Source organism: Acanthopagrus latus, chromosome 2 (genome assembly GCF_904848185.1).
Source record: "Acanthopagrus latus isolate v.2019 chromosome 2, fAcaLat1.1, whole genome shotgun sequence".
In the NCBI taxonomy this organism is placed as follows: domain Eukaryota; kingdom Metazoa; phylum Chordata; class Actinopteri; order Spariformes; family Sparidae; genus Acanthopagrus; species Acanthopagrus latus.
In genome coordinates, this window is record NC_051040.1 from 18,314,901 (window position 1) to 18,552,959 (window position 238,059).

General features: G+C 40.9%; 3 protein-coding genes and 2 long non-coding RNA genes across 10 annotated transcripts in view; 4 read left to right on the forward strand and 1 right to left on the reverse strand.

Moving 5' to 3' along the window:
* stard10 (StAR-related lipid transfer (START) domain containing 10) overlaps window positions 1-4,390 on the forward strand; it is a 15,604-nt gene extending 11,214 nt beyond the window's left edge. Inside the window, exons 4-6 of the mRNA XM_037077046.1 lie at window positions 1,542-1,659; window positions 2,094-2,146; window positions 3,357-4,390. Of these exons, the coding sequence (XP_036932941.1) occupies window positions 1,542-1,659; window positions 2,094-2,146; window positions 3,357-3,566 (381 nt within the window). The 3' untranslated portion in view covers window positions 3,567-4,390. The remainder of the gene's footprint in view (window positions 1-1,541; window positions 1,660-2,093; window positions 2,147-3,356) is intronic.
* A 3,209-nt stretch (window positions 4,391-7,599) lies between these two features.
* Window positions 7,600-59,736, forward strand: LOC119007361 (arf-GAP with Rho-GAP domain, ANK repeat and PH domain-containing protein 1-like). Of its 5 annotated transcripts, none has more exons than XM_037077010.1 (34): window positions 7,600-7,889; window positions 18,545-19,690; window positions 24,285-24,448; window positions 26,558-26,646; window positions 26,725-26,807; window positions 29,021-29,173; window positions 29,566-29,635; window positions 29,982-30,102; window positions 30,228-30,412; window positions 30,785-30,891; window positions 31,677-31,876; window positions 32,039-32,124; window positions 32,385-32,567; window positions 39,929-40,103; window positions 40,509-40,643; window positions 40,720-40,855; window positions 40,943-41,045; window positions 41,804-41,996; window positions 42,194-42,239; window positions 42,465-42,628; window positions 44,080-44,292; window positions 45,485-45,590; window positions 45,684-45,831; window positions 46,485-46,568; window positions 47,141-47,218; window positions 47,350-47,467; window positions 48,323-48,436; window positions 48,548-48,693; window positions 48,785-48,867; window positions 49,732-49,791; window positions 52,814-52,877; window positions 53,691-53,735; window positions 55,408-55,445; window positions 56,689-59,736. In XM_037077010.1, exons 2-33 carry the CDS (start codon window positions 18,630-18,632, stop codon window positions 55,426-55,428), a joined length of 4,734 nt encoding a protein of 1,577 aa, XP_036932905.1. In that variant the 5' UTR covers window positions 7,600-7,889; window positions 18,545-18,629; the 3' UTR covers window positions 55,429-55,445; window positions 56,689-59,736. The 5 variants fall into 5 exon arrangements, with proteins under 5 accessions (XP_036932905.1, XP_036932879.1, XP_036932895.1 ...); XM_037076984.1 differs by having other exon boundaries at window positions 7,601-7,889; window positions 53,691-53,849; XM_037077000.1 differs by having other exon boundaries at window positions 7,601-7,889; window positions 53,691-53,766.
* A 1,925-nt stretch (window positions 59,737-61,661) lies between these two features.
* On the forward strand, window positions 61,662-64,188 carry LOC119005450. Its single transcript, XR_005070513.1, has 3 exons — window positions 61,662-61,767; window positions 61,893-62,512; window positions 62,975-64,188. It is a non-coding gene; the product is annotated as an uncharacterized LOC119005450 (long non-coding RNA).
* A 14,142-nt stretch (window positions 64,189-78,330) lies between these two features.
* On the reverse strand, window positions 78,331-81,941 carry LOC119005446. Its single transcript, XR_005070511.1, has 4 exons — window positions 81,808-81,941; window positions 80,569-80,696; window positions 80,449-80,492; window positions 78,331-79,523 (listed from the first exon to the last, which is right to left on the reverse strand). It is a non-coding gene; the product is annotated as an uncharacterized LOC119005446 (long non-coding RNA).
* Window positions 81,942-82,915: 974 nt separating this feature from the next.
* Window positions 82,916-235,490, forward strand: LOC119005436 (cGMP-dependent 3',5'-cyclic phosphodiesterase). 2 transcript variants are annotated; one of them, XM_037073040.1, is made up of 31 exons: window positions 82,916-83,047; window positions 132,907-132,997; window positions 205,464-205,553; window positions 205,862-205,950; window positions 209,075-209,184; window positions 209,967-210,022; window positions 210,253-210,312; window positions 211,531-211,687; window positions 212,341-212,393; window positions 216,432-216,506; window positions 216,633-216,674; window positions 217,284-217,352; window positions 217,456-217,586; window positions 220,754-220,865; window positions 220,980-221,019; window positions 221,539-221,602; window positions 221,821-221,902; window positions 222,589-222,763; window positions 223,984-224,096; window positions 226,351-226,428; window positions 226,538-226,660; window positions 226,767-226,837; window positions 227,597-227,719; window positions 227,824-227,911; window positions 228,502-228,549; window positions 229,097-229,171; window positions 229,259-229,358; window positions 230,296-230,408; window positions 232,466-232,504; window positions 232,677-232,783; window positions 233,702-235,490. In XM_037073040.1, the coding sequence occupies exons 1-31, from the start codon at window positions 82,989-82,991 to the stop codon at window positions 233,934-233,936; spliced, it is 2,868 nt and encodes a 955-aa protein (XP_036928935.1). In that variant the 5' UTR covers window positions 82,916-82,988; the 3' UTR covers window positions 233,937-235,490. The 2 variants fall into 2 exon arrangements, with proteins under 2 accessions (XP_036928935.1, XP_036928941.1); XM_037073046.1 differs by lacking the exon at window positions 82,916-83,047 and adding an exon at window positions 132,386-132,549 and having other exon boundaries at window positions 233,702-233,936.
* Window positions 235,491-238,059: the final 2,569 nt, after the last annotated feature.

The window sequence follows — 238,059 nt, forward strand, 5'->3', positions numbered from 1 at the left end:
TGTGTAATGCAGCTCAAGAGGATACTTAATAGATTGCTGAGTTCATGCGTCCACCACCAGGAGTCAGTCAACCCGTGCTGTATTTGACACCACATTCATTTGTTCACATGATTAATAACGGTAGTTTGTCCAGTCATACCGGTTGCTTCATCACTTTGGTCTCGACTAAAATCATTTATTGGATTAACAACATTTTGTATGGACATTCACGCTCCCCAGAAGATGAAGATTTCTGAATTGTCTTCAAACAGACTACAACAAGTTTTCAACTGGTTGTCTCAATATGATATAAATCAATCTAAATGACCTACATAAGCAAGCTATTTCTACAAAATAATTCTTATTGCCTGAACCAAAGCTGCTCTATTATCTGGTGGTATGGCAGCAGATCTGCCAGCGCTTCTTTTTGATCAAAACCCCTGCAAAACAAATGACGTTTCCCTCAACCTCTGCTTTACGTAGTGTTTAGTGCTACCTGATTATACTGAAATTGTGAATATGGTAAACAATATGCCTGATAAATACCAGCTTGTACACATTGTCATTCTGAGCTTGTTAGCATGCTGACATAAACATTTAGCTCAAGCATGGCTGTAGTCTCCAGCTCTTGTTCATAATAGCTGCATTCATAATATGTCAAAAAAGTGGATCTTTGATCATTGCAAGTCACCAAATTTCAGAGTGATACCTTTTGATGACTTCTTTTGGCAGATCAGCAGATGAACTAACTGACTGATCATCAATCCCCCAAGTCATAAGATACAAAGTTTCGTGGCAAGGCCAGTGTGTCAAGACTGTAGAGGGACACCTCATCGTTGACTAATGCTTCACATTTCCTGCAGTCTTTCCAACAAACCCCTCTCCATTAGCTCAGAGCAATATAATGTTGTCTCTGATTACCCAGAAACCTGCACGTTGAATGATTCCCAAAAGCCGTCTTTGTTCTTCAAAATTCCTACTACTAGAGAGGTGCAGGCACCAAAACTGTAAGTCAAATAGTGTAGAGAAGATAAAGCAGTTATCTGAACTTCTCCCCTGATAAAGGTTCTTTTGCTGACTGCTGTGTGCCTCTCCTGTTCTCCTCACAGTGCCTGTCCCAGTTAGCTCAGGCTAACCGCTACTGAACTTGGTCATGAATAATAATCTTTAGATATATTATGAAGAGGCAGCAGTGGAATAGTGGGCTTGAGCTGGCCTTTACTGCTGTGTTATTCACGGACTGGATTTGCATCAAAAAGATGACTGTGAACTAGAAAATCTAATAGACTGGCAGCAGAAAAAACACAGCACAGAAAAACACAGTGGTGCACACTCTGCACAACTTGTATCAACCATTCGATAGATATTCATGAAAAGCTGGAGACAACATGTTTTAACTTTGAGCAGTGATTTCTGAATATCTCTCTGCTAGTAGTTGTACTGTTTAGTTTCCATGTGCTGAAAATGGATAATGTCTATTCTAATAATAATCTATTAAACTGTGTGTGTGTGTGCGTGTGCATGTGCATGTGCATGTGCGTGTGTGTGTGTGGTCTCTACAGAAATACCCTCCTAAAAAGGAAATGGTGCGAGCTGTGTCTCTTCAGACTGGATACATGGTCCAGTGGCAGGGACCTAACCGCTGTATCCTCACTTACTTGGCCCAGGTGGACCCACGAGGTAACCACACATGCACACACTCACTCAGGTGCTCATGCTCCTCTAATGAATGATTCATTTCCCTGCCTTTATGTCAGAACAAGTCGCCATAGTTACCATATGAAGGACAGAGTCTATTTTGCTCTCCTGCTGCCTTCTCTTTCCTTTGCACTCTTCTTCCATTCATTAGTCTTATTCACCCTTTAATTCACTTCTCTACCATCATTCTCTTGCTTGCAAAGTGCCGATTGTGTAAAGCACTTTAGTCTGGCTGTAGTGAGTAGCAAGTTGCAAAGCTTCACTTTGATCCAGGATGACATGACATGTAATAAAGCAGATGTTAAATCCCTATTTATACCTTCCCACTTCCTCCTCTTCCTCTGTTCTCTCTCACTTACAATCTCATCCTCGCACTTTTCTGAATCTTCCTCTGTTCACTCTGTCTTTCTTTGCAGGTTCATTACCAAAGTGGGTCGTCAACAGGTCTTCCCACTACCTTGCTCCTCGCGTAAGTCATTTGCAGATTAACACCGATTCTGTGATGGTGTTTGGTGTTTGTCGATGTGTTAATCCACAGGACTTGTGTTCATTCAGGTTATTCTCAATTCTCCTTCACATTTCAGAAACATACTGTCACTGCATTTGTTTGTCTGTCTGAGTTTGTGTGCATGTTTGTTTAAATGGGGCAAAGATTCTCTGGAGAGCACCCAGGGATGGAGAAATCCCTTGATGAGTCAGAAAATAGCAGCTCAGCGAGACGCACAAATCCTCCTGACAATAACCATGCTGATGACTTCAACACAATAAATACACAAGAAGGCATTTTCTGTCTGGGCTTCACAGATTTTTTTTTTTGACTCATTTATTATTCAAAATATTATACAGAGAAAGAAAGATTACCATTTGATTTGACATTTTAAACTGATATTTATATTGAATGAGAAGCTTTTGAATTGTAACCACATCTACAATGTCTCTTGCAGTTTTGATACTATGGCAACTTTGTAAAGACATTTGATGATTTGGCTCTGACAATGATAACCTTGTATATAATTCAGGTTATTGATTATCAGAGCACATTCATAAAAACATTTTTAAAAAAATAGAATGCCACTCAGTAGAGTGCAAACCTTCGCCAAGGCCCATATATGTCCCCTTTAATTCAATCAAGCCTAATCCAATGTCAAATAAACTTAGCATTTACCAACCAATGGCTGTGTACTTGTGTGGGAAGGTTCCAGTTTGTCTACTAATAAATCATTCGTGGATGGCAACAATATTAAATGCAAAAAAGGTCACCAAATATACTTGGCCAGCCATTAATATACCTTGGCGGACTGCCTGAGCAAAATATATGTTTGGGAAACACTGCTTTTAAATTTGCTTTTTTTTCATCAAGAAATAAGAGCATTACTTTGCAAATTAATGCAAAGGTAAAAAAAAAAACAACAAAAAACACAAAAACAACTCCCAAAATCCCAGTGTTTAAGTGAGAAAAAAATCCTGGCTCCATCCCTTTATCTGGGTCTGCACCAAATGTTACCAGTGTTTATTCTGGGCTGAGACCCATTTTTGTCGAAATACATTCAGTAGTTTTTGTGTTATCTCGCTGACAAACCAACCAACCAACCCACATACAAACAAACACAAAACACAACCTCTTTGGCCATCAGATATGTTATTTTTGTTGTGTTGTTAATCTATTTTGCTCTTTTTAGGCAATGAAGAAGATCAACAAAGCCTGTTTGAAGTATCCAGAGTGGAAGCAGAGACACAACCCTGGCTACAAGCCCTGGCTCTACCCTGAACAGACTACATTACCCAGCATCCCGCTCTCTGAGCTCAGCATCCAGCGTGCTGAGAGCCTGGAGAAAATTGATGAGAGCTCCCTGGCTGAGACCCAGGATAGAGAGGCAGACAGCGACTAACAAACACATAGTCATGAATTCCTACACACAAACAGAATGCAGGGTTACATGCATGCCTGATCCATAGTAACACATACTTGCATACATACTGTACATGCAGTTGCGTATGCAGGCATGCTAACAGGCACATGTATGGAAGCATTCATGCACACAGACAAACTCATACATGGCCAACTCATACGTGCATACATAATGTATGAACACATACTATACAAACATGAAACATAGATGCACTCACAGATACACACCCACCCACTCAGTCACAGGGGGGAGCAAACCTACATACTTTTGCAAATCAGTAAACTTATCATTGTAAACAGAAAAGGGGCTGTACATGTGATTTTTCATGCGTATTCATAGGGTATCAGTTTTCTAATCAGGACCTATGCAGATCATCATAGCAAAAATATATTTTCAGTAAGAGGTACTGTTTGAAAAAAATGTTTACCGACTAACCTAACAGTGTAGAAAACACCTCAGTACGACCCCTAATGGGCACACACATATACACATTCACACATGCATATACACACAGTTTGTGTCTTTCTACCCATGTTGTCTGTCTTTTACTCATAATGTGTCTCCATCACATTCTGTAAGCACATGATAAAATATGCAGGTGTGCAGAAGGCAGCTGGAACCCCCAACCCAACCTGCAACCCTCTCACACACACACACACACACACACACACACTTAAGCTCACACACAAATACAGATTTTACACTCACATGTACTGTCCTGCTCCTCTATTTGAGAGATGTATGAATGTATGTAGAGTTTGAAAAAATTAAATACAGATTCCTACAAAGGTTTTCAAATTTCACTGGTGAGCCGAGTCATTTTCTTTTTTCTGTGAGTGTCAGTGTCTCTGTTCGAGTTGATGTCTTAAGCTGCCTGAAGGTTTGCATGGTTGTGCTGATGCTAAAAAAAAAATATATATATATATATATATAACGAATCATTAACCTGATTAACTGGTTGGTCCGGTGTCATACACACAGTGATACAGTGTGACACACACACACACATAAACATTGATTTTTAAACCTCAAACAGAACATGGAAAAACAAATGACACACAACCTATTGATACATTTCTGTGAGTGTGTGTGTGCGTGTGTGCGTGTGTGCGCACGCAGTGGCTTAGATCAGAATTAGGAATCCCCCAATCTGTTGGCATGGCAACTCTGAGATCAGCTCAGCACCGGAGAGAGACATGGAGAGACGAGATCGTGCATTTCACAGAGGAAGTGACTTATTACAAGGTCTACGCCCCTTCTTCCCTATGTAGAATTGGACTGACAAGCACGTTTACTGTAAATGCACCATGTGCACTACGGCTGCACTTTCTGTCTGCCTGCCATGGGTTAATTGGACGACCTGACACTTTCACTTTTATAGCACAAACCAACACACACACTAACATGGTTTAAAGTATGGCTAAAGAATGCCTTAAGCATATTGGATGCATGTAGAATTATGTGAAAGTCCATAAAGAGGGAACATCACATTGAACTATACATCATGCTGGGTTTTTTTTTGCATGTCATCCACTCTGACTGTTCCCTTTTTACAACATCCGCCTCTGCATATGTGCCTAATGAATTATGAATGATGAAGGAAATGGTATGCGAGAGGTGCAAAAAGGCATGAGGTGCATACTCTGTCCTTTTTTCTTTCCTACAGCTGTATATCCTCCATCCATCCTCAGCCATCATCATTATCTGCATGTGTGTGTGTGTCTGAAGAAAGGGCTGCTTCTTGTGCACGAGTGTGTGTGAACTGTGCTTCTCAGTGGCATCCCTGCATTGTCTTCCACCCGCCTCCACAGCAGGAGGAGACATATAAGCAGCATGACGGCCGGCATCCCTCTGTGTGTGTGTTACTGCATATGTGTCACACTGGCTGCCACCCCCACAGCAACCCGGCCCACCAGAGCTGAGATCCTGCTGATGACTCATCGTAACCCCACCTCCTCCTCCTCTTCTCTCCCACACCCTCTCGCTCCATCTCTTGTATTTTCCCCCTACTGTCATTCTGCCCCTCGTCCTTTCCTTAGTTTTTCTTCTCCTTTGCCCCCGTTTCTTTATTCTTCACATCCCCTCATCCATCCTTTCATCTGCTCCTCATTCAGGCTTCTCATCTCCTTTGATCCTCTTCTTCCCCTCTTCCTCTTTGCCCTTCTCTTCTCATTTCGCTTTTTCTTACTCAAAACCATTTGTTCCCCTCCATTTATCCCCACTCTGTCTCCACCACAGTCGTCAGCCTTATTTGTATTTCCTTTTCTGCGTTTCTCACCTCTGCCTCTCATTTGTTTTCAACTTTTACTTCTCCTTCTCTCTCTGCCACAACCCACCTTTTACCTCCGTCCATCCCCTTCTGTTTCATTTCCCAAGCTAATCTTTATGACAGCCTGCTGATCTTTATCCCAGGGCGGGAGTGAATAATGAGAAACATTATGACAAGTCACTGACTCGCCACAAGGTGTGTTGTTCATCCAAGCTCCTGAAGGCAATATATTCCCCTTTAACTCATTAGGTCTTGTGGGCCTCTGAATGTGACATAAGAGAGCAGATCACATATGTGACAAAGACAAAAACACAAAGTCCAAAATGATCTTTGAATGTTTTCTCTCTGAAACACGTGATGTTCAGTGAAAGTTTGACAAAGCATAGTGACAACGTGGGATATATTTAGCTCATGAATGTTTTGTGTTTGGATGTAGGGTGTGACCGTGAATTTATGGCTTCCAATTTAGTCCAACGTTTGCCTTTTATTACATGCCAGCTTCCCTTTCTCTCAGTTGCTTTGATCTCGCTGACTCCCATCACTGTGGCTGAAATGCAATCGAAGAGCCCTTATTTAATAATGTCAGGTCCATTTAGATGCAACATCGTCTTTCTGCTTTCCCTTTATTACTTGCTTTTTAAACTTGATACCACTTGAAATTTTCCCCCGGTCCACGAGGCTCAATAATATCTTCATGGTGAGTGGTTGCCCTCTTCTGGTTCCTATGGGAGCTTACAAGTAACAAATCACCCCCCTTGAATGCCACATCTCTGCCACCTCCAAAAGAAATATCTGTTCAGAGTCATTTCTGCTGTCACGGCACTGACAAGATATTTCCAAGATTATACCAGTTTGTACATCCAGGTGGGCTCACAGACTGCACTGGAACCTATGCAAATAGATAGCTAATTCTCATGTATTACAGTAACTGATATTTAAATGTTGTAGTTAAATGTATGTTAGTCAATGAGTGATGAATCCACCCAATTTCCACCTATCCTTTTTATTCAATTGTATAGCCTTATATTAGTTAAAAGGGGTATGATGTACCTTTGATTAAAGGTCAGAATTTTAATAATTACAATATTTATTAAGTAATAATACAACTCAGACATATTTATCTTTTTCATAAGTGAATAACAAGCTGTTCTCAGAGGAGAATAAGGTCCCCGGTACACTGTTTGAAGCTTGAAATGTGGCAGGGTCCACCACATATAAACAAAGTAAAATAAAAGTATGAAGCTATGCTGTCCTTTAAGGTCAGTTTGTTTATACTGGTCAGTCAGGATAGGGAAGAGAGTTTGTTTATTTAGTTTGTTAAGGCATTAAATAAAGTCAATACATTTCTTCCCCAAAACTACATAGTTAACCTTTAATACTGTTGCTCTCTATCGCAAATTAGGAAGCCTGTAGCCTATAAAGTTTGACATTTAACAGTCAGTCGTGAGTTATCAAGACATTCTCACTTTCAGTAGCCTGTAATTTTCTTAAATGATAGCTCTTTTTAATATTTTATAATAAGTCAAAATTGCCTTTTAACATATATATCATAATAGAGGGATTTAAAAGATATATGGAGGGCCTATATATTCTTCACAGATAATGCCCTGTCTGCGCTGTAACTGTTAGTCAAAGTAAGTGGGATAAAAGGTAGTTTAAGTGGATTTGCATGAAAACACACGGGGCTGTCCAGTCTCTCAGTGGTCACATGACGGCCGAACGGAAGTTTTTTGCAATGTTCTTGCATGAAGCGAAAAGAAAAACGCCGGAAACACTTACTTCCCTTCCTTCAAAACAAATGCCACATAAGCTGAAGTCGGTGCTTATTTTTTTTATTTTGAAACGCATATGCGGAAGTTGAATGTTTATTTTACTATCGCTCGACACTGGCTGTGTGAGTCGCTGCTGCTTTTTCACCCGTGAGAAAAATGTTCTCCGCTATTTGGCGTCGTAGTTGTGACCACCAATTCACCTCGAAAACACACAAGGCCGGTTTGTTTCAGTCAGCTGGACGCTTGGACAGACTTGACAAGGTAAGACAAGCACACTAATGACAAAACTTTCATGTCAAGGCAAACTTTCCCACAGCAGCTGATGAGAATAGACACATAAACCCCACAAATCCGCACCAACTGCCCGTTAGCTTGAACGTTGCGGTGAAAATAACGTTGGTAAGTCGGAGGGAGAGGGTTCGTGCCAAGACCCCGCGGGGTGAGTCCGGTTCAGCTTTTAACGGCTTGCTGTTAAATGGAGAGGAGGAAATAATTGAAGACTTTTAATTGGTTGATGTGAAGTTGTTGGACCAGTTTGGTTGTTTCTTCTCAGCTGCCTCAGGCTGCTCCAGGCTCTCTCCGGTAAAACTGGAGAGGAGGAAACGGACCGCCTGCCACACAGGGTTGTTTATCCCCACTGGAATTCATTGGGTCTTTAAGCTGGCTGCATGGATGGACTGACTATTAAATAGCGGGTTTAACTGAAATCATAGGTAAAGTAATTGATCCATGTCTTGTCCTAAGAGAGCTCATCATGTGCCTGATTTTCCCACATCAGTCCGTTAGCAGGTGGGCATGCGACAGGTGGACATCCATCCTTCTACCCATTTACACTCTTTCCACCGCTCCAGTCTGCATTTTCAGATTACATAAGTCCGCCTAACTGCTCAAGCTTGTTTCTTCAGCTGCTTATTTCTGCTTTTTTTTTTTCCTTCTTCTTTTTTTTAAAAAAGGTCTAGGGCAGGGCTTACAGCTTCTGGTTGATAATATGTGACCAATGATGTAAGTCTTTGCAAATGCTAGGAGGTAATTTATTAAGCAAAATGTGAAAGTGTTTCCTTTTCACTGCTCTTGCACTCTGTAGACGTTTTGCTTGTGGGCTTGAAGCCCCAAAATAGAGTACTTTCTGCATGTCTGTTTCCCCAATTGAGCCTTAAAATAAGTCAATGTGTGAGTTGAGTGTTCAGAACTGCTGAACCATGAACAGTAATCTCAGTTGTGATTAAACAGATGACATTTTATTTATGCAGTATTTGCAGAACTTGGCAGTATATTTTGATGACCTAGGCAGGGTTCTTGTCAGAGTCATGTGAGTGAGTTTAAAAGAAGGATCAAACAACCAATGTGCATTTAAATGATATGCACCAATTCATCACCTCAAAGGGCGACGCAAAACATGACCCAGCTATTTTTGCCAGTTCGGGGATATGCAAAATAAGCTTTTAAGCCGCATCACGGCCCTACCGACCTTGTTTTGTCTAGTTTTGGACACTGGTAAAGAGTATGCTGATGACTGTCTGTTTTTGGCTTTCACCTGCACGCTGAGTGCCACATATTGCAGTGTCACAGGATGTTGTTCATCTTGGCAGCGATATTGGTATCTCTCTACCCCCTCAACCAATGATTTTTGTGTCAACCAGTGCGAAATGCACGCTAGGTCGAGCCAAATCAAATTCACAGTCTTGATTTAGATTGATTGCACTCCTACAGAGGGAGAGAACTCTGAATTATTTATCGGTCATTGACATCAAGTTGCAGCTGAATGCCTCGTCTGTCTTTCCCTTCACTCCGTCTTTCTTTATCCCTCTTGTGTCTACCACTTTTATTCCTTTTGTTTCCCTCTTCGTCTGTCTCATACGCTCACATGATTACTCACCACTGAATCACTCCTTAATGATGTGAGAGGAGGATCTCGCTGGTTCAGAGGGCTCATCGAGACTAAATGAAGCGGCCTGTTGTGAGAGAGGTGATAAGTGCAGTCCTTTACTATATGGGCGTTTAAACTGAAGTTGTTATTTCTGCTTCAAGACTGTAGATTTTCACAAGGGAAGAGAACACGTAATTCAATGATGATTTTGTACACCCTGTGAAAATTAGATTAGTCTGACATAGAGGAACTCATTTTTATCTTTTGTCCCGAAAGGGGCAAAATTGTTGAAAGAGGAACATTAGACATGATTAATTTGGTTTCTTCAACTTTTTTTCACCTAATTGTAAGTTCAGTCTAATACAACAGCTCTGCAATAAAGCTAGCTTCCCAAGCAACTGTTTTAGAGAGGTGTCCGTTCAGCTATTTTGTTGTTTTGGAAGATGTAGGTTGCGGTGCAGTTGGGGTGGGAGATCTGAAGGCACAATCTAATTTTGAGGCAAATCCTAGATGTGGTGTTAAATGTCATCTAACTTCTGTTTCCAAACTTAATAATAATATAATAATGTCACTGACCAGCAGATCCATGCTCCGTGAACATACTATTGGAGTGATGTCACTAACTAAACGACTATGGAGACTGGACAAATCACTTCATGTGTCTCTCTTGGGTGACATATTTTAAACAATGCAACGTGAGTCATAGCTAGAGGCATGACAGATGAGGATCTTGTGCTGAAAAAGAGCTTTCTTTGATGCAATGCTGTGTTAAATGGTGCTAATAAAGAAATCACATCCTATTTTCAAAGTGGCTATAGTCTACAGAGACAAAGACACAAATTTTAATTATGGACTGTGATTTTGATTACATAGATTGTGACTTTTGGAAGCCAGATTGCCTAGTGTTTCTGATATTTTATCCAACTAGTTTATTTAATTAAAGATAGAGTAAATATTTGAACAACCTCTCAGTATATCTCAGTGTAATTCACCAACATTTTGTAGAATTTTCTTGGTGCAGTTATTTATTTACAGTGATGTTTTCATGAGAGCAGTTTGGCACAGTTTTTTCTTTAAAGCTTTTAGCTCAAGCAATATGCAACAGTGGACGTATGTGAATTTTAAATCAGTGGACTTAAACATTCAAAACATCCATTACTGTCCTTGACATTCTGTTGAAAGATTGTGGTATGCACAGTTTGTACTTGAGGTAATATCAACTGACACCACGCGTACACCACGCAAGGCCACATCATGACCCCCAGAACGTAATACCTAAAGTCAACAAACTGATGACTTTGTTCCCATTAATGGGCTTCTTAAATGTGGTCGGTAGTTTGTGGTGGGTTACCATGGGCAATGTCCTCCTGGGAAATGCACCCTGAAGATTTTGAGGCGAGTGTGCGCACACTGACATGGGCTTGTTCACTCGAGGACATTGTTCAGATGCATTTCTTTACTGGCAGGACTGAGTCACTATTCAGTTTTAGTTGTAAGTGGGCTGACGGTTGCAGCGTGTCTGGTGGTGGGTTTATGAGTCATGTCCCATGTGTGTCTGTGTGTTTTTGTAATCCTTATCAGGATCACCTCGATAGAAATCTGAGGAGGAAAGATCTTCTATGGTGCCTACCCAGCGACTTGTAGTTTGCAAAGTTACCTGGCCTATTAAGCAGCAGCAGAGCGGCAAGACAGGGTGTTCTTTGCACAGCAAAGTTATGTTTTGCTGGTGAACAGTATGAAAATGATGGACTTGCATTCATCCAGTCACTTGTAACATGACTTCAAATGATTGCTTACTGGCTAACAGTAGAGCCTGATTGATACTGAACTTGTGGGGCCATAACAGCTGTGTTTAGGAGTTTGTAGAATCAGAGTTCCATCCATCAGCCAATATGACTTGTTTTCATTAACTTAGAACATGAACAAACAATGTTTCATTTGCATCTTGGCTTTTATTGAGACAGTAGAGCTCAACAGGAAATATAGGAAGAGGAAAGGGTGATAAGCATCAAAGGACCCTAAATGTTGTTGTAGTTGAATACGGTATCTGTCTTAACCACCGAGCTGCTATAAATTGGTTATTGTGACCAAGATACTGTGCTGTATACAGCAGATACAGCAAAGGTGTAACTGATATGTGAGCAGATTCAGCAGCCCAGCCAATTTCATGGTCTAGCTCTACTAAATAGAGCTGCAATGATTACGGTAGTCAATTAATCGACTGGTCGATTTAACAGGGAATTAGTTGCCAGATTCTTCAAGCAAAAATGTCAAACAGTTGCTGTTTCCACCATATTCGGGGTTTGGAGTATTGGTTGGACAACAGAAGCAATTTAATTTAATTATAATGAGCTTTTTTGAGCATTTTTCTCAATTTATCTTGATAGTTCTGATGGATTAATCAATTAATTGTGAAAATAATTGCAATAAAAGTAGTCATTAGTTACAGTATAACATGAGTAGCTGTTTGCTAACACAGTAGCTATAACAACAGATATTATGACCCAAAAAAATTAGCTATCTGTGTATTTTGAATTACAGAAATTAATGATGATCTATATTTTTCTCTCTATAATTTAAGTGGAATTTGAATTAACTACAGTCCAATGCTCTTAAGTGAAATCGCCCTGTACTGCTTTAATGTTTTATCAGTTAACCATCAATATAGTGTGTGTATGTTTACAATGTGGGAATGGAGGCAGTTTTAAACCCAAGTATATTGCACGGCAAAGCTGACGTGGTCTTTTTTGTCATAGGAAATGAAGCCGTTTCCTCCACATTTTCAAAATAGCTGCAGTACAGCTTTAGTTTTGATGCTGATATGTGATGATTTACAACTTTTTACTGTGTTTGTCGATGAACAGCTCGGCTAAATTAATATCATTATCTGTGAGTGAGCTGTTTTTAACACACACACAGCAACGTAAAGGTTTGCAAACGTTCAGATAGGGCTGCAATCAACCAAAGAAATCCTTGGTCGATCAAAGGTGTGAAATCAACTAATGGGGGGGGTGCATCACGTGCATCTGCGGGTGCGCCTGCAATTAAAAAACGATAATTAGACATTGAACTATGCCAATTCTGATATGTTCATATGCTTAAAATGGAAGGAGCAACCAGACAAGTTAGCTTACCGTTCGTAGGTGATATGCCATGTTTGTAGTCAAGCTGTGATACACAAACTGTTGTTTGCAAGCTTTGCATTTGACTTTTTTTTTTTTTTTTTTTTACATTTTCTATTTTTATAAAATGCTCCCACATTGCTGATGTCTTTGGCATGGTAGAATAGGAATGACTGTAAATGAAACGCTTAAAGATAAATGAATATTTAACAAACCATCAGACCGAGGCCTTCTAGCAGTTCTTCAATCTGTTTGTCTGTAGTGGGTTGGGCTAATCCAAAATAGTGAAAACAAGGGTATTCTAATGGCACACTGTTACCTGTGAAACATGGGCGCTCTGAGAACACCCCCATTAGCACTTGGTACTTTCCTCCTGATGAAATCACTGACACTTAGGTCTGCAAAGAAAACCTTGAAACATCAGCCATTGAAGGGCACAAATCACCTTATCTTTATCATCGTCATCATCACACTTCAACACCCGTTGCAAATTTAAACACTGTTTAGCACTAATTGACTAAATTATCCAGAATCAGCATGAAGTGTGAACTGAATTCCACCTCATAAGCCAGACGAGCACATCTGACATCTGCAATGATATGAGATATTAAAATTCATGATTCTGTGTGTCTCAGTACACAGAAATAGTTAAGAATATAAAGCATTTCTAAGGATCTAATACGTAAGTATTTGCTCAGTATATGTGTCTGTGTAGCACATTGTCTTTTATCCATATCTGACATCAAACCTCCACAGCTGATACTTCTGAAGTAAGCTCAGAAATTAGACCAGTCAACCACAACATGAAAATCACCTGCCTAATATTTTACAAGGTCTCCTTCTGCTGTCAAAACAGCTCTGATGGTCGAGACGGGGAGGGTGTCCATCACTTCGATGCTGGCAGTGGATCCTCTAGGTTTTGTGGGTTCTGGGTGGGGTCTCCATGGATTGAGCTTGTTCCAGCCAGTCCAACAGATGTTTGATTGGATTGGGCTCTGGGGAATTTGGGGGACAGTAAGTGCCATTGCTATAGTAGTGTGCAGAGCATTGATTTTCACGAGATGATCTAAGTCATCCACTTCATCTGTCAGTGGTTTCAATATTGTGGCTGGTTTGTGTACGTTATATTCAGCATTTGCAAGTTAACTGGAGGTGATCAGAGCAAGCGTTACTGAGATCTTGTTTCTCTGTGGCTAACAAACAAAAACACATCCTCAAAATTGATTTTTAATGTATATATATTTTGAATAATACCGATAATCATAGTGCAGGAGCTGCATTTAAGTTTATTATTATTATTTACATAATTTACTTATAGTTGTTCTAAATTTGTGACATTTTTTCATTTTTGAGTGTGCACCCTTTACAGGTGGTGATGGTGCCATCTTTTAAAAGGCTGCTGGTAGATCATGACTGGGGGAATGCAGGCCAGCAGATACCATTATTTACCTCAGTCTGTGAGCTTGCTTTGCATGGTGTCTGGTCCTGTGAAACCTACTTCAAGCCTCTTGGATTTTATTTTGTATTTTATTTGATTTACAATAAAATACCGGCAACAGTGTACAGTCAACCTCTCTCTCATTGGATGTTTCTGGACACAAACTGTGAATCTGACATCACCATCACCTTCATCACCTGCATTCTCCAGGTGGTACAAACACAAAGGAAACTCTCTAAACTGGTTTTTGCCACTACACATATAGTTTTACCTTTTGAATGTTGAAATGGAAACTGTTGCTGTGGCTGGTTCAATTGCACAGAAACTACATTGATGTTTGCAGCCAGAGACTACAGCTTACATACTTATTTTTTTAGGCTTCTGGCCAACCTAATGCCGTTGGTTAATATGTTGTCACTGTGAATATTTTAGCCTGTGCATGCAATGAGAGCAGGAGGGAAGGGTAGTTTTGGTATCAGTAATGTGTTAAGTTGATGCTGAGCTCTCATTGCAGTTATTATAGTACAACATGGAGAAAGTGCAGCATTCTCGATATCTGTGTGTAAAGTAAATTGAAAGGGGATATGAGGCCTGAAACACAGTTTCTGAGTTCCCCCCTCCACTAACTACACACACACTCACACTCACACTCACACACACACACACACACACACACACACACACACACACACACACACACACACACACACACACACACACAATATTATTAGGTGAGCGCTTGTTTTGGAGACTGTGACCAGACTTGAACACCATGCGTTTTCCTTCTTCTTGTTACTTGCCTGGGCAACAGAATGCCCCATTGTGAAGGCAGCACAGAGACCCTGTTATTGGCAGCTCTCTGAGTGGGAGGTAGGGAGAGAGGAAGGGAGGGCAGAGAAAGGGGGAGGGAGGGATAAATGAATTGAAATGTCCAGAGAGCAAAATGCTTGTTGTAATCTGCAGAAAGTGAAATAAAAGCCCAGGAAAGAAGGAAGTCAACAGCAATGAACGTTACCTGACTGTGCAGAATTTATAAAGCACCTATAGTTTTATATAATATCGTGTTCGAGTTAAGGTGAAAGCTCTTGATTTCAGCAGTTTCAGACATTTTTTAAAATAGGCTTACTTGCCATTTTGCCGTCAGTCAGATGAGAAGATCTGTATCAATTTATCCATCTGCATTTCTACAGAAAAGGGTCCATGTTATGTTTAGCCCAGCGAAGCACAAGCACAGAAAGTAGGAAGCCCCTTGTTAAAGTGAAGTGAAAAAATATTCCTTGCAACAACTGTAAAAACATTGTATCTACATGATCTGAGGTAGCAAAGCAATCATCAATACATTTAAGAGTGAGCTGGAGGTTTGTTCAAGGTCAGGAGAGCTGCCAATGTAAAGATCCTACTGAGATTCAAAATTATTAACCCAGTTGCTGGCGTGTCTATTGTTTTTTTTTGGGTCATAAAAACTAGTAAAACTATTTGACTGTTGAGTGTTGATAATTTTCTAGTTGTATTTCATGATACTCATGTGTACAGTAACTGTTATGATGCCTTACATTTTTATTCACATGATGAAGGCATTCTTTCCATCCAGGTTTTAAGAGAAGAAAACAAAAAATGTACCTCCAGAAACATTTAAGAGGTGCTTTTATCACAAAATGATTTGGCACAAATGCGCTTAAAATACACAAGATTTATTGTGTAGACAAGCCAGAACTTTATTATGTATCATGCTGTTAGAAAAAAAAGACAACCAATGAGTAGCCAATAAACTAATCTTAGTTTCCTCCTGATTCCAGTGTTAACACTAAGTAAGGCAAAGCTTAGTTAGGCAAAATGTGTCTTGGATATGTTGAGGTCCTTCGTATCTTTGTACTGAATGCTCAGCGATGGAATAGGCATCTTCTGACTTTAGGTATGATGGCAGTTTTCCCAAGTGAGCATTCCTGCCACTTTAACGTAAACTCCAGAGATTAACAAGAAACTATTTACAACACTGTTAAAAGATTGTATTTCTGCCCACCAATTTAATCCCTGATTTTTAAGACCAATGGTCAGGTCGTAGCTCTTATTTTCAGAGTATGTAGAGTCAATGGTCTATTACCCGCAGTGCCACATTCTATTTTGTTCATCACCCACACTGGGCTACTGTTAGAGAAAAAATGTTCCATTAACCTGCCTGAACTCATGTGCTTTAAATTGGTTTTACTTATATCTGCCACATAAGAAGCCATGTGTCTGTATTCCTGCTGTGTCACCCAGGTCATCCATCACATCATCCAGCATAGTTTCTAACTGTAAAGCAGTTAAACCCACCAAGCTTTTAGTTTGCTGGGTTTTCCTCAGGATTGTTTTGTATGTATGTATCAGTGAGACATCAGTGAGATGTGAGATCTACTTTGAATTTTAAAAACAGATCTTGTGATGTGCTTTTATCTCGTTACAACTTGTTTATTGTGAAAACCTCCTGACTTTTTTCATAAACTGTTTAGCTACTACCAACTATAACTGTGACTGAGCTGTTCCTAATAGTTTTTCTCACCTACTTTAACATTTACACCTCTTGAAGTTGTTCCTCAAAGACACCCACACATCACACAAACAGAACACACAAGGCTGATTAAGTGCTACGATAAAAAAACAAAAAAAGAAAAAGTTTTTTGTGTGCATCAAAAGTACTTTTTGGAGGCAGTATTTGTGTGTTTGGTCGATGATTAATGTTCCAATGATGGCTGAAGACCGATGTAACCGTAATTCATTAAGTGTTTTGAGTTCCTCAGTTTAAAAATAGGAACTGACTTTGATCAGAAGGCGAGACTCACGCTGTCCCTGTGCCTTGTGGTGTCTGCCCTGTTTGACAGGAAATGAAATGCATTCATTTCAACACATGCACACCCTGGCGAATAGTATTTCTCGGACTGGATAGTGCGGGTGACTGTGTGCTCGGTCAGCCTCCTCAACCCTTACTTCCAGTCTCCAATCAGATCCAGGTCATATTTTTTTTATATTTTTTATCAAATGTACATATGCTTAATATAATCATAATTGTTCACATAGACACATTTCAGGTGCCTTGGTATATTACATTTGAATTGTTATCATATTAAGCTGTGTGTGTGTTGAGGAAAGAGTGTTTGTGGCTCTGCCTGAGAAACCAGCAGCTTCCCTTGTGGTCTAAAGAGATAAACAGTAGTGAACACTGTAGGCGTTTAATGATTTTGACAAGAACAAAATAGCCCTTCTTAGGAATGGTCCAAAGTTGCAACACTGTCAAAATTCACTTGTTTTGTGTGATAGTGCTGGTTTATGCGTTTACAACAGCCCTTACTGTCCTTACTGTTGCATACAATCCAGCAGGTTTGCATCATGTGAATGCAATGAGCTAGCACTGCCTGCCGTTTGCTAATCAAGGCCTGACATTGTGAAAGATCTGTGTGTTAAAACTTCAAAAAGAAATCCTCATGCTTGTACAGTTTGAACGACGTCGTAAATGCAGTAAGTACTGCTTTAGAAAACCAGAACCTGGGGAGGATGGAGATGTTTTGTGGAAAGCTGATCTTGAATCTACTTCTGCAGTGTTCAAGTGTGTTAGAGAGAATTGAGTGAGTCAGTGTGTACGTGCTGTGAGTGTCAATACTTGCTGTGTCAATTGCACTTCCTCTCATAGTGGTCTCCTGTGTGATAGTGCTACAGTACTGCCTGTGTGTTGGCTGCTCAGAAGAAATAATCTTTAAGTTAAGCAATTTTAAAAGTTTTTTTTTTCTGTTCTTATGTTTATGGAGCACAGATCCGGTATGTTTGTCTTGTATGTGTAACATATCAGGGATACTATTCTAATAGGTGTTCCCTTCTAAGTCATACCTAAATTATGTGGGCTGAGCAGTGACCTGAGCAGTGACCTGAGCAGCTTCTGGATGCACAGTCATTGTTTGTTTAAGTGAATTTAAGCTGTATATTGACACAGCAGTGAACAGAAGCGCTGTTGAAAATGATAGTGCTTATCAGAATGACTAAACTGCTGGGGGATCTCAGTGTAGAGGCGCTCAAACAACTTCCTCTTTTACCGAGGTGATGATAGTCATCCCTCATGACAAAAATATGTCATACACAACTCTGAGGCTGCTGTTAACAGTATATAAAATGTGGATTTGTACAGTTCATCGGGATTATTAATCATATTTATTTATGTCTTTCAGGAAGCCAAGTTATTATTACACTTATTGCACGTCTCAAAGACGTCTGCAAGTCTCAGTATGGTGTGTATGTAACACGTGTTTTTCATCATCTAGTCTATAATCAGAGTAATGTGACGCACAGTGATCTGTTTTTAGGAACTAAAACAAAGTTTTTTGTCTAAAACAGGGAAAAAATACTCATTTTGAGCTGATGCATGCTTTTTTAATCATTCCTTTAGAAACCCCTGTATTGTGTAATTTATTTCCTACAGTAGATTGTGGTATTATACATGTTCATGTGTTTCTGTCTTCCACAGATCGTGTAAGCCATGATCTGAGAAAGTCTGCGTTGTCCCTGTGGATGCAGACTTGCCATCACCGCTGCGCTCACACTCATCAGTCATGTCTGAATCCCGTGTGACTGTGTTGGACTGGTTATGCGTGCTTCGTCTGGAGCAGTATTTTGAGGCATTTCAGAGCGCCAGGCTGGTAACGTTACGACAATGTCGCAACCTCACGCCAGATCAGCTTGAGCAAATGGGCATCACTCTGCCAGGTCACCAGAGACGCATCTTGGCTAGCCTGAACAAAACGCATGGTAAGGGTGACACATATTCTCAGCTTGGACAGTTTGAGAGAGATCAGAGATTGGAGGAAACGGGAAATGCCCAAGTGTTGCAGAGTAAAAGACCTGTGCCCATCCCAGGGGAAGAAAAACCTGTCCTTAAGGAAAGGGAGAGAAGAGATGGAGAGACATTGAGACCTACACCCAGGGAAAGAGAGAAACCAGTCCCCAGAGAGAGACAAGTGCCTAGTGTGAAAGAGGACATTGAAGATGGAGGAGAGAAGAAGCCAGTTCCTGTACAAAGACAAATAACACCTAGAGGAGGAATAGATGGAGAGACAGATGGAGGAATAGATGTAGAGAGGGAGAAGCCTGTACCTAAAGAAAGGACCAAATTTCGTTCTAATGCCCAAGCAGACTTTCACCCAAGCTCTAGCCTGTCTCCAACTTCTGACCCCTCTTTGCCCCCTGTCCCCCCTCGAAGCACCCCCAATTGCCCTCCACAGCGCTTCACCACTCCCCTGAGCCCCTCACCTCCCGCTCGAAACGCAGTCTCCCCCAAACTGGACACACATGTGGTTAAAGCCCCGGCTTTATCGAGCAGACAAGCGTCCCAGAATTCAACCCCCACCGGCACGCCTACCCACACCCCCACACATGCACCTCTTCACCCTCCCAACTTCGCTTCCGCCCAGGCTAGGCCACAGACGTTAGCCATACAGCCACCGGCCCAACATTTGGGTGGTGATGGAAGAGGAAAAAGTTTACCCGGCTCCCCTGTTGCCCCCCCTCCCAACGATAGAAATGTTCCACCTCTCCCTCCAAAAGCAGGGGCAACACCTAAAGGCCCTCCACCTGTCCCACAACGTTGTCCTGCACTGTCTCCCAGAACTCACAGGTAAGGCTGAATTTTTTTTGAATGTTAGTTTTTGCATTTGCTGTAATGGCTGACCTGATGATTTGAAATGTATTTTACTTATATTCCAATACTGCCATTGTGAACTGTATGCATGTTAACTTTGAGTGGAGGAATAATTAGGGTTATAGTAATATGCTGTTCCTCTAACTTTGCAAACAAATGATGGTCTTCTGTGTTGGTGTTTTCTGAAATGATTTGTGTAATAGCCAGGTAACTTATCCTCAAAAAAGAAAAAGAATAATGGGGATGATGATATTCAACAAGATTCAAAAGAGAGTATGAAACTGATGTTCTGCAAGAAGAGTTTATAGCTATTGTTAATTTTGCTCTTGTCCCTAGCTGGGCTTTTACAACACCTCTGTTCTTTAGTTCTCTTAGGATTGTGCTGCCATCTGTTGGACAAGGTGGAAGCTGCATCTCTTGTCAACTTCAGTAGCAGTTTGACACCAAGAATGTAGTGGGGACACTTCCTTAAATGTAAAATTAGGCACTTCCTGAAACTGAGTGGCTGAAGCACATTGGCTGTGACTGACTGTATGACTGAGTTGACCTAAGGCTTAGTGGCCTGTTGAATACGGAAATATGCAAACAAGACCTGTTTAGTGTGGTCTATGTACAAAAAAAGCTTGATCTATGAGACTGCTGTTTTGTGGGTGTCCATACGAGACGACTGAAGTGCATACATGTGTGGGTTTTTCAAAGGCTTCGCAGTGACCTTTTATTCACTAACATATCCCTATACAATTTTCTGTTCTTTTGCAGAGTTAAATTGTTTCTCACTTTTTTTTTGTCCGATTGCAAAACTCATTGTGACTCTTCCCTTTTTTCCTCACTCAGCAGACTTTTATCCCTGCAGTAGTTTCACTGAGAAAACTGTAGCAGCCCTTTATCATATGTTTATGTAGTTTCTGGTGATGGCATACAAGATAAGGAGCTCTTTCTTTCTTCTGTGCTTTTCGTCACCGGTAAGGGAAAGGAAACTTCAGCCTTGCCTCAGGCTTTGGACTGGTTCTTTTTTGAGAAACATGTTCTCTGTCTGTGTTTTAAAGGGAAGCTAGATGCAAGGAGAGGGAGGAAGTTACAATGGAGAACAACACAGAGCGGTTAAAAACTCTCCTTCTCATTAGCTTCTGTGGAGAGAAGGAGAGAGTGAGGAAATAAGGCTATAGGGGAAAACAAAAGTGATTTGTTACCATGAATTACCGTCAGACTTTATGTAGCCTTGACCAGCACACATTCACACGCTCTCTTGTTTCCTTGTCAGAATGCTTTTTTGCCTCCTCCCATTTTTAGGTTAGTTGGTCATTTCCTCCTCCCTTTTTTTTTTCATCTCCTCCAATGTGTGGGTGTGTGTGTCTTTAAGCTTTTTGTATCATCATGGCAGAGGACTCCCTTTGAACATGTCGAGACAGGTAATATTGATCCTGAACATATCTTTACATGTCTTTTCTCAGCCTGGACTCGTCTTCAGCATGTGCTTTCTTCTCATCCCCCTCCTCATTCTGTTCTGTGGTAGGGTTTCAAACGAGGAAGACTTTCTTTCTTTCTGCTCTTGTTTTCTGCTGTGCTACATGCGTAGCTGTGTTACGCTTATTACCAGTTAATAGAGAACAGGTTTGACCGTGTTAAATTAGTTTGTTTTACCTTGACTGAAGGAATGTTCTTGGCTGAGACCAGATAGCCTGCTCTGTCCTTTGACTTTAGGTGTTTAGGAAACTGATATTGGTATTTGTGTTTGGTCTGAATGTCTGCGACAAAACCACTCAGATGGGATTTTCCAAAGGTGTCCCTGGTGTGTTTAGTTGTCATGGATATCAGGTGTGCTCTCTTATCTTTAATGTTAGCACTCCCCATCATCAATGACATGTGGAGCATTGTTCAAACAGAAATGTAAAATTCTGTACATTGGCTTTGTGTAACAGCATAAATTAGCTTTCTGCTATGTTTTGTTTAGCCTGCTTAAGACCAAAACAGACTGGAAACACCATAACAAAGGGGACAATTAGCTATTGGCAGATGTTCTCAGTAACAAACAAGTGTAACAATTTCCCAGAAAAGGTCATATGCACCTAATAAGGGAGGACAAAATAGCGTTAATATTTTTTCAGCCTACTGTCATCCGTTAGCTTGTGGAGAGCAGGTTAAATATAGCATCTAGCTAGCCCCCCTCTCAGCAATCCTCCTCTGAGAAAAAAAGGAGGAACTGTGTCAACAGGTCAGTTTCCCGTCATTGTGAGACTGTGTATCATTTTCTGGATGATATATGAACAGAGCTAATGAATAGGTTGTGTGTGTGTGTGTGTGTGTGTATGTATATATATTCATTATAATTTCTGTTTCAGTTAAGTATGGTTAGCTAGACCATTTTGTTTGTGCAGGAGCAAGTGCAGGAACAAAGCAATATGATTTGTCCACAGGGGTCCATTAATGTGGTATATATTGATTTAATGTAGGTATTTTTCATCTTGACAATACAGACAGAACCTTTAAGTGCCACCTAAAGTGAAACTAGCAGAGCACTTTATGTGTCCAACAGCTAACAAAGCTTACTTCAACAACTTTAAATTGAGTATGTTGTCTCTGAAGTACTAAAAATTTGTTTTGGATGTAGAAATCTGTTCTCAAGTGGTTTCCTGTACTGTGTGACTCAAATCTCACGATTTGTGTGACTGTAATGAAGGAAATTCACTAAATATGGAAATTAAAGAGGAACTTTCACAATACTGGATGGACTGAAACAAGGCCTATGTGCTCACTCTTGACTTTCCTGTCAGCATAACAATAGTGAATGACTGTTTTTAACATCGTGTGAATGACTTTATTCCCCTATGTTTGAGTTTATGTCTAGACTGAATGATTCATAAAGTGGCAACAATATGAAAAGTAAGCAAGAAAATCAGTTTTAAAAATGTAATGCATTTTGTGGTTCTTTATACGATAAACTGTAGCCTGTATTTGTAAACGTACATTGATAGTAAAACATTACACTGTGCTTTATATGATGGAATAAATTGAATATGCCTTTATGCATAGCCAACATTTGCCAAATATGTGTACATATGTGCATGTATGTGACGAGCAAATACTCATCAGTCCATGAAATGAATCATCCTTAAGCTGTTGTAATATTTGATGAGTCAATGTGTTACAGTTAGTCTATACATATAATGTGAACAAGCAGTGGAGGAGTTGTTTTCTGGCAAGATACTGTGCGAGATCCACACGGAATTCCCTGCATGGATATAGATCCTCTCTGGCTCAGGAAACGCTAGACAAAGTAGCTAAGGAGAGTTACATGTGTAATACTTGGCCTGCTACCAATGCATGGGATTGTGTATTGTAAGTTTCACAATGTGCAAGAAATAGAAGTGCAGTGAATGTGTGCTGGCCAAGAAAGACGAAAAATATCATGATAAATGGTATTATCACAATATTCATCAGACCTTCCTGAAATACTTCTCAGTGCTAAAACAAAGTAAAATTGCAGTGGATTTAATCAAACCTTGCAGCTTTGGCAACACCATAAGCAGGATGGTTGTTTATGGCGTTTCGATCCTCCGACCTTCACAAGATAAAATTCCTGAACTCAGTGGTTTTTGATCCGACCTACCTGTGTATAAGACCTTCTAGGAGAACTTTCTTCTATGTGTGTGGTGCTGGGTGTCAATAGTTAAAGGGCAGATCATCAGGACTTGCATTATGGTGAGAGAGAGTTGAAGCTGACCCGGGAGGAAGAATGTACACACAGTGTGTGAGATCCTGTGTGTCAGCCATGTGAAATTCACGCTTTCTCATTGAACATTACCACTCAGCATCCCCAAAGTAGCTTCAGTTAATCCACAAGGTAAGGTGCCTAGTAAAAAGGTGCTGCCTTCCGGTGAATCAAAATAAACCAGCACATAAAGTGTTCATGGTGCCCTCTGAATCCAGCCATAATTATGTTAATGTACAATACAATACAACATGTTGGCGGTATTGTTATGATTGTAATCCTCCACAACCGGTTCATCTCTGGAGCAAACACACTGTATATGTGTGTGTTTGCAGGTAATCTAGGTATGCTGTGTTTACATGGAGATCTTGCAGGGTGAGGCGGGTTTAGACTTGCTGCTTCAAGGAGAAGCAGAGAGGGAAAACAGAGGGGAGGAGAGCAGAGGGTCACCCTCTTTGCCACAGCTCTGGGAACAATTCTCATATGACCGAAGAAGACTCTGCCGAGACTACAACTCTAGAGTCAATAATGTGGACTGAATCAGGTTACCATGGTTGTCTCCATACCAATCTTAGAGGCCTCTGTGTAACTTTTTCGCTCGCAACCAGACTTTTTTTCCCTTTTGGATTAGGAGCCTGGAGTAGATGCTGTTGTCTTTGACATTTTTATGAAGGAATGAGAAAAGACAAGACTGGAAGGGACACAGGAGGAGGGATAAGGCCTTTCCTCCCAACAAAGGATGTATAGAATCAGTCGTCTGTTTGGGATTTTCACAAGATCTGAGATTACTGGAGTGTCTGAGGACTCATCTCCTGCCCTTCAAACCTCTACTGACCTCTCCTGTACCCCTTTATCCCACAGCCCCACCAAGACAATTGCTGATGAGATGCAAAAAGACCAAACTCCACAGGTCCCACCTCGCATCAGGACGCCCCAAACTCTAGAAAACACACAGCTGTCAACTCAACCTGACACTTATCCCTCTGTGCCTACGAGGATTGTGTCCCAACCTCTACATGAATCCCGTACGTACTAAAATCAGCATATGATACTACACACATAATTCAGCATATAATATATTTTGTTTTTTGCTGTGGGAATGTTATCACACCTGCATTTGTTTACAGTAGGAATAGGCTACAACTTCACATCCTGCCAATTTCTGCTAAAAAATTTGAATAATGAAAATGTATGTGACTGCTGCTGAATAGCACTTGTGCATGTACTCCCTTGTGGTAGAAGAGCATGAATGAGGATTAAACGGGTTGTAGTTTTTACTGTACAGATTTGATCATATTCAGTCTTAGGAAACAAATGTGTCCATGATGCCTGTCAAAGCTTACTAAATGTTCTCTTTAGTTTTTACAAATTACAATAAGTTCTAAACCTTCTCTTACCAGTTATTGCAGGTTTGATTAGCCTACTTCCATTCTGGGTTTATTTAAGTTAGCTCTACTTAAGGCATAACCAATGACACGGTCGGTCAACCGTCTCACAACTTCCTCCTCTGCAGTCGTTCTTTACTGCTGTGAACCAACAGTACTGTCAGTTCTATGTCAGTTGGACATGACATTGGGGTCTAAAAATCTGAGACCACTAATGGGGATACTTCTATTTTGCCATTGTTTTGAATGTTATAATAAGATTTCCTGAGTCAAAAGTTAAGTCAATGGAAAATGTGCTTGTGCATTCTTTCCAGATTTATATGACAATATTTCAGATTGTCAAAGTGGTGCCAGGCTTTTGGACCCTACTGCATATTGGTGATCCAAGTTTTAACACAACAGTTGGTGAGAAAAAACCCAATTCCACAGAGCCTTGCCTTGCGAAATATTTATTCCAATTCCCAGAATCAGCCATATGCACACGGTCTCATCTTGAGTTAAAGGAGCCTGGAACACAGTTTGGAAGGGAGCACATTGTATGCATTACATCAGAGGCTGCAAATGTCAAAATATAATAAAAATAATAAATCATGAGTAAATTAATAATTTCTCATGTAAAATCATACCCACAATATCTTTTTGCTTCAGGTTACTTATACCGAGCCGAGCTTTGTAATTAAAACGGTGAATAGATCATTTGACACAACTCATTGTGAAAGTAGTATTTTTGCTCATGTCATGAATGTCATGTTTGAAAATTAAAGAAATGAAACAGACCCTTCATGTAAGAACAAAGTAGTTTAATACAACTAAAAGAGAACCATGAAAATGTTGACCATCTTGTACAAATCAACACTGCAGCTTTATTTTATATCCCTCCCTTCTACATGTCTCTGATCTTTGTCTGAAGGTGCATTCAGTAAACTAGGTGAAAGATAGTTTGATCAAGTTGGCTCTGAGTTGGCATTATGGAACAGGTGTTACAGGTTTTAAGCTTAGTTGGGCCTCAAGTATAGTCTCTGTACAGTTCAGCCAAAGTAGTATCACCAGGACTGTTTGTTAAAAGTTAATTTTCATTGGAAGACATTTCACTTGTGCTACTGATGGACTGTTGTCCATGCTGTCACAGACCAATACATTTGTCAGCTGTTTGCAAGCATGCAAAGACTTTGGGCTGCAGTGCTTTGTAGTAACAGACTCTGTAAACTTGCTGTCTGTTCTCAGCTAAAAAAAAAAAAAAACAGTTTCAGATTGATATTATTGACATTACCTGACAGGAGGGAGAGTCGAATATTTATTTTCTTGTGTCACTCAAGCTGAAAAACTGGTTTAGGGAGCTAGAGAGTCCTATCACACTGACAAATGGATATCTTGTGCTTGCACAGTGACACTTTCAGCTGTCTTTGCCAGGCCATTTCATTTCTGTTGGCACATAGATCAGCACAATTGACGCTAATAACTTGAGTAACCGGAGTAATCAGTTATGTTATTTACTTTTGATTGTGTACAGTTTCCCCATTCTTGCTCTTGTCCAACAGGTATCATACCACATTTCCAAGTGTGGCTTTAGTAACCCTCAAAGAAAGACTGAAATGTATTGAGCTTGAGTCTGGTTGTATGTGTCTTGAGTATATGGATGTTCAACATTAATGGGACATTAAAGACAACTATGTCAGTGTTTTAAAGTTCCTCTGCAAACCAGGCTTACAGATGCGCAAATCGATTTCTGCTAATCCTCTCCTCCCTCAGGGTTGGGTTCAGTCAATGATGATTCTGATGACTACGAGGATCCAGACTTGTTATACCCAGGTGTTCATCGTTTGAACACACCAGACGGGGTAAGTGTTTCCTCTTTTTACACCCTTCTTTCTCTTCTTCCCCTGCAGTGTGTGACTGACATCTCTCTCCTTCTCTAGGATATGACCCTGCAAGTGCCCGGACAGCGAAAGGGACGCTATAGTTCTTTGTGCAGTGATGATGAGATGCTGGATGATGATGAGTAAGTCATGCATCAACACACAAACTATGAACACACGCCCAGACACTCATGCTGTACAATAGAAAGATGCAAACAAGCAACCACAGAGACAGGTTTGGCTTTTGAAGTCTGTACATTGCTGACTTTGGTAATCCACATATAGCTTCAGTGTGAGACTGAGTGTTTCCCCACCAGGGCTTTGTTTGCTCATTGAATATACAAGTATGTATTTACAGATAGATACATTATTTTTTCTATATGCATTCCAGAAACAGAAAAGTAGAACTGAAATTATGTTGAGTTGGACACAAGTTGAGGGACGCTCATACTGGTTTGTGCAAAGGGGCTGCCAAAATCAATCAAAAATTAAAGTAGTCCAAGTAGCCTTGAAGCTGCTTTAAGTACGTTTGAAATAAACTACACACTTACAATTGTTCGTCTCTAAAAGTTATCTGTAAATGCAATTGTCTTATTGTCACTAATTGTCTTATTAGTGTAGAGGCCTGACTCACAGGATTGTTGTCACTGTTCAACGTAAAATGTAATTATGAAAGAATTGGAGAGCTTGAAATAGTGACAAAGGGTGAATCTAAACAAATGTGTTTGTTGTGATTTAGAACCATCTTTCTGTCTCTGAAATTCACTTTTTTGAACATATTTTACATCCTCAAATGATCACATCTTTATGCACAAAGCAGGTTAGTTGCCTTTCAGCATTTACATCTACATGAATACAGTAAGTTCAGAGCATTTAAGTGCTCACAGATTTTGCCTGGGCCAAATAATCAGAATCAGAAATCCTTTAATGTCCCGCTGACGGGGAAATTTGTTTGTCACAGCAGTGACAGAATATTACAAAAACAGAAACATATTACAAGAACAGAAACAATAGCAAAAATAAGCAATAAAATTAAAAAGGGAAGAAATAGACATATATACATATTTACATGATATAGTGCAAAATTAATAGCAGTTTTTTGTTTGTTTTGTTTTGTTTTGTCTTTTTTTGATGTAGATTTTAAATACAGATAATAAATATGGGTGTTAAGGAAATTGACCAGAAAGTGCAAAAACAGAAGTGATCTTGTGCAGACATACTGCACAGTGCAGGGTACGGGGTGAGGTCTATAGGCTATTGGGAGCAGTGCTGAGGAAGGAAGGACCTGCGATACCTCTCCTTCACACATTTAGGGTGTATCCGTCTGTTGCAGAAGGAGCTGCCCAGTGCTGAGTGTGAATGCACTCAGTGAGTTCTGCCTCCAGCCTTGCTTGCTCATCAGAAATGGTGCAGACCTCAACAAAAATTATTAACCAGTGTATCTTTTTTTTTTTTTTTTTTTTTTTAAAAATTTACCTTGCTTGGGTAAAACCTGCTTTTGTGTAACTATAAATACTGTGAATATGCAGTGCACGGGCAAGTATACCTGTATATTTACCTTTTTTTCTAGCACAATTTATTACAGGAAACAGTGAGGTTGTGCAGCTCTCTCAGCTTTGTTGTAGTTGTAAGTACACAAAACCAGAAATTTAAATTCACATATGATCTCAGGAATGCCCCATTAATCAGTGCATATACATCTGTTCCATACATCTGCTCAGTGTTGAATAGGAATGTCTTTGATAACAAAAAGGTTGATGCATTGTTCATCTTGCTTCTTGCCAATCATTAATTAAACAAAACCACTGTTATTATTATATAGAGGCGTGTGTGCAAGATGTTCAGAAATTTTAAAGGTAATGAATGTATATGAGGTGAAAATGGACTAAATGGTTGAAATCATGCATGCTAAAGGCTCAAGGGGATTTCCATTTGTTTTTCTGTTTTGTGAGCTGCTGCTTATTGGGCCTGGTATGTAGGGGTCTTTAGGAAAGTTTGGGTAATTTTAAGTAATCAGTTTTAACTCATGTAGATTATAAATAATTTGTGCAAGCTCAGCTGTTGAGCTAAAAAGAATCTTGCAGTTTCTGTATAATTTTAAGCTAGTCAACAGCTTCCTTCTTGTTTCATATGAACTGTCATCACAGTCACCAGTCAGATGAAAACTATGTCAACCAGAAGCAATGGTTTGTGTGGTGACACAGAACTGATGCTTGTTGGTTTTCTGTCTGGTTAAGTTTAATAAAGGTAATTGGACCATAGTGAATGACTGAGAAAAAGTCATTCATTCAGAAAAAGAAGACAAGCTCAGTATACAGACGTTAATTTCTTTCTGTTCATATTGTTTACTCTAAAGGTCTACACAATGGCAAGATGGGGGCATCAGCAACCAGCAAGGCAGTGTTTATCTGCCCATCTCTGGCAAACTGCCTACACCCACTAAAGAAGACAGCTCTCCCCTCACTGCCGTCATCAAGATGGGTTGGCTGGACAAGAATCCACCTCAGGGGTAATAATGACAACACACACACACACACACGGAAGATGAGGTAAAAAAACAAACAAACAAAAAAAAAAACTGGTGCTCCACACAGACATCTGCTGTATATAATATCACACACAGAATATTATAGTACAAAGGTATCAAGGTATGGCTTCATTGTCGTCTTCCACAACAGAGCTTTTTTATGCCTTTGATCCTATTATATGGTATCTGATTTAAACAGTTGAATATTAGGGCTATTATTAATAATTCAAATGTAACATTTCTAAAACATTTCATGCTGAAACATCACTACCCAGTTTAATAATGCAAAACCTTGATCCCTCTTGTATTACTGTAAATGAAGAACATGCCTCATACTTTGCCCTCTATACGTTTGTTTTTTTTGTCCTTCACAGCGCCCTTTATTATCAGAGACGATGGGTGAAGCTGGATGTTGACTACCTGAGATACTTTGACAATGACAAGGTAACAACAACATGTACAGTAACTCTAACACGTCATCACTTTGATCTCTCTTACTGGTATTCTGCATCTTAAGTGAACCGTGAGCAGCATGCCAGCAGAACTGAGGCATCCAATCTGTCAACAGTGACTCCAGCCAAACTGTCAACACGCTGACTGACATCAGAAATCTATGCAGAGTTTTAGAAGTGTTATTTTTATTACCTGTGTGTGGGTAGCCAATTAGATACAGTGATTAAGACTGACTCAAAAACAAACACAAACACACAAATGCACTACCTGTATGTTGTATGTAAGATATAACGCTGTGACAGCATAACGGTTGCTCTGTGTGTGTGGTGTGTTATAGGATGTGTATTCTAAGGGGATCATTTCAACTGCCTTCATCACTAATGTGACCAGTGTCGGAGAGCTGAAGTTTGAGGTTGTCACAAACAACAGAACATTTATCTTCAGAGCTGAAAGTGAAGGTGTGTCTAATAAGTCTAGTCATCTTTGTCTCTAGAAAATAAAGCATCTTACTGTTTACTGTATGTCATGTGCATATGTGTAACAAAAACATGTGCGTTGGTCCATGTATTTTTACATCATCTAGTTGAGAGAAACGACTGGGTGACTGTACTGCAGGACTGCACCAGGGGGCGCCATCCACGCAGCACCATTAGCCCTTCCTCACCTTTGACCCCAGAGTATCAGGGTTATCTGGAGCTCAGAGGGTTACGTTCAAAACTCTATACTGTTGTCGCCTCAGATAAAGTCTACCTCTACAAAAACATAGAGGTAAGGACCCTGTCTGTGTGACTGTAGAGATGAGATGTAACAAGCACATATTAGAATTGAACCTATATTAGATTGCTGTGTATTTTGTGGTCTTTATTTTGCTACATATAATGCAGAAGAAGCCTGAGTAACACATACTGAAAATGAAAATGCATCAAAAACCTTTTCTATTTAGCTTTTTCTTTACAGAGAACATCTCAATTTTATAGTGCAAAACACATTTTCAAACTAAAAATGTATTCTCAATGTAAAGTTAAATTTATAGATGAACACACAAAAAGAAACTGTAAAGTTAAACATTTCAAATGATATTTAAACACAAATGTATCATATATCATAACATCTCACCCACAACAAAATCTTCTTCTTCAGGACTATCGTATAGGAGTGGGCATCACATCCATTGAGATGAATGTTGGAAATGTTAAGGAGATAGACCGTCGTTGCTTTGATCTCACCACACCTTACAGGATATTCAGGTAGTTTGACTGATTATGAATATTTTCATCTCAGCAATGGGTTAATGTTTTCCCACAAGGATTTAAGTGAAAATGTTATCATTCCTCATTGTAAGTCAAAGTCAGGCTGAGTTGGTTGTGGTGCTGGGATACTTACTGGAAATCAGATCATGTTGTTTTACTGAGAACTCCCCCTGGCCAACTATCTTCACAGACCTCAGCTGGACATCTTGGAGATTGTGAAAAGCCCTTTGTATGAGTGTCATTTGTATGTGTGAAGAAGAGTGAGGGAAATGTGCATGCACAAGTGTATGTGTTGGCGTGGTGTGTGTGGTCTTTTGGCTGACAGTGCAGAGCCTGCAGTGCAAGAGCTCAGCTTGACAGGATGGAGAAATCTAAAAGGGCTTGTGTATTTGTGTAAGAGTTGGGACTGTGTGTCAGTGTGTGTCTCAGTTTAAGTGTGCATTTTCAGAAACGTGTGTGTTCATGTGTGTGTGTTTGTGTATTTTAAGGTCAGCGTGACCAACATGTTGTTGCACAGACGAGAAGAGGAAGCATTCAGACACGCGAGTCTGTGTCAAGCCACAAACCTGTCTGTGTGTGTGTTTGTGTGTATAGTTTCCAGTCTTGGCTCAAATATATTTAGTAAAATGAGAGCAAAGTAAGAGTCAGTGCTCAGTGGGCTCGTGAGCATACGGAAACAGACAGAGCAAACACAGGCTATCTCATATTTGTCATTTGGTAGCTGTTATTGACACCGTCATGTCGGCTTTAACACTTGGCCGTGCGTTTGTCTCCATCCGCAGTTTTATCGCAGAGTCGGAGCAGCTACGAGAGCAGTGGGTGGACGCCATGCGGGATGCGATAGGTGAGGCCTTGTCAAATCGTGAGGTGGCAGAGCGCATCTGGGTGGAGCCTAGCAACAGCCTCTGTGCCGACTGTGGGGCTCTCAAACCGGAATGGGCTGCCATCAACTTGTGCGTGGTGGTCTGCAAACGATGTGCAGGTTTGTGTCTGTTTGTGTGTGGTCTGCACTGTTATCTATGGGAATATTTCTGTTATCTAAGTATAGTATGTGTTAAATAGAGTCGTTGCAGCCAACCTGTCACTGAATTTAACTGTACTGTTATGTGGTCAGGATGTAATTTGTCCTTTGTGTGTGTTTCAGGAGTGCACAGAGGACTGGGTCCTAGCATCTCAAAGGTTCGTAGTCTGAAGATGGACAGGAAAGTCTGGACAGAGGAGCTTATACAGGTATTTCTAATACAGAAGTGAATGATAGTGTTGTAATGGGCTGCTCAATTTAGAAAATAAAAAGTGTAGACTGTATTTGCAACTTTGTTTTCATTTTATCATATTAGACAATGTACACATAATGTAAATTATAAACAAAATAAATGAAAATAATAACACTAAATATATACACACATACCTAATAAACAGCACACTGTATACGCTTTGTTGGACCCTCCTTAATGTGGAAATATTTCTCCTGTATCCTACCTGTGGTGCAGGTGTTCCTGTTGCTAGGCAACGAGCGAGTAAACAGTTTCTGGGCAGCTAACGTCCCACCAAGTGAAGCCTTAACACCGTCTAGCTGCAGTGAAGAGAGACGGCGCTTCATCACCAACAAATACCGCCAGGGCAAATACAGGAAGTACCACCCTCTGTACGGAAACCAGAAAGAGCTCAACAATGTAAGCTGAAATCACTGATTTTATTGTGTTCTTTTATCAGTGTTACCCTCATGTTCAGATTTGAGTCTACACTTTTGATCAGAGTTAAAGTTGGTCAACACAGCTTTGGTAAGAAAGGCTTTGAACATAGGGAGGGTGTAGCGGCAGTTGAGATGGTTGGTTTAGCAACCTACTATGACTTAACCGCACTTCAGCTTTTTAGCGCATCACAGGCTTAGTTGTGACTGGATTTTGCATGTGCCAAGTCATATACTGTACACACACCATACATTGCACATCTGCATTTTTACTACTTAGACCATGACAAAGAATGGACTATATTCTGAATGTTTTAGATCTCTCGGGGTTTGTTCTTAGACTGACTTGACAGAGAAGGAGAGAGGAACAAAATAGACTTTTCAAATGAAACCATTTAAAGAGAACAGAAAAAAATAGCCCACTGATATTAATGCACTTTCAAGAGCACAATATCTCACTAACAAAAGCATGTAATCATATTTTAAGCAAATGTGAAAGCATTCAGCACACTCTATTAAAATATGTTACTTGTTGCATCTCTCAGATCAGCAACTTTTGAAATAGTCCATCCCATTTTATTGGCAGTAGGTATTTTTCCCCCTTTCCACTGAGCTGATTCAAACAAGCTATATCTGTCACTAGAAACTAAATTGGGGAATTCAAGGAACTGATCTGAACTCTCTGCAGTTGGAGTGGAACGCAGGTTCCTATATTACAAAAGCCGGCCGAATCCCTGATTAATTCCAGTGTGTAAAGAACAGACTGCAATAATCTCTGACGTTCAGAGTTTAACTAAATGAAACACAGACAGAATGACATTAATGCAGGTTTCAAATTAGTTCATTCCTGGCTCGCCCCTGAGTCACTAGTGTTTGCAAAACATTTAAGTGCATACAAGAGTGTAAGAACATAAGCAGTAGTCTCTGTAGGATTGATATTATACAGAGTTCCGAAGGGTTACTTTAAACCCTTCAAAGTTTCTGAATTTGAGGATGGAAAAAAACTGTTAATTTCTTAAATGTGCTTGAATTTAGATATTTCATGCAAGAAAAAAAAATTAGCCATGTTCCACTGTCTGCATGTATCTCCTGCAGGTTTCTGCCATCACTGAACCACAGCACAGTTGAGAGGTGTTTGCAAAACTCATTACATCTGATGTTTAAGAAGGGGTGTGAGCTGTGATTACATTGAGGTCCAGAAATTACTGCACAACCCTCTCAGGATGGACAAACTGGCTGTCTGTCTTTTCTGTAGGAGCTCGGATATAATGTATAACTGGCTATGCCCTCTCATGATAAAGCTGGTCAGGAAAAAAACAGAAGTAGGACATTTGGGAACTGTTTGGGAATGTCTGGAGTGTGGGCTTTTATATAGTCCCATCGCTGTGCTCCACTGTGTGCGGTAAATGCCTTGGTGTTTCCTACCCAGCCTGGTCACTCATTAGCTGCTTAACCCACTTAACCGCAAACAATGTGGACTGCTCACAGACGCACTGAGTGTGTGAGTGAGTCACATTTAGCACCTGACTGCCACTTCTGTTTTTCCTCCCTCAAGCGTTCAACCTTGTCTGTGTGTGACTGTTTATGTATGTAACTGTTGTGAATCACAGCGTTTGGGATGTGCAGAAGGAGATAAAGGACATTTTCATAGTGTTACACACACACACACACACACACTGCTTGTTTGATGTAAAGCTGTTTTTGTCCAGCTGCTGATCCTCCCCTTTTCATTTAGTCCTCCTCCATGATGACTATCTCTTTTTCCCGTAACTATTTTCTGTCTCAGACTGTCTCTTGAGAAAACATTATCTCTCTCCATCTTACTGAATGCAGAAGTTACCCTCATTTCAAACAGATATTTACTCTGAAGACTACTGATCTACCTGCTCTTCGCTGCTGGATCAAATACTTGAAATTCTTCAGCTCTGTGTTGCTCTTTCCACTTGGGTGTGTCTTAAGAAGTAAAAGCTTTTGCAATGTGTTTGTTTTAACCATGTGGTTAAGTGTGTGTGTGTGTGTGTATGTGTGTGCCTGTGTATGTTCATGTGTGTGTATGTGAGCGCACGTGTGAGACAGATAGAAGTTAGTGAGCCATCACATTCAGATTTCTTTATCTCGTCCTGGAGTTTACCGACTCTTCTGTTTCCTTTCTTCTTTGTTTTTCTTTTTTTTTTCCTGACTGTGACATCATTACTCACTGCTTAAGCTGGAATGTGCTTTAACTCCACCTCCCCCCTCTTGACTCCACCTCCCCTCCTCATTGTTTGGTTGGGACTGCTGAGGAAAGTTGATCTCCCCTCTCCTCTCTCCTGGGTCTTTTCTTTATTTGTAAGTAGCAAGTATTCATTTAACTTTCTCCCACACTTAAACACCACAAAGTACGTGTTATTTGTTGCATCTGCAACTTTGTGTGTGTACTGCTACTGTATGTCACCTCACATTCTGACAGTGGTGATTGAAAGGAACTGAAAACTTACAGGTAAGGTTGTATGTGCTGGTGAGCTGTAGGAGAGGGTAGTGAAAGTGTGTTGATTTTTTTGTATGTGTGTGATCTTGTACTTTTAATACTGGAAAGAAATGTTAGTGTTCACATGTTTTACATTGAAGATAGGGTAGTGTAGGAAAAAAATGGACTTTGGATCTGTGACAGTATGTGATCTCAGTGCAGTTGAATGTGTTTGTGGGGCACAGTTTTATCTGGAGACTGTAAGAGACTGCTGTACTGTAGCTCTATGTTAGCGAGCACATTAGAGTTATTGTGTGTATGTATTTCACTGGAGTGGGCTGAAATACATTAACATGCATATTAATGTGTGTGTAGGCATGTTTGTGTGCCTTTTTGCATTTTGGTGTGTGTTGCTCCCTCTGTCTGTGTGTGTGTCCATGTGTTCACTGTGTAGTCAAAGTGAGATGATCGAGGCGCACCTCGATCAATGGACATCATTGTCCCTCTCACTTTGCTTCCCCTCTCTCTTTGCCTCTTGCTCTCTTTCTTTGCTCTTTTACACTAGGTTCTCAACTTTAGATGTTATCAACAGTCTTACATTCATTAATTTTATTGAAAGAACATAGTGTTCATGTTTTTTTTTATTACAACACAAATATTAAAATGTGCTTGAGCATGCAAATTACCCAGAGAAACTCGCTCTTGTTTGGTTTTCAGTGTGAATACTTCCTCCATGGTTTCTTATAATGTTATGCTGATATTTGAACCTTCTTTTTAGATTTATTAGAAATTCTTTGTTATTTGGTTGTTTCCTTGATGCATTTGTAAGAAGAAGCGTAAGAGCATGACAAGACAGAGAAATGTAGACAGAGAGAGAAGTGTTGACAGTTTCATAGTATGTGTGCCAAGGTTTGAAAAGGATTTGTATTTGTCCAGGCTCATATTATCATGCACCTTTGCTGAATTTGTTTAAATAAATCTGTTGTTTACCATCTTGTTTATGATCCCTAATTAGATTACACACCCCGTTTTTGTTCAAGTCACAAGCAGATGGGTTCACATCTTCCCACCTGGACCACTGCGACTTGTTGAGCTTGTGTTTGCAGTGCCAATGTTGACATTTATACTGGTACTTATTATAGCAAACTGACGTAGCTGAAAGGGAATAGTAAAAACTTCTTTATAGGCTTGTTTTTGTGCTTTTATAGTTTTGGAAAGTGGCTTCCACCAAAGAAAAGCTTCATCTCCCTCACACTTTATTTCTGCTGGAGCTCATTCTTTTTATCCCTTCTCCAGCTCTCATCTTCTCCTTCACACTGGAGAATTTAAAGTCATAAATCCTTGTCGACTGTACAGGAAGATGTGATCTGGTTTCTTGTTTATTTCCTAAGTGCTTTTTGTTCCCTCCCTCATTGTCCGCCTTTTTCTATGTGTGTCTGCCTTTCTGTTTTTCCTCCATGTCATATATATTCTTCTCTTCTCCTCCCCTTCTACATTTGTCTGGATTTTCACCTCCATCTTCCTGGTGAGGTAATGATGGAACATATGTGGATAACTGCTCTACCTCATCTGGATTCAATATATGGACTTGCGTACACACGCATATATAAAAATGTGGGTGTATCTTTGCTTGGATGTCCAGTTTACACTGAAATCGACAAAGCAGAGTCGGCTGCGTATGTTGGTATCCGTACTTTAGGGGCTCTGAGTGTATTGTGTTGAGTTGTAGCCAAGTACAATCAGCCTCTGATTAATGTGCCCTTCGCTTTCATCTTCCTTTCACAATATTTTTCTTTCTTCTCTGCCTCTCATCTCTCCCTTTTCTTCCATTTCTGTCCCATATAACTGCAGAAGCCAGATGGAGGCCTGTGATTTCAGACACACCCAGATACAATCTCTTTTTCTCTCTCTCCCTCTCTCTCTCTCTCTCTGGGGAAATTGGGAAAGATTCTTGAATTCCCTTCTCCCTCCTTTTCTCTCTTTCGCTCTCTTTGTGTATGTGTGTCTGTATGCGTTATTACATTACTCCCTGTTTCATAGGCAGCAGATGTTGGAGGGTGTGAGGTCCTCAAATGCTCAAACCCATTTCCTCACTGTACTTTGTGCTGATTGGTTCACTTCTCTCTATTGATATTTCATAGGACGCTGACCTATGTACGCAACGTGGTTTTCAGATGCTTGTCCACGTGGGACAGAGGGCTACTGTAGTTCATTTTTACTTTGACACACACAGTCATTGGGTGAGGAGTATGTCAACAAAAAAAGAAAATGTCACATCGCATTGATCTGTACCTGCAGCAATGTACTGCATCTGACCTGCATTGTGCCTGTGGTCAAAGGACAGTTCAGTTCAGTCTTGTGGGGAACAAGGTGTTTACAGAATTAAAAGACAAGAAGACAGTGAACGCTTGGTAGAGACAAAGAGAAAGGAGAAAGTAGAAAGTGTCCACATCCAAGTAGAAAAAGGTGAAAATGCAAAATGTCCATCAAACCCACAGCAGGGATCAACACTCTATCTACGATGTTGTTCTCCATTGATCCACTTTTCCAAGATGGTGCTGCATTTTTCCTTCTCTTCTTTCGTGTTGTCGTCATTCAGACTCTGAAGTAAATCTTTTGAACTCCCTCACCTCTGTTTCCTTATCCTCTACTGTAGTTCAACCCCAATCAGATATAAACTATTCCAAACTTTAAAAAAATAAAATACTGCAAGTTTTTCCTCTTCATTACTGCCATGATATGATCTGATTAACTTTATTGAAAGAAAAAACAAGCATTTACAGTCAGTCAAAGCAAACAGGCAGCATACTTTAGTACTAAGATAAGGCAGATTTTATCAGCTGTTTGTAAGTAAGGTATATCAGTTTCAATCAGTGTTTATTTTTAAGGGATTTATTTTATGATTTAGTCAAAATTAAGAAGAAAGGCACAGATAATAAACATTTTAATGACAACACTAATCACTACTCTACTTTTTCTCCATCTTAACAGGTTTTGGTTTTATACCTCTTCTTGTGCATTTTTAGCCTTAAAATGTACAGTCAAGTCTACAGGTGAATATAACTCTTTCAGCTGCAACAGATATGAATTGAAAGAATCTGCTGCAACCAATGGCAGACTGTTGCAGCCCCTAAAGTACCTAGAAGGTAGATAACATTACCAAGCCCTATATACCAGCTCTATTATGGCACTCATGTGATCCATATGATGAGATTATTGGAGTGGATGTGTTCCACCCCAGATGGCTGACTGCAGCCTTTTAGTTCAGATGTCTTCACTGGTGCGTGAGACAGAAATGCAGTTGGTCTTGATGTCTTTTTTGTGTGTGTGTGTGTGTGTGTGTGTGTGTGTGTGTGTGTGTGTGTGTGTGTGTGTGTGTGTGTGTGTGTGTGTGTGTGTGTGTGCGTGAGAGAGAGAGAGAGTGTGAAGGGGGGCTCTTGTGTAATTTTAATCTGTGTTAATTGGTTTGTTTGTCTGTATGTGTTTGTGTAGAGGCTCAACAGTGCTTAAACAGAGGAGGGGTTCTGTCTGTATATGTGACAGAGTTCTGTGGAATTTCTCAATCAGATCCAACAGAGCTTATTGGTTTTAACAGAAGACAGACTTTGTGCGTGTGTGTGTATGTGTGTGAGATTGCACTAGTCTGAGTTCCTCAGCTGTAAAAACACTGCATCTTCCTTTTCTCTGTCCTTTCCTATTCTGCCTTCCCCTCCTTCCGCTTTCTTTATATCTGGGTTCAGTATTTAGACAAAATGTGTTACTTTAATCGCTTTAAGATAAAACAAAGCCGTAGTTTTATTCTTACAATTGATGACATACAGAAATCTGTATTTGTTTGTTATCATTATGTTTATAACAAATTTATCTCCAAACGAGGATAATGATCCACAACACAGGTAAAAAATTGGTTTTATCTTCTGCATTAGACATTAGTATGAGGTAGTATTTGTTTTCCACTTTCAACAAATGGTTGTTTTTCTGTTTTGCCAGCCAAACATAGATGCATTTACACCTTAACTCTTTGTTTTCTCGGTTATATGGCTTCATGCTGCACATTCAGAAGTTTTGATTGGTCCATTTGTATGGGAAGCAGATATTGGAAATGCCACAATAGTTCCTAAAATAATAAACAGCAAATGTTTTACTTCAGTACCACTGAAATAAATGAGAGTTAACAAATCTATCTTTATATAACTATAACCCCACACAAAGAAGAGGTAAAGTTTCTCAGACTAGTTAGCTTGACATTTCCTATTAGATTGATTTGAGCAATGCTCCTATGCAATGAAGAAAGAGCTTCACCTGGACTTGCAGACTAATCTCTATAAAATGGCTCCAGGTTGCTTTGTTATTAAATGTGCATAGAGTGGATTTAGAGAGTGCTCAGCAACTGGCACAGGCTTAAAACATTTCAGATATGATGGTGGTTAAATTATAATATTAACCTCCACAGGTCGTAAATCCCAAAATAATGACTTCGGTTTTTATTGACATATCAGTGTTTTTATATTTTTAACCACAACAAGAAGTTGGACGCTGTAGATGAGTAGAGGGCCTGCTGCAGGTTTTAAATCCTGCCTACACTGACATACTGAGTTTGACCTCAGCTGTTTCCTTCGAAACAAAGCTGACAAGGGACCACATGACTACAGTAAAAGCCAGGTCAGCAGCTGCAGGGCTGTAGTACAAGTCATCAGTTTATTATCAGTTCAGTATCATCCCTTTTTTTTTTGTATCTCTTTCTGTCTCCGTCTCACTGACCCTGCATTCTTCACTTGCACACACTCTATTTCTTCTGTGATGTTTCAATATTGGAGTTTACTAGTATTACAAATACTATAAGAAAATGAATCATGTGTCTTTTGGCTGTGTTTCTCCTCCTGTCTCCTTCTCTCTAGGCTCTATGTATTAATGTGCAGTGCAGTGATGTGTTGGAAACGTTAAGCCTGATATTCTGCGGTGCAGATGTAAATTGTTCCACTGGTATGGCAAGTTGGCCCTCCCCTCTCTCCCTGGCCAACGCTCACTCACAACCCTTACAGGCGGAATTAATAAGCCATAATCTCAACACAGGTACAGTATTGCTGTTTATGCACGCATTCATATTGCAGCGCCTTTATTTTTAATGATGCGTATAATGGTTTAGCAGGTTCTTCACACGTTTCACACAATATTTGCTAAACATGTGCTTTTTTGTGTGAGTATGTTGCCTGGCTGCTGTGACAATACTACTGTCAAAATGACTGTGTGTAGAATACTCCTTATAATTTCCGATTTGTTATCCAGCAATAATGACATTTTTCAAATGTAACTTAACCAATCACGCATTCCTGTCATACCCAGGAGGGTTTTGGGTGTTTACCATTTCCCACATAACTTTACCAGATGCACTTTTCTGTTTGTTGTTTTTTTCCCAGTATATGACAGCCTGTATAATAGGTTTTGCATAATTTAACTTTCGTGTTTGTTCTCCTGCAGAGCTACCACGGCTAGAGGTGGTCGGGGACATGGACATGATACATTACTCAGCACCAACTTGTGTGTCTCACAATGGCTTCCTGTTCAAGACAGCGTCCATGGCTCGGGCTATCACTGAGCGCAAGGCCAGAGAAGGTAACTTACTAACACTTACATACAATAAAGTTGGCATATTATGTTTGGTTAATCTTCATTTGTGCCCTCCATGTAGAGTTCAGTCGTCGTTGGTGTACTCTGAATGACGGCACCTTCAGCTACTATGAGAGTGACAAGAACTCAAACCCCAACGGAGCTCTGAAAGCTTCAGAGATTGTCTGCTTGGCTGTCGAACCGCCTGAGAAACATGGGTACATGCTTACAAACCAAAAAATGACAAATGATGTTCTCTGTCCTCCTCTGACTATCTTCCTCATAACATTCTTTCTAACCCTCAGGTATGACCATACCTTTGAACTCTACTCAGAGTCTGAGCGTCTTTATCTGTTTGGCACTGATGACCCAGACAGCCACAAGGAATGGGTCAAGTCTATTGCCAAGGTAACCACTAAATACACATTACGGTCTGGAATAACAAGCACAAATTCTTCTCCGTTCTCCTCAGATCTTACAGAAGGAAGATTTGACATGTAGTGAGAGTGGAGAGCTTTGCAGTTGCTTCTGTAGTGAGGCAGGAAATGCTGCCTAGTGGTCAGGACAGGACTAGCTAATGCTGACATGTTTCCTGTGACAGTAATTTTCCTTCGGAACAGCTGAGATAATTCCAGCTGATGGTGGTGCTGTGAAATGACCTGACAGTTACATTGATCTGCTTCTCTTAACGGCTGAAAGAGAAGAAAGTGTCTGTGTAAAAAATTCAGTAATAAAAACAAGTGCATGTGTCAGAGTTCTGCAGCAGTATTTTAAATGATATGGACGATGCTGGATTGGCTGAATGAAAATAAATTGCAGCTATTGTCCACTTCCGCCTAACAGAGCTTTGCAAGACATAAATGCCAAGATGGTAGATTTACAGTACAGCCATGGCTCCTGCATGTCTAGCCACAAAGACAGTATGACCCGACCCTAAGGTGAATTTGTTGCACAGTTACTGACCACATGCCTCGCTCCATGTGTCTAGCAATCCCCCTACTATTAAAGTGCAGGACTTCTTCAAGCAATTTAATTAGTATTGGTTTTCTCAGAGGGTTTCAGCAATGCGTAGACTGAAGTGGTCAAATCATCATCAGAAGAAAAGGGAAACGATGATTAATATGTATTGTGTCACAAAAGCAACAGTGTTCTCCTTTTATTTGCAGAGCTTTATTCCGGCCACTGCAGAGCCTTTACTGAGGTTGGGCTTTGAGCGGATTGGGCGTCTGAAGTGTAAGGATGGCCTGAATCTACAAACATCCAAGGTTGGTTGGTTTGCTCTGGTGGGCTCCACGCTTCATGCCTACCTGGCTGACAGCCAGGGGGAGGAAATCCACCTCCGGAAGCTGAATGAACTCTGTGAGTGAGACACATGATCATAAATGCACATAGATATAAACACACACCGTGGCAGGTGAAAGTTGTCAGTGTGATGATTTAAAGTGCAGAAATAAATCTGTATGAAATCCAGTAGTGTGAAGCACAAAAATAATGTAAAGTGTTCAAAAGCCTGACTATCTGCAATAATAAAATTTATGTGTGTTTGTGTTTTACAGCGATTCAACAAGACAATGAGGTGCTGGTTCTGGTGGAGAAGGGAAGGTGAGAGGAGGGATTTAAATACAGGTTGTTTGTAACAGTGGTGATGCTAGTTAAGCCACTTTAGAAGTGTACAGTCAATAGTATGACAATTTGTTTCTTTTAGAAAATGTAATTGTCATTAAATCATTTTTGGTCTTTTCTCCATTTTTCCTCCTCGCTCTCATGCTGTTTTCCATCTCTTATTCCACTCTTTGGATGTTGACGTCTCCCTCTCTCTTTATTTAGAACTCTGTACATAGAGGGAGAGAGGAAGTTGGACTTTGCCGACTGGTGCACGGCCATCCAGGCGGCAGCAGGGAGTGGAGGTGACACGCTGAGCCAGCAGCAGCTGACGGAGACAGACATACCTGTCATAGTACACAGCTGCATCGGCTACATCACACAGTGCGGTGAGAGACCTGCAGACATTCACACAGATGGTTAAAGAGTCACAGCGCTCACCCCCTCACACACTGTGTTGACATGTGTGCAGTTGTGGTCTTTGCAGTTTCTGTGTACACACACTTGGCACTTTGTGTCCTCATGTGACTATAATTGCAGGAATTCTGGCTCTGCCAGAGACCAACGGACTGCAAGACAACAAAACAACACTGTTCCACCTCCATTTCTCCTCTTGCTCCCTCCTTACTGCTTTCCCTCTCTTTTGTTTTCTCTTCTTTATCTGGCATTTCATTCTTTGTCTTCCTCCCACCTGAACCAGCTGACCTGCTTTTTTGTCACTTTCTGTCAATGCCTGTTATCCCCCTTTGATCATTCTGTCAGTTTTCCTTCTCTCACTCTGACATTTCCCTCCATTGAATGTACACACTTGTGTTTCCTCTTAAACCACAAGTGTGTACAGGCTTCATCATGCTGATATTCCCTATTTTGTCAATGTTAATCCCTCTGGTCCGTATTCTGGGAAACCAGGGGAAAATAGTCCTGTTGTTTTCACCTGCATGTACTAGCTGTTGTCATTTGTCATGAAATACTGTAACATCTGATGTAATCATCTTTTGTGTTGTGTTCAAGTGTAGGGTTTGATTGTCTCTGTTTTTCATTTTTTTTGACATTATACATGACTAGTTCTGAACTTCAGATGTTTGCAGCCATATGAGAAACTGCAGTCCAAGTGGACAGACATACTTGTTTGAAGCAGAATGTTATCATGAATCATTGGCACTGTGAGCAGTTAACAGAAGAACAGGACAAAGGAAAATCAAGCGATGATGAGCAGAAGCCCTCTGCTGGACGTAGTCATTTGTGCAGTGTTTCACACCCAGGATAGTTTATTTAATTGAACATTTAACACACAGTTTAGTGTAAGCATGTTGCTGTTCTGTCACCATCCTCCATCATAAACAATGTCACGGAAGATATCCTGCTGAGTTGTTATTATTTGCCTTCAGAAGTCAGTTCGACTGACCGATGATGGATTATACACTGTTTGGCATCATTAACTAATATTTTGTATGCTTTAGGTTTAGTGCAGCAGAGTCTAGAACTGAATAGCCTCATTTTGTGTCCTAACTAATCTCAAGTGTTGCATTAATGTGGATTATGGATCCTCTCAAAACCTCATCTTCATAATTTTGCCTCAAGGGACTTTTTTTCTACAAAATAAGTCCAGTTTTTAGTTGGAGAACCCTGTGTACTTAGTGTTTTTAAGGTCTTTAAAGTTCAGTTGACAAGATCTTTGCTGGACCACATGATGCTTCTGTTTAAATTGAGAGTATCATGTCAGAAAAACAGTGCTTTTTTTACTTAAGCAAACAGTGGTTTAGCATTAAGTCCTGTCTTTATGTGTATTGCTTGTGTTTGTAACATCATGTTTTCTGTGTATGCTTGTTTTTGTTTCTAGGCTTGACATCTGAGGGCATCTATCGCAAAAGTGGTGTGAACTCCCGTGTGGCGGCGCTGTGTGAGAGATTCCGTCGTGACGCTCGCAGTCTTCGACTGAGAGAGGGAGAGCACCAGGTGGACGACGTCTCCAACACGCTCAAACGCTTCTTCAGGGAGTTAGAAGAGGGATTGTTCACATCAGAGGATTCCAGCAACTGGCTCGGTGCTGCTGGTGAGTTTTATAGGGCTGTTTTTGTGCTCAAGCTGTAATGTGCGGACGGTTCAGTTCACCCAAATCACACAAAACACATTTCTCCACTTACACCTCGTAGTATCCAGCTATGTGAATAGTTCTATATTTATTTTATGAGGTTTGGAGACACTGCATTTGTCTCAGAGGCTTCTGTTGTCACACCAATACAGTGGAGGTAAAGAGTTTTGACAGTTTAGGGACGATTAAAGTAGCAGTTCCAACAGACTTGCATTGTATTGATGTGGCAAGTGACGTCTCAGTGCCTGTCATCCCAAAACTTTGAAGGCAGTTATATCTTACAGGGGCAAACAACTGTGGAAATGGTGTTTTCACATCCAGAAAGTCTGAAGACGTTTGGAGTTGTTCAGTAATGAAACAGAATGTGCATCAGGTGTTGTATTGTTTGGATACAGTACTTCTTACATTATCCATCCATAGACCTAAACTTGTTTGCATGTCACTTCACAAGAAAATATGGCCTTTGATTCAGAACACAGTGCAACTCTTTATCAGGAGCTTGTCACTTTTAGTTTGAATTTGAATTAGGGGTGTACATGATTAGTTTGATTGATCATTGCACCTGAACTATTAGTCGGCTAAACATAATACTTTAATAATGTACACGTTTAAATTCCATATTTACAAAGGTTGCACTGAAATGTTATTGCTCTCTAAAAAAATATTCTTTTTCAAAAAGCGTCATTTTCTTTTGTTAACAACACTGGTTAAATGTTAACTGTACTTCTCAAATGTTATGCAGCCACTTGCCGCAATAGTGCCTTTAAAAATTAAAATAAAATTGAAAAATAAATTTCACGAATGAAATTATCAGTTTCAAATTATTCTTATAATAAACAGAATATTTTTAAGAGAATTGTGTTGCTTTGTTGCTTGTCCAAGTATAAACTTTAACATCGGCAAAATTACTTGTTGGGAACATCCTGACTTTGAACCTCACCTATGTTGATATCTATCTATTCTTTTTTACTGTCTCTCCTCTGTATTTGTCAACTTGTTTTTATTCTCCTTTCTCTGACTGACTTACACTTTCATCCTGAGTTTCTTTCTTTCCCTCTCACACTTCCTGACACTCTCCTGTGTCTGATCCTGATTATTCCATCTGTTTTCACAATTTCTATTTTCCCTCTCCTCTCTCTGTCTTGTACTCTAGCCATTCAGGATGAAAGTATGAAAATCTCCCAGTACCAGCTGCTGTTGAACAGACTGCCTCATGTCAACAAGGCTACACTACAGGCCCTTATCAACCACCTCTACTGGTGAGTAACACACAATCACACATGCAGAAATCCTCTTGTATCTGTGTGTCTGTTTGTGCACATATGAGCTCATTCTCCCTCCATGTCTTTCAGCGTGCAGCGTTTTTCGGAGATGAACCAGATGAACCTCCATAACCTGGCCATAGTGTTTGGCCCCACACTGTTTCAGACCGACGGGAAGGACTACACTGCTGGCCGTGCCATTGAGGACCTCATTCAGCACTACACGTCCATCTTTGAGGTCAGACTCACAGCTCAGTGGCAGACAGGGTGATGACAAGAGGGCTTAACATTTGTTCTCTAAGCTGATTCCATTATCTGAAGTGGTGAGAAGAGGAAATGGCACACAACACAGCAGAGAGTGCACAGCTCTAAAATGTTGAAATGCCAAAGAACATGTGAGCCTAAAAATGTATAATCTTTGAAAAGAAATCGATCTTAACATGCGTAATTGTTAATTGTATGGTGATAAGATTATGTTCTTAGATAATTTTGTATTTATTTCCAGAGATTCTTTGAAGAAGGATGTTAGGAAAGAGTAAGAGTAGGAACCTAATGAATCCCTGCGGTCACTGTCAAAATGTACATCTCTTGAAAGACAAACTGCAAACTACAGAAGGCACTATTATATAATTATATCATTATTAGCCGCATTATTTTGTTTTGATGAGATTGAAATAATGTGTCATGCAGCGACATTAGCTCCAACATCAGCAACAATTAATCTGTAGTTACCCGCTGATGTAGCAGCAACTTTGAGTAAATAAAGAGGCTTGAAATGCCAGTGGGGATTTCTGCTAGCGATCTAAAGATCGGCATGAGGCTGTAATTAAAGTGTTATGTCAGTTGATGATTGTTTGTGTGAGTGAGTGATATGTGCATGTTTGTTCGCAGGTGGATGAGCAGCAGCTAAAGAGACAGCTAGAAGAGATCGCCGCTATCATCCAAATGCGAGAGAAACTCAACACAAAGTTTCCTGTGAGTCACACACACTCACGCAAAACAAGTTGGTTCTCTGTAGATACTTACGCGTATTTGTTTAATTCAGTTTGTATGTATTATTTTTGTTTGATTTGATCTGTTTCATTTTTCATAAGTATTCCAGTTTACATAAAAGTGTGTGAATTGTAAGCTTTTTCAGTCCTGATTGAGCTGGAGACACCTGTAGTTACTGGTGTAACAGCACATGTGGTTTAATACAACAGGTTACAGGATTGTAGGCAACAGCAAAACAAACTATCAGTGTTTTAATAAAATAGTCAGGCAGTAACTGGCCTTTTTTCATAATGCTGATCTGATTTTATGACATGAGTGTGCAAGCAGCAGGGCACAGGGAGGGAAGTTGAAGGTGTGTAGCCTGTCGCCCGCAGCCCTTCATCTAACAGCTCACTGTACTTTTTGTTGCGTTACTCCTTGTAATGTTTCAAATTGAGCCTGTATTAACAAATGCCAAAAATGATCAATGTCTTATTTTGAAATATTTTGTTATCCTAATGAGGTCATGTTGTCTGACCTTTTGTCTGTTTGTTTGTGTGTACCGGACACTTCAGAGTACTGAACCAGGTGGGCACTTTATCTGCACAGTTTACCTGGAGGAGAAGAAGGACACAGCAGAGCAGCATGTGAAGGTGAGCTAGACTTCACCAAATGACAAAACATAACTTATAACTGAAACGTTTTTGGCGCCCAGTTCCCCTTCTGTGTGGTGCACAGTAAGAGCCATCCTTTGAAAAACTCCTCTCTTCTCTTCCTTTCTCAGATTCCTGGTTCTATGACGGCAGCAGAGCTGATCTGTGAAGTTCTGGACCGGCGTAACATCATGGTTAGAGACAAAGAGTACTGGAGCTGCTGGGAGATCAGTGACAAGGAGGAAATGGGTGCGATTAATTGAAAGACAGTCCTTCTACTATCTTTCACATCTACATATGTTTTTTTCTCAGAACACAGAACTATATTTATAACCCTTTTTGTTTGGAAAGCAACAAGGGTTCACATGTTAAATTCACATGAAGCATGACAAGGCCCACAGCTAAACAAAACAATGACTCAAAGCTTGTGAAACACTGCACCCAACCTGCTGTCTGATCTACTCTATGTGACACAAACTCAAGAAGAAAAAGGATGGTTTTCAGCAATGTGACTGAGTGTCGTGGTTTGATTTGAGCCTGGTATGCAGGCCATCTGGTTCCCTCCAGGGAAACATTCAACTTATGTGGCAGATTGCCCATCACTGCCCAGAAAACCAACCTGCTGATTACAGGAAGATGATAGCAAGAAAAGGAAATAAATTAGAAAGAGCATGAGTGACAGGAGGAGCTGGGAGGGATTCTGTGAGTCACATGTTTACTGTAGACGTCACTTTTAGTTTATGATAACAAAAGCTATTTGCAAATTAGTTAGTTGGCTGAAAGTTCCAACTGTTTGCGGGAAGTTAAGTGATATCAATCTAAAAACAGATCTGCATTTTCACTAAAATAGAAACACAAAAACAACAAAAACAAAACACTGTCATTGCATCAGGGGCTGTCAGACTGTCTGACTGAATGACTGACATAAAAGAAGGTCAAAATTCTTGATATTAGCATCTTTAATTGATTTTGAATAACTGACAATGAAAATAATTATTCACTGCAGAACACCTTCCCTCAATAACTATATAAGTCTTCATGATCATGTAAACAAATGATTCAAGGCTAATTCACTTGTGGTGTATTTCACTGTGCCTCCCTCAGAACGTCCGCTGCACTATCAGGAGCGAGTCCTTCCCATCCTTCACTCCTTCGGCACTGACTCTCATCTGCTCATCAAGAAACACGTGGCGATGGATGCCATGATCATCTACCTGGGTGAGCACACAAACCAAATCACCAACAAAACAATTATCTCATTCTCTCCGTAAATAAATGTAATGTTTGTCCTTCATTTGATGCTTGTTCATGTCTCATTCTGTCCTCCAGCCAGTAAAGTGGATGCATCCAAACACGGGATGATGAAATTCAGAGAGGAGCGAAGCATTTTAGGATTGGGACTCTCCACTGGAAGTTTCCATGACCGATATTTCATCCTCAATTCCAACTCTCTCAGAATGTACAAGGAAGTCAGAGTAAGATGATTTACTATGTAAATTTGTTTTACTTTTTCTATCATCACACTCTCTCACAGGCTCATTCACTACGTCTCTCTCTTTCTGTCAGAGTAACCGTCCAGAACGTGATTGGCCAGTGAAAAACCTAAAGGTCTACCTTGGTATTAAGAAGAAGCTCCGTCCACCCACATGGTGAATCACCAAACCAATCCTCCTCACAACTACTGAGTGCCAGAGCAACAAGTAGCTGTTCTCAATGACGAGAACTGTGATTCTGCTCCAGGAGGATTCAAGACATTTTTTTAGATCTTTTCAACTGCATTGTTTAAAATGCCCTCATCTTTATGTCTGTAAATAATATGAATATTCACTTCTACTGTGAAAAGTCTAATGGCCTTATGATGCACACCACTTCTATAACTTTACTATGCAGAGTGTAACACCTTTGCACGATTACACCCTGTAGGTGTGAGTATTAAAACTACCAAGCAAAATGCAACCTTTTTTATTCTAAATTCAGATCAAAAGTACCTCTTAAGCTTGCAGCTGTGTGAGCACATTTTTATGACTGTACCTTATGAAACCACCCGTGATGGTGACAGTGATGGTGATGAGCAAATGGGCTTTAATCAAACACAGTTTGATTAATGCAAATAAATGCCAGAAAGACTCCAAAGTACATTTATCAAGACGTTAGGACATTTTGATGTAATTTTTAATGGACATTTTCATTAGAGTTCATTAAAATGCCCCTGAGCTTAGATCAGAATTAATCTTTTTAAAACTGTACACACGTTAAGAACCAATTCTGTAACCCCACATGCTCTTCAGCATAATAATTTAAAGGAATAATATGAACTTCTAAACTTAAAATAACTCATTTTCCAATTTTGAGATACAGTTAATCATCTGCCTTATCTTCAAGAGCTCATGGGGGCTTATATACAGAGTGACCACTAGGGGGCAGACTGAGCCCAAGAATCATAAACTGCTGCTGGTACATTTATAATCATTCTGCTGATGAACTAATTTCATGTTGTTTCTGTCTGTATGCAGTTGGGGGCTGACGGTGGTGTATGAGAGTAAGAAACAAGAGAAGCCAGAGAGACAGCAATGGTGAGTAGCTGTGGTAGTGCTCTGTGTATAACATGTAGACATTTTATATACTGCCCAGAGCACTCACACCTCAGGCCCGGCCTGTTCTCGTTTTCAGCTTCAACAAGCACACATGCTTTATTCTGTCCTTATTAGAACCCAACCCAAGATCGATTTGGTGCGGGGGTCTGGACTCTCTCTCTAGAAAAACTGTCCCCTGAGAGACATCTTGTGGTACAGCACAGAACATATAGACACATTAAAAACACGCAGACAGAAACAGCAATACCCTGAGATCATCTGTAGCAGCCACCAGTAGTGTCATCACAGTCTAGCAGCTCCCCATGATGTGTTTCAGTTATGTTTTCTCATTGAGTGCTGCAGGGATGTTTACAAAACAGTTTCTTAATTCCTCTGTTGAATATACATGACGTTTAACAGCAAATGAGACCATCAGTGAAAAAGACTTTTATATATTTAGTATTTTTATATAGTTATTATTAATGCCTGTGCTCTGGTCCGATCACATATAAATCGCATATGAATACTCTGACCCAATAGTAATTCATCCTGCAATCTCTCTGTCACTTGCTTCCAAAACATTTGCATGTGCCGCCGGCATGCACCAGCAAAGATCTTTACAACAGCAGGCACTGGTGTCGTGCAGCTTTTGGCCAAATGGGTCACTAGAATCAACAAAAACTGAAAGTTCCTTGTTCCCGAAAAGTTTGGAGTTAGGATAGTTTGCCAGAAAAATCCACCCGTAAAGATGTAGTAGTGAACTTGTTTTGCGTGAGTGCATTTTGCATGATTGGGTTAAATATCAACAATTACCTTTGTGGTCTCATTAAGTCACCTGTAAGCGACTTTTTTAAGACATGTAAAAGCTTTAAAATTCCCCTGTGGGTTATTTACTGATGTATTTTATGTTGTAGAACAAAACTCATTAAGCTTGTGTTAACCCACAGACCTTAGTACAGACATCTAAGCTCATTTACTTCTGGGTTTAAGGACTCATTTCTATAGCAGTCTATTTCAGCATGAAGAACTAGACAATATTATTGTTTCCTTTTTTAATTCCCATCCTACTCTTACAGTTAAAACATCATACTAGCATACAACCAGAACTACTGTTTTTCATCTGTCTGCAGTAGTACGCAGCCTTCAGTGCAAACTTATTCAGACATTCTGGCACACCTGCTGTTGATGCTGAGTTATTATACCCTTTGTGACACTATGTATTTTTGACAAGCATGTAAACATGACTGTTATTGGAAAAAGCTAGTGGTTTCTGTGTAGGTGGAGAAAACGGGTCAGTTCCCTGCATGACAGTTTGGTGAAGGAGGCATACAAAAGGTCGGCTCCACCCAGGAGGGAAACACACATGAGTACACCTGTAGCCATGCCTCTATTCTAATCCGGGTTTGTTCACATGTCCATCTCTGTGTGTGTGCATGCATCAGTGGAATACGTTGTGTACATCCACGTGCATGCTCCGTGTGTGTCCGTGTGTTCATGTTGCAGTGGGCTCCACACTGTCAACAGCAGTAGACATCATCAGTAGCGCTGTTGTAACGGGAGTGCTGCTCTCGACACGCTGTAGGCAGTATCATCTCTTGGCTATGCTTCATCGCCATGTCGCTTACAGCAACAAAAACACACCTGAGAGGAAGAAATGGAGTGAGAGAGGGAATGTGTAAGAAAGATAAAGAAGAGATGTGGGGGCCAAAGTGTTGCACTAAAGAGGAGAAACTTGCACGTTTTTGCAGGTAAACGAAAACTTAATGAGTAGAAGAGTATATAGAGATAAGTGAGAAGTGAAAATATTATTGAATGGGGAGATTCCTATTTAGCCGCAGTCTCACAATCCTTGCCTTAAAGTCACTTAGTTTTACCCTGTTTTTGCTTTAATCCACCTTAAACTCTCCAACACTTAATTTAAGTGTTAATTCAGTAATAATCCAATTATCTCCCTTTTTTGTTGTGTTCTTTTGTCAGCATATTCTTCCAGTCACCTACTTGAGGTCAAAGGGATGTTGATAAATTCTCAGAATATTATGTAAATTGTATTCCACGTCTTAACAGAAAGCCATGATGATTAACAAGCGGCATTTATTCCTCTGCAGCTGATAATGTTCTAGATTAGCAGCGCAGCTAATTGCAAAGAGTAGATGTACTGTAAAACTTCACTGCACTGTATGTGTGCATGCTACAACAGAGTGACTGTCCTTCTTTGAATCCCAACAAGCTCTAATGAGGACTGCTGGCCATAATGATGCAAACTAGGGAGGGAGGGGGGGGCTATGTGTGTATGTGTGTGTGAGGTATTTTAGCATGTGAGTCAAGTCTCTTGACTGCTGCTAAATTTATGGCAGTACATAAATTTAGTATACGGCATACTGTTTAGTTCTTAAGTCTGCATCGATGTTTGTTGTGTCTCAGTGGAGGGCACTTGAATAATTGTTGTAGTCTAAATCTGTTCTCATAACAATAATAATTGTATAAATAAAGCATATTTATTCTGCACCACAGCATGGCTGATGACTCAGAGGGCTATGTGACGGCAACCTGAGTGGCATAAAATATGCACGTATACACACACACACACACACACACACACACACACACACACACACACACACACACACACACACACACACACACACACACACACCACATAAACACAAACATTACAGAGACGCAATTACACTTTTCACGGACACAGACGCACACAAGCGCCGAAAGCTGAAGGTCCCAATCAGTGTTTCTCTTTGTCGGGAGTTTAAATTAGGAATCACACTCAGTGTTTACGCCTGTGGCGCTACCACCGGGTGCCATAAGAGAGGATGTGTCAATTTCAGTTAATATCTTTGAATAACTCTCTTTCTTTCTTGTGGTTCTCATTCCAATTTCCCCTTAGTCTCCAAAAGCCTCCCTGCCTCTCAGACTTCTTCTCCTCCAAGACCACAAAGACACACAAACACCACTTCATGATTTTTATCACACTGTTTGCCTCACTTCATCATCCTCTGTTTATTTACAGGTATCTCTGCTGTGACACCCAGTCAGAAATGAGGGAGTGGTATGCTACTTTCCTCAGTATCCAGGTGAGATCTCACACACATGAACAGACAAACAATAACATGAAGGCCAGTTCTATCAACTACCCACAAGTGACCCTAACGGCTCTGTAAGGACACTCCCACGCAGAGTTTAAAACCCTGCAACTCCCTCCAGAAACATCTTCAAGAAACTGAAATGCATCCAGTTGCCTATGATACAGCACAATTAGCACACTAAATGCCCCCTTATTTAGCTTTGCTAACTAGCCTCTTGTCCATCTGTGTCCTTCTGTGTGGTGATACAGATAAAGTTCAGTTTAGAGAAAAATACCTCTAACTAGGACTGCCACAATATTATATTTTCGCTGTATGATTACTGTGGCCAAACAAAAATCATAATAATGATATTATCACAATACCTAAAGAAATTTAGCTCAACATGCTGCAATCAAATTCAGCTTTAATTTTGTTTTCTGTCTGTTTTATCTCTTTTTTGGCAAATAAATTACCCTCAAAATATTAGTGTAGGGAGCTGGAGAGAAAGTGTAAAAAAAAAAAAAAAAAGAACAAAGTAAAAGTGTACAGAAATAGATGATACACTCAGCAAGAGACATTGCTGTTGAGTGTTTTTTTTTCCTTCTCTGAACACCAAAAGCTGAGCGCCATGTAGTTCCTTTATGTTGGAGAGAAAGCTGTCATCTCTACAGATATCTCTTATGGATAACTGACACCAAAGGAGGGAAAATACTGGCAAAAACTAGCACCGTAACATGCTTTTAACATTGTTTTCCTTAACTTGTTGATTGTATTTTGATATTGTAAAATCTCCTCTGGCTCCCTCCCCTCTCCTCACTAAAGTACGACGGCGACTTGTGGCCTCAGGACGGACTCCAGCAGACGCGGGTGAGCCGTGTGCTGCCAGATGCACGTCACGGTAACGTGTCACTGATTCCGCTGCGTGGCAGTGAGAATGAGATGCGGAACAGCGTTGCGGCTTTCAGCCAAGACCCGCTTGCTGTGAGTTAACCCAGCTAATCACTGGGACTAATCTTGAACAGACCAGGAAGCTCAATCTAAGAGCTGCTGGCTAGTCAGAGACATTCATGCTGCACAGGTGGAGAGGAGAATGTATTTACAGTGAATGTGTAATATGCATATTGCATTTTAAAGGAAAGGGCTCCTTTGAGAATTCTACTTATTTAAACATTTTCTTAGCTATATGACAACTCCATATTATTTGTCATTTATCTTTATTATATACTCCCGCCAAAAGAATTGGGAGTTGGGAATAGCACCTGTGCAGAATCAATATTCTCTGCTCCATGATTCTTTTTGATTTGTTTCATCATGTAAGATCTGGGTTCTTAAACTGTCTTTCGACCAAATACAGACAACAAGCCTCTTTCTTGTGAAACACAAGTGTGTGCTTTCATGACACTGGACTCTAAGAGAAGAGACTAAATTACTAATTGGTGTCTGGGTCTCAAAGATATTTAAGAATCCAGATGATGTGAAGCAGAATAGACAGCAGCATTTTCATTTTGTAGGAGGTTTGGACCGAGAAACTGAATTTCAACAAGAGTTATTCTGGCCAGGCTCTGCCTAAGCTTCAAAACACCAAAGGAACAGCAGAAACAAAACACTAACACATTTGAAGTAAACCCGTACCTGCAGGGAAACTGTGGTTAACACTGTGTTTCACAGCACTGCTGCCATGTCAGCTCACAGAGTTGTGTACTTGGCAGGAGTTTGACAAACATCACCGTTGGTTTGTTCAAGCACTTTAAGCCAGACCTGTTCAACAACATCAAAATCTCCATCTGTTCTCTTGTTTTCATAGACGATTTGATTGCAGCCATCCAGGATAACTCACTCTATACTCGGTCTTGGGGCTAAATATCCACAATCTGATGATGCGGTTGTCTCCTCCTGCTGTTTCTAGCCATCACATGCCTCTCATGAGTCTGCTGCCGGCTGCAGCAACAAATAAAGAATTCAATTCAGTCTTTGGCAATAACACGATTCCAGGGTTGCTGTGTTGTTGCCTTCCAGATATTTTCTATTGATCTCCACCAGTTCAGTGTATTGACTGGATGCAATTTTTGTTGGGTGTGTGAGAGGAGGTGTGATTGCTTTGGTGATGGGGCAGCAGCAGAAGCTAGCGTTTTTTGCAGGATGTTTGTGGGTGTAGGCGAGAGATTCACTGCATGTTGATGTGCCCAATTTTCAACGTGAAGTGAAAGACTAAGTGTGGCAAACTGTGTGTGTGTGTGTGTGTGTGTGCTGTTGATGAGACTCAAGGTGAATCCAATGATGTTTGGTGTGATTTTTGAATCTGAATATCACCACATCCCTCTTTCTCTTTTCTCTCACAGGTCTTCACTCCTCTCTTGTTGTTTACATATAGCCTACTATTAGCACCTGCCTGTCTCTTCATCCTTCCTTCACCCTACATTTCCCTCCTGTCTGCAGTCCATCACTGTCGTCACCTCCCTGTTTTTCTCCACCTCCCGGTATCTCCCATCTGTCTGTCTCCCTCCCTGTCATAATAACCCTTGTGTTGTTTATCTTTCAGCTTTTTAGAGATGTTCGATAATGGTTGCTGTAAGACAGGTAAGGCCATTTCACACACAAAATAAATACATAATGATTCCTACCACTCAAAGCTTTTCACTTCAAAAAGTTTTTTTTTAATACTACTCCCCTCTGAGAAGAGTGCAAACTGGTTCTAACCAGAATAAAAAGAGAAGTGAGGGGTCGACTAGAATGCCATAGGGCTGCAAGGCTGTAATTGCTGGAAATGTCTTTGACAAAAGTAAAGACTGAAAGTTTAAGTAAAATTCATTATTTCATGATGTGTCGGTGTCTTTTTGGAAACTCATTTGAAGGTGTGTAATATCTAGTGGCATCTAGCAGAGCATACTTGGCAGAAATGTGGTATGTTTTAATTAGTGTATAATCACCCAAAAGTAAGAGTTGTTGTGTTTTCATTACCTTAGAATGAGCTGTATATATGTAAAAAGGGATCAGGTCCATGTCCACAGAGGTCACCATGTTGCACTGCCATGTTTCTACAGTAGCCCAAAACATAAAAAAACCTGGCACTGGTGAGGGCCAAAGACAGTCAACATTATGACTTAATGTGACAATGTGACAAGCTGAGGAAAAATCCACAAATCACAGAGTTAATAAATTCAGAGAATATTTTTCACTTTGCCCTGTAACTTCTTATTACCATCCTTATCATTTTTTTTTTGTTAAAATATATAGTTTTATAAACTAAATAACTTAATACCTCTTCACCTCATCACTTGAATTAGTTGAAATACCTAAGGCTGTTGTGGACAGAAAGGGAGGGTTAAAGGAAACATAAAAAGTGTTTAATATCTTTGGGATCTGACCAAACAAGTTGTTTCAACTTGGACTTTTAATTTGCATTTTAGTTTCTGACATTTTACATTACATGTAGTGCCGATAGCATGTAAGAGCTTTGTGTTAAAGTTTTTATAACAGAAGTTTTAGTAGAAGACAGCGCATTTTCTTTGAGTCTAAGCTGATGTGTTTATCTGTCAGGATGTGTAGTCTGGGTTTATCTGCTCTCTTGACCGCTGCTTATTGAGTCCACATCTTGTCAGCAGCCTCCTATCTGGTTGCCATGGCTCCAAGACGTTGGTAGTCTGGATGACAATTTTAAGCCTGACCTCTCAGGGGACCTGAAAATGCAGTGAAACTGATTTTAGGTTGAGGGATAAAAGATTACACCAAATATGATAATATAATTCCATGAATAATGGTAACCAATATACATGAAAAGTTAAGGGTCTGACAACCCTGTCTGGTTTTCTGTTTTTTAAAGGGTGGACGGTTGACCTCAGGTGACCTCAGAACATTCCAGTGACATCATCATTCTGTAACTGTGAGGACCAGAGAGATGGATGCTCATACTCTACGTGGATTTTGGTCTACTACTGCCGTCTGCTCCTTCTGAAATGGCTGTCACGGAAACTAACGGGGATCAGAATAATCAATAAACTGGAATAAGCGATATAATGGACGACAGGATCACATGTAGAATCAAACCGCCGCTGTTTCCTCAGCACAAATGAAATACACTTGACTTGATATACATTAGAAGCAGCTGGGAGCTGCTGTGGCATTAGAAATTGAAGAGACACTTCGATGAACCACAATCACCCTGAAGAGCTCCTGACTGGCTTCCAGCTTGATGAGTGACAAGTCTGAACCCAGCTGCATTGCATTGTGGGACAGAGGCATGAAAGACAGAAAAACTGTAATTTTTTTTTTTTTGTTTCGAGGAGGAAGGAGTTGGGTTATTCTAGGCACTAGAAGTGCTTAGCAATTTTTTAAATAGAAGATTAATGACTTTGTTTTTAGCTCTCTTTCTGTACAAATGCTTAAAGAATTGTTGGGATCATCCTGCAGTTCAAAATTCTCTTGCAAGCAAAGATGATGTCGTAGGAGACAGTGACCTGATTTTGTCCAGAGTGTGCTACAAGGGGACCAAGAGCCCGAGTGAAAGAGAGGCTGAAAAAGTACAGGTGATGGATCTGTGTCTGTTACTCTGCAGGACATCTGCCAGCACTGTGCAAAACCTCGGTTAGAGTTGCATAACTGTGCTTGTGTAGACAGTATGTTTGAATACATGTAGGTGCTTTCCTGAGTGGAAATGTTTTACATACCCATATGTTGATATTGTCACTTTTGGGCTGTGATGGAAGGAGAGGCATGTGCTGAAAATACTTCTCTTCATGTTGAGAGAAATATGAGTACTTGATTTACTATTGCCCCTGATTTTGCATGAAGTAGGTCAAACCATACTGAAATATTTAAAACAATGTATTACCCCGGCCTTATTAGTAGTCTTGTCCATCTTCTTCCTGTCCTCACACAGTCCTCAGCACTGCCTCTTCTCTGTAGGTCCATATCCAGCCTGTGATGCTCAGAGGTAATATACTGTACAGTTTATTGACAGTTCTATGATTAACCAGCAGTATTTATAAAAATTTTAGTTCATGAATTAGTCATATTGGAATAATTCTTCTATTTTTTGTTCAGTAAATATCATATTGTTGTAGTTTGTTCTTTGAAGCAAGGCTCAGAAGCTCTTACCTGTAAGCACAAGAAACAAATTAAAGTGCATCATAATCTTCTATCATTCTTTCTACTTGGGTCCAAGCTTGTGTGTATATATATATATTCAGTGAAAAGGAGAGCCTTGAAACAATCAGTGTTGACCGTCAACACCGTCTTCACTGCCTTGTAGGTTTTCCCTGCTGTAAAGAGTTTTTTTTATTTATTTGGACAGCAGAGGACGCTGGCTGCTGTGCCTCTGCAGGTGAGACATCATGACGCTCAGCCAGATGTTACTTTGTGTTAAAAAATGTGTTCATGCAGTATGTGTGTATGAGCGTGTGTTATTAGCTGCCCTCCAGCTCAGACCTCAGTAGCAGTTGAGAGAAGACTGTGATTACACTGCCTGTAGAAAGTGTTTATTCCCTTCATGTACTTGTTTCCCCTTTTTTGTTTTCATTGAATCACCTTTGATGTACTGTAAGTATTGTTAGACGCTGGTCCTGAGAAAAAGTGAAAGCAGATATTTACAAATTGATTAGAATTAGGCAAAGACAATGTATTTGAGCTTTGTCAGGTCACAGCAAACTGTGATCAAATTGTCGGCTTCACAAACTTTGAATGAATGAAGGTTTCCTTCTGTCCTTCCATCACTTTCACTTTCACAGTCTCCTCCTGGCGAACATGTAGAAGTCATGAGTTCTATCAAAAGTCATAAAGCAGCAGTTGAAGCAGCAGATTTATTCGTTGTTCCTCCCATCATGCTGAGTCCACAGGCGTCCAGGAGGCCTTCTTAGAAGTGCCCTTTTTACACAGTCAGATGTTCTGGGCAGATTTCCAAATGTAGCATTTTTGCCTTTCCCATTTTCATGTCACGACTCTTGCTGCTCTTTTAGGAGACTTTAATTCTCTGGAACTAGTTTTCTTGCATCTTTTCCTCACAGATTTGTTAAGAATGATCCTTTGTCTTTATAGTTTTATAGATGACCGCAGAGCTCGCCACGATGAATGGATTAGATGTCAGCCATTAAATTTATTCTTCAACTGTTTTAATAATCAATTAATTTATTTTTGCGTAAATGAAAGTCAAAATGAGAAAATGTTCTGGTTTCTTTATGCTTTTATGACAGTAACTGAATGTCTTTGTTGTGGTCAAAACCAGACTTTTGAGAACGTCATGTTGGGCTTTGGGAAACTGATCAACATTTTTCACCCTTTTCAGACATTTTACAGACCCAACAACAAATCGATTGATCGAGAAAAACAATAATCGACATTGAATTTAATTGGTAGTTGCAGACCTAAAAAACCAAAGCTTATTTAAAGCTACTACAAGGAACATTTATATTTAAGTTGATTTTGGAGGCCCCTGTGGACATAAGTGGTGGTCATGACCACAACATTCCAAAAAGTTATCATCTTGCTGATTGTCATCATAATCAGGATTCAACTGACAGTTTCATTATCAGTTTAAACTCCTTGTAGTCGCTTTAACCAAGTTGCTTTTTTACACCTGCCATACTCACAAATGAAAACTCTGGCGGCAGCTGTGATGAGGAAAAGCAAATATTTTCCTTTATATGTGTAATGGATTTGGATCCGTTTGACTTAATCCATAGAGACCTTTTTTTAACGCAAGTCTCTGTTAAAACGTTCTAAGTACATGACAGTGATTCAGTGTTGTAAAACAAAGTCTTCAGTCCGATGGTGAATACTTCTTATAAGTAGCGTGTCCTCTCTCTTTCTGGCTCTCCTTGTTCGGTTACTCTGCATTTTACTGCATCTCTGAAACTTTAATAAACACCTTCAGCTAGTTGTGTGTGCATGCTGCGTCTTTATGAACATGCATACTGTATAATTACTGTGCAAAGTCACATAGTTACTTTTTTTTTTTTTTTTTTTAAAGGTTGATACCCTCCGGCTCTGCTTTGCCCTCATGGTAATGCACTTTCCCTTCAGCGCTTTTATGAATTTAATGTTTAAACACACGCACACACACACACACACTGAGTCAAACTCTAGTCCCCCCCCTGCAGTAAAATAGTGAAAAATATAAGCTGGGCAACAATCATATACAAACAACATATTGCGTGTACATATACTGTAAACACAAATATATAGGGAAGGACACTTTTGTGAGGCCTGTGGGTTTCATGACAATGTCGTGCTACAGCCATGAATTGGGAGCCTATAGATGTGCTTCGAGGAAAAATGTCAGGAGTGTGTGGCTAGGGTGCAGTGATCATAGGGAGAGCCCCGAGGAGGTTTCCTCTGTGTGTGTGTCTGTGTGTGTGTGTGTGTGAGTCACGGTGGTCCACCAGCTCTCGTTCATTCTTCCAAGCAGAGCTGACACATCAGGGTCACCCTGTACCTCGAGACACACACCGGAGAGCCCCGCGGGGGACCCACACACAGGAGGCCTCCACTATACTGTTCACACACACGCGCACACACAGGAGGCCCACCGGGGGAAGCACAAACACACATACAGGAAGATGCTTAAACACACACACACACATACCAAAATGGCCGTTGCTACATTGTAGCAGCTGCATAAAGCTGAACAAATGTATGACGGTGATAAAATCACAACTGAGGAGTTGAGCTTCAGGAGCAGACCTACGGGGTGGCAGGACATGCCAACTGCCAAAAATAAAATATAGATTTTCACTGAGCACAGTCTGTAACATCCCCTGAAACAGACAAACAATGGGAGGGACAATAGCAGCGGACAATCTGGACATCCACCTGTGTGAGCCAGTTCCCTTCATTTCCACTCAGAGCACACATCCACACGAGCAGCGTGAGGGAGAAAATTGACTTTCGCTTCATGCCGCGACATGGATGCTTCTTTAATGATAAGTTCAGCCTGAACCAGGACCGCAGTGAGAAGCAGGTGTGGGTCTGGGGGCAAAATTACGGCTTGCTGTCACTATGTGTTCCAAGATTAGTGGTGGCATGTACGGAGTATATCTATTTGAGTGCTGTACTTAAGAACAGATTTGTGGTAGTGTTGCACTTGCACTTACTAGTCACATCTGATATGACGATTCCTGACAGCTTTGCCCAGTGGACACCATTTTATCCAAATTTGATGATTTGGAATTTGAGGTGCTCTGATAAACTGTGTCGAGCAAATCGTCCTAAGTTTTAAGCTGAATAAACTTCTGGTCACACTTTATAAGAACCATCATAAATAGTAAATGTGAAGTCATTCACTTTTGATAATAAATGAAATGCTTAAAAAGAAAATTACTAAGCAGATTTAAAGTTTATAAGCGTCAGTTAAGACCATACAATACAATTATAGATGAATGCAGCGTTCATCAACCATTGACGAGGTATTATAAACAGACGGCTGTCATCACCAGGATGCATTTGGTTTTAAGTCAATCCAACTGCACAAATGTTGGTATACAGTAAGTACAGGTTACAGCTGAGGGGCTGAATACAAATGTTTATTTTTTTCAGTGGACTGGATATTCTATCAAAATGTTTTCAGCACCTCCCAGCACCGGTGACATGTACCACACAAACACAGAAATTGTCCTGAATTTGGTTCGCACCCTTGAAATATTCAATTAGTTTAATTTCCTTTATTTCACGCTCACCTCACTGTAAACTGTCATCTGATTTGGCAGCTGCCTTTTTGTGGTCATCTGTCAGTGATCTGTCTGATGACACTGGATTGTGAACTTCTCACTAAACTTCCTGCTTTGAATTTGGGTTCGTTAATCTCAACACGTTTGTGAAAAGCCTGTGAGGTTCAACAAGCGCTGATTTGAAATGCGACACTGAAGAGTTTTGGAAGGCGACTGCAAACACCCTGAAAAGGGGACGAGCTGTGAGAGATGATTCTGCTAGTTATTATGTCACATGCATCAATTTGAGCACATGTTCGTTATTTTTTCTGTAATTCCTTGTGTATTTTCTTGTGTCCTTCATTGCACCCGCGCCATTCACCTGCAGCGTTCAGCTGCATGAGGCATCAGTCCAGATTTGGATAATTACTTTGCACCCTGCCAGAACCTTCTGCCACCCCCCTGCGAAACCTTCAGATCCACCACTGATGAGCGTTGCACCAGTTTTGCAGAAAAAACATCGATCGGACCCGTTTGTTCAGCTCATATTCATCACACGTTTTTTTCTCCTGTTTGGTCTCAGATGAAAACAATCATTTCGGCCTCAGAAAATCTTCTGCTTCGCTGTCAAGGAAACCAGCCAAGCAAGCATGGATCACATCAAAGGTGTTGATCCTTTCAGCTTTTGGACTATAAAAAGCATTACTGTCAGAGGCCACGCTGTATTTTTTCTTTAATGCTATGCTTCAGATCCATGGGGTGTGCTCGCGGTATCGAGCTGCATCATCAGGAGTTTCACGCGATCACAAAGCAGCAGCAGGGTGTCTTTTCTTTGCGTCGTCTGAGCGCTGAGGTTCAGAAACACACAGTGATCCAAAGCAGCAGTCAGGAAGATTGAAGAAGTGTGATGAGATGTGTTCATCATTCATCAACCTTCTGCACGGCTTTTTGCTCTTTGCCACTAACTGGATCCTCGAGCAACTTGACAGTTAGTGAGGATAATGAGATGTGAGTGATCAAAAAGTCAGAGCGACTCCGTCATCGATTCCCAGGATCTCCTCTAAAAGCCTTTATATAGCAAAAATAGGATAACACAGCAGGCGGGCTGGCTGCACAAAACATGTTCAAGCCTTATCCATGCTTATTATTCTTTGCCTATTATTGCCTGAACTGTGGCTTACATTAACGGGATTGAGGCAAACATATTCACATAATTTAAAGGGTTTTTGAGATTTTAAATCACAAAAAAACTCCACATTTTATTGAGTGTATTTGTTTAATCTCAGGTCATAATATCTCATTTTACTTAATAACTGCACAAGCACATCACAAGAAACACTGAAGTGGTTTGATTTAAGACATTGCATCTTATTTCGAGAAATTCTGACGAGCAAAATAAAATTGAAAAAAAACCCTCACTGTATTCATTCTCTTTTCACTTGTTTTTGAAGTGCTTTTCTTTTTTCACAGTGTAAACAAACATCGGGCGCCACTCTCTCATCACCATCAGCAGAATGTCTTAACAAGATGGCGAGGAGAGGAAAACAGCAGCTGGAGAGATGAGAGGAGGAGGGAGTTCGTCCCAAGAGAGCAAGAAAACATCGATGCAGAATTATGTTTACATAAGACCCCTTAATTAATGAACGCAGCAGATCATTCACCAGCTCTCTCAGGTCAGGAGCCAGACGCAGAATATTGATTTGAAGTTAACATGTTTACCTAGCAAAACCTACAGCAGGCCCGCAGTAAATCTAGACCGCGCAGACTCATATTTAATGTCAACAAAAAGAAATTGAAATGGCAGAGGACATGTTGGTTTTAATGACACTGTGGCAAATCAGGTAACGTAAGCGCTCACACCAAACCCACACATGAAAACACGGACAGCTTAGTCACATTCTCCTCCTACTGGCTGAAACAACAACAGGTGAGCCGTAAGAACAGTGAAAATGTGGGCAAAATGTCAAGCATGAAAATGAAGCATGAAAAATACCACAAAAACACTGTAAAAGCGGAGACTTCGCAGCCTCGGAGGCTTCCAACTACCCTCCCGGGATGCTACGACAGCGTCACAGCTTGAGTCGACTTAAAAAGAAATTGGCATTTTGGATAGTTCACAGTGGAGATACAGACGGGAGACCAGGCAACAAAATGTCATCTTAAAACACTGCCTTAATAAACAATTTTAGATTTACAGTGTTTTGCTTGATTACAGACATGAGTGCATGAGTCCAGACAAACGTAACCTGTTGCATTATTTTTTATAAAACCAAACAAACTTTTATTCACTTTAACACTAACACAACATGACAAGAAGTCCTTGAGTTGCTCAGAGGAACGGAGATGTAATAAGAACAAAGGCTCTGCAACGCATCAGAAAAAACATCAAATTATGATGACATGACAAGAAATCTCTGTCTGTCAGTCACATATGTCAATCTACTTCACATGGCAGTTTTGTTGCGGCGGCTGGAGGACTTTGTGCATTTGGACTGGAGATAAACAGTGAGCACCACTCATGCAGAGCGCGGCTGCACACCTGCTCCCTCTTGCAGGATTTCATGGGGAAGCAGATGTAAACAAAATGGAGATTAGCTCAGTGCAACAACCTGCGGTAGTAACCTGTTGCATTGAGCAAAAAAAAAGAACAAAAGCAGAAGGTTAAGAGAGTCTTGACAAGTGAAAAGAAGCAGTCATCACAGGTTTTCTATTTTTTCTGTCAACAATGGTAATGCTAGCTAATGTTAGCCTCAGTGGCTAGAATGTTTACGTCAGCTGCTCCGAGACATTTCTCTCATTGGTTGTTGTGGTCCAGCATGGAAAATTACCTATGTAACACTGATATCATCAGGCGACAGATTTGACAGTCTGTATCACAGCATCTGGTGTGGGTGTCTTGCAGGAAAAAAAAAGAAAAAAAGCCCAGCAGCCCTGAGGTTCAAAACACTGCAACATTTCAAAAACACAAGAACATTTCTCATGGCATGTGAAATGTCCTGTTTCCTGAAATGTTATTTTCTGTGAAACATGATTCATGTAATGTGTATTTCTATTTGTTACTTTTAACACAGAACCCCTGCGTACAGTGAACACGCACACTGGCTGGTTTATCCTGTTCTCTGAAAGGTGAAGTGTGGAGTACAAACAGCTTCTCTGAGAGCTACGAAATCTGAAAGAAACACGAAAAAGCACGCAGCCACGAGGCCTGTAGTCATATCTATTATGTATAGCTGTGTTATTTCCTACTTCTGACAACAAAATAAATATATGCTGTTTTTCTCATCCCACTCTATCCTCCGAGCTGTTGCTACCAGCTCCTGTGTGCAGTCGTTCGTACCCCTGGAACCCGTCCTGCAGGCTGCGGCCACAGATGAAAAAGGAGCTGGAGTGAACTTGATCCTGAGGATCCTGAGGCGGTTCGATGGTCCGCACGTGCCGCGTGGAGCATCTCGCAGCTGGATGCAGCTCATCTGAACAGTTTCCTTTCATACATTTCATTAACACCTCTTCTTCAGTCACCTCCAGCTGACTGGAAAACACACACACACACACACACACACGCACGCACGCACGCACGCACGCACACACACATGCAATCTCCTCTCCCACTATGCCTTCATCACAAAGACACACACGCACACTTCCTGAGTCCTGCAGCACTTCTTCGGTTCTGCGAAAGCCGTCGTGCTTCGCTGCGTCTGATTGCCACCCTCCAGCCCCTCCCTTCAAGTTTATCACCAATTACTCGTCCTCGAGAAAAAAAAAAAAAAAATGGAGAAAAGGCCCCTCTCGCCTCGTCCCCATGGCAACCGCTCTCCTCTTTTCCTGCTCTGCACAATCAATCAGACAACGACTGTCTAGATGTCCTGCCCTGGCTAAAGAGGAGAGGTGCAGGAGCCAAATATCACTTTCACAGGTTTTGGTGTTCAGGCTATTTTTGGGTCATTTTCACCCACAGCGTGCTCCTCCATCTTTTCCTGTGCTTCTATTTTCGTGTTCCTTTGTCACTTCTATAGAACAAAAACATATTTTGGACAGCTAAAAAAAACAATGATATTTAAAAAAATCCTCACCATTTTTACTACTAACACATAGCATTAATATTGTATACAGTGATACTTCTACACTTGCTGTGTGTTGTTTTGGCTGTTGCTTCTTGCAACAGGCTATTCAAAATTAAAAAAGAGAGTCTGAGTTGTCGAAAAATACTCTTAACTCTAACTCTTTACTCTCCGTCATCAGCAGTGTCTGCACTTCCTGAGAGTGCTCAGGAAAAATAACATCTGCGAGAAGCTGCTGATAACTTTCTACCGCTCCACCATCGAGAGCATCTTAACCTACTGCATCATGGTGTGGTTTTCCCACAGCACCGAGGCAGATAGGAAGAGGCTACACAGAGTGGTCAAGACCCCCTTCCTTCCCTCAAAGACATCTACACATCCCGCTGCCTCAGCAGAGCTGAGGCAATCACAAGAGTGAGCACCCATCCTGCACATCACCTGTTCGACCTGTTACCCTCTGGCAGGCGCTACAGGTCCATCAGAACCAGAACAAACTGACCCAGAAACAGCTTCTTTCCACAAGCCATCACTGCACTGAACACAAACAGGCACTGACACACACACACACACACACACACACACACACACACACACACACACACACACACACACACACACACACACACACACATATTTCCATTTCATTTATTATATATATATATATCAATTTGAAATTGATTAGAACTGTTCAAAGCTAAACTTGTCCAGTCGGATTTGATTAATTTCCTCCGGATTATTCAAATAGATAAAACAAGGGAGGTGGTGCCACATTTGTGTTATTTATCGCCAGTGATTAATTACATTTATTATTTAGTAGTGTATCTCATACAAAAGTAATATACCGAGACGGGCTAGAGGCAATCTAGCAAGCATGCTAACTTAAGAAAACATCTCTGCAGCACAGTCCGAAGATGTATTTGACATAACATCAACATACACACTCACAAACGCAAATTCATGGTTGGATAAGGAGTTATGTGTAGTTATGTGCAAAGCTGTCACACTGCTGTCTGTAGCTTTTTACGTACAAATATGAGTGTTGTATCAATACTCTTATCTAACGTATTTCCCAAAATGTCAAGCTCCTTCAGGCGGTACTCAATTACAAGCTAATCCGGATGAGTGATGACACGGGAGCATACAATATAAATGCCTCTCCGTCTTTTCCCCCCATGTGCTCATCTCATATCTTTCTTCCCCTCTACAGTGCACTCTTGTCCTGCTCCCTTCCACCTGTCGTTTTTCTCTGACTTTGTCTTTCAGTCTGCACGTTTTCTCACCACCAGCAGCAGTGACAGAGAAATACAGTAGGAGAACATTTCGGGTGTGACTCGCTGCTTATCGCACAGATACAATCACCATGAAGTGACTCAGGAGGTCGTGGGGGTGGTGAAGAAGTAAGAGAAGGAAGAGAGAGAGAGAGTGGTGAGGCGTAGAGGTGTAAAAAGGGATAAGAGATGGCACAGGAGGGAGAGGAGGAGGAGGAGGAGGAGAAGGAAGATTAAAAAATAAAACATGTGGATGTGGAGGGATGAGGTGAGGAGAAGTTCAAAGGCTAAAAGGTTGATGAGGTGATGAATGTGAAGAGATGGGACGAGGAGGAGGATTCTGAAGGAAAACCTCTACAGTTAATCGAGCATTTCATGTGATCTCTGCCCTTTATTTTTCAAAAAGATGCTGAACCCTAACAATCAGGGAACCCCTTCGAGGTGAAATCGATGGAGGAGGAGACGGAGCGAAGAAGAAGAGGAAGGGAGTGGTGAGAGGGAGGAAGGGAGAACATGGATGAGGAAGGAGGGGGAAGCAAGGGTCTGTGAGACAAGTGCTAATAGTAGATTAGTCACTCTGAAGATGCTGTGGGCTAGTGCACCACTAGTCACTGTGTGTGTGTGTGTGTGTGTGTGTGTGTGTGTGTGTGTGTGTGTGTGTGTGTGTGTGTGTGTGTGTGTGTGTGTGTGTGTGACAGACTGACAGACTGAGGAATTTGCCCCAGTTTAATTAAACCTGATTGATTTGATGAAAGCACACACACACACACACGCACGCACGCACGCACACACACACACACACACACACACACACACACACACACACACACACACACACACACACACACACACACACACACACACACACACAGAGCTCCACTGGGCAGATGATGTCACTCTATTATATTCTAAAGGCAGCTGTAGCAGCAGGCAAGTCATCTGCCGGCGTGCACATTTCTCCCCTGACATAGTAGCATAAATAAAAAGCTCTGTGTTTAAACATTTTGACAGTCACTCCACCTTTTGCTCGTGTGTTGTCTCCCTCTTATTTTTCCTCTCTCTCTCCACTCCCTCAGCCACACAGATGATGACATATTACAGTGTGTGCATTTGCGTATTTCACTGACGTGCGAGGGCCCACTTGGTCCTTCCAACTTCAGGACAGCTACTGTCACTACAAGATCATGTTGTACGGACAAACTGTTCTTAGGAAATTACAGCAACCATGTCAGGCTGTATTTTTTAAGCAGTGTGTATGGGGCGGGAGTCTGACCTGAGTGACGGGAAAGGTGGTAGTGGGCAGACATGAGGAACTGTGTCCAGGTGTAAGAAAAGGTGTAGTGTGTACAAAAGCATGACACCATGCAACATGTTAACGCTGTCAAAAGTATCACTAGATCTGCAGCACTGTATTCCCCCTCTGTCTGAAAAGCTCTGTTTCTGCTCCTGTCTCTCCTCCTGAACACCCAGTCTGCTCTGATTGGTCAGCTCACACATGCCTGAGCAAGCAGCCGCTAACAACAACAGAGCAGCTTTGCTAAAATCATTTCTGATGTGTCAAACTAGCGGCTAGGCATACATTATGCAAATGTGGTTCACGGTGTGACACAAAGTCACAGAATTAAAGGTGGGGCTACTGATGAGTGATTCAGGATCTGTGTTTTCTGTGGGAAAGAGGATCATCTTGGAGCCAAAAATATGTACAAAACAAAAACAAAAACCCAAATAATAATAAACAGTTAACATTGTGTAACTTAACAAAAACAAAAACTGTTGCAACTAATCTCAAACCACATGCCCACAGCTACAAACTGACATCCGAGCCTGTGGGCTTCAACAAAACCCTCCAGGAGTCAATCTAGGCTGCAGCATCCCTGCAGGTAAATCCAATACCTCTCCTGACACAGGTTATTGATAATCATTCATTTTCCCTTAAAGTAGAAACACTTTCAAGTTGCATATAATATAACACATTACCAATAAAAAAACAACAACACTTAACTTTACTGCTCTGTGTTTTACTTTTACCAGAAATGTTGAGGGTAAGTGTTAAAAACTCAATATGAATCATAGAATCTGCAAGTTAAGATCAATGGAATGGAACAATGTCCATCAAAACATGGGGAAATTTTAACCCTGGTCAAAACTTATAAATCTCATAAAATTCAAATACAGATGAAAGAGGTTTTGCGAAATTGTGTGTTCAGTAGCATCAATTACACATACCATTGCTAGTCTGTAAAATCTCTCAAGTTAAGAGAAAAAACATCCGATCTTTAAAATAATCTGACGGGGTTAAAACGGCTTCCTTCAGTTTAAGTTGAAGTTGATAGATTTTCCCAGCTCATAGAGGACCACCCAGTTCTGCCATTCGTCTAAAACTATAGAATATAAAGTGTAAAAATATGAATGGACAGTGTTTATCACACACTGAAAGGCATTTTATGAGCTGCACATTGTCACATTTCAGTCAGACTTTTTGGTGCGGGAGGCGTTCATATGGCTAAAACAGTCAAGAGATGACAATAATAAAATAAGAAATAAAGATGGACAGAGCCCAGTCAAGTGAGGCCTTCATGCATCATATGTCTGCAGTTGAGATCAGCCCTCTGAGCACAAAGCAGCATGGGTGCTGCTCAGGGAACGAGAGGGAAAATAGAGGGACTCTGCAGATGATGTAGCCACAGGGCCTTCTCCTGTGTGCGTGTGTGTGTTTGTGTAGTCTGGGTTATGCTCTCTGAGTTACGTAAGCTGTTTGGGAAAAGGGCTAAATTCTACACACAGTAACAGGGAGGGAGAACAGTATAAGAAATACAATTTACAGGGGCTGAAAATAACCCAGATTTTATCCCGAATTACAAACACAAGCACAGGCACAGGCACGCACGCACGCACACACACACACACACACACACACACACACACACAGACAAGCTACAGTAATTCCACAGTCTTATTCCATTATGATTCTCGAAACTTCTCAGCCAGTTTTCTTAATTCGTGCACAACTTTTGACACTGTTGCCTAATCCTCTTTTCTCTCCTCATTTCTCTCTTTTCTGCAAAGTCACCACCCTCATCCCTCTCTCTTCCAACTTCATTATTCGTTTCGCTGTGCGTCTATCAGCTTTTAGCGTGCGCATACACTACACTACTGCCGCATGAGGCACCAGGCTGCCGCTAAGCCGGAGAAACCTATCCGCTTCTTGCCACAAATGTCACCATCTGTGTGAAATTTCCAATGCCAGAGTATCTGTGTTGCTCTGCACTTAAGGGATAATCCCCTTACTTTTATTATTTGATACAGATGATACATGGGATTAAGTGAAAAGTATAAAATGCAGAAGACACTAAATTGGTGTGGTTGGTTTATGAGTATTTATGGAAATGTAAGCAAAGCAAGATTTAGTGGTCGACTTAGACCTTGGTAGCAGGAACTGGTTCTTACAGTGTGGTCCTTGTTTTCTTTAGAAAGCCTGGGCTGTGTGAGGTTGCTTAGATCAAGTACTGTGCACTATCCGATCCCACACGCTCACAGACTCAGTGCTAAGCTAAGCTGCACAACAAGGTTCTACATGATATCTACGCAGTATGGAAAGGTACGGAATTAGAGTTTTGTTATTTCTAGGTCAGGATGAAGATGGACAAAATCGTTTTTGCCACAGAGTTTGGAGCAGAGTGGCCAAAATGTGTGATAGCGCAGGCCAGTGTGAGATGAATGTTATCAAGAGATAGGACAAAAAGTATGGCATGAAACTCTGGTGGACTCATGCAGGGTGCAGGGGGGCACTGCAAATGTGCTGTCCTGGATGCTCCTATAGTTGATAAAACTGCGTTCTAGGGGGCCCTTCAAGTGGACATAACACGGTCAAGTTCTCCCTCTTCACTACAAATATATCACTTTCTGCATGCTGGCGCCCCCAAGAATACACATGGTGGCCTGTTTTTCCGCCCCTGCCCCACAGACAACCTAAGTCTGCCACTGGCGTGCACCTGAACACACACTCCTGCAAACAAATGATACACTTTTTGTTTTGACTTATGTGCCAATGTAGTTATCATAAAAGTACATTGTCTATATAAGGAAAGTGAGTTCATTATCGTTTCCAGTCCACACAGTGATTAGACAAGGCTGCACATATGTTATGAAAATGAAGTTAACTTTTTTCAGCTCAGTTTGTTTTAATTTATAAAATAGTCAGGAAACAATAGAATAATATTATTCATGTCAAACTTTCAGTGTGGACTGATCAGCCATAATGGCTAATACAAGGGCCAACCTGACGAACCCAAATATAAAGCCTGACTGGTGAAGGATTCAAAATGAAAAAGTAAAGCTAGATATCAACTTTGTGTACTTATGTTGAGCTGGGAAAATACAGAATTTTGAAATGTAATATTTGTAGGAGCCCCAGTCTCAGCTTCATCCGTTATGCTCAAGCATCAGATGGGTATTGATCTCTTCATCTGATGCTTGAAAGAAAGCAAAAAAACATATTTCTCAAAATGTCAAACTTCCCTTAAAATTGCTTTTCCTGTCAGGATAAGGTTTTCTGTGATTGCATGCTGCCAAGAAGAAAACACAGAAAGCACTAAGGTCTTCCAGTATGCAGTGCTGCTATTGTTGGATTTCTGTTTTAGTCATTGATTAAGTATGACAAGCTGGGAAACCAAGATCTCTATTACATGTATATTTTACCAGAGCAGACTGAGCCAAAACTCAATGAATGACTTGTTTCATCATTCTGGACATGCAGGTGAAACAGGCTGACTGTGGATCATGTTTTTGGGGAGCTGCCTGACAGACTCAGCAAGCTGAAAAGCATTTTGAGTTTGCCGTGAACACCTAGAGAACTCTGTCCAGAATGATTTCATCTTTCATCTCCCTGCAAACTTAATGACATGGAGTCTGGATGGAGCCCATTCAAAACCGCTACCATGCAGGCAGCTGCATCGCTCTGTGGCCACAGGGTAGTCTGAGCCTGTCATGGTGGTGGCCAAAGACCTAAAGGAGGTGCTGAGTGAAGACAGAGACCTTCCAAGCCTGGTTGGCGTGGACTCTGCGGGGAGGGACTGGTAAGCCAGAAAGGCTGCAGATGGAGTAGCTGCAGAAAAGAAACCAGGGAAGCATGAAGCAAGAGATCACAGAGGTGACAGATGATGGCATCTGGAAAGTGACATACCAGTGAGTGTGAGAGATATACACTAAGACTGCAGGACGAATTAGCTATTTGGTCAGTTAATAACATTAACTGAAAAGTGTATTTTCACACTGTGGGACGCAATCAAATTTGATGCAGTCTGAGATTTTATTATGGGTGACTACTGGAATATGTTTACATGCTTTAATGCTCAAAAACACTCTGTATGAAACGCTCTGTATTAAATGCTCCATTTTAGCTTCTGTCTCTTTAAGGCCCGTCCTCCTGAATACTCAGTCTGCTCTGATTGGTCAGCCCACACACGCCTGAGCCAGCAACGCTAACAACAACAGTGCGGCTGTGCTAAATCAATTCCTTCGTGCCAAACTCGCCACTAGGCATAAATTATGCTAATGTGTGATATGTGTTCCCTCCTGTTAGACCTGGTTATGAGTCTGGCAGCAGCATTTTGAATCAGATGAATTTTATTACAGTCAAGTGTTGATGCATTAATGTTAATAAGGAACATTAGTGTTTAAATGCTGATTGATGCAGAGATACATCAAACAATCTGTGCTTATTAAGCCTCATTTAAACAGTGGAAGGAACACAGGTGTTTTTCTGGGACTAAAAGGGTTGAACTGGTAACATACACAATCAATCTGATGGGCGTTATGGCAACAGGGCTAAGTATAATTTGTTATGTTACTTGTTCACATAATCTTGAGAACCAAATTAAATTAATTTGCCTCTGCCACAGTCGTCGGCATTATGAGTCAAGGTCGTCACGTACTGTAGTCAAAGAACCATCAGACACATTTAGAGGATCAAACTGGCAAAGCCCTGAAACACTGATGTACACACAGGCAACGCACGCGCGTGTACATGTGTTTGTGTGCATATGAGTAGAAGAGGCTGGTGTGCAGATCCGGCACTCTTTTTGAAGTGTATTAATGGAAAGATAAGCACAAGTGTCTCATATGATTTCCTTTAATTCATGCCGCGAAGTCAGCCGCCAACCATCTGGCTCCCCATGACAGTCACACACAAGCAGACATGCGCACGCACACACAAACTCAGGGGGAATGACAATCCGAGGGCATGCAGTCAGAGAGGGTATTATGACAGGCGAGAGCCACCAAAACTCCCGGCTGATGGCGCATTCAGACACTTCATACTCTTCTCTCTCTCTCTCTCTCTCTCTCTCTCATGCTGTCTGACACACAAACACACTTACACACCGCTGACAAAGTGATGAGAAAAACCTGCTCTCTTTTGTCTGCCTGGAGAACAAAGTAATTCATCAAGTTCTATTTCTCTGTCTGTCTTCGAGGCATTTTTCAAAACTATCCGAGGCTCTTGATTGACCCTTTTTGGCCTGTAAATCCACAAAACCCGCTCAGTCCATCAGGGACGACGTAGAGGCCCAACTGAATAAAGACAAAATCAAGACCTAGTGCTCCTGGTGATAGCTGTTGTGTTAAAGGGGCACTATGTGGTTTTGGAAAAGAAATTTAACATCATAAGTACACTAATAATGAGGTAATAATACAGACTCAAATATTTATTTTTAAATGTTTGTCAGAGGACAGTAAGGTCCCCAGAACACTGTTTGAAGCTAGAAAGGAGGCAGAATCTGCCACATATAAAAAAGTAAAAAAGTTTGAAATTGTGATTTTTGAGTCTCCTTCTCAATGCCACTTTGGGACGGCAGGCGACCTGCCTAACAATCCCAAAATGTCAATATTTGACGAGTTAGGAATGAGACTCAAAAATCAACTTTATTACAGTTCGTTTAGGCATGAAAGCTCTCTCTTCTGAATAAAATTTCTTCCCCAAAACTACATAATGCACTTTTAAAGCTCTGCACAGTGTGTGGTGCTGTACTTGAAAATGGATGTTAACAGTGGCCGTGACAAATTCAGCACATGACTAACTGCATCAGCTGGCTTTGCACTGACATTAAACTCAAACAATGTGGGTTTTGTTGAAATATGTTCGGGAACTTTTCCACAACATCTCCTCAGAAAAGTTTCCATTTCCAGTGAAGTTCTGCATGACATTCATCCTTTTATGTTACCTGGGGTCTCCTGCTCCAGCACAAACCAGTCACTCAGAGATTTCATGACAATGATGTTAATCATGTAGATGATTAGAGAAAATGCGTGTACTGTCCCAGTGACCTGCTTCGTGCTTTCAGGTCGACCACAGTTTAGTGCTGAAGCTTGATTTGGAATGAAACGTTTGAAGCCCTTGATAAGTTATGCATCTAAAGCGGACTGGCTGTTGAAATTATTAAAATATGCGCAAAGAAAACAGCTCAAGTGGAGGAGCTGTATAATGTCACATCATTTTTCTCAGTGTGTTTGTGCTGCTATCGCCTGATAGGATGAACTGGAAGTTCTCCAGCGTAGTTACAGGGGCCGGAGTAATGTCAGCACAGTTAAAGATCACAGAGAAATATGCAGTCTACTATCATGTGTAAGCACATGTAGCACACACAGTAAACATGTGCCCATACTGAATAGGAAGTTGCATCTCTATTCATTATGGAGGCTGATGAAATCCACTTAAAGCAAAATGCAATGTAGAACCAGTGTTGCCCAGCCATCTGAACTATTTCAGAAAGGCATGTGGGCTAACTTTGAGCCCTGAGCTAGCTGGTCCTGCACACTATCAAGGTAATACAAATGCGGAGGATGAACACTTTGAGATGGGGTTTAATTAGTTTTGGGAAAACTCAGCCCTGGGCCGGGGATAACACTGGTCTGCAACTGGCTGTGATAAAAACCCGCAGAAGATCAAGTGAAGATGGCAGAGCCCATAGGGCTTCCAGTTAATGCTGTGTTTGGATGGCTGTGAGAAGAGGCTTACATGTGCTGGGGATGGCAGGATGGAAGAATGAAGGAAGGAAGTAAAGGAGGAAAGTGGGGAGGAAAGAGGAGGCAGGGATTGTAGGCTACAGGAAGGTATTAAGGCAAGCACAGCAGGGATGGAGAGAAGGGGGAGAGGATGGATGGGGGGGTGGGGGGTGGGGGGGGGGGTCTGGGGAAGATTAAGATAAGGGGAGATAGATAGGAGGGGTGAGAAATGTCTGAAAAGCATGGGAGCTCAACAGGAACTAATTTTCTTTGCTGGCAGTCGATTTATTTCCAACGATCCGTTACGTCAGGTGGTTTGTTGGTACCTTCTGTCACAAACCAGACAAAAGGGACCCATGTACTGTATATAAAGGCACAGTACGTCCAGAAGTTTAGTTATCCATATGGTCAAAGCGGCTGTTATCAATACGTTCATATTAACAGTGGATGACATAACAAATTGTCCATGGAAGAGGCAGGGCAGTATATGGAAGCCCATTTGTGCCAGTTAAAGAAAACATTTGATAAAAACTTCCTGTTTTCAAAAAGTTAGGAGAAAAAAGTCAAAATTCTGAGATAAATTGTGACTTTTTATTTAAATGAATTTGGTTTGATCTCACAATTTCAATTCATTTCATTTTAATTCATAATTGCTCCTTGTGATGGGAGTATTATTTTCTTTTTTTGTCTCACCTAACCCTCTTAACTGGCAGAAAATGACAGCTGAAAATAATCATCAGCATTTTAGATTTACGGCCTGTAAATTCACTGTATTGGTTCATTCTCACTGCTCTCATTAGCATTGCTTCTAGCATGGGTTGGTGGATTGATCCCCAAAGTATTAATGCAACTGGTACATGGTCTGGTTTTGAGTATTGATCCCAGCGTTGTTAAGGTCAATGCAAAAATAAAATTGATCCATTGCATGTTACATAACATCCTGGACACTCTCCTCTGCTGCGGTTGCGAATGACCACCCACCTTTTCGATTCATGCAATTCATATGATGAATATTTGTCATTTACCATCAGAGTTCACCACTGGACATAAACGGTAGCAAGATGGAGGATTATTTTGATTATGGTTATGATTATGATCTTTTGTGATTTTTTTTTTTTTTTTTGGTTTATCCAGAAAACAAGCATGGGCCATCTCTTTATGATGATAAATGAGACAATGAAGTGCAAAATAAATGACCTTTTCCAACCTGCAGAATACAGTATGCCACATCAAACCAGCTATGTTTTGGTTCCAGCTGGGGGCCTAATTGTATCGTTTTGAAGCAATTTACTTTCAGTCAGAATGCTCGGAAAAAAAGTTGATATTCCTCAACTTCTAGTCCTTACTCCACATGCCCTTAAAATCCGTGTCTTCCCCTCCACAAAGCGAACCTCATAAGATGCTGCTGCTGCTTGTAATTTGCTGCTCGTTGCCGACCCGACCCCGTGTGAGCAGAACGGGCTGGAGTGAAAATGAAAGAGAAGGAGTTGGCCGTTGTGTTGTTTGGACAAGGTGATGCCTCTCGCCCTGCTGGATAGTTTTCCTGCCAAAATCAAGCACTTACACTGTCAAGGAGATCAGGAGGGAGATGTCTGTGTGTGTTTGGTAAAAAAGGGAAGTGGACTGAGTCGAGCGAGGCAGAGTGATACGAGCCATAAACACACAGGAAAGAAAAAAAAAACAAAACATCCACAGCTTTGCCAGCCTTGCCCAGTCCGACCCGCAGTGTGTGATCCGAGTTCAGTCCAGCCGAGAGAGCAGATAAATCTTTCCATGTGAAGGGCAGGTAAGGACAGCAGCTACATTTCACCGGCAGCTTTCGAGACTCTTTACCTCTATCCTTTTGATATTTTTACAACGATATTGTCACTCCATCTGTCTGCTGCAGGCACTGTGGCTCATCACAGTCCGTTGGAAGATAACGTTATCGCTGATGTTGTGGCTCGACAGAGAGCTATTTACCAATCAGGCCACGGGCGCAGAAAGGATCATAAATAATTAAGCGTCCGTTCAGTCGGCACTTTCAAATTCCAGGAAGTATTAACGATTGCCTCGCTCATAAATGTCAGTAAACACTCCAGGTTGAGGACAGAAGGTCTAATCAGGTTCTGATGTAATCAATTCAAGGAGCTGATACAGGAGGAACACTCCGGGGAGCTCAATCAACTGAAGCTTGACACAGTTTCTTCTTCTCGCTGCGCGGCTTTGTTGGATCATGACGAGAGGATTTTATCTTCACGGTCACTAAACTTTTCTATCGATGTCAGGGGAGTTGTCTTGTCTCGCTGTTCTTCTTATCTGATTCACAGACTTTCATTAGACCTTGCAAAGGGACACTCATGACAGGCACTGAGTCTGGTCGCGATATTGATCCCACTGAGCCATAAACTGCAGCACATCTCACATTCTACAGGGCTTTTTATTGCCGGATTATAACATAATATATATATATATCACCACTGCTTTGCACTTTCAACACACTTGATTTGGGCTCAGGGGGGATGAAATGTCTCCAATTTTAGTCTTACATAACAAACAAATCAGTTTTTAATGAGGGGGAGACGGTTCGGGGTCAAATTAATGGGTCGCTTCAGTTCTAATCACGTATTAAAAAGAGTTTAGAATGAACAGAGCCGTGGCTGGCTGCTCTGCTCATCAGTCTCATCTTATTTACAGCAGCAGCCGCTCTGCTCAGTGTGTTTGAGTACATTCTGGAACAACGGGAACTTCCCCGCTCATAAAAATAAGCTTCACTGCACTTTATTGCAGAGCACTGGTCAGACACTGCTGTCACCCTACAGCTGCTGCCTCTCTGTGCTGGAAAGCCTTTAATCCTTCTGATTTCTCTGTAAGTACTGACAGTATGTTGGTCTCTCGGCATCATGTCCACAGGGGGATGTGTGAAGAGTAATGCGTGAAATTGTGATCTCGCAATTTTGATCTGTTGTGGCAACCAGAAATGCTTGCTGGCCTCGGATTGTTGGTCAGCATACTGATAGGTTAAACTGAGGAATATTTAAATTGATGAGATTTAACAGCATATTAAAAAGCCCTCAAATGAAGTTACAATGAAAAATACAATTATTTTTGCTCCATGGATGTCACTGCTGGTTTTGAGTTTATTCCAGACAGACCTGTCTTAGCAATTTTTAGAAAGATTGCCACAGAAGACAGTCGTGGCCAGTGGATGAATCTTAATATGACCTGGTCTGACTCACCGGATGTAGACTGTGGGTTTAAGCCTACCATTGTTTGACTATTTCAGACAGCATCAGCATTGCCAGATGGGAAATGTTTAACTATTGTACCAGCGGCTTAAAATGATATTATTGGAGGGAAAAATATCGCACAAACAGGCCTACATACACGTGTAATCTTACAGAACTAGTATTTAAAAAGAATAACTGGTCCATTCAAAACAACTCAACTTGAACACAGCAAACCTTTGTGAGAAAGTTAAAGCACCACCTCAGAACCAAGCAGCCGGGGAGAGAAGGGTAAGTTCATTTTTAAAGCCCACATAAAGCATTATTGGCTGAAAAGAGGCAATGTGAGACCTCAGATCTATGTTTTGCTGTCATTATCGTGTCAGGAAATAAATTAAAACAGGCAGCATAGACTAAAACCAGATTCACACGTAGAAATCACAGTGGTCGATTGATTTTTAGCATCATTGGTCGAGCATCATACAGAGGGTAAAGTCATCATACAAATCATGCAATAACGGCTGTATATCTGGCAACGCTAGGTGGCATTCTCCTCCCTAATCACTTGTGTTCCACCAAGACAAGTTCCTGCCAACATTATTTTGCAGGGGCACCATCGCTGCATTCTTGGCTTTGAGCCGCTCAAGACGATAGTGATTGGTTTATAGAAACCCAAACAAGCCAGATAATTGTAATGGGTGCGGCCAGACCATTCTCCAGCACTGGCTCAGCGCTGCTGAAATAGGTTTGTGTGACTAATAATCCCCTGACTCCTCCTCTGCAACCACTTTCAGGTCAAAATTCATGTGTCACCCAATTCTGCATGACCAGATATTAGCAAAACTAAAAAACATTATGATCTGCCTCAGCTGCAATTGCATTGCATGCTAACAAGCTAAACTAAGAAGGTAAGCATGATAAATATCATACTTTAAACACATCACCATGTTAGGATCATGTTAGCATGCTTACAGAATGTTAGCTTTGGTCTAATGCTAATTCATGTGTGTTTAATGTGGAATAAACCCGCTAGGAGCACACTTTATGATAGAAATATAAGTTTTTTGGGACAGAAAGTCAAAAGGAAATAGGCTCTCGGTTTCTTATAATAAAGTTAATGTCACATGCCTTTCCCATTTAACTGCAGGACGTCCTGATCGCTTACCTAGTGGAGTGTGGGCCCCATATGCTCGGGTTTGACTCCAACCTGCGACCCTTTGCTGCATGTCATCGCTCTCTCCCTGGTTTCCCATCACACTCTGATTTACCGTATCTGAAAATAGACTAAAATCATTTCCCCCATTTTTTTTTCAAACTGCTGCTGTTATTTATATGATAGAATAATTAAAAATAATTTATTGATGCACAAGGAGTTTCTAAAAAACACTGGTATAAATACGTCCTCCAGCTGGTGTTGACTGGAGGATCTGTTAGTGTCCACACTGACTGATCTGAAACCAGGGTCCTCAGGCCTCAGGGAGATCTGCCGGACAAACACACACACACACAGATACATGTTGAGACACAGCTGAGCACCACGGATCTGTACGCCAACACACCAGATGTGCGCGCGCACACACACACGCACGGACACGCTGGCAAACTTGATATGTCAATCATAAGGTTCCCGGTCTCTCCTCTCCTGACCCTTTTCATCACTTCTGCATTATTCCTCCTCTCATCCTCCCGTGTTACCCTGTCACGCTCTCTTGTTCTCTTGTCTTCTCTCCCTCCATGTTGCTTTTTCCCTCTCTGTCTTGTCCTCCTTTGTAATTGACAGCTCCTGCTAGGAGACCTGAGATGACTCTTATTAAAACTGCAGGGCTTCACAGACACTTCGCATTGTCCCTTTTTATTTTTCCAAAAGATTTACACTCTCCACAAAATTAGGCGCCGCATGCCTCCGGCTGGTGGTTCCCTACATGACAGCAGAAGAAGAGAAACATCCTGGCTTCTGAATTAAACTCTTTTTTTATAATGCTGTTTGATGCTGATATTTAAGTTTGATGTTTGAGCACAATCCATGTTTAGTCCTCTGCATTGATACAAGAGACAGATGGATTTGGACAGAGACACTGGCATATATTTACACAGGCACAACTGATCTGATTTTTGGACTCCTCCTGGTCTTCCTCTATTACAGTGAGATAGTCTGGCTTAAATCAGATTTCATCTGTTTAGACAGTGAAGTGGAGATGATCCACATGCCACAGATTATAAATAAACACACTTTCTGTTAGGATCTGAAGACAGCCAAAGCAGGCCTGTAACTCCCATAGCCATCACACAAATTACACAATTCAGATCAAATAACTTTTAATAGAATCAATTATAACTCCTGTATAGAGGTACACAATTTAATGGCCACAATACAGGAAATAAAGCATATCCTAGACTAAATACTGTACCAGTTGTCTTCTATGTTTTGATCCCGTGGTTTCCACCATAGTGTCTGAAATCACATTACACAAATGTGTGTAAATATTTTTTTCTAACTTCTTTGTTTGTGAAATATTGGCAAGCTTTACCTCCAACAATTAACCCACAGCATTAAGAGGCACACCGGGCCATCCTCTACTCAAAGGGTTGTCTATTCGATCCCCGGCTCCGGTTGTATGTCAGACGGCAAGAGAGCTGGGGACCTTTCCAGCTGCATCTGTGGTGACCAAAACCAGATAGTTTTCACAGGAAGTCGGGCCATCTCCAGCAGTGTTTTGAAGGAGACCTTGGGATATTTCCAGCCATGTTTGTGGTGACATAACAGATATTTTAAGCCAAACCAAGATGTTTTCCTAATCATAACCAGGTGTTTTCTGTGCATAAATCTAACCAGAGCATGAGCACAGTGTTGTAACAAGAGACAGATAGAAGATTGACTAAGGTACATTGTAATGTATTAGTCATGACACAACACAGGGCCAGATCATATATAGTTATTAATGTAGAAATACACATAAACACCCAGTGCATCGTTTGAATCTGAGTCCAAGTGAATGTAAGTGAATGTTGGTTTCTGCGGTGTTTGCAGAAGCAAACATTTATTCTGGCGATGGGTTGGAAGCGCTGTGTCACACCTGATGAGCAGGTCAGCACGGTTCATGGCAACCTCTGGATCTCGGGTGAATGTGGCAAGTGTTGTAAAATGTTCTGAGTGGCCGGTAATTCAGAAAAGCTCTAGCCTTTATATATGCAAGTCCATTTGCCAGTTACATCCATTACTGTCAAACCTTCCACTCATAACACAACTATCACTATAACAGCATAGTCTTGACACTTAAGACTTATAATAATGTGGATGATAATACTATAGTGATCAATCTGTATTAGCCCCTCACAGTTGTCACAGCTAAGTAAACCATCGTCATACACTATAATCTGCTGTGCTCTGTTGTAGATAAAAAAAAATTGCGTGGCAGGCATTTTGTAATAATGGTTTGTTTAGGTGTGCCGGTTCAAGGATCCTGCCGCTGCAGCTGCATGTTGGTGCACCAGTACATTGAGACACTCAGTGGAACAGACACGTCGGTAATGTTAGCAGCTACACCTGTGTTTTTATTGCTACAGTATTCAATGAGTCGTAATGTTGGTCTTGAAATGTGGCTTTTTTTCCCCAATCAGGAGCAGACCAATCAGTCTGTTCTAGTCCATTTCAAAGCCATGTTTCCATCTTGGTCTCTTAAAAGAAAACAGCAGCAGTGTAGAGACAGACTTATTGCTTATGACAGAAAATCTGGAGGTGAAAATCCCATGTGCTGCTCCATACTCACACAGGTGTTTGCAGTTATGTCTGATTGGTCACCTGCTTGGGCTGGAGTTGGAAGATGGCAGACATTTCCTGATCGGTCACCGAACTCATTAGCTAATAATAATGATAGAGTCCATGATGATGAACAGATGCAACAAGTGTTGGGAGACTGTCAGAGATGTCAATCAATCCCAGTCTGTGCATGCTCTCACAGTGCAGCCAGATAATTGAAAACACCTGTGTAGGTGGAGTTCAGGTGGTGATTTATTTACCTAAAAAACTGATTTCATTTTAGTCTTATGTGAATAAATTGCGAAAAAAAAAGAACAAAAAAATCCTTAGAATGTAAAACAGCTGACACTTGAAGGATATTTTGAGGGCTTGGATGTCAACAAACACGCCACAGGCTCTTGTTTCACGAGGCAGTAGTGTGTGGTGAATCCTTGCTGCTTCCTCGTGTGCACACTGGGCAGGCCTTATAAGGCAGAAGATCTGCGTTGGACCTTGAGACCTTTGTCCCGTGATAGACACACTGGAGCAGGGTGCAACATGTGGCTTATAATGACAGCTGATAAGACCTCCGAGACATTCATAGCGCACTACATGAAAGCAGGAGAAGGGGAGCGTGCACGCGTGGTGGGAGCTGCGTGAAGGAGCGCGGCGTGAGGCGTGAGATTTGAAATCTCTTCGCATGGAGAGACGACTTTCATTCCCAACGCATGAAGTAGTGGTGGCGTTCGCGGAGGAGCCGGCATGAACCGAGGAGAGGAAGGAGGAGCGACGTGCGCGGCTCTGCTCCGCCTGACGCGTCCCTGACTGTTTTGGTGTCCATGTGGCGGTGAGAGCACCGGCTGAGCGCCCTCTCTCTCTCTCTCTCTCTCTCTCTCACTCTTTCTCTCTCTCTCCCAGCTCAGCCGTTATATCCTCGCGCACCCACAGCTCGAGTATCACTTACCGGGTCCTGACCAATCCCCGCGCGCTGTTAGAGCTCGAGAGGAGAGCAGACCGGAGAGAGGCGGACAGAAGAGGACAGGAGAGAGGAGCACACACACACTCACACACAGCCAGCCGTCTATCACCTATCTCTCCATCCATCCGTCTATCCTCCGTCACCTCCTCCCAGCACGCGGGCACCCCTCCCATCCAGGTCCTCCTGACTGCAGCTGTTTGGGTTAACCGGGGAGGCGCGAGGCAGGATGCGCGATGGGACAAGCGTGCGGACACGCGCTCCTCTGCCGAAGCCAGCCACCGTCCTCCGAGATGTAAGTGTGTGTCTCGTCATAACTACGCGTGATGTGTGTGTGTGTGTGTGTGTGTGTGTGTGTGTGTGTGTGTGTGTGTGTGTGTGTGTGTGTGTGTGTGTGTGTGTCGAGCGGCCGTGCGGACACATGGCGCCGAGCGCTGAGCCAAAAACAGACTGTTGTAGTTCTAAGTGTGACCCCGCTGCTGGGTGTCCTCATCCTGACAGGGGCAGCGAGGACCCCATGTGAGCCGCACAGGCAGCTGTCAGTATGAACTGGTGGGTTCAAACCCTGCAGCTCACCTCCATCACTCTGGAATCATCACTGAGATGTTCTCACGCTGCTACTACAGAGAGTTTAGTGACCTTATCGTGTCTTTGGCATCATCCTGGGTGTCATAACAGCACTGTGATGGGCTGCTATTCCTCGAATATCCCCATTGGGACACATACAGCTGCTGTGATGGCCTTTCTAGTTCGGTTCTTTCCATGGCATTCGTTTATAAATCTGTGGTAAGCTCGCTGTCCAGCATAACCCTAAAATGGCAATACTTTCTAACACGGCTTCTTATAACATTTATAAGTTGCAGCTAAGAGCTTCATTAATGATTGATACATCAATTTATAGTGCTGTGTAGATCAACTCTAAACTAACTGAACCAGTTAGAACAACTTTTGGGTTGCCAGGTTGTGGCTAATTCACTTTGATGGTTTAGACTGACTTCATACAGTAGAAGAAGGCTACACAGAAACTGGACCAGGATCTTTTTATCAGTAGCATTCTGGCTCTACTTAGTAAGGGTTTACAACTGACATATAAGACATTTGTGTGTGATTTACTGACCATTAATAAGAGTGTCTTATTTTTTTAGTGTTCCCCATTGGCCATTTTAAATTTTTTCATAGATAAACCTGAGGGTAAATGCTCCTTCAGTGTAGTTTTTTACTTTGAAACTTACAAAATGCACCTTCATGGAGTTAAGACAAGGCTGTTTCTCAGCAACAAAGGTCATTCTGGACCCTGCGGCTGTCTTTTATGTCCATGAAACTTCAAATATGTGCCATGGATCAAGGGCATCTGATGTCATTGCTATAACAGTTTAATGCAATAAAGTATTGCATGCTGTCTTTATTAATTGATTATCACATGTGATGTTGTCTCAGGGAGGTGTTCATTAAACTCTGTGGTAATTTTTTGGACCATTACTTGTAGTGGTGTTCACTCCATGTAAGTTTATCTTGACTTCTCTCAGCGACACCTGTCTGCATAGATATTGACTTTGAAATGTCAGGGCCACACTCTGCGCTCAGCTAAATGTTAGTTAATAAAACAGAGCCCTCGTGATATTAACCCAGCTTTCTTCTGTTTGAAATTAAAGTTTGCCATGTAAACACACACGCGTGCGTCCACGCCCACTCTCAAATTAAGTGACGCATCTGCTGCTGATGGAGGCAGGTGATCGTGATCAAACTGCAGGGCTGATTCAACAGCCTGCACATACCGTACAGTATGGTGCAAACTTCCCTCAGGACATGTCATGTCATGTCTCGTGTTGTATTTTTCATCCTTTTGGCTGTTCCCCCCTTTGTGGATGATAATATTGTGATGCCATTACACACTGGCTGAACATATTATTAATCTTATTTTGATCTTCTTCATATGAAGATTTAGCCCCTTTTTCTCTCAAAATTGCCAAAAATCCTCATCTAATGTGTCTGATTCTCTTTATTTCGTTCTTCATTATTGGTTTGAATTCAATAAGTGAAATCACTAGAGGATTATGTCTATTATTCACCTCACTAGTGCTTTTCAGAAAAAAAAGATTTAAGCCTCTTACAGTTGGCATTTGTTGGCCAATTCAGAAGAAAATACCCTGAGTTGTGGAGGAGTAATGAATCTGCCAGGTGGACGTCAGTGATCTCTGACACACAATTAGTTTCAGTCGCTGGTCTCACCTGCTTCCTTCTAGCTGGAGCTGGTTTGACTCAGAGATTCAGAATCGGTTAAGATGATTGGTTGTGATGCTGTCACAAAATAGACCAGCACAGATGTCATGTCTGGACCCAGTGGGATATGTCCTGCTTTTGTGTTTGAGCAGCGTGATCAAGGCTGGACATCCGCAGCCTTATCATGCTGGTTTTCTGGAGTCTTGGATCCCTGGTTTGAAGCTTTGAGGGCCTTTTTATTCATCAGGAATATCGACCAACATCAACATTTTCAGCAATCAAATCACATATGTATTCTGTCAGAGACTGGACCTCCCTTCAGTCTTAGTTTGCTGTGTGGGTTTTTACAGCCTTTTCAAAAGGGGACGCTAATATTCAACGTGAACAGTCTTCAGCCTGAAAAATAGTGCAATTTACTGGATAGACGCCAGGAAGTCAGATCCCCCAGCCTCCCGCTGCTCTCTTTCTCACACACACACACACACACACACACACACACACACACACACACACACACACACACACACACACACACACACTCACACACAATCACACAGTCACACATAGAAATGCCCAGAAGTACACAGCAGCAGCAGAGTTGTAACCCGACTCCAGAGAGAGAGAGAGAGAGAGAGAGAGCTGACATTGCACCGTGTTATCATCAGTAATGGGCTCATCAATACTAAAATATTCAGAGGGAGTAAAGAGACAGTGAGCAAAGAGAAAGCAGAGAGTCTATTGTGAGTTGTGTTTGCCTGCTTTTGCATGTGTTTATGTGAGTTTGTGTATCTACAGAACGTGCGTGCTTCACCAAATCAAGCGTTCAATTGGCCAATTTATCTGCATTTGAGCCCAAATGTCTAAAATGAACATGTACAGCCACGAAAAAGTACAACATGCATGCATTTAGTTTGGAAGCGAGCAGTAGATGATAAACAATATAAATTGTTTAATACAAATAAGACATCTAAATATAAATATATACAAAAAAAATCTAAATACATAAAATAATCTAAATAGAGCCTTGACAGATGATTCTGCCGAACAAAAAGTCTTGTCTTCCAGTTGCAGTGTAAATTAAGTGTGCAGTCACCTTTGAAATACAGAACTAAATGAATATCAGATTGCTGTCTTCCATTAATATGATGCATACATATTATGAGGTGACTGGCAAAGCTGAATCATCAGAAGAGCAACTGTGTAAAAGAAACTAAACCTGTCCCCATTATAAATAAGCCGCTAACGTCTGGCATTTGTCTTAAAGTGAATAGGTACAACTGCTATCCACTCCAGCATCAAACGACTGTGCGGTAGTCAAGGCTACTTAATGGCTCCAGCAACAATCAGCGGTGATTGTGGTAACACAACACCCACGCTAATTTTTACCCCTTGTCAGGCGCAGTGCTGAGGGGCATTGAAGTTTAGACTGCTGCCTCATTAATGCTTTTAAATCCATTGTGAACAAGAGACTGAAGTTAGATATTAATATAATTACCACTCTCAACTTGGATGAGAAAAAAGGGAGATTACCTGATCAGTGTGTCTAATGCTAAATATTATCGATTAATACATGTTTTAACATCTTCTGGATGTAGTATGATAAGGAATATTATCTGTTGCTGTCCAATTTTCCCTGTTTTTTGCACATCATGGCAAGAAAAAGAGACAAGCAAACTCATCTCCTGACAATGGGAAAGGAGTCAGTTGCCTACTTCTAGCAGTGTGACATGTGTTTAAAATGTCTGCGTATACGTGCTAATTTCTTATGTAAAAGTGGTGTAAAAGAAAAGAGAAATCAAGTATGGCTCCCAGTGAGTTTTTACGCAACTATTATTCAGTCACCAAGTTTATGGTCATAGCACCGCTAGTGATCCAATGGCAATATTTGTGTGAGAGAAGATGCTTTGCAGAACTTTGATGATACATGAAGCAGTTTTATTTAATTGACTTTGGGATTCAGGGTTAGGTGAGATCAATAACTGGTGAAGTGTTTTGTGCCTGATTGCAAAGACGAAGCATTCCTCATTTGATACAACCCTGATCTGGCCAAGTCACACTGAAGAAGAAACTCTATTTCTCTGAAACCAAGATAAAACAAATTACAACTGCACAGTATAATATAATCCTACAGTAGTATCATCAAATTATCCAGGAGACTCTCCTGGATTTAAGAGGTTGTCACTGAAAGATAACCCCAAATGTTAATACATGGCGAGAGCACTGCTTCCCAGCCCTGCTCTGCTCTTTTCGCTACTGCTATTCAGTTTACCATCCACTTGAGAATGAAAGAGAACCAGATGAAAGAGAACCACTGAGATGGGTGAGAAAAAGGTCACCCGAGTGACACACACACGCATGCATCTTATTTTCATGCATACCTCAGCCAACAAATAAACACACTTCAGATTTCAGAGCATGTCGAGGCGTGCAAACAGTATCCATCAGCGAGAGAGAGACGAAGCCCATGTTGCTGCTGCCCAATGTAAAATTTCATGCACATAATTTAGAGCTGTCACAGATATGACTTTCCTCAACATGTTATTTTAACTTTTAACACCAACATTTATAGACTTGCAAATAAGGGACAGGTTACATAGAGATGCTAGAGTAACTGTTAAAGTAACTCAGTTTCTAAGATGAATTAAAAGGAAACTTGACTTTTTCTCCCATTCTAGCAGATGCACGTCAGTGATGTTTCATGAGTAGTAGTTAAAATCATATTTCCTTTGGTGGGGTTCTTAAGGAAGGTCACACAGCAGGATAATGAAAAAGTCTCTTTTGTATTCAATGGAAATCAAGGCAAAGCAAATGAGTGGTACTGTATGGAAACTGTAGCTACACTACTGCACCAAATTGATTTAACTCGACAGACTCAATACATGCCATAGCAAGGCAAAGCAAATGTACTTTACTACTGTGTGTGTGTGTGTGTGTGTGTGTGTGTGTGTGTGTATATATCTAGGCCTGAGGGAAGGAGATGGATGCACTAATTAAGTGATGCCAACATGCTGTTTAACATTAATGTTAAACAGAGTGTAATCTATGTAATAAGATGTAATATAACTGTCAAAGTGAAAATCCATTTTTTCATTAGTTTGGTTCTCCTTGACTTGGCCTCTAATCTCCCAGTGATTTCCTATTTCATCCAAATTGATGCACCACACTAATAGCTATTTACTGTAAAATAGAGCAGTAAAGCAAATACTGTGCCCCCTAATTGAGATATGAATGGAACCAGTGTGGCGTGAAGGGGAGGATGTATATACCGATGTGTTATATTTAAAATGGTATCTAATCTGTAACAATTTCAGTTAATCCAGCTGGTCAAAGCAAGGGAAAACTTTTTTTTTTGACATGCACTCATGTTGACTGATTTTATAGTCCTGTTTCATATAAACAAGAGCTTCTGAATCAACATCATGTACAATCTGTCCAGCTGTGAATGAGGATCAAGTAGAAATGAGACCAAAACTTGAGATCTGCAGCCTTTTGCATCAGCTGTATGTTAAAATTGAGCCTACTTAGAACATAAATTATTACAAAATTGTTATTTGCACATTACTAAAAATAAAAGCAGCTGCATCAACCCTGGGGTTGGTGTAAAATGTCAGAATTATACTCTCTAATGGCAAAACAGACACACAAAACATGCTATTCTGCAGCACAGTAATCCAGTAGAGGCCTAATTTATTGATCTTTCAATATCAGTCTAGCTTGCTATGATGTGATCTGGTGCCAAGTGGCTCATACCAGCCAGAAAGCTAATGAGGATTGGAACTCTGTCTTTATACATGATTAACCACTTGCCTTGATTATGACCTTCTGTCCAAACTAGTTTGGTTAAGCCCCAGGTACTCATGGTGTAATCAAGTAGCTGATTTAGTTGCAAATGAACTGTGAACTATTAGTCACTTAGCCTTTAGTAGACTTTACGTCATAGTTTAAGAGGGCAAATACACATAGTTGTACAACCTAGTGCTGACAGTTGGCATGAAGCGTAGGTGCCACTGAAAGTCTTTTACTGTGAAGCAGCTGCAGGGATACTGTATGTTGTATGTATAGATAGATTCAAGTTTAACTTTTCCCCAGCAAGGTAGGTTGCTCTGGTTGGAGACATTCATACATATGGTTTCCAACAGACAAGTTGCCAGGGCCAGCCACCCAAGAGTGGGGAGTCAGGATTTGGCATTAAAATGAGAATAGCTGGTCCACCTTAAAGGTCAGTCCACCTTAAGTAAGGCTGGGTCAAAGTTGTCACCATCTCCCTTCACTTTAACCAGCAGTACACAAGCAAGACACATGAACCTGGCCTGGGTCTTTAGGAGCTGTAGCTAACACACTTAACTGCTAAGTTCACTGCTGTAACATCAGTGCCATCTTCATACTCATCATCACCTGCGCTCTCTCTCGCTGTCTTGACCCCACTACATGCTACATTTTTAAAAAAACTCCCAAATGCTCAGGCCCGGCATGGAGTCAGTGTCAGTCTGACAGTTTGTCAGTCTTAATACTTTCTACTGGTAAAAACCCAGAGAGGGGTTTTAGCTGGTGGACTAGTTTGCACCATTGGAGGAGAATAATGGTGCTCATTACAAACTGTGGCAGTGCGTAGTGGATTTGAAAACAATATTAATCTACGACCCTAAGGTACTGTTTATGAGTCACACCCTTTTTTCCCCTACAGACCTATCCTGCAGTTGTCGGACAGTTTATTACATTTAATTCGCACATGAACCACTGCAGAATATAAATATAATCAAGAGTATGTTTGCCTCTACATGAAATGTAATAATGTCCCATCCATTATTGTTCCAGCCAATAGCTGATGCAGCATTGCTCTTCCTTTCCTTCTTACTTCACCTTATTTCTCTGTGTTTCTTCTATAATGTCAGGGTAAATGTGAGGCGGGCGGGTGTGCGTTTAATTTTTCAAGAAACTGTGTAAGATCTTTTTTGGTATCTCTGCTGTTTCTATTGTGGGTTCTGCACAAGAATAGAAAACCTGGCCAGCTGGTCAGTTGTTACGTCTGTTCTGCGCACCTTATTAGGATGCGTTATTTTAAAGACGGAGGCTAGAGTTACAGTTAGGATGAGCTGAAGTGTTCATATGTTTCAGCTTGAAGATTAAAACCACAGCAGGTTAAGTGTTGGAAGAAGGATTGGATTAACTGTTTTTTTATGGTTATGATAAGAATTCAGCTTCAGGGAACAAACAGTAGTCAATATAATGTCGTCACAAGTGTGTGTGTGTGTGTGTGTGTGTGTGTGTGTGTGCGTGTGCGTGTGTGTGCGTGTGTGTGCATGTGAGAGCCTGGAGGTGTCATGGGGAAATGGGCATGACAGCTCCCATGGTTCCCAGCTTTAGCTCCAGCAGCTCCTGTCAGCCTTTTTATCTCTATGGACTGTTGCCACAGACAGGTGTTTCTGTGTGTGTGCAGACGTGTGGGTCTCAGAATGTGTCAGTGTATAGAAGTAAAAAGCCTGTGTGTGTGTGTGTGTGTGTGTGTGTGTGTAAGTACACTTGTGTTGTTGTCACTAATCCAATGGGCAGCCAGGAACTAGTGTGTGGGGAATTCTGAAGTTTTTTTTGTCAACAGCTACAACTGCCATACTGTGTGTGTGTGTGTGTGTGTGTGTGTTTGTGTGTGTGCTCCCAGAAGACACTAAGGTGGGAGGTGAGGCAGCTGTGTTTGGGACACAGAGCTTGGTTTAATTAGAAAACAGTATCAAGTAGCTCCGAGTGTGTGGTGACACACTAATTGATAGGCGGTAGAGGTGCACTGTATGTGTGTGTGTGTGTGTTTGTGTGTGTGTGTACCCTGCCCTATAGCCTGAGGGGTAAATAACTTTAAATAAATGTGGCGTAATCTGCCAGAGAGATAACATACAGCAAATTAGTTTTGACATTTTAGCACTTGCAGTCCTTGTGAAGAATGTGTTTAAGGTTTGTTGTTCTGCCGTGACACTAATGCATCAGCTTCTTTAGTTTGAAGGTCGTTTCAATTTCTCTGTGAACAGCTTCTTCTATTTTACGTTGTGTATGTGTGGGTTTACTCAAGTGTTTGTTTGTGTTTAGATTGGGTCGTGTGTCTTCTTTAGACTGATGGAAGTTGCAAGGGTCACAGACACAACATCATGTATGTCTGCTCTGAATGTCCATTTTGGTTGATTTTGCTTTCAATAAACTGACACCCCTTAACTCACCATTGATTTATTAGAGAATAAAATACGACATGATGTAAAATACAAGAAATGCTTTCCATTCAATTCGTCCCTCAATGAGCTCAATGAGCTCCAGCGCCCAGCGTGGTTGTCTGACATGTGCTGGATTGCAGGCTCTGATTGAGGATCACGCTAGTTTTGCATTGTTTCAGAGGCTGTGAAGTTAAAATCGTTTGTGAGAGCTGTCCAGATTTCTTTACCACATGTTAAATCACAGTAGTGTTTGATGTCACAATGTATGCAGACTCGAGGTAACGGGTTTGAATCCCTCATCTACCACAGTGATTGTCATCATATATCCTCGCCAACTGGTGAGCAAACTTTCTTACCCCGGCGGGCTGCGACTTGATCTTTGGCTGTGAGCCATCCAAAGAAAGAAAGAAAGAAAGAAAGAAAGAAAAAGAGGTCCTCACACTGTTTTGGTGCTCAGGCAAGATGGGACTTGCTGACTCGAGTCACAATGCTTATCAGAATGCACGGATGCAATAAGCTGCGGAGCGTCATGTGAAGGTATTTACAGCGTGTGTCATAAAGGCAAGAAATGCTTCACCCAGGCCTGCCATCAAAGAGAAGAAAAATTGGGAAATTCTTGCTCTTAGTCTTGCGTGCTGATCAGAGTTGTGATTAAAAGTTTGGGGTGGCCCCAGAGGATTTACCAGTTTCAAATTGGGCTGAGTCATACCTAACTTTAGGAATAGCTGGCCTACTGGATGTGAAATTATCCATGCATCTAATCTCTTATAAATTTTTTGCATTTACAAAAATGGTAGTAGTGAGAGTAAATCCTTGAGCAGAACGCTGTATGTGAAATAAAAGTGACTGTTTGAAGTAACTGCTGACAAGAAGAGGGGGAGAAGAATGACACAAGATGACTGAAGTGAATTATTTATGAATCTGAAAATTCACAGACACAGAAAAACCCTTTCACACAGCGCCAAAATTTGCAAGCTCACACCGTAGAGGAGAGAGATTACTTACACTCACATCCTGTTTTTCAGTTTTTGTGTTCATTTTGTGCAGGTTAGGACAGTGAAAATGTCCTGTGGTCAGTGAGTCCCATGAATCCGTATAGCTCATCTGATCTTATTTTGTTGTCCTGCTTTCACTGCTGTGGGGGATGTTATTACCTGTTTTAATGGGTCTTATACCAGATGGATATTACTGATATTCATCATGTGGTGTTGTTGTAAATCCACAGCTGTTCCTGCTGATTTTGCAGATGTTTTAGTGGCTGCAGATGTGTTTGTGTGTGTCATTGTTTTGCTGCTATGGATTTATCCTCTTGTTGACCAAAGATATATAGATGTTGCTACAATAGTTATTATTATTATTATTATTATTATTATTGTTATTGTTATTGTTGTGACTGTTACACTCTGCATTGTTGTGCACTCGGTCTCTACAGCAGAGTAGGAGAATGTGTTCCTATGCTCCGCTTCCTCGCCCTGACTGCAGGGCTTTTTCTTATTGATCGGCTCTATTGATTGACTCACACAGAGATAAAGCCACTGACAGGCTGTAAGTGTCGCATTTGGGACATTCAGGGGTTTTGTGATGCTTGTAGTAAATGAAATGTCTTGTTCAACAGCATATGAACACAGACTGTAGAAACACACACGCACTCCGCATACATAAGTAGACACACACACACACACACACACACACACACACACACACACACACACACACACACACACACACACACACACACACTACAGCTCATATGCTGTTATAATTTTCACAAAAGGCCAATTGTATTTCTGTCTGCACACTGCATCCAGTGTTTTGACGTGAACCCCATTAGCAGCACCCAGAAGCCATTTTTATGGTGACTGCCAGCTGGAAACGTGGTTATGATTACTCTGATCATGTGGGTGATAAACTATTGACTGTGTATCTATCTGTTCTCACTGTCTTTATGTGGCCCTGTTTGTTATTATTTCCGACAGACTCTGTGTTCCCTATTATCACCACATCTGTGTGTTATTGTCTCCATCACTTTTTTTCATGTCCTCACCTCTCTGTCCCGACACTCCGCTTCTCCACACTTGAAATCCCACCCGCCAGACAGACACAGAGAGGGGGACAGGTGTGACAGGGAGAGGAAGAAGCTGCTGAGATGGCTTGATAGATGAAGGGCAGGTGTTTCATCCAAGGAGTAGTCCAGGTTGCCTGGCAACTAATGGTGTCAAAGGTTACCCTACAATAGGGGTATTATATGCTATTAGTCCTAGATGTAGTGTGCCCCTCTTTTGATCTGCAGGTATAGTTGTATTTTCTCGGTCGTACACGCACTCATTAAGACATCTGTACATGTGAGTGTGTTTGTGACTGAGGCTGGATACATTTGGGAAAGGCACTATGTATGATCAAATCTCAAGAATTAAGATTAGACTAACCTCTTGTATACTGAAGTTTTAATGATTTTTGAGTTCCTAAACCCTTCATATTGTTACCAGCCCTCCAGTCTCATGGTTGCATGTGCTGCTCCTCACCTGCTGATTTTCATTCGCACCATTTAATACAGACTAATTTTCACTGGGCACACCAGGCGACTGCAGCCAACTATAGCTCGAATAGAAACCCAGCAGGACAACTGTGCTCCCCACTGCTTTTATGCTGGGACTGGATGTGACAGGTACATTGGAGAGGAGAACCATTACTGGCAAGCATCAGTATGCAGCCATTTTTGTAACACTTGTAACTTAATGACATGAAACATTTGATGTTCAACAAAAGGACACAGTTACAGTATTCAGAATACTTATTTAAGTGAGTGCATTAAACAGACTATTCTCTTAATTAAACAATCACCTGTTTGCTCTACAGAATGTCAGAAAACAGAAAAGAAATGGCTACTGTGATGTCCTAGAGCCCACTGTGACTTCCTCAAATTGCTCCAAAACCCAAAGATACTCAAGTTAAACAGTGATGATATGAAACCAAAAAGGAACAAGTTGATTTGAGATGCTGGAACCCAACCATGTGTTTGCTTAAAAATGACTTTCTTCAAATGTTTGCTGAAAATGTTGCTTCAATTGTTTGCAGTGTAAAAATGATAAAAGAGAGGGACCGAATGGATGTGTAAATACATTTACTACTTCTATTACAGTTACTACTACTACTACTATATTTTGATTCATTGTTTATCTTTCCAGTTATGGTGCACAATTAGAAGTAATTGCAACTAACAAGCGGCTAATTTGCATCTGGTGTCCCTGGGCAGGTAGACAAAAAACAACCACAGGACAGCAAAAACACTACACACAACAGCACAGTATTCAAGACCAGCAGTGTAATATATATAGAATCGGTATGTTCGATGCAATAACAAGGCAGTCCCGTATGATATTGTAATATTACTTTTGTTTTGCATTTTTTGTTAGTACTTTTCAAAACAAATGTTTTACAACTGGATTCAGACTCCAAATACAGCTGGTGGAACCATGGGCCAAGAGATAAAAGAAGTCAACCAAAACAATGACAGTCATCAAGTTCTCAAAATGAGAAAGATTAAAAATAGATCATTAAAAATCCTGTTGCATTAAAATAACTTTAAGGAGAGACTTCAGAAAGGAAACAACAGACACAGCACACCTAAGCTCCTAGAAGCAGGGACACCCACTGCCTGACAAAAACATCCTGGCCACTAAAAGATCCCTGGTGAAGGATCACAGAGACCTGTGGCACAATAGAGTTATAGAGTTAACATATAAACAACCAAAAGAGAACCGCCATGATGTAAGCCCTGAAATGTAAGCGTCTTTAACTATGTCACAAACCTTACCGTCAACCAGTGCAGCTTCTGTTAGGGGGCAGCCTGGCAGCTGTTTCTTGAACAAGATGAGTAAATACGGAATTGCCGTAGTCAAGACAGAAAGAAAAGTGTGTTGTGTGGTGGTCAGTGCAGGGCAGGTTAAGTGTGCTGTGCTGATTTTAACAAGTTTACGTATAGAAGCATATGTCGTCTGCGTAGCAAAGTACCTCTTGACCGATTCAACTTTATGATCAAAAGGGAGCATGGAGGATAAAAAGGGTATTGGGCCCAGTATTGATCCCTGAGGAACACCACATATGAAGTCACTGCCAGAAGAAGACTCTTGCAGTCACTAACAAAATGCTAACAAAAGAACCCTACCAGAAGTGTATAATGCAACCCTTTAAACATAAAACATATAATCAGGTAACATGATGGAAATTAACAGATAGAAACGTGTTGTGTTTCTAACAAACATACATGGAGTAAGAACATTTGGAGAATATTTTTAGGAGGGAAACAGCATGTACTGTAGGTATGTTGAGCTGAGTTGATGAGCTGCAGACAGATCCACTGAGCAGGGATCATGCAGTCTGCACAGGAGTGAGAGACCAAAGACGTCCAGGAGTCCTCTCAGAGAAAACTGTCAGTATTAAAAACACTGGATGGACATTATGTAAACTCTAAACCAGCTCTGTATACCACACTGTCACAAAGTGCTCTTGAGGTCAGTCATTTCCTCAACAAGGTCCAAGTACAGATGGGCAGAAATGTTGAGTGCTTGTGCCAGAAGCTTTTAAAATGCACAGCAGAGGAGTATAAATCAGTCACATTAAATTGAACCGTGGCAGAGGCAGAGTGCTTTTACTTAAAGCCCAGGATTTGTAAAAGTATAAACTTCTATACATGCAGTACATGTACAGTCATCTTCAGCAGCAGGGACTCAACACAAAATTCTTCCTCTTAAGGAACGGCTGCATACAGATGCCAAAGATACTGTATATGAATGACAACAATAGGCCTGTGTTATTTTTGTTAATCATATTCTTCTTTATTATAATTATTTGGAATAATTTAGAACTTTTTATGAGGAAATCCTGTCCAACCATCTACACATGTGACAGCATTTAACACCTGGGTATGTTGTGATAATAGTGTGGCTGTTTGAGTCTGTTTGTTTGAATTTGAGTTTCTGTAAGGTGAGATATTGGTGTTTGCAACTTGCAGGAGTGGAAAGGAAAAGAAGTTTGTTGCTGCCCAGTGCACTAACACCACATGTCTGTGTCCAGTGTATTGTTTTCTTATGAAACCTACCCATTTAGGAGAACCCGAGATGCTCGGTTTCACTGGTGGCAGCTGTGTTTCTTTTCTCCAAGTCCTTGTTTGTTTACTTAGCTTAGCTTCCTCTGTATTGCCAACCAACTAACTTTGTTTCAAGCATCTGAGGCTGAACACAGCAAACTTACACATAATGTGGAACGGAGCCAAACACCCTTTTAAACCCAGGCGCAGGGATAATTGTCGGAAGCTTGAGAAATAGAGATGTGAGTTGATCTGACTCCCTTCGCTGGTGACCGTTTCCAGTTTTCTCTGCTGGGTGAGACAGTCTGTCTCAGGTTGCTGTCAGTGGCTACAGAAGTGAGCCATGATTTGCATATCATCATATGCTAATTCGTTAGACATCACCCAACCCTGGGTGATACACAATTTTAATGGTTCACTTAAAGATCTGTTTGAATTCAGTAATGACAGTCTCCGACAAAAATTGCTCCCAGAGCTGCATTTACTTGCTCCCGGATCCCAGGACAGAAATGAGCTGCTGGGCTACTAATGACCTAACTTCATCCCACCATCTGTCAGTTTTATTAACTGCAGTCAGTCACTTTCAGGAATCAATTCTGAAAATGATAAGTCAATTATTTTCAGAATTGATTTCTTTTGACTCAGACATTTTTAGTGAAGGGCCATTAAAAGAGTTTACAATGTTTTATTTGCATTAGTTATTAAGTTGTCAGTGTTTCATTATAAACATACTATTGAATGTTCTGTTAAAAAAGGTACCAGGTTATAGTTCTTCTTTAACGAATGAAAACTGGGAAGGGCAGGTCAGAATCTTTAGGGTATAAATGTGAGTCTTCCGCTCAGAGAGCGCCTTGGTTTCTTTGACCTATTGTGTCACATTTTAGCACACATGCATGTAACGCAGCGGTGGATAGACCATAAACTGCTTCCAGACAAACTCACAAAGGTTGTCCTTGACCCATGCGTGTTTTCCAGCAGGAACACACACTGCCCTGGGCCGGCTGTGTGGTAAAGAATAAAAAAACACACACACACATGCACACACAAGCACACACAGTCACATAACTTGAGTGTTTGAAAGTCTTGTAGAAGTGGTGTGAGGCAGTCTGGTAGGACGAGTGGAGCTCATTAGCATTCAGACAGTGTTCTCTCAAGTCTGATTGGCTGTTAAAGCAGCAGCGCCACAATATGCTAATTACATGCAAAGGAGTCACCTCACCGACAATTTCTGTCTCCGAAACTCTTATAAGCTCTAAACGATAACACACGGAGACAGACACCGGTAAACACACACACACACATTCACACTCACACAGATGGATGCAAACACGCAGTTCTGCAGTGCAGTTTTTAATTAGAGTTTATGCTCATTTTGCTGCCCTGCTGTCAACAGAAAAAAGAGCCTTGTGTGTGTGTGTGTTTGTGTGTGTGTTAATATGTCTGTCTGGCAGGTTCTTTTCCATTATACATACATCTATCGGTGTGACTCTCCCCAATGTCTGTGGCATCAATGACCTCAACTGGTCGCACCTGTCCCTTCATGCCTTCAGACCACACACACACACACACACACACACACACACACACACACACACACACACACACACACACACACACACACACACACACACACACACACAAACACACACACAGATCTGTAATTGCCCGGAGGCGCTTTTTCTTCTCTGGCTCTCTCTTTTTATCTCCTGTTCAGCCTTGTTTCCTTACTTAAAGAAAAAAAATCCCCTTCAAGTCAAGTCAAGCAAAAAATTAACAATTGTACAGCCAGCGGGGCGTCTTGCAGGGATATATTCGCTGTTTTTGTACATATGTGTATTTATGCATGTCTGCACTGTACGGTAAACGTACATCCATGTGCACAGAGCTGCACCTGAGCATATTGCAAAACATATGAAAGGACTGTGTGTTTTTGTCGTTGTGTTATGTTACTAAGGGGGATGCTCCATGCCTCCAGACGTGTGCTTCCACTTCTAGTTTGTTGTTCCTCCACGGAGCACACAGGTGCACATGTGTGTCACAGTTTTGCTGATGTCTCCAGGTGCAGCCCCCTTCTCAACATCAAAGTCCATATGGAGAGAGTTTTTATGTATGTTTGAAAGCCATAACCTGTGTGTTTCTCGGGAGAGCAGTGAGAGTTTAAGTCTTTGATGGGCCCATTGCACCTTTTTTAAATCTTCTGAGAAGCTTCCTCATGGTGGAGTAGATTGATATCTAAGAGTGAGGCACACTTGCTTTCATCTCCTTTGTCTTTTTCCATTTCTCTTAAAGCAATGTCTGCCTTAAACCTTTTTTTTTCACCACTCTGTTTATCCCTTCTGCCTCTTGACTGTCTGCCTCTTTCATCCTTGCCTTTTTCGATAAGGACGAGAGGTCGCGTGTGGCAGCCTTCGCCTGCGTTTCTGGCGAGATTGCATCGGGACAGAGCTCGCCTGGTTCCTAACTAGGCAGTCTTGGAAGCGACTTTGATGTCACCAACAATTTGAAGTCAGTAATGAGGAGGTGGATTTATTTCTGATTGGTGCCGGCCTTGCTTGAATCACAGCTCTGCCTCATGTTTGCTTATGGTGTTTGTGTTGTTTTGACTTCTCATTTTCATGATCCGACTGATATGATGGGTTGATTTTCTGGGCTGGAGTGGGAGTATGAAACAAGAAAGTTGCTTCAATAAAATATCCTACTCTGTTTGGAAACAACAACAGCTGCACCAGATGTTGATAAATCATTTTGTACTGAGGAGATGCTCGACTTTGTACATTTACCACTTCAGTCTCCTCTGTGTGCAGGTTATATCAAGGGGAACACAATCAGGCTGCATCTCTCATTGTGACAAGACATCAACATAATGTCTTGGCCGAACACAGCGTCTGGTCTGTGAAACATTGCAAAAATCAGGGTTGACACATTTATCAAATGAAATTTACCACAACAACAAAACCATTAGGCAGCAAATAAGACAACAAATCACTGTAATTGCCATTGCAATGAAAACATTCAAGGCTTTGCAAACATATTGTGGGTGTCCACTGTCTTACTAATTCTGCTGCAGAATGACACTTATGTGGCTGATACAGTTTCGCACATAATTTGGTCTCAGATTTTAGAGCCTTCAGTGATTCCCTGTAGTGGTTTGTGTTGGTGCTCTTTACAGAAATTTGTGTTTAATCAAGAGTCAAGGAACACCGCAGTTGCGAGAATCGATTTTATCCAGGTATGTTTCTGCAAAACCACAAATAAGTTAAAGCTTGACATTTCTTTGTGTTGCCACTTTATGTTTGTTAAGGCTCAAATTTCTATTTCTTTCCTGTCACAGCACTGTGCTTGTGGCTTGGTTAGGTTAAGGCGCAGAAGCCACTTGGTAAGGGTTAGAAAAACATCACTGTTTGGCTTAGAATACCAAGTTTTTGTCGCAATAAACGTGACTGAAAATGCCCCGAGCTCTCCTTAAAAACTGTGCTGCAAGAAAACTCTGTTTTCATGTTTTATTTTTTTCTCGCCTCCTCCTTTTTCTGTTTCATCTTGTCCTGCAGTAAACACTCCTCCCCTCTGTGTCTATGTCTCATTCTGCATCTTTCTTTTTCCAGATGGTTGTTTTGCTGTTGTCTTGTGTGGTAGAAAGAGCGTTGGAGGTGGGAGCAGGTGACATTTTAAGGACCTTTTTAATGACATTTCTGTTATTTTTCTGTTTGGTTGTTAAAAACATCAGTACAGAAGATGAAAATTCAACCTTTTTCTTGTTTTTTCTCCCTCTCTCCTTTCACCTTTTCTTGTTTCTTTGTTGTAAATCTCAGTGCTTGTTAACAGCATGTTACGCCTCTTCTCTTAGTCACAACTTCCATACTTTTTTTTTTCTTTACTTCTGTGAATGTGGGGGATGAAAGCTATTGCTTGACTGATTTTGCTTACTGTTTTTTAACCATGAACTGGGTTGTTTTTTCTTTAAAAAGCTAATCAATTTACTTTGATCCTCACCCAGATTTTCTTTGAGATTTTTCCCTGTGTCCAAATATTGTTGTGTTTTCTGCCGCAGAACACACGTTTTACTGCAGTTTACAGTTCATTCAGGCAGCAAGCTTAGAAACAGGGCTGTCCAATCTTTTCATGCCAGGAGCCCCATGGAGGAAAAAGTATCTAGTTCTGGGCTATGAGCCTTTTGATCTAAGAGACTATCTTAATGAGCCAGTTTTAAGCACTTTGAGTGCTGTAAGATGAATTTAAAGCTATTGAATTTTACCCACCAACAAATATCACTCCTAATGGGAATAGTGTCTCTGGGCCTTAGACTGAGGAACTGTAGTGATAATACTGATGATTGTTATTACATAGCACAGATGACTCTAAGTTATCTTGTCCTGTGTCATCAGGGAAAAGCTGTTGGCATGATGCCTCATTTGGTAAATCCGGACTGCTCGTGGTGGCTCCCGATCGTATCATTACTAAGCTCTGACTGCCTGTCCTCCTGTAATTCCACATTAGGGTTTAAGATCTGGTTATGTCCTTCTCGATGGCAGCAAAATCTTGAAAGCGCAGGTTCTATAATTTGATCAGTGACATTTGCACACATTTTCACAGAAATGTTAGCGTTTAGGATATTAGAGATAATTGTGGAGTCAGGAAGTTTACAGTGTTGCTTCAAAGTTAGTGCTTTGCAAAAAGTGATTTTATGTGTGCAAATATAGTATAGAAGCCCATCTCTTCTTTGCAAGCTTCAGTTATTCAGATGGCCAGAGAGATCAGCTCAAAAAGCGACACCTTTCAACCACTCAGGGTTGCCCAAGGTTGCACTAAGGCTGTGATATTTTTTTTTTGGTCAGATCAGATTTCAGCAAATAAACTGCTCCAGAACTGAAGAATCTGTGTGGGATTACAAGCTGGTACCAAACATGTAGAGAAAAAATGTAAATGAGATGCTAGTTGTGTGAGACATTATAAGAAAGTGACAAACCACTTAAGTCATTTTGAATAGCAAAACTCATAATCATCTCATAACATAATGACACATAATCTACTCTGTGCGTGTGTGTGTGTGTGTTTTTTACCAGGAGTCTTGTGTTTTTTTCTAACCTGTTTTGATATTTGTAATAAACATTGATACGCTCCCTGATGAATAAAAAAAGACTATGACTTGACTATGAAACAAATATGATAATACATAATAAAACTATTTAATAGAACTCGGCATTTATTATTATTATTATTATTATTATTATTATTATTATTATTATTATTATTATTAAATGCCAAGTTCTGTTAAACAGTTTTATTATGTGTAAAGGCCTGTCTTGCACACACACACACTGGCACATGTGAGAATACACTTCGTCATATGCTTTTTCCTGCTGGTCTGCCCATTCTGATACATAATACATTACATCTGAGACCAAGTGGGCTTCCTCCCTCTCTCCCTCTCTCCCTCACCTACTTCCACTCCCAGTGCTGATGTTGTTTTCTCATCCTCCCCCCTCAACTCCTGTCTTTCACCAGCATTCTCTCTCCATCTTGTTATGTCTTACTGTATTATTTGGTCCCAGCAGTAATTTATTCATAGAGGTACACGGGCTGGCTGGTCACTCCCAAAATGGAAGGAAGGATGGACGGTGGACAACAGCGAGCTGCCAAGGGATGTGGGGAAGGTGGAGAGAGTGAGGACAGTAGGCAGGATGTGCTGACAAGCACTTCAGATTTGAAAAAGAAATCACATCCATTCATTAACGTTGTTTGTGCAGTGTCGCAAAGCACAGAGGAAGTGTTTACAAAATAACATTTCTGTTCAATTCTCAGTGGGCAGAAAGTAACAAAAGCGAAATGTCAACCAAACTTCTGAAAATGTGGGTTTAGGGATGATAGATTCTGGCTCTGCTCCACGGTGAAATGTATACCGCGTCCTGTGTTTGGGCAGATATATTTTGTCCGAAATCTGACACTGATAGATTTCTTATCTTCTTTTTTTATGTGATATGTTTGCGTCCTTTGTTCCTTATTTGTTGAGTTGCCATTCACTAAAAATGTGTTTGGATGTTTGACCTTCAATGTGCAGAGCTGGACACTGTTTTCACATTTATCTGCCTAAGGGGGAAGTTTCCTCTGCGCTCAACTAACATCTCAGTAAAGACGTGTGTCCAATTACCATTTATACCAAGCTTATCATTTTTCCCTTCTTAAAACATATCCAGTTGGGATCTTACAAGAGAATGAGATTTTTCTTCACCTTCTGTCACATATTGTCAATACTACTTGCGATAAACCTATTAAATAGTCAATTTAGTCTGCCTTAAGGGTGTCAGCCTGGGGAAAAAGGAGACAGGAGGATAATGAATATTTGTGCTCAGTATTCAAAGGTCAAAACCTGACCTAATATATAACTCTGGGTGCGTTTATAGGGAATTGTAAGTTGGCCTTTTAAAAAAACCTTGTTTGGGCAGACTTTTTTTTAACTGCTCAGGGCATCAATATGTGAAACTCCTCCAAGACCAGACATGTAGTCCTGAATCTTTTCATTAAGTTTTTATGGTATTTTTCTTGTACTGCTGTTTGTGCCTTGCGCTGTTTCGTCTGAGTATTCCTGACAATGGAGAGACAGCATCACAAACTAGCTTAGGCTTTAAATGCTGTGCTATGTAGCTTTGACGCATTTATAGTCCATAAAAACAGTCAATAGATAAGGAAATTAATTAATGGAGCTAAATAGATTTTTTTTGGACCTCCCGAGGTGTCCTGAATTGAAGAATGCAGCACCATTAGATCCACTGTGCCATTTTGCGGATGTAGCATGAAGCAGAGACATTGTTGCTCACCTGAAGATCAAACATCTGACAGCCAATCAGAAACCGGTGTTTTCAGAGGTCATTGTGAATTGTTTCTTAATGGTTGCAGTTACACAGTAGATGTGATGTGTGAAATGGTGGTGTTATAATGACTAGATGACCATTACAATATATTGTCCAATAACCAACAGTTTGCCCAGTGAACTGCCAAATGGTTTCCTGTCATTGTGTGTGTGTGTGTGTGTGTGTGTGTGTGTGTGTGTGTGTGTGTGTGTGTGTGTTTCAATGGCAGCAGTGTTGATTTTGTGAAGCCAGCTGCGAAGTGTGTCTTCCATCAGCTTCCCAAGAGGAAGGATACACAGACCCATTAGAGAAAGGAGGAGAGAAACCTAATTGACCGACAACAGGACATCACAGTCCGCACACACACACACACACACACACACACACACACACACACACACACACACACACACACACACACACACACACACACACACACACACACACACACACACACACACACACCTGTTTCCACCCTGAACCAGTCACACATCCTTCCTGTTACAGAGATGATCTTTGCGAACACAAATCTCAGTTTTATTGTCACATGTTCCAGATGTTCCAGATACTGTTCAGTTACATATACAACACATCGTACAGTCGTTTATTCTGTCCACACTGCTCTTGCACTATGAGCTGCTTTTCCTCCTCCAGCATCTAAATCTAGGAGTGGTTTTAAGGTGATTTCTCCATGTTGTAATGTTTTAATAGAAATGTTGTCCATCTCAGGCTCTGCTGACATATGGGAGTTGTGAACTTAGGGGCAGTCTGTGTCAAGCTTGTTCAGATTTAGGATTCAAAGTTGACTAATAAGAATGGATGATAATTTAAGAGGCCATTTCTCCCCAATTGTTATGACCAGGGCCTAGGGGAAGCCCTGGTACAACATGAAAGTGAGACTCCCCTCTTCCCATCCTCCAAGCACCACCAGCAGCGACGGGGAAGGTTTTATTCACAAACATAGTTTTTACACAAACACACATGCTGGCAGTCTGGGGCAGCAGAGGAGAGCCTCCAGGAACTGGGACGAGCTGGCCCTTAAACTTCTGGCAGCAGCCAATCAGCTCCACAGGGCAACATGCAATCACTCAGACACACCTGCAACCAGTCACACACACATACTCTCACTCACTCACTCACTCAGGTAAAAGAGGGTTATTGAAACCGACAGATAGAAACATTTATGATATCTAGGGTCATAACAGTGAATGAATAAGTTAATTCAGGGAAAGTTAACCAACAACTGTTCTAATGAATGAATTAACGTATAATTCACTCATTTTTTGCAATGACCCTGAAATGTGGTCATCAAACAAACAAGGATTAGTAGTAGTAAAGTATTACAAAACTACAGACTTGATAATATTGATAAAACAAGCAAATTTAGCAAACTGTTGTACATTTACACATCCCGAAATGTGGAGCAACATTATTATTCATTTGGACTCGTGTTTCTAGTGACCTGATGAATGGAAGGTCAATATTCACTCTTTTTAAGCTCTTTTGGTCTCTACCAACTCCTAAAGGAAATATTTGGCTCTTTAGCTGCTAAATTCTCTGCTGTCTTCACCAGCTGGTCATTAATTGTGTCCGTCTGCTGCTTGCTGCTGAGCAGGTAGTGTACAGAGGATTTTTTTAGAGTCTCAGCTGCCTGCTGAGACCAAAAACGATGATGTTAGAGCAGTGAGAGAGAGGTAATACAGTAGAGTTATCAGCCTGACAGCTTAACAATGAGCTGGGACTCACTATAAAGCTCCATGATAAATTATTTTAATTTATTTCACCACAATAATCCTCTCACTATCAGTGTTGCTTGCCTGGATACATACATTAAAAATGAACAATGAAGCCGGATGTGAGTGCTCAAAACATGTCTGAATATGCCGTGAAATTCCATCAGCAGGTCGCTGCTTTTCTCATAGCACCTCCTGAAAGTATTTTTAAAAAGCTACAAAGACAGCATTATAAATATTACATGAAACAGTAGTGATCTGTGAATTTTAATTTCATGACCTGTGTTAGGATTTTGGAGTTCCTGATGCCATGACTGATTTATGATGCTCCCTTGCGTCCCTCTCTCTTTGCTCCCTCTCTCCGTCCATGACAGCTATTAATTATGAATGGCTCTGACTGTGTAAAATGCCAGTCCCTTGCATATCAGCAAACTGTCCCTCTTACAAAGCTAATGTTGACAAATGACTGGGAGCATAAGGAATTTGAACACACTATTAACCTCTAAAATGTCATTGTGGCTTGTGTGTGTCTCAAAGAGAGAGGGGGATTGTGTGTTTCTGTGTGTGCATGCCTGTCTATAAAATGTTATTAGGGCCTCTGTGGGTCGTTACGAACCTCTACTGACCTTCATTATATTCCTGTCTTGTCATTCTTGTTGCTTCTTCTTCAAATGCCGTCACATATCACAGCGATAATGTCAGCTGCTGGAGCTCCTGCGCGTACGCTAATGCAAAACGTCATGTGCTGACGGTCCCTCTATTTATCTCTCACACACACAGATCTTTGCACACACAATGATGCATCCAGATGCATCCTCGTACAGTACAGCGTGAAGATAAGAGGAGTGAGCTAAGCTTCTGTCTAAGGACGAAGGGTCTAATTGACTGCTTAACTAGAGATTTTATTTTCACACACGCACACACACACACACACACACACACACACACACACACGTTGCCCTCAGGCAGGTTTTGTAATTTGTGATTGTTAATGAATAGTACAGTGTTAAGAGATGCAGCTAAACTAGACTCATTAAATCATGCCTGTATGTTCAAGATCGAGTTTTCTGTGAGAGCGAGAGAGAGAGAATGGTTGAGGAAAAGGGGGAGCGAGAGCCTACAGGTTGCTGAGCTGCTTAATTACCTTGCCATGGAAAATCACGTTAGCACTGTAAGAGGTGCCGGATTAAATGTCAGCATATCCGCACGTATAACCAGCCTGTGTGTGTGTGTGTATAAAGGTGTGTGTGCGCGTGTGTTTGTGCTTGCAAAATGTGTGGGTTTATGGATGCACTTTGTCAATTCCAGTAGCTCTCATCTCACACTTCTCTCTCCTCCCGTCTCGTTGGGAGCTCTCCTCCCCGCTCCATTTACTTTACTACGCTGTCTGAGTCTGAGCGAGTGTTAGTGTGTGTGTGTGTGTGTGTGTGTGTCGGGTCATTGTGTGGGTGTTATCAGCCTTGTTTTATCATTCTGCAGATGCTTATTAAACTTGCTCTTGGCCTCCCTCTCTCCTCTGATTGTCTCCTCTTCTCCACCTCTCTTTGCTTCTCATTTCTTTATATAAAGTATTGTCTGTTCTTTTATATTCCTGTCTTATTCATCAACTTTCTCGCTCACCGTCCCAATTTCCTGTCTGACTCTTACTGTCTGCCTCTCGCTGTCTCATAAGCAACGATTACATAATTTATCTCCATTAAATTTGAGGTTTTAAACAATGAGTCACAACTGAAAATCAAAAGTTGTTTTGTACAGCACAGCTTATCCTCACGTACTGATTCAAAGTGGCTGTATTTTTACTCAGTATAAACAAAATGTCACACAAAAGAAATGTGCCTCACATCAACCTGTAGGAAAAAAAACAAGCAAAATTATTTGTCTGAAGACGAGTGATGTTTTAAAGTTATGTGTAAATTAAGCTCAGCGAATGTCTGCTGTTGCAATGATGTCACAAGTTAAATAGTAAATGACACCAACAGGTGTCATTGATGTTTTATAACCATCTTGTGTATTGTTTTTGTATCATTTATCGAATAATCTGACAAAAGATGCATGTACATGGCTTCTGAATAAACATTTCTGCAGCTGCTGTCGGTTGATTAGCAATTCAGCTGTTCCCTTTTTCTGTTAAGTGAGCAGAGATCACAACAAGTAACACTCTGCCGAACCTTGTTCGGGAATAATAAATCATATTTTCCTTCATTAGTTTGCACTTCACAGCATCATTAGTGTGCAGCGTGCAGTATTTCTACTGTCTCAGTTTCCAATTTAGCTGCTGCACTGATGATTGAAGCATCATGAAGTGAGCTGACTACGTTTACGTAAAAAAAAATAAATAAAAAAAATCTGATTTTTGACCTTATATTCCTACCTACTATTACTATTACAACTATTAACTATTTTGTGACGTTATTTGTGCATTTCCCAGAACATGTTGACATCCAAATGTTTCAGAAAGTTTTATAGTAGGTGCGTATCTCCTTTTGACCAGAAATGTTGGCTTTTCGTTTTTGCATGCATCTCAATGACAACCTTGCAGACTGTTTGCCAGGCAATGCAAAGAACTGACCATTAACAGGCAAGAGTCTAAAACCCCCCACTGGAGATGCTTTTTCTATAGAAGAATGCTCCTATAACCAGAACAATATGGGTACATCCCACGCCTTAATGGGAGAATGTGACTTTCGGAGTAAGATTTGATTCAGAATATCCAAACTTTAACACAAGCCATCAAAATTAGGAATAGGGTCATATTCTGAATTCTAGTCTTTGATATAGATAACTTTCTTTTTTGCAGATAAGCTGAATTCACCACGAGGCTGACTCTGTTTTTCTTTTAAATCCAACATCCATTGATCTCTCATATCGTGTCCTTGTCTTTAAGTATTTTACATGCATGTTATAAATTTCTTCGTCACCTGTGGTACAGGTACATTTTCAGCCAGTTTGGGCCTCTTCACTTCTCAGTCAGTTGTTCATTACTGGTATCAATATGACACCCATGTTTTAGCACCAACACAACACCACATCATTACTTTGCAAAATTATTTTAGGAACCATGTTAAATTTAAACCCTTTTATCAACAAGAGCACTTGCTGAAATAATTTCAGTTAGTATAGACTAGAGAATGAAGTAATAAAAAATGTTTAATACAGCCAATGTAGCTCTGGCGCTTAGACTCTACAGGGAGATTTTGTGATGGAGGAGTGTTTATTCTGAGCAGCAGCAAGAAGATTATCCCCCCGTGGAGACACTGGTGGTGGTGATGACTCTGCAGAGACCGATATGATGAAGGTGATGAAGCTGTTGAAACTGAAGACTCGGCATTGATGGGGAGGCGGAGGGGACACACAAAACCAGCAGCATGACTGAATGAAAGGCAGGAGACAGTCATATTTAAAAAGACAGCAGTAAGATGATAGGCTAACAGTGCAGGTGTGTCAATGTGCTACTGGAGAGATGTGACCGGCTGAAGTGAACATCAGTCAGTTGCAGCCCCAGATAATGATGGCAAACTTCATAGTCTTATAAACTCATCCAGTGAGGTTTACTGTGAATTCCGTTAAACAATAGATACCTGCTAAGCACTACGTTATTGTTACTGTGTTACTGTCCACTGCCGACATCAGTGTAGAACTTGATCCAAACTTTGCTGTTGCATGTATCATTAAATATCACATGGAGACGTTTGATCATTCTCTGTTCTTCCTGCGTACTGGCTTTGTGTCTTGAGCAGGTTTTACTCTGAGGTCACCTCCAGTCAGGACGCAGCCCACACGCCCACTCGTGTGTAAATGTTAGTGTGTGAACATTGGAGGATATGGTGTTATCCTTTGTTTGTGTTTCTGTATGTGTCAGAGAGATGTATTGTGGCTGACACACTTGTGGGTTTATGCCTGTGAGTGTGGTATATCATACGTGTGTAAATTTATGCACGTGTGTCCGCACACGGGCCTTGCTCGCTTATCTCCAGTGTCACACAGGAACTGAACACACAGACAACCGGAAGCCTTATCGCTCCCAACACGGCCACTCTGTTTACTCTGACACACGGACACACAGACACACGCACCTTTACTTTCCTCTGGTATATTCATTCAGCCTAATGAGAGGAAGTGTGCTGTTTACTGTATGGTGTGTGCGTGTGTGTTTCTGAGTGTGTGTGTATGCACCTGCCTTTTATGTGCCTGTATGTGGGCAGGTCATGCGTGTAATTGGTTTAAGGTCAGCTTAAATGTGTGAAGACGTAATAGCAGCTTTGAGCAAGATTACATGGGCGGTGTGTGTATTTACATATGCATAAATATCTGGTGGGCATAAATTTTTGTTTATATAATCTGTGTTAAGCCGATGATAGAGCTGAGCACATGAGCTGAGAAGATGGTCAGTGTATGATTGACATTTTCTTCAATAGAAGCAGAATGGAAGGGGCTTTGATCACATTTTTTCCAGTGCCTGGACAGTGCCTGATGAGGCATTTCAGGAGCAGGGATTTCTGTGGGAGAAATGAGCATCTGTTGGTGTGGACTTTGACCTTCTTTACTCAAAAGATCTTTTATATGCACAAGATACTATGTAATACACTGAAGAAAAATGGTGTAGGTCACCTTTAAACATTGATTTGTCCAATTGACAGTCAACTTTAATATGCAAACAAAAAAACGTCCATAAATACAAACAAAATATCAGTGTGCAATAGTTTTGATGTGCACACCATCCACCATCTTTGCAGCCACATATTGACCCATGAATGAGATGGCTATAGCCTGTGGGTGGAACATGCTGTGCTGTATGACAGGGAGACTATTTCCACCGCTGTCCATGTGGCCTGTTTAACACAGAGTCTGATATAATCTGACCTGTGATGCACCATTCACTATTACTCTCTGAGAGGCCAGAAAACTAGCTTCTAGTTAATAGCTCAAAAACAGTTTGCTATTTGTTACAAAATTGATGGCAAAGTTGCAGCTGTTTTCTCAAATTTAGGAAGACAATAGTGTTCTCTGGGTCATATATTTTTCTAATTAAGCTTTCAAAGTGTATTTCTCCTATTGTGATTGCTCTGTTATCTTGGAGACAGATTGCTCAGTCATTAATAAGTGTTACTGTGTATAATTATTGTCATTCACTGGATGATCTGCAGAATGAAATTGATGGGGGGGCATTATGTTTCCACGGGTGGGGGGACTTAAAAAGTGTTATAGATATGTTTACAAACTGCCTGCAGCAAAAAGAAGAACAGCCCGACTGCTGTTCAGCATAGTGGGCTACCAGTGTGTGATTAAGTGCCTAAAACTGAACCAGATGTGCCATTAGCAAAAATTACATTGCAAGTGAGCCCAGAGTACCACTGCGAGTTAAAACTAAGACTCAACATAAAGCGCTAATGAACGTTAGATTTGCGCAGAGTACAAATTACTGTAGAGTAAATGTGCCACAGATGAAACACTTGCAGTGATGAAAGGATTGTTTAAATGCAGTTTCCCGTTTCCCGAACTAACTGACATAGATGAGCAGGCAGTAATTGGTTGTGTGACTGACCCACAACAGGTATTATTGTTGCTGCTCAGCTGCAGGAGAGATGGTCAGAGCCAGGCCTTCTGGAGGAATGAACACCCAACCTCACATTTGATTCTGCTCTGATCCAGAGCTGTTTACTGGTGGGATGAGAGCTCAGAGATTACATATAACCTTTTGTGATATGAAACTGTATACCTTCTTAGATTTTGGATATATTGCGATATGACATAAATGTTGACCTTTGCTGTTTCACTTGTTCTAATACTTGCCTTTACCCGCTTAATCATTATATCCCATTACTAATAATGGATCAGAAATATTATTAGAATTACCAGGAATCATCTCTACAATATTGTTTCAACATTGATATCGAAGTGGGGCCTATTCAGTCCAAAATATTGTGATATTTAATTTTATCACCCAGTCCTGAGTTCATGATGTACTTTTGAGAAGATTTCAAAATATCGAGGTATTTATCATATCGCAATAAAGCCTGAAAATATTGCGATACTATTTTAAGCCCTTTACACTGCCCTATGTCTCGTAAGTTTAGAAGTTTGAATGCAGAACTCTTTTGAATCAACACATATATTAGTGATACATGCGCCGACCTTGTTTTATCTCAACAATGTTGAAAGAGACATTTAGCATATATATGACTCTGCTTGGACCTCTGGTTAACAAAAAATCCACAGGTGAATCCACAGAAGTTAATTAGGTTAATTACACAGGTGTGAAATTGGATGCTAGTGACAGTCGGGGCAGACCCCTCCCTCACTCAGTCACTTCTCTCTGTGAAATACTGGGACACTGTATATTTTACTCTTTAGTGAGCATAAATGTGATGCATTGCATTGTGCGATTGTTATTAGAATCTCTTGTACATGCCATGGATGTTGCTTTCGGTGAACTCGTGTGCCAAAATTTTCAAGGTGTTGTGCCCTCTTAAGGCATTCATGTGAATTTGAAATTATTATTCTAGGTCCCTGGGTAGTATTAGTTCCTTGTGAATAGGCCTTTAGAGAAGAGGTCAGGGTGGACCTTTGGGTGTAGAAAGTGTAAGAATTTGACACTGCAGACAATCCAACAATGATGGTGATCTTTCCTTAATGACCATGACCTTTTCCTAACTATAACAAATCGTTTTAGTGGCCCCGATGTGGCAGAAATATTCGCGAGTCATTGTACAAGGCACTGAGGGCAGCCTTTTCTATTAAATTGAGCTTTGAGTGGTTCGCTATTGACATCATATCATCTGCAGCTTTCACTGTTTGATGAGAGAGTGCTCTCACTTACATGCTCTACATAGAGCTGGGTTTTGGGCCTATTTAGCTCCACCTCTCTATGAGCCACTCCCTGGCCCCTCAGGAAGTCGTTATTAATGTGCTTCTCTTTTGATGAAGATGGCAATTTATTCATATTAGGAAGTCTGTGTAGAGTGAAGGTTAGACACCGAATGCAAAGACTCATCCAGCCATGATTTTTGTTTGGACGTCCACCTTCATTTATCTGCGGTGAAGTCAGGGTGCGTACAGGAGCGTGTCAGAGCTGCCGCTGTATGTTTGCAGATCAGCTTTCCCCTTATTCCACTGTTTGCATTAATTGAAGTCACTCTGGATGAGAATGTCAGTGAAATAATTAAATGGTAAATGTACATGTGAGGAAGAGGTGGGTGAGGGGGATTAGGGGAGGGAAGTGAGAGGAAAAGGGGGAGAGAAGAGAGAGAAATGATAAGCTGAGAGCGGGGGAGAGAAGGAGAGAGGAGAAGTTTACAGAGAACATGCACAGACTCTCATTTGAAAACTAATTTCACCTTATTTGCATCCTCAACTGAGTTACAAGCATGGTGACGGTTCAATCAATTCTTCCTGTCACCCTCTCTCTGTAGCTTCCATTTCGTGTCACTCTTCTCTGGGGATGTTAATTGAAAACGCCCTCTCTGCTCTCCGTCAAAAGCGAGCTCCGTCATCCACTTTGTCATATTTCATATATTTCAAACAAATAATAAGTGAGTTACCTAAAGAAACAGGTGCTTCTGTGTGGCATACTTCACATGCGAATATGGAAGAAATTACTCGTTAAATCACTTTCCACTTGTCAAGTTTAGAGTTTTTAGAGTGAGCCACACATTTCATTGAGGTTTTCGCCGTCCCTGTGGATAGGTTGTTCATCGTGGGGTCAGGATTCCTTTTAGTGCCATCACCTCTACCATTTGCTCCTCATGCTCTTGGTCATACTTAAACACAGAGTTTCTGAAATGTTTAGAATGTTGTTTCCTAAATGAAGCTTGTGATTTTGCGTCCTCCACAGTTGCTGAGTGCAACACCACTGTCGTAAATTCAGATTCCAGATCTATAACAATTTGTCACAGGTGACGTAGGTGATAACTACAAATGAAACTCATTACATCAAATCAGTGTCGTGTGTTGAAAACGTATATGTTGAAGTGTGCAACCTACCCTCTCACTGAAGTTACACAGTGCAGAAACAAAAGAGAGACACCATTCAGCCTTTTCCAAGACGCTGTACCATCAACACGATTTAGAAGCTGTTATTCTAATATAAAAAAAGTTACATGATGTTGCTTGCAGTACAGTGCTTGAGTAAATTGGACGTCACTTATGCTACATTTTTTGGTAATGGTATTTGCCCTGTAAGAAACACATTGGTCAATCCCTTACGGGTTGCATTCAAATATATCAATTTCAGTGAAAATCTTTGCGGAATATAACATTCAATCTGTTGCTCTTGAATTTTAGTATCTTTTCACAGTGCAGAAAAGTCTTCTTTTGGCATGTTTATGGATAACAGGAGTTGAACAAAGCTGTTGAGTGCAACACTATCAAGAATAGGCTCCACTCACTCAGGGTGTTTGCACTGAGTTTAAGTGAAAAACAGTCAGATGCAATAAGTAACATTATTTAGCTGAGTTAACTAAAATAGTATCTTTTCTTATTACATTTTTAAAGGGTAACATGTATCCTTTGTTTATGTTTCAAAGGTAACCTTCCCAACACTGTATACAAGCATTTTCAAGGTGCTTTCAAATTGTATACATAAAATGCACATTGTTATAGGAAAAAAAAGTTGGTAACAAGAAAACTCTTCAGTGAAAACAAAAATAAATATGAGAGGATGTCAAGTCAGGACTAGAGAGCACACAGGGACAAAATGTATAATGTATAATGGAAAAACTAGTTTTCTGGGCAACCTAAACCAGAACTCTGGTTCTTTTGAACCTGCAAGATGTGAGTGAGAAGCAGGGCTTCCTCTCACGCTATCTGCAAAGTTGCATGGTCACAAACTTGACAGCCGAATCAGTTATATGCAACTCAGACTGGGAGCGGAGATAAATCCATTGGATTTGACATGCCTCGAAATGTCATCCTGTTGACTCTGCCTTCTGTCAGGCTACTTCCTGGTGTCACCCAGCAGCTGCGGCTGTTGCACTGATCCCACCCTACGTGTTAGACGACTGTTGTTCAAGGAATGACTTTACTGACTTCTATCAGAAAAATATTTGTGGCAAATCACTAAATGTGCAGACCTCAGTGTCTTGGTAAACAGCGTGGCATATGTGTAACTTTGATTTATTTATCATCTGAGCTTTGCCTTTGAGCCTCTTTTTGCCCTGTTGATCTGTTATGCTTCCTCCAACCTCCATTTTTCCCTCTGTAGACTCTTCTGTCTCTCTACCTGTCAGTCATCTTGTGGGGGTAGCAAAGGCTCACATGCCTCACGTGTCTCTTGCTCCAAATCAAAGAAAAGACAGACTCTACCTCTGAGTAGCAAACTGAAAGCAGCCGGAACAGTTTCAACACAGTGGTAGTTTTACTGTATGTTCAGCGGTGGGGTTCATTTTGAACATGTTGGTCATTTAAATGTTCCTCATGAGAAACCTCTCTCTAGAGCTGAAGAGTCAGCTTGTTGAGCTGTAGTCAGGGTGACACGATTCATTCATGCCACGACAACAGTCGTGACAATTGTAATGGTTGCTTCTTAACTCTTTTTGCCAATGGATTAGTTAAAATATTATTTCAGACTGCAGGAAAATATTTTCAGTATTTTTTTTACTACCAAGCTGAATTTAAACCCTGTCCTTCTCTCAAACACTCTCTTTCTCTTTCTTCTTGCAAACAATTACAAAGATATCGTATAGGCAGTGTTACAGTGAAAATGTGCACAACATTGCATCATAGTGTATTGCGTCATATTGTCTCATACTCCATTGTATTGCATCCTGGCAGGGCTGGCTTTAAATGCATCATTGTGACAGCACATATTAAACTGGGTGCACTGTAAATCTGGATTTTGCTCTCTAAACTTCCCTTGCATTTATGATTCTGTCTTTCCGGGAGTCTCTCTTTGCACCTCCTTCAATTTCTGTCCTCCCATCTGTCTTTTGGTCTTCTTTGGTGTCATGTTTGTCTCCACCTCGGGATGTGAAAACCCTAGAAGAAGATGGAAAAAGGGAAAGGGGCAAAGAGAGTGTAACAAGAGAAAGGCAGGCTGGAAGGCGATAAGTGGGAATGTTTAGAAAGCATATAGCTGTGACAATAATGCGGGGAAGCACTGGAGAACAAGAAGAAAGCAACATCAAGGGGAGGAAGAGGAAGAAAAATGGGAAATTTCAGGGGAGAATGTCTGTTTCTACCGGGAGGAACAGAGGAAGTTGTTATCACCAGGTTACCATGACGACAGCAGCTTTCTAGCATTGCCTTTTTCATCCCCCTTGATCACCAACTGTGATAAAGATGATAAAGATGACGCATGCGTGTGTGTGCGTGTGTGCTTGTGTGTGCGTGCGTGTGTGTGTAATTGAGCTTGGGACACAAACAGGTGTTAGGACTGAGACATGGGAGGTATTAAAGGGGGTCACAAAAGGCAGAAACAAATCGTTTAAGAAAAAGCATTTAAGCGTAAACTGTGTTAACAACAGAAAATAGAATCAGCTCCAGTTACAGAACCAGATGGGGAGAGAGAGGTGAGATGGGGAGGGGGAGAGGGGGGAGATGACAGGTGAGGAAAATTGGAGAGAAAATGATTTCTGATTTCCTCAGCAGTGGTGAGGAGATTGGACAGGCAGCACAGCCGCCTAGATGGAGTGCTACACATACAATCACACACGCACGCACACACACACACAGGGATTCACACACACACTTATCTACTCTCACTACTCTCACTTTACTACACTTTGTCAGTACTTTAATGTTGAGAGCTACGAGCAGAGCCTGGCTGCAGTAATCGTGAGATAAATTGTTTTAATCGTGGAGCGGAATCACTTCCTTCATCCTTTAATCTCCATGATGTGCAGGATTGGGAATGTTTCTCTAAAAGATGTAATCTGGCACAGACGAGTACCAGCTGTAACTGTAATTTTTAGTGGATTACTTAAACTAAGGGTGGAAGATACGATGATAAACTGTATGCCTGGACCATGAGACAATACAGACAAAAACCTAAATATTGATAAAAAAGATTTTGTCACTCAATTGCAGTGCCTGTCTCTTTAAGGCACTCTTTTCTAACAGGCCTGAGCAGGCTCCTTCGACTGTGTCTCCACATCAGCACTACCGGTCTTTTTGCAAACATGACTATGTTATGGTGTGGCAGAGAGTAGTGACTGTATAGTGATGACATCACAACATGATGTTGTCCTAATGACTCTTTTAGAGGCACCGTTCACTGAATACGGATTGTGTGCATTTCTCTGCATTTCTCTTGAACAGTATTTTTTATGTATGTTTAATATAGCGCATATGCACGTTTTCTAAAAACTTCTACAGTGTGGGCCCTTTAAAGGTTCGTGATAAGTAACAAAAGCTGTCATCATTGTTATCATTTAGTTGTGCTTAACAAAACACATTGTATGTATACTTGTGGCCCAGCAAATGCATTTTCATCAATTCCTCTCAGTGAAGGCATGTTTCTAAGACCTTTGCAATACAGTGCATGTCATTATCATTATCATTGTGTCAAACCGCCGGCATATTGTAACGGAATCATCACACATTAATAAAAAGAGTCAATAGGAGTCAAACACGGAAAACAGAGATAAAAAAGAGATCCAGTTTACTTAATTACCCTGAACCAGAATTTATGTGAGATCTATTACTAATAGTTTGGATTTTATATCATGATATCTATCTCATTTGTGATATGAAATAACATATAGCAGAAGATTCATACCATCCACCCCTAGCTCAAACTCAGCAGCAAACACTGTGACAGAGACACACATGGACACATGCATTACGTGCCGCATGCCCTTTTTCTCGGCATCAGCTAAGGATTACCTGCTGAGAGACTGTGTTTTACACAGACACACACACACACACACACACACACACACACACACACACACACACACACGCACACACACAAAGACATATCCGATATAAACATACATGCATATCGGCTGTTCACCAACTCCCACACACACACACACACACACACACACACACACACACACACACACACACACACACACACACACACACACACACACACACACACACACACACACACACACAAGTTTTTACGCTAGAGTTATGTCACAGTCAATCAGATTCACCAGGGAGAAAATGTGACTAAGATAAAGAAGACTGAAAAATGAAGAGAGATAAGAAGAGAAGAGACTAGAAAGAAAGAAAGAAAGAAAGAAAGAAAGAAAGAAAGAAAGAAAGAAAGAAAGAAAAGATAAGATAAGACAGTCTGCACTTGCACACACATTGTGAGTGCCAACATATTGTACTGTAAATGTGGCCTACTTGGCACCGGAGCCTCTCAGTGGATTAGACTTCCTTCTCTCTCGTCTTTGTCTTATTTATCCTGTTTTTTGGGGACAGACGTGATGTTTAATTCTTACCCTCTTTAGGCCTGCTGCTTCCCTTTGAAATGGAAACAATAAGCTCATTGGTATTCCTTATAGAGATGTGTAGGAGAGAGAGAGAGAGAGCAGGAGGGAGAGGGAGAGCACTTGTATGACTTTGAAGTTTGTGTTCGGGAGGTGGGCTGATGCTGTAATTGATGCGGGGCACTCGGATGAAGTCAGCGCAGAAGTTGCTCTTTATTTCCGCCCTGCCATACGATTACAGCACCTGCTGGAGAAATTGGGAAGAAAATGCAAAAATCTGTTTCAATTTTGGTCAGTCTGTCTGCTCAAAGCAAGGCGAGCAGTGCAGTCATACATGAGAGTAATCCAAATGAGAATGAGAGCCGTAGTGCGCGGTGTGTGCAGGTGCAGTTGGGATTTTCTTTGATGACAAGCACCAAGGTTATAGATTCACCCATTTGTATTATCTTGTGTAAATGCATGGCACAGTAGTAGGAGAGAGACCGTCAGAAAGTCAGAAAGGATAAAAATAGATTACGATGTACGATGAATTTAAATGCTGCTCCGACACCTCCAGAATGTATAAAATCTGATGTTAAACTCATCTTTTTTTTGACAGCAGAAGGTCCAGATACTCCATATGCTGAGTGCAGTTCAGGTATGTGTACACTTGAGGGCACTCTGACAGCAGCATCAATTTGTTTAGTGTGTGAAACCTGCAGCGAGAGCAAAGAAAAATCTGGAATTGAAGGTCGGAAGAGTGGATATCAGAAGAAGGAAAAACAGATGATGCTGAGGGGGAAAAAATGTGTGAAGGAAGGAAGGAAGGAAGGAAGAGGGGAAATATGAGGGAAGAGGAGAAAGGTCAAACATGTGTGCGGCTGAGGTGTGTTTATTTAGGTGTGGATGTTGCAGGAGTGTGTAGAGGGCGCGTGTGTCATGCATGTTCATGACCTGTTCATGCAGAGTGTGTGCATGTGCGTGTGTTGGCACGCCCTTAGCTTCCGTTGTGTATTCAGACACAGTGTGCCTTTGTTTTGACCTGTTGACTGTCACAACTGCGTCACAGCTTCAAAGGACTCGGTCCCTTTCTGTCGCGCTCAAACTAATGAACTGGTTCTCTGTCCTCTCGCACAGTCTGCTGACATTGTATTACTCTCCTCCTTCTGTGTCCACTCGGTCTCAATCAACAGTGGAGTCTTCAGCTGTACAGCCTGGCCACCCGTCTGGACTGGAACAAATAGTGTTACTTTATGTTCATTATCAATTATTCAATTTGACACTTATTTACCTGATCAGGCATTTAATCAGTTGGTATATATATTGCCAGAAAATAATGAAAACGGTCTACAAGCAGTTCCTTCAACATTTCTTCACAGTACTTGTTTTGTCTGTCCAACTGTCAAAACCCAAAAAACTGTCAATAAAGGGGCGTCACGGTTTTGATTTTGAATCAAAAACTGATCAAAATGAGTGTTCAGTTTAAAAGATCCAATTCAAATGAATTATTGACGGGGAAAAAACAGAACTGAACTAAACTAATAACATTGGCAAAGATCCTTGATTAACCTGGAGATGGTTTACTCTGGACAGTTTTGAGACACCAAACTTTGCAACAAACTACAGGATTCAGTTTCTTCTTTTGTTGTTCACTGAAGGACGGTATTGAGAGTTGTCGGAGCATAAAAGTCTGAGTCTTATAATAGTATAGCTGTCAGTGCCAAAAAAAAGTAATAAAAAAAGAAATAGAAACTCATAAAATCTGGGATTTGAAGAGTCAGGACATCCCTTGTCAATACTTGCTACGTTTTTCTGGCCATAACTGTGAATTGCTAAGTTTACATGTAGCTTGTGTTTTCTTATCACATATCACTACAAAAGGAACAGGCAAGTTTTGTTTGTCTATTTATTGTGTTTGGAAATCAATCTAATATTGTAAACTTTGGCTCTGGTAAATTGTGATTGTACTGACCTTGTATATGACATTTTATAGACACACAAAAAACTGTAAGTTTGATGTCATGCAAATAGTTGTAAATACATATATTTTTAGATTTACTGCCCTTATGAACTGAAGAGCTCTGTGAGCAACATGGACAAGATGAACCCAAACACGTTTTGATTGAGCCAAAAACCTTCAGCGATATGATCAAAAGCTCCAGAACACTAATGCTACCAGCACTGCTACTGTACATGCCAGAGATCTTCTGTTTTCATCTCTAGGTGCCATAAACTTTTTCACAGTCGGATCACACACTCTAACAACATCCTGGTGTCTGTCTCAACTCCCCTCTGCCTCTATCTGCTCTGTAAAACATCTTGCATCATTATTCGACATGTAATGAGAAGTCGGAGACAGAATTCCCATCAGATATTTCTACAGTATTGCACATAACTCTGTCAGTTTTGTGGATGTGAGTGATTTTCTCCTTAAGCTACAAAACAGATCTGACTGAAGCTCTCTCGCAAAATCATAGAGGGTTTGGAAAGTTTAAACTTGACTATGTTGCTACTGAAGTCAGTTAGTGATTTGTTCTTTTTCAGACCCAGCTTATTACTAATCCTAACCTATTCGTAAAAATTGAACTGAACTCACGGATATGGCTGGGCTGGGGTTGTATTTTCAGCAACACAGATGTTACTGAATGATCAGAACTACCACAGGTAGCATTGTGTCGCTACGATCCTCTCAGTTTTCTGCAGCTAAACGTTGCTTCTTGTCACTTCATCATCAGAAGAGGATTTAAAGTATAGCTTAGATAATTTTCTGAAATCGAAAGAAGGGCTGGGCTAGGACAAAGAGGCGCTCTGCTCCATCAGCACCACAGACAGCGCTTTGGATGTATCAATACACAGCACAGTTAGGCCTCTTAGTCCTGATTTGGGCACCGACTATATATAAAGATGAGGGACATGACATCTCTCCAAAAGTGAAGCCAAAATATCTCGATAGCCACCTGGTGACTGCATATAGACTCAGTCACAATGCCAAATTGTGAGTAAACACCAAATACGTTTTTGAGGTTTTCATGGAGTCTGTCATTTTAGGTCATTATAAACTGTTTTTTTTTTTTTTAATTACTTATTTGATGCTATAAAAAGAGAGGGTGTGATGTCATGACTTACAGCTGAGCCCTGCTCCCTAATGAGTTGTGTATGGGCAGGACCTTGATACCATGGCTCCAACAGGAGCTTACTGCTGCGCATACTCCAAACCGTATTGTATCCAGTAAATTAGCTTCTACTTTGTACAGTGGAAGGAAGTGGAGATGCTTCATCCATATTTATACGCAATCTGTGGGTGCCATAGATTTTAACCTGCATAAACCTCAGTCAAAAAATAATTGGTGAGTCAGGCAGAGTAGACTAACACATTCAACTAAGCACTCTCTCTGCTTCTAGGGGATGGAAAGGGGGAATGGGGGATAATGACTGCACTACTGACTGGACTGTTTTTGTTTGGGAGTTTATTTCTGATTAGCTGTACAGTAACTTATCCGTGAATGAGCAATATTTCCCCTATGAAAATATAGTTATTCTATTTTACAACTCCTTTCAGTCCCTGGGGTTAGTTTGGATCCAACATTTACACCAGTGGGTCGCGGCTGCTTTGAGAGAGGATAAAGCTGCTGCAAGTGTGTGTGTGTGTGTGTGTGTGTGTGTGTGTGTGTGTGTGTGTGTGTGTGTGTGTGTGTGTGTGTGTGTGTGTGTGTGTGTGTGTGTGTGTGCGCGCGTGCGCCAGGGTCATTTCATTCACTGCTTCATTATGGAGAGGAAATTGTGGGTTTAAATTGTTCTGTGATATTTGCACCTCAGGAAGATGGGGTGCCATAGCAACAAATCGGAGTCAGCGTGGTTATTTCATGCACGCACGCACACACACATACACACGGACACACGCATGCACAAACGGGCTGTCATCGTCATTACCACTTGTAGCCTTCATTCAGCCTGCTCAACACTAACGCGTAGCAGATAGTCTCTGTGCGGCATTCAGATTGGTTGAACTGAGGAACCAATTAGATTAGAGAAATGAAAAGATAAAGAGAGCACAGAGGTGATAATACAGCCAGACACCATCTCACACGCAAGCAATCACATGCAAAGTATCATGCAGATATCAGGTTCACATTCCCAAACACACATTGCAAACACAAAGGCAGTGCAGGGTGTTGCTGTCGGGGTCTGTCGCCCACACCTCATTAGTTGTTTCGTAGTTCTGTGCAAAGAAAATAAGAGAAGAAAACGGAGCGAGAGGGTTGGAACTGTTTTACTGCAGTGTTCCTGCGTCTGTCTCCTTTTTGTCTCGCTGGCCCTGCATGACTTCTCTCCAGCTATTATCCTTTAGTTTCTTTCTACAGCTGCTGCTGTTGTTGCTGCAGTGTTTCATTTTCCTCCCGCTCTCGCCCTCTCTCAGGTAGTCTCCACCTCCATCCTTTAACTTTGCTCTAACTTCTGCTCCATTTCCACCTTTTTCACCGCCGGAGATTTTCTGCAGCACTCTCCATTTGACCTGTGTGTGTTTGTGTGTGTTTTGTTTCACCCCTGCGGTGCATGTAAGCGTGCATGTGTCCATCTCACAAAAACTGCGTGTCGGCTTTGAAACCTTTTAGCTGACGCAGACATTACCAGAGGCTACACTGACGGTGATCGACAGGTCCAGGTGCCTCCCACCTCAACCTTTAACTTCCCATTAGCAGGTTTGCCGCCTTCCTTCCATCTCTCTGTCTCCTTGGTCATCTCACTATCTCCCCTTCACTTCCCTGTCCTCTGGATTTTATCACTAACTCCCCACCGTTTCCCACTCACCTCTGACCTGAGCAGCACTAACCAAATACTAAAGGAAGGAAATGTGTGTGTGTGTGTGTGTGTGTGTGCCTGAACATTGTTTAGCAGCACATCAGGAAGGAAGCAGCAAACTATGACAGGAGAGGAGCTCTCCTTTACGCACATAAACACAAACAACATTTTAATACCTTTATTTGTGTTCACTTTGCAAAGTTGAGGGGGTCATCTCGTCACGAGGGGTGGTGCCATCAGCTTTATTAACGAGTGCTTCTCCAAATAGCTGCAGACACAGATCAGTACCTGGAAGTACTAGTAACCTCTGTGGTATCACTTTCTAGTGTTGTCTTTCTTAGTTGTCATTGGTTGTTTGGGTTGCCAGATTGTAGAAATAATAATATACAAAAAAATCATATTCCAATTATTTTGATGGATGTTATGATTGTAATATGATGACTGGGAATGATTATTTTTGCATCACAGCTTTCTTTTTCATTCAAAAACAACTAAAGGAGACGTATTATGTATTCTTCATTTTATTTTGGGTCACTATTGGAGTAGGTTTACATGCTTTAATGCTCAGAAAAGGCATTAGTTATCTCTTAGTTATCTCCCAGTGCAGTTGATCATTTAGCCACTTATCTGTACCTCCATGAAAAAAAGCTTAAGAGCCAAATTCCATTCATTGACAGCCTACTAACAATTACGACTGCGGACTAGATAGATAGGCTGGATGGAAATCTATAACACTGACTTACTTGCAGGCAAGATTGCTCAGTAGAAAGTAAGAGACCCTTTTAAGTAATGTAATTGGCAAAGGGTCCAACTTGCATCCATCAAGTCTGCAGTTGTATGTGTTAATCAGTTCTTAACAAATGGAGTCTAGTCCAGCTTCTCTGCAGCCCAGCCCAATGATCCATTCGAGGGTTGTTCCTGATGAATTAGAGCGCTTCCCTAAGAAGAGTAATACTGCAGCCGAACCAACCAAAGGGATGTTAATTTATTAGTAAAGGCTTTAGACATTAGGCAACATGTAAACCCTGAATATGGAAGTCATAACACGTTTGGAAACCACACAAATGCTGCTGCTGTTCTCATTAACTGTGTTGACATCAGGGGCCCAGACACCAAACCGGCATCAAAGAATGAGCTGCGATGAAGACAGACTGTTGAAAGACTCCGACGGCCAACTAACTGTTCTGTATTCGTCATTCAAAAAGGGAAACTGAAAATGTGAAACATATTCACAGATTCTGCACGCAGTCAGCCAAAAAGTACAACGGTACAGCACAAACAGGGCTACAGATGCTGAACATCAGTGCCAGGGCCCTAACAGACTGGCCACACTTACAGCTTCCTTGTTAACAGGTTAGAGCCGCCACACTGGCACTGTGAGCTGCACTTCTTACGCGGGTTTCAAGCGAGGCTTCGACGGTGTGTCATCTAGAGGTTTGCCTATTTTTACCACGACACGTGTTAAAATAGACCTGAAAGCGACCTGTGAACAGTCATATCGACACCATACCAGAGTTTCACAAGAGTATCAATGTCTGTATATGAAGAATATGTCACAGACATGACACAGCATGTGAAGGGCAGTGTTTTATTTACTGTGTACTCTATTTCTTTCTCTGCACTGTGCTGCAGCAGCAACTCTGCCTGTGTGGACACACAAGTGAGTGAGCAGCTGTTCAGCATGGTAGTCGCCACACACTTTACAAGCAGCCACCCAGTAAGGCTGCTGCTGCAGAGTCTGAATGCAGAGGACACAACCCAAGAATGTTTCTAGATTCCTATAAAGTATAACCAGTGTGTCATCAACCAACATGTGAGTTATACACAAAGCATCCAGTCACAACATTCAACAAGTTTGTCAAATGCCCAGGTCTTTAATATCTCAGGACAGACTGATCATCAGCAGGAAGACAGGACAGGGTTTAAACCATTGCAGAGTTGTTGTTGTTGTAAATCCACTCAGAGCCTCTCTGTCTTAGTGGTGAGTGACTGAGACCCCCACATGGATCAAAGGATCAGTTATGATGTCCTTACAAACAATTACAGTTTCAGCGTCAGACCTCAACCAGTCCAGTTCATACATAGAGGTTACGAAGATCGATCGAAGAACAAAGCGAGCAGAGAATATGTCTGTTTTGCTGCTCCTCCGGTATTGCCAGGTCCAAAAACAGATAAACTCTTCTGTGCTCTCCGACAGTTTTGCCATCATTGCTCCACAAATGCTCAGTGAGCTGACAGCCTGGTGCCATCTCATCTACTCCACATTTTGAGCCTTGAACCTTCCCTTTGAGTGTTAGCTTTTCACTCCGCTCACTCAGAGCGTTCCTCCAAAGTCAAGGTAATTTGACTTTGGAGGAAAAAAAGCTGGATTTCCCACTACCTGCTGAACTGCCTCCAATTTCAACATCAGTAAACCGTCAATCAGCAAACTAAACAATTATACAATAAACCTGCTTTTGAGGTTGCTAGGTGAAATTCTGTCTCAGATAAACATACAGTGTTTTCATTCACATTATCTTTGCGGTGTTGCTCAGCAGGTGGGATGCTTTCTATAAAGCAATAGGGTCTCTCCTCTCTTTGCTTCTCCTCTCCTCTTTTTCATTTTCCTCATCCTCTCATCTGCTTCTGCTCACTCAACTCTGCCGAGATGGACTCTAGTTAGGAGACAGTGTGTGTTGGTATGGAAACTGGCTTATAAACTGTTCAGGTTGCCAACGTTCTAACTCACATAGCAACCAGCAACCCGCCTCTTGAAATGTTGACGTGAAGCAGCTTTGTCATTTCTGATGAATAGAAGCCAGAAAGGTTCGTTAGTTGTGTGGATGGACGTGTGGATGCTCTACTAGTAATGAGAAGACTTTTGTGACATGTGTAGCAAGCTTTAGGTTTTTCTTTTTTTTTTTTTTCCAGAAAATGAGGAGATTTCTACCATTTGAATGAAAGGTGCCCACGCACCTACCTTGAATTTTACTGGTGTGGAAATGAAGCAAATTCTGCACTGCTTGAAAGGTTATGAGTCATCTTAAGACCTTTGCTTACAACACTCTCACACGCCTTTTCATCATCTGATTAATTTTAAAACACAAAATGGATACCTGCCACTGAAAAGCCTTCAAATGAGTCTTGCAGTCAGAACAAATTTGCAGCAGTGGGGAGGAGACTGCAGCGTCCTTCAGTGTCAGTGAAGGACTTTTAAAGCATTTTTCTTTTTTCCACTTGAGGGCAAATGTTGTGTAAAAAACATGTAAGCAGCAGTGTCATGTTTGAGTTAGCAACACATGCTAAAGGTAAAATACGTATGTGTTGGTTTTTTAAGTACATAGAAATAGATTTTATCTCGCCTGGTCCAGCACACTGGCTGTTATTCCTGCATCCCGTTGGCAGTGTTATTGATGCCTGTTGCATTCAGGGGCATTGTTTCAGACAAGTGCTGTGCCTTACAGGGCACAGCCACTGTTGAAATAGGTTATCAATACAAACAGTGCAGCTCGCTGTTAAGTGTGTGTGTGATTGCGTATGTCTGCGTGACTTTCCAAAGTAGGGCGTCATTGTCGCTTTCCTGCTGTTGTTTTACTGCTGGTGTTGTTCAAGGAAATTAGTTATGAGTAACAATAAGCTTAAGTAATATAAGCGCACACACACACACACACACACACACACACACACACACACACACACAGATTCAGACACACACTTTTCTCTGAGCCGTTAGTCATGCACAACGTGGCGGACGCTTTTTTAGCCAAGGCACTTAACAGTTCTGAGAGAGCATAGATTTTCAGAATTGACGACTCCAGCATGAATCACTCCAGGCAGTAGCCTTGGCTTTTCTTAGCTCTACACATGTTGCACCTATAGACTGATTAGATAATAGATTAAATCACACATACAGTACTAGACTGTTTGGGATGAATACACTGTATATTCTCTTTGAAATGTCAACACTAGCCTCTAAGACTGGACCGAGAGGACTAGAAGTTATTCACAAAGCATCTTAAGAGAGCTCCTAAATTGAGAAACTGTAAGGAGTAAGGAGGAGGACTCTGAACAGTTTCTTAAGGATAGGAGAAAAGGGTGGTGATGTAAAGAGGAAGCAGAAATATTGTCCAAACGCTGAATGGCAGTAAGTTAATGAAACGCTACAGTTTAGGTCGTGCAGGGATAATGTTGGTCAATCTCGTTACGCAAAAATGCTAAAATGTCAGAAATGAAAGTGGTGTCAACATGAAGATATTTTGCAACTGTGAAAATGCATCAGTGCAGCAGTTATGACTTGAGTCTGTCACAGTCTTCCATGAACAGAATGATGACACAAACAATTACAGCGCCTTCACAGTTCCTCTCGCTTTGGACTGCAGCTCATCACACGCCCCACTGGTGCGCACAGCCAGAGGGACTGAGACGTATATATTCTCCCTCACCTGCATCGTGCTTTCAATTTTCCTGTTTTATGCTCATTGATATGAAAAAGATGAAGACGACCTACTAAGATCATCAGCATGGTTAATAAATGCAATGTTGATAAATAGATATAATAACTATCAGCATGTGGATGGGTTACTGTGTAAGTCAACCTCTGTTTTCAAACAATTTCTGGGCTTCTGTTAAAGTATGGCTTCCAGATTCCACTTCAGACAAGACACAGAGTGTAAAAAATGCTTTTTTTTAAAATCAGTTTGAGACCTCAGGGCTGTATTGAACAATTCATTTGTTTGTTTTTCTTTGATTGCCTTTTTGTTTTAAAATGTATAAAACAAGTCCCTAGCTGCTTGCTAATAATGCTGTTACACTGTTTTGCAGTGATGTCCAGAACTTCACTTGACTTCCATCTGCATGAGGGTCAGTGGATAATGATAATGAGTCTTTATCTTTTTGTGAACTTTTCCTTGGATCACTCCTAGGTGGGACTCTTGGCTTCAGGCTGAGCTAGGAGCTCTCTGAGGGAATTCTCAGAATGCTGGTGAATACAGCTCCAGGTGAGCAAGGCTTTTGCCAGGGGCAGGTGTCAGAGTTAAAGAAAAAGAACAGTTCTGCTGGGTTTTATTCTGGAAGCAGAATAATAAATAAAGACAATAAATTAAATCTGCTGGACTGTGAATATTTAAACGATATAACAAGACACGGCAGTGTTTAAAAAAATGAGAGTATTAAAGTGAGACTGTCACCAAAATGCAACCTAGGTTTTTTTGTGAATGTATATGAGTCATGGAACCTTTGTGTAAAAGCATAATTATGACGAAAGAGGCACTTTTAAGATTGATTGTATTTTCGTTTTTGGCTCAAACTCATTTACAGTGGAGTGCATGGGGCATTTTTACGCTAGCATCAAAAAGCCCAGGTTGCATTTTGGTTAGAGTTTAAGGAAGATACATGATCAATAAATGGAGGAAATTAGGGTATAATGTTTAGTTGTTTAGCCTTTATACCAAAATTTTATTTTATATATCAAAACATGGACAAATTGTTCACCACATCTTACCAGAAGCCAAAATGACATCCTCAAAGGTTTTGCTTAATTGACCAGACCAAACCCCATAAGTATTGACTTTTATTTACTATCAGTCTGCTATCTACAAAGTTGAACATAAGCTCTCAGAAATTGGGGCTGCAACGTACGTTTATTTTCATTGCCGATTATCCTGTCAATATTTTTTCTTGAATAATCAATAAGTTGTTTGGTCCATAAAATGTCAGAAAAGGATGAAAAATGTCAAGTTGATTATCAAAATATCTGTAGGTGAAAGGAATAGACAGTAACTAATTGACTGATTAATTGATTAGTCATGGCAGGTCTGCTATGAAAAACACTTTTACCGGTATGACATACAGGTGTAAGATAATGCTTTTTTGCTGCTGGGTTCAGAAACTGTATGCAGTTTTGTGCCTTCACGAGTCTTCCAGCCAAGCGCCTTGTGCTCATCCCCAATCCGACCTAACAATCTGCACCTAATCTCCCCTGCAAACGTGACCATTTACTGCCTCTCTGCCATCTTTTCCGGCTCCTCGCACAGCCAAAGCGTTTCCATGAGTGCACATTGCTCATCAAGCTGCGTACATTTCTGAAGCGGCCACCTCAAGATGGAAACCACCATTGTTCCACAGGAGAACATGTCAATGTATTTGCAGATCCCTTTCAAGCCGGGATGGATGCACAGTGAATGAGAAGCTGATGTGAAAGGCTCTCAGAATTCTTAGGTCCTAGAGAATGTTGCTTTGATTTTATTAGAGAGGAATTGATAATGAAATGTTAATATATCTGTCGAGAGGCAGTAATCTGTCACCTGAGAGGCTGTCCTGAGATAATCAGTCATTAATCAGCGATCACATGAGTAGAATGAACAAATATGCACTTAAACCTGCATGAAAAAAATCCCCTGCAATTATTGTTGTTAACAATACAGTTAAATGAGGAGTTTGTATAAAAATACTGATTGTTTATTTCCTCAGAACTCAGATGTTTTTTATAATCTCTGTCCTTTTTCATCAGCTTGGTCAGATCAGCGCGAGGGAAACTGGTTGTGTGTGGTGTGGGGGATGAGAAGCAGAGGCTAAACTGACACCTAGGGGTGTGTGTGTGTGTGTGTGTGTGTGTGTGTGTGTGTGTGCATGCTTGTCTATGTGTCAGGGGGGTGGATCAGGATGCTGTTAATATAGCTCCACCATTATGTATATTAGCCCTATTCCCCTGAGTGCTGCTTCACCATTTAGAGCCTTCAATCACTCTGCTCCCAGGACACACACACACACACACACTCATGCACATTTCTGTGCACATTTGCACTTTTAATCACTTTTTATGGAAGTCATATACTCACATTAACCCAAACCCTCACCTCATCAAAGCCAACAACACAAATATGTTCAAACACATTTTGTTCATAAACACACACACACACACACACACACACACACACACACACACACACACACACACACACCAAGGTTACTGGCTGTATCAGATCCCAGGTCCGCGCTTGCATCTGCACTAAATATGTTCCTCTGTGTGGTAGTTATTAATGCTGCTGTGCTTTGCTTGTGTGTGTGTGTCAAAGAGCAACTGAGTGAGTAAGTGATCACACGTTTGGTTTGTGTGTTGATTGCATCTGAGCGGTGAAAACAGCCCCTGTTTTAATCAAAAACTTGGGATCAATACTCCTTTCAGCTGAACGTGTGTGTGTGCGTGCGTGCGTGCGTGCATGCATGCGTGTATGCGTGTATGTGTGTGTGTGTTTAAAAGGTAATCTAGATCACAGAGTCCACAGCAGATGAGGAGGGACAGTCTTTGAGGAGAATTTGCTTTGAACTTACCTGTTTTCAGCTGTGTGTTCTGGCTGCTTGTGTGTTTTCCTGAGCGCATGTTATGGCCTACCTGAGTGTGTGTTCGTGTGCGCTCTATCAATGAGAGACACAGTAGCAGAAGTGATAACATGAACAGTCTGCAGCACTGATTTCCTCTCTGTGTATTTTGCTGCTATTAGCCAACACGGGTCAATGTGTTTGAGGCTCTGCTGTACAGGAGTGACCTTTCACCGTGTTTAGAAACAGGCAGCCTCAGGGTTTTCTGGGATATTACAGCATTTTATTGCTGAGCACACTCAGGTCAAAATGACTCTATGACCCCTGGATCAACCTCTGACTCTATGAGCTCCACCTCTCTCCAACGCTGACCAATTAAACAGAAGGCTTTTACGTACACATCCTTAGCAAAAACCTCACATTTGCATTTTTATATGTGAAAGTCGCATTTCACATGTTAATTGAATATTTTCACAAGAGATTGGCTAATAAATTTGAATTTTCGCATGTCAGTTACATACATTCGTGTGTGATTGGCTTTTTTCACATGTAGAACAGGCTTGTCAACTGATAAAAGTAAAGGTGCTGAAAGTGCTTTCAAGCTCTCACATTTTCAAAGATGCCTTGTTATTTCAGGCAATTTCAGCCTCCAGTAAACATGTCACCACACTAACACTTCGTATTTTTTTTTCCAAACAATTAACAATATCTTTTCTCAGTCAGCCCAGTTTTCAGCATTTGAACCGAAGCAGCTTACTTCATTTGAATTAGAGGAGCTGCTTCTCTCAGCCTGTTGTGATCCAGCATTTTGGCTGTTTGCTTGTGATAGCATCGAATTGATTCAGTCAATACCTTTTTAAGCGATCTGCGTTTAACAAAAATCTCATGCAACAGTAGTCTCACTGTGAGATGCACACAAACCAAGAAATTAATGACAGTGTTGACTTGATACAGCGGCTGTAAGAGCAACATTATCCATCTGATGTGACGTGACATTGTTTGAGTGTGTGCATAGCTGCCGGCCAGCTTGTTTTTAGTAAATGACTCTGAGGGCTGTTGTCAGATTGATGGACGACATTACACAGTCCTATTCAACCTGCTGTACAGCTTCGTGCTAAATGTCCCATCACTGTCAATGTCACCTCAGAGAGTCAGCTGTCAGGGGCTCACGGGATGCTTCCTGCAGCAGACTGGGGCTGATGTGATGAATCTGTCTGCTGAATACATGCGTTGAGGAGTGGTGAGAGTGGAGATAAATCTTTGAAAAATTTGATGCATTCAAATTATGTGTTTGTGTTAGGCTGGTTGTAGGGCTAAATTTGGGTTTATTTATTTTCCGGGATCTCATAATGTTTTATTTTATATTAAGACTGGGTGAAAATCAGATTATAGAAACAGCATTGGCAGGGCAGAGACGGCAGTTTAATCAGTTTTCTGTGTCTACTTTATGTTACTTTGCAGAACTCTGGCGCATTATTCACTTTTTCTGCCCTTTTTCATATCACTTGCTCTTACATGAAATACTTTCTCTTACCTAAATCTTGTGAAAGATCTAAATTTGATCAGGAAAATATTGAAATTTGAACTGTCTTAAGTGTAGTAACTGTCTTGTGTTTTGAAATTGTGTGCAGCACATACCATTAAGTGAAATTTTGTCATTAAATGTCGTATAAGGGGTGAAAGTCCATCGGGATGGAGGTTGATGGATGGGTCAAGTATTGCCACTTGGCAGCCACTCCTTAGAATTGGCAAGTTATTCTGGGCTAAAAAGACTCGCGCTGGTGCAATACGCCGGATATAAGCAGACAGAACTACTGCCATGCTTGAGCCCTTGAAACGGGAGCATCCTGGGGCGGTGTGGCGAAATGCTTCAGGTTTGCGCAGATGTGGGTGTCACTCCATGATCTGTGTGTTTGACGTGTTGTGAACCCCCGCTGATCAGTTTGAAGAAAGACAAAGCTGCTATGTTGTTCTGCCACTGATATGCTGGTCCTACCAGTGATTGTTTTTTGTATTGTCTTTTGTGTTCCCTCTGTAGTATTCATCCGTGCTGAATAACAAGCCTGACCCATTCTCCTCTGCTTACGATCTCTTATGAGGTTAAGCATGCTGGTTACATGTTAATGCTAATACTAGTTACTTTTTGTCCACATGCAAACATAATAAATATTAGAATTACACAGATTACCAGTTAAACCTGGTTGGTGAATAATGCCCTGCAGTGCACACTGCAGTCATATTTGTTTGTTGATGATTGAAAATGATTAAATAAAATATTGAATCATAAATGACAAGTTTTAAACTGTTATTTTTGGTCAATTTGTTGTGATATTAGTAATAAAAAATGATTGATAGATTCATTGATAAAACAATAGTTGTTGCAGCCCTGAACAAGAGCAGACCTATATCTAAATGGTTTGAGAGAGAGCCATTACTTCACCTTCAATGGTCCACCTGAGACCAAAGATGCTTGTGAGTAATCCCTAGTCAAATCTATATAAATAAACAAATGCGGTGACATTGGCTCATATAAGGTTTAAATGTTTTTCCCTTGTGTTAGTTAGAGTTAGAGCTTATGTTTTTAGTGTCTAATGTTAGTTAACGGGAAAGACTTTTACACCAGTCAGTCAGTCACCAGTCATAACTGCTTGTCAAGAAAATGTTGTGGTCATTTCAAATGTTTGAAACAAAAAGCTAGCGCAACTTTTTTGTGGTAACGACAGTATCGAGATCTGCCTTGAACTCAGTCTTGAACTCAGTCTTGAACTCAGTCTTGAACAGCTTTTGAGAAGTCTCTTTTTTTAACTGAAATCACTAAAATCCAAAAGGAATTAGTCTCATTCTCAGTACTCTTTATATTATGGTGATTGGGTTCATGATTCCACATCTACTGTACCTGCTTTTTCGTGGTTTCTTTTGTGTGTGTGTATGTGTGTGTGCGTATCCTGCCAGCGTACACACTAACAGCAGGAAACTGAAACATGTTGAGGGTTGAGAGAGGCAGTAAGACCCAGAGGAGGAGCAGAGAGAAAGAGAGAGAGAGGGAGAGGTGGGAGGAGAGAGGAGGAGGGAGTGTTCACTCTCGGCTCTATGCGTTGCGGCTCACGGTGTTGGCTCGCCAGTGTGTGTCCCAGCCTGCCGGCGCGAGTGTGTGCATCGGTGCGTCGCTGAGTGTGCGAATGTGTGTGTGACTCCAGCGCTCTCTCTGCGTACGACAGGTGGAGATGACATGACTGCGCTCGAGAGGAAGAAAGGGAAGGACCTGTAAGGACTTTACACACAGACAGACAGACACACACACACACACACACACACACACACACGTGAACACACTCACATTTTCTCCTACATTCCCTCACACACCTTTAAATTCCTGCACTGCTCAGTTCAGGCAAAAGATAAGTTGTTGAGTGTGTGTGTGTGTGTGTGTGTGTGTGTGTGTGTGTGTGTGTGTGTGTGTGTGTGTGTATCTGTGTCTGTGTGCGAAAATGCTCTTTTTCATGCAGCTTATCACTCAGCTGACTCCATGTGTGCACAGTGGACAACTCAAATACACACATACACACACACACACACACACACACACACAGAAGTCCTGACTGTTATTTTTGATGCCTGCAGACGCGGTCAGCAAGTGTTTCTGCGTCCTGATGAGAGTTCAGCTCCAGCCCTGACTACCAGACAGTGCACCACGTTGTCCGAACAACTCCAGGTAGGATTCACTTTTCTTCTTCTTCTTCTTCTTCTTCTTCTTCTTCTTCTTCTTCTTCCTCTTCCTCACTCTCTTGTCCATGCTGTGTGAAAAACAGGATGCTATATGCTTCACATCCTCTGCCCTCTTCTCTCTTCCGTCTTCCTGTTAGTGTTATTTCTTTGACCAGTCTGTGACAACTACAGGTAGTCTGTATACATTCACCTCAATTCACTCAACACTCCTTAATGAAATCAGTTATAAATCCCTGTTTTGCTCTTTTGGTCCCTTTTTGGTCCTCCTTTTAAATTTTACCTTCACACACACACACACACACACACACACACACACACACACACACACACACACACACACACACACACACACACACACACACACACACACACACGCGCACACACACACACACACCCTTGTCCTCTTGTTATTCCATCACCGTTCTCGTTTTGGTGAAGTCTGGAGGAGGTAAGTTTTCAGCTCCTGTTGCTGCAGTTTTCTGTCTTTCCCCGCTGATTGAGTCCCTGAGATACTTATTACTAGCCTGTGGCTTCTGTTTGTGTGTGTGTGTGTGTGTGTGTGTTTGTGTGTGAGGGTTCAGATAAAACATAAAACAGCAATAAACATGAAAGGTAGGAAATTAAAGGCAGTGTCATTTTTTGTTTGAATGGTGGATGATTGTATGTGCACCGTCTCTATTTGCGCGTGCTACATGCAGGTTTGTGTGTGTTTTAGTTTTGCAGTTGAGTTGACGCAATTTGTTCTCGCAGTCCCCAGAGCAGTAAGCCCCATTCTGATGTTTTTTCTGCCCCTTCGTTTCTTTTTAGCTCCGTCTCGCTCCCTCTTTTGTACGATTCATGGCACACAAGCAGGCAACTTGAACTCAAAATTGCTGCTCTCTCGTATCCTCACACGTGCCGTCAAGCAGCATTAGTTTGAGACCGCATGTGTGTTTGTACACAATATGAGAGTGGTGTTTGTGTGTGTGTGTGTTTCATCTGTATCTTACATTGCAGAGGGATTTAATGTTACTGGCAGCAAAACAGAAAAAAAAAACATTTGATTGTCTGCCAGTGTCGACATGTTCTGCACAGACCTAATTACCTTGACAGATACACACTCACTGTGACGCAGGCACGTGTGTGTGCGCACATTGATGACACACACACAGCCCCACCTGCACAAATGTTGTCATTCATACATGAAAGAGATAAACAATACTCACTGTGAAGAAATACTTACTAATTTATATCAGTGTGTCATTAATATACATACACATTTAATTATATATTACAGCATATACTATGTATGGTACAGTGTGTGCATGTCCGTGTGTGTGTGTGTGTGTGTGTGTGTGTGTGTGTGTGTGTGTGTGTGCTTGTGTGTGTGTTTGTATTTGTGTATTATTGTGCAGCTCAACAAGTCTGTAAACATAACTTGAAATTTCACAAGCACTGATAGTACCAGTCTCTTGTGTGTTTAATTGCGATGACCATTTGTTTAATTTAATCAACCTTTATTTATACAAACTACAGTGTGTGTGTGTGTGTGTGTGTGTGTGTGTGTTTGTGTCTGTTGTTACACTGCGAATGCACCTCTGAGTCAGCCCTCCACATACGCATTTCCACTGACAGGTTACGTTGCTGAAAGTCTTGCCCAACTGCATTCCTCTCTTACAGTCTTTCTGTGTTTGTAAACGGTTTGTTTCTGACGGTCCATTGCTGAAGCGTTACCAGTAATGTAATCCTGTCCGGGGTTGGGCTGCTGTCCATTGTGTGCAGCGCCACCTGCAGGAGCTGCCTGAACAGAACTTGTTTGTGTCTCGAAGATGCGTCTAGAGGAATGAATTCTGTTTTTGTATTACAGTCCTTGTTTCTCGATTTCCACGCAAAGGTTTTGGTAATGTCACGACTCTCATCCTCTGATCCGACGGATTAAGATTTCTGTGAATGCGAGCGTCTGATTGTCTACAAAATGCTCTGCACGTGTCCTGAATATGTGCGATTATGTGACCCTTGCTCTTGTATGTTTGCACAGCATGTAGGTGTGAATGCGATATACTGTATGTATGCAGTTATGTCTGTGTGTGTTGATTTGTGCCTGCGTGTGAGCCAATGAGGCAGTAAAAGCAGCAGGTTAATCTCTTCTCAGTCTCCAGCAGAACAGATGTGAGGATTAATTCGTCAGGGAATCGGGGGTGGTGCTTACGCGCTTGTGTGTCTGTGAGGGAGAGATGGCTCGGCTTCACTAAAATTCGACAAAATAAGTGTTTGCGCGGATATCATTTATATATTTTATAAGCTCTGTCCTTCTGGGTGTTTGTTTGTGGATGCAAATGTATTCTCAGTTTCATAACTGTTCGTATTCACACATGCTGAGCCTTCGCTGTTGTGCTGTCTGCGCAGTTTGTGAGAGGTTCAACAAGTGTGTGCACCTCTGAGAAAAATATCTGAAGCAACACTTAGGGACAGGTGTGTTTACCTTCAGCTCCTCCACAATTATCTGTATCTCTCCTCCTCATCTCCCTGCACAGATGTCTCTACATTTTCTTCTCATTGAGTAATGATGGTGTGCTAAAAAGCTATGGAAAATTCCTGCGCTGAATATTGAGGTGGAAAAATTTGAACATAACAAATGCAACTGCAGAGCACGCAACTATGTTTGTGTGTGTGTGTGTGGGTGTGAGTGAGTGTGTCCAGGAACACTATAGTGTACAGTAGCGGCCCAGATAGATTGACCCTAATGACATGAAAGTGTTTCTGGCTGATGGAGTGGGTTTAGCCGCCTAAACTGTGCACTCTATAGGGTTTTAATATTCAGTTTGGGGACAGGCCCGACTGTGTGCTCTGATCTCACTGCTGGAGGAAAATGAAATGAGAGTTTTCTCACTGGAAGAAAAAAAAAACAAGTGGCACATTGTGAGGACCATGGCATTAGTTGCACTTTGTGTGAGTCTGCCTGCTTTCCTGCACATGTCTGTCGTTTTGATTATATTGTTATTCTGTTATTCTGATCACAAACATTTGATATTATGATGCCAGATGTTTGACACTCAAGGAAATTAATTGTATATCTCCATCATATCATATTGTCTTACCACTTTAAAAATAGACAAAAATACCTTACTGTATGTGAGCAGGTAGGCATTCGTAGTCTTGCTCAAGGACAAAAGGAAAAAGTTTAAAAAATCCATTTTGATCATCTGTTTTAAAACTGTCTGTTCAGTATGCATACACATATGCAGCAGTGCTCCCCTCCCAGTCCTATAAAAACACTTTGTGTAAAATTAGTGGAGTTATCACTTTAAAGTTACCGAAAAGCATCAAATCAAGACATCACTTTGTTAAAAACTATACCTTTAACAGCTAAGTCTAATTCCATAAGCTAGTGGGGCTCCCAACAATGTCCATATTAAAAAAAACATAAAAGGTATGTAGAATAAATAATTTGATAAAATAGAATAAAATAGAAATAAAGACTTGTAGATAAAACAAACATTCAAACCCAAATACAAATAAGGAGGAACTAAAGACAAGAAGAAATGATTTCTCCCTAAAGATCCGACTCTGTAGTTCAGCCTTGTGTTGAACCGTCACTGTGAACTTCTTCTTGTTTACTCTGCTTTTATCCTCAGTGTGAGGACCAGCAGTCTGATCTGCAGCAGTAAGCAGTTGACCCAGAGCTTGATATTCAGCACATTTAGTTGAACACACACGCACACACACGCACACACACACACACACACATACACACGCACACATACACACAGCCACAGAGCCCAACATCGTTGAGCACTCGATGCTTGAGATTGAAACACATTATCTCCAATGGCATCATGTAACAAGTGACCTATGTAGGTAGTATAGCACTGCGCTGTATGTGAAGTGGTGGGGGAGCCACTACAGGGAAAAAAGGTTGCAGAGCCAATGTTCCCTGTGAAAACTCAAGTGGACCTAGACAGCCGGGCATGTTTCCAATTATTAGTCACACCTAATAGTAGAAATATTTTTATTTAGAACAAATGTTGCACATAAATAAGTTTTTTTTTTTTTAATGACGTGAATGTGCTCTGATTCATTTTTATGCAACAAAGTGATGAGTGAACCATATCTGTATATTATTAAATAGAAATAAAAATGTAGGTCTTCTAGATTAACTGGTTTGATCCATTGTGTAGTGAACATGTCAAGCTCCAGTGTCACCAATCATTGTCACACGTGCAGTTTTTATCTTACAAGCGCGAGCTCCTTCCCTCAGTTTTTATTGCGTCGATCGCTGTTGACTTGAATTAAAATATCGGGAGCAGGATCTGTAACGTTCTACTGTCCTCAACATCGTTCTTCGGTCATTCATCGATTGTGAACATCGAGGGACTCAGTGATAACAGGTAAGGCGTTATATGCATGAATAGCAGCTGCAGTGGAGAAAGTGCAGTGACTTGACAGCTTCACATCGATCGCCTGGCAGCTGATGGAGGTAGGCGAGCATGGTTGGTGCATCAGCTGGTGCAGTTGTTCACGGCGTGTGTGAAGACACTTGCAGGCTTTTTTTATCCCTTGTGTCTTCAATCTGGAATCTGGTCCAGGTTTATGTGCAAAGTGTGTACATGCACAAAAACTGTATTTGTATGCATCTTTTGTTTACGTGTCATTTATTTTTTTTCCCTCCATATGGACATAGAAATATGGTCCCAACCACTTGTGCTATGCAAGTTTATATCAAGCCCTCTTCAGTGCAGCAAAAAGACTGGATAGAATAGAGGCAGACAGGAATCTAACAAGATTGACTTCCAGCAGTAAACATAATAAATCAATAATAATCTGATAAATAAAACGAGAAATATCAGCCCTGTGTATGTGTAGCTCAAGTTTCCTGGATCTGTTTAGTTTGATCTACTCTCTTGATTTGAAGCTTAATACATCAGTTAGGTGTATGTGACTTTTTGTTATATTTGACATTATTAGGTGTTAATGATTATCACACTATTAGCATTTTGCTGTTGTAGCTGGTCAAGCTGGAAATACTTCATTGCATATTGGGCTGAAGTCTAAATCATTTGTTTATTGCATCCTTTTTCCTGCTTTGGTGGTATTTGTCCTGTCACAGAGCTCACAGTGGATGAATGATGCAAATCCAAACACAGGTGAGGGGGTGTAATATGTTACGGGGAGGGGGGCACACACCCATAGGGTTCAAAGCGATGAGGAGAAATTTACACAAGTAGAGACCAGTGGGCTTTGCCTGCCATGGCACTTTGAATCACATATCCTGATAAATGACCACCGACACAAGGGCACCTTCATATCCCGGCAACCCTCTGAGAGTGCTGTATATATACGTGCGTGTGCGTTTGTCAGGGTTAGTGTTTTCTCCTTGATAAATGGAGGGTATTATTCAGTGCTGCTGAATTTTATCTCAAGTGGATCCCTGCAGGGTATTGAGCAAGCACCTTCTCTTTCCCCTTGTGTGTGTGTGTGTGTGTTTGTGTTCACATGCCTACACAGTCCACCACTGTACATGCACCTATCTGCAGGTAAATATACAACATGGCTGTATATTTGCTGCTGTGCAAAGTCCCTGCTGATTTTCTAAACTTCAAAGAGTACAAGAAGGTATTTGAGTGCTGTACATTGATTCAGTTTGCAGGCTAATAATCATGACACGTTCACCGTCTGTTGCCTGTGTTAATATAATTAAAAGGAAAGCATGAGCGCACAGCGACTAACAATCAGTGCAGATACACTCTGAAAGGCAGCACGCAGTGTTTCAGTGGTTTATTTTGTAATAATCAGGTTCAGTACAGTTTGTTTGTTTTAGTTTTGAGCTTTTTTGTCTTTGCTCCTCTTGTCCATATGTACAGTGTGTCCTTTAGTAAAACAATGAACTCCAAATGGGCCACCGTTTTCACTCCTAACTCGGCAAATATGACAGCTTGGCCTTTGTGACCTTTCGGTCTCAAGCTATGACACCGTACTGACTTACTAGCGTCTGTGTCACAGATGCATGGCTCTGCCGTCAGGTTTGGCACAAAATGTACTCTCAGGTCGGGTTAGACTTTCAAAATAGATCTTGCTGGCAAAAATTCACTTAGAATGACTTTTGGAATGTTACTAACTTTGCCAAACAGTGAGCATTTGGTTAGGTTAAGGTACCAAAACTACTTTGTTAGGTTTAGGCACAGAAGTTGCTCAGGTTTAGGAAAACACGCTGATGCAAAACACTTGCCTCTGAGTGGATGAATCAGAGGCAAGTGATAAAACACACTGGATGGAAATGCTAAATAAATGCAGTCCATTTACTATACGCTGAAGAATTTGTCATTTTGGCTTGACTGAACATTTTATATTTCATGGTAATAGAACTATTTTTTCCCACCTTTTCTCCACTTTGGTTCCCCATTTCACTGCATTTCACTGTCCTCGTCTCTTTTAACTTTACCTTTGGCCATATGAGTGTTTCAAACCCGTGACCCATGTGACCCATGTTCAATTTAGTTTTTTTGGATCACATGACAAATGAATTAACCTTTATACAGATAAAGTAAGATCTGTCCTTGGCAGAACATTCTGTGGAAAGATGAAATGACTATTAAAAAACCCCCACAGCAGTAAAACCACAGGGCACAATATTTTATTGTGTGTCAAAGACAGTTTGACAAGTGCAGACAGATCATGTAAACAGCTGATCACCTACCCCTCTAGACTTATTTTGTAATGTCGATGTGTAACTCTTGCTTCCCTGGGTGTAACTGCAGATATACAATAAAGAGACATGATTATGTGTGTCGTATTTCTTAAGGCTGAGGTAGACTGGGAGAAATATTCACAACAGTTGTGAAATTGGCAAGTTAAGATCAATGGAAGTCCAAGAAGTTTTCATCCAGTAAGTTGTATTGGTAATTACAGTGGAAGTAAAGTGCAAATGATTTGTTTTTGTATTGTATAGTCTAGTTTATAGTAAACTGTATCTGTTAATTTAAGAAATTAAGTTGCGAGGTGGCAGGCTGGAAGGCAAATTTCACCGCTTCAAGCGAAGTAAAAGGAAGAAACAACTGATGAGTCACTGTTCACCTCATGTGGGCAGGGAGATTTCTGCTGCAGCTATTTCTTAAAGTGGCGCTCCACCCAAAATCTTTTTTATTGAGAATCAAACATGCTTCTGTATTCTTGAAAGGTGTAGCAGCTTTAAAAAAGTTTTGAGTTACGGAGAGCAGCTGAAGTGAACTTGAATTCTACATGTCCATATTGTACATCTACAGATAAACCTTGTGTTTATGTGTAGATAAACACATGTTTTGTCAGTCCCTTCTTTGATCATTCATTGTTCCCGGCCAGGCTCATCTTTTTTTGGTTAAAACTCACATCTTTCTGTCCTTACACATGTTGTTGTTGTTACCTGCTTTGAAAGAAACTGGTCACCATGGTTACAGAAAAAGTGGTCCATCCTTTAGTAATAAAAAATGAAAAATGACAGAGAAAAAATGCAGATGAGTTACTGATGATAAGCCCTATAATGAAGTTCAGGGATAGTCAATTGAGATTTTGGAGAAATATGAATCACTGTCATTGTGACTCACTAACTGAAAGATGCAGTGTTGCATAACTGCAAGATACACGTCTGCAAAACGAGGCATTATGGGATTTTCTAGCATGAAATATTATGCACACCTTAGAGGCTGCTGTACACAGTTAATAAAGAGCATATTTTGAAATCAGTTCAAATTCAAATAAAATGTTAAAGTGAATGTAGTTCATAGCCACAGGGCTATAATACATAAACAAACAGAAATATTTCCTTTTCCATACCTCTCCTTTCATTCCCACTGCTTGTGCGACAGAAAACAATCATTTTTTACTCCTCTTTCTAAAAAAAAGTTGCAACAGTTTGGCGGTTTTCTAAGCCAATGTATGAAATCTATCTAAAACTTAAGGTGGGTGGCCTGCCCACACTCCTTTTACAAAAAAGGGTAGATGGTTTTCTCTTCGACTGGCATCGCTGCAGTAGCTCACCACCAACGAGGCCAAGTTAGATAAGGACGTGAGTGCAGAGGCAGGAGAGAGAGGCAGCATGAGTAATAGACAGTTTGTCAACCACAACAACAGCTACATTAGTAGATAGATAGACAGATAGACAGACAGACAGAGAGACAGACAGACAAATTCAGGGAAGTAGTATAAAGGAGGTAGTAACCCTGGTGATAAAGGTGCACTTCCTTTTCAGTCTTCATTCCTCTTTTAATATCTCAGTGTGTTTTGGGGGCGTTGTTTGTGTGTTTTAGTGCTATTCTCTCTCTGTCCATTCAATTTGCGGTCCTTCCTTTGTGGTAATAGAGCATTAGTGAATGGAGACTTGAATAGAGCGAAGAATAAAAGGCAGAGAAGAAAGAAAAGAGCCGAGGAAGTGGGTGAAAGAACAGCGAGGGAAGAGGTGTCAGTGTGTGATTTCCCTGAGGGATTGAACTAAAAGAGAGGGGTGTGTCCCTTTCGATCTGACTTGCTCACACTCCGTTTGTGCACGTGTGTGTGTGTGTGTGTGGGTGGGTAGGTCCACCTACATGGTGTGCTCTTGCACCATGCCACTCTGCAGTACTGACCTTCGTGTAACTCTGACATGCTCCAGTTTTCCCCTTGGACAGCAATTTCAATAACCAGCCACTCCAGTGTGTGTGTGTGTGTGTGCGTGTGCGTGTGTGTGTGTGATTGAGGGTATTTATGTGGGTGCATGCGTGCTCTTGCATGTAGGTGTGTTTTTATCACTTCATATTCGGCTTTTAGATATTTTTGTTGACTGACTTCCTTAGTGATCCAATTCACACCAATAATGGATATTGATCTCTGTCCATTTCCCCATGCACACACACTTCCCATTCCATACACACATACGGTGCCATGCACACACACCTACACATTCAGGCACTCAAACTTACACTGAAAATTTTCCATAGGCACAGAGGTCATCATCCCTCAGGCTCATGTACCTTTTACTCTAAAAGCTCAGCTGCATCAAGAGGGATACATCGAGACATGTGAGTGGCTTTTAGATATCCCTGTGGGGAGACTGACAGTTAACTGAAAGGGCAAAATGAGCTTCTGTATCTCTGCGGACATTCAATGCAAAAATGATCCGAACACTGTCGAGACATTTCATCTACGATTGCATTTAAGATTTATGTGCAACTCACAGAATTAACTATAAACGCTTAATGAAAAGCATTTCATAAATATTTATGAGTGTAAATGTTGGTTCATCCGTCTGTTATTTCATTAAAGAAAACTTTATTAGTAATAAAACAATAAAATGTTCATTTTGGGGGAATACCACATAACTTTGATGTCACCACTGTAACTCTGGTCATGAAACTTAATCATTTGTCAGTCTTCTTTCTCTCCACTGTGCAAAATAATTTAAAAATTAGGTTCTTGCATGGAGCCTGCACTAATTATTCACTTTAGTCGCCACATCCTACTTTCAGATGAGACCCACTTGGAAAGTTTCCCAGAGATACTAACAGAATCTCCCTCATCCTGAAAGAGAAATATGAATTTTTTTCCATTAAAGGGCCATCCTCAGCACAAAAACTTCTATATAGGTTAACAGTGCAAGCACCTAATTACTCCCCACATTTACATTTATCATTAGGCAGTGACCTTTTCTGGTCCTACTAATTATTACAGCCACAGAGGAGGAAGACTTTCGCTCAGAAGGCTGCTGTCCGTTGTTAGTGTGTTTTCACTCCCAATGCTTCAAACACAGCAGCCTGGTCAGTGGTCCTGTGCTTCTAAGTTTGATACTGTTACTTATGTTACTTACATTATGTTGCTTGTGCAACATAATGTTGCTGGACTAAATTTAGTTTTTCTCAAACCTAACCAAACCAAACCTAAACAAACCCATATTATGAGTTATGAATTAATGAAGTCTTAAGTCGTGATTTTAAGCAATGGTGATGTGATGATTAGGGCAATTTAATCATTTGTGTAGCTTGATTATCAGTCACATACACTTTCTCATGTCAGTCTTTGAAGTGGTCAAAGCTATTTTCTGTCTGTTTGCTCATCACAAAAGTCAGCGACAGTGATCATTCCCTGTTCCTTTGCAATTGATTTGTCTCTAGTCTGTGGATAAAAGTGTGTTAACTTGATACTTTAAGTGTTGACTGATTCTAAAATACATAAAACTATTAAGAATATCATCATTCAGTATATTGGGGCAGTCTGGTAACTCAAGCTGTTGCTCCCCTTGTCTTTTAAGAAGCATATATGGAAACTTTTAACTTAAAAATTTGACTGATCTCTAACACTTCACAGATGACGCATCCCTGTCCAGTGCACTGGTGTTGCTGGAGGATGAGGATTTTTTTTATATGGCGGGTGGGGTTGTTGGTCACAGTCATCAGGCCAAATGTCATGGAGGAAAGGGAGCCCCCTCTTTGTGTCACAGCTCAGCACACGCTCTGACACTTTGACAGTCAGAGTTTGAACGGGAGTTAAAGCAGCCAGCCGCCGTGTGCATTGAGGCATCACCATCGGCATTTCAGCTGTGTGAAGGTATTTCTACAGAATAGCTCATGCAGCACCGGCATCATTATAAAGTGTTTTGATAAGCAGCCAATGCCTGAGGGTGTAGCTGCACGTTGATGCAAAGGATATGACAGTTATGATGGTTGTATCAGCGATAACACAAAGATTTGTATGGTTGAAAGAGTTGTGAAATTCAAGCACTATGTTCCTGTGATAGGTCGATCATGAAGTGAACACAGTTGAACTCAGCCTGGAGCTGATCATGAAGCTCCAGGCTGAGATTGACTCCCATTTGCTGCTGTGACTCAGAGTAAATGAACCAGTCAGACACCTCAAGATGCACAACATTTGAAGTTTTAACAGCATCAATGGAGAAAAGTTTGATAATTACTTTTGGGAAGAGTTTTGTGAAGTGTGCTTGCAGTAAAAGGAATGTGACATGCCATTTAAACCACATCACTCCTTATGGAGCTAACTGTTGGCTGTGAAAACATTCTTCATACATGTGAGTTAAATTAGCTCTGTGTATTATGTGAGATATAGCCTACTGTACATTTCAGTACGTCTGCTGAAGCACTTTGACACTGTGCTGGGACTGAAGTTGCAGCGTTATTGCAAGGTTTTGATTTTTCATATCTTTTCTTTGGGTCCATTTTTTGAAAATCAATCTTGAGTTAATTAGTAAATTAACTTGCAGAAACCCCTGACTACATTAGTCCGCATTTCCTTGAAAAGATATTGTTGAGTGTGTAGAGCAATTCTGTTAAAAGCCCAGTTAAGGTGACTTATTTTCAAGGAGTAGACATTTCATTGTTCAGTACTTTCACTTTGGAGTGTATAAATTACAGATACAGACACTGCTACCAGGGTGGGCCATATTATGCTGAATGCTGATTAGCAGCCTTTTGTCGGCTATAAATGCGGCCTGGCAATCGGCACTTTGATATGTGCATTTTCAAAGCAACAAGAGGCAGCTAACAAAGATGCAAAGAGCCGGCGTATCAGTCATAACAGCTGAAAAATCATTTGTAAAGTCAAGACCGGCAGTTTGAACAATCATAACAGGAAACAGATAAGTGCACTAACAAAACTGGGCTAATCAGAGCCATGATATGATTGATTAACTTCAAAAGGATCTTTTTCCAGTGTTTATTTTGTCCATATTCTGCAATTGGACCTGATTTAGGCATAAACACATCTGATCTGATCCTGACTGACACTGAAGTTTTTCAGTCTGTGTATGATGCAACTTAGCAGCTTGTCAACCAAAAATATTTTAATGTCATCTCTATATTAGACTGTCATATTTGAGCTCCTCTTCTCTTCCTCTCACTGTCCTTTTCTGTCACCAAGTCTTTTCTTTATCTGTTATTTCTGCTTTTTAGCATGCAGCTAAATTACATCCATTTCCTTGACAACTGAACACACTTGAACTTCTCATAATTGCAATGTTTTCTCTGAAAAGTCCTGACATGTTGTGTTTCAGGGGCTAGGCTGCTATCCCCGTCTGAGTATGTAACTGCTGAACTAGATGACAGGCATGTAGAAGAGTGTGTGTGTCTAATGTGTCGCTCAGCGCTGCTTGATCGCAGGCAAAACGTCAGATTGATGTTGACGCTCTGTCCATCTCGTGAGTCTGTTCCTTATGTTACTTGTGGGCCACTGGCTTGTTCCCTCCAGTGCTTCAGTCTTGATTTTGAATATTACACGCACTCATTTAATCAATGTTACAGGTAGTTTCAGCCTGAGTGTGTCATGAAAATTAAATAAAACTGAAGGCAAACTGACAGACCCAGACTGAGCAGCATAAAATCAAGCTAATGTGTTCCAGCCTTAGCTAATCCTGTTCGACCCTGCCGAGGAAAACAGAAAATGATTCTTTTTTCTTTCCACTCATGCAATTTTACATCCGCAATTTAATTGAAGTAAATGCTTCCTAAGGGCTGCGATATCGAATGAAAAATAAATTACAGAATTTAATTCAGTAAGAGGACCGTTGGGCTGCCTGCAAAGGAACATACTCGATGCAACATGTTACTTCCAACCCTGAAACCCATTAAAGAAAGAAAAAAATTAAGATAAGAGGAAAACAAAAAAACTGAGCAACCATCAGGTAAAAAACATGATAATCTCTATCAAAATAAACAAACTCCTACAGCTGCTTGACCACAACTTAGTGAAGCAAACACATCTGTATATTCATTCATTGATAGTTTTTATTGTGAATATGTCAGAAAAATGTTGCATGAAAAAAGGTTGAGAAAGGGGAAACAAACAATAAACCTAGCTAGCAATGCATATCTTTATGTTTTTACTCAGGTGAAAAATATCTGAGCTATTATTGCCTTGTAAGCGACTGTTCTGTAAGTATTTGCATGCTCCTTTTTTCACAGCAGCACCACAGGTGGAGACGAGCATACAGTACCAGTACTATTTGTGAGATTCTAGTACAAACATGCTGCTCTAAATGTATGTAATTTCAAGATTAATCTCTGCTCTCCATTAAGTCTTCAATGAAAAATAACAATTAAGACACTTGACCTATTTCTGTCCTCTTTACATCTAATTAGCATCTCATCTCTATTTTTGGCAGCACTTCTGATGTTGGCATCATATAGAAAGAGTACGCTCAACCACTTCTGAGAACCGACTCCGCAGGGAGAAAATTAAAGCCATGATGACAAGATCACACAACCTGTTACAGTCGTTTTACTGCCTGGACAAGTCAGCCATAAACAAGTTAAACATGGGCAGAGATAATGTTCCACCTCTCGTTGCTCCGTTGAAATGAGGGAGATAATAAAACAACATCAAAATTACATCAGATCTGTAAGAAATGTAAATTCTGGTAAGACCTTGAAAGTTTCCCTCCTGCTTTAAAGATGTAAAATATAAAATGTGTAACGTGTATACAAAATCTGTTCTAGTAATACTTAAAGTCACAGCGTGTTTTATTTGTTCGCCCGTCAGTAGAAGTTCCAGGTAAATGCCAGATGATAGTAAACGAACATGACAAACATAATCTGAATAAAAATCTTTATACATAAAGATAGATTTTTACTGGCAGTAGTGGCTGTTTAAAAATGAAGAAAACAACTCCCATGATCTCCCTGGAACATATGATTTCAAGTCAAAACATTTTAATTCTGATAGCATCTAAAATACACAGCCCCCGTGGAATAGATGTAAATGATTCATGTCAGAGCAAACATGCTTGATTTGAAGCTGTGGAAAATAGAAAATTGATCAGCATTTGTCACGTGTTGGGTCTCGGGCTTGCGGTTATCATTATTAATTTCACCCACTTTGTCTTTAATGTGGGAGATAACAGCACCGCAATTACAGGGGGTGTCGGGTATAATGGACTCAAAAGCCAGTAAATCAAGTGGTTAGACATGGAATATGTTTTTGACGGGTGTATTTATTTTGTATCTCAGCTGTAATGTGAATAGTTCTGCATGTTTAACAGTCATTTAGCTGTTTTACCGCATCATAACCATGCTTTTACAGTAAACCTTCCATGGTTAGATAAGTTGTAACAAAGCTTCTGCCATCAATATTTAATGGTGACGTGGTTTTACCAATTTTCATAATTCTGAATATATTTTACAGTTGATTAAATCTATTATTTTACATCTTCCTGGCAGGAGAATCGGCCCTCACAGAGCTGTCAGTTCTTTAATTGAAGCAAAGTAGAAGACAGAATCCAAGTGTGCCCAAGACTGTTGAATTCAAATGTCAATATGTGGATCAATTACGAATCAATATCACAGTATTTGCAGAGCCCGTTGAAAATTGAGTTTAAAGTTCATGTCATGTCTTCTGACTGTGAGTGTAAAAACCCAATTACAGACAAAACAAAGACTCAATTTGTCGGCAGGTAAAAAAAAAAGAAAAGAAAAGCGCACACACTCGACTCACTGATAGATGAAACAATGAAGCCATTGAAACTGAACAGTTGTTTGTTTTCCTCCTCCAATGACTTTATGACGCAGCAAACTCAATACTGTGTTGCTGCTGCTGGTGACGAGTCATCGTTTACAGCATGACACTACATGTGGTTAGTCATCAATCTGTATTTAAATTACCTTGGATCAAACAGGATTTTAAAACCTCATTTGGTCATTTAACGGGAGAATGGCCTCTGCAACACCTACGTGAAGATGTTTTGTAACTGTTACATGAATAAATTCAACTCCAGTATTCTCTCGATGCCACATTAATCCAGTATTTCTTCATTTAGATCTCACATGTATAGTCCCGTCTTTTGTTACATGGCAAATTTAACATTTAAGCAAATTTGAAACACCATTATGCTTTCAAAAATGTATGAATACCGTAAAAATGGCTACTCCTACTCTCGTTATCTGCAGTGTTTTTTAAAGGTGCAGTGCTGTATGTCAGAATTTTTGGCTGAATATATTCAAATATTTTAAACAGAGTGTAAAGAAAATAACAGTTTTGATGATGTATTGTGTTGCATAGACATCAACTGGCTAGCACCTTTTCCCATCCTGGTCCAAAGTTCCTTTTCCATTGGTGTAAACACCAGTGCTACCAGTGTCTAATTCTTATATTTTGCACCTTGAAAGTAAAGTTTCTTTATGTATTTGATTTTCATTTGATATCGCAAATTTACAAAATGCAGTTAAAAGACGTAGGCCCGGTTTGAGGCCCAATCAGGACTCTGTTGACTCCCAAGATGACATTCACCATCTGATCACTGGGTCATCCACCTTTCCTCCTCCATATGAAGACTTCTCCTTCCTTTGCTCCAGTCATAATTACTACAGCCCCTGCAGGTCGTCAGCTGACAATAAAGGCAAATATTAGTTGTTCTAAGCGCCCTTCACAGACCACCAAACAGCCATTTTTCTGGTAAGGGCTGACTGTGATGTTTGTAGCTTGCATAGTGTGATGAGCCGACAGGAGGACCATTTACATCACTGATATATTTTCTATAAAGATAAAGTAGATAATCATTTTGTGAACTGACCCCATCTTATAAAAGCTTCTGCGGTATTTACTGTTCTCTATTGTGGGAGAGGGCTTTTATTTCTGTGTTGTGCCACAAACTCTTTTCCTGAAGCGTTTCTGCTGCTGCTGTATCTTCACTCGGATCCCACGCTAGAAAATAACATTTCACTTTCTGTGGATCATTTTTGCTATTGTTAGTCTTGCAAACACTGAAGCCTTGAATGGGGTGCAGCAAATGCAAATAATTTATTCAAATAAATTCATCCAGAACCGATCCGTAGAGAAATACGATTGATAATTTATTTAACGATAGCCATCAAATAATTATAAAGAGCGTACACATCTGACTCAATCAGATGATCATTGTGATTTCTGATGAATACAAGAGATTTGTCTGATGATGTTCTGTAATTAACTTTTCCTGGAATAACTACTTTATCGCTATCATTTCCTTGAATCCCTTTCAGCTTAATTTACAGTCTTAGCATCAGGGTGTTTCTCCCCTCAACAGGCAGCCAAAGAGCACAGTGACAACACTCATAAAACTGTGATAATAACAGCAATACAGGATGCCAGTTGAATAAGTGAGTGACGCACCCCTTACTCAGCAAGCTGAAACGTGTCTTGCAGCTGTATTGCATTGTGGAGAAATCGTTATCTTCCTTAGCTAAAGGATTCTCCCTGAAAAAAGTGTCTGAATTTTGTCTTCTGTCTTCACATCTGAGAGACAGAAAAACATGATGTCACATCACCAATGTGTTAAATCAAGGGTCGAAACATTTTTCTGCTGTCGTGTTGACATTGCTTCATGTCTCGTCACATTTTGTGTCATTTTGTTAGCAGAGGTTGCACCACGAGAAAGAGAAATATACTGTTAAAATGGCAAAATGTGCCCTGAAAAGGTGTCACAAACCAGCCTGTCGAGAAAAGATAATGTTTTCTGAGTCACATTTTATCATAAAACTAAATATCTGGCAACATATTTTCTGTCCCTGCTTCACTTATGTGTATTATTTCAAAACGTGGTGGTTGGTTGGATGATGGGAGAACAAAGCACAGGACTTTGATGGTTTTGATTAAATATTAATGAGAAGATGCCCTGTCTTCATCAAGTCGCCTTTAACTGCTAATTTAACCAAGATCATGAACTCTGCCTCACCTCAGCAGGCAATCACACTGAGACGTGTCAGCATAACTATTGTTTTCTTACGGCACAGTGTGTGCTTCACTCCTCACTCACACATTGCATTTTCCCAACTTGTTTTTGAAAGTAAAACATTTTTAACTTCTCACTCTAAGGCGTTTATTACATATAATGACCAGTTTAAGCAAAGCACGCCGGTTTGCCCAAACCATGTTTTCCAAGGTGTTTTTGAAGCACCCTCGCCTGTATAACCGAGTCTCTGCCTGTGATCAGGTGCTGCAACATTTCTTCAGTGTCAGAAGTAGAAGAGCTGAGTTGTTAGTCTGAAGTACAGCCGCTGCCATGTGTGCTCAGATCCAACAGTCGATTTTCTCCCAAGTGGTAATCAGGGTATTACTCTAAACTGTGTTTAATTAATTAAAGAGCCAGTTAACCAAAGGTCAGTGACCCTTTCCGTGATCACTCCACAGTCTTTGGGTGTTGATTTCTTTCACCATTGTTTCCTGCCTCCCTGCCTCCTCTCTCACTTCCTCCACTCAGTTTCATCTGTTTCTTCATCTGCGTCCATCTGTGTCTCCGTGTCCTCCTCCCAGCATGCACATACAGTATGCATCACTGGGCCTGTCAAGCCTTTACGGTTAATTATCTGACTCTTCCAAAGAGCTAATCTTAATGTTTACCCTGGCATTGATTAGCCAATAGCAGACAGGTGGCCATTGATTAAAGCACCAATTGTATTGCTCCCTGGAGAAACGGGCTCGAGGACAGTTGCAGGTCACATAAAATGCACACGTATACAGGAAGAGGACGGACAGACAGGCAGGCAGAGAGACAGACGGGCTGGCAGCTGTGACGATAGATCACAATAAAAGATGAAGGCTCAGACGAAGCAAACAGAAACGTCCTGTAATATAATAATCATGATCACATTACGTCGTTTTATTATGATATTTTGTTACAGCACCTTATTACTATGCTGACAAAATCACATTTATGCCGCAGATCAAATACATTTAAAGCTGCTGGCACCTGTGCTGAGCATGGTAAGCATACGCACATGCACGCACGCACGCACACACACACACACACACACGCACCCACACACACAAATAGGGACTCTTGCAGGCACAAAACAAGACGCACATACACACTCAGATGGCCGTATGCTAAACAGCAGGCCTGTTTCATTAAATCAGATGAGAATGAGATGACATCTATTCTAATCACACATCATGGCTCTGAAATCTTAGACAATACCCCTAACGTGCAGTACACTTCCGGTGTGTGTGTGTGTGTGTTTGTGTGTGTGTGTGTGTGTGAGACGGTTATTAAATGGGCTTTGTCTTGTTCTGCTCCTCAGGAAATGAACCTGACATTACTCATCTATCAGGACCACTAACGCTCCTCTCATCTCTCCCCTCTTCTTGTCCCTACCTCATCTTACTGTCTCTCCTTCATCATCCCCTTTTTCTACAATTTTTCCTCTGTCACTTGCTTTCTGTCCTCTCCTTCTGTCTGATATGGCTCATACTCCCGCTTGCTCTTAGCCGATTCATCTTTATATCCCGCCCAACTCTCTCTGCATATGCTGTGTCTTTTCTCGTTTCCCCTATTTTTTTTGTTTCCCCCACTCCCTGCTGTGCATCACTTTCTCCTCTCTCCTCCCTCCATCTGCTTTATTTCCCATTTTCTCTATTTTTCTTTGTCTCCTCTTTTATCCAGCGAGAGATCTGTGCCTCTCCATCATTCTCTCCTGTCCCATTCTTCTTCTCTTACTTATCTTTTTAAGCAACCACGTTCCCAAGCACAGCCATTCTTCTTGGGTGCATTCAAGTGCACTGAACCCTCTGATAAAATGTGTGCAGTGTCAGTTTCTTAATCCCTCGTTTTTCTCACTGTCTGCTCATAGCAGCTTGAATGTGTTCCACATTGCTTGATTTCAGTTTGTCTGACAAGTTAACACCAAAGTCTGAAAGTTGCTGCAGTGACAGCTTCAGACCCAAATTACGTCACACGCACACATAATTGCCTCCCACAGTGACTATTGTGTTCTGCTTCCTTCCACCTTCAGTTTCTGTTTTCAATGAGAACTGACATCAAGCAGCTAATAACCAAAGCTATAGCAGCTTATGAGACAGGTGCAAAGTGTTCTTCTGGCCACCCAAAATTGAGACAACCAAGGCTATTTTCACCTGTCGGTGTCAATGTGAGAATCACCTGGAGCCAGCAGCTTTGTTTGCTTCGCAGAGTTTAATGGTCGATTTTAATCATAATGGCTTAACAGCTGGTTTATCAACTGTTGTCAGAGGTGGAAATGGGCTGGAAAGCTCCACAGTGCCGTTGGGGGAATAGAAGTTATAGAATAGAATAGAATGAAACAATGTTCCAGCAGTGATTGTGAATATCTAGGGAGTGGTTTTATTAGAGAAAAACTGCCTGTGTCGATATTTTCAGCATCCATAAAGTTTGTGCATGAAGCAAAGCGTCACTCGTGCTCGCATAGTCCGAGACAGGAAGAAGCACTCGTCAAAAAAATGATATTGTAGAGGTGGATTGCTTGGAATTAGAATCAGATTTTATTCACCATCTCTTTTGTGTTTAAGGAATTTGTTTAGGTGCCAAAACAGCAAAATGAAGAGATAAGATAGAAAAGAAGAAAGACAAAACAACATAATAGAACATTTACAATTGTAAATACTATGAATATAACCTTCTTTAAATGGAAATTAATTGATATTTATCATTTTACTCACTCACTCGTGTTCACAATGTTTTATAATCCTAAGTTGGTTTTATTTAGTGTTGCCAGTTTTTATCTGCTGTTTTTTTCTTTCTTTTCCTTTTCTGCCAAACACTTTGTAACCTTGTTTAAAAAGGGGCTAAAGTGTGCCAGAGATAAATCGAGTTTAATAAGACATATATCGATTATAATATATTATACAATAATGCACAAATACACAAAAACAATAGAGCACCGAACGGTACAACTATGTTTTTACAGGGAAGTTATGCTCTGTGTGTCTGGCCATATGCATATAGGTTTCAAAGATACTGATTAATGTTGCCAGATTGGTTTGTATAGGGTATATATTACATTATATACATTAAATTTGAGTAGAATATACATTATTAACAAATAGTAGGGAATGGAGGAAATGAAGGGACTGTGATGGGTGGAACATAGACTGTGTTCACACGGCGGTATCAGTATATCAGGTATATCAGTATCAGTATTGGCCTTCAATAGTAGCTGATCAAGTATGCTAATGTTGCTTATCCAGTGGGTCCTTTGTCCTTATGCCTGCTTCATTTATATTCATGAGAGCAAACTACTACTAAGAATAACAGAGAGCATATGTGTAAAAGTCACACCTGGTGTCTCTTCTAATCAGTCAGAAAACAGGACCACTCAGGCTGAAGGAGAGACAGAGAGAGGAAGGTGTTCTTCTGAGTGTGAATGCACAATGTTGTGTCATCGAGCTACTGATAACAATCAAGGGGAGAAAGCAGCAGCTCTTGACATCCTTTTTTTAGGAGTAGCTCTGGAGATTAAAAAGGTTTAAGACCTCTGTTGGAAGCTCACGTGAAACAAAACAGTCCATCATCCAGCTTAATTTGAATTCAACTCTAAAAATGTTTAACGGTAATGCAGTGACATCACCATACTAAAATATGCGTTTGCTGATTGCCCAAAAGAATAAAAAATAATTTTCTAATGACGATATATGTAGAACAGAAAATCCAGAAACATGCATTTAGCAGTGAGCAGTTTCTTAAAACAAAATTTTCTTCAGGTGTATTTTTCTAACATTCCTGCCAAGTATTCAGAGGTGCAGGCTGAACCTGAAAAAATTCCAAATCCAAGGTTCACTTACGAGTCCCAAGGTCAAGAATGAAGCTCCACACTCATCAAATCGGTATAATATCAGCATATTATTCTGCTCTAAGTAAAAAATTCATTATCATGCTCTGCTCATAGCAGCATGGTTTGAGGTTAAGTCATGGTACAATTATGTAAAACGTCATAGCCAAACGTCCCTCAGCTCAGACATCCAGCTTCATAAAACTGTTAACATGCACAGAAGTACAGACTCCAGATTCACTCTAAAATGTGTAATTACTCTCTAATTTTAGTATTTGAGTCCACAACCAGTCCTTTTCCTATGTGCCTGCTTCACTTTCTTCCTCTTTACCTTGTTCTCTGTCAGCGTCCTCAATTTACAGCCTTGTGCATGGTGTCAAGAACCACTGCCGTACACTTAATAATCAGTTTTCTTCTCATTTAGTCTAATTTACCAAATGTAGACTGTGTATAAGTCTGCACTTTAACAACTGTTTTAGTCAGACAACAACAACCTCCGAGTTAGCAACCTACACACTAAAAATAGCAAGTACCCCAAACCCTCATGTGGGATTTAGACATAGAAATGCCAGGGCTCACCGCCCAATGTGCAAATGTTCCACCAAAACAAGTGTCCTGCCGCCAGCAGTGTTACTGCATTATGGGCTTTGCAGCGCCCAAGATGATTGTGATTGATTTCAGAGAATATTTCCCCCTGTAGGAGAATAATAATCTGTGCAGTTAGACTTTTTAACAATGGTGTGCCAGTGCTGGAGGAGATAGGTCTGGCTATGCAACACTACTACTCCGACTGTAGTACTGTAGTGATACCAAATACCAAGAAAGTTCCCCATATCAAGTTTAAATGTGATGATAGGTCAATGTTGTGTTCACAACAGGTTTCCGTCGGCCTCAAGTGACCAACAAAACAATTATAGCAAGTTATAGATTCTGCAGTACTGTCAAGCAGAGAATATTGCATCTCCTCTCCTCATCTCTTCTTTCTGCATTTCTTCAGAACAGCACACCCATCACACTGCATCTGTTTTCCGAGCAGCCTGATTCAGATTGAATCCTCCGCTCCATCGATCCCGGCACCCTTTAACCCATTGATTTTTTTTTCCTAACCTTGTATTTTTTCCATCTCCCCTATTATTTTTAAATCTGCTCTCTAGGTTAGTTAGTGTGTCTGTGTGGGCTTAGTGTGGTACATTTTAGTTAGTGTCATCATCGGACCCCCGTGGACCAATACCAATTTACAGCACTGACACACAGAGGTGGTCCCCCTTTAACGACCACTACCAGCACGCAGTCTCTTCATTAGCCTTTACACCCCTTCAGCCATATCAGACATACCATTAAAATAGCTCTGCCATTTAACAGATACATGCACATGGACAAAAACACACCATTCCTTTGTGATTACCATTCAAATCCTGGACTGTAGCATACATGTTGGCAAGACAGAGAGAGAGAGAGAGAGAGAGACAGATCCAGGCAAGAAATAGAAAGAGTGGGTGGCAGAGGAGAAACTGAAATAAGTTTTAAGATCACTGCAGATAAAACAGACATATGTAGATAACGAGTGCGATGGACTGGTGCATTGTGCAGTTCTCATCTCTTGTCTTTCCATCAGGTTGTTGTTCCTCTTCAATACTGTTTATCACCGTGGCAACTGTCACTTAGACGTGTCGATGTGGGGGCGATGGGAAGTGAAGATGTGTTATTCAAGAGAGGAAGCAAAAAATTGTAGGGCTGTCGCCACCGCCAATTTGAGACCAGAATAATGCAACTTCAATGTTTAATAATTGTCCTGAGTGGACCAGATATGTGTGTGAGATTATTTGTGTCAAAGACTGAAAGTGTTTTGTTTTTCCCCCTAGAAATTAACTGTCAAGTGAGTATAGGTATTTTTTTTAATCATCAAGGATGAAGACAGAGAGGGAAAGAGGAAGGTAATAGGGAAGGTGTGGAGTGTTTGTCAAGTCGAGTGTGTTGTTTTGCCGCTACAGAAACAGTGACATATAATTCAGCTGGGATGAAAAATGTTGTTTCAATAATTAAAGTGTTCGTAGCGCTCTAATGTGCCGCTGTACATAATACAACATCACACATAACACAGAGCCTGTTTGCTTGATCTGCAGCCTGAGGCAATTTCTCTAAACACAAGTCTTCATCTCTATCTTGCTCATTCTTACCGCCTATCCGTCTATCAGTGCTGCTTTTTGTGCTCATGCTTGTGTGTGTGTGTATTCTGCGTGTGATGAGTGTGCGCTCTGCGTGGGTGTGCATGTGGATGTTTCTGCCATTCTGCTTTTTCTCTGCTTTCCATGAGTTAGCGAGCACTTTTTTCATCATGAGATTCTTTCAGTGCCTTGTGTCAAAGATCACGCATTCGCCTACTGACTCGCACACGCACATGCAGTATGTGCAGCCTCAGATACGGCTCATATATGCTGAGAAGAACAGTTTTGAGGCGAATGCACTAATTGAGTCTTCTTGTGTGTAGGTGTGTGGGTCTATTTTCAGGGTGAATTCAACTCCAACTTTTTCTACATCTAAGTTTCTTTATGCTCCGTAAGTCGGCGAGGCCATCGTTTCTCCATATGTGTGCGCGGTAGAGCTAGAGAGAGAGGGCAGAGCGAGAGAGATAGAGAGAGAGACAGAGAGAGAGAGAGAGAGAGAGAGAGGGAGAAGGGGGTGCAAATGCAAGTACAAGCTGCACTAAGTACGTTCACTTGTTGGTATTTCCTTGACCTTGAAATGCACTTCCAAGCCTTTTTGTTTCTCTTGTGCTGCAGCGGTTGACCCAGGTTCACAGCACGACGGTCTTCAGAGTGAAATTTTGGCATTTCACTTTTCCGCAAAACACTAATCTGTACAGATTTGTTCGTGTCATGCGTATTATATCAAGTTTTCCAATCACATTCACATTACATGGTTATGAACTGATTTTTATGTCGGGTGGTGGAGGGGATGGTAGTGACGCGTTACAGAGCTGGCTGTACTTGTGGCAACATACCAGATATTTTAAATGAGATGTCATTCATTTCTAGCTGTGTTTTTCTTGACAAAAAACAAGCAAGCCAACATGTGATAATTTCCTGATCCTAACTAGATGTTTTTATGTGCCTGAACCTAATCAGTCCTGACCCAATCACCACAAATAATTGTTAATAATTGTTAAGTACATTTCTGCAAATGCACAGCTAAGTCAAAATGGAATATTATGTTCCTTTATGTTGCAACATTACATATATTTAGGTTGAACAACACTGTGCTTATGCTCTGGTTAGGTTAAGCACTTAGTTAGGGTTAGGAAAACATCATTTTGGTTTGGTTTAAAATACCTGTTTTGATCATTTGTTTATGGATGGAGACAGTCTGACTTTACGTGAAAAATATAGACCCACATTGCCAACATTTATTCTGGCGACTGGGTGGATGTCCAGACAGAAGCAGTAGGTCAATGTGAGGTGCAACAGCCACTCATTCTGTGATTTGATGATTTGACAAGTAAACAGAGAGTTCAGTTGCAAAAATGAAATACACAAACAAAATGACCTGAAACATAGTAAATAGATACTTAATATACATTATCTAATCAGCAGGCATATTTAGAAAGACAACAAAAAGGCAATGAATGACAGTCCTGGGCTGATATTAACAGATGATTCTGCAACGGCCCTCAGCTAACAAACCAATGTAACATGTAATTTATTTCTACTGTTGTTGTACTATTTTTATTTAGAATCACTATTTATACCATTTCTCCCAATTGCAGCACAAATATGAACAAATAACAAGTTTAATTTTTGATTGGCCATCATCCCTGCGCACATGACCTTGTGATTTGCACTTGTGATTTGAAGTTGTGATTGGGCTGTGAAGAGGCCACACTGTCTGTAGGAAAGAGAAAAATGCAGCAGGATGTAAGAAAAAAAATGTGTGAATAAACAATAAGTGTGTCTCCGCAGCTGTGTCTTTGTGTGTGTTGATAATTTTGACTATTTTTACAGTGTCTACCCCGGTGTTCTCCATCCTGGGTTTTCTATTACCTACATGGCTGTGAATGTGTTTTTTGTTTTTTTTTTTTTTTTTTTTTTAAATGTCCACCGGTAACAGCTGACATCCTCTCTGGGATGGCAGGACAGGAGTAAAAGCCGTCTCCTTCGCTGACTCTCTCACCCTTTCCTTTCATCAGCAAATTCACATCAACACGGGTGAGATGAAGTAAGCAAGAAAGAAAGTGTCAAAAGTGAGGGTAAAAAGGACTCAGTAGGAAGTGACAGTCATAGCAATACTAGAGAGAGAGAGAGAAGTTGGTCAGCTTTATTGTTTGGAGCAGAGAAGAAGAAGGGTAAAAAAAAATGGAAAGATATCCTCAAAGTATGGGCTACATTCTGCCCTCTGTAACCCGCAGTGCTCAGCAACGGCTTGCAGCACAACAGTTTTTTTCTCCTGGTTTTAGTCTGATTATAGTTACAGTTTGCCCTTGCACCAAAAATTGGTGAGAGCAGACACTCAGTATCTTACTCTTTGAAGCTTATTTTTCAGCAATTTTATAAGCCTGAGTGTAACATACTGAGCACAGGTGTACAGCAAAGAAGTCAGTTAGGTTTTTTGGGACTTTCAGCATTGGAATCTGTTATAACCAACATTCAATTCAGCACTTTATATCAGGCACATGCAAAGACTTCAATGATAACTGACATTGGTTGCTCTACAGGTTTCTATCAAGTTCTGTCTGTGACAATGAAGTGTGTGTGTATGTATAATATATATCTATATATATATATATATATATATCTATATATATATATATATATATATATATATATATATATATATATATATATATATATATATATATATATATATATATATATATATATATATATATATATATATACACTTCATATCGACAGACATAAAACTTGATAAAAACCTTATCTTGACACCTTCACCTGACATTTGTATAATATATATGTAATAATTTTTGCTAGTGTAAGCCGTCACCTAAATCTGTCTGGAATAATTTTATGTTTCAGATAAACCACTGCAATCAACTTGAACTAATGTCACTTTCAAACTCCTAGCTCTTCTTTCTGCATAGTTAAGTGTTTTTCACTGGCAAGCTGACTTTGAGTTTTTGTTTTTGTGTGCATTAGTAAATCTGTCTCTGATCTGTGTCTGAGCTCCAGTAGCTGAGGAGATATCAGGGGACTGTTCCTGAAAATAAGATTCAGACAATTTCCTCAAGCTGTCACCACAGCAGCCCCTCTGTCATATTGGTGGAAGTGAAGAAGCGTGTGATGGCTCTGGGCATAATGTGTACTCTCCTCTATAAAAACGTTGACCCTGTGAGAAAAAGCTTCATTTCATTTAATCTCCAAAGAGGCCTTCACTGGTGATTCTTTCTTGACATGAATTTATAGATTACTTCTTACTTGTTCAATTTTATTTTGCCGGTTTGAATGCCTGCCAGAAGAGATACTGAATGGATGCAGCTGACAGCTGAGTTAAGCTATAGAAGCATTTTTTCAAAAGGGCAGTTCAGAGATCCAAGACTTCTAACAATGAGTAATAGTTATTTTTAAAGAATTATTATTTTTTTTTTTTTGAGATAGTGTTTTTCACTTTATTTACTTTGCACCTATTCATGTTTTCAGTGAACAAGTGTGTGTGAAATTGCTTTTTGTTCTTTTAAATCCTGTGGCTGGAATCCAAATCTTTGCAGAAACAGAGACATGCCTAGCAGCAGCCACATAGACAAATTTCAATTAAATAACATTAATATAGTTTTTAATGTTGTTTCAAAAATGAAAACATGCTGTTCAGTACAGATGATCTGGTGATGTGAGGGGTTTACAGATTCAGTTTTAAGCCTTCTGAACTGTTCACAGACTCATGGACGGTGCTGTCAAGCAGTTATTAACATTTTAGCCCTTGAGGCTAACGTCAGCTAACATGTTGACTTAAAATCTGTCCCTCATGTCACACTGAAGAATAGAAGACCCATGTTGACTGCACCTTCGCGACTCATTTTAACCTTTCTGCCTTTGTCTTCTCCCACTGCGCTACTGCAGAGAGTTGTTGCACCATGCTCATCTCTATTTTGTTTACGTCTGCTTACCCATTTAATCATGTGAGAAGGATCACAGAGCGGTGTTCGCTGCAAATTCAAAATGTATTCATATTAAATGTGTGTCCAAATTGCACCGAATTTGACACTGCACTCCAGCAGCAAGCCTGTCCAATGTGAAGCATATTGAAAGAATGGGTATCAAGATTTGCAGAGAACAGACAGACAGACGCATAGACAGAGATTGCATTGCTTTATAGTTGACAGGATAAACTTAAGATGTCCTTGTCCAAAAGAACAATCCAAGTGTGTACTAAACAGTCAGAGAACTCCAATCAGTGTCATCTGTGCTCAGAGAGGTTTTTTCACTTCTCCTGCAGGCTGTTGGACTGAGTGGAGTTGAAATAAGGTGATGGAGATGTCTGTTTGCTGCTTTGTCACTCCGATCCCAGTCTACTTTGTGCGTCATACACTCCTCAGGAGACCACCTTCTGTCTTTTGTCTCTTCTTCCCGCACTTCACACCCTTCAAGTCAAATCAATTTTAAGGCACTCTGCTTGTTGATGATGGTATTTATCCATGGCATGTAAGCTCAATGAGCAGCCTCTCACCTAATAAATTTCCTCTGCTTTTATCAATTCCCGTCTTTCCCTCCAAGCCATCATTTTTATTTTTTCTCCCGTCTGTCCTCCTGCCTGTCCCTCAGCACCACCACTCTCTCATTTTCTCTTTTAACCTCTCTTGCCTCTCCAGCGTCTGTCCGTTGATCCCTCAAAGATGCTCAACAGAAAAAGGCACTTTTTACTTTCAACCAATTGCTTCCTAGAAGAGAATATACAGTGGATAGGGGAAGATCCTGGAAGGGAGAAGACAACATGCAAAGAAACTCTTGAATGACACAAATACGAAAATATCCATCTAGCCCCGTTTGCTCAGGATTAAGTTCTCTGGGGGAGTTTGGATGATTTTAGTACTGTAAGCACTAGTTATTGAGTTTAATCCTGTACAAATAGTATACTGTACATTTATGATTTTTGTCCCCGTACTACCAGTATTATCTGCACCAAATTCCAAAGTATTTGCTGTTTTTTTAACACATTTGTTGGTCCTAGCTCCGTTTGGACTGACATCTTTATTGTAAAGTGCACCTTTGACCTTCCTTAGACCAGTTACTGGCGATTGGTGGACATAGTTTCCCCCCCCCAAAAAATATTTTGCGCGGTTCAAATCCAGCTTAACTTCAGAAGTTGTTTTCCCAATGGTACGCAGAAAGATAGGAATATTACAAAGGGAATTATGAAATTACATTAAACCCCATGGTATAATTGCTTGGCATTTGCTCAGAATACAGAGTTTGAACCTGCGGGGTTTTCTGCTCTCTGCTCTTACAGAACAGAACGGTGGTTTCAGACTCTGGGGTATTACCTCTGTCCTGGCCTCACCTTCTGTCACCATATGTTTCTTATATCACCAGAAAAATCCCCTCAAATTAAAATATATATTACAAAAGTACCAGTGCAAAAGTTAGAGTGACACTTAAAAGAGACTGTGATGATCAACAGCTATTTGTAGGTGACACGAGACAACACATTTTCTGCAGTGTGAGTTTGTAAATAAAGATAACTCATTGAGGCTGACTCTGCAGGCTAAATGAAGGCCATGACACCAGGACCTGTACCTATCAAGTCTTCTACTGCAGGAAATTCGAAGAACTTATCACAATAATCATGGGCCTGTTTTGAAATTGATCCAGCTTTAACTTGGCAAAATATATGTCTATTCCAGGATTTAGAGGATCTGGAGATCTATGATAAACTTTCACTTTCACATACATCAGATAAGGTGTTGAAATGAATGAATAACTGTAGGTATCTTTCCTGACAGAGCTAACATCCAGCATGTCACAACTGTGCCCATTCAACAGATAAATATTCACAGATGATATGTGCAACCTAGTTATATAATTAAAAGAACGACAAAGTGCAGAGATCACAGCATACACTTATTATCCAATACACTCAACTACCTGTATGGTGACACTATTTTACTACATCCCTTCCAAAGCTGTAAATATGAAGGTCACACAAGTACCTACTTGTTCTTATAAATCATTAGATCATACATTTAGGCCTGTAGCTGTTGAAAGACAGTCTATGGGACACTACAATCATGACTAAGGGAAAGGACATCTGGGTAGAGTGCTGCATCATCTGCATAAAACTGCACGTCAAGTCATGTTTTCCTGATTAGGTTTCCGAAAAACTGAAAAAAAAAAAAAAAAGGCTGAATTTTAGAGTCAGGTGTTTTAAGCCAAAACATGATATTTTTCTAACCCTAACCAAGTGTTTTTATGCTCAAAGCTAACCAGATCATAAAGACAGCGTTTTCTCAAGAATTGACATTAATCATCATATAAATAAAATCAATATGTATAATGTTTAAATGATAGAGCTGAACAGTTTAATGCAGGAATGTGCAATAGTAAGTAATGCACAGTTCAATTCAGTGTTTATTAAACTGTCCAAGAATCACACTAGTGTTGTCAATGAAGAGTCATTCATGATTTCTGAGACAACACATTTTTAAATGTGCAAGCTCCTAAACCTCTCTTACATAGCAACAATCAGCTATACAAATAGTATACACAAATTAATGAATATTTTCTGCATAAAGTATTGATACTATCATTTGTTACTAAATCAATGTTGCTAGACCTGACCTGACATGACCAACTGTCCAGGACTGGGAGTGATGTAGTAGGTCCACTATTTAATAAAAGGAGCATATAGGCAGCTTTACTCTGTTTGGAAAAGAAATTGGTCCCTGCCTAAAAATATGAGCAATGGCTCAGCAATATAATCATCTGAAACCTTTAAAAGATTGGTGTCCAAGCTGTCAGACCTAGGTGGCTTTTTTGGATCAATAGCTTTTAAAGCAATACAGATCTCCACATTAGAAATAGAGCTGAAAAGAAAAGGGTCCCTAGGTGAGCAACCACAGAATAGAGATTTCACTGTAGTGGCATTTCAGCAATGAGACCCTGTAGCAGACGTAATAAAACAGACATGGTTAATATTAAATTCCCATTAACGTGTCTAACACTGTGTTTGTTGTTTCATTATCAATTGAAGTGGCCAAAGTGAAGTCTGAAGGAGCACTGAGGCATGACTGAAATTTTAGCTGTCTCTGAAATTTGCCATTTTAGATTCCTGTCAGCACACAAAACTACATCATGTGAAGTAGCTGTTCTGTGATTGGCATTGGCATTGGCTGGATTTTGATAAACCTAATCAGCAGCCGTTAACCACAGTTACCGTGTTGATTTGGCATCGAAGGCGGGAGAAAACCTGTTACTGTGGTTTCCGGATATTTTGCACACATCATTTTTGTCCTCTAGAAACAAAATGCCACAAGTTCTAATGGCATGTCGAGACTGTGTGAGATTCACAAGGGCATAAAAATGGTGCGCTAATTTGTTTTGTTCATCTGCCTACAACGTTCTCTGGATTACAAATATTGGCCAGTTTCTTCTCACCCAGGCGCAGAATGTTGAAGCCTGTTCAGACCCAGTCAGATTTCGTGCAGCCTCCTCTGGAGACACAGATTGCTTCACACTACTACTTTCAAAACCTTAAAATGTTTATGTTTTACCCCCAAAAAATATGGTTATTCGTATAGTAATATTCAGCTAACAGTGTGGCTCATCCACATTGTCAGGAAAGAACTCAGAAAAGTATGAAATGTCATAAAAACGCCAAAATGCATTGGAGAAGGGCTTTAATGGATCAGGAGTCTTTATCTACAAACAGACAGATCAGCCCTCGTAGAAATAATACGCGTCTGAATGAGCAGTGGCAGCAAATACATTCCCATGCTCGACATCAGGTCAACTCGGCATCAGAGATCAAACTGGCTATCAGTGTCACTGGAGTATACGCTGACTGTACGCTGCTCCCCATCTGCTTCCCTTCAATCAGTCTGTTCCCAGTACCAACTGAAAACATGTATACATATATATTGTTAAATCATGCAGGCTTTTATAGATACACAGATTAATTGGTGAAAAGGCTCGTCTTTGTTAGCTGTTATCCATTTTATGTTCCTCTACGTGCAATGTGTTTGTGGATTTGTGTGTGTGTGTGTGTGTGTGTGTGTGTGTGTGTGTGCGTGTGTGTGCACGTGTGTTCTTCACCAGCCCTTGCTGTGGGGGTGTCTGTTATTATTAGCACCTCTGTCGCCATGGAAACTATTTCAGTTACACTAATTGGCTTCATAACAAGAAGAGTGGGAACGTGTTGAACTGGCAGAGAGACGGAGGAAAAATCGAGGGAAAGAGCGAGAAGGACAGAGTGAAAGTTAGAGGGCACGAAGAGAGTTTCTTCAGGGTGAAAAAGTGGAGATGCAAAAGATATGTAGACATGATGGAAGACGCAGTTGAGGATGCAGGCGGAGACAATGAAAATGCTCCTTTTCTTCCCAGATTTTGAGAAAATAGCACACAGATTCCCATGAGGTCCTGCAGTCAGGCGTCTGTTCTGCAACTGTTTGTAGGATGATATGTGTGTGTGCGCATATTGATTGTCTGATGCTATGGAAAAGAAGTGGAGACTGGCTATTGTCGTGGTTCACTAGTATGGAGGACTTAACGCCGGCTGTTGCGGTCGTAAGATCAGTCATTAGATGTTTTTATGCACAATCCGAAATGCTAGGCTTGTTTTCCTTCATTCAGACAGAGCCATTTGTCTCCATTACTTCTTGTACAGAATCAGCAACAGCTTCCATGGGCTTCAAAATCACTCTAGCTGTATTATCCAGGCTAACAAACAGCCTGCATTTTTGTCTCTTTCTCTGCACTGTTCTTGTTTGTTGTTTCTGATCAGTGCAAACATTCCTCTCACTGGACCAAAGAATATTTCTTTGACTACATGGAAAAAGATGCTCCGGGGTGATGTCAGTACATATAGGGCATGGACAAAACTTTACGCCAATTGCTGCAGTCCTCTGTGACACAACGCAACCACCTGTCACATGTGTCTGCTAACAAATCACACGTCACTTGTGCAGATTTTGTCATTTGTTGTTTCAGGGCGTCTCCGCGGCAAAATGAGAGTAATTAAACGCGACATGCATTGCAAAATGCATAGACAGAAGTAAATGGGCTGTACTTTAACTCAAAATGACAGTAGCATTCTCTTCTAACACTGGCTGGCTGCAAGCTTGGCAGTGAGACCGCGGCAGGCTGGTCCATGCATATTGGAGGCACACAGATGGCCTCAGCACTGAATATGGATGAGGGATCTGACACCACAAGTCAGATAGACAGCATGGAAAAGCGAGAGGAAGAAGAGGGGAAGAGAAGAGGAGGGAGGGAGACAGGAGGGCAGATCAATAAAGTGGAACCTCAGGTGGCAGTTATATATCAGTAAATACATCTGCTTTTAATAACCTCACTCCATTTTCCCGTTCCCCTTATCCCTTTTTCTCCCTCCCCCGCCTCCTCAATCCCCAGTCTATCCCTCCGGCCATGGCTGTATGAATTATGAGGCACAAATTAGATGTGTGTGCACTTGTGTGTCAGTGGGATTGTGCGGTATATTGTGCTGTGTGTGTTTGTCTGCGAGTGGGCTGGAGGCCAGAAGAGAGCGAGCGAGTGAGCGAGAGGCTCAGCGCAACAGTAGCTGCCACAGCATCTGTCGGTCCGAGGGTGTGAAGGTATTCCCTCAGCGGTACACAGAGGTTATAAAAAGGCACACACTAACACATTTCTCACACAAATGCACACAGACAAACAGGCAGAAACACACACAAAACATGCAAAAACATATATTCACTCCCCACAGATGACTGTACACTCGGGTGAGAGATAAATAAAACATCAGGGATCTTGCCTGGAGCACTACAGAGGGTATTCATGTATGTCTGGACCTGTTTTACATTTTTGCGTCGGTGTATCTGTATTTGTGTAGCCCGGGTTAACGAGCTCTTTAGTAGAGGTGGTCTTTGACAGCCTGATGAGGGTGGTCTAGCATTTTCGGCCATGTTGCCACATTAAGTCAGTCTCTCTCCCAGTGAGAGAGAGAGACTGACTTAATGTGGCAACATGGTTGAAAATGCTCAGTGAGAAAGAACTGGGAGGAGGAGCAAGAGAGGTAGGGACAGGTGGCAGGTGTGTGGAGGGATGGATGAAGAAAAGAGGAAAGATTGGGGAGATGACAGGATAGAACTGAAGGTACCTTGGAAAGACAAATCCGGGCAATTCTCTTACAAAGAAGATCTTTCAAAGATATCGCCATAAATGTAATGAGCTGTAGCCAAATGGATGCCATTATAACGTATGTCAAAATTACATCCTCTTAATGATCAAACAAATGACTTGAATCCAGGTTAAATTCCTCACTGTATGTCAACACTTGCCGTTAATACAAATAAAAGTGAAACAAGTGAGTTGGAAAATGATTTTATGCTTTCAGATGATTGCGATGTGGGATGAGAAGTCCCTGAAGTGATATATTATATTCATTGTGAGGTGTTTATGAATAGAAATGTCATTAGTCTGTTAAGAAATATCAGGTGGCTTTGCACAGCTTGTTCCATTAAGTGCAGAGCAGATATACTTTGTATTTTCCAAAACATATAAGATTGATACAGTACCTTTAGGCAGGAGCTGCTTTCAGTTCTTGACTTGCAAAGAAACTTGCCTCAGAGACGTAATCCATCACAGCGAACATTTAATCAGCTTTATTTTTTATTTTTTTTGTCAGAGCCACTTTAGCGTCATTATGTACTTTGAGCATGCAGTCACGGAGAGTCTTTCAATACTCTTCCTCCTGGCTCTCCTGCCATGTCTTTTACTGACACTTTAACAGCAAATTTTGAAGACAAGAACTGTTTAAATTCAATGAATGAGCAGATTTAGAGTTTGTGTTTTTGTTTGTTAATCCTGTCTCTTTCTGGTTTGATTTACCAACAACGACTACATGGACTGCACAGACGCTTCAGCCAGTAGCATCTGTGTAATAGGAGTCCAATAAATACTTGAAGGTGTTTTCATCATCTACTGGATCCCTTTCAGTTTAATTGATTGCACTGTGGAAATACAGAGTGAACACATACGAAAAGGCATGGGACAATATGAAAATTGTATGTTAACATTACAGACTGGTGCCCTTGTACTGCTGTACTGGAATCACATAATTTAAGATTAGATTAGATTTGATTCAATCAGATTTGATGGGATTAGATTAATTTCTGTTTTTACTCCCATCTGCACGGATGCAGGTACAGTGGAATTCTTGTGTGTTACTTGTCAGTTTGTGGTATTTTAAAGTGTATGCACCTCAGATTTTTCCAGAAGAAGAAGGCATTGGTATTTTCTCTCTGTCATTGTAACTAAGAACTATGAAGCCTTATGCAATAAATGATCACAAACCACACATGATCTCAAATACTGTACGTTTAAACATCCTGTAACCCCCCCGCGACCCCCACAGTCCAACCGTACAGACGTTGCCACGGGTGACAATATCTTGAAAAGACCTCCGCTTGAGACCATGTAGGAACTGTGCTTGATTGACGTCTCCCTCACTCTCCTTCTTAAGAACACTTTGCTCTTTTATGAGAGGCCCGCACAGAGGACATTCTGACCTCTCAGGTATGAAAAGCAGGTGTTGCTTATAACATTAACGACAGCTCTTTTCTATTCAATTGTCCCAGTAACCCTGACCGCGTGATAGTGAGTCAGCATGAGCAACTGCAGGACCCTGAAACTGCAGCAGATAAACAGAATTCAGCCACCACAGATTTAAATATATATTCCCATGTATTCCCACTGTGACATGTCAAAATGTGTCCTGTGAAAAAGGGCCAGTTGCTATCAGTTCATTAAGTTTGATGAATTCCCAGTGTGACTCCCACTAACATTCGCCCGACTAGAGGTCTAATTTACCAGAGTTATTGATAACACTTGTGTGGGTGTGCAGGTCCAATGACAGCATCATATTACATTTGAAAAAATTGTCATTTCAAACTGTGCAAAAATTAAAATGAATAAAAAACAATGAATACACAGTTCTTGCTTGTAATGAGTAAAAAATAAATCTCCCATTGGAATGACTGAAAGTTGTTAGAGATATATTAAAGATATTTCTACTAAAAGATTTGAGTTTTAATGAACAATTCTGGAGGTTTTCCATATGTTGTCACGTCGAGTTATGTTTTAGCCAAAACATTGCATCCCAGGTATTTCCTGTGGTAGCTATAGATAAAGTCTTTCCAAATTTGATTTTCACAGTAGAAGATGCTGAAGTGAAAAGAAACCAAAGGCTGCATTGAAGGTAGAAGATCCATCAAATCAAACTTACGTTATTCTTGGCAGTGATGTGCAGTACTGGTAACTTGTAGATAATGGACCAAAGAATGCAAAAACCATCGTTATGATTCTTTAAAGCTCTGGTTTTCCCCAGGACTTCAATATCAGCACTGCCCTTCTGTATTCCTTTTTTCTTTCTCATTTTCTCTTTTTCTGACTCAAACAAACTGAGGGAACCATAAAATGGCCCTCCCCGGGGAGCAGCTTGTAATGTCTGTCTGTAGAAGATTGAAACAGGAAAAGTTTCACCTCCGGCTCAGCTCCCCAGTGACTGCTGATATCAGAGCTATGGGCCTCGATTACTTTCTCCTGTATCTCCTGTCTCCATCTCCAGCAGGGAGATGAAGCACTCACTGATATATTTCTCCGTCTGGGCTCAGGAACGTTAACTTGAGTCCTTTCGGGTCCACTCCCTCCCTTCCTGTCAGTAAAACCATGTTGCTTTTGTGTTTGTGTGTGTGTTGGATGATGTTGGAGCTCCCTGCAAAAGGCACAACTGTGGTGGCTCAGTAAACTAATTTGATGATCTAAGTATCAGTGTCTCTCTTGTTGTGCACTCTTTGATCAACACTCAAAGACAATCTCAAGTCTTTTGTTCCATCTGTTGCCGCTGTCTCTGAAGTCATTTTTGCCTCCTTGACTGTGCCAGTTTGATTTGTTTGCTCCTTTTGTTCGAGAGTCACATTGCGAACAACATTTTTCTTTCTTTTGGCTCTTGGATGAGCTATTAAATTGAATTGCTCAGTTATTTGAATCCTCCCTATCGAAGCTCCATTCATATTTTTAAGCATTTCTGAAAAAATACAAAATACTTCTTTTTTTTTGCTTTTGACATTTTTAAAGCCCATTGTCCTTAGTAATTAGATTTAAATGTGATCATACTGGACAATTCTTCATCCCTAACCGTAACCACCATGTTAGCAAAACCTTAAAGGTATTCACAATTTCCCCCAGAAAACAATGTGTAGAAAACTAATCTTGCTCAAGCAACCATGTATTTCAATCTCTGTTTTATTTCTATTTTGCTGTTTTCAGGAGTTTCTTTGGGGGCGTCAACTGTTGGGCAGTGGTGTTTAGCCCCAAGCCAATGATGGTATTCAGGATGTGAGCTCAAGACTCTATTAAAACATAGTAACCAGCTTACATTGCTTACTCTGTCTCTCTCCTCTGCTTTGGGGCTGTCATAAAGAGCTGCAGGTGTGTGTGTCTGTTTGACAGAGGGTGAGCTGAGCTGAGCCCACAAACAGGCAGAGCAAAGAGGCAAACGGCTGAATACATTAAATACGGGCAGCACTGTTGTGCAGCGGTTAGCACTGTTGCTCACTGCAAGAATTCACAGCTTCGGCAAGGCTTTTCTCTGTGAACTTTGGGTGTTATCCCGATGCTTGCTTGATATTCCCCCGGGTGCTCCTGTTTACCGCACCATCAGCAGCATCCGGTCAGCGCCCTTTACCAAATGCACTGGCTTGGAACTGGAGTTGGTCCACGGGCCCCATACGTTGGCCGTCCACTCCTCCTCAGGGGCTAAATGCAGAGATGTCTCACCACATTGTATGATTTTATGTAAAAAATAAATATTTCGCCTTTTTTCAACTGTCTAAACCTAAGCCTTACTTCACCATACTATATTTGCCATAACCATGTTCTTTCCCTAACCTTTTCCAAACCACAGTTGCTATGCACTGATGAATAAAAAGCGAATTCAACTCAACATAATTCAGGGTCTTGGGATGTATTTTTGCTGATAATGTTCATATATGTACCACATCTTGAATTAGTAATGAGTTATATACACACAACAGAGTGCTGTATACTCACATGGCAACTGTTAGATTTCTCTGCAGGAACAAATGTACACCTGAAAGGTAATGGCAGTCATTACAAAGAATCAAAGCACTGACAGAGACAAGGGGGGAAAGGAGGAAAGGAAAGAATAAATAGAGGATGGGGGGTGTAAAGTGAAAGTGCAGGAAAATAGGTGGGAAAGTGATAAGAGGACAGCGATGTAAATTGGCACAAACCTTGCCATTTCTGTGCAGTCAGCAGAGTAACGGAGATGAGACGAGGGTGCAAAGAAAGACGGCGAGGCGTGTAAATGCAAAAAGAAGCAAAAGACGCGACAACAAAGCCAAAGAGAGGAGACGGAAAACGTAGGGGAGAGAAGAGAGAAGTGTCACATCGGGAAAGTTCATAGAAAGAAGACAAGGATGGGAAACAGTGCTGACGCTTCTGCAAACTGGATAAAATACTGAGCATTAGACGGCTACATCCAAAGCTGTGACGCATGTAACTCAAATGAAGTGGAGATGTGGGAGGGGAGGGGAAGAGGAGACACGGAGGGGGGTCGCCGTTATACAACTGTGTGCCCTGACAAGTTCTGTACTTTCACTGCAGTTTGACTGGCACAAGCGCCACGAGAGCGCAGACTTGTCATTGATACACCTACCAAAGTATGAACATTACTCTGTTTTCATGATGGCAAACTGAAAGGGTGCTGCAGAGGCTAAAAGGCAGCTATTAGAGTCACTCAATCAGAAAAAAAAAACAAATCAAACAAAAACACTGGATATGCCAGCGTAATGTGCCATATAAGTTTTTTCCACTTTCACTTGTGTTACATGATTTCAGTCAAGAAAGAAAGAAAGAAAGAAAGAAGGAAAAGCGTGACAGGGAATGTACCTTAGCCTGCCGAACCATCTGAACTCACCAATGCTTTCGCTCAGGGCTCATTTAAACAATCAAATGAACATCCCGAGGGAGCATAATTAGACTCACTCCTGTCTTCCCTCCCCTTCTTCCTCTCCCTCACTCTCTGTCTCTTTTAACGCTTTAATTATTTATGATTTAATCACAGGGAGCACGAACAGACGCCACAGCTGCCGCCTGTCACACACACACACATACACACATAAACATTCACGAGCGAGAACATGACTAATGACACTGTGTCAGTGTGTTTTAAATTGCTCCTGCTTTCCAGTGGCGATACCTTCATAATACAAACTCGCCAAAGAGCAAAGGAACTGGCTGAAAAGTAGCTTGCCAAAATTTTTCCATTCTCATATCTCAGCAAAATCATACCTTGTGTACGCACCTCCCTCTGAACACGCTGTCAAGTTTAGGCTAAATGCTTTGTAAAAGATCCCATCAGAGCAGGAATCTCTCACTCAGTACCCAGACAATTAAGATTAGTTGAAATCTAAATCCAAATCGTACTTTTTTCCTTTCCAATTATCCATCCTGACCAAGAAACAGTCTCTCTCAAGCTATAAGCAAAGGAGGAAGTTGGCGAGACTGAATCATTTAAATGTGCAATTTATGCATTGGAGGCTGAAGTGAAAGTACTGAAAATGCCTTTCAGGCAATAATTATTCTGTGACACTTCCTTTTCAACGGTCTCTCAAACACCATGTTAAATGTAGGACACACTATTACTGCACATCTGACACTCTTCGCTACATTTTACTCCCAGGATAAAGTTGAATTAACTATATTACTTTTGGATATTAACATATTAAGTAGTGCTAGAGAATGTTTGGGAAATGATTAATTCTTAACTTTCTTACTTGGTATTCGATGAAGGTAGGTAAGGAGGAGGATGGGCGAGAAATGAGGAAAGAGGAGAGGTTATGTCACTCCCTCAGAGAGCAGATTAACTGTTAAATTCAAGTCATCAAAGCGAAAGTCAGAGACAGATGGGGGAGAGGAAGGTCGGGGTTACCCACAGAGGACGGGAGAAGACAGGAAGAGGAGCGGGAGATGGTGTTGTGCTCTTATTGTTTGGATACGGGTTTCACATTTTATTTGATGAGGATCAAACTCACAGTGATGCAGGATCACATCCCAGATTTTAAAGACTAATGAAATGCTAAAGCTAATCTATGGTGCATATAGGCACTACATATAGCAATTTAGCCACGACAAAGGACATTATGGCACAAACAATTTCCAAAACATGGCAATGTCTGTTCACTGAGAGTTTGTTTGGATTCTACATGACACACTGGAGGAAACTCTGAACCTCTCAAATTAAATTTTCAGTCAGTAATTGGGAGTTCTGTCTGAATGACTAACAAAGAAATGACCTTTTTCTAATAAGGCACCACTGATACTGCCTGCTCCGAAAGACACACACACGCACGCGTGCATGCACACACACACACACACACACACACACACACACACACACACACACACACACTGATTTAAACGTATGATAACAGAGACAGAATTCATTCTGACGCTCATCAATCTTTTTCTTCCAAGAGGAGAAATTGTCTCATATCTACTCACAGCCCTTTGTGTGCATTTATGTGGGAACATGCATATATTTGTGTGTGTGTGTGTGTGTGTGTGTGCGTGAGAGTGATTATATTTAGACATGTCGACGTGCCTCCACAGGCAATCCTCTTCTGCGTTACCATGGAAATGACAGAGCCAAATTGTCAGTTTGTACTAGAAAAGAGGGGTAAGTGCTGCAGAGCCTTGAAGTGTGCGTGTGTGTGAGGCCTTAGTGGGATGATGTGTGTTTTTTTTGGTTATTGAGGCTGAAAAAACAATATTAGTGACGCCGCGCCCTGAGCCACTAAATGTGACGAGGAAATTAAATCTTTGATGTCTCTTAGGCAACGCCGAGCCGTTTGATCTCCCCTGCTGGCTCTGACCCTTTTCCGCCTGCCGATCTTCCTCCCTGTCTGTCTTCGCCCGTCGACTTCTCCTCTTCTATTTCACTTTTCTTTTTTGCCGTTATCTCTCAGCATCTCACTCTGCCTCTTAGTGCATCTGTCCACCCCTCACTGGGCGATCGTGGTGAGATGCAGCTGCTTGGGAGGAAGCGCAGAAGACAGATGAAGAGATCTTCAACAAGGTTCATTTAACTGCTTTTGGGGGGTTGCGAGCTCCCCAAAAGCAGTTAAATGAACCTTAAATGTTGAGGATGGAAAGTTTAAATTCCTAAACTTCTGACGATGACATTGCAGCTGCCAGTTTGAGAAGTTTTCTTTAAAGAGTGGAAGGAATAGCTGGAAAGTGTGACTGAGTATTTTTCAATAACTTAGAAAAGATATTATAGGTGTTACTTCCGTTATAAATGATTACATGTTCTTATCAAATCTGTTTGTTTCCAGCCATGCTATGTGGATGGCAAAGTCTGTCACTGGTCAGTAGAGCAGCAACGTCAATTAATCAATTGGATAACGGCCTGCTATTTTGATAATTGATTAATTGTTGTTGTCATTTTTCAAGCAAAAGAGTCAAGTCAAACATTTGCTCGTTCTAGCTTAAATGTGAGAATTGGCTGATTTTCTTTCTCATTTATGGCAGTAAGCGAAGAATCTTTGGACTTGTGACTGTCGGATGGACAAAGAAAAGCAATTTGAAGACATCACTGCTCTCTGAGAAACTGTGCATTCTTCAAAATTCTATGACTCCTATGGACTAAATGATTATGTTATAACAGGTGTTAACAGTGATTGTCAGATTAATCTGTGAAAATCGTGGTTAGTTCATGGTTCCAAGAGGATGAATCTTAATGACTTTGGTGACCCCCTGTCTTCCCTGTGTCACCACTATCAGGCTTAGCTTGAGAATGTTTCACTTCCTCCTGAGGATTAGCTTGTAAGTGATGATCCTTAAATCTACTGTTTTGTGTTTTCTTCTTCATGCTCCAGTGTCGGTCATGGATTGGGTATCAGTAGTTTGGGTTGCAGCTTATCATTTGTTTTGTGAAACCAGTTTGGAAACTATACACTACACATGTACACACATAATGCACACATACTTAGTAGATGTTATACGCTAGAATGCTGAACTAAAACAATGGACATGGTGAACAATATACGTGCTTAACATCAGCATGATAGCATCGTCATTGTGAGCAGTTTGGCTATGTTAGTTTTCAGCTCATCTGTAAGTAAAGCCTGATGGAGCTGATTGCATGGCTATAGTCGTATTAAGTAGTAGTTGTCTCCTGAGTAACATTAGCTCTGTGATTGCAAAAAAAAGAAAGGCTCCATGAACAATTTCATACGTACTGAAGCCACAACCATTCAACCTGTTGTGCTTTTCCATTACAGATTTCACTCCAGCCTCGTTCCAGCTTTGCACACACAGGCAACATTAGGCTGAAGTTAGTGAATAAAGTTAGCGGCACAACTGCGGGCAAGGTAGCGAGGAAAATTGCTCGACAAAATGTGGGCATCAGTTTTGGGGGAAATTACAATGTAATTATTTTGTCAGATTCTTAATAGTCTCCTAACCTCCGGGTGCATTGTTCACTGTAGCGTAATAATATATGCTGACACGGATCAAAGTGAAAGTAAAACTGCAGCACACAGGAAATTGTGGGGACAAGATCAGCACAATCCTCTTCAAACAAAGGGCATGTAGGCGTGAAAATACTCCAGCAGTAGACACAAACTCCACCCCATGATGGGGGGAGAATGAGTGGTTAAACTGGGCAAAGCAAATCTGCTCGAGCAGAGAGAAAAATACATCTCTACATCCCTCTCCTCTCCTCTCCTCTCCTCTCCTCTCCTCTCCTCTCCTCTCTTGTCAGTATTTCTATTGGTCTTCAGCTACACATGCTTTTACCTGTGGACACCGAAGAGATATTGTAAGAACGCAGCAAGGGGAAGGTCAGGAAGCAGCGATACAACAATGAACTGTGGACTTTGCTTGAGGGAGGCCTGAGGGAGTGTGAAGATGTTCTGTCTGTGTGTGTGCACGAGTCTTTGGAGGAAATCTAAAGAGATGAACGCGCACAGTGTCCACGTCTGTTACGGCAAGATCATTCAAATTAGCAGTCCGTGCTGGTTGCGCCGCTGTTTTTCCATACAGAAAAACAGTGTGTGTGCAGACTGAGACAGAAGCTATTACTCTCATCCTCTCATCATGTTTCACTTCATTTCACTTCATCGCTGTTTTTCTGTGTCTATCAGTGTGAGTGGCAGTGAGTGGGCGCATGAGAGCGTGAGAGGAGGGGAGAGAAGAGACAGTGGTGGTAGCTGAGAGATGTTCACGGACAATACACAAGATATATTGTATAAAAAAAAAATCTGCAAAAAGTCTGGATAGAGTACCTCTACACACACACACACACAAGATTTATTTAATTATCAAATGAGGAGATGAGGCAGGAATGTGACATCCAAAAACAGTGTGCACGGTACGGAAGGAAAAAGAGGATGTTCTGCGTCTCCTTAATCCAATAACAACAAACAGGCAATTCTCACATTTTAATGAATAACACTTCACTTCTATAACACATAACGCAGAGGAAAACTGTTGAAGTGCACACTCTGCACACTTCATTTCACTTAGAAATAGAGCTGTGGTCCATGGAAATATAGTGAAAGTGCACTCCTGTCTAATAACTCCCGTGTCAGTGCAAAGCAATTCATGCTTTTAGAACACAAGGTATAATTTGATCAGTTTGGCATCAAAACATGATGTAGGTAGTGACTTGAACTTTGATAAACTTGGTTTAAAAATCATAAAATCAAAGCAAAATTAGTGGTGGAAAAACCCAAACTTTTTTCCCCCATTAGATTTTTTCCTCATTAGATTAAATTCTTAATATCCCCTCAATGCCCTGTGTGGCTGATATGATTGCCAATAACCAAACAAAACATCAACTTCCATCATGTTCTGATTCAAATGATCGCTGAGATCAGAGATCGTTGTGCTTTGAAAATCAACGAGATGGGAGGAACAAAAACATAATTATCTCATGGGAAATTACCAAAATTGTGTTCAACTTTACATTTCTTTATGTTTAATGTTCAAATTTATGTTGCCACTGTGCTTCTGTTTCTGTTGTATTTAGCTGCAAACGCTTCTTGGTCACAAACATTATGATGCTGTTAAAAAAAAATAAAAAATTCTCGGCTGCAAACTTTTCTGGCTTCTCGACAAAAATATGCAGTTTTCTTGCCAACAACGGGGATTTGAAATGTCCCGACCTTTTCTTAAAAAAGACAGCGTGGTTACACACTACCAAATGTTGAAACTCCGTCTCACATGGTGGTCTCATGCTTGGCATGAAAATTAACTAGTATACTTGCAATATGAATGTAAAATTAGACACATGGTTGAAATGTTTGTATGATATGCGTGAAGTGCATGAAACATCTGCAGAAACGTACGATACAAACATATTATTCTGGCGACTGGGCTGAGAAATTGTGGATCTATAATCTTGATGTTGATTGATACTGAAATATAAAATGACATGCCCTGTGTCCTAAAGATTTTATTCACATCACCTGCTCCTAACGAAGGCTAAACTCTGCACCAAATCCCAGCAATAACTGTTTTTAGTTATGTAAACCGCTGTGTAGTTGTTATGTATTTACTTGTATCATGTCTCTGTGTCACTCCGTTAACCATCTGAGAGCCCTCTCTTCACAACCTTCTGTTCAGGGCTACAACTTAGCCTCTGAGCAGCCTGATACTTTAACTCCCATCTGCCTGTGTACTGTGGAGCTGTACCTTGCTCTTGCCTGTTTCAAAGCAACTCAAACTGCTGCTATGCTGTTAGCACTTACTGGAAGAGCGTCAGCTAAACAGTGTTATAATACTGAGCCGAAGTTCTGTTTCTCCCTCGACAAAATAAAGATACCAGCGGAGGGAATTTGACAGAAAAGCACTGCGTGTTACTGTTTCATTTCTCAGTAACCGTAGAAACAACCAGTAGGGATGAAGAATCGCCATCACCTTGGGAACAGGGTGGGATGTATGGAGCGATAAATGTATGGAATGGGTCATGGAATGATTGATGCCATTATGGCGGGTCATACTTGGCATAGTAAGGTGTAAGGTGTGTGAGAGCGTACTGCTGTGTTTCTTTGAGTGTCAGTCAAACAAAGAGAAATCAAGGTGTTGGGAGGAATTAATCAGCACCTTCTTTTCTTCCTTTCAGCAGAGCGTTCTGATGGATACAGTTATTATGTAGATGATTGTTCCTGCATTCGCTCTGCACATCCTAATTTTGCCTTCTGTGCCTGCGCACTGAGATCTAAAAGTGTGTGGGGGTTACGTGGGTGTAACAGATTAGTAGCAGCTCCTCTATGAGTGGAGTGAACTACACTGACCTCTGAGTCACAGTAACCCTCAGATCAGAGCACTGAGCGCTTTGCCGAGCGTTGTTTTCTCTGCTGGTTTCAACCAGTTTTTCAGAAATTTCCTACACAAATTCAAATCGCTCTTTAGCATCTGGGTGGAAACGTTTTGATTCACTAATCCTCTTTAAAAAGGGAGAAATCTCGTAAATTCTGTCTTAGATTCTCCTAAAATATCTTTGGCGTTGGGAAGAATGTCCCAGAACAGCCTGCAGAGCAGATTTCGGAAGACCCCCTCCTGTTCCCATACAAAAGAAGGCTCAGTAATTCTGGAGTCCCTTCTCTCAAACTGAGTCGCTTCATCTTCAAACAACTGGTGAAAAAAAACAAAAAAAACAACACAAACCGCTATCAAAAACGCATCTTGAATGGAGCATTCAGACTAGAAATCCTGCATTAAAAGATGAAAACACTGGCATCAGGTATCAATGAAATGATGAAATACGCTCCAAGAAGGTCAGCTGCAGTTATAGATTGAAAAGAGGCAAGAGAGAGTCATCACATGGACAAGCATGTTATCTTCTGCTGCAGTGATTGTGAGGTAAACATACACAATTATATTTCTCAAGTTGCAAAACGTTCTGCCAGGAATGTGTTGTTGCACATATGATTAGCCAACAAAGTGTTTTGCTCGACCCTGAATACTTAGTAATACTATCATTATTGAATAATAGTAAAGTGATAGTTAATTAAACTTTATTTTTAGGCATTTCACTGTCAGAAACAATTAAATCCTTTATAAGTCATCATTTATAGATGGTTTATGAAGCATATCATTGCAATAACTATCAACAACCTTTAACATATGTAACTGACTAGCAAGTTTTCAGGAGAAAGTATGAGAGATGATCACCTTTCGTGCATGAAAAGTTATCACTGTACATGTTTATGAGTCACTTGAGCGTGCACGCCAAACTTTCCCACTCACAGTAAAAACATATCCAACTTTTCTACAAAGAGAAATTAATTTTTTGATTAGATGGAGGCTGCAGCTCCCTCTTTGTTTTCATCTGAAAGCCTGACTGCACGCTCATCCTCCCCACACGGCTCAACCTTCAGCCTTAACAAAAACATACACACCATATGTCCAATCCATAATCTCAGATGGTTTTCATGAGAGTGCATAAAGCACTGCACTTATTAATTTATGAATTCAGAAAGGAAGAATTTCGTTTCACTGTGCAGCTCAGTAAGAGCCCTGAAAACTACACTTAGCTTTTAAAATGATTGCATTCAAGTTTACCTTGAAATGTTTACACACTATTGTTCTTGTCAAACTGTAAAGTCAGTTGTGGAACATTTTAAAAGAAATGAGCGAGAACGCAGCCCACGAGCGTTGGCCGTAACCTTCTCAGTGCCTCACAGGTTAACAGCAACAGATGGGGAGAAGAGTCTTCTGCCGCAGCACAGACAGGAGACAGTACAACAATAATAAGTCTGCGAAACACATAAAAAACCTGTTTATATATGGCATGTATTTTCTTTTACTTTCTGAAATGAATGTTCTTGTATCGTTTGCACAAATGAGAACAGCAGAAGTCGTCTTTCCTTCGCTCTTTCTTATCCCTCCATCCTCTCTTTCCATTTCCTTCATCTCTCTCAGGTCAGGTCAGGTTAGATTCCAAGTAAGCTCCAAAACAATCATCGTAATTTATACGGGGGAGCTTAAAGTCGAGGCCTGAAAGAAATTCCATCTGAGAGTGGTCTGAAATGAGGGTGGTGGGTTCATTTGGTCTGTAATCCCTTTGAAGTTTCCCTGAAATCTTTATGAATATTGTCAGCAACAAGGTAAAAAAAAAAAATTACTTTTTTTCCAATTTTTCCCAGCATTCATTTATATTAATGACTTATTTTTCAATCAAATCAATGTGCACTTCCAACACAAATTGGTAGGAATTATAAGCTTTAATATTTATATAGAAAAACAACTAATGCACATTCCATCTATTTAATCACTTTGTGCATTGAGAGCCATTTCACCTGATATATTTTCTGGCAATTAGAAAGAAAATATTCATACAACTCTTAAATATTAAAAGCCAAACAAGGATTGGAAATTAATAAAAATAAATGTTGACTTATGTGGCAAATGACATCAGAATTAGTGCATGTTACACAATGCCACTGGACGTAGCATTACAGTTATTTTTGTATTTGGCATTTTACTAATGGGAAGTAGAGGGAGGGGAAGAACTGCAACACATGTACTTAAATACACACCAACAAACACACACATGTAGATGAGACATCAAAGGCAGAGTGACGGCTAAGTGACAGCTTGATCAGAAAGTTTTATGTCTCTTCCTTCGACTTATCCGACAGGAAACAGACACAAAGCCTCTGTATCCTGGCAACAGCCCCGCTTCTGTGGCAGAGATGGACAGGATACAAGGGTGTGTGCATCTGTGTGTGCGTGTGTGTGTGTGTGTGAATAATGGATTGTGACTATACCTCTGTCAGTTTAACCTCCTAGAATCTGTCGGGCCCAGCAGCAGTCCGTCCGCTCATGCTGTGGGAACGTTCAAACCCCAGAGAACTTTCAATTATCACAATATTTTCTCGCTGAATTTGGTGGGAAATCTGTATCAAGAAACCAGACTCGCTCCCCTTTTACTTTCTCTTCAGCGTAATGGGTCTTTTTAATGGGAAAGATTTTAACATGCTGAGGCAGGACAGACAAGAAAATCAATGATGGCTGAATTTCATTCAGCTGCTTTGGTTTCAAGGTCTCGCTATTGTGCACGCTGGCTCTCTGTCACACTGTCTGAATCTAAATGTTGGCCTGTTTTGACTTGCAGACTGGGCCCTCGTGAACTTACACGCTGTGAAAGGCTCACCTTCACCACGTCGAGCTCGAGAGGCTGCGGGGCCACACAGGCCCGTGATAAGACGGGCTTTGCATTTTACTGTCGCTTTTTGTCGAAAAATGTTCTTTTCTTTCAAGTTCCTACAATTTGATATGGTTAGATGTTGTATCTACATGATGCAAATATAAAGTCTCATCATGCTTTTTATGTTTTATACATTTATTCCAGAAGTTTTTTTTTTTTTTCCCTGTGTCAGCGAGTAAGTAAATCCCACTTGAGCCGTCTCGCAGACTTTTCCGGGAACGCACCCACGAAGTCAGCCAGTCTGGAAGTGTGATGAACACTGGCCATTAAGACTCAGCCCGTGTGCTGACTGACTGGAACGCTTGTGTCAAACGGACGGATTGTAAATGTTACTTGTGCTTTTATGACAAGTCAAAATGGCTGCTGTCAAAAAGGCCTTGGGTGCAGCCAAGTTAAATGTTGTATGTTTTTTTCTTTTGTGAGTGTCAGTCAGAAATCGATCAAATCTTGAAAGAAATATGAGGGCAAAGATTTCAACTTTAGGTGTGAAAAGGTATTTATCATATCCATTGCGTGTTAAATAGTCACAAACTTGTCCTTCAGAACTGGCATGGCATTACACCGCGTGACTACACGTGCTGTTGAGGCTGTTCCTCTCAATCGAGATTCATCGAATACTTAAACGTAAGGCATCACACCCCCTAAATCTCCTTCCCCACCTGGGTTGATCAGATGAATGAAAATCCATCCACACCAACTCCAGTGAACTCATCACACTCCGACTTTACCAAGCAATTACTGAAATTCATCCATTCTGGCCAGTCTGCAGAATCAGCAGCTTGAAGTCAAAGAGCCGCTTCTGTCGGCCAGAAAAACGGTCCCGCATTGTGACTGCTCCGCTCAATTTGATTCAGTCTTCAAATGTGTTCACTTTAACTGCTTCAAGTGAGCTTTCTACTAACACACATTTACATTTAGAAAATTATTCTGAATGGGTCCCAGACTAGACTAGAAACATGAAAATTGAATGACATGGATTCTTCAAGGGTGTTATTATTACAGGGGGAGGTGACGATGTTGTGACAAACTGCATGATGACGAGGGGGAAGGAAAAAATTCCTGCGGATGTTAATATAATCCTGCTGCATCAGATAATCAGAGCACAATCTGGAGGGGAGACGCATGTTATGCAGATGTAAAGCGATGCTGTTTGTGTAGGAACACGTGAGCACATCTGCAGGTAAGTGTGTTAGAATATTTGTGAGAGAGAGCGAAAATCTGACTTTGGCGCACCGTTTTGGAGAGATGTCATCTTGGGTGTGGGTGTAACAAAAGAGAGCATACCTTTGCCTGTATGTGTGTGTGTGTGTGTGTGTGTATGACTGTGTGTGTGTGTGTGTGTGAGTGTCTTAATCCTGCCCGTCAAAATGATTTTACAGCCCTCGCTCATCTCCTCCAGTCTTTCCAAACAGAGGAAGAGAAGATTAGTCACACCTCCTCCACTCTTGCTCTCAGTCTCTCCCTTTATCCTCTCTTTCACAAGTGTGTATCTGTGTGTGTGCACCCTTGTGTGTGTGCGTGAACACGCGGGTGTGTTTGTGTTTGTGTGTGGGCTCAGCGGTTTTACGTAAAGCTCCATAGAAAAGGTAAGAGTCAAGCAGAGAGTCCTTGGCAGTAGAATACAATTGCTGTTCAATGGACCATTTTCTGCAGAGCTGACCCTGCCATATTGAGTTTTCTGTTGAGGAGCGCACGCACACACAAACACACACGCAAACCAGGCTTTAGATGACAAGGCTGCAGTGAGGCATTTGAATTACAAAAAGAGAAGTGATAGGCACACACACACAGACACACAAACACGTCCAGAGGGAATCGCACACATACTTAGATGTCGGAGTGCAACAGCATCTGCGCACGTGTACATCACACATTAAGAAACACACATAAACACATATATTTAAGTACACACACGGATGAAAGGAAGCTGTGGTTTTTCAGAATTATGTGCCCACGTTTGGCTTGATAATGATAATTACCACCTAATCACATATTCACGCACAGAGCGTAATTACACGCACAGCTGTTTGCACACAGTGTGTGTGAGTGTGAGTGTGCGTGTGTTTATACAGCGTGTGCAGGCGTGTATGTGTGCCTTAAGGTCAAAGGGAAGTGGGTGGCGTTCTCTCCAGTGTGGAAGTGTGTGTGATGACATGATGACCTCTACATCAGCGCCGCTCTGTCACCTTTGACCTTTAGCCTAAACGAGGCTTTTGGGGGACTCCTTCATTTACACAATGTCATGTTGCTTGTGTAATATGTTTTTAACCACAGGTCCTGACTTGAAATAGGGGTCTGACCTCTTCTGTTGGCTTGTCACAGTGTGTTTAAAAAGCCTTGTTTAACTGTATTAAATACATGTATTATGTTTTCCAAATCTTTTGTCCAACAGTCCAAAGACTCTTCATTTGCTACCATACATGATAAAGAAAAGAAATTCATGCAAATCGTTCCATTTAAGAAGCTGGAATAAGCACACATTTGACATTTTTGCATGCAAACTGAGTGATACGATTAATCCATTATCAAATGTTTCCGATTTCTTTTGTACAAAGTAATCGTTACAAGCGAAGGTTGTACATTTATTTTATGATAATAATGGTCTTCTTTCTCTCTGTTTCTCTCCCATTTATGTCTCCCCTCCTCTTGTTGATGCTCTGTGATGATCCTCTTTAAGGTAAGAGACAAAAGCACACACAGTGTATCACAACACTGAAGGTCAGACAGACAGATGGATAGATGGATAGGAATTTGGACTACGAGATTGGCTAAAGAAGCAAAACATTGGAGATGAACAGAAAGACTGATAGAGCGACAAGCAGAACATGGATCAATAAACAGGCATCCTGATGAACAGGAAGATTGATCAAGGGGACTGACAGAAGGGGAGGATGGATCAACAGATGGGCAGATTAATAGATCTCAGATTAATAGATCATCGCACAGACAGAAATAGACAGATGAACAGAGAGATATAAAGAGAACCCAAAAGAAAAGGTGGACAGAAGGACAATCATGTCTACAAGTCTGATAACAGACATTTTGGCTGTGATGGCTTTCCTCTGTTGCCATGGCAGCACCGTCACATACCAGCTGGACTGGAGGAGAGATGCCACAACACACAAACACACACACACACACACACACACACACACACACACACACACACACACACACACACACTTATGCATTTTTTTCTGTTCTCTCTTACAAAATTACTTATTTTATTTAACAGCATAAATTTTAAACACCTCCCTGTAGAGAGGGAAATTATGGAAATCAAGTCATTATTGCCTGTGAGTACAGTCTCGACTATAACAGCGATTCCTGCAGCGCGACGTGTAGATTTTAATGGTGCCCTCAGTAAGACGTGGCTCTTCAGTAGCATCCGGGGCAGCTGAAAGAATCTACAGCAGTGTTTGCGAAGGTGTTATTCTAAAAGCAACAAGAACTAATAAAACAAGGTAGTTAGGTTTTGTGTGCAGGGATGTGCATCCAGCTGTGTGGGTTAAGGCCAGTTGATGGCCTTGTAGGCATCATTACTGAACGAGGAACAGACTTTGACACAAAATTACAGCTTTGATTAAAAGTTTGGGTGAGCCTAAGATGGTTTTCTCATTTCAGATGTGGCCACCTCATCCTTAAGTCTGGGAATGGCCCCTATAGTTGAAAGATTCTATACCATTGCGACACAGCTACGGCTGCCTCATGCTCTCTTCCTATACATCCTTTTCTTTCTCAACAATATGCAAGTGTCGCAGGTTTGAAACGAAGGTCACATCTGTGCTTCATTAACATAATTATGATTCTCTTCCACTTGATATGAGTGCAAGAGTTCAGTCCAAGACAGCAGACTACTAGAAAAGTTCAAACTGCAGGTCATCTTACCTCTTGTTGGGCACATCCTGCCTCACTGTGAAGCCATTACTCTTACATTCATTAATCTCTCAGTCATTATTCTTCTAAAGTCCCCCACCTCTCTGTGCGTTTCTCTCTACTGCGCTCTTCTCTTTTGGTTTATGATCTAATTAACAACATGAAAAAGGTTAGGTGTATGCGAGGTGTAAAAGCAAGGGGAGCACATCGCAGTCTGTATGCTATCAGATCGTCCACCTGAAAGGTCACCTAACTCATGTTGATGAAGGTTCTCAGTCAATCAGTGGGAGGAGTCACCCACCGCCGAATGCTGCTTACTGCTACGTCAAATGTCAAACGGCTGCAGACGAACCTTTCCTCTGCAAAATTAAAGTTCGCCAGCTCCTCCCGCCTGATATGCAATTTGAGATCTTAAAGCAGGCAGAGTTCCATATTGTCTTTTTTTATGACGAAGCAGGTCTAGGCACTCGATAGATACTGTGAGGGAACACCAATGCTCAGTTCACAGAGGAATGCGTTCCTGAATTTCAGAAACTAAGGTGCAGTCCCTGCCCTCTTCATCGTCACAAGCTGGTCTGATGGGCGGTTTCGGCTCAGGCCCAACAGAATGTTCAGACAGAGGGTGAATAGAGGTGCTGCAGCAAAAGATAGAGTGAGAAAAATGATTTGATTTTTGACACGGCCGATCATTTGTTCGTGAACATCTTGATATTGATTTGGGGACAATGACATGAGCAATGACAATGACATAGCTAGCTAGTCTTGTTATAAAACATGCTGTCAAATTATATTTACTGTTTGTCAACCGTACGCAATGTTTTTGACTTTGAATCTTGCTAGCATAACATTAGCTTTCTGGCTCATCGCTTAGCGGACTAGAATATCTCACGTTGCCAAGTTGTATCTATAGTCCGTCCTATTTACTGGAGTAGTGAACAACGTTTCTGTTTAAAAATCTTACGGGAGGGTACTGATTGTTTCAGGTATTAGTCACACCCTCAGGCGTTACCAGGGAATCTTAGTTATGGCTTGTGAAAAACATTATATTTTGATTGTAAAATGCCTGAAAATATAAATTAATGGTCTCAATTTATTTTCTTTGGCAAGTGACCATGGTGTTAGCGGGATAATGCCCTTCGATGCCTAAGAACCATCCCCCGCGAAGTCCATTAATTCCTGATTATGGACACCTCATCAAGCATTATCCCTTACTCATATCACATAGTCCTCTCCCTCATCAATACCTGGTGTCTTCATTACCAACAATGCAACTGAAGTCAGCGCAAATTAATTTATTTACATATATAAATTTAGAACAAACGTTATCTCATGATACTTCCAGTTGGAGCACATCTAGGCCAAAGTCTACAGATACCCAACCCTCCCCCATGAGCAAGCTCTTGGCAACTATGGGGAGAACAAACTGCCTTCTTCATTTTCAAGCTTGCAGACCCAATCAGCAGTGACTTACTGTAAGTGATCACTGGAGGCAGATTGCATCCAGGTCTCTCTGGAGCCACAAAGGGCTTCATACAGGTTTTTTTCAAATGTGCAGTAGCACTCCCCAAGACTTGTAAACAGACTATAATGTATAAAATCAATTCCTTTTTAATGCCAATTGTAATGCAAAGGCTCATTATCAGATGGTATTATCCAGATGATGTATCAGAAAAAGCTCTGACTTCACTTCTCCCTTCTTTCCCTTCTCATTTTTCTTTCTTTCTTTCTTTCTTTCTTTCTTTCTTTCTTTCTTTCTTTCTTTCTTTCTTTCTTTCCTCTCTTTTCTTCTCATCCCTGCTTCTTCTAACCTTTTCCACCCTAGTTCGATCCCCCTGAACCTGCCATACATTCTAATCCCACGTTTCTGTCTCCCTCATCTGTCTTTTTATCTTACATCGACACACACTTACACACTCACACACGCACACAACACTCTCTCTCTCTCTCTCTCTACCCCCTCACCCACCACCCTATCTTTCCTCTTTTATTCGTTTTCCCTGCCATTGTTATCCATCTATCACATCAGTCTTGTGTAATTTCAGCCCGTCTCTTGTTTCATGTCTCCTCATCTCTTCACCTGGTTCTTTCACGTCCTTTCCCCTCCTGTCATAGTCTTACCCTGCCACTCTCCCTTTCCTTTTCAGTCAGTTTTATTGATGAATTGATTACAGTCGAAGTGAAGATTCAGATGAGGTTAAGACCCCGAGAGTCATACTCTCCCATCCTGCTTTGTTCATAATGCATGTGCACATTTGTTATATATACTTTTTAACGGATCATAGTTTTCCCATGTTGATCTGTTGTTTCAAGTTATATGTGTGTATGTAATGAGCATATAGTATCATACAGTAACCACACATGTATTTGAAGACACGCAGAAGCACATGTAACACAGTCCTTTGACCCAAAAGTGTAGTCATCTGTGCAGTCGCTCTTCAAACACATTAACCTCACTCTGCCTGCAGACAATGTGTGCAGTTCAAACATCGGGTTAGCCACACACAAAAATGGTACTAACACAGGTAGGTAACACAGCTATGTTAGTAGGGTTTAAATGATCGACATTGAGTGTGCAACAGTATGTAAGTCATAATGCAAAATAAGACACACTGCAGGTATTCTCAGTACTAATACAATCAATGTAACAAACACACCAAACCAGCTTGAAAAATAGATGTTGATTTGTTTGTTTTTTTGTCCGTGCCTTCTCTGTCACCTCGGTCGAAAATGCAATTTCAGCAGCCTAATTGTTTGGATGACAAAAATGCATCTTCTCAGCATTTACCAGGTCAAACGTGTTTGGAAAAGTACGCAACACATGTGGGAAGGTCTTTTATGCTATAAGGTTTGTATTTGTGCTGATGTCTGCAGCACACTGATCAATTGTGACGTGCTCATGGGGGGATTTTGTGTGCTTTCTCTGAATTAAACATGTATTTAACACAATGTCACTGCTACACATACACACACACACACCTACACACCTACACACACACACACACACACACACACAGGAGATGTAGTTATTTTGAAATTCAAAGTAGACTTCTGCAAGTCTCTGATAAGGCAGCCTCGGGCAAAATACAACAAATATTAATATTAGTTTTCACTATTTCACTGGGTTTGCGTCAATGTGTGTGTGTGTGTGTGTGTGTGTGTGTGTGTGTGTGTGTGTGTGTGTGCGCTTGTGTGTGTCTGATTATGCATATTTGTGAAGTAGCTGACATCCATCACTAAACTCCCTATCAATCACTTTTTGTCCAATCAGCTAAGTGGACCTCAGCAGGGGTTCTGTGTGTGGGTGTCTGTGTGTGTGTGTGTGTTTGTGTGTTTGTGTGCATGCGTGTGTGCATATGTGTGTGTTGGTGTGTGTTTCAAAAGTATTAGACTGCTCCATTTAATTTGCTTGTCTTTCAATATACTCAGCTTTGCCTGTTTTGTCAGCAGTAGCACATTTAAATGTCAGATTTACGGTTTGTCAAGCATCTCCCCCTGGCTATTTAATTAATTGAAACCAAACATGACTTATCAAAGCAGATGATACAATCAGTTTAACAAACACACACACGTACATTTTGACACCTGGTTCATCTACAGCAGACCACTTCACAAGCTGGTAATGCTACAGTATCTACAGCATCTTCACATCAGCGGTTTCTTCACTTTGAAGCAACATCGTCTCACCGTGTGTGTGTGATTTAATGTTACTCCACAGCATGCTTCCTGTCCAGTCTGCTCTGTCTGTGTGTGTCTGTGGCAGGAATCCTTTTGTCAGAATTATGGCCTCAGGCAGCAGATACACGCTGTCATTCTGTGTGTGTGTGTGTGTGTGTGTGTGTGTGTGTGTGTGTGTGTGTGTGTGTGTGTGTGTGTGTGTGCGTGTGTGCATGTGTGTGTGTGACCTCTGGGGGCAAGTATTGATTGAGTGTCTGGTGCCCCATTGTCAGCACACAGTTAGCCTCATTAGAAACAGGTCTCGCTGCCCCTGTTCTTCCTCCTCCTCTTCCTCTTCCTCCTTGCATCTCTTCATCACAGACTCTTCCTCTTCCACCTTCATGTCCACTCTATCCTCTCATCATCTCCTCTCCCCTCTCATTCTTTTCACCAACTTTAAATGTAAGATGATACATTGGCGCTGTTGTTGCCAATACACTTTGAGTGTGAAAACATAATGAACTGTGAAGGACAAAGGTTTAATGAAACCAAACACTGTTTGAGTAATTATTGGCAGCAGCTCATCTTTTCACCCCAAAAAGCAGCTGGTGAATAATGAATTTAACATCACCCCTCACCGCCTCTTGTAGGATTTGCACAAAAAATATCATAATTACATAAAAGATGAAAGCAGCCTGCTGTCCCATGTGTGCATCTTCTTTGCAATTTGAGTAGTGTCGGTGAAACAAGTCATTTGTGTCAAACATTTAAAGACATGTGGTAAGTCACAATGTCCTTTATGTTATGAAAAAACTGTGGATACACAGTAGGGTATATATATTCAAGAAATATATCGATATAGCAACTTATGATTTATATGTTTTAGTGTACCAATCTAAGATTTAAAACAAATTACCTCCAAACAACCGACCAAGTGATCTGTAAATGGCCGTCAAAACAACTTTGGCGCTGAAGCTGTAAAGACATCTGAATCATCTTTTATCCTTAGAGTTGCAAATACCAACCACATAGGACAAAACGTGTTTATTCATTCATTCAGACTATAATAACGATGTGAGCGCGGATAGAAGTCAAGAGGTCAGTCTTAAAGTAAATCGAGGTTTACGAAAGCATGTAAACCTGTTCTAGTCGTAACCCAAAATAATATTAGGAACCTGAAAATTATGTCAGCTTTAGAGTTGGATCCATCAGGCGCTGTGAGGGCTTAATAATGCAGTAGATGTAATGTCAGAGCTTCACTGTGTTACCTTCAGTGCAATAAAAAGAGGCCAGTCACGGGGGTGCTGAGGGACCTGCGGGAGCATTTGTCAAAAGCCTGGAAGCAGCATCCTGCAGCAGCTGCTGCCAGGTCATTGTTGACTGACTGAGGCAGGAAAACAAGCCAATACCAAAGACCTGACATGATGAGATAAAAGCATGAGCGAAGAAAAAATGAAAACCTGGACAGGTTGCCAGTCCATCGCTGGATGAAACAACATTGACAGACAAAAACAAATTCTCACTCATAGTTTCCAGTTCACCTGGTCTGCTCGTCTTTCACTGTGGCAGCAAACCAAAGTCCACATGACTCCACCGAATATTCAGTGTGTTAACCAGAGAATCACAATGCTGCTGATGTGATAGAGTAATTATACCTGCTTGAAATAATCAGACTAATGCAGATGAGTGTGAGGAGCAGTGGAAATAATGGGTGAACAGGAGTCTGTTGAGGACATAAGAACACCTAACACACAATCCCCCAAAAAGAATTCAACAGTATAAGTCAATTTATTTTTTCTTTGAGTCGGCTGCCTCCTCGGATGTCACAGACATTGTTTAATTATCCAAAGAGCAGAGTGGCATCAAATAAACTTACCTCAATTAATAGACCCATCCTGCCAGCTTGTAATTACTGTTTTCTGGGCTTGTTCCATATAATGTTCATGCTATTGGGGTTATAATTATTTTTCTGAATCATATTATTTCCCAGCTGAAGTACGCAGTGTACTTCCTGTAACCTCGGGCTATGTGTCAGTTGTGTCAGTGCCAGGGGAGCTGTATAATGAGACGCAGTGGTTGCGTTCATTTTATGGATGTGCTTACTCTTGTGACATTTTGTATATTTCTTTAAGAATTACATACTATTTTCTAAGATGGGATGTTATAAACAAGGCCAGAAATCAGAGGATGATAGATGGAAGAGAGCAGTGAGTACTGTGAAGATATACTGTAAAATCAAACTAAATAATGGTGTTATTTTATGTTTGCAGGCTCCTTGATGTATGAAAATAGAAAAATGTGATACTTTCACAAACTATGTTCCACTGTTTAAAGGGTAACTTGTAAAACTTGGGAAAATAGTCTGTCTTTACACTCCTGTTGTTTCTCTGATTTCCGCCCACCCTATCGCTTTTCTCCTGATATTTTTATACCTAACACAGTGAATCAAGATTTTTTTGCACCAAAATAGAGTTGGTGTCAGTTTTGGAGAGCTTGTTTTTTGTTTTTCGTTGTGCTTGAATGAAGTGTGTTTCACAACGTTTAAATGGGTGTTTCTGCAAATGGAGTCTGGTGGCTTTGGAGCACAGCTGCTTGTGGTGAAACAACAGGGATCATATTTTCGTAACAGAAAAGTCTATTTCTGTAAGGATCCAGTCCATAAGATTGCCAGAAACTTAGAATAATAATCTGAACCTGTCAGCGGCTGAAATAATCCCTTTAGTGTACTTTGAAGGAGCTCAACTGCCTCAAAGGATTACAGTGCAGCACACTACACAATTATCCATTAATAGATATTGCATTATTAACAGAGTCAGTGATAATAAGACAGATGTCAGCAAACGAAAATGTATTTGATGATGAGATGGAAGACTTTCATGCACCTGTGACAGTTCACAAAATATCTAATATGATGCGTATAGCATGGGTGGCTGCACAGTTAGCACGGTCACACACACTTGCTTGGGTTTTTGTCTTTGGAGGTTTCACATTCTCCGCTGGTCTGTATCCATTTCCTCCGAATGCTCTTGTATCAACAGACATGCAAACCAGGTGAATTTCAAACTCTGAATCATAGGGCTGCAATTACTTTCATTCTTCATACTTTTTATTTCACTTATTTATCATTTAGTCAATTAGATGTCAAAAAATGACAAAAGGCCCCCGCTGCAAGAGAGATGTTGCAAATGTCAAATTTGATTTACTATCTGTCTAGATCTACTGAATTACTGCTGTCTATGTGTTGGTTACCCCTGTCCAGAATATACACACTGAAAACTAGATGGCGTTTTAAGCAAAGGATGTTTGTTGAGTGAAGGGAAGAGTTCAGATATACAAATGTGGATCTATGGGAAGACATAAAGTATCAGCTAAAATCTGGACAAGATGTTTAATTTCCCTCCAGTTTGCATTTAGAGTGTCAGACCAGGACAGGCTCCGACTAAAGTTTCCACTACTGAACAAATCATTATCACACCAAACAGGTTCACTGGTTTGAATAATAACTCTGCTGTATAGCACAGTGATCTGAAAATGTGGATGTCTGATAGTTCACAGCCTGATAAAAGTGTTGACTTTGTCTCTGGAGAAGATTGATGATAGCTGACGTGTCTGCAACCGTGTCCCCTTTTCATGAGCCAGGCTTACAGGAGCACACAAACACTTCCTTTCACCAACTGAAAGCCATCTTCACATTCATCAGGAATATAGTTTTTATCATAAAAGTGTCTTTATCATGTTTTTTTTTCCCAAATGAATGTTTTTAGGACTTGCCCTGAAAACTAGAACAGTAAGAAATCTAACAATAAAGTATTTATGAATAACCACTTGAGGATCTCAAAAGACTTGAAGCACCCGCCCACTGCTTGGAGCAGCTTGCAGCCAGTACAACCTCCAGGGTGTCGCCACTGCAGATTCAAAAACACACACACGACTCAAGGTGACCTAAGGGTTTTTTGCAGAGGAGGAAGAGAGGTCATGGGAAAGAGGGGAGTGAGTGAATGGACATGAGAAGATGGAGAGGGAGGCATGGAGGTAGGAAGGAGGGGTGGCGGAGGGAGGTAGAAAGGAAAAAGAGAGGTGAGCGAAATGTCAAGGAGACGTAGAGGTAACATCAGGAGACTGAGGCATTGTAGTGTGTGTGTGTGTGTGTGTGTGTGTGTGTGTGTGTGCATGTGTGCGTGCGTGTGCATGTGTGCGTGTATGTGTGTGTGTGTTCCTGAGCAGATAAACAGGGAAGCTCCCAGAGGGGAGTCCATCCTGGAATTTTTAACAGGAAATGTATTCTTCCCCTAAACAATGGTGTAATGCGTGCACACACACATACACCTACATAAACAGAAAGTATTCGTACACGCACACACAGACACACACACACACACACACACACACACACACACACACACACACACACACACACACAGGTTAACAAAGCCTCTGAGTCTCATTAGGAGTGCAAGACAGTACAACAAAACATTTACATCAATCAAATCACTCACCTTGGACAGTATCCGCTTGCCGTAGATGGTGTGTGCGTGTGCATGTGTGTGTGCGTGTGTGTATTCTTTGCATTCACTAATGAGTAAGTTTGTTTGTTTTCATGTTTTCGCTGGATATTCAATCATTAAAATGTGTGAGCTTGCACCTGTGCATATTTTCATCCGTGTCTGTCTGGGTGAACTAATCACACCGTGTTTATAATTCAATTTAATACATTTTCATTTTTAATTTGCTGCATTCATGTGCAATAGCTGCCCCAGGTGTACACTTTGAAGTGGGATCTCACAGGCACAGACACACGCAGCCTTTCGTATGGTGACGTGTTAAACAGAAGGCTGCAGTCGGGGTGAAAGGCTCGGCGGTTGAAAATAACAAGTGTGTGAACATATGAGCACAGGGAATACACCTCTCCTTTTCCTCTCTTCTTGGAAGCGTGGCGGTATTCCTGACTTCCTGTTTCTTGCACAAAGAAGAAACTCAGTGTTGACAATTAATAGTAGCGACCCAGAGGGATGGGAGGTTTTCAGTTGTGTCACAAAATCTCCTGGCAGCCGTTGTGGAGACAAACTGGAGAACTGGCTGTGAGAGAAAAAACATTCAACAACCAGACTGAAAATAACTCGAAAAAGATGATAGTGTTAACTTTTGGTCTAATAATAAGGTGGATTTCCACTTTTCTCTGCAGTCTTTTCTATGGTTCCAGTGATTATCAGGCTGGCAGATTAACTTGAACATAAGACCAGCCTTTATTAAGTATACTGGCTGCCACTCTTATGTATCAATAGCAACAGTGATGGTGTTGTGACTGTAAATCTGTGATTAGCCAGTTAGAAAAATAAGGTTTTGTTTTTTTTATTTATCAGTCAGTTTCACCTGTTACAGTATTTCTAAGAAACAGCTTTTACTTCACAGTACAAGGAGGGTTCAGAAGAGACTCTTTAACATGATGCCAGACAAGTCTCATGAGTGGCCTCTCGGCTTTTTAAGCCCTGCATATCCCTGTGAGTAAGAAGAAAGTTCAAGCCTGCATTTCTGCATCTATTTTCGAATGTGACTAATTTTGGCAGCTTGTGCAAGCTGGAGAAAACACTATGGCAAAGACAACAAGAGCAAGAGCAGGAGATGCTGAAGTCGTGAAGTGGCAAATATAAAGCAAAAGCCAAACACGATTGTTTTGGAACTTGAGCAACATCAGTGACACTGTGATGGTCTAATAGTTTCCTATAATTGAATAGAGGGAAGCATATTCATACTAATAACAGAGAAAATGAAGCTTTAAAAAAAAAAAAATGTAACGTTGACTTTTGGTTGGAAAAAGGAGAAGATCAGTGGTTTCCAGAAGTCTCAGGTTTTGTTGGCTCCTCCTCTGTACACTGACCTCTCTCCACCATATTCCTACCCCCCATTATGCCTTGTGCAAATTACAGGCATGACTAACAGCGTGTCCAGTAACAAACGGTAACCAACATTTTCCATGGTAACAGAAAGCTAATCCTCCTTTATAGAGTTTGCGGCACAGCACGTCATTCATTCAGAAATATCTAGGATAGCATCTTTGTCAAGTGAATACTACTTAGAGGACTATTATTGCTAAGCCGACTTACTACGGTCCTAAAGCCTTCAAAGTGCTGCTGGTGCATCAGTTATTATTGTGCCTTATTATTTACACTAGCACCGCCAAGCCCTCCCCCATAATTGTTCCCCCGGTAACCTCTTCTACGACCTCACAAGGAAACTTCTTTGCTCCTATCCTAATCGCTGTGACAACTAGAGAGATATATATGTATCAAGGCACTCGCTGAAATGACTGATCCTGCTGCTGTTCTTGGAGGCAGTGTCAAATTGACTGTTTAATTATTTACTTGGTTTTATATGAAGCAACCCCGGAGAATTAATCAGCTGCTACTGAATGCAATGATCTCTGTGTCCCAAAACACCAGTGGAGTCAGAGTTTAGGGGCGAGATGCACTGAGAAGCACAGAGTTGTGCATTGTGATATTATCATGCACTTTGCTGTGAACGACATGGCAACTGTGTCTGTATCCATGGACTGTGCAGGCAGTTTCCTAGGCAGCAACAGTTGTTGCCTTGTTTCTAGATAGATAGATAGATAGATAGATAGATAGATAGATAGATAGATAGATAGATAGAGTGCAAGACATGGTGTTTAACAATACAATGAAAATATAACAAATAATGATTTTTTTTAAAAAAAAGCAGAAAGTAGTCGAGCAGGGTAACAGCCCAGTGTATGATGAAAGAAAAAACAGTGAATATAAAGTGAAATGGAGCCAAGAGAATGGCAAGAGCATGTGGGCGTCTGTTCCTGAACAGAAGAGTCAGATTAAAATAGAACAACAGCCATGTGACGACAGTGTGACTGTCAAACACCTGCAGTGGAGAGACAGAGAGAAAAAGAGGGGAGAGACAAAGAGGGAGAGGGAGAATGAGAGGGAGGCATAATGGGATGTTAGGGACAAATGGAGAAACAGACAGGTGACAAAGAGACATAAGGAAGGGGTGGGGATGGACAATGTGAGTAGTGAGACTATGTAAAATTTTAAATGGAACAGAGCGACAAAGAGGGAGCGTGTCAATCAGATACAGATGAGGGAATGGACGGGAACAAATGAAAATGAAGGTGAGGTTGAAGAATGGAGGCCATTATTGTGGCCTGGCTGCCAGAGTTTGTGTGAATGAGAAAGCACCAGTGTGCACTCCCATCACTCTACCTCTTTCCTGCCCAAGTGCTTTGAATACATCCTTGCAGCAGTGCTGCTGGGGGGAGAGAAAGTAGACGAGCCGAGGTGCCATTGTCTCAAACAAAAGTGCTATCATACACGACACATCTGTTGCATTTTCACAAGCTAGTTTTTGAGCGACCATGATATTTAGACGGGCCTGATTGGCAGTTGTTGACATTTGAGAGGAGGACAGTCCCTCGGTGAGAGCTGATGACAATCAGAGCCATTTCAATTAGATAAGGTGCTTAGCATTTTACTGCATCCCCCCTCAGTCTGCATCAGGAACAAACACAGAGAGCAGACTGGGATTAATTCAGAAGTATATTATTATGTAATATATTATCAAAACAAAAATCACAATCTGTCCACACACGCTAAACGTACTCTCTGTGTCAGTAACTTACACTTTACAAGCAAATCAGTCTCTCAGAGATCATCATTCTTCAATACGTTTTCAGTAATAGTTTCCATGGTTACAGTGCAAACAGGAACTGTTAAATAGATCATTTGGCATGAATTTTTAACATGAAAAATTGACCAAAATGCAAACAAACACAGCACGGAGGTGAGCCAACCAGACGTCCATCCATTCCGATGGGAATATCCGGGAGTACTTTCAGAAAATGTTACATTTGCCACTTATTTCGGGGGGTCAGTACAACAGTGTGCTGGCTTAGTTAACATGCTGCTAACCAGCTAACATTATTGGTCCTGCTCTTGTCCCTGTAGTGCTCCAACCTCATGTTCCACACTATGGAGAAAAAAAACAGACAGAATTAGCCTTTCATGCATGGCTAAAGTGGTAGTTTCTATCCATCCGTAAAGAAATGCAATTCCTTGCATCTGACACTTGAGGCATTATCTGTATTTATGGATCTAAGGACATCAGTCACATAGGTTAATATGTGACAATAACTGATAATAATAATACACAATTTGCCCAATGAGAGATCTATAATAAAAGCACTCAAAATAACATGACTATATACAATTTCATGGGGTTTCTAATTTATTTCATTTGAAAATAAAATATCTCTCATGTCTGGCCAACACCACAACTTAGCCAGATTGCAACAAATGACTTCACAGTGATCTTCTAAAGCACTGACTCAGCCTGGTCAGTGCCGTCATTGTTATCATCGGCATAATTGTAGGAATGTCATCCGATGCGGGAACATTAGTGACGCTTCAGTCACCACACGCGTCGACCACCAGGACGACCAGAAGTGATGACAGAGGAGGTGTCAGAGCAGAGCATGCTGATGTTGCTCAGTCACAGCCTGAAACAAAAGGAGACACATTTGAACACACAGCAAAGGAACTAATTAATTTATTCACACAGACACTCATCAACATGAATAAACAGCTGCACACTCAACAAGCTGGACACAGATATTCATTTCTCATCAACAGGAAGGTTTTACTGTTAACTGTTAAGCAGACAAATCTTCACTGAAAGGCTCCACATAGACAACACACCTGTATCAGTCTATATGTCTGCCGTGCTTCATTTCTTGCCCCTCACTTTTTCAATTCTTTCTGTCTCTTTCTTCTTTAATTAAAATGCAAAATTGATGAGAACAGATGAGAACAGCTGTCTGCTGTTGTCCCTGGAGATGCTGAAGCAGCCTCAGACTGACTGAGAGGAGAATTGGCAGTCGTTCGTCACTGCCAGAATATTTCTGTCAAGTTTTATAGTGTGTGATTCAAATTAATCTCGTTGGATTGGTTAAAGGTGAGCTCATATGAAATTTGGCCATGGACGTTCATTAAGATCTGAGCCCTTGATGGTACTACCAAAAATTGTGACATGAATGATTGATTTTTATTGTCGATCTGTGATATTGTGGAGCGCAGACTGGACACACGCTGCAAGGGTGAAACTTCTTCACTCTTGTTTTTATGCCTCTTGGCCTCGCTACACACCGACTCTTGTCTCTCCATTTTCTGTCCTTATGGGATTGGTTCTCCCGGTTTAGTCTGTCCAGCGCTGCCTTTCTACGTGTTCTTTCTGTCTCTGACTTTCTGTCTATCATCCACCTCCCCTGGAGTCACGCTGAGGAAATATTTATGAATTATGGTCTGTTGGCTGGTCTCAATTTAATAACATTCACTCTTGAGAAAAATCCTAATCCTGTCTATCTCAAGCTCACTCAGTCTCTCTCTCTCTCTTTCACACACACACATGCACACACACACACACACACACACAAACAGAGGTTGGTTAATTAATTAGAAGCACTGTGATGCACCTGTTTCTCACTGTGATAGGTCAGCCTTATCATTGTCATAGCAGCAACACTTCATTGTTTTACACTTCCCGGCCTTTATCTACTGTGTGTGTGTGCGTGTGTGTGTGCGTGCGTGCGTGTGTGTGTGTGTGTTTAAAGACTGAATTGTCTTCCTTCCCTTTTTCCCCATCTGGCATTCCCAAACTCACACCTCAGTTTTTGTTTTGTTATATTTATATTATTGGAGATATCACTGGGATGCTGTGTGTGTGTGTGTGTGTGTGTGTGTGTGTGTGTGTGTGTGTGTGTGTGTGTGTGTGTGTGTGTGTGTGTGGGCTCATGTGCATGCATGTGTGCGTGCGCACAGGGAGGTCCGTCATCATGGCCTGGCTGTATTCTACAGTGCATGTGTCTCCAGTATGTTAGTGATGCTACTGGAGACCCAGCTCTGTTGGAATAACAACCAGGACCCACTGCAACACTACCAGCCTCCCTCAAGCCATGCTGCATGTGTGTGTCCTCGTGTGTGTGTGTGTGTGTGTGTGTGTGTGTGTGTGTTTTTCCAGCTCAGACTTACTGATTTACTCTTTACATTGTGTCCCTCTTCGCTCCTCTCTCCCTCTACGGACTGACAGGCGGCTGGCACAAAATCAATCTGCATCAGTAATTCACTCAAGTCAGATGTTAAAGAGAGAAGAGCACCGTACGTCTCCTGCCAACTTAAACAACCTCGGGTAAACATGCAGCAGGTGAAGGACTTAGCAAGCTGGGGATTTGCTAAAATGCACAGAGGAGCTTGTTGGAGCATGAAGATAGTTGATTTTACATAAAAATCTATAGGCATGAGGGAGGATGCCTTTAATCATCTGCAAGTGGATTGCCATTACCCTTCATCCTCTCGCTGTTGGATCAAGGTCGAACAGCAAACCTCTTGAAATGCAGATTGGCTTGATTCGTGGAGTCAGATAGCTGTCTGAACAGCGCAGCAGATAAGAAAAATACGGGAGTTACCCTAAAGGCTCCAATTAGCTTCTTAAACTAATCCTCCCAGTTGAGACTTAAGCTAAGCTATGTCTTTACCTAATGTTGCCAGTTTAGCATAATAGTATTCAGCTAATTGTGCTAAGTACAGTCCTAGTAAATCTACATTACGAAATGCTTCAAAAGGCACCAAATAAAACAGACAATTTGCAGAAACCTCAGGTTTTAACCTGTTAATGGACACAGCTTGTTCACCAAACTTTACAAACACATCCAAGGAAGCAGGTTATCACTTCAGTTTAAGTGTAGTCATGCCATACATTGATAGAAAGCTTAGATTCCCCTTATTCAACATGGAACAAACAAACAAGCTAAATATCCAGCACGTATGACTCAAGCCAATTCACCAACAAATGTGGTGATGATGTCTTTAATCAGTTATATTGGCGTCGCTGACAGAAAGCAAAGGTGTTTTGCATCCTTTTCTTTCTCCATGCAGCTGTGGCAATTTTTTATCACTGATGGAATGAGAGGATCAATAGAGGAGTATAAACTGATGTGATTTACAGTTTTCAAGGTTGGATGAGAGTGCACAAGAGACAGAAGTGATCATATTGTCGTTGCTCACAAATTATTGAAACGCAGTCTCGATCAGTGGTGTCTTGCTTGGCAGCCTTCTCACCTCGCTGCCATACTGATTTGCTGTACGTGAGGTTGTAGTAGTAGTAAACTAAAATTGATTTAATTGAGCAAACTTCATGTATCGATGAGAAGCATGAGACCTGGCTGGAAGTTTTGAAAATGTTCTAGTCGGTGGAATGGATATAAAATGTGAATATAAAAAAGCAGGAAGTCGGGTTGGTCTTAAAGAAAAGTCCTTTCTCTCTTCCCCTCATTTGAATACAAAAGACAGCAGGAGATGTTACTGTGTTATAACTCGTCTTCTCCTCATTCATCCACTCCACATGGCTCTTAGCTTTCTCGCCTTCACCACCAACACCTGCAATTTCTACTTGTTTATCAAATATATTTGCATTACCATTTTTCTTGCATCTTACATCATGCGTATTCCACATCTCATTGGTGTGCTCCTCAGGGGCTCAAATTGGCTTCCTGCTGAACCTTTCATAGGCTGCTGCTGCTGTTTTTTAAATGAAGAAGCCCTCGGAGAGCAGATCCTGCACCACTAACTACAACCGTACAACTGTTGGTGTAATTATGCTTTCGCCATTAGAAAGCAAAAATACAGAAAAAATGAGGGCTGACTCGCAGAGCTGGGTGAAACAGCTGTGGGTAATACATTTGTTCTAAACAGCTTGAAATATCACTGCCTTCAATGACGTGTACGAATCAGGGAACAACATGGAAGCCGTCACATATAGAAGTATCATAGAAATGAGCGTATTGGATGTGAGCTATAAGAAATCCCTGATCACCAGTCGAACAAAGCAGGTTAAAGTAAACCTTAGAAAAAAATGTGTAAATGTTATTTGGCCTAGTTCTGCTCAGTTGGAAATTATCTCACATCACACAGAGCTGATTTGGCTTTATCCTGCTAGCTTGAGCTCTGTCCGTGTAGACTTAATTAAGCTTTTCAGTGAGTTGTCCTCCTGGAGCTGTGCTCCAAATGTCTGCTGCCTCTCTATTAACTCTGATTTATGACTGCTGTAGTTCAGGGAAAAGATTGAATGAAAGGGTAAAACTTTGCCCTCTATTTTTTTCCATAACTACATTTATCAGCAGATCGGCATTTTCTTGTTCGACAGCCAAGCCCTGCTTCACTATAATCTCATTTCCATGCCATTGTAGGCTGACCACCATGCTCTCTGCTTTTTACACCGGCCTCATAGCAGCTACACAGACATGTTTTAGGCTTAAGTGCCCTCCTGAAGAGCAAATGGAGCGTGACTCTTGCAGGAGAAGAGTACACACTTCAGACACTGTGTACCTTTCTGTCTACAGTTGATAACCAGCAGTAAGTCCAAATCAAAAGTGGACGGCAGCTTTATCCGTAGACCCTTGATTCGGATAAGAGAAAAGTTCTTAAAATACCCTTTTACCTGGATGGAGCATGGATGAGCACATTGTAGATATATTTTTAAACATGTGACCATGGGGAGATTACACAAGCACACAAGAGGCAGGATGGGAAAAGGTCCTGCAACCTCCTGACTTCTTTTTCACTCACTAAAGGTGTAATATGGTATTTTTATCTGGTTTTAGTTGCGATCCTAGCTGCAGCGTTCTGTTCCATTTAAGGACTTTGAGCACCGGCAAGCAGCAGGCCTGAAAACAAAATGCTACAACAATCAAGTCTGCATTGAAATAGAGGTGGGAAATGAGGACTACGTAGTTGAAATGGAGTCCTTGGCTTCGTGTAATTTGGCCAAGAGGTTAATATAAAGGGAGAAAAGCAGAGGGCTAGGAACACAGCACTGAATTACACCATAATTTACAATTTACATTTTCAATGACACTTGTGCCGTGGATCAGAAACACCTAATCCTGCAGTTTCATGGACAAACTGAGTTAAATCAAAAGAAGACAGAAGATTCATCCATTAGTCAACACAAGGCTGTACATTAGATGTGAAATTTTCTCCGTTTATGCTGCTCACAAAACAAAACTACATAATTGAATGAACAGATAAGTCGAAAAGTAGAATGATGTTGTAAAATTGTAAAAGAACTGAAGGCAAGGTAAACTCTGGGAATAAGATCCAGGTGGCCTATAGAGTACAACAATGCGGAATGATGCCCCGGGCAAATAAATGAATATTGATGGAGATGGTTTTAATATGCAAGTCTCACATGGGTTGTATTAAATGTCAAGTTTGGAGTTTAAATTGAAAACAGACAACATTCCCATCTTGTTCAGTTGTTCGATAGTCAAGCCGAAGTCAGTGATCTTATATTTATAATAATGTAGATGAGAGTAGAGAAAATATTGTTAGCAAAAGGTGATGATTGCCTTCCCACACTGCAATGAGATTATCTCATAGATATTTTGTTTTGGGGGGATTTATCACTTCACCACTGCCAGTTGTAAAACTGATAATTTGATTTTGGTAATTCAAACACATTCAGGGTAAAATAACTTTTGATTTTGTAATACGCCAGGGGAAGTAGACGGTCTCAATGTTGCAGATAGTTTTCACTGTGAAAATATTGTAAGTGAGCTTCTGAGCATAAAAGTGACATAAAAATTACAGTTTTACATGCTGTTTTATGTACAAAATGTCAGAGGGTGAAGAGAAGAGCTTAAGGAAAATATGTGTACACGTGTCTCAGGGGGTGTCTGATAAAGATAAAGAGAGAGGGTAAGTTGTGTTTAGTTATGCTGATCACTGGTGCCCTTCAAAATGTCAGAGCGCTCCGAGTGATTAGAAAAGGCTGCAGATAAAGACAACAGCAGAGACGACAGACCTGTGGGGAAGAACGGGAGGAGAAACCTGGAGATCGATGTAAAGTTTAGGCGTTCAGATAGAAAGATGCGGGGAGGAAAAGAGGTAGAGGAAGTCAAGAAATGCACCATACGTATTACTGTGACATTTACAGGACAGTACGTCCTGCTGCAGATGAGTGCATCGCTGTAACAAATCCTGAATTACAGTAATGCAATGAGTAGATGTAATGCAGAGTCTATGAGAGTCATTTTTTAAAATTAAATAGAAATAATTCAATAAAAATAATAAATACACCATTACCATAATGGCCCTTCACATCGTCCCGGGGATTTAATATTTCCCGTATTAAAACACGTATTCTTTTATGCCATTTTCAACTCAATTCAGGTAAAAGCCTCGGCCAAATTCACATGAATCGAAATGGCATTAGAACAAAACAAATTCTGTTAAGGTAATGAAATCACGTCGCTGTTGTCATTAAAATTTTTGAGACCGTCCTGCTTTAGTTTTGAACTAATTGAAGGATTACACTGTCCTCTATCTAATTTAGTTTGCGGGAGAGGTTCACTGACCTGATTGGATGAGCCCTTAAAGTAGGTTATTCAATTTTTAAAAAAGCAACGCTTATCTTTTTAGTTTTTTCCAAGATATTGGCATGAGGCTTTCGCGTGGCAGCTACAAAATAGAAGTGAATTAGTGAATTTCAAGATGAAATTTGGGGACAGAAAGTCAGATGAATGACGTTATAATTAAATCTCATTAAGCAAAAGAGAAGAAATGCTCCACTAAAAGCTGTGACAAGGTGCATTTGTGTGTACGTGTGTGTGGTGTACATGCATGCGTGCGTGTGTGTGTGCGTGCGTGCGCATGTGTGACAATGGGCGGTGGAGCAGGTAAATTAAGATAACAGATGGTTTGAGGTTTATGGCGAGGAATGATTGTGAAAGGTCAGACAGAGTGTGACATTTACCAAGGCATACTTTTTATTCCTTGCAATACATGTGCACAAACACACATACACACACACACTCATGCTTGTATTCCCTCAGTGACATAGCTGCTTACCGCGACTTAAACCTCATTTTTAAACTGAATCTTGAGGTGCAGCGTTTGGGATTTACGGGCAGAAATGTAATGTAATGTAATATTTGTTTTTCTGGTGTCAGCTGGACAGTAAAGTCTTAAAGTTACAAAGCAACGTCACTCTTGAGACAGACCAGTGGGAGCACAGGTGAGGAGAAAGTAACTACAAGACACGGGAGGCTATGAAACAGAGCCATTACAGAATCGTAATCGAAACAGGAAGCCAGTGGAGATTCACACCTCTGACAAACACACACACACACACAAAGGATGGCAGCGTCCATCCTTGACAAGTTCCTGACAGCAGAGTGGACAGGATGGGATGTCAGAGACGTTTGTTGTTTGTCTGCTGTTCGGATCTAATTCCCATCAAATATTACTTATCAGGACTCACGTAAGATGCAAGACACTCAAATTCTGTCGCTCTCGAACACACACACACGCATGCAGGCACGCACATGCACATGGGCTGGCAGAGCTCCAGCTTCATTACAACAGCACTCTGGCAGGCTGATTGAGTGATCAAAGCTAATCGCATTTAATCATATCTAATCACATGTAATAACCAACACTGAGTGCTCAGGCATGACAAGGCTCTCCACTCTCTCTCCATCCCTCCCATTTCCTCTCTCCTCATCCCTCACTCCTTGACCCTCCTCACCCCCTCAGCCACCCGCCAACAGCTCCTCCTCCTCCTCCTTTGTCTTCTCCCAGTCAGGACTGAACGTGGTGAGAAAGAGGGGATGGGAGAGAAGAAAACTAAAAGAGAGGGTGACAGATGGACAGCGTCAGTAGAACATGAAGCCCCATACTTCTGGTGTGCTGTATGATTCAGGAGGGAAGAATATGTTCTGTCTTCCGGCTCGGCTGTGTGACTAAAAGCTTTGTCAGAACGACAGGAAGAGGACGATCTGGCAGTCACAGGCAATAGTTTCAACATTACCATTCGCTTTACGATTTATATTCAGCACACAGTTTTTAAAGCCGCAGCATCTTAAGCCGCTACGACTTCTTCCAGTGTTTTTCTACGCTTTGATCAGATTTAGAGGTCCCGTTTAGATTCGGTCTTAAGGCTGCGCTTACATGTAATAATAATGCAGTGTGATAACTGGAACTGGTAGGGATTTAAAGCAGACACCACACAGAGTGTAAATATCCTGGTGGCATGAGGTTGTAGACGTCAGCCGGGATGTTACGAGCGCCCTTCTGATAAAGTTGCGTTTGCGAGTCGCTGTATGTGGCATTTGTAGAAGGTGAAAAACAGTGAAGCACAAACTCACTCTTGCATGACCTTAAAATATAAGCTCCTATTATCACAGATCTCCTGTTTTCTCATCTCTCAGCTTGCCTACCTTGTTTTCCAAACCTAATCTTTATTAAAGCAGACGGTTGTTTTGAGGGGCCCAGAAAGTGCACTTGAGGAAAACAAAACACTCTCACCTTGCAGTTGAATTGTCCCTTTTAAAATGCTCCAAAGAAAGTGTTTTTTCTAATGGTCACACTCGCCCCTGAAACATCAGACATCAGAATTAGGTGGGCTGCAATTTTCTTCTTTCCAAACACCACAACTGGACAAGCACAACCCCTATTTTACGCAGCAATTGGCCGGGAGTGCAGAGGCAAGGAAGTAGGAAGGGTTTCTGACTTCTCTCTGGAGTTGGATCTCCATCTGGATCTTATAATAGAATATCATTGTGCAACATCTCCATTTGTACAACTCAGTATGTTTGGCCCTTCTCGTGTGCCCACTTGGAACTGGAATGCAGAGAAAAGCACAGGAAATTCAAAAATACAAGATCTTTACTAAAAAGCTAGGCAGTCATATATGGAAAGTCAAACAATCTGAGATCCATAGATACTTTCTTGAGAGCAATGAATACATGATGTGCAACAAAGACAATCAGGGGTTCGTCCAATCAGGTGCAACCAGTGAGTGTTTTTTGGTAGGCAGAGGGTGTCGCCTGGTTGGGTCAAGTGTGCAAATCTGGGACGCATCATGTGTCCTCGCAGGGAATGACGCCTCTGTGGACTGAACAGTTAACAATGTATGGCAGTAGCACACATCCAAAGAATGCATATTTTATATATTCAAATCATCTATTGGAAGGTGCTGGACCAGTAGATGATATGAATACATTCAACTTCAACATTCAACAAGTCCCTGGGACATCAACAAGTTCATGTGACATTTCGAGCTACTGCTCCTCTGCTGACTTGTCCCTATGGACAGAAACCTTGAGGCTGCATCCTAACGGTCTGGATTTCACCACTCTTGCAAGCTTAAAGAGTGGACATTTTTCAGCCTTCAGCCCAACCAACTAGTTTATCTCAAGCATCCCCAGCCTTTTCTGTAGTGAGGAGTGATTATGTCCTCTTTTATTTCAGCTGCGATGAGACCCTTCATGCCTGTCTGTCTTTTGATGCGGAAAGATATTTTATCAGAGTCACAAGAGATAAAAATAGATTGCCTCTCGTTAAATTTTGTCCGACTGATCAGAGGCAGGCTGTAATTAAGATAACCACCACTCTGCTCCATGTTAAGTGCTTTTATCCAGTCTTCAAAAAATACTGCAGTGACGCTGAAGTAAATATCTGTTACGTAATTTGTGAACCACATCATCTTTGCCACCAAACACCATTTCATGTCATGAATCATGAGCTTCTTCTTGCCTGGCAAAAACACAGCCGATGAACTGTCAAGTGCTCGGTTTTCACGGTGCCAAAATTAAACAAAAGCATCGAGTGTCCTAAAGAGCAAAACCAACTGCGGTAATCCCTGTCGATGTCTGACTTCAGTACATTTTTAAGTGCCTCACTTGTGCTTCCAAACGAGGACAGGCTGCTTTGCGTTTACCGAGTGTGACACAGTTCAAATATTGCTTTAGAGGCCGCTGCCAAGCTTAATATCTGGGGAAGAGCTGTTGTCACATAAACCTTGTATCCACAAAAAAACAACAACACTATAGCCAAGGCCTCAGGTTTTTGGAGCTGCACATTGAGATCATAAACAAACAACCAAACAGACATCAGGGCATCTGTTTGTCTCCCTCCCCAGGATGCTTTGCTGCGGCTGGCGGCGGTTACCGACGCACGCTCGCTGCGAGCGGCTCTTCAAGACAGCATACAGGAGCTGCTACCCAGCACGGTATTTACACACACACACACACACACACACACACACACACACACACACACACACACACACACACACACACACACACACACACACACACACACAAACTCTACATTTGGACAAACAGCTGAACATAATTGATATTTTCTTGTATGTATTACCTGAACATAAAAAGCTTCCTGTTAGTATTCAGAGCGGTCCTGACATAAGACCAGGGGACAGAGGCCCGGGTCTTTGTTGCAAATGAATGAGGCTCATTGCTCATTAAATTAATCAGAATCTGATTAATATTACAAATGAACGTGTGTCTTTCATTCCAGGAGTGTGTGTGTGTCTACATGCTGGAGGGAGTCTCTAGGCTGCTCTGTGACGACCCGCCACATGAACTGCCACAGGAGGGAAAGATCAGGTGTGTACTCTGTGTGTGTGTGTGTGTGTGTGTGTGTGTGTGGAGCCAGCCACAGATGTTTCGCGGTAGAACCAGGGAGATTAGAGGAGGGAAGAGAGAGACGGATGTTTTCTCTGTGTGAAAAGCGGGTGTCACCTGAATGAATATGAGAGAGGACCGTCAGGAGAGAGAGATCTCTTGTCCTCTTATTTTCACTACCTCTTACTTTGGACTCATCCCTCATCTCTTTTCTTTCCTCATTAAAACTCCTCCTTTATCTCACTTTCTTCACCCCTCCTGTTGCCCTCTCTTGTCATGTGATAGTCCACCTTCCTACCTCGCTGCATCAGTCCATCAGTGCCCCCCTTTTTTTTTCCTTTCTCCCCGAGGAGCCATGGAGCACTGAGCTGTCTGCGTTTCATTCTTCTCCTTCTCCTTCCTCTTTCTCTCTCACCCTCAATCCCTCTCCCCGTGGAAGCGTTGCGGGGCTAATAGCCGAGGTGACAGCGCCAGGAGTCCCTCAGCGAGACACCGCGATCCTCTCCTCTCTTAAGTGCTCTCCGAAGCTCTGCAACCGCCGTGCGCGACTGCGACTGCTGCCCCGGCTCTGGCAAAAACCAACACTACATTATAGATGAAACTGTCTGTTTGTCAGACAGGAACGCTTTCTCCAACACCTCATTGCCACACAAACACAGGATAGCACACAAACATGCTAATGCAGACAAGGACACAGGCGACACACACACACACACACATTTGCTTGTGCTGCATGCAGACAAGGGGTAGCGGGGATATTACAAGAGCTACAGGGCACTTTGTTACTTTTCTCCCTCCAGTTCACCTGCTTATATAAGCCTGTTATCAAGACCTTGGCATACACGCAGACACACATTCACAAACAAACACAGACACCCACACACACACACACACTCAGTGAACCCATCTGAGATGCAGAAGGCTGCTGTGTTTGTGCTTCATTCCAGCCCACTTTCTAAAACATACAAGCCCATTATCTGGACCTTCACACACACAAACGCACATGAATGCACAAACAAGTTCAGCCAAGACAGTTCTCTTGATCGTTTGTCCTTCAGACTATTTGTTGTGGGAAAAGATAACTGATGCCTCATAGCCAAACAAGCTATTGTTAGAAATGCTGCAAAGAGCAGATGCACAGTCAAAGGTCTGAGATACAGAAGACTGTGGTACACGCACACAATGCAGTTACACAACTGTGGCAGTAAACCTTTTCAGTCGTATGTTAGTTTGATTTTCAACTGAAGCATGAAACTTTTTGCCATTTATGAAATGTGTTTTCACATTTTGCTCACTGTATTAAGCAGATGATTAACAAAATGCAGGTGATCGATTATCAGATGGGTTTACTGAGTGTTGGGGAAGCTACTTTGGGAGCATAGCTTTGCAATTTACCACTCAAACCACAACTGCATTTAGTGTTGTTAACTAAGGCCTTCCACATATACAGATAGTTCTTAAAAGTAGCTATTTCTATGCGTTTTGGCCTTTCTTGCACATGTTTATGAGTTCCAAGAGGATTCTGGAAATGGTATCCTGGTTCCACTGGGTCATCATATTTGTCTTGTTCTCAGAAACCGTCTTCCTTGGTACCAACCCTGGTAGCGGTGACGTATCAAGAAACCTAACCTGTCTGGAGATATCTGTGGACATGTGGACCAGGCCTAAAGCTACTTAGAAAAACTAGTTTAAACCAACCACAATTTTCAATGTTCGATTTTAAAGGAATCCCAAATGATTCAGATTAGTTTACATTTTTTTGTAATCCAGTGGATTATGTTCCGAATTAATTACAAAAACATCAATGCAATTTTGATTCAGTAATTGACTACATTTCAACCCAAGCCTGTACACCATTATGTGTTAGTAACTGTAGAGTGATGGTTGAGCAACAGAGCTCGAGGTGCAGCAGCGACACAAAGTCAGTAGCACCACCTTGATCACGCTCACTTAATTTAGCTGTCGACTTAGATCTCTTTGCTACTGCCGCTGCTAACTGTTGTCACTATACCCAACACACGCTGCACCAGTATTGACCTACATGTTGTTCAATTTGAGCAATCATTGCTGCTGACGGTTGTGAAGCTCTGGATGACCTTATAGCTATCTTCATACACCACGCAGCAGACATTTAATCATACGTGTCACATCAAAATGTCACGTGCACTACATACCATTAACACCACCCCGGTTTTTTTTTTTTTTTTTGGTTTTTTTTTGCTTTGTGCCTGTTATAAACTGGCTTCATGATGGTGTTGGGAAGCTCCTTTGAATGATGACATTACACAAAGGTCAACAGTGTTTGCCTCGGCAGTAAACTACAACGACAATGTTTCATGACAGAGGTAGATGATTCACCAGTGAGCTGAAATGAGTGGATACTTTTGAATCAACACACCATGTAGAGATTTGACGGTTTGAGGGGATTTCAGACTCTGTGAGCATGTAATGGAGTGACTGCTGCTACGTGCGTCCGTGTGCGGCTGCTGGAGGGCTCAGTAGATTATTATGTGAAGCACACAGATCAAGAATTTACCTGGGTGAAACCATTTTCCTTCTTTTTGTCCCTCATTTCCATATTCATGCGACGCCCAAGTGTATGTGTGTGTTTACTGAGGTGTGCAGCGCTGTTGCCACGTGTGTTTTGTACGCATGTGCGTGTGCAAATGCACGCTTGTGTGTGTCCTTTGGCAGATATCAGTCCAAAATAAACAAATCCTTGTCTCGTATTTTAGCATAAGAAATCTGCCCTCTGTGTTAAGTATAACACACACACGCACAGACGTTCACTGTCATCACACCTGGCTTCACACCTGGCTAACACTTGCACACACAAACGGTATATAATTTCACAAAGAATAATAGTTCTATTCAGACATGTTTTGGTTGGTGTCATTGAACGCAGCATGTCTGTTTTTGTAATGCTGCTGATTGTTTTTCCATTTGCACCAATTGTCTTCAAAATCCCCTCTTCCTCTTTGTCTCCCTGGTGTCTAACAGACTCTCTCTCTCTCTCGCTCTTTCTCTGTCTCTCTCAATCTGACTTGTGCTTGAGATAATTGTCTTCAAACCTGACTCAAACTCAACTTGTATCTGTCTGTCTCAGGAGTATCGCAGACCAGCTGAAGCGATGTCAGTGCGCCGGCCTTCCTCTGTCGGAGCTGCCAGAGAAACACAGAAACTGCCTCGCAGCACCGTTGCCAGCGCACAGAAGAGGTGTGTGAACAAAGCTAGTGGACAGACAAACGGACCGACATCTGAGTGCGCTCGTTTCGAGAGTGCGAGTGTTTCATGCAAGAGGAGCAGAGAGAGATGCAAGAACGTGGGAGCTTAAACAATCAAATGGAGGTAGAGAGGGAAGTCGTGAACAAGAGATGATGATTGCCGAGGGAGAGGTGTATGGAGCCGTGTGGGCAGTGAAGTTGTACAAGAGACATGGAGGGAAAAAAATGGAATGAAAGGTTCATGATAAGGAAAAAATGAAAACGAAATGAAAAGACTCTACATTACTCTTCAAATTACACTATTTTTTATCTGAAAGCAGAACAACTGGAGAGATATAATCATGTAGACTTAAAGTGCACGTGCATGCACTGCTTTGCACTCTGTGGTTCAGTAGATTTAATTATTTAATGATGTTGCAGAAGTAGGACTTGTGGCAAAAACATCATTCAGCTTGTTGTTTTGTCTGGAGCAAAGACCTTTTTTTCTTATTATCTTAGAAAGTGTTTTGTCCAAAAGATCTGCCGTTGTTATCTGCTCTACATCGATGAGAATAACAAAAGATGAATAAACACTGTTATGCATTAGAGGACATCAGTTCATTTTTTCCCATGGTCATATTTCTATTAATATTAGAACATGAAAAGAAGAATAAGAAAGATTAAGAGCAAAACGAGGACATTGAAAGAAAATTGCAGGACCAGGAGACTGTTGTGTCTGAATCAGTGCATTATGTATTATGAATGCTTTTTTTCTCTTTCTCTTTTTTATTTCAGCCCTTGTCATTCCTCTCTTGGACCAGGAGCGGGACAAGGCCCTCGCTGTTGTATTGGTGAGTCCTTGATTGAAGGACATATCAATAGAAATACAAAAATAAAATACAAAAAACGGTTACAAAAGAAAACATTTCCTCCTCCATGATGAAAATGTATATATGTGTTTACAGCAACATTTATGTGTTAGTTTGTTTTTCATTTAACATTCACAGGTTAAACAACCTCTACAGAGACATCAGTGAAGCTCTCACACTGTGCTGGACTGAAATATTTATCTGTGTTGCAGGTGGGCTGTAATTCACTGTCCGATCAGGATGAACTGCATCTTAACGTGCTGGAAAAACATGTAAGCTCTCTCTTTCGTTTCGTTTCTGTTTTGTTCACAAGTGCAAAATTACAACTTATGGATAGATCCTTCATTCTCATAATGTTTGTATGTATAACAAAACAATGAATTTCAAAATATTATTCATCAAGCCGATCTTAAAGGAGACATATGATGTTCATTTTCAGGTTAATAATTTTAAAGGTTTACATGCTTAATGTTCAAAAAACACATTCTCGCAGTGTTTTCTGTGGGAGAGAAGAACTCCTGTTTGTACAGACTTTTGGCTTTTTAACTTTCTACACTTTTTACATGCACAAGAACCTTTAACACAATGAAGGAAATGAGAGAAAACAGAAAAGCATAACTGGTTTCCTTTAATATTAAAGATTGAATTGAGACAACTTTTTCGCCCTAGCGTTTCCAAGCAGTGTTATTGTTGGTGCTGCTCTGGCAAAGACAACTGGATCTCAGAGTCCCAAATAACAACAACACAGGATGAAATCTGTATTCATTCATTTAGTCTATAATGGAGACTCGAAGGCAGAAAGAAATAATGACAGGCTGCCAGCCTGACTGAATCGCCAATCAGCCTTAATTTTCCTCTGTGATTTTGTGCCCAGTGGCAGACAAACTACTGAAAGCAAGGTTTATAGGGAACCAGTCTAAACACAGATGGTGTCATTTTTATATTGTGCAATCAACATTAACTTCATAATGATAATGTTGCTTGTTTAAGGCGCAAAGTCAGGAAAAGTATAATCATTTTTTTTGTTTTTCTTCCCTGTAAAGTTGGTGAAATGTCACTCACGCCATCTGGTTCTCAACCGAAGAGTAATCATGCACAAAACTTGTGGATGATATTAGAAAAATACCCCCTGACTTGTACATTTCTGAGATTATAAATCCAGAAAGTCTGTTTAAATTTCTTGATATAAAATTAATATCAACTCACCCTCAGTCCTTGACGGACCTTATTGATATCAATTGAATAAAACATCAGTTACTGATTGTTTGTCCTCCAAAAATGTTGCCTATTGGATAATTCATAGCGCTGCAGAATTATGCGCACACTATGAAGCGATTCAACCGGTAACTTCTCAAATGATTTAAAAACACTTCTCTGAAGATGATAAAATTAAATCAAACAGTGTTCAGACTGATGATTTCCTCCCTCAGACTGTCTTTAATTTTAAATGATATCCGGTCTTTGCATGTTTCTGTATAATGACATCCTAGGCCTCAGTGGCATGTGTGCGGGTCCATGCTGTTCAGGCGTCCTACCAGAGGCCTCCTCTCAGCCCCTCGCCGATACAGTCCCACAACGCACTGCTGTCCCTCAACGTCTCGGAGCAGGACTACTGCGAACTGGACCGCAACATCCTGCAGCTCTGCGGTACGCACACACACACGGGAGGCACACTGAATGGACCCCTGTCTCCACGCGCTCTCTCACACACATGCGTCTTACATTTCCTACGCTGAGGTAAACATGATCACACAGACACACACGCGCTGGTATATGTGAGGTGAGGCGTGTTAATAGAGAAAGCCCATCTGGATAAAAAGCTCCATGAATTTTGATGGACTGTCTGAGCGGGTGACAGCTCCTGTGTGAAAAACAGAACACTTTGCAAAAACACTGTTAAAAATCTCATGCATAATGGAGGTGCGCCCGCTAATACATACACATACATCAACATTGTTTACTTGCTGGTAATTGTCAACAAATATGAGTTCTCGTCTCTTCTCAGTTTCTTTCCGGCCTCTGCCTCGCCTTTTCTGCTTCCCTGTCTGACTCCTTTCTATCCACCTTCATCTCTTGCCTTGTCTTCATTATTAGGCCCTCTGTTAGCTGCTTCCCGTTCACCCTTCCCCGACCTCGCTGTCTCAATGCATCCCTCCCTGGATTGCTTTCTGTCCACATGCGTACATGCTCTGCATTCCCCTGTCTTCCTTCCAATCTGCTCTCGCTCCTCTCTGGTTTTTATACTCCCATCGCTGACTCTCTCTCTGTTCTGCTCTCTCTCCCTCCCTTTTCTCCTTCAGGTGAGCTCTTTGACCTTGATGCAGCCTCTCTCCAGCTCAAAGTCATCAATTATGTAAGTGGTTGAGATCACTCATACGCTCCCTTGTGCACACACGCACATGCAGAGTTAAAGACGCACAGTACATGTAAAACAGGCTTCCCAGTGATTTGTTCCCCGCTTCCTGTCAGTACCTATACCACAAGCTTTTTATTGCGCACATAGTATGACCCCTCTGTAAGATAGACTCTGTAAAAAGGAGGGATGCATGGGGAGATTGATGAGGAGGACGAGGGAAAGAGGAGTTATCAGGCTTCAGCTACAGTATGTGCAGAAACCCGACAACATTTTAGATGTATGGAATTATTCACTGATAAAGAAAATATGAGATAGAGATAGATTACGCAGGAGCCTGGGGAAAGATTTCAAGGTTACCCAGCATCAAAAGGACAAAGTCTCAGTTCATCAGAGCTTCTGAGAATCCAAACGGTTTGTATGAACATACTTGAGATTCTTTTTTCACAGTTTCAGATGATTTATTTGTAATACTACACGGGGTTGCACGATGAAATAAACCACTTCAGGCTACACAAACATAAAACATACAGTATATACAGTTCAGTATTTTCATATTAAGAGTTACTACTACTGCTTAGTGAGCATGACAGATCTGTTTTGCATTTTAAAGATAAAGGGCAACACATTAAAGTGTGTTTACATGTCTTTGGGAGTACTAATGCATATGTCTAAATGTAGCATGAAGCCTCGTGTGGCTCCAGAAGACGCTGCATGTAATCGGATAAATTGCCTTCAGTTATTTTACACAGCTGCTTGAAGTTAAATTATGGGTTTAGAAAAGCAGTCCACTGGTCTAACACTGCACTCGCATAATACTGCTGGGCTCATTATTGACAGTTAAAAAAAAACTAATTATCTAATCGATACAGCAGAACCAGAGACATCACCTTTTTTATTCCTTTTTTAGTCTTCTCTCTTTACCCACAATGCAACCTGGCCACTGACTGACATCATGGGAGGAAATTAATCAGATCACATGCAACTTCCTCTGGAGCCACAGAGGACTTTATATGACTTGTTTCACATATGCATTAGTGAATCTCAATGCCACTAAACACACTTCATATGTACAATTGTTGGAGATACCTTTAAAGACAGTTTTTGTCCAGTGTCTCAAATGTGAGGATTTGCTGTTTTTCTCTGTTTTGTGTGATAGCAGACTGAATGTACTTGGTTTTTGTCATCATTGTGTGAAATAGACCAAATAATTTATCAATTAAGAATATAGAATATAGTCAACAGATGAGTTGAAGATGATTAAAAAAAAAGTTAATTAACTTTAATTTTGGGGGGAAATTCAGGCATTGCAATATATTTCATCCTGACTTTTTGACTTTTTCCTACAAAAACAATAAATCTTGGAGATTATCAATGTTTTGCTTATTGAACAACAGACAGGACTCTAATTTTAAATGATTAATAAGAAAAAAAATAATATGATGATTTTACCGATTACAGCCGGAGCAGTCAGATTGATTATTTTTCTTTAATGATTACTTAATTAAAGGGAGTTTGGAGCATATTTTGTAGCTGATTTTTGGTTTTGTATAGAATAAAATACTAGCTATTTTTCTGTGAAAATGGTCAGTTCCAAACAATTATCACCTGGCTGACCTTCCTTGCATCTGTGCTACCTTGATGCTCTAGGACCTAGTCCCATGGGGTTGAACAGCAAAACTGGAGATGTGCATGTCAAAGCTTCTGATGCCTCTAAACCTGAATTTGTAGTATTTCTTCCTGCATTTGAAGAAAAGGAGAGAGCGAGAAGTAGTAGTTGTGGAAAAGGCTGCAGGGGCTTTGAGCTGTATTTTGAATCCAACGTGATTTGTTTCGCCTGTTTATTGTTACAGTTGTAAAAAAGGGTGAAGGTAGGAGGAGAAGGGAGAGGGGGGAGGGAGGGAGGAAACGGAGCGGGAGATTGTGGCTGCTGAGGAATCGTCAGCTTGGTGGGAAGTGCTCAGGGCGGCTCTTATGGGATTAACAGCATTTGGGGAAAAAGAGGGTGGAGGATCTTATTTATTATATGTGGGCGCTACATGTTTTACATGTGTGTTGATGTTTGTGCTGTGTATTTGTGAGTACGTGTGTGCGTGTTTAGTGCTTGCATGTGAGACTGGGTGGTGAAGGGGGGGGGGGGCTGAGTATGTTGGCAGCAGCCACTGTTTATCCCTGTCCTGTTTGTTCTGTATCCAGCTCTGTGGATTACAGAGAAGAATGATGTGTGAGGGAGCTGCTCTTATAACTGTGTGTGGGTGTGTTAGCGGGTGTGCATGTATGTGTGATGCTAGTTGAGTGTGCAAAGTGATCAATGATGTGGCTCCTCCCCCATTTAGAGAGTTCATATCATTGCGCTCAGTTAATGGGAGGACAACTAGGGCGACCAGCAGAGGAGACTGCTTAATACAGAGCACAGCCTGGCAAACCAGCCCTCTCTGTTAGAGTGACGAAGATTTGAGACTCACTACCAAGAAATTTCATTTAGCGCTGCAGCCTCACTTATTTTAAATTAATTATTATTATTAACGTAGCCATCCACAATCTACAACATTTCTAGCATTTCTAACAACCAAAAACAGGAAACAACCAACCTGAAAAACAAAACCACAATAGTATGATTAGTGAATGTAAATGTCTTGCAATTTTCTAAACGAATATGTTCTCCTGCCCAGGAATGGCAGATGTAAACTAGAATGGCACTTAGTAGGGCACATCAGAGGTCCCCTTCAATTCAATCAAGAATCAAGTAAAACAAATTTAGATCCGATAGATCCGCTTTTTATTTTATTTTGCATCAGCTTGTACTCACTCACAGAAACCAGCAGCCTAAAAATATGAAAAAAAAAAATTATCAAGATCCTTGCAATATTCCCTGAGAAATTTCAGAATTATCAAAATTTTGATTTCTATGTGTTGTGTTGAAGAGATATATGTGATAAGCAGCCAGCCCTGTTCCTGAAAACCTCTTACTCTCAGATGTCCAAACCTCTTGTGCTAAAAATATAAATCACCAACACTCCCCTGGTAATACGGCTAGCTGCAGTGCTAACTGAGTTTACAAGCTCACCGTTGCTCCACTCATGGATACATAAAAATAATTCAGTTAGGAACAGTTATCAGTTATTCTGGTGATATTTCTGTTGGAAATAAGAATTAAACGTGGTCTATTCTTACATATTGCACCTTTAAAAGAAAGTGTGAAAAAATTCAAGATCTGTTTATTTACCAGATGTTTATGGAGTCTGTTCTGGGCCAAGATACATCCTCAATCTGAGATTTATGTGAAATGCTTTCAGCTTTTGTGTAATCCTGCTGATAAAACCAACAAACAAACAAATAGATGGAAACATAAGCTCCTTGGTGTAGGTAATGGTTTAGGGTTAGGGTAACTCTGGTACAGCAAAGCTTTGCACTTCTTGTCTCAAATAAACAAATAATTACAATGAACTAAGTAAATCATGTATATATTCTTGTATCTACAAGTGTGTGTGCATTGTAGTCTGTGAATGTGGATGATGCGTTTCAGTAGAAGCCAGTGCCACACCTGCTGTGTGTGTTCGTCTCATTTATGCAGCTATTTCACATTCAAAGAAAAACTTGATCTTAGGTTAATGTATGTTAATGTATCTTCTGTTATTTGCAAGGTATGAATGTTTTTAATGAGGCAATCACTTGAGTATTCAGGAATGAAAGGTGAGAGTCCTTCAGAAAGATACAAATTATTAAAGGTAGTCGTAGCAATGGCAACATGTGTGATTACTGACAATATTAAAAGTCCACATTTATTTTTAAGTTCATATTTTACTGATAGTACAAACTTGTGTGTCTTTAATCATAGTCTAACACAGCGTAGATAATATTGAATTCTTGCCCCACCCAAACTCATTTTCCACTGTCCACTGCTTTCTAATCTCATCTTCACACCCACTCCGACGAATCTTAAAATGAGGCTTTATAAATCTCTATCTGCCTGAGTCTGATACAGAGATTTTAGTGATTATATATCAGTACTGATGTGGTGTTTGTGTGCTCCTTCAGCTGCAGCAGCAGACTCGGTCGCAGTGTTGTTGTTTGCTGCTGGTGTCCGAGGACAACCACCAGCTTTTCTGCCAGGTACACACACACACAAACACACACACACACACGCTCTACATTCTTTCATATAGTCTACACTGATTTTATGATACAGCCTTCTCGTCAATCAATTCAAATGAACCCTTTGACATCTTTGACCTTTAGGTAGTTGGAGACAAAGTCCTGGAGGAGGAGATCAGCTTCCCGGTGAGGCTTGCATATACATTTATTTCTATATTGCTTGTTTGTTTTATCAGTCATTCATTCATTTACAGTGGGGGAGGTTCATTCAGGGAGGTTTGTTGCGCTTTTTAACGAGCATACTTTTAATTCAAGTGGTGTAACCCCGGCGTGTTGGTTTCTTTGACTGACATGGCAGAATAAACCTCCCACATGTAATCTTTTATAATCCCTGGCAGGGGTTATAATTAAGAAATTTGGGCAAGAGGAGTAATCACTTTCCATTTGGTCGCTTTAAGTCTCCTGTTCCTGGTTGCAGTGCAGACATGGCACCATTTTTTAATAGGCTTTCCATTATGGTGCAAATACTCTGTGTACCCCAGGCTAAATGATGTGTGAAATCTTGATAGTAGTTGGTGAAGAGAGATATTAGGACACAAATAAACACACCCTGGATGGTCTATTTGTGCTGATTTAACAAGGGATGTAATATACTGCACTCAGAATGTAATAAACAGAATCTCAGCATTTCTGTTTTCTTCCTGGCTCTCGCCCTAATTACATTGTTTTCCCTTTCCCTCTGTCAATTTTCGCTCACCCGGTCTTAATCTCCCCTCCTTTCTCTCCTCTGTTCAGCTGATGTTTGGACGCTTTGGTCAGGTTGTCGAGAAGAAGAAGTCAATTACTCTTCAGGACATCAGTGCCGTAAGGGGACATTCTCTTTCATTCTTATCCATCAGTCAGTATCCATCTATGGATTCTGTCTTTGTGCTGAATTTTTCTATTTTCCGGCCTCTCTTCCTCTCAGGAGGAGCGTAGGCAGCTGTCCAGCATGTTGGGTTGTGAGATTTCCTCCATGCTTTGTGTGCCAGTTGCCAGCAGAGCCACCGGTCAAGTGGTGGCGCTAGCGTGCGCCTTCAACAAGCAAGGCGGGCAGAGGTATGTATGTGTTCATCCTATAAACTATCATTGGCCTTTTTACCATTTTGTTTGTGGGCTGTTTTTGCTCCTTTGTGAATCATACTGAAACACTTCTTGAGTTCTTACAGCAAAAGCAGACATTTTTAACCTCCTATCTTGACTTAGTCGCTGATGTCTTACTGCTGAAGTATATTTAAAATGCTGGGATGTCTGTTTGAAGATGATTTGGCTTTGCCTAATTCCTGAAGCGCTGAGTCATGTTAGATACAAAGATTTATCTGACAGCGGCTTACAGTAATGTTAGGATGTGTGGCCTGACTGGTCGAGCTCAACAGCTCAGATTTGTTGAGTTTCCAACAGCAGTGGAGAGTCTGCTGCAGTTTCCACTGAAATCTGCTGCTAACCAGCAGAATGTGAATTGATACCATCACTCTTGAGCCTGCGTCATATCACTCAGTGTGCATGTGTATATGTGTGACGATACAGATGGCTATGTGATGATCTAGAGTCAGGTCATGAGTCTGACAGCGGGTGGCTTGGCTCCCTGGTTTGGCGCCATGTCTTGGCATCTATTTGTTTGTGTGTGTGTGTGTGTGTGTGTGTGTGTGTGTGTGTGTGTGTGTGTGTGTGTGTGTGTGTGTGTGTGTGTGTGTGTGTGTGTGTGTGTGTGCCAAGCCAAGAGCAATGCTGCTATCACCTGAATACAGCAGTGTATAAAAATGCTCTCCAGCTCTGTCTGTGACTGTGTTGAGTTTTGTAAAGAACTGTTCGTCCCTACACTACACCTGCACAAAACACGCGGGGCAACAAAGTTAGCCAGCTTTTTCTGTTAGGAAATTGAGTAGCACAGACACAATAAGTCACCATGATGTAAAATTACTGAAAAATGACTTGACTGAGACTGAGAATTATTAGTCACTCAGACTCATTACCTCCTGCTACTGCACATTAAGCTGAGGCTGATGCAAGGATACCAACTTCCTGCCATTCCACATTATTGTTATGATTGATTTTTATTTCACTGTTAAATAACACAACAACGGAAACAAGAATAACCAAGTTAACATGATATTTCCTAATTGCATATTCAGTGATTGGCTGAATGGCCAGGAGTGGAGGTGATACAGCAGCTTTTGAGATATAGTTTCCCCAGTAAACAACTCAACCTCTTCCAGTGATGAGCAACCCAGAGAGAGGCAACAGAAGACTGTCCGAAGAGGTCAATGTGTTTACCGGGGAAACTATAGCTTATAAACTGTTTATCTACATATTTATCACCAAGTGGTTCTCATGTAACATATGTCTCTATTAATGTTAAAGTGCTGAGAAATTAATGCATTTTATCTCTTTTTGCACTCTATTACACACACACATGCATGTGCTCACATGCAATCCTCTCTCTGTCAGTCTCTCTCTCAGTCTCTCATGCTCTGAAGACTAAGACAGATCATGTCCTATAATTTCCCCCTCTGCCAGTGGCACTGATGACAGAGCCGGCACCTCATTAACATAGTAACAGCAGCAGGATTATGGTTGGAACTGTGCATAAAATGGGATAAATCCATCTTTTCCTTCCAAGCTCAGTCATCCAGACTTCAGTAGAGATGTATATCTCTAAGATACATCCCCTCATCATATAGATTGCATATTCATGTGCAGAGGTTTTGGCGAACATCTCTTTGCCTGGCCCTTCTAAAGGTGTAAATCAGCCTCTAACTGTAAGACACAGGTGCATGAAAACATATTATGACACCAGTAACGCGTCCTTAACTCAGTTTCGCTTCCAGCAGATAAGAACACTGCATACAAATGAACCGTAATCTTGTTTTTTAAGGCACAGAGAGAATGAACAGTGTGACATTGTGAGAGGCAGATACGCACTGAAGATAATGTTTCCGACACAAACATGATCATCTCATGATGTTGAGGAGCACAGGGCCCGACACATGGTGAGGTTTGGTGTTGCAAATCAAGGTGGATGCAGTGTTAGAAAGGTCATGAGTTGAGAGCAGGATTTCTTTCTGTAGCCAACCCTATGGACCCAAGACTAAACACACACATTCTCCATTATTTCACATTTCTTTGTGGAAAGTGTTGTGTGCTTTCTAACTGTGTGTATCAGACTTCTGGTCTTTGGAGATAGACTCCTGCTGGTTTTCATTCTAGTTGCGGAAATTGGGACTATTTTCTATCCTGTCGGCAAATAACTATACTGGTACCAAAGAAAATTACTGTCGAAGCCTGACAGACTGTTGCTTTGTGTGACTCTCCTGAATGTCACTCATAATGAATGTGTACCGCTTGTGAGAGAGTGAACTTAATCACCCTCCAGCTGAGTTTCCCAGGCCTTTTCCAAGCTTGGTTCAAATCCCAACTTCTCTCCTAAGATACCAGGGAGTCTTAGATCAGACAGCCCGCCTGGAGCTACTGTGCTCCCGGACATCAGCACTGTAATGTGCCACTGCCCTCTGTAGGCAAAGAGCAGTAACTGTAGGCAATTAATGTGGTCACTGCAGATCTTTTCATTCATCAGTCTTCATTTGGCTGCTTATTGCTGTCAAGTTCTCACATCATTACATCTTAAAGGAGAGGGGCATTCAGTCACATTCACCACCTGCAGGACACCAGAGTATGGTTCTGTGTCAGAGTCATTTAGACACAGGAGACTAATTATTTCTTCTCAGTTGTATGTGATTCTTTTGTTTTTGCTTCATAACTGTGCATCCTGCATTACTTTTGTGGCTGAAACTAAGTTTCTTTTTTAGCATCAGCACATCTACTGAATATTTTCTCCTGAATTCATGAATTATTTGATCTATTAACTGCAGTGGGGGAAGAAGTACTGAGATATTTTACTTACTTAAGTTAAAGAACGCACACATATTTGCAGCAAGACTAGTGGAAAGTACACTTTCAAATTGTAAAAGTGCTCAAACATGATATTGTCTATAAATTATTGTAATGTTATGATGATTACTACCATCCATTTATGTGTCATTTTAACAGTTTTATATACTGTTACTATACTGGTACTTTAATCTATAATCAAGTGTGTGTGTGTGTGTGTGTGTGTGTGTGTGTGTGTGTGTGTGTGTGTGTGTGTGTGTGTGTGTGCGTGCGTGCGTGCGTGCGTGCGTGCGTGCGTGCGTGCGTGCGTGCGTGTGTGTGTGTGTGTGTCACTGCAGACACACAGAGGCAGATGAGCATGCCATCCAGCACTGTTTCTGCTACACTTCAACAGTCCTCACTTCAACTTTGGCCTTCCAAAAAGAACAGAAACTCAAAGTGGAGTGCCAGGTACTGCACAAATGCACACACACACACACACACACACACACACTGCATGCATATATAAATATACATGAAGCTGCCTTTTAAAGAGCTTTTCTTGCACTCTGTTTCCCATCACAGGCGCTCTTACAAGTGGCCAAGAATCTCTTCACACACTTGGGTAAGATTTTTTTTTTTTTTTTCAGTGTCCCCCGATGAAGAAAGAACATTGTAGGACAGTTCAGGTTAATGGCCAGTATTTAAGTGATCACCAAATGAAACAAATGGTGCGCGTAATTGAATGAGATATTACCGAACTTAAAGGTGATTACACCGAGGATCATAACCGTAAAATCAAAAGGGCATTAAAAATGATGGCTCCACCTCACTGTCCTATAATTACACTGAGGCATTTAGATTCTTATCTAACAGTGAGCACCAACAGTACAATAAAGTCGTTGATGATTCATCATGATTGCGGGGACAAAAAATTGATCCACTGGTAGAACAAATTGCCTCTCACTGTACAGCTGATTACAAAAGCTCTTATCAGCATGTGCAGCTGATCCACCGGTGCTCACTGCGTAACCTCTGTTTCTGTCTATCCGAGCTCTGCCGTGTTTCTTCAATTTCCTCTGTGCTCCCTTTATTTCCTCTCTCACCCTCTCGTTCTCTCCCTCTCTCTGTCTAATTCTTTCAGATGATGTGTCAGTGCTGTTACAGGAAATTATAGTGGAGGCCAGGAACCTCAGTGATGCGGAGATGTAAGCCCTCTGATTCATCTTCAAAGGGATGCGTGTGTGTGTGTGTGTAAAAGAGAGCGTGTGTGTGCGTCTCTGTACAATGTGAATGTCTTTATCTCCATTTGAAAAGGCTATCTCTGCAATTTGCTCTTAACTGACTTGCCGCATTTAATTAAAGTTACAAAATGACCTGAGATGAAATGAGATAAAACTCTTTCTTTTTCATTCTGTCTCGCCAGCTGTTCAGTGTTCCTGTTGGATCGAGTCAGTCATGAGTTGGTGGCGAAGGTGTTTGACGGCGGCGTGGTCAGTGACGAGGAGGTACAACACGCAAACATTTGATTAAATCTGCACACATTTAATGGTGCGATATGAAATGATTGGCCAGCTGTCTAATCATACTCCAAACGAAAAAGGGGGCAACACGTAAGCAGAGTTACAACTAACTGTTGTTAACTGTAGCTGCTGTTGGCTAGTTAGCTCAGTTAGCTGTGCATTTCGCGGTCCAGACTGGAAAATCAGAGCAACAAGGGAGTCATGCAATTTTTTTCACATTCTGTTGATAGTTTTATTTCATTTTCCAACGAAAACTCTACATGTCTCACCTTTAATCTGTATGCATAATGTTGTATCTCGTGTCTTTTGACCTGTGACTTTTTCGGGGATCATTTCTTGCCGTTATTAAAGAGTTGACAGTAGAGACAACACAGGAAATTATTGGGGAGAGAAATAGGGAATGACACTCCAAAAAGGTTCCCATCCGGAGTCCATCATCAGCGCCTGAAACCCACATGGCGCCTCACTGTTTGAAGACCGTGGCTGGATGTCATTTGTCACACTCTCTCCACTTCGTTTCCTGTCTGATACTGTCAACAACCAATTAAAAGCAAAAATAACAAGCAAATGTGTGTGTGTGTGTGTGTGTGTGCGTGTGCGTGTGTGTGTGTGTGTGTGTGTGTGTGTGTGTGTGTGTGTGTGTGTGTGTGTGTGTGTGTGTGTGAGTGCAGAAGGAGTTTCGTATTCCAGCCGATCAGGGTATTGCGGGTCACGTGGCGACCACCGGCCAGATCTTGAACATAAAGGACGCCTATTCCCATCCCCTCTTCTACCGTGGTGTTGATGACAGCACAGGCTTCAGGACCCGCAACATCCTCTGCTTCCCCATCAAAGACGAGAACAACGGTAGCAAACTTTATTTATAAAGCACCTTTCAGTCAGATTAGAGCAGTGGTCTCAAACTCAAATTAGCCACTGCTGGTATTTGTCATCTCTTAGGGAGGCCCTTCAGCATTCCGGTACTTCAAGAAAACGCAGTATTTCTGAAAATACGATGAAAATGTATTGTATTGGGGACTAAGAGAGATGGGGAAGGTATCATTTATTAATTCATGTTCCAATCTGCTTACATAACACCAATAAAAATGTGAATTATACATCTATCTGGCTATACATTTTTACATAGAGCCTCTTTAAAGTGATTTGCAGGTAACTATCAAGCAAATATGAACAATACACAAATTGGAGACCAAGTCAGTTAAGAAATTAAATCATAAAGGCAAAAAATTCAAACAGTGAAATAGATAAAGAAGAAAAATTCAAATGAAGCCATTAAAGTTCTTATCATAACCCTCCATTCAATTATTTTTTGGTTTGAAGATATTACAAATTCAGCTACTCTGTTTCAGCAGCTAAGAACATAAAAACTAAAAGCTCATCAAAGCTTTTTTTTATCATCATATTAATGCACTAACAATATAATGACATGGCTACTGATAATGTAATAATGGCCATTATTGACTTCTTGTCCCAGATTTAGCTTTTATACACCTTTACTATCTGCTCCCCTATTGTCTTCTTACAGTGCAAAGCTGCTCTTATTCACTCCTCCTTTTAAAAAAAAAAAGCTACATCTACATGCATGTGCTCTCTCAGAATAGCACAAAGAGTTCTTCCATCAAATCCTTTACTCCTAAATGTTAAAGTGCATAAAGTGCACTTTGGAGAAGCAGCCGTCCTCAGCGTGCTCTATACTTTAGATTTACAAATTACTCTGAAGTTGATGGTGTTCTTCACCACTTGCTGTATCCAGGCAGAGAAACTTCAGATGCCGTGTGATTTGTCCGACTGAAGCTCATATTACAATTCAAGACCTCTTTTTTGTGCAATTAGGTTCAGCTCCAGTTTGAAAGTTTGAATTAATGGAAGTTAGCAGACCTATTCGAGTCAGCTGCACCTTCTGTGACTCATTTTCTCGCCCTTGACTCTCATCCTGCCTTCTCTGTTTTTCTTCATCAACTTTCCCTCTCCCTCCATCCACCTCTTCATTGCTTCCCTCAATGTCTCGCCTTCCCTTTCTTTACTTCTGCCTTATTCACTCTTTCAATACACCCTCGTCCTACTAGAGGTGATCGGGGTGGCTGAGTTGGTGAATAAAATGAACGGGCCCTGGTTCAACCGCTTCGATGAGGACCTGGCCACGGCTTTCTCCATCTATTGTGGCATCAGCATCGCCCACGTAAGTCTCTTCTACCAGTAAAAGAACTGATTTTCTGCAGCCTTTATAAATGTTCTGTTTTTTTATGTTGAATAGCTACAGATGTCTGGTCAGGGATGATTACTTTGCTTCTTGTATATCCGATAATACATGCTGTCGTCAAGCATATTAAGCACAACTATAACCACAGTGAAAATTACTACCACACATTTGTTGGGCCAACATCATTGGTTACAAATTAATTAGTGACTAAAACTTATCACCTTACAGCAGAAGACAGACTCACTTTATCTTATTATCTCCATTAGCAACATTGACAAAGTATGAAACATTAAAAAGGAATAAATGCAGCATTTCTGAAGCTTCACATTCATCATCATAAACACAGGTAAACAATCCCAGGTCATTAGCTCAGCATAGTTTTTAGAAAATAAATGTAATGTGTAATAAAGTCATCTCTGTAGGTTTAATGAAGCTCTATGGTCATTAATTTGACTTGACTGCATAAAGAGGACAAAAAGAACATCAAGAAAATAAGCATAAACAGTATATCCATCATTAAAGTCTCCTGCCCCTTAAATCAGCGTTGTCAGTGTTTGTTAGAGAGATCAGTCCTGGCTGGCAAAATGGGATCTGTTCAGTCAGAGCAAAATGCTCAGTCGAGGCAGAGCTTGGCAAAATCTCAAGGGAAATTTAAAGAGATTGAATTTGTGATGGAGCTGAGTGGCTTTTATGGTGCAGTTCATAGGAATTGTATGACTGCTGCAGAGCCATTAACACACTGTCAGCCGAGCTAGTGTGTGGCGTTCACAGAGACAAAAAGTTATGAGGACGATATGTGCAAAACAGTTTTGTGTTAAATGTTTTAATGGGTGTGTTACTTATGAGCTCTTACTAAGACACTTTTCTTTCGTGATGTGAAAGAAATTAGTGAAAATTAAATGTGAGGAGATTTAAAAATGCAAAAATTAAAGAATAATAATCAAAAGACAGACAGAAAGAAGGACTCTTCCAGCTGATACAGAGACTCCAAGTACAGCTGTGCGATGTTTTATTCATCACTTCCGATTCACCTTCATGTTAAGTGGCTCTTGTGGAGTCTGACCTTTCAATGACTGCCGGTACTTGATAGTTTATTGACAAACTATAAAGATATTTGATTGGAAAAATAATTGCCTTTCTGGCCAGCTCATTAATCATTAATCATCATGATTAAATGCATTTCTTATCATTGCACACTGTATCATGGTGCAGTGTTTGCTGCTGTTTGTAAAAAGCATTTCCCTCATGTAAAGGAGCATTCAGCTTGATTTATATCATCACAAAACATTTGACATTACTGTAAAATCAAGCTATTTCCACCAATTTCCATCTGATGTTACCTGTTATTTTAATTGCAATTTTGCTGTCCTCACTGAGATCGGATCAGAGCAAAACCTGTGTAAGATATTTGACATGGCATCAAGTAAGCCCCAGGCTCCCTTTAATAATCACAGAATTTTGGAGTCATTGAGTTATGGCAAAATTTATAAACTATATGAACCTCTGTCTATGACATATTCTTAATAATCTGTCCCATCCAGTAAATTCTGCATAATACACGGTGTAAAATGGGTGCTAGATGTCAAAGACACATACAAATACAAATTGGGTCCAAATTATCTTTGTAACTCTTGTGAATAAGTAGTAGACTTTTTCTCTTAAAAATATATTTTTGGTAAAGGAACCTTAAAGCAAGTATACTTCTACTTCTGTGCTCAATTTAAAGTATATTTGTACATAAAATGTACTTAGGCTCAAAATAGATGTAGTGAGGTTCAACTTCACTGCTTTGAAAAAAATATAGTGATTCAACAATACTTCAGGTGGTATTTTAGCGTACTTCTAAAAACTGTAAATTGTTTTAAGTGTATTTTAAGTTGCTGATGAAAGTTCTCAGTCATCCGGGTCATTGTAATGCTAAGTGCCGTATCGTGGGCAAGTTGACTTGTTTCTCTGTTTCTCATTGTACAGTTTAGTAGATTTGCACTCTCCCACTGCTTCATGACACAGACACGCATGCACATGACCTCAGGATATCGATTTCGGTTGATAGCAGTACAGGACACCTGAATGACCTGTTCGTACTTGGTCATTCAGAAGTTAAAACAGTTGCAGGTGATAGGTAGTGGAGGAGGAGAAGACTGGGGGGAAGTGGACAAGACGAACAGAGAGAGAAAATGGAAAAAGGGATAATAATTAATAAAAACTGCTGATTTGTCGTTTGCTTGTTTAGTCTCTGCTCTACAAGAAAGTCCACGAGGCTCAGTTCAGGTCCCACCTGGCCAATGAGATGATGATGTACCATATGAAGGTAAAATCATATTTGTTCATCTCACTCACCCCTGGCACATAGACACATTGTGTTTACTGACACATTCTATATTATTTACTCCATATGATTCAGTATGTGTACGTTGCAGGTTTCAGAGGAAGAGGTTACGAAACTGCTGGTTACGGGAATCGAACCTGTGAAGGAGATCCACCCCTGTTACGCCGAGTTTACGTACACGCCTCGCTCGCTGCCGGATGAAACCACGCCCTTGGTAAGGACCGGAGGTAGAGGGGGAAAAGTGCGGATGACAGACAGCAGAGAGAGATTAGAAATGGAGAAAGTGATGTAACTGATCCTGTTTGTGTGTTTGTGTGCAGTGCATCCTCAGCATGTTTGAAGACATGGGTTTCATCACCACGTACAAGATCGACCTGAACACTCTGGCCAGGTTTGACAACTTCATCATTTGTGTACAAAATATGACCGCATCCTACAGTTGATTTACAGAGCATTAGTAAATCTACCTCTACTTTATGGTTATGTGTTGATTTTTAATTTTTCTCACCTTTCTTTTGCATTATAGTGTGTTGGAGAAAAAAAGGTGTATTAGTAGAATAAATGTTGGCATTGTATGTTTCTACAAACCATGGAAAACCTGAGACCACTTGCATCTCATTAAAAAATACCCTAGACTGGAAATTATCCAAATGTCTCCTTAAAAATATCTGGCTTCAGCTAAAGTGGTCCTTAACAGCAGCCTCTCGCCTGACAGCTGTCTAAGCCAAGTGTAACACCACCACCATCCACTCTTCCTCCATCTTTCCTCCTCCCTCTCCTTGTGACAAGGAAGACAGCACATCTACATGCACACCACGTATCCACGGTTTGCAGAAATGTATGACGTCGATGAATTTTACAAATGTTTCTATGACAGTCGACTATACAGCGCAAATCCAAACACTTTGGAAAAAGCAATGCAAGCAGCTTCCCAGCAACAAAACTGGCAAGATTTTGCTCAAAATTGACCAGTAGGGAAAATGATTGGAAAACATGTTTTGCTCTCAATTCAAATAAAGAGAAAAATGAGACTAAGCCTGATCCACAGGTCAGATACATCACTCAGTTAAATATGATACAAATATGCTCCATGTGTCACCGGCTGCGTACTGTTGTGTGGACGATAACTGAAGAGCTGTTTTGGTGTCAGGTTCTGTCTGATGGTGAAGAAAGGCTACAGGGACCCTCCCTACCACAACTGGATGCACGCCTTCTCTGTCTCACACTTCTGCTACCTGCTCTACAAAAACCTAGGGCTGTCCAACTACCTCGAGTAAGTACATATTGCACACTGCTCCCCAGTTCTTTAATAAATTAAATGAACCAGCCAAGAGGTGCTGTTTTGATCCTGAACTCTCCTCCTTCTTCTCCTCTTAGGGATATAGAGATTCTTGCTCTCTTTGTCTCCTGTATGTGCCATGACCTGGACCACCGTGGCACCAACAACTCTTTCCAAGTCGCCTCGGTGAGAAACTATTCCGCAGTATTAGAGCGGCTTACAGTGAAGCATCAGAAAAATGATTCAAAGGAGAGAAAAAAAAAATAAACACATTAAACCTCCCGAACACGTAGCACTGCACCTGCATTTTAAAAAAATGTAGACTAAAAAAAAGATGTACTTGTAGATGCTCAGGATGGAGCGTCAATAAGAGCAGAGTTCTGGGCGTACCATAGTGGAATCACTGTCTGCTGTTGTATCTGTGAATTCTCCCCAGCGAGATGCTAGATGTCACTGTGATTAAAAGCATGTTGCTCTGCTGCGCTCTGAACAAGCATAACCCTGCAGCACCTAAATCACATACACACACACACACACACACACACACACACACACACATGCACACACACACATGCACACACACACAGCGACTGTCATTATGCAACAAAGGTCAGCTTCTTTTGTGTTTTCTCTGTCACATGATTCATATTCAAGCTGACACGAACAGTCAAGGAGAAGAAAGTGTGCTTTATCAAAGGATGTTGTTTCCTTTGAATCAATACGACGTGTACACTAAAAGGATTGTGTTTCATTCGACTGTCTGCTTTTATTTGCAGCAATCTGTGCTGGCTGCTCTCTACAGCTCAGAGGGATCTGTGATGGAGGTAAACTCACAACCAGTTACATCACGTCACGGGCAAGAGGGAGAGCCGACACTGGTTCAGGCAGCATGAGGGAATTTGGGCCTATATAAATATTTAGCGCATGTACACTCAGTGTTAACTTCATTAGGAATTCAAAGTACCACAGTTTTCAGTTCCATCTTCATTTATGTGAGTGCTTTTATGTAGGCAGGTGGTTCTAATTATTTGTCCTTTCCATTTATAACCATTAGAAGATGGGGCCGAAAATGAGAACTCTACACTACCGCTGAATCTAATTGTGTAGTGTATTAAGTTTGCACCCTGTAGAATTTTCTTACATTCGTTTGTTCCTTCCAAGTTGATGAGCTTCAGTGTTCACCAGTTGTTGCTGTTTTGTGCTTGCATGACACCTAGTGGCCAAAACCAACGCACATAATTCCTTGGTTTCAGTGACGAGGCAGTGGGAGGCATGTAAAGTGACATTGCTTGTTGCATTGCAATATGAGTCAACATTCCTTCAGGAGCAGAATTTTGAAAATGCACTCATTTATGTTTTTGGCCATGACAGAGACACCACTTTGCCCAGGCCATCGCCATTCTGAACACTTTTGGCTGCAACATCTTTGAGAAGTTCTCCAGGAAGGTAGGATACAAAAACCTGATATTTCCTCATTATAAATGACTTACTGGACATTATGTGCAAGCTAAAGCTATTGTTGATGTTTTTTAGGACTACCAGCGCGTGTTAGATTTGATAAGAGACATTATTCTAGCTACAGACCTGGCTCACCATCTTCGCATTTTCAAGGACCTGCAGAAAATGGCTGACGGTACGTCACAGCTGTTCAGCATGCACAGCCACATCTCTGCATTTACACCATACTCACAGCCCTGAACAGCAAAGGGAGGCTTAGTTCGTTTGGTCCAGAGCAGTGACAGCAAACTATTATTTCCATTTTACTTGAATCAAAACAGGATGATTTCATAGGCGAAAACATGCCTCATGACTACATTTAAAGAATAGACTATAACTGAATATCAGAAATGTTTATGTTTATGATCATGTGATGAATCACACTGTAGTTTATTTCCATTTTTGCCTGATCGCTATCACATATACAGACTCTGAAATTATGAAACAATTTCCTTTGGAGTTAGGTCCATTTATTCACCACACAAAAGACTATAGATTTTCGAGATCTGAGGTCAAACTTGCAGTATTGATCAGTGACATTCTTAGTTTTCCTCTACTTTTATTGGACTGGACAGCCGTGTATTTCACTCTTATGTAATGTAATTGGCTGTGACCTCCTGGTCAGCATTTTTTTATGCCTGAATGCAACCAATTATAAGTTATTCTGAGTGGAAGTTTCCTTGGTGGAATCAGTTTTGTGCTGTTAAAGCAATTCAAGGACATTAAAAGCTTCTATTGAGTTGAGACTGAACGTTCAGACTGTGTGACTTGTCAATCACATACGGAAATAGTTTAACCAATGTTAAGATGCCATTGAAACATATCTTTTTCATACCAAACTTTTTCCTTACATAACAAACTGTCACAACTTCTGATCATCAGTATCTATCAAGACAAAATATTGATCGTTTTAATGCTTCAGTGCGAAATTTTACAATGGTGCTGAGTCATAAGTTTACCAGTAGTTTTTTTCAGATAGCATTTAATTAAGTGCAAACACGAATGTTGCATGCAGCTTAGACAGTCATATTTGTGTGTGTGTGTGTGTGTGTGTGTGCGTGTGTGTGTTACAGATGGATACAATCCTAAAAGCCAAACCCACCGCTCCATGCTGCTGTGCCTGTTGATGACATCGTGTGACTTGTCAGACCAAACCAAGGGCTGGAAAACAACACGCAAGATTGCTGTCAGTTCGCATTCTGTACCAATGTCAATATTATCCGCAAACTTAGCTTACATGTGTTTAGTTTTTAATGTATGATTCCACAAACAAATCCAGTCCTCACCACAGCAGCAACTAGAATGGCACATACCTCCACCAAGGCCCTTCAGAGAGTAGGTTAAGCAGTGATAATATTGTCATCAAACAGGGCAAGTCTGACTAATTTCCGCTGATGAGACTGCATGCACACCAGGAACAGCTGTAAGAACAGCCTTTCCTACCCAAATTCAAGGAATATACAATGTGTTGAATAAAAATAAATAAAAATAAATAAGTAGTTAACTGTGCGGCGGCCGCAGTAATGTGGTCGTTATACCGGTCTGTCGTGGTGAAGAGAGAGCTGAGTCGAAAGGCGATGCTCTCGATTTACCGGTCAATCTACGTTCCTACCCTCACCTATGGTCATGAACTTTGGGTCATGACTGAAAGAATAAGATCCCGGATACAAGCGGCTGAAATGAGTTTCCTCCGCAGGGTGGCAGGGCGCTCCCTTAGAGATAGGGTGAGGAGCTCTGTCACCCGGGAGGAGCTCGGAGTAGAGCCGCTGCTCCTCCACATCGAGAGGAGCCAGTTGAGGCGGCTCGGGCATCTGTTTCGGATGCCCCCTCCTCGGGAGGTGTTCCTGGCATGTCCCGCTGGGAGGAGACCCTGGGGAAGACCCAGGACACGCTGGAGAGACTATGTCGCCCAGCTGGCCTGGGAACGCCTTGGGATCCTCCCAGAAGAGCTGGAGGAAGTGTCCGGGGTGAGGGAAGTCTGGGTGTCCCTGCTTAGACAGCTGCCCCCGCGACCCGGTACTGGATAAGCGGAAGAAGATGGATGGATGGATGGATGGAAGTAGTTAACTTTCTCTCTGAAGTATGGTCTTTAATTTCCTGGAGCTGTTTTTGCATCAAAAAAGCCAGACGATGTAGACATGAGCTTTTTGAGTATGTAAGCATTTAAACATTTTCTTGTAGTCACCCAATTTAAAAGTATGAACCTGAAAATGAGAATGATATGGGACCTTTAAGTTGGGAAATAACCGTGACAGAAATTACATAACAGTACATGAATCAGCACACAGATATTTAGGTCATGCTGCTTTGAAAAGCCTCGTATGGGGGTTGTGCTGCACCCTTTGATGAATACACCGCAGTATTTTCATATAATCATTAAGTTATTAGGGGAGCACAAGTTGCAAAAGAGGAGTAGTTGAAGAAACGACACAGTTTCAGACAGCCTGTCTCTGCTAGAGGACATGCAGTAGCTGGAGCTCCTGTTTTCAGCAGTGCGTTCCTGAAGATTTCCCATTCCCAGTGGATATACAGTAAAAGTGACCCATATCTGGGACAATAAAGATTATGAGATGCTTAGCTGTTTGGTTGAAAACAGCCTTTCAGTCAATGTACATTTTTATTCTGTGGAAACGCACTCCGTTTTAGGATTACATTTAATCTTGGCCTGGCCCCTTTTCAACACCAAACCCCTGACCCTTGTCCTAAATCCTGCACCCTAAATCTCCAAACATCTAACACCTACAGCAAATGCACTGTAATCCTTTCTCCCAAAACTGAACACCCATTTCTGTTTAATTCAGGCTCTGGCTTGTATTGGCCTCAGCTGGTACATGTTTTTCTCACAGGCCAGGATGGGGATTAATGAAAAAAAAAAACAGCAATCACACCAAATATTGAAATGTAATAAAGGGGAATGGCATGTTATGTTAGATTACAGCCTTGGTGTGACTCAGCAGAGTCCAATTACAGTCATATTTCAAATATGAGAAAGTTTCTCCCAAAGCTAAAAATGCTGGCTGTGATACACCATGAATTCCTAGTAATGTATGGTATTACACAGTGGCTTGTAATATTCCTTTTTTAAAATCCAAACTTCTAAAATGACCTTTGATTTCTCCACGTCAAAATAAGTTTAAATTTTATTTTTCCACATTATATTTGCTGCTTTGTTGTGTTAATCACTGTCACTGTGAGTCTGAAACCATATCAACATAATAGTTGTCTGCTTCTATGTGTCCACAGGAGCTGATTTATAAAGAGTTCTTCTCTCAAGGCGATCTGGTATGTGTCACTGTGTACTGGCTGTTAAATGCCATGTGAAATCATTTAGCAAGTGGCTGAAGTGCGTGTCATTATTTTACACAATAGTGAGCTCATTATTCATGTCTGTCTGTAATGTGTGTGTGTGTGTGTGTGTGTGTGTGTGTGTGTGTGTGTGTGTGCGTGTGTGCAGGAAAAAGCCATGGGGAACAGGCCCAGTGAGATGATGGACAGAGAGAAAGCGTACATCCCAGAACTACAGATAAGCTTCATGGAACATATCGCCATGCCTATTTACAAGTGCGTACAAAAAACTCCTCCCTATGTTGATCAACTTTACAAAGCATTAGTATATTAGTATTAGAATATTAGTATAGTTCAGCTCATTGTTTTGTTTTTTTGGCCCCCACATCTCTTCTGTTTAGTTCATCTTCACTGCTGTCATCATCAGTATTTTTGGCGGCTGCAGACTGCCGTTTTCACTTACAAAAAAACTGTAATAAACTTCCTGTAACCATCATCAAATAGTAAACAGACATAGCTAACAACTGTTTGGTTACCCAGCGGAGGGTTTAGCAGCCAGATATGCACATCAGGAGTTGATGGAAACCAAAATAGAGCTAAATGAGAGTAAATATTGGAGATGACTTCAAATGGATTATAATGTTTCTCAGTGTCTACAGGAAGTGATACAGTTTTGAGATACTTTTATTTGCTTGAAATGTTCCTTTTTCTGCTACTTTATATTGCATTTTTTCCTCAGCTGCATTTATTTGATCACTTCAGTTACTCATTATTTTGCAGATAACATGCTGCATCATAGGCAAAGTAGCAAATGTTTTTAATTAATGTATTTTAACAGCATAAAATAAAAAAGTAAATGCATTGGTTTTTAAAAAACAGAGACTCCGATCAGACAAATTTTGAATATCAGATCAGCCCATAGTATGTAGTACAATCATACGTGTAAATATCTGTATCATTTACTGTAACTTTTGATACTTAAGCACATTTATTAACAGAAAAAATTCTTTTGATATTTAGGTACATTTAACATCAGACTTTCACTTTTACCAAAGTAATTTTTTTAAACTAATCTGCCTTTTGGACACTTTTCAAAATATTGTATGAAACAAATAATGTTAGCCTCACTTCAAGTATCACATTAACAAACTGTATGTCAGCTCACATGCCACCACTTGTCCTCTGTCCTTTCAGGCTGCTGTCTGAACTGTTTCCTGAGGCCACTGAGCTGTACGAGAGAGTGGCAGCAAATCGGGAGCAGTGGACCAAAGTGTCCCACAAGTTCACCATCCGTGGGTTGCCTAGCAACAACAGTCTAGACTTCCTGGACCAGGAATACGAGCTGCTGCAGTCCCAGGGTGCTTTTGGGAGCGATGACCACTGCCTCAACGGTTGCCTTGAAGATGCAGAGGGAGGGAGGGGCCAGTGACACCAGCAGGCGGCTGATGGTTTCTCAAAGTTTTCTGTGGTCCAATAAGAGGCTGAGGATACCTTTTTAGCGACCTGAGAGGGAGGGATCTCTCTGCTGTCAATCACTTAGATGCTTAGCAGGCCATGCAGAATGGACAGGACAAAGTTATTGAAACTAATCAAATCAGACAAGTGATTTGAAACGAGCGGATACACCTGAGCCAGTTCAGTGATTAGATGCTACATGTTGCTTGTGTCTCCAGTTCAGGAAAGCAGAAGGTGGTGACTTCATCTTTTTCAGCGGCTGTACTGGAAAAATACGTTTTTACCACAAGTCACGAGTTCATCCATACAGTACTGATCCTGATTTACGATTGTAAAAACACACACGCGTTGACACACATATGTACATGCACATACTGTTCGGACACATGACAGAGAAAAAAAAACAATTCATTTTTATGGAAAACGTCAACATGTAACAGTAAGATAAAGTGCTATACTTTCTGTAAAATGTTTCATAATAGCTTCTATTGATTTAAATGGCTCAGCTATGTTCACTACCAGCTGCCCATAGTCCCTCACCTGATGCTTATGAATGCATGCTGTATGGACACCTCATGTATTATTCCTTTTATCTTCGTCATTGTCGATTTTTTCATGGCTAAGAAATTAATGCAGTACAGTTTTATACCATTGGAAACAGATTTTTGTATATTCAATTCGCTCATTACACCCATAAATTTGTACAGAGGAGATTTAGCTCATTTACTCTACAATAACCGTCATCTGTATTCATTCAAGTTCCGTCATTTTTCGGGGCGGGGGGGGTTAAGGGAAAATTTGACAATCACTGATGGATTACAGAGTCACAGATCCCTGGCCATAATGCCCCACTCCATGCATTCTTCATTAAAAACACACACCCTGTCACTGCACCCTCACCGCAAACAAAAGCCACTCATGACCTTGCTTTATTTCCCCTACTCCCTTGCACATTTCTCACTTGCTTTCACATTTTAGTCAACTGATTTCCACATGAAACACTCTAGATAGAGATCAACTGAAGCCCTTTAAAAGATCCATCTCATCTGTTAGTGTAAATGTGCCAGAGTAGAGCGTGTTATACAGAGTGTGTCATTGAGTGTGTCATATGGATCTGCCTTATTGCGCATCTTTGCTGCCTTTCTTAGAGCTTTTAATATATGAAAAATTGAAATAAAGAGTCTGTTTAGTATGTATGTTGTATATTTGTTATAGACATAGTTTGAGTATCAGCGTGTTGACTGAATGATGCTCAGAAGATGTATATTTGTGAAATACCTGTGTGGAGACCTCAGATCTCATGTCATTTCACTTATTTCTATTTTAAGTTATGTATACAACCACCTGTGGATAATAGGCAGACAAAACAGCATTTGTATGTTCTCAAATAATGTTTTAAAGAAGGAACTTGAGATGTAGCCGTCATAGAAAAGACTCAATCGTTCACTATTGCTGCATCCCAAAGGAAACATTTAGAAGATTAGAGTCACGTTTGTCAGATTGTGCCTCATGTGAAAAGAAAAAAAAATTGGGGGGGCCATGGGGTTTTTGTGTTACAATACATATTAAGTTTTATCTTCAATGTTCGACATTGGAAATGCTGCGGAGGAAACCACAGAATGGTTACATGATGAGAAGCTTCTGTAATGGACAACACTGTACTGTACGTAGGCTGTGTGTGGAGGAGTGAGAGTTAATGGATGGATGGATGGATGGATGGGTGGGTGTGTAGATGAGAGAGAAAAGGAGAGAGGGAGAGAATGAGAGAGAAAGGAGCGGAGTTAGTTGGTTTGAGATCAAGAGAGAAAATACTTAATCTCCTAAAAATTTTGATTTTCATTTATAAAGCCCTGATAAAGCTTGTGAAGACAGATGAAAGCAAAAATATTGCTTAAAATATATAATTTTTCTTTGAGAGGGTCTCATGAGGGCTCTTTAGGGAGGAGGGTTAATTGGTTAGCAGGAGTGGTTTGATGTATGTGGTATACCTACTTTGGGATATGTACTAGCGTGATTGGGTGAAATCGTTTGATCTGCCTTGGTCTGCTTCACGGACTGAATATTTTTTTACTCTAAATTTCTTAAAAGGGCATACAGAAGTGTTTGTAGAAGAGCCTCTCTCTCTTTCTCAAGCTCTGTCTCTCACACGTGGGTTTCTGTTATTATTATAAAACCACTGTTTCATACGTACCTGCCTTTTTCATGTGCAATATGAAGTGTCTGCCTCTGTGATGTTGCATAGATTCCTATGTAAATACCTATGCCTCTTGTTAAATTATTACTTTAGTTCTGAGTTCCCAAAGGCATTTAAGTGTTGGATCATGATGTTTCCATTAAAAAAAATAAACAAATTTTTAAAAAAAATCAAATACCTGTGAAAGTTATATCCCGAAAATGCTTTTGAGAGTCCAGACCTAGGACAGTTTTCTATACTGAGTGTGTATCTGTCCCTTTATGTTCGCTTTAGAGAGTCAGGGCTAAATGTGCCAAGCAAATTGTCTACTTCCTGGCAAACAGGCAAACTTACAATTACTTTTTGTTCTCCCTAATGTCGGAGTCAAGCGGAAGTCTGAAATTACAGGAAGTGTGAACCCAATCTATCTCCCGTCATCACAGAACAGCAGGATTCAAACCTGTATGTAATTTCATTGTAATGATCACTTGTGACATGATTGTTAAAAGTGGCAAGAATATAATTGCTGTAAATATCAAAATTAAAATGTTACTTGATTGTCTGTCATTACTACGATGGGAAGTATTTCAATTCTGTAATGTATTTAAAGTGATTGCATCCTGTTCTTTTTTTTATGCCATTTTTGAACAACCCCAAACTTTAAGACTTCTAGACAGAGAGGACGAAAGAACAGTACATGTGTATTTAGTATACACATATGATATTCTACCACACATGAGGATCCAAACTAATCTGAAATGTACACATGATGCTATTACTAAGGACTAAATCCAGTCATCTGTTAATTATTTGTTTTGTTGAGTTCTGAGTGCTGGTGGTCTTGTTCTCCTTCAGATGTAATGACCAAGGACATTTTTGACAAGACAAATGGATGAAGTTTTGATTTTGTTTGTTTGGTTTTTTTTTCTTTCTTGGAATAAATCTGATGAAAGGCTTCTTGTTTACTGTCTCCAAAAGTACAACATGCCATATACTGCATAGTTCACCATACCATGTGTGCTCAGCTTCCTGGAAAATCATCAGGTGGCATCAGGCGACACAGATTTCGTCATCACAGTGGCATCTCTGTTGATCCTGTTGACCCATCCCACATGCTGGTACTGTATAAGAATGGTCAGATTAACATGCTGGGGGGCCCTGGGGGCAAAGATGTACTATAGCTCATGACTGACTCCTCCCGCCAGCAATCAGCAGTCTCTTTAAATTATACATGTAGTTGAAGTAATATTACCACAACTTGGTTGTAGAGTATCTGAAGCCTCTGTTAGTATGAGGCTCATGCAGAAAGAGGTTCTGAAACATACAGACTGATCAAATAAAATCAAGCGAGGCTTTATTTAGGAATGTGCATCATTAATGATTGTAACAAATGATGCTTATTGCCTGACACATCCGGATTTAATCCATTTGCTTCAACTGAAGGTACTGCAGTTTGTAGGAGAAAGTATACATTATGTGTGGAGGAAAAAAATGCTTATTAATTTGTAAAAGGGGACAATCAAGTATAGCCTACTTCTGCATATTTGAAGAAAGAAGTGTGAAGCCTTTTGTGGCACCAGAGGGAGCTGCACGTAATCTGATAACTTGTCTCCAGTGATGTCACTCATTGGCTAGGTTGCAACATGGGTAATCTGGGCACTAGATTTAAGGAGTCCATTCAATTGGTCTAAACATACAGACTGCACAGCACATCCCAAACCAGCCTGATCACATCTAACCATCATGTTGGTACATAAATAAACTCATATTAAGACACAAACGCCAGCAAAATGGCTGATCTAAAACAACATTTAAGAAACTGTTTCACTCTACAGTATGCACACGTTCCTAATATTTCTCTATTTCCATTTGAGTAAAAGTTTAAATGCAGGAATTTTACTTGAAATAGTATATTTTTCATTGA

Bases quoted from the DNA above. Each gene is read 5' to 3' on its own strand.
- LOC119007361 (XM_037076984.1), top strand. From the start codon at position 18,630: ATGTCTGAATCCCGTGTGACTGTGTTGGACTGGTTATGCGTGCTTCGT. The intron at 19,691-24,284 runs GTAAGGCTGAAT...TTTATCCCACAG, and splicing joins CTGTCTCCCAGAACTCACAG to CCCCACCAAGACAATTGCTG. The intron at 40,104-40,508 runs GTACAGTATTGC...GTTCTCCTGCAG, and splicing joins AAGCCATAATCTCAACACAG to AGCTACCACGGCTAGAGGTG.
- LOC119005436 (XM_037073040.1), top strand. From the start codon at position 82,989: ATGGGACAAGCGTGCGGACACGCGCTCCTCTGCCGAAGCCAGCCACCG. The intron at 212,394-216,431 runs GTAAGTGGTTGA...GTGCTCCTTCAG, and splicing joins AGCTCAAAGTCATCAATTAT to CTGCAGCAGCAGACTCGGTC. The intron at 226,838-227,596 runs GTTTGACAACTT...TTTTGGTGTCAG, and splicing joins GACCTGAACACTCTGGCCAG to GTTCTGTCTGATGGTGAAGA.